General features: G+C 40.5%; 3 protein-coding genes across 7 annotated transcripts; all 3 read left to right on the top strand.

Annotated features, from left to right (window-relative positions):
• Positions 1 to 46,965: 46,965 nt before the first annotated feature.
• On the top strand, positions 46,966 to 47,293 carry LOC308512061 (translation machinery-associated protein 7-like; the record flags this gene model as incomplete). The annotated part of the gene is made up of 1 exon (XM_081081858.1): positions 46,966 to 47,293. The coding sequence occupies one exon, from the start codon at positions 46,966 to 46,968 to the stop codon at positions 47,173 to 47,175; it is 210 nt and encodes a 69-aa protein (XP_080937984.1). The 3' UTR covers positions 47,176 to 47,293.
• A 14,859-nt stretch (positions 47,294 to 62,152) lies between these two features.
• On the top strand, positions 62,153 to 286,746 carry ARHGEF9 (Cdc42 guanine nucleotide exchange factor 9). Of its 5 annotated transcripts, none has more exons than XM_081080792.1 (10): positions 62,153 to 62,423; positions 117,463 to 117,642; positions 165,569 to 165,760; positions 181,232 to 181,411; positions 202,319 to 202,551; positions 207,569 to 207,698; positions 211,667 to 211,798; positions 229,704 to 229,947; positions 253,353 to 253,421; positions 285,990 to 286,746. In XM_081080792.1, exons 1-10 carry the CDS (start codon positions 62,394 to 62,396, stop codon positions 286,169 to 286,171), a joined length of 1,572 nt encoding a protein of 523 aa, XP_080936918.1. In that variant the 5' UTR covers positions 62,153 to 62,393; the 3' UTR covers positions 286,172 to 286,746. The 5 variants fall into 5 exon arrangements, with proteins under 5 accessions (XP_080936918.1, XP_080936922.1, XP_080936920.1 ...); XM_081080796.1 differs by lacking the exon at positions 62,153 to 62,423 and adding an exon at positions 88,154 to 88,495; XM_081080794.1 differs by lacking the exon at positions 62,153 to 62,423 and adding an exon at positions 88,154 to 88,968.
• Positions 88,611 to 88,790, top strand: LOC308510769 (uncharacterized protein; the record flags this gene model as incomplete). The annotated part of the gene is made up of 1 exon (XM_081080798.1): positions 88,611 to 88,790. One exon carries the CDS (start codon positions 88,611 to 88,613, stop codon positions 88,788 to 88,790), a length of 180 nt encoding a protein of 59 aa, XP_080936924.1.
• Positions 286,747 to 288,358: the final 1,612 nt, after the last annotated feature.

Below are 288,358 nucleotides of genomic sequence, written 5' to 3'. Positions count from 1 at the left end.
ATCTCAGCTCTGCCACTCACTAGCTGTTTGACTGTGCCAAGTATTTCACCTTTTTTATTTAACCTAAATTTTCCCTTTATTAAATCTGATATCTACTTTATAAGTTTATGGTGAGGATTAAATACATTAGGCACTTAGAACATTCCTGGCACAGAGTAAGTGCGATATAAATATTATATATATAAATATTATATATATATATATGTTATATATAATATGTAATATATATTATATTATATTATATTATATTATATTATATTATATTATATTATATTATATATTATTTGTTCATATCCAGGACAATTCTTTGAGATTGCAATGGTTTATGTTCCCTCCATTATTCTACCCAGATTAAGACTGTTTAGCAAAGAGAATGAATGTGTTTTGACATAGGGTTAGAGCTGAAATAGCACAATTCTAGGCCTGAAATAGAGGTCAAACACTTTCAGAGTGATTCCTACAGGCTGGGGAAAAGCATATGGATGACTTTATTCATTGTCATCCAACAGGAACTCAAGCTACAGCTACTACCTGCCCATCATGGCTTTCTTTTTTTTTCTTTTAATATATTTTTATTAATTTCAGAGATGAAGGGATAGGGAGAGACAGAAACATCAATGATGAGAGAGAATCATCAATCGGCTGCCTCCTGCACATCACCCACTGGAGATCAAGCCTACAACCCACATGTGCCCTGACCAGGAATCAAACCACAACCTTTTTGTTCATAGGTTGATGCTCAACCACTGAGTCATGATGGATGGGCCCCATCGTGGCTTTCTATTCTGAGCCAGTTTCCTCCATTTAAGAAAATAGGTGTAAATGGTGCTCAAGGAAGAGTTGGTTAATATTGATTTTGGAGCCTTACCCAGGTTACTAACTTGAGTGAATGCTCCCACTCTATCTAATATAGTGCCAAGGGCTTGGGTTTTGAAGTCAAATAGATATGAGTTTGAATATCAGCTCTTCCATTAACCAACTAGATTATCTTGGGAAATCACCTTAGCACTATGCTTACGCTGTTTTCTCTCTAAAAAGTACAAGTGATAATTGTATTTATTAGAAGTAGGCTAATTGACACATAATAGGCATGCAGTAAATATTAACTTTTCATTTCTACCCCAAGCTGCCTTTTCACCTAGCAACCAAAAGGATTAAGAGATAGGCTTGGTTATATAGGGAATCTTGGGGTTACTACATTTGTGGTGATATAGGCCAAGAGTGGATGGTGTAATGAAATATTCCTGGGGTTTATAATCAGAACACTTAGGTTCTAGACCGAATCTGCTTTTTTCTATTTCTGCCACTATTGGTCTCTTTAAGCCTTTGTTTCCTCATCTTTTAAACAGAAATTTGTCCCTACCTTGGCTACCCTCCAGAACTGTTAGGAAGTTCAGATGAGTGGATGTCCCATATTCTTAATACTAGTGGCCCAGTGCACAAATTTGTGCACATTGAAAGGAAATTAATTAGAAGAAATATTTTAATATCACTATTCACCCATTCTCTATAATAGAAGTGTCAACTGAATTCATGGTCGACAATGACAAATGGAAACATATTTGTGCGATTGGTGCCAGTGAGAGCTTTATATATGTAGATAAGCTTGCTTAATTAGACCTGCTTTCTGATTTAGCTAAACTTTTTCCAGCCCAGTGAAGCACTCCAACTTCGCTTTCAGATAATTGTCAGCAACACAGCAGTAAATATCAACATGAAGCAGATTATTATTGTAGATCACACAGGGAGAACAAAGGGTAAAATATTTAACTGCAGCAGTGTTTGACTTTATTCTGTGCAGTGAGAAAACCTAAAGTCATTTTCAAGTTCCACTCTTTCTTTCATCTTTTCAGTCGGTTCAAGTTTCTAAACTTTCTAAATCTCCATTTTCTGGCTAATGAAAAGAAAATAGAATTTTATCAAGTCTCCTATCTGCCTACTCCAGGACTTCTGTGAGGACCAAATGAGATGAGGCACGGGAAAATGCTTCACAGACATTTGGATAAAGTGTAAAATGTTTCCACCTGGCTATAAAGCAAGTTGTGTTCCTGGGCTGAAGAAACTGCAAGGAGGCTAGTTGCTAGGAAGAGGAAGCCGGGCATTTCTACATGACATCATTACCTGGCACCCACAGCCACCATTTCTGGGCCGGGCTGGGCTGTGGGCCACATTTTGCGCCATGGGGTCTTGGCAGCATTGGCTGTGATTTGGTGGGGTGTTGCTCCAGGGTAGTGGTGGGGCCTGTGTTCCACTTGGGGGAAGCTGAGTATTGCTTTGTGGGTGCCATGGCCATGGTGCCATTTCTCTGTAAATGGCCAGTGTGCTTCATGGCAGCTCCTGCATTGATCATCTGCTCCCTGGTGGTCAGTGTGCATCATAGTGACCAGTTGGATGGCCAGACACTTAGCATATTAGCCTTTTATATATATAGATGGTTACAACCAGGTATGGTTTGAGAGATAGGAAGGCCACATTGGAGGGAAAGGGGGATGTTGCTAAACAGTGTCTCTGGAAATGAGCTAAGAATTTCAGAGGAGTCTTGGTAAAGACAGACCAAGGGACTTACTCAAAAATTATGACAGAACAGCCCAATAACAATGATAAAAGCTGCATGAAAATTTGAAAAGAATAAAACCCTTATAATTTCACCATTCTAGCACAAACATTTTGATTTCATGCTTAGGTATTATCATATGGCTCCAACTTATCTATTCATTTACTAAACACTTCTGAGTAACTACTCTATGCCAGGATCTGCTACCCAGTGCATGTGCAACAGAGATGACTTAAAGCAGGGGTCCTCAAACTTTTTAAACAGGGGGCCAGTTCACTGTCCCTCAGACCGTTGGAGGGCCAGACTATAGTTTAAAAAAAAAACTATGAACAAATTCCTATGCACACTGCTCATATCTTATTTTGAAGTAAAGAAACAAAATGGGAACAAATACAATATTTATATTTGCATGTGGCTCGCGGGCCGTAGTTTGAGGACCACTGACTTAAAGACTGCCTAGGCCCGCCACTGGCTTGGAGGAACAGATAGGCACAGAAACAAATGGCAGAAATATAAAATGATAAGTGCTGTAGTAAAGTGGTATATAAAGCACATTAGAGCCATAGATGAGAGGACATATAATTTTGTATTTTTCCCTTTTTTACTTACCTATACCTTTTCTCCCTTTGTTGCAATACACATTTGATAATAATGATCCTTTTCAGTGGCTGCCTAATATTCCATTGAATTAATGTACCATAATTTACTTAGCAAAAATAATGGAAAACAACCTCAGTGACCAACAACAGGAGTGTGGCTGTTATCACAAATGCTGAAAAAAAACTTGAATATGAAAAACAGTCTAATCACTGGAAAGAAAGTTTCCCATTGTACTCAATCCTTACTAGAGGACTTTATCTAGTTCTTGACTGTACATTTCAGGTGGATGAAGAGAGAGTGAAGGGAATCTTGAGGAGAGCTACAAAGGGTGTTGGAAAATAAGATCTTCAAAGACAGATGAAAGAAGCTGAGGTTGTTTAACTTGGAAAAGAGGGGACTGTGGGGTCTTCAAATGTATGACTGGTTGCTCTTTGTCTCCAGAGACTGGAACAAGAGAAAATGGATTATCTTTAATAGAGAGGATTTAGGATAAATATAAAGCAACATTTCTTGAGATTGAGAGCTGTAAACTTTAAGATGAATAAGAATGAGGCCTTATAATGTTCTTCTCTGAAGATCTTATTACATAGGATAAATTTCTGCCTAACTGGGAGAGTGTGAAAATGCACATAAAATTAGACAGTGGCTAAAGGGCCTCTTTAATGTCCCTTCTCTTTATATCAAATCCATGGGAAATGGGGAGCTGTTTCTTTTTTAAAAAAATATATTTCTTTATTGATTTCAGAGAGGAAGGGAGAAGGAGAGAGAAATAGAAACATCAATGATGAGAGAGAATCACACCCCCCACTGAGGATGGAGCCCGCAACCCAGGCATGTGCCCTTGGCTGGAATTGAACCCGGGACCCTTCAGTCTACAGGCCGACACTCTATCCACTAAGCCAAGCCAGCTAGGGCGGGGAGCTGTTTCTTTCCTGTTCATCATCTAGTTCAATTTTTTACATGATTCTTTAAATATAACTTAAAAATTTGAAGTTGTAGTTTTAGTTCAGTTTATAATTTTCTGGTTTTACAGAGAACAGTTTTCTGTAACAAATAAAACTAGTTTTTAATTCACTCAAGTATTGTGTCCTTCTCCCCCTTCCCCTTTGTCTTTTCCAGCCACCTAATTAGAACTCCTTTAATTTTTCTCCATTGGTTAATCAGTCTTGCTTCAGGACAGCAGTGGGCAGTGAACAGAATGAGGTATATGCCCCAATTGAGCACATTTAGGCACAGAAGACTAGCCAAGGTCCGCCCTCAGCAAGGGGCCAGCCCAACAGGTAGATTGATCAGCTCAAAGGCACAATAGCCTGCTCCATGGTCTGCCCAGTGGAGAAGGACTGTATATGGTAATGACACAAACCCATTGTGCCCAGTCCCAGCTCAGAGTTTTCAATTGGCAGAAGCTTGCCTGCAAGCATACTAGGAAAGTGGATCCAGTTTTAGAAGTGAGTACTTTATTTATACTTTAGAAGAGAAAGTGGCATTTGCCACTAAATTTTGACACCTGCCCCCAAATAAAAACTACCAGCCAACTCTAATTTTCCTTAGCTTTTAATCACTTCAGAGATTACAATGAGAGTAGCATCAATGGAGAAAAAGGCATTCTTTTATCTACATATGAATTGAGAATCACCATGGGCTAGTAGCTTTTTACCAAGCTGAAAGGCTCCTTGAGCTTCTGCTAAAAATTAACAAATAATTTTAGTCTGAAAGATGGTTTCTCTGATAGTTGATTTCTCTTGCAGCAAGAGATGTGAATTCCCCACTTCCAATAAGATGAATGAGTATACATGACCTAATATACAATATTTTTAAATTAACAAGTATATCAGATTCCATGTTATGTCAAGTTAACTTGTGTATGAAGCCAACTGCTTTGACTATTCTCTTGGTAGCTTCCTGGCCATACTTTCATTTTCCTACTAGAATTTCATTTTGCATTAACATGAGTTGATCTATAAGCAAATATTTGCTGAGAACCTATTGTGTGCAATACATTGAGTTGAAAGTTTAACTTCAAGAAAGTATAAAAATAGTGCAATTTAATCAACCACAAGGAGGGAAAAGTGGAAGTAGGTATGACCAAAGTACATCTTTCTGGAATATTGTTGGGAGGGGAATAATTTCCGCAGCTCTTACTTTTACAGAGTAACTTTCTGGTTAATGAAAACCATTGTCCTCTACTATCCAACTTCCTGCTACCTGCTAATTACCCACAGGAAAGAGAACAGAGTATCCATTATAGAAAATTGAAGTACTTTAATCTAACTTAAAAGTATGGGGAGGTTATACTGGTGGTTTCAGACTGGAATTTGGGAAATGGAGGGTTTTGGTGAGGTATTGTGTAAAATATTAGCCTCAAACTAGCTGGCCCAGGCAAGGTGGACCTTACTGGGTCTCAGAAGATCACCATAGACTTTGAATAACAAGAGATACTGACTGTTTCTTCCTTAGGACCATTAATAAGCCCTCATTTCTACAGCACTTATGTTTACATCTACACATCTGCTATCTCATAAATCCTATCACTAGTGTTAGGTTAGGTGGCTCAGGAGGTGGCGCAAGAAATAGAGTCCAGTGAATCAGAAAAGAAAGGAAAGGAAAAGATTTATTTCTGCGTCCCCGGGAGACCCACGTACCCCAAGGACAGGGCACGTGAATTCACACCAACAGGGAGGGGGGCGCTTTTTTTATACTGCAGTTGGGTGAGGGGCAGGGACATGAGCTGAGGAATTCTCTGCTGCAGGGGATGGGCTGGGGTATTCAGAAAGAAGTCAGTATCTGTGTGGGGGTATGTGGATTTAGGGAGAAGAAGCCGGTATCTGTGTCTGGCACCTTGATCTGTGAGAAATTCCAGGGGAAGTCCATTGTCTCATCACATGTCTGCATGTATCCAATCCTGGGCTCTCTCTGACCTAACAACTAGTCCAGGGTGCAAGGGAAACAGGGCTTCCTTACTCCTTTGGCTAGCTGGGCAATCAAAGGTGCAGAGAAGGGAAGTAATTCTCATGATAATACAACAAGTCAGGGTGGTGGCCAAGAATGAAGCTCATGTTTTCTGACTTTATCCTTGGCTTTCTCACTAATCTTAGCATCCAAATGGATTGAAAGTTGCTCCGTAGTCTTGTTCTCATTAAGCCTAATTTCACTCTTAAAGTAGCCTCTCCATCTTGCTCCCAGCCCAGAATCTCCTCACCCTCCCAAAATTTCAGCATCAATTCAGTACAAGCCAGGATCACTCTTAGATCATTCACAGTACTATTGTAGGAAGTGGAACTTGGGGGAATTTAGCAGTTGCTGGGGTCTTTCCACAGCTGCAAGGGTTCAGGAATCTGGAGAAGGGCTGCGCGTAAACTGAATAAAGAGACCAGACATGAAATATAAATTTGGGAGGCATGGGGGAGCCAGGGGAGGCTCCACTTTCTAGTGAAGTGGGCTCTCTGAATGCCTGGACCCACTGCTTTTTATTTGCTGGGAAACACATTGGCCCTTTAGGAATGCAAACAGTTAAAGTTTGATAAACAGGAAAAGATTATCAGGTTAGGGGAAATTCCTTCAGCTGTTCCAGCAGCAGGTAATAATATATGCAGATTTTCAGCCCTGCTGAAGCCCCAAGATCCATCAGCCTTCTGATGAACTTCTTGCATAATTATGACCTGCTGGAATTAGCCTCCAGCTTATCACCCTTTTTGATTTAATAAATTTAACAAGAATGTATGCCATTTGCAGAGCTTGGGTCCTTTTAAGATTTTTTAATTCAATGGAAAGGATTTGAGTTCTTTCATGTCCCTTTAAATTGCTGCCAGGCATCAAAGGAATCAGTCTGCTTAGCAAGGCATCTTCACCATTCTCCATCTCTGGACTGTTTCTCCTCTGTCTCCTCAGCATGTTGCTTGGGGGCCACCGCCAACTGTGGCTGGAGTAGTCTGTTCAGGTTCTCTCTTGGATCCATTGTTGCAAAAATTCACACGGGCTTGGAGGAGTTTTCTAGAAATCTTTATCCAGACCAAAGGTTAATAAAGAAATTCTTTCTATAAACTAGACTTGGGATCTTCTTATTTTTTCCAAACCATTTCCTTTGGCTTATTCTGATACCATGCGTGTCTTGCCATCAGCATTACAAGTGGAAAAAAAATTAAAGTAAAAATTTAAGTAATTAAGGCTTGATGTAGTTTACTGACAGGAGATTACTCCACTATCTTCCTTTTTTTACTTAAATAATATTAAGAGGTTTTTGGAAACCTTGCAATGCAGACTTGATAGCTTTTAATTCAATTCTTAGTACAGAAATATGACTGGTTTGGATTTATTGCATGTTAAGCAGCTTTACTATGAGATGAACCATCAGTAAAAATTAGTTAATGCTCTAGGAATAGATTCCTGCCTAGTATAACTAAGTTCTCCTGAATATTCACTTATTTTAATATGCCAGTTTAAATCAGTCTGAAATAAGGCTTATTTTCTAACTTTATTTGTCCTTGGCTGTGGACAGTAAATGATACTAATTGAATTTCTGCTATCAGTCTTTGACTATACCTACATAAGCTTTGCTTAGGGAGGCAAAAACACAAATTACTTACTTTCCTTTTTGAGGACTAATATATTAACTTTTAATTACAGCTTTCTACATATATGAAGGAAACCTCCCTTTATTTCCTCCCAGAGTAATTTCTAGGCCACATTTAGAGAGTTTCTTTTAAAAGCCTTTTTTATTTCTTCTTAAACGGAGCAACACACTTGACTGCTTTTCAGATGCTGGCTGATACTGCTGCCTACATTTTTCTGTCATTTTTTAAAAATAAATCTTTATTGTTCAAATTATTACAGATGTTCCTCTTTTTTCCCCCCATAGCTCCCCCCCACTCAGTTCCCACCCCACCCACTGTCCTCATCCATAGGTGTAAGATTTTTGGCCAATCTCTTCCTGCACCCCTCACACCCCTTTCCCCCCGAGAATTGTCAGTCCACTCCCTTTCTATGCCCCTGCTTCTATTATATTCACCAGTTTATTCTGTTCATCCAATTTTTTTAATGACTTAATTTTTAGATTCACTTGTTAATAAATATGTATTTGTTGTCACTTTGTTATTCATAATTTTTATCTTTTTAAAAAATATATTTTATTGATTTTTTACAGAGAGGAAGGGAGAGGGATAGAGAGTTAGAAACATCGATGAGAGAGAAACATCGACCAGCTGCCTCCTGCACACCTCCTACTGGGGATGTGCCCGCAACCAAGGTACATGCCCTTGACCGGAATCAAACCTGGGACCCTTCAGTCTGCAGGCCGATGCTCTATCCACTGAGCCAAACTGGTTTGGCATAATTTTTATCTTTACCTTTTTCTTCTTCTTCCTCTTCTTAAAGAATGCCCTTCAGCATTTCATATAATCCTGGTTTGGTGGTGATGAACTCCTTTAGCTTTTTCTTGTCTGTGAAGCTCTTTATCTGACCTTCAATTCTAAATGATAGCTTTGCTAGGTAGAGTAATCTTGGTTGTAGGTTCTTGATATTAATCACTTTGAATATTTCTTGCCACTCCTTTCTGGCCTGCATAGTTTCTGTTGAGAAATCAGCTGACAGTCGTATGGGTACTCCCTTGTAGGTAACTAACTGTTTTTCTCTTGCTGCTTTTAAGATACTCTCTTTGTCTTTTGCCCTTGGCATTTTAATTATGATGTGTCTTAGTGTAGTCCTCTTTGGATTCCTCTTATTTGGGGTTCTCTTTGCTTCCTGGACTTGTAAGTCTATTTCTTTCACCAGGTAGGGGAAGTTTTCTGTCATTATTTCTTCTAATAGATTTTCAATATTTTGTTCTCTTCTTCTGGCACCCCTATAATTCGGATGTTGGTACGCTTGAAGTTGTCCCAGAGACTCCTAACACTATCTTCATATTTTTGGATTCTTTTTTCTTTTTGCTTTTTCAGATGGGTGTTTTTTGCTTCCTCTTATTTCAAATCTTTGATTTGATTCTTGGGCTCCTCTAGTCTACTGTTGAATTTCTGTATATTATTCTTTATTTCAGTCAGTGTATGCTTAATTTCTGACTGGTCCTTTTCCATTTTTTTTTGGCATTCTCATTGAGATCCTTGAAAGTCTCACTAAGTTCCTCGGAGGTCTCACTAAGTTTCTCGGAAGTTAGTAGAAGATTCTTGAGTAACCTTATAACCGTGGTTTTGAACTCTATATCCAGTAGTTTGCTTTCCTCCATTTCTTTTATTCGTGACATGTTTCTTTGTCTCCACATTTTGGCTGCTTCCCTGTGTTGATAGAGTGGCTTTGTGTGGTAAGTGTCCTATAGGGCCCAGTGGCTCAGCCTCCCCAATCACATGAGGTGGACACTCTTAGTGCACCCCTTTGTGGGCTGGGTGCACAGTCTTGTTGTAGTTAAGTCTTGATTGCTGTTGGTATTTCTGGTAGGAGTGGACCTCCACGCCAATTAGCTGTGAGGATCCACTGTGTCTATAATGGAAGAACTGCTGTGCTGGAGACACCCTTATGGGGCAGGCCTTGCTTCAGTGGGGGTTTGGTACTCACTGAGTCTGCTTCTTGAGTGTGTCACTTATGGATATGAGGAGTTGAAATCTGGTATTTGGCCACTGGGTACACTGGCTCCTGGATCTCCAAGGAGGTGGGTGCAAAGTCAGCCACTGCCTGAGTCCACCCAGCAGGAGCTACAGAGAGATCTGCAGATGTCTCCTCTTTGTTTGGGGTTTGGAAGTTTTGGAGCTCTCTGACTCAGCTGCAGTTTGTTAAGTTAGGCTGGAAAGGACAGGCAATTCATATGCAAAAGCCGCTGCTCACATTTTAGGTAGGGCTCTAAATTGGGCGGGTCATGGTCTCAGGGAATCACCAGGGCGGGGCAAACAGATATGGCTGTCAGTCAGCTGTCTCTGCATCTCCGGCTGTCCATGTCCCCGAGTCCTGCACCCCCACAGGAACAATGATCTCTGAGAACAGCTCTGTGAGAAAGCCACCCTCGCTTTCCTACCCAATACCAGACAGTTCAGTTTCTCCCCGTAGGAGTCTGAGTCCCCAGAGTCTCGCTGGAAACTGGAGTTCAGAGCAGTTGGGAGCTTGTATCTCCCTTCTGATTGAAAACTGTTGTAATGTACCCCACGAATCACAGAAGGACGCCTCAAGAAGTCGAATTAGAGTCACATTTATTGCAATCCGGGACTATGAGGGGCCATTCCCAAATCTCTTAGCAGCCATTTGGTCACAGTTCCAGGATTATATAGGCAAAAAATCACACAGGTATTGATTACATCTCAGGGTTTGGAATGAGGCACCTGGCTTGCAAAAAAAGCAGATTACAGAAGCAGAATTAAGCATGTTAATTACAGTTTCGGGTCTCGGGGTCACTGAATTGACAGAAATACATTATCCAGAGCCCTCAGGTCTCCTGACCACTGAGTTGTCAGGAACTCATTATCTAGAGCCATCGAGGCAATTTAGAGTAATTGTACTGTCCTGGTCTTAGGACCACTGAGTCAACTGGAGCGCACCATCTGTGGCCACTAAAACAATTTAGGGTAATTGTGCTGTCCTGTTTCCAGGTACAGAAGAATGTGCTTCGATAACCAGTAAGATAACAATCAATGGGATAGTCATTTAATCGAATGGGATGATTTATACAATTCAGAAAATCAAAGTAACTTTTCTATTGTTAAGCCAAACAGCAGGGTTAGAGATAAACTACAGTTTCTACCTATGGTTGCTACCATACTTCAAAACAACAGCGCACTCATTTGCCAACCCGTTTCCCGCGTCTCCGTACTTCTGCTCTTGGAGCTTCCACACCTCCTACTCAGTCTCAATGCACTTTTTTCTTTCCTTCTAGTTGTAGAACTTCCACTCAGCCAGCTTTCTTGTGGTTCTGGATGATAGCCGTTTTGTCTTTTTGTTGTACTTTTGGTGTGGTTGTGGGGGGTAGCACGTACAAGTGTATAATTTATTCCGCCATTTTGGTTCTCCTGCTGCTTACATTTTAAGTGACTCTCTTTATACTTATGGTTACTTTATTAATGATCCAATTTAATGCTTGAATAATAACCTTCAGTTTACCCTGTAAATATTAGCAGAAGAGATTTTAAAATTTCTTCTTTTTATTAAGCTTAAAATTTACTTTTAAACAGCATTCTTTTTGACTAGTGCTCAATTGCATACACAGAGAGATTATGGGAGGTCTTAGTAACTATTTTTACTAGAATCAATTGCTTAACATTTTGGTTTCTCATTTAACTGAAATTATATGAGACCTTGATTATATTTTAAAAAGCTAATTTATTAAGTAATTAAAGTAGGCATCTTTATTGAAAAAGCAAACTTAGACATTCGACCTATGAAGTATAAATGCTGTCTCATCCCCCCAGCCTATCTGAAAAACAGGCTGCCAGGGCTTTGTGTCTTTAAAATTCCATTGCCTTTGTTTTTTAAAATTCCACTGCTGAAGAAATATTCAGCAACTTTGCCTTGCCCTCTCTTAGACGTCAAAACCTTTATAACATTTAAAATATGTTTATAAATTAAATATAGTCATTAATTTTTATTTGATAAAGCTCTCCACATGATTTCAAGTATATTAGATTGGCCTAATTCAAAATTATTTCTTTTAGGAAGAGAGAATAAATTCTTGAACCACTCCATGGTCCATGGTCCCAAAAGCCATCTCTCAGTTAAAGTCTTGAAATTTAACTTGGAAAGATCATCATATATGTATATATATTCCAAAGATTATATTACATACTTTTTATAATTATTCTAAATATATCAATTAAATTTAAACTGGTTTTTATATTAAAAATTTGGTTCAGACCATAAAATTAATCCTCTTTTTTAATTAGACTATATAAAATATTATACCTTAGGTTGAAATTTTACCACATGGACTATAATATATTTTGAACTACTAATTTCTTCAGTAAAAATACAAGAATTATTTTCTCAAAAATAAATTTCTATACTTTATGCATTTTGTTATCATAACTATATAATTTATCCCAACTTAATTTGAACTTTAAACTCTTAGGAGCCTCAAATTTTAACCAGAAAATTACTTATCATTTCTTAAATTAGTAATAACTTTACATTTTTAAAAATACAAGACATATTTAATAGATTCAATTCTATCTAGATTTTTCATGAGTCAAATTCAGATTAACATTTCAGTATTTTGTCATTTCAAAATACCTAGATATTTAATAAGGTTTTTTAAAATATATTTTATTGATTTCTTACAGAGAGGAAGGAAGAGGGATAGAGAGTTAGAAACATCGATGAGAGAGAAACATCGACCAGCTGCCTCCTGCACACTCCCTACTGGGGATGTGCCCGCAACCAAGGTACATGCCCTTGACCAGAATCAAATCCGAGACCCTTCAGGCAGCAGGCTGACGCTGTCTATCCACTGAGCCAAACCGGTTAGAGCAATAAGTTTTTTTTTATCATTTAATTTAGCAAACCCCAAAGTTTTAAGTTGCTAAAGACCTTGGAAAACTATGTTTCTGGCTGGCGAAACAAGTTTGGCCCAGCCACTTGATGTAAAACTACCACATTTTTTCTGCTGGAGGAAGGGTGACCAGCCCCCTCCTTTATCAAAGAGCGAAAACAATTTCCCCTGAGCTACTGGACCTTCATTTTTAAAACATAATTACTGAAAAGCTTTACTGCAAATCCTTTATTTTAGTAACATCCATGTTTCAACAATTTTGAGATTTTAAAGTCAATTATTATTACTCAAGGCATTTTCTTTGCAAAATCCTGTAACAGAGATAATTTACTGGCTTTTTAGTGGCCTTAAGGTTAACTTTGGAATGTTGTCCATTATTATTCAAAAACTACCCTTTATTATGGAAACACCAATCTTATTGCTTAGAACCTACCTATATTTTTTCTTTGGGTAATCTCTGCCATCTTTTTGAGGAAAAATAACAGTGTTGGGTTTATTCTGTAGCATCCGTAAAGAGATTAATTTAACCCAAAACCTGTCCAAAATCGGAGGAGCGCTCTTTTGTTTTAAGCTAGCTTTCTCTCCCCACAAGTACAGAAATCCCAGATGCATTCCTAAATTCTGCTAAATTTTTAAATGTTGGGCTGTGAAAAAACATGGTGGAAATGAGATTTTTCAGTACTCTCGGGAGTGGCCCATTTTACAGGATCACCATGTGTCTCCCCACCCCCACATCCTGTTTCCTCTGGGGAAATTTAGTAAATCGTCTGGTTGCCCAGGTTTCCCTTCTTATTAAATTAAGCCAAAGGCATGCTTAATAGACTAACAACAAACATATTAAACCAAACAAAAATGACAGAAAAACTACATTCAACAGCTAACATATAGACTTAATAAATCACAGTTCTTTTCCTGAATCTTTTTCTATTCTGCTCTCCATAGCATTGACTGGCCTTTAACGTTATTTTAGCTAAAATCTGCCTATCCCAAGGTGTCCTATGGTAATTTTTAAACAAAGCATCCCAGTGTTCCCCTGCAAGAGAGCTGATAGCTCCACCCTCTCTAGCTAGAAGCAGAGGCTCTGGGGCCTTTTTAATTATTACAGATTTTTGATCCCTAATACGAATTAGATATAATACAGTTTGAACAAGACCACACATAGTTAAAGATGACAACAGCACTCTTTTTCCTTGAGCCTGATTTAAAAGAGTACCTTTCAACATTTTAATTTCTTAATCCTTGAGAATGGAAGCTAAAAATTTACAATTATATTTTTGCCTTTTGGTTGAATCCTTCCCCATTATGTCTTGGTTTGAAACAAGTCTTTCCCACCCACTCTGGTTCTCGAAATCCAAAGCTTGGCACAGGCTTTATGCGCAGTGAATCTCCCCACCGAATTTTCAGTGACCCCACCTTTACCAGTGATCCTTCACCTCTCCCAAGTGAATTTCTTTTCTTCGCTCAGGGGAAATCTTCTCCAGATGTTTTTGTCTCAGGTGCCATAAATGCTGGGTCTTATCCACAGCTGCAACGGTTCAGGATTCTGGAGAAGGACTGCGTGTAAACTGAATAAAGAGACAAGACATGAAAATATAAATTTGGGAGGCATGGGGGAACCAGGGGAGGCTCCACTTTCTAGTGAAGTGGGCTCTCTGAATGCCTGGACCCACTGCTTTTTATTTGATGGGAAACACATTGGCCCTTTAGGAATGCAAACAGGTAAAGTTTGATAAACAGGAAAAGATTTTCAGGTTAGGGGAAATTCCTTCAGCTATTGCACCAGCAGCAGGTAAACAGGAAAAGATTATCAGGTTAGGGGGAATGCCTATAGCTGTTCCAGCAACAGGTAATAATATATGCAGATTTTCAGCGCCAAGATCCATCAGCCTTCTGATGAACTTCTTGCATAATTATGACCAGCTGGAACTAGCTTCCAGCAAGCAGTTGGTTGGCCTCTAAAAATCTCCTTTCACTTTTTAAGATTTATGTCTAGTAGTTATCAACAGTTTTTCAATGGAGGCACCATTGGCATGTTGGCTGAGATAATTTTTTATTATGTGGATTGGTCCTTTGCATCTTAGGTTTTACATCCTTGGTCCCCTCTCACTAAATTTCAGAAGCGCCCACCAGACTTTGTGACAATACAAAATGCCCTCCCTCCATTTCTAAACACTCTCCTCTATGCTCTATTGAGAAATACCAATGGCTTTCTTGGGGTTGGAAATAGGCAGGAGCTCTCTGAGGTGCCAGAGTTTGTTGTGCCTTTCTTGACCTTGAGCTCCCAAACAAAATGGAGTCTTAGAACTTATCTCTTGTGAGACTAATTCTGATAGTAGCACTCTATACTCAACCTGGACATTAACTCCAAATTTGCTTGTGATACTTAATGGAAACTGGATTTCTCTTCCTTGGTGGTTCATCACTGAAGGCAGATGCCAGAGTATTCTGAGCCCATGTTCTGAGGCTACAGAACTAACTTTGAAATTTGTACCTCCAAACAGCTGTCCAAATGTATTACTCAAAGCCATCCTCATAGAAATTCTAAGGCTTCTTAGGCCCTGAACCTGAGTTACTCATGAAAGCATTGGGAAACATAGAGAACTGAGGAGGAAAATCCATTTTGGGAGAGAGGGCTGAAAAAGTTAAATATTAATCTACAAGGCAGACATTGGTATTTCTTGTACCCATAAGCGGGTCAGGCCAAAATATGCTAGTCTAGATTGTCTGCTTATACATGCTCTCCAGTGCATTTTAACAGGCCTTTAGGAGATGATGCCTCTCTGACCCAACCCATTAAGGACTGAATCAAAGGCTGAGAATGTGAAGGAATTTTATTTGCTTTTATCTTATTTTGTTCAACAGTTTATTTTGTTCATTAGATTCCACATATGAGTGAGATCATGTGATACTTGTCTTTCTCTGATTGGCTTATTTCATTTAGCATAATACTCTCTAGGTCCCTCCATGCTGTCTCAAATGCTATAGTATTCTATGGTGTAAATGTACCACATTTTTTATCCACTCATCTACTGATGGACACTTGGGCTATTTCTAGATCTTAGCTATTGCAAATAGCGGTGCTACAAACATAGGGGTACGTTAAACCACAAAATATCTAAATGAAAGGGAATTAAGAGATAATCACATTTAATCTCTTCCCATATAAAGAGGGGTAAGTGATACTCAGAGAAGTCAGGTAACTTGCCTAAGAACACGTAGAACAAATTAGGAACTGAACTATAATCTAGGTCTTCTGACTGCTCAGATTGTAGGGTTCTAGTTCAGGTCCACTAACCCAGCGGTTCTCAACCTGTGGGTTGCGACACCTTTGGCAGTCAAACGACCCTTTCACAGGGGTCGCCTAAGACCATCCTGCATATCAGATCTTTACATTATGATTCATAACAATAGCAACATTACAGTTATGAAGTAGCAACGAAAATAGTTTTATGGTTGGTCACAACATGAGGAATTGTATTTAAAGGACCAGAAAGTTGAGAACCTCTGCACTAACCCATGGTGTCCTTGAATGTGGGACAGTATCATTAACCCATAGGGCAGTTGACCATGCAGGGAAAATGTTAAGCCTTAGAATTCTAGGGTGATTTGTATAGATTCCTAGAGACAAGATGACAAATCCATCTCCATTTTTTCATATAGGGTATTTTGGCCAGTTCTGGCTCTTATAGTCTCCCAGCTCAGCCACAAATAGGACAGAAAACACTATCCTTGCTGTGCTATAAGTATCTACTTCATTGGCTTGCTGGCATCTTTCTCCTGAAAGAATGCTGTTAAGTGTGTCTGCATATAATTTGCACATTTATTTAATTCATTTATAGTATGGCTTGAACTAATGTCAATGTATATAGAAATTCTCTCCACCCATACATCTGTATACACTGAATCTTGGGGGTTCTTAATATTTTTATGTAAAAGGATGCCATTAAGCAGTCTAACTTGCACCAAAGGATGACTTTCTAAAAATTTATCTTCATTGGCTTGAGATTACAGGAATCCTTATTAAAACACATACACATTTTGGGGACATTCACACCTGTTATCAGCTTTCCCATCATGGCAGGAGTTGGTTTATCAATCATCAAGAAAACTGAGGCATGAAACACAGAGCTACTTAGTGTTGGAGTAAGATAGACCTGGGTTTGAATCTGAGCTCTGACATGTGACTGTGTACCTTGACATTTTCATCACATCTCTATGAGCCTTGGTTTCCTCTGCTATCACATGGCACTGATGTGACAGCAGATATAATACCTTGTGTGGTTCTTGTGAAGAATAAAGGTGATAACTTAATGAATCTTAACATAAGTTGCACTGGGTAACATGCAGGTCACAGTATGGCAGTTCTTTTTAACATACTTTTTATTGTTGATAGTATTGCAGATATCTCCCCTTTTCTCCCCCTTTATCTCACTCCTCCCAGCCCCTACCAACCTCCCCATGTCTTCACTATGCTATTGTCCATGTCCATGGTGTATGCCCATAAGTATATAAGTTATTTGGTTTATCTCTTCTCGTCCCCCCAACCCCACATCGAGGTATATCAGTCTGTTCTGTGCTTCTATGCTTCGGGTCTTATTTTGTTGGTCAATTCATTCTCTTCATTAGATTCCACAAATAAATGAGATCATGTTATATTTGTCTTTCACAGATTGGCTTATTTCACTTAGCATACTATTTTCCAGGTCCATCCATGTTATCCCAAAGGGTAAGAACCGTCTTTTTTTTTATAATTGCATACTATTCCATTATGTAAATGTCCCACAGCATTTTTATCCATTCATCTAGTAATGGGCACTTGGGCTTTTTACAAAGCTTAACTATTGTAAACAATGCTGCTATGAACATAGGGGTGCATATACTCTTTCTGATTGGTGTTTGGGTTTTTTTATATATATTTCCAGCAGTGGGATCACTGGGTCAAACAGCAGTTCCATTTTTAATTTTTTGAGAAAACTCCATACTTTTTTTCACAGTGGCTGCACCAATCTGCATTCCCACCAGCACTGAAATAGTGTTCCCTTTGCTCCACATCCTCACCAACACTTGTTTGTTGATTTTTTGATTATAGCCATTCTGATGGATGTGAGGTGATATCTCATTGTGGTTTTAATTTGCATTTCTCTGATGATTAATGACTTTGACCATTTTTTCATATGCCTCTTGGCCATTTGTATGTTCTCTTTGGAGAAATATCTATTTAGGTCTTCTGCCCATTTTTTTTAATTGGATAGTTTGTCTTCTTTTTGTTGAGTTCTAGGGGTACTTTATATATTTTGGATATTAACAAAAGACTGTCTTTATTGTATGTTCTTGCCTACTTTGTCAAATATTACTTGACTGTAATGGTGTGAGTCAGTTTCTGGGGTCTCTGTTCTGATTCATTGGGTTATATGCCTGTTCTTTTGCCAGTACCAGGCTGTTTTGATTGGCTTTGTACAATTGTTTGATATCCAGCATTGTTATCCCTCCTACTTTGTTCTTCATTCTCAAGATGGCTTCAGCTATTGGGAGTATTTTATGGTTCCATATAAATTTTTCTAGTATTTGTTGTAGTTCTGTGAAGTATGCCTTTGGTATTTTAACAAGGATTGCATTGAATCTATGGATCGCTTTGGGTAACATAGACATTTAAATAATGTTAATTCTTCTAATCCGTGAACATGGTAGACATTTCTACTTGTTTGTATCTTCCTGTATTTCTTTTTTTAATGTCCTATAGTTTTCCAAGTATAGGTCTTTTATTTCCGTGGTTAAGTTTACTCCTAGGTACTTTTTTTATTATTTGTTATAATGGTAAATGGTATTTCAATTTCTCTTTCTGAGAGTTCATTATTGGTGTATAAAAATGCCATCGATTTCTGGATGTTGATTTTGTATCCTGCTACATTGTCAAATTCATATATTAAGTCCAGTAGTTTCCTGGTGGAGCCTTCAGGGTTTTCTGTGTACAATATCATGTCATCTGCGAATAATGACAGTTTTACTTCCTCCTTTCCAATTTGGATGCCTTTTATTTCTTCATCTTGTCTGACTGCTGTGGCTAGGACTTCAATAAGAAGTACTATGTTGAATAAGAGTGGTGAAAGCAGACATCCTTGTCTTGTTCCTGTTTGTAAGTGAAACGCATTTAGTTTTTGCCCATTGATTATGATGTTGGCTGTAGGTTTGTCACATATGGCCTTTATTATGTTGAGGTATGATCCCTCTATTATGACTTTACTGAGAGGTTTTATCAAAAAGGGTGCTGAATTTTTTTGAATGTTTTACTGTATCTATTAATATTATCATGTGGTTTTAATTTTTCAATTTGTTTATGTGATATATAACATTTATTGATTTGTGAATATTGTACCAGTGTTGCATCCCCAGAATAAATCCCACTTGATTATGGTGTATAATCTTGTTATTATATTGCTGGATATGATTTGCTAATATTTTTTGAGGATTTTAGCATCTGTGTTCATCAGGGGTATTGGCCTGTAATTCTCTTTCTTTATCTAATTTTGGAATTAGGATAATGCTAGCTTTGTAAAAAGAGGTTGGAAGTGTTCCTTCCTCTTGAATTTTTTGGAATAGTTGAGAAGGATAGGTGTTTAGTTCTTCCTTGAATGTTTGGTAAAATTCTCCTGTAAATCCCTCCAGTCCAAGACTTTGTTTGCTCCAAGTTTAATTACTGCTTCAATTTCATTAGTTGTGATTGGCCTACTCAGGTTTTCTGATTCTTCCTGATTGAGTTTCAGAAGATTGTATGTTTCTAGGAATATGTCCATTTCACCCAGGTTTTCCAGTTTGTTGACATATTGTTGTTCATAGTAATTGCTTTCAATCCTTTGTACAACTCTGGTATCCATTGTTATATCATCTCTTTCATTTCTGATTTTATTTGTGTCCTCTCTCTTTGTTTATTGATGAGTCTGGCTAGGGGTTCATCAATCTTGTTTATCTTTTCCAAGAACCAGCTCTTGTTTTCATTGATCTTTTGTATTTCTTTTTTTGTCTCTATGTCATTTATTTCCACTCAGCTATTTATTATCTCATTCCTTCTATTTCCTCTGGGCTTTTCTTGCTGTTCTCTTTATAATTCATATAGTTGTAGGGTTAGATAATTTATTAGTTATTTTTCTTGTTTCTTGAGGTAGGCCTATAGTGCTATGAACTTCCTTCTCCAGACTGTTTTGGCCATGTCCCACAGCTTTTGAGTGGTTGTGTGTTCATTTTCATCTGTTTCCAGGAAGTTTTTAAATTCTTGCTTGATCTCATTGTTAACTGATTCATTATTTAATAACAGGATATTTAGCCTTCATGTATTTTAGTATTTTTAAGTTGTTTTTTTTATTGTAGTTAATTTCTAACTTCATGCCATTGTGATCCAAGAAGATGCTTGGTATTTTATAAATCTTCTTGAATTTGTATAAATCTGTTTTGTGCCCTAACATGTGGTCTATCTTTGAGAATGTTCCATGTGCACTTGAGAAGAATGTATATTCTGTTGCTTTAGGGTGAAATGTTCTGTAAATATCAATTAGATCTATCTGATCTAGTGTGTCCTTGTTGATTTTTTTGTCTGGAAGATCTATCCAGTGATGTCAGTGGATAGAGCGTCAGCCTGTGGACTCAAGGGTCCCAGGTTTAATTCCGGTCAAGGGCATGTACCTTGGTTGCGGGCACATCCCCAGTGGGGAGTGTGCAGAAGGCAGCTGATTAATGTTTCTCTCTCATCGATGTTTCTGACTCTCTATCCCTCTCCCTTCCTCTCTGTAAAAAATCAATAAAATATATTTTTTTAAAAATTAGCCAGCTATATTTGGTAAAACACTTAACTAACTCATCCCTAATGCCTTGGCAAGTCCAGACCAAATGACTCAGCAGGCCTTATACAGCCCTTGGGCCAGATGTTCCCAACCCTCTGTTCTATAGGGATGATGCAGCAGCCACCAAAGAAGGCTTAAACTGGCCTCACCAGCCCTCAGTCAGAACTTCTCTGCAAGCTCTGGTGTTTCATGTCCTGAAGTGGAGAAAGTGGGGGCCTCCAAATTAATGAAAGTGTATAGTGGGAAGAACATTTGGGAGACTCTTTGGTGTCATAAGGACCTGAGTTTAAATCTCACTCTAGTACTTACTTGACATATGACCTGCACTAAGTCAATTTCCCTCTGAGGGGTAAGTAATTTCCCTTTCTGGGGCTACAGTTTTGTCCACTGAAACATGGGGATAATAAGAGTTAAGTACCTACTTCAGAGATTTGTGGTGTAAATTAATGAAATGATGCATGCAAATAATTTAGCTTAGTACCTAGCATATAACTGATAGTACCTATTAGATTATAGTTCCTATTTGTATTATTAACAATAAGAAGAAAATATGCTTTTTACTGCTTCTATGCAAGGCATTTTCATTTATACCCTTGAACTTTGCAGCCTGTTATGAGGTATGTTCTACTCAAATTCATATGTTGACTTCCAACCAGTATTTCAGAATGTGACATTTTTTTTGTAAATAAGGTCACTGCAGATGTAATTATTTCAGATCTCCATACTGTATTGGTTGGGCCCCTAACCCAATATGTCTATGTCTTTATATAAAAGGGGAATTTGGACACAGAAAGAATATATGCACCCCTATGTTCACAGCGGCACAATTTACAGTGGTTAAGATCTGGAAACAGCCAACGTACCCATTGGTAGATAAATGTATAAAAAAATCTATGGTATATTTACACCATAAAACACTATGTAGCTGAAAAAAAAAGAAGGATCTCTTACCCTTTGAGACAGCATGGAGGGACTTAGAGAGTATTATACTAAGAGAAATAAGCCAGTCAGAGAAAGATAAGTATCACATGATCTCACTCATATGTGAAATCTAATGAACAACATAAACTTATTAACAAAATAGATCCAGAGACATAGAAGCATTTAACGGACTGATAAATTTCAGAGGAAAAGTGGGGGTTGATTGGGAGGGAGAAATTAACTGGGGAACTTATATGCATATTTGCATAGCCCATTGACACAGACAGTGTGGTGAAGGCCAGGGAAGGGTGGGTGCAGGGTGGAGGGGGTCAACGGGAGAAAAAAAATGGGACATCTGTAATACTTTAAGCAATAAAGATCATTTTAATAAGAAAGATGAAGACAGTGATCTACAAGCTAAGGGTTGTCAAAGATTGCTAGCAATCCACTGGAAGTTGAAAGGCATGGAACAGATGCTCTGTCACAGCCCTCAAGGGGAACCAACCCTGTTGACACCTTGATTTCAGATTTATGTGCTCTAGAACTGTGAGACAACAAATTTCTGTTGTTTAAGCCACTCAGTTGGTGGTACTTTGTTATGGCAGCCCTGCCGACTGATACACAGTCCAGCAAACTCCACCTGAGCCAAGGTATATTTACTCTGACTTGGGAATTCAGGACTGCTTCCTCTGTTTCTACCATCAATCCCAAAATATAGTAGCAGCTGTTGCTCCTGGCATTCTGCTGACTGTCCCTTTGCAGATGCACTAGGATTGGGCTTGGCACTGTTCAATCTATGTCTAATCATCTGTGTGGTGCTCACTGTAGCCGAAACCTGTTTGTGTCAGAAAAAGAAAGAAGGAACCAGATGACTTGAAGCCACCAGGGTGTAGCTTCATTTCAGTTACAATGGAATATTTCTATCATCATTTTCTGCATAGAGATGATCTCCTTGCTACATGATTTTCATAACCCTTTTAGGTACAGAATTTATCAGCCCTCTTCCCTCTTCTCCCAAAATACAGAGTGCTATAAGATCAGGAGTTAATTTTTCTGGCTCTCTGAGCTGGGCCTGGGGAGTAGCCTGAGTGCTAGAAAAGTTCAGACCAACTGTTTGTCCTACAGCAAAGGCCTATGAGATGGGCTTATTTTGGTGGCTCTGTCTTAATTGTCACTGTTTTCTCCAGAGGCAGGAAAGAGGCCTCCAACCCATCAGATCCAGTTGGTAAGTCATTTGCTATCTGGCTAAATTGTGTTTTTCTACCTGCTGTGTGTAAACAGAACTCATTGTACTAGTTAGAGAAGGAGGAAAGAGAAGTAAGAAGAGGAGGTAGGAAATGAAAGAGGAACAAAGAAGGGTTGAGGAGGAATAGAACAAGGTAAGACAAAACGAGAAAGAAGAAGAGTTATAGAAATCAGGCTAGAATGGCTCCAACATCCTCCCAGCTTTTGGTGTGATATTGGATTGAGGAGCCCTATTAAAGGCAAGAGGGAAATCATCACTCCTATACAGGGCCATCATTTGCTGAGAAGAACTGCTGCATTGATCAAATATCTATTCTATGCCAGGCCCTTATATAAATTACTTCTATTTTATTTATGAGGTAACTGAGGCTCCAAAAGCCAAATTCCAAAGCCTGTGCTGATTCCATTCTATCAAATTGCCTCCCACTTGTTGCAGGCCTATGTTTCTACATGCCTTATGGGTGTATTTAAATAGATTTGAGTAGGAAATAATAAAAAGAAGAATTACAAGCTGCCAAGCACAGGCATCGGATTTTCAGCTTTGTCTATGGTGTCAATGAAAAATTAAAACAGAAGAATAATATATCTTAAGGCTGTATCACACCATACGGGCCAGTCCCTGCTTGATGCTCTCTAGAAAGTATTCACTTTCCAATAAAGAGTAGCAATTTGGGAGATAAAATAATAATGACAATAGACTGGGGAACCAAGGGAAATCTAAAACATGAAAGAGTTCCACCAAGAGAATGAGCATAACCCATGGTATGCTTTAAGAAGATGGTAGGTAAGTCAATTTTTAGTCAAAACAAGATTAGCCATCAAAACCTCATAAGTGAACTGACTGCTAGTATATTCACTAACCTGGAAACAGGGGGATTAACCAGATAACCCTTTGAGGACCTTGCTAGCTTCCTGCTTTCTGAACAATAACATATTGGGGTCACTATTGGTGGCTGATATTTTGGCTTCTGACCGTCTCACTTCAGGTGAAATGCGATGGTGCCCACAAACAAGCCTATTTTGAAACTTTTACGTTTTGATATTTTTGTTATTTTTACACATGGGCCTAATAACTTTCCCAGGGTCATTTTGACAAAAGAACTAATGAGAAAAGGCTTTTTAATAAGCATCACAATGGTTCTCTAGGTATTGTGGTGCTTGGAAATAGCTTTCAAGTCAGAGGCAGAAAAGCAAAATAATAGGTAAAGAAGCTGCCCTGAAGAGAGAAGACTAGAGCAATGCATTAGCCAAGTAATACACAGTTCCTGGAATGTAACTATGTATAATTTTTGTCCTTCAGTAAAATAGAGAATCTACTGTAGAATCCAATTAGGCACACCTATTACTTTTTCCCCTGGGGCCTCTGAGGGCCTAGGCAAATGCATCCAAATAACTCGGACACTGTCTGGAACCAATGATTAGGGGTGCACACAAACTTCTTAAAACTGGGATATTTTTTCTGGGATAATTTAAAGTGTGCCTCTTACCTGGAGGTAGAGAGGTGGGAAAAATTATCAGGAATTTTGTGGAGCTGCAGAACTGAAAAGGCTCCTGAAATAATTTTATGTTGTTAATGCATGGTGTATAAACCTGGGACTTAGAAATGCAGAGCCCCAGATCCCACTTCAGACAGACTGAATCAGAATCTCTGTTTTAAGAGGGAACTCCTGTGTACCCTAAAGCTTGAGAAACACTAGTTTAGTGCACCACCACCCATAGCGCACGCACACACACACACACACACACACACACACACACACACACCACTCCATCTCTCATACCTCTCCTTCCGCATCATGTAGATGAGAAAATTGAGGTCTAGAGAGGGAAAGGGATGTTTTCAAAATCAGAGTGTACATCAGTGGCAGAGCTAAAACCAGAACTGCTGAACCTCTAAAGAGGTCTTTTGTGATTTTCATTCATCTCTAATTATAAAAAGTGTACAAAAAGCATAGTCTGAAATATTTGTGAGTGAAATGATATGATGGTATGTTTATAACTTGCTTTACAGTATTACAGAAAGGAAGTCTGTATGTGGGAAGGAATTTGGATGAAATAGGAGTGGTCATGATTTGCTAACTATTGAAGTTGGGTGATAGGTACCTGGGTATTCACTATATGTTTATTTGAAAATTTCCATAATAAAAAAGGTTCTTTTGTAAACATATAATTTGGGAGGAGGTTCTGATATTATGGTAGTAGCTAAAGTGAAGTGTCTTTATTTTATTTTATTAATATTATTAGTGGATTTCACTTACCCATGAAGTGAGTTCTGTATGCAGAAAGGCCCAGCAGCAGGAGGAAAGTTTGGGTTCCAACTCTCCAGTAAAAGATGCTCCCTTTCTCTAGGAGCCTGGATCTGGACTGTGGTTGCATAATTAGCACTCCTTTGCCTCCATCAGATGATATAAAAGAGGCTTGAGGAGGAGTCCCAAGGCCTAAAAAGTAGAGCCTCTCATCTCATTATTAGATCCTGACACAGTGAGAGATTGTCCTGGCAAGTTCTTCCAACCCAAGCTGTTTGGAAAGCATATTCCTGTGAATAAAGAGAGACTAGGATAGGGGTAGGAAGGGAAATATACATGCTGAATGTCAATTCAGCAAAAGTAAATTTGGGGAGAAGGTGAAAGCTAGCCTTTCATGTTAGTTCCAAATATGACACTATGTTTGCCAGATTTTGCAGAGGGCTAATGGCTGTAAGCTGAGAGCTAGGGCTGGGAGCAGGGGTAAGAGCCACATATCTCACTGGAAATGCAAGGATTTGTTCCTCAGAAGGTTGAGTGTAGTTCAGAGATGGTGGCTGGTAGACATGCCCCCCTGAGTATCTTATCTCCCTTCTGACTCTCAGAAATTAGAAAATCACTGGAGCTTCCCCTTCAGGGGTTCTAGAATTGTTTTTCAGAGCTGTTTCCATTTCTACTTTATTGCTAGAGTTGGAGAATGAGAAGGCCAGTCTAACAGGGTCTCTCCAACTGAGGACCACTTTCTGTCCCACACAATCTCCTAGAGGGAACTTGTTCTCCCAGCTTAGCATCTACAGATGCATCTTCTAGCCCAACAGGTTTATATTTAGCAATATTCCCGCTTGTTCATTTGGTGGGGTTCACATCAGAGCACACTATAAGTCTGAGTCCTGTATTCCCCAGTAAGGACAGATCTCATAAAATTATGACACGTGACCTCCCCCAAAGTCTTTCCAGCTCTCCTATTCCTGGAAATTATGACTTTTTATTTCACTGTATGTGAAAGGAATTTTCAATGCCACTGTGATGATTTGGCCTGGAAAAAAATGAGTAGGTGGGGGCAAGTAGGCCTGGGAGGATGAGTCATCTAGGTTGTAGGTATGGCATACCTTATTTAGTAGGGTAGAGAGAGATGCCTGGCAAGGAGAGAGGAATCTTTAAGGCAAATTAAAAATGGTATTTCTCACACTTGCAGCCTGTGCCTAGAACTAGGGCAATGATCCTGGAAGTCAATGATTCAGGAGACGGTAACTGCAGAGGTCCACAAGCCACAGACCAGTCTAGCAATGGGGGCTGGGAAATCTACTGCTTATACTGTTCATTCTACTTTTATATGTTTTCAAAATTTTGAGAGTAGATCTCCCTCAGTCAAAAGTGTAAGTGGCTTGGTTTATACTCAAGCCAAACTCAAGTAGGCCTGGGTTTCCAAAGATAGAATGTCCAAGCTATACATAAAACATATCAAAATAACATTGCTGAGACTGAAGCAAATATGGGCTTTAATTGCTCCCACCCCCATACATGCATTCTTTTACCTCATAGCAGTATCCAAGGTGTGCCTTCAGAACTCTGCCCCCCCCCAAAATCACTTGATCAATCTCTACTTCCTCTTTTTATACATTTTTGTTTATTATGGAAACTTTGAAACACATACAAAAGTAGAGAAAACAGCGCTAAACGGTTTGGTTCAGTGGATGGAGAGTCGGCCTACGGACTCAAGGGTCCCTGGTTCGATTCTGGTCAAGGGCATGTACCTTGGTTGCGGGCACATACCCAATGGGGAGTGAGCAGGAGGCAGCTGGTCGATGTTTCTCTCTCATCGATGTTTCTAACTCTCTATCCCTCTCCGTTCCTCTCTGTAAAAAACCAATAAAATATATATTTTTTTAAAAGTAGAGAAAACAATATAATGAACCTCCATATGCCCAGCTTCAACCATTATTAATTTATCTATTCCTCCATCCATTCCTTCACCACACTTCTCTGGATTACTTTGCAGCAAATCTCTGTCATATGATTTTGTCTAAAAATAGTATTTATCTCTAAATTACAAGGCTCCAACACATTATAACTATAATACCATTATGAAACCTAAAAATATGCTAAGAAAAATTTCTTAAATATTATTCAGTATTCAATTAATGTTCAGATTTCCCTGGTTGTCTCAAAAGTGGTACTTTCTAAAAAATTTCTTTATTGATTCAGGTATTACATATGTGTCCTTATTCCCCCCATTTACCACCCCAACTCCCTCACTCATGCCCTCATCTCCCTGTTGTCTGTGTCCATTGGTTAGGCTTATATGCATGCATACAAGTCTTTGGTTGATATCTCCCCCTTACCTCCACTCTTCCCTACTTTCACTCTGAGGTTTGACGGTCTGATCAATGCATATCTGTCTGTTTTTGTTCATCTGTTTACGTTGTACATTATTTTCCATAAATGAGTGAGATCATGAGATATTTATCTTTCTCTGACTGGCTTATTTCACTTAGCATAATGCTCTCCAGTTCCATCCATGCTGTTGCAAATGGTAGGAATTCCTTCTTTTTTACTGCAGTATAGTATTCCATTGTGTAGATGTACAACAGTTTTTTAATCCATTCATCTGCTGATGGACACTTCGGCTGTTTCCAAATCTTAGATATGCTGAATTGTGCTGCTATGAGCATAGGGGTGCATTTATTGTTTCTGATTGGTGTTTCTAGTTTCTTGGGATATATTTATAGAAGTGGGATCACAGGGTCAAATGGGAGTTCCATTTTTAGTTTTCTGAAGAAACTCCATACTGTTCTCCACAGTGCCTGCACCATTCTGCATTTCCACCAGCAGTGAAAGAGGGTTCCTCTTTCTCTGCATCCTCGCCAACAGTTGTTGTTTGTTGATTTGTTGATGATAGCCATTCTGACAGGTGTGAGATGATGCTGCATTGTCATTTTGATTTGCATCTCTTGGATAATTAGTGACTTTGAGCATGTTTTCATATGTCTCTTGGCCTTCCTGCTGTCTTCTTTCGAAAAGTATCTATGTAGGTCCGTTGGTCATTTTTTGATTGGGTTGTTTATCTTCCTTTTGTTAAGTTGTATGAGTTCCCTGTAAATGTTGGAGATTAAAACCTTATCAGTGATAACATTGACAAATATGTTCTCCCATGAAGTGGGCTTTCTCGTTGTTTTTTTGATGGTTTCCTTTGCTGTGCAGAAGCATGTTTTTGTTTGTTTGTTTGTTTGTTTTGTTTTGTGGTTTTTTTTTTTGTTTTGTTTTTTGTTGTTTTTTTTTTTTGCTGTAGGCCCATTTGTTTACTTTCTCTTTAGTTTCCATTGCCCTAGGAGCAGTATCAGTGAAGAAATTGATTCGGCGTGTGTCTCAGATTTTGCTGACTGTGGATTCCTCTAATATTTTTATGGTTTCCCATCTTATGTCTATGTGTTTTATCCATTTTGAGTTAATCTTTTTGTATGGTGTAAGTTGCTGGTCTAGTTTCATTTTTTTGCATGTATCTGTCCAATTTTCCCAATACCATTTATTGAAGAGACTGTCTTGACTCCATTGTATGTTCATGCCTCCTTTGTTGAATATTAATTGAGCATAGTGGTGTGGGTCAATTTCTGGGTTCTCTATTCTATTCCATTGATCTATATGTCTGTCCTTGTGCGAGTACCAGACTGTTTTGAGAGCAGTAGCTCTGTAATACAGCTTGATATCTGGTATTGAGATCCCACCTACTTTGTTCTTCTTTCTCAGGATTGCTGTAGCTATTCGGGGTCTTTTTTTATTCCAGATAAATTTTTGGAAAGTTTGTTCTAGGTCTGTGAAATATGCCGTTGGTATTTTAATGGGGATTGCATTGAATCTATAGATTGCTTTGGGTAGTATGGACATTTTGATGATGTTGATTTTACCAATCCACGAACACATTATGTTCTTCCATCTGTTTATGTCTTCCTCTGTCTCTTTTTTCATTGTCCTGTAGTTTTCCTCATATAGGTCTTTTACCTTCTCTGTTAAGTTTATTCTTAGGTATCTTAACTTTTGCGGTGCCATGGTAAATGGGACTGCTTTTTTAGTCTCTCTTTCTGTAAGTTCACTATTGGTGTATAGAAATGCCATAGATTTCTTGGTGTTAATTTTAGATCCTGCTACACTGCCAAATTCATTTATTAAGTCTAAAAATTTTTTGGTGGAGTCTTCAGGGTTTTCTATGTACAGTATCATGTCATCTGTGAATAAGGACAGTTTTACTTCTTCTGTTCCAATTTGGATACCTTTATTTCTTCTTCTTGTCTGATCACAATGGCTAGTACTTCCAGTACTCTGTCAAACAGGAGTGGTGAGAGTGGGCAACCCTGTCTTGTTCCTGTTTTTAGGGGAAATGGTGTTAGTTTTTGTCCATTGAGTATGATATTGGCTGTGGGTTGGTCATATATGGCTTTTATTATGTTGAGGTATGATCCTTCTATTCCCACCTTGCTGAGAGTTTTTATCAAGAAAGGATGTTGGATTTTGTCACATGCTTTTTCTGCATCAATTGATATGACTATGGGATTATTTCTCAATTTGTTTATGTGATGTATAACGTTTATTGATTTGTGGATATTGTACCATCCTTGCATCCCCGGGATCAATCCTACTTGGTCACAGTGTATGATCTTTCTGTTGTACTGCTGGATCTGATTTGCTAGAAATTTGTTGAGGATTTTGGCATCTATGTTCATGAGGGATATTGGCCTCTAATTCTCTTTCATTGTGTTGTCTTTATATTTTTAGATTTTTTTCCTTTATTGATTAAGGTATTACAAATGTGTCCTTATCCCCCGATTTTCTCCCCATCCCCCCACTCATGCCCTCACCCCCGGTATCTGTATCCATTGGTTATTCTTATATGTGTGCATACAAGTCTTTTGGTTGATCTCTCCCCATTAACCCCACCCTACCCTGACTTCCGTCTGAGGTTCGAGCATCTGATCAACGCTTCTCTGTCTCTAAATCTATTTTTGTTCATCCGTTTATGTTGTTCATTATAATCCACAAATGAGTGAGATCATGTGATATTTATCTTTCTCTGACTTATTTCATTTAGCATAATGGTCTCCAGCTTCATCAATGCTGTTGCAAATGTTAGGAATTCCTTCCTTTTTACAGCAGCATAGTATTCCATTGTGTAGGTGTACTAAAGTTTTTTAATTCATTCGTCTGCTGATGGGCACTTAGGCTGATTCCAAATCTTAGCTATTGTAAATTGTGCTGCTATGAACATAGGGGTGTATATATCCTTTCTGATTGGTGTTTCTGGTTTATTAGTATATATTCCTAGAAGTGGGATCAGAAATCAACTCAAACCACTATGCTCAATTAATATTTGACAAAGGAGGCAAGAGCATACAATGGAGTCAGGACAGTCTCTTCAATAAATGGTATTGGGAAAATTGGTCAGACACATGCAAAGAAATGAAACTAGATCATCACCTTACACCATCCACAAAACTAAACTCAAAATGGATAAAGGACTTAAATGTAAGATGGGAAACTATAAAAATATTAGAGGAATCTAAAGGCAGAAAAATCTCAGACATATGTCAAAACAATTTCTTCACTGATACCACTCCTAGAGCAGTGGAAACTTAAGATAAAATATACAAGTAGGACTACATCAAAATAAAAAGCTTCTGCACAGCAAAAGATACCATCAAAAAAAAATAAGAAAACCCACTGCATGGGAGAATATATTTGTCAACAATATCTTCGATAAGCATTTGATCTCCAACATTTACAGGGAACTCGTACAACTTAACAAAAGAAGACAAACAACCCAATGAAAAAAATGGGCAAAGGATCACAATAGACACTTTTCGAAAGAAGACATAAGGAAGGCCAAGAGACATATGAAAACATGCTCAAAGTCACTAATTATCTGAGAGATATAAATCAAAAGAACAATGCGGTACCATCCTCACTCCTGTCAGAATGGCTATCATCAACAAAGCAACGAAGTACAAGTGCTGGTGAGAATGCAGAGAAAAAGGAAACCTCGTGCACTGCTGGTGGGAATGCAGACTGGTGCAGCCACTGTGGAGAACAGTATGGAGTTTCCTCAAAAAGCAAAAAATGAAACTTTCATTGTCTTGTCTTTAAGTGGTTTTGGTATTAGAGTGATGCTGGCTTCATAGAATGAGCTTGGAAGTGTTCCTCTTGAATTTTTTGGAATAGTCTGTGGAGGATAGGTTTTAGTTCTTCCTTGAATGTATGGTTAAACTCCCCTGTGAAGCCTCTGGCCCTGGGCTTTGTTTGCTGGAAGCTTTTTGATGACTGCTTCAGTTTCTTCCATAGTTATTGGCCAATTGAGAGTTTTAGAATCTTCCTGATTGAGTTTTGGAAGGTTGTATTTTTCCAGGATTATGTCCATTTCCTTCAGGTTGCCTAGTTTGTTGGAATAGACAGTTGTTCATAGTATTTTTTAAAAATACTTTGTATTTCTGTGGGGTCTGTTGTTATTTCTCCTCTTTCATTTCTGATTTTGTTTATTTGGGTCCTCTCTCTTTGCTTCTTGGTGAGCCTGGCTAGAGGTTCATCAATCTTGTTTATCCTTTCAAAGAACCAGCTCTTGGTTTCATTCATCTTTTGTATTGATTTTTTGGTCTCTATATCATTTATTTCATCTCTGATCTTTATTATGTCCATCCTTCCACTCACTCTGGGGTTTTCTTGATGCTCTCTTTCTAATTCTTTGAGTTGTAGAGTTAGATGATTTACTACCATTTTTTCTTGTTATTTGAGATAGGTTTGTACAACTGTAAACTTCCCTCTCAGGACTGCTTTCATTGTGTCCTATAGATTTTGGATTGTTGTGTTTTGATTGTCATTAGTTTCCAGGATGTTTTTAATGTCTTTTTTGATCTCTTTGGTAACCCAACCATTGTTTAATAACATGCTATTCAGCTTCCAAGTATTTGAATTTTTTGGATTGTTTTTATTGTAGTTTATTTCTAATATTATGCCATTGTGGTCTCAGAAGATGTTTGATATGATTTTAGTCTTCTTGCATTTGGGGAGACTTAGCTTGTGAACCAATATGTGGTTTATTTTTGAAAATGTCCCATGTGCACTTGAGAAGAATGTATATTCCGTGACTTTGGGGTGAAATGTTCTGAAGATGTCAAGTCCATCTGATCTAGTGAGTCATTTAGGATTGCTGTTTCTTTGCTAATGTTGTGTCTAGAGGATTTATCCAGTGATGTCAGTGGTGCATTAAAGTCCCCTGCTATGATTGTATTGTCAATGTCTCCCTTGATATCTTCCAGGAGTTTTCTTTTATGTATTTGGGTGCTCCTGCATTGGTTACATATATGTTTATCAGGGTTATATCCTATTGATGAATTGATCCCTTTAGTATTATGAAGTGGCCTTCCTTATCTTTTGTTATTGCCTTCACTTTGAGGTCTATTTTGTCAGATATAAGTATTGCTACCACAGCTTTTTTTATTTCCATTTGTCTAAAAAATATTTTTCCATACCTTCACTTTCAGTCTGTGTGAGTCCCTTGTTCTGAGATGGGTCTCTTATAGACAGCATATATATATGGGTCATGTTATTTTATCCATTCAGCCACTTGATGTATTTTGATTGGAGCATTTAGTCCATTTATGTTTAAAGTTATTATTGATAGGTACTTGTTTGTAGCCATTTTTATTTTTTGTGCCTGTGTTCCTTCTTCCCTTTTTACTTCTTCTTTTTACTCCAGTCCCTTTAGCATTTCTTGCATTGCTGGCTTGGTAGTGGTAAATTTCCTTAGCCTGTTTTGGTCTGTGAAGCTCCGTATTTCCCCTTCAATTTTGAACGATAGCCTTGCTGGATAGAGTATTCTTGGATTCAGTTCCTTGCTTTGCATCACTTTATAAATTACCCTCTATTCTTTTCTGGCCTTATGTGTTTCTGTTAAGAAATCATTTGAGAATCTAATGGGAGATCCCTTGTACGTAAATTTCTGTCTCTCTCTTGCAACCTTCAGGATTCTCTCTTTGTCCTGAACATTTGCCATCGTAATTATGATGTGTCTTGGTGTGGGTCTTTTCGGGTTCATCTTGTTTGTGACTCTCTGTGCTTGTGAGACTTTTTTCTTCCCCACATCAGGGAAGTTTTCTGACATTATTTCTTCAAATAGGTTTTCTAACCCTTGTTCCTCTTCCTGCTGTTCTGGCAGCCCTATTATTCATATGTTGCTTCATTTCATGTTGTCCTATAGCTCCCTTAGCTCTCCTCCTGTCTTTTAATGTTTCTCCAATTGGAGTTCAATTTGGATGTGCTTTGCTTCCCTGTTTTCTAATTCACTAATTTGGTCCTCCGCTTCTCCTAGTCTACTGTTGAAACTTTCCATGGTGTTTTTTATTTCATCTATATCACTCATCATTTCTTCTTGATTCTTAAAAAGTTGTTGATTTTTACCTCCATCTGGTTTATGAACTGTATGACCCTTATTCTGAATTCCTTTTCTGACATATTGCATGCCTCTTTTTTACTTAGCTGCTTTTCTGGTGATTCCTCCTTTTCTTTCCTTTGGGCTTTCTTTGTCTATACCTTTTTGTTCTCACTGACATATATAGATGTCAAGTCATGCAGTGGCTGCTACTTGGGTGGCATTGGCTCCTCAGGCTGTGGTTGCTCCTTGGAGAGTTGCAGTAGTGGCAGCTCCTCAGTTGTCCGTGGCTCCTCTGTTGGGTGCTGTTCGCAGCAGTGCTGGTTCCTCTGACTAGTTGTGGGAGGCTGCTCACACAGCTGCTGTTCCTTGGACAGAGGCAGGCCACATGAGGCTGTTTCTCTTAGGCTTGGCGCAAGCTGCTCACCGGGCTGCTGCTCCTTGGACAGGAGTGGGCTGCTTGCATGGTCACAGTGCCCTAGGCTATAGTGTTGAGCTGGTCAGAGGGGAACACACTTCAGAGTTCACAGGAGCCTGTGCCTTGGGTGGCTGGAGACTTGGTGACCGTGGGACCACAGCCGAGGTAGCAGGTCCTTGGCAGGGGTGGCTGTAGAGTCCCAGGTGTTATGTGAGGGCACCCTGGGTGGAGGTGAGGCTGGGCTCCTAGTTACAGCAGCTCTCCCCTTCAAAAAGGCGAGGCCTCTGAGGAAGAGCCAACCTCCTGGTACTGTTTGAAATGGTAACAGAGGCTGCCTCATTAGGTGAGCCCATTTAGCCTGCCCCCGAAGGTCCTGCGGGGTCTAATTGTGACACACACACACACACACACACACACACACACACACACACACACCACATGACCACACACTCCTCTTTTGCTCCCTCACTCACTCATGCTCTCTCCGTCACTGCCACCTTCTTCCTGCCTCTGTAGTTGGGCCTGGGGTGTTATTGACCTGTTCATGGATGGAGTTTCCTCTCCAGGTGTCTGGTTATGTGGCTCTCTCTCTATTACATTGGCCAGACAGAATAAAATTTACCTCGACACGAATGTACTCATGACACCGATAACCCCAATATAAGTGACCACCTGAGAAAAGAGTATTAGGGGAGAGAAAAGAGAGCACAAATGATCAAAGAGAGAAAAAAAAGATAAGAGAGAAAAGAAAAAGGGGAATATATATAGAAAACACCACAGAACAAATAGATAAACAACAACACAACAAATTACAAACCCCCAACAAAGAGGGTTGAGGCAGAATCTGTAGAGGCTGAGCTTATATACAGAAAATAAGGTTAAGAATTAGATGAATATGGGGAGGACCTCAATTCAGTATAAAGGAAGTTGAAAGGGGATGAGTGGATAAGAAGAAAGAGAATGAGAAGAAAATAATAATAATAAATTTACAAAAAAATTGATTTTAAAAATGGTATAAATTTTTATTATTTGCGAATAAAAAATAGCAAATAAAACATTTGTGACATGTTTCTTTGTCTCCACATTTTGGCTGCTTCCCTGTGTTAATAGAGTGACTTTGTGTGCTAGGTGTCCTATAGGGCCCAGTGGCTCAGCCTCCCCAGTCACCTGAGGTGGATGCTCTTGGTGCACCCTTTGTGGGCTGTATGCACAGTCTTGTTGTAGTTAAGCTTTGATTGCTGTTGGTATCACTGGGAGGAATTGACCTCCAGACCAATTGGCTGTGAGGACCAGTTGTGTCTACAATGGGAAAATTGCTGTGCTGGAAACACCCTTATGGGGCAGGACTTGCTTCAATGGGGCTTTGGTGCTCACGGAGTCTGCCCCCTGAGTTTGTCTCTTATGGATCTGAAGAGTTGTAATCTGGTGTGGTCTCACTTTGACCACTGGGTACACTGGCTCTTAGATCTCCAAGGAGATGCAAAGTCAGCCACTGCCTTAGGCCACCCAGCAGGAGCAACAGAGAGATCTGCAGATTCCTCCTCTTTGTTTGAGGTTTGGAGGTGCCCAGATGAGGCACAGCTGTGAAGCAATGTAGGCTGCTGATGAGCCTTAGGCTTTCTTTTGGAAGCTCTGGGGTTCTTTGACCCAGCTGCAGTTTGTTAGGTTAGGTTGCAAAAGGACAGGTCATTCATATGCAAAAGCCTCTGGGCACAGCTTGGGTGGGGTTATAAATTGGGTGGGGTGTGATCTCAGGGAATCACCCATGCAGGAACGATGAACACTGCGAGCACCTCTGAGAGAAAGCAGCCCTTGTGTTCCAGCCTGATGCTAGACAGACCAGTTTCTTCCCGTATGTGTCTGGATCCCCAGACTCTTGCCAGGAGCTGGAATTCAGAGTAATTGGGAGTTTGTATCTCCCTCCCAATTGAAAAAGACCACAGCGTACCCAGTTCCCAGCCCATTTAGCGTGCCTCCGTACCTCCACTCTTCTGCACCTCTGCACCTCCTACCAGTCTGGATGTACTTTTTTCTTTCCCTCTAGTTGTTGGACTTCCACTCAGCCAGCCTTCCTTTGGTTCTGGATGATATCCGTTTTGTCTTTTAGTTGTAGTTTTGATGTGGTTGTGGGAGGCAGCAAGTACAGGCATTTACCTATGCCGCCATCTTGGTTCTTCAGGAAATTTTTATATACTCTCACAGTGCTGTGGGTGAGAACATCTGCCCTATGCAATAAAGCTTCCACAGCATATATTAACCCCTTAACGAAATACTCTGGGTAACATGAGTTTAGGACATTGAGGCAGATAGAAGTGCTTTGGCAATGGCCTGAAGATGTTCATTAGCAACTCAAAGAAATGCTTGTAGCCACCTTTAAATTTACAAATGTCCAGGAGTTCATGCATCTGGTGGGGAAGCAGCAGCTCACTTTGGAGGTGTCCTCTATAAAAGGCCGGGGATACCTCCAAGATGAGGTATCACCTCATCCCCAATTAATATGCGATCTTTCCTCCAAGTTAAATTTGCTGGCAGATAATTAACTTCCAGTTTCTGAAGTGTATCGGGGCCTGAAAGGGGAAAGGAAACCGAGCAACCAATTGCATAGCTTAGCAACCAGTCTCCACACATTAGTTATAGCAGTGTGGGAGTCTGTCTGCAAAATTGCTACTGCTGGATCTGGGAAGGCAAGTCACAAACTAGCCACACAGCCAGTTGCAGGTACAAAGTAAGGGGAAAGCACACTGCCACTAACTCACTGGTTACTTACTTATTTCTGGACCTCAGCTTCCCTAACTGTTGTTAACATAAGAAACATTCTAACCTGTAAAAAAAATTTGTGAGTTTATTTGAATCAAACTGTTGACAATTTCCAGGAAGCAGAACCTCAATGTATTGAAATAATACTCCAATGAATGGCAGTTTTTCACCTTGTTTTATACATTACAATAAAAAGAGGAGATATAAGTGGGTTACATGAACTCCACTGGTGATAGATTAGGGAGGCAGGAGAAAGCAAAATGGGGAAAATTCTGGGATTAGATAAAAAGTAAAATTATAGACATTTATTTTTTTCTTAGGTAGGTGCAGGATAGGTGACAGTCAACAGTTCACAGCTAACAGTGACAATGAGGGAATCTGTAGTCTGCACCCTGGTGCAATTTGTTGTGCCCTGAGGAGTCCAGAAAAAGGGAATTTACAAGTTACCCTGACATTCCACAGGTATGTTATCTTAGATGCAAAAAGACAATAGACTCAATAAAGACCAAGGTTGAACTTCTTCAGGGAAGATACTGGCCTAGGACATGACTACCCACTATAAACTGCTTTTTAATTAAAAGGTTTTAATTTCAGACCATCCTTTCTGGTTACTTTAGGTCTCTGAGTTTGCAAGGCAGCCATGCCGGCCTTACCTGAGTTAGTCAGGTTAGTATGTGGTCCCTTTTCATCCACACTGTAAAATAGGGATAGTTTGAATGGATCAAATGAAAAATGTCTTCACTTTTTCAGCAAGTACAACCTTGGATTAAGAGTGTTTTCAGTTTTGTATTTATCACTTATAGATCACTTGCCATGTGTATTTGTTTCCTATTTCTGCTGAACAAATTACCACACACTCGAAAAGGGCCTCACTAGCTAAAATTAAGGTGTCATAAGACTGCATTCCTTTATGGAGGCTTTTGGGGAGAATCTGTTTTCTTCTTTTTCCAGCTTCCACAGGCTACCGGCATTTTTCAACTCATAGCTATCTTCTATTTTCAAAGCCATCAATGACTAGTCAAGTCTTTCTCACATCACATCACATCACATCACATCACATCACATCACATCACATCACATCATTCTGATACCAAATCTTCTGCCTTCCTCATGTATATTTAAGCATTTTTTTATGACATTGAGTCCACTGGATAACCCAGAATAATCTCAATATTTTAAAATAATTGATTAGTAACCTTAATTCCATCTGCTGCCTTAATTTCCCTTTGTTATATAACCTAATTCGTTCACAGGATCCAAGATTTACAAAAGTAGACATTTTTGGGGAACCATTATTCTGCTTACCACATCATGTGTTAGGCACAATTCTAAGTGTTTTACATGTATTGACCTCATAAAATACTTACAATAACCCCTCTGAAACAGAAAGTATTACTATTTCCATTTTATAGACAAGGAGACTAAAGCATGCTGAGGTTAGGCAGGTTTCCCAAGGTCCTGCAGCTAAGAAGTGGTAGAGTTAGAATTTGAACCCAGGCAAATTCTAACTTCACAGTTTATATTCTTGCCCAACCAACTATGCTGCAGATGTCCCAACCAGATTGGAAAGGAGTCTCATTTAACTGTATACACCCAGTGCCAGATTCACGTGTTTATCACATTGAATCCAGTAAGCAGGCATTTACTAGTATTCAAAGAACAGGTATGTACACTTGATTAGAGGCAGAAAGCTATAAAGAATAATTTATGAATTAGACATAAAATGTCTGGGGCAGGGAGAAGGACCAAAAGAAAGATTTTTTAAATCTTTATTGTTGAAAGTATTACAGAAGTCCCTATTTTCCCCTATTGACCTCTTCCAGCCTGCTTCCATCTTCTCCCCAAGCCCTCACCACCCCATTGTATGTGTCTATGGGTTATGTTTATAAGCAAACAAGTTCATTGGTTGATCTCTTCCCACCCAGTCTCCCCTGCCTTACCTTTGAGGTTCGACAGTCTGTTCATGTTTTTTTTTTTCTCTAGGTCTATTTTCATCAGTTTATTTTGTTCATTAGATTCCACATATGAGTAAAATCATGTGATACTTATCTTTCTCTGACTGGCTTATTTTGCTTAGCATAATACTCTCCAGGTCCATCCATGCGGTTGCAAATGTAAAAGTTCTTTCTTTTTAATTGCTGCATAGTATTCCATTGTGTAAATGTACCACAGGTTTTTTATCCATTCATCTGCTGAGGATCACTTAGGCTGTTTCCAAATCTTAGCTATTGTAAATTGCACTTCTATGATCATAGGGATGCATATATTCTTTTTGATGAGTATTTCGGGTTTCTTAGGATATATTCCTAGATGTGGGATCACTGGGTCAAGTGGGAATTCCATTTTTAATTTTTTGAGGAAGCTCCATACTGTTTTCCATAATGGCTACATCAGTCTGCATTCTCACCAGCAGTGTATAAGGATTCCCTTTTATCCACAACCTTGCCAACACTTGTTTGTTGATTTGTTGATGATAGCCATTCTGACAGGTCTGAGATGATATCTCATTGTTGTTTTGATTTGCATCTCTGGGATGATTAGTGACTTTGAGCATTTTTTTCATAGATCTCTTGGCTTTCTGTATGTCCACTTTGGAGAGTGTCTATTTAGGTCCTTTGCCCATTTTTTGATTGGATTTTTTGTCTTCCTTTTGTTAAGGTGTATGAGTTCCCTATAAATGTTGGAGATTTATCAGATGTATTGTTGGCAAATATGTTCTTTTTCTTAGGTATTTTACAAATACAGGGTAAGCTATAAGGGTTATACCTAACTATATGGTTTCCCCACTATTTATCTTTAGCACCCCAAGGACAAAACTTTTACATTTGTTTTATCTATTAAGTGTTACAGGATTGAGATATAACAGTGACAAATAAAGGCAGACTTTTTTTACATTTATTTTTTTTTACTCATGTGAAAAAGATGTAGAAGTAGGCTGTTCAGGGCTAGTATATAATTTGCATCCTTAGCATGTGATTTGCATCCTCAAGGTCACAAGATGGCTACTGGAACTCCAACTGTCACATCCATATTATAAACAGTGGGAAGGGCAAAATGCAATCATTTTAAGGAACTTTCCCAGAAGCTCCACCTAAGAGCTTCGAGGAAGCTCTTATTTGCCATTTGGCAAAGGAGGCTAAGGCACATTCATACTCAAGAAGAAGGGTTTTTGGTAGATAACTAGTAGTCTCTCTACCACAATTAAGAGTGAGAAACAAGCCTCTTACCATAGTCTGTGGCTCTGCTTCCTCAGCCTATGTTCCTCCTGGGAATCCTGAGAAAGGAGCTTCTATCCACCCCTCCTTTTTTGGAGATTGTAGCAAGGTTTACTGTGGGGGAGATCAATCATTAATGCTTCTAAGGGCTTAGTTGATAAGTTACATGAGAGATATTGCAGATTGAATGTATTTGGTGATAGTGAGGAGCATGACAAACTGAAGATCACATGCCTTTTTAAAAGGAGGCAGCTAGTACTCATTTCCACTGGATTTTGACTATACTAGTATGTAAAAGTGGGCTTATTTTGCTAGATCTTCTGATTTTGTTCAATGGAATTTGTAAATCTAGGTTTTCTTGTGCAATATCCTGCTTTTTAAATATTGGATTAACTTTAAAAAATATGATGTAACCTAAACATAGAATCCAACCCCAGCACACTAGTTTTCAACCACTGGTGTAATGGAAAGAGCACTGGATTTGGAGAACAGAATTCTAGGCCCAGATGTGTTGTATGATCATGTGTATCTTCCTGTCTCTGGGCTTCAAATTCCCAATCTCATCGGAAAGTGACTATAGAATTTCTATGGAATCTTTGATCTCTGATGCTCTCTATATTTTTTCCATATATGTAACTAAAGGTCCGGTGCACCAATTCATGCACGGGTAAGGTCCAGCCAGCCCGGCCTGCCCTGATCGGGGCTGGGGCTGGCTGAGGGGAGGGGCTGCGGGTGGTTGGGAGACCGGCCCCACACCCTGATTGAGGGGACAATTTTCATATCAGTTTTATTATATAGGATAGCTAACTGAAATGTTACTTTCTTTAAAACTTTTTAGATATTTGTTTAAAATTTTACTTTTTAAGAAACATAACTTATCATATATTGATTTGTTACCTCTGAACTTGTCATCTGGGAAAAATATCTAGTCCCTTATTTACCATTTGTTGTCAAGACTTTCTTAGCTATAACCTACTTTCTTCATCCAATTCACTTAGAAATTTTAAGGCCACTGGATGTTATATTGACTTATTATTATTTTTTTTGCTTTTGTTAATCCTTACCTGAGGATATTTTTCCATTGATTTTTAGAGAGAGTGGAAGGGAGGGAGCGGAAGAGAGAGAGAGAGAGAGAGAGAGAGAGAGAGAGATCAACATGAGAGAGACACATCAATTGGTTGCCTCCTGCTTGCACCTTGACTGGGACGAGGATGGAATCTGCAACCCAAGTACGTGCACTTGACCTGGAATCAAACCCACCACCTTCAGTGCATGGGCTGACACTCTAACCACTGTATAACACTGGCTAGGTTGAACTTAATTTTTTTTAATGTGTGACATCCACTAAAATGATTGGTATTGTTGTCTAGCTCGATTATTTTTTTATAACATTTCAGCAAGGGTGAAGAGAGGATGGGAGTGAGGCTTAAAATTAATCAAATCTAGGAGGAATTCCTCTGGAGATAGTGCAAGAAACAAAGAGCTGATGGCAGAAGGAATCAAAAGTTAATAAAAAAACTGCTACTTTTTGAGCAACTACAGGTACTTTATGTAAGTCATAATTTTGTCTACCCACCAACCAAAATGAGGCATTATCTTTACCATTTATAGTGTGGGGCAAGAGCTGGTGAACTTTTTCTATAAAGGGCGAGATAGAAAATATTTTAGACTATGCACCACATTAGGTCCCAGTTACTTATTTTTTTATCAACCCATTAGAAATGTACAAGATGTACAAAAACTGGTCTTGGGCATGATTTTCCCCATACCTGCTTGTGCCTGGTGTAAAAGGTTAAAAGCATTTACACTAGAGACAGCAGGGTTAAAATCCTGGCTTCACTTATCACTAACTGTGCACAACTGAACAAGTCACTTAGCCTCTCCCTACCTCAGTTTCTCCATCTATAAAAATGGGATAATTATAGAAGTTACTTCACAGGGTTGTTATAAGAAATCACTGAGTCATTATTTGTAAATGCTTAGAACAGTGCCTCACACACAATGTTTACTGAATAAATAAGAAAGCCTAGAATCTGATTTAGGAATGGAAGAAGCATGTTTGCTTCTCTAATGTGCTTCTAATTATACCCAATGGGTAGCTACTCCCTCTACATCTGTTACTGGTGGGCCAGGTTCTCCAATTTGCTTTGCTCACTGTATTAAATGCCTCAGATGACACACCAAACACACAGCATTGCTGGCTACTCCATCCCAGGCCCATGTGCACTGAACCAAAACTTGATGCCACACTGCCTCTATATAGGGTGCTCAGGAAGCTATTAGTTAGAGAACAAACCTTGCTCTTCCCTGAGAATATGTACCACTAATTGCATAAGCTTGCCATGGGGCTAGCCCCCTTCTTAATCCCTAAAAGAACCACTCTCAGCATTACTTGACAAAGTTGACCACTCTCTTATTTTTGAAACTCTCTCCTTCTTGGTTTCCAGGACAACACACTCTTGGTATTTTATACTTACTTCCTAAGCCTATAAATCAGTGATGGCGAACCTATAACATGCGTTTCAGAGGTGACACTCGAACTCATTTTTTTGGTTGATTTTTCTTTGTTAAATGGAATTTAAATATATAAAATAAATATTAAAAAATATAAGTCTTTGTTTTACTATGGTTGCAAATATCAAAAAATTTCTATATGTGACACGGCACCAGAGTTAAATTAGGGTTTTTTCAAAATGCTGACACACCGAGCTCAAAAGTTTCGCCATCACTGCTCTAAATGTTGGAAGGCCCCAAGACTCAGTCCTTGGACTTCCACTCTTCTCTATTTCTACTCCCTTCTTTGGTAACTTCATCTAGTGTGGGGGTTCTTGTTCCAGCATCAAGAAGGGTTCAGCGCCCTAGCTGGCTTGGCTAAGTGGATAGAGCATCAGCCTGCGGACTGAAGGGTCCCAGGTTCGATTCCAGCCAAGGGCATATGCCTGGGTTGCAGGCTCCATCCCCAGTAGGGGGGTGTGCAGGAGGCAGCCAATCAATGATTCTCTCTCATCATTGATGTTTCTATCTCTCTCTCCTTCTCCCTTCCTCTCTGAAATCAATAAAGAAATATATTTTTTTAAAAAAGAAGGGTTCAGCAATCTGGAGAAGGGGCTGTGTGTAACTTCATAAAGAGTCCAGAGACAAAATATAATTTTGAAAGGCATTGGGGGTCAGAGGAGCCTAGCTAAAGAAACTAAGTTCTCCTTGTCTCAGGACCCCATATTTTTTATTAACACAATTTGTCCTAAGGCGAGGTGGAGATATACACTTCAAAGGGTAGGGTTTCATATACACAGTCCATTGTCAGAATGGAAGAATTTGCCTACGGCTGTTCAGGTGTTTGGCCAATAGGAGGCAATAACATGTAGATTAAGATGCCCAGAGCTGTCTGGCAACAAACAATCAATTTAATGTATCCTTTTCAGGTTTGAGGAAATGCCCTTGCCACTCCAGATGATTCAGCCCTGCTGTTCTGCTGGAATTGGCTTCCGGCAATCTAGCCTCATGGCTTTAAGTAACATTTACACATTAAAAATACCAAAATTTATATCTCCAGCCTGGCCTCTCTCAACAAATATGTCTAACTGCCTACTTAACATCTCCACTTGGATATCTAATAAGCATTTCAAACTTAATATGTTCCAAACTGTATTCAGCTCTTGCCAAACTGAGCTCTAAAACCCACACCTGCTTCTCCTGCACTCTTCCCTCTGTCAGTTAGTAATAATGAAAGGTTAAAATCAATGGTGCACAGGCAAGCTAAATATCCAACTCAGAAGGTGAATAAAGAAAATTTGAATTTATTTTAGGAAAAGGGGATGGGGATATTCAAAGAGAAGGGCTATACAGCACTGAGCCAAAGGGTACTGAGTTCATGATGGCAGCAAAAAATATACTTAGGACAGTGAAACAAGGAAGGGTATAGAAGAAGCAACAGGAAAGCCTAGGCACGGCTTCTCTGGCTCACTGACAAGTCAGAGAAAAGGGGGCCTTGGAGACAGGTTCAGGGAGTTAGCCCAGGATGAGCTTCAGCTGCCCATTGCTCCCCTGGCTGAAGTCTCATGGGGTCCCTTAGAGGTTAAGGGATATGTTCCTGTGGGGGAGTGAGGGGGGCGGGAATGGAATGGCCATGCTCCTTGGAGGGAGAGGGCACACTGGGTCCTTTGTCCTGAGCATATTTATCTCTCTCTTGCAGATGGAAATCTTAGGGGAGGTCTCAGGGGAGGGTCTTAATAGAATATTCATCAGCTTTCCAGGTGTGCTCTTTCAGTGTTGTGGTCTCTACCCATTGGTCGATTGATTGTTAGGCGGGCAGGGGGTCATTTGTCAATTCAGCTGGTCCTGAGGCAGCCACTGGGTCACTTGTCTGATTTTGCTGCTTTTCTGGGCCTGGACCTGAAATACAACTGAGGCCTAGATGTTATCTTTAGGGAGGAAAAGGTCAGGGGTCTAAACCACATGACTAGTGATAGGGAGGATAGGTTACCCTGGGGACAAAGTTTTTGTTTTTCCAGTTTTTTCCCTTGCTAGGCATCCAGGGCTTTCTGCCCTGGTGAGTTTCTGTACCTGGCCTATCATTCTTGCTCTGCTCATGTCTGTCTAACAAGTAACTTCCAGATACTACCTTTTAGTTGGTCAGACCAAAACCTTAATGACTCATTTTCCCTCACACCCCACATCCAATCCCTTAGGAAATCCTGTTGGTTCTACCTTCAAAATGTATGTAGAATCAATTACTTCTCACTACTTCCTCTGCTGCCACCATAGTCTGAACCACCATCATCTCTTACTACAAGCACTACATTACTCTTCTTACTGCTGTTTCCTCCTTTAACAATTTACAGTCAATTATCAACACAGCAGCCAGAGTGAGCTTGTTAAAACTTAATTCAAATCACATCACATGTTTCTCCTCTGCTCAACATCCTTCAGTCATCTCCCATCTCACTCAGAGTAAACACCTAATCCTCACAATAATCCCTAAGATCCTACATGATCAGCCCTCATTGCCTCTGCGACCTCATCTCCCATCACAGTCTCCAGTGCTCACTCCACTCCTCTCACACTGTTTTCCTTTCTGTTCTTCAGAGCCACCAGGCACACTCCAGCATTGAGGCCTTGCTTGATATTCCATTCACCTAGAATACTCTGGCCTCAGATCTCTGCATCACTTTCTCACCCCATCAGGTCTGGTTCACCTGTTGTTGTTTTTTCAGTGAGACTGTGTCTATCTTTTAAAAAATTTCACACTTGTCATTATTCTCTCTGTTTTTTTTTCCCAACAGCAATTATAACTGTAATTCTCTAACATATCATACATTTTATTTGTTTCTTTGGCATGGGTCTCTTCCTGCTGGAATATAAACTCCCTGGAAGCAAGGATTTTGACTTGTTTTATTCACCAATATACTCCTAATTCCAGGAATAGGAATTCCCTAGCACATAAAAGCTACCTAATAAAATTATTTGAATAAACGAAAAGAACTCTCTCCCATTGCTTCCTTATATTGTTTTCCTTCTCTCCAATAATATGAAATAGGCATAGCCATCCTGAAAGGATCCAAAGGCATGTTCACAGAGGAATCACACCCCAAAAGGAAAGAAAGAGTGGTGGAAAGTAAGCAAGTGGTCTTATGCCTGCCCATATTTCATTTGTCTGGTTGCCAGTGTTTCTTGAGGCTCTTTCAATGTAGGCTTTGGGCTTTGGGGACTGGGGTATTTTCACTGCTCTTAACATAATTTACCCCCAAGCCTGGGCCCCCTTATCCTCCTGGCCATCCTGCATATTAGACCCCAAACACCTTGCTCTGTGACAGGTTCAGATTTCTCACAGGAATGAAGTGACAGACACACATGACTGCTAGTAGAGACTAAAGGCTGTGTGGGGCCACTAGGTGTGTGTGTGTGTGTGTGTGTGTGTGTGTGTGTGTGTGTGTGTGTGAGACTTAATAGTCTGCATCTTGTCTATACCCATTGTATGTGGATGTCTACATACATGGTTTTCAACAGTGCTGGCAAGGTCCTTCTTTATCTTTAGAGGTCCTTACTGCAATCCCTTTAACCCTAACTCTACCTCAATCCTGCAGTTAATCACCACCATCAGAGCTAATACATGCCAGACACTGTGCTAAATGCTTTATGTGTATTTTATTTATTTACTCTACACAGCAACTTTTTGATATAGGTGCTATGATCATTTTTGTATTCCAGATGAGGAAACTGAGATCCAGAGAGATAAGTTAATTAGCTCAAGTATCTATCTGGCTGCCAGCTGATGTTGGTTTAGGATAGCATATTTCAAACTCTTCTGAATATATATATATATATATATATATATATATATATATCACAACTAACATACAAAATTGAAACTAACTTTTCACAGAATAATACCCTTAATATTTGTTTTGTAGTCTGATATTTTCACTTCAGTTACAAAAAAAGAGTTGGTCAGGCCCTGGCCTGTTTTGCTCAGTGGTTAGAGGGTCGACCCACAGACTGAAGGGTCTGGGTTCAATTCTTGGTCAAGGGCATGTACTTGCATTACAGGCCCAATCCTGGCCCTAGTTGGGGTGTGAGCAAGAGGCAACTGATTGATGTGTCTCTCTTATATCGATACTTCTCTCTTCCTGTCTCTCCTGCTCCCTTCCACTTTCTCTAAAACTCAATGGAAAAAAATGTCATCAGGTGAGGATTAGGATAAAAACACACCAAAAACAAACAAAAAAGCTGGTCAGGATACACCTCATTAATTTTACCAGGAGATGGACCCACTTCACCATTAATTAAAGGATTGTAAACAGCCCTTTGAAAATCACTCCTTTAGGGTGCATGCCCATTTTCAAAGCTATTTGCATTTCTCAGAGACCTCTAAAATGGTTCATGCCCCAAAGGGAATCATTATATTCCTGGAATGACAGGCATTGGGGGACAGGGGATTGAGGCACCAATAGCATGCCTCAGAGTGCCTGGTGAAAGTTTGACCCTGCATGGCTTGCCCTACCCCTCTTAGAATCTACTCTGACCTTCTTTGAACCCAAGCTCAGCCATTTTTTCTCCTTTCACAGAACATCAATTCATTCAACAAACATTTTTAGTGTCTCAAGACTAGGTGCTTTGACAGAAGCTTTTGGAAAGCAAAATTATGTGGGGTGACCAACTCATAATAAGCTAACTACATAAAGCAAGCAGTAGTAAGGGTAATAAAAAGGGTGCCCATCAAATGTCGTGAGCATGCATAGAAAGGGGGATTGATTTCAACTTGGGTTGAAACTTCATAAAAGATATGGCTTTGGTCTGGGGCCGGGGTGGCAGGCACCATGTCTGGCCACAAAGGTGACAAGAAGAAGCCCCTGAAGCAGCCAAAGAAGCAGGCCAAGGAGATGGACGAAGAGAACAAGGCGTTCAAGCAGAGGCAGAAAGAGGAGCAGAAGAAACTCGAGGAGCTGAAAGTGAAGGCGGGGGTGGGGGTGGGGTGGGGGAAGGGCCCCCTGGCCACAGGTGGAATTAAGAAATCTGGCAAAAAGTGAACTGTTCCTTGTGCCTGGGGCAATGGTGATCCTTAGTTCCATTCCTGTTTTAACATCAGGATTCCCTGTCATCACATCTCTTGCCACCTATAGCTAAAATGAAGTGTTGTCTTGGAGGCTGTGGTACATTTAAGAATAAACTTTTGTAAAAAAAAATTTTAAAAAATAGATATGACTTTGAGCCTGACCAGAAAGGATGACTAGGACTTAGACAAGCAAAAGTAGGGGAGGAATTATCAGAAGATATTAAAACAAAAGAAAACAAAACAAAAACTCGTGAGCTGGAAAGTGTGGATATGTAGAGAGTCTGAAGAGTATTTAGACCAGGTGGAGAGAATTGTTAATATCTTGCTGCTTTATTCTGTAAGCAATGGGGAGTCATTAAAAGTGTTTCATCAGCCCTAGCCGGTTTGGCTCAGTGGATAGAGTGTTGGCCTGTGGACTGAAGGGTCCCAGGTTCGATTCCAGTCAAGGGCATGTGCCTGGGTTGCAGGCTCAATCTCCAGTGAAGTGCATGCAGGAGGCAGACAATCAGTGATTGTCTGTCATCATTGATGTGTCTATTTCTCTCTCCCTCTACCTTCCTCTCTGAAATAAATAAAAAAGTCTTTTTAAAAAGTGTTTCATCAGGGGAGGATCAACCTTTAGGGTTCTAACTCTGGCAGCAGTGTGAAAGTGGATTAAAGTGGATCAGAGGGCAGCAAAAATGGAGGTAGGTGAAGTTAGGAGGCTGATGTGATAGTTCAGGAGAGACATAAATGAGGGCCTGATGTGGAGCAATGGTGGTGGATATAGAAAGGAGGGGATACACAGAAGAAATGCCATAAAGGTTGAAGCAACAGGACTTGACAACTAAGAATATGTATGTGTGTGCAGGTGAAGTCTTCTGTCCTCCTTCCCAGTTTTCCCTCAACCCATGGCTTCTACAGCAGTCTGATGAATTCTGAATCCTCCTATACTAGGATAGAGGAAGAATGGGTATGGCTGGGTGGTTCTTGCTGAGCAAAAGGTGAGGGAGAGGAGATAGTTAATCATAGGCAAGCCAGGAGGCCAGGTTGGCTTATCCTGTTGCCATAGCATTTCAGAAGATCATAGAATTTTAGAGCAGGAAAGCAACCTTAGGATCCTGCTGTGAGGATGTCCTGCCTAAGCCAAACCAGCTAGGGCTTTTCTTCCTTTCTTTTACTCCCTTTTACTCCCTCTCCTTATTTCCTCCCTTCTCTTCCTGAATCTCCCCAGCACCTCACACCCCCAAGAAAAACAAAACAAAACAAGAAACACAATTTTTCCTTGGAGTTCAGGAGACATCATCTGGAATCTGAGAGATGACTCAAGCACTCAAACCATCCCAATTTGGAGGGGCAAGTACCCTAGAAGGAGCCTCACCTTCTGTTAAGTAGATTCTTTGCCAGCTTTCTTTATAGTGCTTTTCCTGGTCAAGCACTCCTCTGGCTGAAAGAATCTCTTCCTGTCTTTTCACCACCTCAGTGGAGAATGGAGTAACAAGCATGTTGAACAGGTTTAGCAGTTTACTCAATGCAGTGAAGGTCAGTGAAAGCTGGGGCTGGAGGCCACAACTCTTTCTTTTTCACTTCTTTGCTCTTTCTACTGGCCTCTCACTTCTATCAGTGTGGTTCATGGACCAGCGGCATCCACATCACCTGGGAATCTGTCAGAAATGCAGGACCTCGAGCTCCACCCTGTATCTACTGATTCAGAATATTTACTTTAACAAGAATATCCTTGAACATTAAAGTTTGAAAAGCACTGTTCTTCATAGACTACCTCTCTATATGGACACAGTCATTCCTAGAGCAACCCTTTCTGTGTTTGCTTGAAACTGTGGAGGGGGTAAAGAAACTGAAGGTCAGAGAGCCCTGGAGGGCAGGGGTTACTACTCAGATATCTTCAGAGGCTAGGCAGGGGGTCTGGCTCTAAAGGAAGCAGTTGCTACTCAACTCCAGCTGATTGTTGCATGGTGGGAATAGCAGCCTATATATATCACATCTTCTTTATCCATTCATCTTCTGATGAACACCTAGGTTGCTTCCATAACTTGGCAATTATAAACAATTCTGCAATAAACATGGGGCTGCACGTGTCATTTTGAATTAGTGTTTTCATTTTCTTGGGATAAATAACCAGAAGTAGAATTGCTGGGTCATATTGCAACAACATGTATGGACCTGGTGGGTATTATGCTAAGTGAAATAAGACAGAGAAAGACAAATACCATATGACTTCACTTATATGTGGAATCTAAAAAAAGTAAACAAATGAACAAATAAAACACAAAGAAGACTTATAGAACGGAGAACAAACTGATAATTGGAGGGTGGTAAAAAGTGAAGGGGAATAAAAGGTAAAAACTTCTAGTTGTAAAATACATAAGCCACAGAGTTGTAGTGTACAGCACAGGGAATATAGTGAATAATATTATAAGTTTACATGGTGACAGTTGGCTACTAGACTTAGTATGGTGATCACATTGTAAGGTATATTATATACATATAGAGGCCAGGTGCATGAAATTCATGCACAGGGGAGGGGTCCCTCAGCCCAGCCTGCACCCTCTCCAATCCAGGATCCCTCGGGGGATGTCCAACTGCTGGTTTAGGCCCAATCCTGAGGACATCCCTCTCACAATACAGGACCGCTGGCTCCTAACTTCTCACCTGCCTGCCTGCCCGATCATCCCTTCTGGCCCCCTGCCAGTCTGATCAACCCTAACCGCCTCTGCCTACTGGCTTGGTCACCCCCAACTGCCCCCACCCCGCTGGCCTGGTCGCCCCTAACTGCCCCCCCACACCCAGCATGGTTGCCCTTTACTGCCCCCCGTCCCAGCCTGGTTGCCCCTCATTGCCCCCTTCTGCTGGCCTGGATGCCCTTAACTGCAACCCCCTGCCGACCTGGTCACCTCCAACTGACCCCCCCCCCGCCGGCCTGGTTGCCCCACACTGGTCCCTTCTGCCAGCCTGGTCGCCCCCAACTGCCCCCCTGCAGGCTTGGTCACCCCCCACTGCCCCCCCCCCCGCTGGCTTGGTCTCCCCACGCAGCCTGCTGCTCAGTCGTTTAGTCATCCCTCACTAACCCCCCTGCTGGCCTGGTCACCCCACGCAGCCTGCTATTCAGTCATTTGGTCATCCCTCACTAACCCCCCTGCCACTGCCAGCCTTGTCGCCCCACTCAGCCTGTTAGGTTGTCCATTCAGTCATCCGTTTGGTTGTGATGGCCCCTGGTTTTTTTCATATATATATATATATATATATATATATATATATATATATGTAGTTTAACATTTAAAAACAGTATGGTGGGCTGTTGGATACACACTCCATTTACAGTCTCTTATGTAGTCTAGGTTTGTTTGTTTTTAGCAACAGGGATTCTTTGATCAAACAGAATCTTACCTGGAAGCTTAATGGATTAAGCAGATGAAAGGAGAACTACTCTGGTTGAAGTGAGGTCCAGAGCTTCTCCCACTCAACCTATTCCATGTCCTCCAGGACTAAGAGTAGCCTCTAAAGGACTCTCCCTACACTCTATAAATACACAGGCCAAAAAGCACTGAGCTCCTTAGCAAGTTTGGCTCAGTGGATAGAGTGTCAGCCTGTGAACTGAAGGGTTGAGGATTCGATTCTGGTCAAGGGCACCTATCGGGTTGCAGGCTCAATCCCTGACCTCAGTAGTGGCATGTGTGGGAGGCAATCAATCATTTTGTTTCTCTCACATCAATGTTTCTCTCGCCCTCCCTTCCTCTCTCTCTAAAAGTCAATGGGAAGATATCCTTGGGTAAGGATTTAAAAAAAAAAAAAACACATTGAGAGATTCTAACATCATTTGACAGATGAAAAGGCTGCATAGCTTGTCCAAGGTCACACAGCAACTGACTTTTTTGCATGGTTCTCTAGTGCAGCCTTTCATCAATGGAGGATTTATTCTACAGTAGCACTGGCAGGTGGGCTTCCAGATTCTACTTGGATGCCTTCAATGATGGAAAGCACACCAATTCATAAGGTTGGACACTAACATGAGAGTTTGGCTTGCCAGAGAATCTCTGAACAGATACATATTATTCATGAGCTCTGCAGGTCCTGAATCCACCCAACTGAGTTGACACCTCTGTCCATCTGATTGAAAATCTTCATTCAGTTATTTCAGTTCCTGCCTTTGTACTGAAAATGAATAGTGGACTGAAAAGTAAATTTCTTAGATAGACAGGAAGTTATCTGAGGCTAAAGGTATGGCATGGGAAAAAGAGAAGAGGGAACAAAAGAGGAAAGATGACAGTGCTAAGAAAAGTGGATAAATGAGATGAACTTGAAGTCATTTCATTTATACAAATTTGAAAGTCCCGTAGCTGGGCTGATTGAATTTGCTTTACCACAATCCTCAATTGGGCACTCAACACTTTCAGAAAACCTTAGCATGTGTCTCTAATGTATTTGCTTTTTTTTTTTTTTTTTAGTTTCCCTAAGACACTGCCTGTCAACCTTAGTTGTGCATTAGAATCATCTAGGGATCTTATAAAAATCCTGATGGCCAGGCTATACCTTATTCCAATTAAATAATAATCCCTGAAGGTGGGATTTGGTGTTTTTTATTGATTTTAGAGACAGAGAAATGGAAAGGGAAGACTATATATATATATATATATATATATAGAGAGAGAGAGAGAGAGAGAGAGAGAGAGAGAGAGAGAGAAACATCTATGTGAGAGAGAAACATTGATCGGTTGCCTCTTGTGTACACCCTGACTGGGGATCGAACCTGCAACCTAGGTATGTACTCTGACAGGGAATCGAACCCATGATCTTTCATTGTCTGGGATGATGCTCCAACCAACTGAGTCACACTGGCCAGGGTTAAAGATCAGAGTTTCTTAAAACATTCCTGGTGATTCCTATGTGTAGCAAAGGTTGAGATCCATTGCTCTGAGAGGACTATTTCATACTTGCTATTCCCTCCTATAACTTTCAATGACTCCTCCTTCCACATGCCTCTATCAGTTTTATCTCTATATTGAGAAAATAAAATCCGTTTTAGGAGCATTCCCTTCTCTTTTATTTACTAAATCTACAAGCACCTGTACCTTCACCCATTGTTTCTATCTTCCTTCCTGCTAGAATAGGCCTGTTACAATCAAGGGCAGATATCTTCTCTTATGCTCTAGACCAAATCCTCTCTCACCTCTCAAGAACTTTTCCCATGCAGGTACCCCTTCTGATACACCAGTACTTCTCAGACTTTAAAGTATATGGAAAACACCTAGGGATTTAATTAAATTGCAAATTATGATTCATTAGGTCTGAGATGGGGCCTAAGGTTCCACAGTTATAAAAAGCACCCTGGAGATGCCACATAGTGGTTGGCAGGACAGGAGTGAGAGAGAGAGTGTGAGTAAGGGAGTGTGTGGACATGTGATGTGTGAGTGTGTGTGTGTGTGTGTGTGTGTGTGTGTGTGTGTGTGTGTGAGGGATAGTTAGATCTCGCAGAAGTCTCAGGGGCTGGCAGATCAGGCTCTCCTGGAAAAAGACCCCCTACTACGGGCATAGGCACTCCCTGGGCAGGCAGAGTTCTGGAACGGAAACCATGCCATCTTGGAAGGAGAGAACAGTAGCAGCTAGGAGTGCAGCTTCACACCACCCAGACTGGCCTAGGACATCACCCCAGATTTGTTCAGTAAGTTGTACACCAGCAGGACCTTGCAAGGGACGCCTGCCATGGGCTCAGGGACCACAGAGTGAGTCACACTCCGGTGGGATGTCGCAGGTGACCCTTGCCATGCGAGCACATCCACATCAACTTGCACAATGAGGTTGGGGGTGAGCATCATAGTCAAGAAACCTGTAAGGAGACTCTATCCACAAACAGAAAAATAACATTCAAAACCCAACTACATCAGAAGAACCCAAATAACTCAAATAGGGGGCTTTTCTAGAACACCCAGCTTAGGAGATCTGAGAGATGGCACCACTGGGTCCCACAAAGCACCTACTACATAGGACCAACCCCTAAGAAACGGGATGACATAGCAGTTTTATTTAAGTCATAGAAACAAATACAAAGGGACAGTGAAAATGGGGAGATAAAGTAACAATCCCCAAAGGAGGAAAATAAAGAGGAAGAATTACAAGAAAAAGTACTAAATGAAATGGAGGTAAGTAATTTTGTCAGATAAAGAATTCAAAGTAATGGTTATAAGGAGGCTCAAATATCTGAATGAGAATTACAAGCAACTCAATAACAATTATAAGGAGCTCAATGAGAAATACACCAACATGGATAAGAATCAAGAGAAAATTAAAAATGATATAGCTGCAATAAATAACACAATGGAAGGTTTCAACAGTAGACTAGAAGAAGCTGAGGACCGAATCAGCAAGTTAGAAGACAGGGTAGAACAAAACTAATCAGAGCAGCAATTGGGTGGAAAAAAAAATTAAAAAGCAGAAGGGGAGTTTAAGGGAGCTTTAGGACTACATGAAAAAAACCCCAACAACATTCGCATAATATGGTTCCAGAAGAAGAAGAAGCTGAGCAAGGAATAGAGAATCTGCTTGAAGAAATAATGACAGAAAACTTCCCTGATTTGAGGAAGAAAAAGGTCACACAAAACCATGACACACAGAGGATCTCAAACAAGATGAACCCAAAAAGACACACACCAAGACATATCATAATTAAAATGGTAATCATTAAAGACAAAGAAAGAATCTTAAAGGGTGCACGAGAGATAGAAAGTTATCTACAAGGAATCTCCCATTAGACTATCAGCAGATTTCTCAACAGAAGCAAATCATGGAAAAGGGAGTGGCAGAAAGTATACAAAATAATGAAAAGCAATGACTGAATCCAACACTACTCTATTCAGCAAGACTATCATTCAAAATTGAAGATGACATGATGAAATCAGGAGCCTTGAAGACAAAAAAAAAGCTAAAGGAGTTTATTACCACCAAACCAGCAATGCAAGAAATCCTAAAGGGACTGTTGTAAGAAAAAGAAATAGAGAGGGAGGGACACAGGCTTAAAGAATAACAATGGCAACAAACAAGCACCTATCAATAATAACCTTAAATGTAAATGGATTAAATGCTCCAATAAAAAGACATAGGGGAGCCCGGCCCCAGTGAGGTCGGGACAGCCCCGGTGAGGTTGAAACGGCCCCGGTGAGGTAGGGATGGCCCCGGTGAGGTTGAAATGGCCCCGGTGAGGTTGGGACGGCCCCGGTTAGGTTGGGACTGCTCCAGTGAGGTTGGGACAGATAATGGGGACCAGTATAGACTGATGAACAGGGGTAGATGCAGAGGCAGAGCAACATTGAACAGACTGTCAAACTACAGTGGGAAGCCTAGGGAGGGTTTGGGGGGGATTAAGAGATCAACCGAAGGACTTATATGCATGCATATAACATTAACCAATGTATACAAGACACTGGGGGGGCGGGGTAGGAGCCGGGGGAATGTCAAGGGGGGGGGGGGAAGGAGACATATGTAATACTCTTTGTAATACTTTAAGAAATAAAAATTATAAAAAAAAGAAAACATGGTCCATATATATGCTTTCTACAAGAGACCCACTTCAGAACAAAGGAGTCACACATACTGAAAATGAAGGGATGGGGGGAACAATCTTCAGGCAAATGGAAATGAAAAAAAAAAAAGCTGGGGTAGCAATACTTATACCTGACAAATAGACCTCAAAGTGAAGGCCATAACAAGAGATAAGAAAGGCCACTTCATAATACAAAGGGATAAATACAACAACAGGATATAACTCTGGTAAACATATATGCACCCAAATACAGGAACATTCAAATACATTAAAAAAATTTCTGGATGATATCAAAGGAGAGATTGACAGCAATTCAATCATAGTAGGGGACTTTAATACCCATTGACATCACTGGATAAATTTTCTAGAAAAAAAAATGAACAAGGAAACAGCAATCCCAAACAGCTCACTAGGTCGAATGGAACTAATTGACTTCTTCAGAACATTTTACCCAAAAGCAACATAATATACATTCTTCCCAAGTGCACATGGGACATTTTCAAAGATAAACCACATCTTAGGACACAGGCAAAGTCTCTACATATTCAAGGAGTTTGAAATCATATCAAGCATCTTCTCAGATCACATTGGCATAAAATTTGAAATCAACTATAATAAAAACACTAAAAAAAATCAAACAAATAGAGACTACATGACATGCTACTAAACAATGAATGGGTTACAAAACAGATCAAAGAAGAAATAATAATGATAATAAAAAGTCCTGGAAATGAATGACAATAAAAACACAAAAACAGCACAAAATCTTTGGGACACAATGAAAGCAATCCTGAGAGGGAAGTTCACAGCACTACAGGCCTACCTGAAAAATTATGAAAAACTTATAATACGTTATCTAACCCTACAACTTAAAGAATTAGAAAGAGAACTACAAGAAAAGCCAAGAGAAAGTAGAAGGAGGGAAATAAAGACCAGAGCAGAAATAAATGACATAGAAACCAAAAAAAGCTGGTTCTTTGAAAGGATAAACAAGATTGATGAACATCTAGCCAGGCTTCCCATGAAACAAAGAGAGAAGACCCAAATAAAATCATAAATGAAAGAAGTGAAGCAACAACTGACCCGACAGAAATACAAATGATTGTTAAAAAAATACTATGAACAACTCTATTCCAACAATCTGGACAACCTTGATGAAATGGACATATTCCTAGAAAAATACAAGCTCCTAAACTCAATTAGGAAGAATCAGAAAACCTGAATAGAACCATAGGCATTGATGAAATCAAAGCAGTCAAAAAAAAAAAACAAACCCCAAAACAACAACAAAAACCATACAGCAAACTAAGTCCCTGGTCTGGGTGGCTTCACAGGGGAGTTTTGCCAAACATTCAAAGAAGAACTAATTCCTATGCTCCTCAAACTCTTCCAAAAAATTCAAAATAAAGGAACATTTCCAAGCTCTTTCTACGAGACCAACATACCTTAATCCCCCAAACCAGATAAAGACACTACAAAGAAAGAGAATTACAGGCCAATATCCCTTATATACATAGATGCTAAAATCCTCAACAAAATTTTAGCAAATTGGATCCAGCGTTATATTACAAGATCATACACCATGATCAAGTGGGATTTATTCCAGTGATGCTAAGCTGGTACAATATCCTCAAATTAATAAATGTGTTACAGCACATTAGCAGATTGCAAGATAAAAATCACATGATCATATCAATTGATGCAGAAAAAGCATTTGACAAAATCCAACACCCTTTTTTGATAAAAACTCTCAGCCAAATGGGGATAGAGGGATCATACCTCAACATGATAAAAGTCTTATATGACAAACCTACAGCCAACATCATACTCAATTGTTAAAAACTAAACCCATTTCCCTTAAGAACAGGAACAAGACAGGCATGCTCACTTTCACCTCTCCTATTTGACATAGTAATGGAAGTGCTAGCCATAGAGGTCAGACAAGAAGAAAAAATAAAAGGCAAGGATGTGGAGAAAATGGAATCCTGGTACACTGCTGGTGGGAATGCAGACTGGTGCAGCCACTGTGGAGAACAGTATGGAGTTTTCTCAAAAACTTAAAAATGGAACTCCCATTTGACCCAGTGATCCCACTTCTAGGAACAAAGAAATAAGAAACACCAATCAGAAAGGATATGTGCACCTCTATGTTCATAGCTTTGCAATTTACAATAGCTTAGATTTAGAAACAGCCAAAGGTCCTATCAGTAGATGAGTGGAGTAAAAAACAGTGGTACATCTACACAATGGAATACTAGGCAGCTGTAAAAAGAAAGAACTCTTAGCATTTGCAACAGCATGGATGGACCTGGAGAATATTATACTAAGTGTTATAAGCCAGTCAGAGAAAGATATGTATCACATGATCTCACTCATATGTGGAATCTAATGAACAACATAAGCCAATAAACAAAAATAGATCCAGAAACATAGAAACATCAAAGAGACTGTCAAACCTAAGAAGGTAGACAGGGGAGGGTGGGTGGTGGGAAGAGATCAACCAATGAACTTGTATGCATATATGCATAACCCAGACTCAAACAGTAGGGTTGTGAAGGCCTGGCGTGGGAGTGGGGGTGGGTTGCGGGAGGTCAATGGAGGAAGAGGGACATATGTAATACTTTCAACAATAAAGATTTTTAAAAATAAGCATCCTGTTTATCTTTGGACACTGTCTGTTTTCTGTGCCTGGAATATTTACCACTGCCTCTTTACATGGCTGGCTTCCTTTAATCCTGGAGACCTCAACTTAAATGTCATCTCCTTGGAGAAGCCTTGTTTTTATAAATTCTTTCTTTCCTCCCCAATAGTTACTCGTAGTCCTTTCACTGTCTTTCATAACACTTATCACCATCTGTATTAGCTTATTTAGTCACCTCATTTACTTGTTTGTTGAATAGAAATCAGGAAATGCATGGTTTCTGTCTTTTTCATTGCTATATAATCAGTGCTTAATACATTGTTTCTTGTACCCAGGCACACATGTTTATTGAATTTATAAATAAATGACTAAGAATAGGTAGTGACATATGTACTGCCTGTCATTTTGTCATGACAACACAAGTTACAATATAGATGGCAGCTTTAGGCTCTCAATACTAGCATTATAGTAGTTGTATACTTTTAATTTTATCCCTTTTCACTACTGCATTCCACTCACTGTCAAAAATCAAGGGCCTGAGTTCTCATTCCAGCTCAGCCACTAGCATAGGACTTTGGGAGTCCTTTTCATTCTTGGGGGCTACATTTTCTCATCTTTAAAATGAAAATGTTGCAGGAGATAATCTTAAGAACTTTGACAACTCTGATATCCATGAATAAATGATTGCTTAACACTGTTAGGTAAACAACAATTAGTGTGTTCATTATGTGATTTGGAACCCGAGACTCGGAGAAGCTTGGTTCTTGCCCCAGTTTACCCACCTGTAGAAAATTCAGTTATTTACTGAGATCTGCATAAAGCCAAAGCCATAGCAGCTAAGGGACCAACTTGGAGTAGTGGGGCCTCTGCCCCCAGAAGTCTGATTCTGGGCTCTTTGAATCACTATGGACTCAAATAAAGAGAATGTGCTAAATTGGGGACCGACCTAAGACTACCTCTCTCCTCGTGCTACTCATGGCTGAAAAGAGGGCAGTATTTGGCGCTTGTACACTGAGAGCTGGTGTTAGGTTAAGTACCAAATATAGGCTTCTGAGAGATCACATGGTTTCAAGAGAGAAGTGTGGGACACGGACATTGTGGAAACCCCTTTACCAGATTTCTTTTTATCCCATACTGAATGCTTATTGGTTGCCAGGCTCTGTGCTAAGTGCTTTCTTTCTATGGGGTTAATTTATAAAATATTTATTTATTTATTTATTTATTTATTTATTTAATCATCACCCGAGGATATTTTTCCATTGATTTTTAGATAGAGTATAAGAGAGAGGGAAAGTCAGAGAGAAATATCAGTGTGAGAGAAATACCTAGATTGGTTGCCTCCTGTACCTTCCCTGACCAGGGCCTAGGCCAGGGAAGAGCCTGCAACTAAGGTATCCAACCGGGGACCCTTAGGCAAGCCAGAACTCTGTCCACTGAGCCAAACCGGCTAGGGCTCAAATATTTATAACAATCTTATGAAGGAGACAGTATTATTAGTCCTTTTTCACAGATAAGGAAATTATCTAGATGCCTAACATTAACTAACCTGTCCAAGTCAGTAGCAAAGCCAATGCAAACACTCTGGCCTCAGCTTATTCTCTTACCTACTACATTATATTGTCTTCAACTGCTCACATGGTTCTAGATAAATAGGCACTCAAGACATACTGGATTCAATAACCTATTTGCCTCTGGAATCAACATCTCTTCCTCTGCAAGAATCTCTAGCACAGACAATAACACTGGAATGCTCACTTCCAGATTCATTCTTGACTCTTCTCCTGAAAAGTAAATTTCCTAGGATCCCATACTGTCTTATTTCTCTGTTCAATAGAAAATACCTGCCGGAGATTGGTGGGCAAGAGGAAGACGAAGCCAGGATATTTACTCTACCTACTGCTTTAGAATGGTATATTCTGGAAATGGCGACAGCATAGACGGATCTGGAGGGTATTGCTCTATGTGAAATAAGTCAGACAGAGAAAGACAAATACCATGCTATTAGCTTAGTTTAGCATCAGTTTCTTTGTTATGGTAACATTACCTTTTTCCATTATCCATCTAGTTCTCGAAGTGGTAGGAGTTTTTCACGGGTGTTAAATTCTGGCTCGTCTTGCCATCCCTTGTTTGGCTCCTTATCTACCTGTATGATGTGTTACCTGTATTAAATGTTCTCTCTATTTTCCTGACTGGATTATAATTGATATAGGCAACTTGCATAACCCCAGAGCTATTCACTATCATATAAATTGGTTTCTATCCTTCAGAGCATATGTCACAATCTGTATCAGAGCATGTCAAACTTTATCTTATTTGTTTACATATTTATTGTTTATCTTTCCTCCATTTCAAGTAGATTGTAAGATCCATGAGAAACTTTGTTTTGTATCCTGAGACTCTATGACAGTATCTGGCACATAGGCAGTCAATAATATTGTTGAATAAATGCATCTATCAAAAAAAAGTCCAAGTTTTTAATTGGGTATCTCCTATGTGCAATACATCCAGTTGTAGGAATTACCAATGTGAGTAATTCATTGTCCCTGCTTTGAAAAAAAAAACACAACACAACAAAAAATACCAGTGTATTAGTTTGCCAAAGCTTCCATAACAAGGTACCACAGTCTGGATAGCTTAAACAACAGAATTTTATTTTCTCACAATTCTGAAAGTTAAAAGTCCAAGATCAAGGTTGTTTCTTTTGAGGCCTCCGTCATTGGCTTATAGATAGCTGCCTTCTCCCTTTGTCTTCACATGGTCTTCCCTCTGTACCCATCATTGTCCAAGTTTCCTTTTCTTATAAGGACACAAGACATAGTGGATTGGGACCCACAGTAGTTATCTTATTTTAAATTAATTACTGCTTTAATGACCCTGTCTCCAAATACACATTCTTTTTTACTTTTCAATTACAATTTACATTCAATATTATTTTATATTAGTTTCAGGTGTACAGCTTAGTGTTTAGACAATCATGTACTTTACAATGTGGTTCCCCCAATATTTCAAGTACCCACCTAACACCATACATAGTTATTACAGTATTATTGTAATAACTTTAGATCTCTATGACTATTGTGTAGCCACCAATTTGTACTTAATTCCTTCACCTTTTTTACCCATCCCCCAATCCCATTCCCCTCTGGCAATCATCAATCTGTTCTCTGTATCTATGAGTCTGCTTCTATTTTGTTTGTTTGTTTTGCTCTTTAGATTCCAGATATAAGTGAAATCAGATGGCATTTGTCTTTCTCTGTCTGACTTATTTCACTTAGAGTATACCTTCCAGGTCCATCTATGCTGTTGCAAATGGTAGGATTTTATTCCTTTTTATGGCCAAGTAATATTTCATTGCAAATATAGTCAAATTCTGAGGCATTGGTGGTTTGGACTTCAACATGCAAATATTTAGGGGACACAATTCAGCCTACAATAACTAGTAAATAAAAGATCATTTTCAGTTAAGAAGGCTAATGGTAGTACTATGGGAGTTAGATGAAAGATGGTTAAACCAGTATCCTGGAGTATTGTGGGAAAACTTCCTAGAGGTAGTCTGCCTAGTGCCAGACTCTTAAAGATTTTTGAGAGTCATGACACTTTGAATGGACTGATTATCAAGAGAAGTTCATTCATGAGGCTCAGTTCTGAGTAAAAGCTCAGAGGTGAAAAAAAAGTGAGGAAAACATTGTAGAATCTCTGATTACTCAACTATCAGACTTGGGAGGAAGTTGAAAGGTCATCAAGGCTAAGCTCCCATTTAATTCAGGAATCTTTTGCCAAAAGACCATTCAGCATTTGTTTGTACACCTCTCAGGGCTGTTTTACCTTGAGCAGATGTCTTTCAATTTCTGGGCTTCAGTATTTATGACTGTAACATGGGACTAATTAACAGTCCCTGTCATGTCCACCTCATAGGGTTATTGTAAGGATTGTATGGTACAATGGGTGTGAATGTGACCAACAATGCCAACTCTAAGGAAGTACAAAGGTGCCAGTCTGGGTTGCAATGGCCAGAGTTAGGGGCATCATGAAAAGGTGGGCGGTTTCTCCCTTTGCCTGTTTTGCTGATGTTCATTTGACTCATTCTCAGAAAAATAAGCAAATGGAAAATTCATCCATCGACAAGCTACCTTTTATAATCCTGAAGGTGTGAGCTCCTTCCAGAATCCTGGAACAATGTGTGTGTGTGTGTGTGTGTGTGTGTGTGTGGTAACAAAAAGTTTGGAAAGCTTCAGAAGGTAAAGTGGAGGTTTTATCTTTTTTTATGTGAATTTACACAGCCCCCTTTCAACTTTAATCCTCCATTTATTAATCTGTAAAATGGAGATACTAATACATGCTCCATAGGGTTGTTCTGCGAAGTGAAAGTGATTTTGATGATGAAAACCCAAAGAGAGGAGAGGAGACACCCACTAGGAGAGGAGACACCAGGGGGGTATGCAGAGGGAGGGCTGGGGGAGGGAGGCTGGATAGTACTGGCATAGCTCGACTGGAGCAGGATCTTATTAATCAGGAGGTTGGTCCAACACCTCTGGCAACTTTGGAGAGGACTTTCCGCTGACTCAACACAATTAGGGATCCCCACAATAAACAGCATCTAACTCCAGCACAGTGGGAGGCAGGCAGAGGTGGCAACTGTCCTCTCCTAGGCGAGGTTATTCACCCCCATCCTCTAAATACATCCCTACACCCCACCTCCCAGTTCTCAAACCTTGGCTTGAGACAAAGGCAGTCAGTTGGGACCCCCCCCCCGCCACCCCCTCCGCCCCCGCCGCCCACGCTTCTTCCGTGACCAAACACCCCGAGAGCTGAGAGCTGTCAGGCAGAGAGGCAGAGCCTGCGGGCTGGGATGAAACAGCCTGACTGAAGGCAAGGTCCAAGGCGGAGGGGATTGGGCCATAGTACTGTGGAGGAGGGGAGACGGAGAGGGTGCTGGGGCTTTCCCTCGCTCCAGCCCTGCCAAACCAGCCAACCCCAGACAACCTGCGCCAGCCACCAGGGCCTCGGAGAAGCAGGCACCATGCAGTGGATAAGGGGCGGATCAGGAATGGTGAGTGCATATAACCCTGGCTTCCCCTGCTTGAGCCTCAGTCCCCTAGCCCCACCCCCAGCTCCTCCACCAGCCGCCTTGCTGTAAGCCCCCTAGCCTCTGCCCACTGCCCTCCCCTCTCCGCTGTCCTTGAGATACCAGAGAGCTCGCTGTGGCCATTTTAGGAGCCCTTGCTCGCCTAACGAAGAAAGCCCCCCTCCCATCCTCCTCCGCAATCCTACTGTCTCCCCGCCACCCCAGAGATTGGGGTGGGATGATAGTGGGGGTAACCTGGAAAGCTAAATAAGCAAGGGATCTGGCAGAGGGGCTCTCTGTGAGCTGCGAGGCTTGCAGGCTGCAGGCCAGCTGGCAGGGGGTTGGGAAGAAGGGAGCAGTCACAAAGCCTGGGATTGTGGAGGAGGTAGTATGGGAGAGTTGCATAGTCCCCCTAATAGACCCTGTATCCCCTTACTCTGGCTAGTCCCAGGGCATGAGAGCCAAAAAGCCACTCTCAGGGAAGCTGTCTAGGGGAGCTCAGGAGCCCTTTTTTGCCTGGGCTGGGGTCACCCTGTCAATACTTGGGGCTTCGTGAAGGAAAGATAGCTGCAGAGATCCCTATCCTGGAAATGGGTCTGGACTCCATTCAGTTAAGAGAACCCCACCGCCACCCAAGAAGTGTGGGTTTGTGTGTGTTCAATATTATCTTCCAACAGTAAATTTTATGCCATAATGCTCCCTTCTCTACCTGGAGACCTTGGAATGACTTCCCTTCCAGAGAGGAAGTGGTGGCTGCATCTTGATGCCTCTCTGACTCAGGGGTAGCTCAAGTCTTGTTAGAGATTCTGGGGGTGGGAGGCCCCCATGCCTTTGTCCTCAGCTGGGAGGCATGAGCAAGAGGGTATTAGCGGGCAGTTGGGTTGGGTCAGCAGACACTGATGGCCATGCCAGCTCACACTTCTGTACTGCCACCCACAACCCAAAGCTGAAGGAAAGTAGCCAGAAGCAGTTGGGCAAAAATTGATGTTTAACTCTTTTGTTTATCCCATTCTGGAAAGGAGGAGGGAATCTGGAGTTGGCTAGGACTGTATTATGAGGAGCTGGCTTCTTCTTTATACATCTGTTTTAGTGGTTCCTGAAGGCATCCAGTTTATATTCCTTTATGCCAGGGCTTCAAGAGACTCTTTTTCTCAGATATCCCTCTTTCCCTGGTATCCCAACAAGGCTATTTTAAATGTTTGTAGACCCAGAAAAGATCAGAGCATGAGAAGACCTTCAAGTCCTTGTCATCTGTACAGGAAATCTGAGACCCAAAGAGTGAGAGAGACTCACACAGGGTCACACAGCTCCATGAAGGCAAAGCTTAGTCTCCTGACTTGCCACTGCCCCTCCCCACTGCTCCACAGAATCATTAGTTCAAATGGTGCTGAAAGAGTCAGAAAAGAACAGAGACATGATCTTGGAAAAGGACTTCCTTAAGGATGAACTAATGCCACGAAGTTTGCTTTAAAAAATAAAATATGCCAGTCCTGGGTCTTTCTCCTTTCTGACAATTCATCTGATTCTCAGATGTTTTGAGTGTGGGGCTAGAATGAACACGGTGAGTGGATTCATTAAAAGATGTTTCATATCTAAGTCAATAATCAAATTATCTGCTTCAGGCTTCTGGCCAGTGGTAGGGCTAATTGACGGTTGGGTCAATGTGGATTACCAATGAACCAGTTCCTTGCTTTCTAGGATTCTGGATATGGTATACTTAACATGTGTGAAATCTGGAATGTATCATTTTCAGAACTCTCTCTATATTAAAAAATTCAGTAATCACCAGCACTAATACTTATTTTCTTGATTTTTTAAAATTTTCAAATAGCTAACAATGAAAAAGGAGACTAAATTTCAATTTAAAAAACAAATTCATTAATATAATATGATCTAAAATGTGTACTTCCTGAACAAACATAGTATACCATAGTTTATATTGTTTTTGCTGTTTTAGATTTTAAGCACAAAAACTTCAATTTGTCACATAAACAAAAGAATTGAATAACATACATTCTGTTCCTTTAGCTTAACAATCACTGTGGCTACCATTGTTTACTTTGAAGCTACTATTTAAATGCTGTAATATAGCACTAGAGGAATTGCAGACAAGAAATGCACCCAAAGTCCCCGGCCAGATAGCGCAGTTGCTTAGAGCATCCTCTGGAAATACCAATGTTTGGGCTTTGATCCTCAGTCAGGGCACATACAAGAATCAACCAATGAATGCATAAATAACTGGAACAACAAATCAGTGTCTCCCTCCCACTCCTCCTCCTCCTCCTCCTCCTCCTCCTCCTCCTCCTCCTCCTCCTCCTCCTCCTTTCTTCTTCTTTCTCCTTCTCCTTCTCCTTCTCCTTCTCCTTCTCCTTCTCCTTCTCCTTCTCCTTCTCCTCCTCCTCTTCCTCCTCCTCCTCCTCCTCCTCCTCCTCCTCCTCCTCCTCCTCCTCCTCCTCCTCCTTCTTCTTCTTCTTCTTCTTCTTCTTCTTCTTCTTCTTCTTCTTTCTCTCTCTCTCTCTCTCTCTCTCTCTCTCTCTCTCTCTCTCTCTCTCATCAATAAAAAGAAAGAAATGCACCAAAATCTGCCATGAATGATTCTAAACATTTACAAAGCGGAAACACGTGTAAAGTCTGTATGTGTTGGGTAGGGGCGCAAATATATAACTGAAAGTTCTCTGAATTAGACTTCCATGTATAATACAATATTATTAAAAGATAAGTAATAAAAGGTGCTAATTTGAAACTTTATATAGATTATTAAAACTCAGTAGTAACAATTGTTTAGAACTTTGACCAACAAAATATTTTGTCAGGGAAGAGTATTTTACTACTGATGTTTAAAATTTCTGGTCCATGGTGATATAAAAAATACTTTGACTTTTAGTTTTTTTAAAAAAATATCTAAAGATAGTGTGCTCCTTCTTTGCCTGCACTAAGTGTTGTCCACTCCTATTGCTCCACTTTATATGCCAATGCTTTGGAGAAGAATATTAAATATTGAACTAAATGCCATGCCAAATTTCAAGTGACCTTCATAAAAGTCACAGTATTTGAGTTGGTAGAAATCTCTGTATAGGCAAGATAGAATGACCAACTGTTAAGTTTAACAGTTGATTTGATTCTGCTATGAATAACAGAGATCTACAAAGTATTTTAAAATGTAGTTTAGTCTGGGGAAATGAAGGGTAGGAGCAGAACATGAGCCTTTTCCTTTTTGAGGTTATCTTTCTAATTTAGAGCAGACCTGATTCACTCTGCTATGTACTTTCTGGAATTCCACTGCAACAGTATAGTTTCAGGCTTTACTCTCTACATTGCTCATGTTGCTTCTGGACTGCCTCAGTTGTAATGTCCAAACGGGATGACCTTGGTGATAATTTAGCCCAACTCCTTAGATCAGGTCAGCAAACTACAGTCTACTGGTCAAATTCAGCCCACAAGTTAGATAAAGATGGCCCAGCCAGTGTGGCTCAGTGGCTGAGTGTCAACCCATGAGCCAGGAGGTTATGGTTGGATTCCCCATCAGGGCACATGCCCGGGATGTAGGCTCAATCCCTAGCAGGGGGTGTGTTTCTATCTCTTTCTCTCTCCCCCTTCCTCTCTCTAAAAATCAATAAAAAACATTAACAATGTTTTTTACATTTTTAAATGGTTGGGAAAATTTGAAAGAAGAATATTTTGTGACAGACATACATGAAATTCAAATTCTATTATTATATATAAAGTTTTATTAGAACATAGCCATGCACATTCTGCCTTTATGATACAAAGTCAGAGTTGAATAGTTGTGACAGAGATCGTATGACCTGCAAACTCTAAAATATTTATTATTTGGCCCTTTACAGAAAAGGTTTGTAGCCCTCTGCCTTAGAGCATTTGGTTTACCATGGCAGTACCTCAAGGGGAGGGCCTGGGCAGGGGCAAGCAGGAATTTGGATCTCCCACCTTTGATTTATCCAGAGCACCTTGATTTTTGCTTTATATGTTGAGCTGTTGCTTAAGATTTTGGAAGAGGGTTTTTGCTTACCTTGCATTCTCCCTATCTCCCACACAAAAATGTTTGAATACCAACCATTTTATACATTGTAAAAACTGAATCTTAGAGAGGGAAGGTACTTGACCCAAGACCTCACAACTACTCAGTAACTGGGAAAATAATCCACATATCCCAATTCTCAGTTATGTGTGCCTTCTTCAATGCTCATGAGGTAAATTTAGTAGGGGGAAAGGGGAAGGAAGCATACCTATTAAGTGCCAGTTATGTGAAATGTTATCTCGATTAATTCTCTCATTATCCTCTAACAAAATAGGTTTAAAGTTAACATTTGTTGGTTTATAAATTCAGGCAATAAATATTCACTGAACATCTACTATCTGTCAGATACTATTCTAGACATTAGGAATGCAATAGAGAATGAAAGACAAATGTCCTGGCCTTCCCGGAGTTCATAGTCTAGTATAGCTTGGAAACAGCAATAGAGTTTAGGTATATTTTTCAGGGTTAAATAAAGGGAAGTATCATTTTCAAATCCAGATTTATCTGATTACAAAAGCCTTATTCTTTTCACAACCTAACCATCCCTCTATCTACTCCCATTCACTCACCAAATCTACTCACCCATACACACATCCATCCATCCATTTATCCAATGTATTTTTTGATTACTTATAAACTACTAAGTGCTGGCTATACAATTGCCTTGGTATCAGCAACATAATGTAATGGCTATGAGAACGGACCCTGGAACCAAATTTCCTGTTTGCTCTTGCCACTTATTGTCTGTGTGGTTTGGACAGTTCACTTAACCTTTAGGGTCCTCTTCTTTAAAGTTGGGAAGATAGTAGTACATACCCATTTCATAGTGTTGTACGGATTAAATGAGTGAATACTTTTAAAGTACCCTGAACAGTGCCTGACACAGAGTAAAGCTATATAAATTGTTTTTGTTATTATTTTTATATTTCCTTGGATCCAGAGCCCATCCCAGCTGTCTCAGAACTACCACTTCATTTGTGTACAATTATTGACTAATCATGTTACATTTCTTAGGGTCTTTTCTAGCTAACCCAAAAGAGAAATTTATGCCAATACTTAATAACAGCTCAATATCTTCTCTCCCCCATGTAATAGATGCTTGACAAAAATTATTTATTTATTATGAGTAGGTAATACATGCACATAGTACAGAATTCAAAGAGTAGGAAAAGAATGTGGCAAAAATTAAGTCTCCATAGGTCTTCCTCCTTCTGGTCCTCAGTCACACATTCCAGAAACAGTAACTGAAATCAGTTTCTTAAGTGTTTGTATAGAGATATATACAAGCCTGTACAAACATTTACTTATGTACATACACACACACACACATTTTATTTACTTCATATAGATAGTAGCATATTTTACAGTCTTGCCGTTTTTTCAATGAACAGTATGTCATGAAGATTATTCTATATCAGTATGTACAGAGAAACCTCCTTTTACATGGCTAAATAGAATTCTGTTGTGTTCCCTATTGATGGCCAATTAGTTTGTGTCCAGTCAATTGCCATGATAAGCAATGCTTAAGTGGATTTTAACAGGTCATTTTAAGAAAATGGATGCTTATTAAGCAGCTGCTATTTCCAGGACACTATATGTCAGGCTGAGGTGTGGGATAATCAAAGACAAAATGTGGTTTATGTGTTCAGGAGCTTAATGATTCAGAAGGGGATAACTAATGTCAGCCTGGGTGAAATGCTATTGGAGATACAAAGAAGGTGGTGTGGAAGTATAGGGGAGCAAAAGCATAGTGGAGGAGTGATTCGGAGTATTGGGCAGGGCTTTCTAGAAAATATAGTATTTAAATTGTACTTTCAAGCCTTTCAGATGGCCCTGTTGGCTTGGTGTGGGGAGTAGGTATGGTAGATGAAGCAAGAAATATTCTAAGCAGAGGGTAACAACCTTAGACAAAGAATTGAGGCATGAAAGTGCCAGTATGTTCTGTAAATAACATGTGGGTGCTTTGATGTTGCTAAATGCAGTAATTCTGGCAGGGTGCATTGGGGCCACATCAAGAAGTACCTTGAGTGCCAAGCTCAAAAACTTTGCCTGGCAGAAAGGACAATGGCATAATAAGATTGAGTGGTGGAGGCTTTCTATGGTGATACACATAGAGGGTGCAAGAAGAGAGGAGAGGTGGCTGCACCTGACAGCTGGAGGAGAGAGAAGGAAGGAAAGAGAGAGGGAGGGAGGGGGGAGAGGAAGAGAGAGAGGGAGAGAAAGAGAGGGGGGGGAAGAGAGAGAGGTTCCAGGTTATACAGTCAAGCAGGAATAGTTCCCTTTCACTCAGCCTTTTTGTTCTATTAGGTCTTCTATTAATTGAGATCTACCTGCATTGGAAAGGGCAATCTGCTTTACTCAGTCTACCAATTCAATTATCAGTATCATCCAAAACACCCTAGCAGGCACATCTAGAATAATGTCTCACCAAATGTCTGAGAACGCCCTGACCCAGTCAAGTTGATACATAAAATTAATACATAGCTTTGTTTATTGATTCTTCTCTGTGAGTAGACAAGAAAGGGCTGTGTGAACTGTGCTAATCTCTACCTATATATAGAGTAATTATTATTCTTGACAGGATAAAGGGGATACACACTTGGGAAAACAGAATATGATCTTTTCTACTGCCCTGAAATAAGGCCTCAGAAGATCAGATATAACTTTCCTCTTTGAGTGCTAAGAGATCCAACAGGAATTTCATTCACAAGGAACATTGTTCCTGCCCCACAGCAAGGATTCCTCAATTTTATGCTTCAGGAGAAAATGAAAAAGACCCCTAAACAGTCCCATGTCGGGATGAGAAGAGCTTCTTCTTAGGAACCCATTGCTTTGAGGTGTTTTATTATTGTGCTGTGTGTGTGTGCGCGTGTGTGCTTGTGTGTGTGTGAACATGACTAGTTCTGTAAGTGATTAAGCTATTCAGTAATGGCATCAGAAAGTGGGGGAAATAAATACATTCAGCTAGCTCTAAGAAGTCCTATTGCCATGAGGAGACATTTTGTCTAAGGGCCTGCCTGACATACCAGGGAATTGACATTTAACATGAGTTAGCTGTGTGGAGATTTGGGGAGAGACCCTATGAATTTGGATTACAATAAAAAATAAAGGAAGAGACAGCAAGTCTTGTAAGGAGTTTAAAGGAGGGAACAAGGATAGCACCTGAGGGGTAGAAAAAAAAGGCAGTACAAATGGAGCACAGGGAGAGAGGAGGCAAGTGACATGATAGGAAGGCAGAGAGTCAGGCAGGTACAGCTCACATGAGACCTTGTAGGCCCAGAAAGGGTATGTACCTAAATGTGGTATTGTTCAGTGGTTAATAGCACAGATTCTGGAAGCATACTGCCTAAGTTCAAGTCATGGTTCTGCCACTTCTTAGTTGTGTGATTTGGGGGCACATTAATCTTTCTGTGCCTCAGTTATGCCCTCTGAAAAATGGAGATAATAATGGTACTATTTATAGTGCTAGTGAGGATTAAGTGTGAGTTAACATACTCACAGTGTGTATGACAGTGTTGGGCAGAGTGAGTGCTATTTATTCTAAGTACAATAGGAAGCATTTGAAGCAGTAGAATGACGGGGTCTGCTTTGTGATTTGAGAAGTTGATTTTTGCAGACTCTCTAGAGAATGGATTGGGGATGGTGAAAGTAGGGATGGCAAGCTCAATTGAAAGGCTGCTACAGAAATAAAATCAGTGGAGTTCAGGGAGAGGAGGGAAGATTTGACATTGATTTTGAAGATAGACTCAATAGAAATTGTTGTTGTGTTGATGAGAGAGGTGTATGACATGGAAGAAACAAGGAACATGATCCCTAAGTTTCTGGCTCTGCCACTGTCTAGTTCAGGGGTGGGCAAACTTTTTGACTCGAGGGCCACAATGGGTTCTTAAACGGGACCAGAGGGCCGGAACAAAAGCATGGATGGAGTGTTTGTGTGAACTAATATAAATTCAAAGTAAACATCATTACATAAAAGGGTACGGTTTTTTTGTGTGTTTTTTTTGTTGTTTTTTTTTTTTAGTTTTATTCATTTCAAAAGGGCCGGATCCGGCCCGCAGGCCGTAGTTTGCCCACGGCTGGAGTTGTTTGATTTGAAGCAAGGGATTTAACCATTCTAAGCTTGTTTCCTTATGTATTAGTCAGGCTTCTCGAGAGAAACACTACCAACAAGATGTATATGTATCTATAGATCTATATCTACATCTATATCTATATCTATAATCTAGCTACAAGGAGGAATATTAATTTACTTTTAAAAATCGGTTTTCATGATTGCAGGGGTGCAAGTCCAAAATCTGAAGGGTAGGTCAGCAATCTGGGAAGAGTTGCAGTCTGAGTCCAAAGGCAGTCTGCTGGCAGAATTCCTTCTTGCTTAGGGACAGGTCAGTCTTTGTTCTATTATAACGTTCAACTGATTAGATGAGGCCCATCCACATTCTGGAGTACAATCTGCTTTACTCAGAGTTTACTGATTTAAATGTTAAACTCATCCAAAAAATACCTTCATGGAAATATCCAGAATAATGTTTGATTGAATGTGTGGGCATTGTATTCCAGACAAGTTGAAACACAAAATTAACCATTATACCTTATCTATGAATCTAGAATAGTAGTACCTGGTGATTGGTACTATTGTGAAGATGGACTGATTTAATCTATGTAAAACACATGGTACAGTGTCTTGCACATAACAAGCACTCAATCAATGATAGCTTTTATTATTTTAATATTAGAGGACCAGTGCACGAAATTCATGCACTCAGGGAGGGGGGTTCCCTCAGCCCGGATTGCAAGAGGTTGCAGGCCAGGCCAAGGGACCCCACTGGTGCACGATTGGGGCTGGGGAGGGATGAGGGAGGTTGGCCAGCCTAGGAGGGACCACGGGAGGGCTCCAGGGCATGTCTGGCCCATCTAGCTCAGTCCCAATGGGCCAGACCCCAGCAGCAAGCTAGCCTACTGGTCGGAGTGTCTAACCCTGGTGGTCAGTGCATGTCATAGTGAGCAGTTGAGTGACCTTAGCATATCATTAGCATATTATGCTTTGATTAGTTGAATGGCCAACTGGACGACCAGACACTTAACATATTAGGCTTTTATTATATAGGATACTAGTAATCCCTCACATTTGTTCAGTATTTTGCATTTTCAAAGCACCTTCATATACTAATGTACATAAGCCTCAGAGCACTCTCCCTAACACACACCACATATTCATTAATTTGTTTATTCAATAATATTTATTGAGTATCTGCTATGTACCAGGCACTATTCTAGGCATTGGTGAATGGTGAACAAAGCAGACAAAAATCCTTTCCTCATGGAACAGATTTTCTACTTAAGGAAAATACATGCTAAGCAGATGATTAAATAAAATATGTAGTATGTTAATCCTAAGTGCCAAGGAGAAAAAGTGCAGCAGGGAAGAAGGATAAGAAGTATGTGTGTGGGTGGTTAAAACTTTAGATTCCTATTTTTTGCTACACTTCCCTCACAAGGTTGCCATGAGGTTGAAATGCAAGAAAAGGCCTCAATATTCAGGAAGATGTATAGTTTTATTTAAATGTAAGCTGCAGTTATTTTGGGGGTTGATAATTTTCTCTTAGTCTTTATTTGCTGTTCCCTTTTCCAGCATCAGTACAAGAGTTGTGGTCTGGAGGAAAGGAAACTTGGGTTCTGGGTTTGGCCCTGGCATGACAGTTTCATAAAATCCCAAATGTATAGAATTTTTCAGCTCTAAAGCACTCTCCTCAGAATTGGGTCTTCTGGTTCTTAATCCTTTGTTCATTCTCATTCTTCTATGAAGTGGTGAGAGCTGGGGTAAGTCACTTTCCTTCTGAAAAATAAAGTGTTCTCCTTCTGTAAAAAGGGAATGATTACCTCTCGCCCACTTGACAGCCTTCTTGGGCTATTGTCGAGGCGCAAATCAGAAAATGGGGATAAAAGGGCTTTATAGGTCATAAAATGAGCCTGCAAGGGCTGGTTGCTGGGATATGGAGAATTGGTACCCCTGATTAAGCAAATTGTTTTGTTCTTTGTAAATTGATTGTATGTGCGGAGTGGGGAGAGTGAGCCTTCAGGGTGCTACTTCCTTTCTTTTCTGAGAAGCTGCTAAGGATAGTGAGATTATCACTAAGCCTCAGCACCTCCTCAAAATAGGAAAAATACATGGGAACACTTGGCATCTCACAATGGAGTGGCAGCCAGTGATGTGTGGTCCTTTTTGGCCACTCTGCTTTAAAGAGGTGGGAACCAGGACTCATCTTCTGACATTTAATATACAAATGACTCATGGCCTTTAAAGACCTCTACTTGCCCCTTAGATATTATCTCATTTGGAATGCTGAAGGTGAGAGGGGAACCTTGAATAAGTAGAATCTTCATTTAGTATACAACCCTCCTCCTTTTTCTACTGTAACAATTCTCTTCTTAACCAAAATTTTTATGCCATAGGGAACTTTCAAATTCATTATCTTATCATCTCATTGGTAGATAATTTTGTTTTGTTTTTCTATTTATACATAAGGAAACTGAGAATGATGGTTCAGAGAGTATGTAATTTGCCTAAACTTAGGGGAAGAATCCCTTAAATAATAGTAATTGCCAGTATTTACTGAACATTACTATGTGCCAAGCATTATTGTAAGTGCTTTACATGTATTCACTCATTAAACCCTCACCAACAACTTTATTAATCTCCCTGTTTTGCAGATGAGGAAACGAGGGTGCTAAGAATCCAGGGCTTTCTCAAAGTTAAGGGCAGAGTGAGTACCAGGGAATTATACCACTCATCCCATTTTAAAGATGAGAAAAATGAGGTTTGAAGTTATTAACTTGCTGAAATAGCCAGCAATTAGCAGAACTAAAGTTGAACCTCAGCAGGCTGACCCCAGTGTCTATGTTTTCAACTGTCAAACTACACTGCTTCTAAGTGTAGGGCTCTTCCTAGCTTCATTAATTGAAGCAGAGGGAGGGAGAAGTGAGGGAAGGAATGCCTTATTAAGCTCACACAGCATATTTAACATTTTTAAATTTAATATTTGAATGGATAATATATTCACATAGTTAAAAAAATCTAACTATAAAAACATATACAGTGGATGTTCTCTGTCCACCCAGGTCCCCCATTACAGTATACCAGCTTTATAGTTTTTGACTAGTGGCCCAGTGCACGAAATTCGTGCATGGGGGAGCATGTCCCTCAGCCCGGCCTGCACCCTCTGCAATCTGGGACCCTCTCGAAGGATGTCCTACTGCCGGTTTACAGGGATCAGGTCTAAACCAGCAGTCAGACATCCCTCTCACAATCTTGGACTGCTGGCTCCTAACCACTCACCTGCCTGCCTGCCTGCCTGATTGCCCGTAACCACTCTGCCTGCTGGCCTGATTGCCCCCAACTGCCCCCCGCCTCCAGCCTGCTCACCCCTAAATGCCCCCCCGCCAGCCTGATCACCCCCAACTGCCCCCTGTGCCAGTGTGCTTGCTCCCCAACTGCCCCCCTACTGGCCTGCTCACTCCAAATTCCCCCCCCTGCTGTCTTGATCACCTCCAGCTGACCCCCACTGATGGCCTGCTTGCCCCCAACTGGCCCCACTGCTGGTCTGCTTACCCCCAACAGCCCCGCCCCCCATCAGCCTGATCACCCACAACTGCCATCCCATCCTGGCCTGACCACCCACAACTTCCCTCACCTCTTGGCCTTTAACCACCTCTACCTCGGCCCCGCCACCATGGCTTTGTCCAGAAGAACGTCTGGAAGGTCTCCTGGAAGGTCTCCCAGTCTAATTAGCATATTACCCTTTTATTAGTATAGATAGAGGCCTGGTGCACAGGTGGGGACTGGCTTGTTTACCCTGAAGGGTGTCCAGGATCAGGGTGGGGGGGTCCTGCTGGGGTGCCTGGCCAGTCTGGATGAGGGACTGAGAGCCATTTTAAGGCTGGCCACACCCTCTTCAGGCTGGGGGTCCCCACTGGGGTGCCTGGCCAGCCTGGGTGAGGGGCTGATGCCTGTTTGCAGCCTGGCCAAGCCCCCCAGCGGGGACCCTCACCCCATGGGGATGTGGCCAGCCTGGGTAAGGGGCTGAGGGCTGTTTCCAAGCTGGCCACACCCCCTTCAGGGTGGGGGTCCCCACTGGGGTGCCTGGCCAGCCTGGGTGAGGGGCTGATGGTTGTTTTCAGGCTGGCCATGCCCCCCGGCAACCCAAGCTCCCAGCCTCTCCTTTTTTTCTTTTTTTTTTTGTCACCTTCTTGAGCGGAGGCCAGGGCGGACTGGAAACAGGAATCTGGGATTTATTTATCTTCTATAATTGAAACTTTGTAGCCTTGAGCGGAGACCAGGGCTGGCCAGGGCAGGCGGGAAGCTTGGCTTCCTTCATCACAGGGGGCAACCCAAGCCTCCTGCTACTCCAGCTCCGTGGCCAGCCCTGGTCTTAGTTGGGTTAATTTGCATACTCACTCCTGATTGGCTGGTGGGTGTAGCGGAGTGATGGTTAATTTACATGTTTCTCTTTTATTAGTGTAGATGTATCCTTCCAGAGTTTCTTTATGCAGATATAAACATATATTCTTATTTTCCTTATTTTTTACCCCCACAAAGCATACATTTTATATACTATTTTGCATATTTCTTTTTTTACATAATGTATTTTTAAGATATCTCCCTATCAATCCACAGAGATCTTCAACAGTCTCAGCTGTGCCTTCACAAGTCTCTATAAGCCTCCATCCACTGTGTGTCCTGTGCATGTTTCTTCTTTACCATCCTTTGATAGTGTCCAGTCCTCTCTTTACATCTTCACTCCGAGCCTGTTTGTTAGTCTACCTTGGACTTCTATAGAAAATAGAGTTAGTGAGTCAATTGGTTAGACTGATTCTGACATATAATCCACAATCTGACAAATTCCCCAGCTAAACTAACCAACTTTCCTCCTATTGCAGTTGTATCTTATTCTTATCATCTGCCTATCCACCTACCAATCTACCTGTTTATCTATGTAATATTTGTGGAGCACCTATTATGAGCAAAACTCAATGCTTAGTTTGATGATGAGTGCTTAGTGTCCTGACTTCACAGTTGTTTACAGTTTAAATAAATCCTATAAATAAATAAACCTGGACATGGGGATGAGAGTGAACAGCTGATTGAATGAGCCATGAGGCCCAAGAATGGAACTATCTAGGAGTTTAGACATCAAAACTAAACAATAGGCCTGATACTGAGGGAAGCATTCACTGCCCATGCCAGTCTTGAATTGATGCATGATTGGGTTTGGTTGCCCCAGAAAGATCTTGTGCTTGATATGAAAGCATTGTACTTCCTCTGAAAGGGCTTTTAGATCCTTACTGCTCTTTTCCAACCAGCCCTTTCTACCCTGAGTTAGAGGCAAGTTGTGTGACCCACTAACTTACTTGAATAGAACTAAAATAAGTCTACTTCTCATAAATAAAGTAAAGTAAATGAAAAGAAAGAAAAGGAAAGGAAAATAAATAGGCCTGAAATAAAGCCATTGAAAACTGCTGTTCTTGGATATTTATTCAGGTATGCATTTAGTCTTTGACCACAGGAGGGCAGTCTAGGCAGTGTTTCTTGAGGGAAGGGCTTCTGGGTGATGGTTTAAGTGGTGTCTATGCAAATGGGGAACAGAAAACCAAAGAGGTCCTAAAATTCTCAGCCTGTAATTTGAAACTTTTAGTCCCTTTTGAAGGAGTTCTGACTAATGAAGGCCTTTGGTGGGTGAGGGGCCAAGGTCGGTATCACAGGCTGCAGCACAGACTATTTTCTATGATACAGCTTCTCTACAGTCTATATTGTAAGTCAGCAGTGCTCTATGCCTTGGTCTTTATTCATTCATTCATTCATTCATTCAGTTAGTTATTCAGTCATCAAAAAATATTTATTGTATGCCAAGCACTGTTCTCGGTGCTGGAGATACAACAATAAACAGAAAATCGCTGCCTTCATGGATCTTAAAATGTATAAAGGGAGACAATAAACCAATAAGTAAATAATTATATAACATTTCAGGTAGAAGGAAAATTGGCTAGAAGGAAAAGCAGGATAATGGGGTAGTACAGTTTTAGAGAGGGTGGTCAGGGAAGGATTCCTTTCCAGGAGATGAAAGAGCTAAAATTGTAGATAACTAGGAGAAAAGTATTTAGGCAGAGTAAAATTTGTAACCCTATATTTGATTTCTCCCTAAAACTCCACTCCCTACAACCATATATGAAACCTTATTCTTTAACTTAAGCTTATCACCCATTGCACTTTCCTCAAGGTACCCCATTTGGGACCAACTCCATTTCTACCATACATTTTGCAAGGCTGATGAAGATTTACAATAGTCAATGATTTATTCTAAGCTGCAAATGAAAGCAAACCATAGCTTTTTTTATCTTTAAGGAAGTTAAAGGACATATTTGAGGTCACACTGCTACCAAGAAGCAGAGGCTGGATTTACATCTGAAAGTTTTAACTTCCCATCCACTACTCTTTTCACTTTGCATGAGCTTTTCAAGGCCTTGTGGGATCACAGCAGCACATGTGAGTATGAGCCATTTTAGGTGAGCATGAGCTCATAAAATCTTCCTAAGAATCAGTGCTCATAATAAGGGAGGTAACAGTCTCACTCTACTCCCCATTGTTGCTTCCACCTGGATATATGTTCTGAGGGATAGGGACAAATTGATAAGCAATCAGCCTGCAGAAGGGACTGCAAACCATGCCACAGTGGAAGAGCTTAAAGAAATGATCATGTTTATCTTGGAAAATGTGTGTCTGTTAGAGGTTGTTCACAATGAAAAGAGTTTGAACCTGTGATAGATGTCTTCCAAATACTTAAGAGGACTATTGCTTAGAAGGACTCGGCCATTTTTTTTTTTTGCATGTCCTAGTGGATGGTACTGTAACAAATGGTTTTGGAAGCTGAAGAGTGAGCTTCCTATTACTGAAAATATTCCAGCAATTGCTGGACAAAACTCATTAGGGATAGTGGGAGAAAAGGATGGGCTTTGGAAACATATTTCAGTTTCAATCTTGCTAATGCTTCATTCTACCTGGAAAATGGTATAACACTCTGAATATTAGTTTCTCACTCTTTAAAATAACAAAAAGGGCTCTGGGGAGTGTGGCTCAGTTGGTTGGAGCATCATCCCATACACCAAAATGTGGCAGGTTCACGTCCCAGTCAGGGTATATACCTAGGTTGTGAATTTGATCTCCAGTCAGGGCATGTGTGGAAGGCAACTGATTAATGTTTATCTCTCACACAGATATTTCTCTCTCTCTCTCTCTCTCTCTCTCTCTCTCTCTCTCTCATCAATAAATTAAAATAGCAATAATGATTTCTTCTTTTCAGGCTTCTGGGGAAGATTAAATAAAATAATATGTTGAAAGGCCTAGGACCATGTGTGCCCAAAGTAAGTGTTTCCTCCTACCTCCCACTCCTTGTAACCAACACCTCAGAAAGATTCCTACATAAGAAGGTTGGGAGAAATTTCTATGAAATTCTATGATTCATTCTATAATTACCAACAACTTTATTCATTATCTGATTGTGCTTGGGACACTTTACTGTATGACAGTGAAATTATGTGTGTTTGTGACTGTCTTTCCCAATAGACTATAAGCTTCCTGAGAGCCTCTCTGTATCCCTTAGCTGTCAAAGTAAGTGCACTTATTTAATTTAAATGATTTTGGAAGAGTGTTGATCTCTGTGCTGAATAATTGAACTAATCAAGAGTTCATGACCTCAGGGAACTGACTCTTAAATGGAGTTGACATGAATGAATGTGCAAGAGCATCTAATCACATCAGTATCCAAGACAATGAACAGATGGAACTCAGTATCTTCGGACTGCCTGTGGCAAGCATCAGAGGGATTATCACATAGCTGGGGTGGGGGTTGTATAGCAAATAAGTGAGTAACAGTAGGGGTCAACACAAAATGTGAAACTTTCCTTGGTGGTGTGGCGCAAGTGGGACTTTGGAAGCTGTCTGAACCATGAGAGGCAAGGGACAACAAAACATTGGCTTTTCTCTGAAAGCAGGCAAAGAGGTAACATCTATGTTTTTTTTGTACCTGGAAGGTAGGTCACTGGAACTCAGGTCAGGACATTGAAACAGTTTATTACCATGACTCAGGTGACATCATGGACAGGGCTGGTATCAAATGTCATGTTCTAGAGTCTGAAATCTCTCAAAAATACTTTTGAGATTCAAGAGCCAGGGTTTTGGTTTCTTTTTGACATCATGTCAAATGCTGTTGGAAGATGGGACATGTGTCACCTAGCGGCATTTTTGTGACAGTGTTTAAGAGAATAGGCTGAAGAGCTAGATTTCTTGGGTTGTTTGCATCTGTACTCCATCACTGACTATCTGTAAAACAAGGACAATAATAGCATCTACCTTATAGGGTTGTTGTGAGGATTAAAAGAGTCAATATATAAGGGGCTTAGAACAGTGCCTGGCACAGAGTTAGCACTTTATAAGCATTTAATATTATTATTACCTAATAAGAGGCCTTTGGGTCCTGAAAAATATACTGGGTGCTTATAATAATTTCAGTGTGAATTTTGGAACATTTATGTTCAAAACAATTTCATGAAGTAATTAACTCCTCAGCAGTGGCAGAAGTGGTGATAATATCTGACACAAAGTGATTGGAGAACTATCTACCAACTGAGATAGTCCTAAATCGGATGTGCCATCTTAGGAGAGAGAAACCTCCCCATCATTATGCATGTTGGAGCTGAGACTGGATAACTACTTGGTGGGGATGTTGCAGAAGAGATTAAAGGATGGAATTGGGCTTTTGCTATACCAAGAGATTCTTTGATTCCTTGATACTTGTTAGCAGAAGGACTGGCTCTTAGGTGGGGTTCCTGCTGCTTAAAATATGGGAGACCTGTCTAATATTTTTGAAATTGTGAGTTGAGTGGGCAGGGCTGGTATCAAATGTCATGTTCTAGAGTCTGAAATCTCTCAAAAGTACTTTTGAGACTCTCGAGCAGTGGTTCTCACCTTGGCTGCACATTAGAATCACCTGGGAATCTTTTTAAAATCCTGATTTCTGGGCCTCATCCTCCAGAAATTCTGTTTCTTTGTTATTAATGTTGTGGCCCCACCCCATAACAAAGAAACAGAATTTCCGGAGGATGAGGCCCAGAAATCAGAATTTTAAGATTCCCAGGTGATTCTAATGTGCAGCCAAGGTTGAGAACCACTGCTCTAGAGTCAGGGTTTTGGTTTCTTTTCTGCCAGCAATTAGCTATATAATCTTGGGCAAGTTGCTTCCATTCCCTGAGCATAAGTTTCCTAACCTGGAACATGAAAGTTTAGAATAGATTTTTCTCTGAGGTCTCATCAGGTCTTGTCTTCTGTGTTTGGAAGATATGATTCTCTGAGTGAAACAAGTGGATGAAGAGGCATTCATGCATTCAGCAGATGCTTATGAAATACCTACTAAGTGTCAGGCACTGTGCTGATCATGGGGAGAGAAAGCAGTGAACAAGACAGGTGTGGTCTTAGCTCCACAGTCCAGTGTATGATATAAACAAACAAAATTAGCATTGCAATGCAGTTTAATAATTGTTCAACAGGGTTAAACACTGGGTCCTAATGGGAGAAGAATATGGTCCAGAATATTTTTGATGAAAAACCTCAGGGAAAGCCTTCTAGAGGAGGTGAGATGTGAGCTGAGCTTTGAGGTGAGGACTGCAGAAGGATAGCAACAGTTACATAGGTTCTGAGGAGGGAGAAATTGGTGAGTTATGAGAACTATAGTAAGTTTTATTCTGATGTTAGATGTATATATGTTTCGGAGGGTTATATGCTCTTGTATCGATCCCTTTAGTGTTATGCAGTGGCATTCTTTGTCTCCTGCTATGGCCTTTTTTTGAAGCCTATATAAGTATTGTTATCCCAGCTTTTTTTTTTTTCTTGTTTTCATTTGCATGGAATATTTTTTTCCCATCCCTTCACTTTCAGTCTGTGTATTTCTTTTGTTCTGAGGTGGGTCTCTTGTAGACAGCATATGTATGGGTCATGTTTTCTTATCCATTCAGCTACCCTGTGGGTTTTTGTTTTATTGCAGCATTTAAATTGTTTATATTTAAGGTTATTATTGATAGGTACTTATTTATTGCCATTTTATTCTTTATATCTACGTTCCTTTCTCTCTCTTTCTTTCTTCTTTTTCTTCTTCTTAAAGCAGGCCCTTAAACATTTCTTGCAGTACTTGTTTGATAGTAATGAATGCCATTAGCTTATTTATGTCTGGAAGTGCTTAATTTCATCTTCAATTTTAAATGATAGCTTTTCTGGATAGAGTAGTCTTGGTTGTAGGTTCTTGCTCTTCATCACTTTGAATATTTCATGCTAATCCCTTCTGGTATGAAGTATTTCTGTTGAGAAATCAGATGACATCCTTATAGGAGCTCACTTATAGGTAACTGTTTCTCCCTTAATGCTTTTAAATTTCTTTTCATTGTGATTGTCTTGGTGTGGGCCTCTTTGGGTTCATGTTTATTGGGACTATCTGTGCTTCCACACTTGTGTGGCTTTTTCCTTCACCAGGTTAGGGAAGTTTTCAGCCATTATTTCTTCAAACACATTTTTTATCCCTTGCTCACTCTCTTCTACTTATTATACCCCAGTGATGTAGATATTGTTATGCTTGATGTTTTTCCACATATCCCTTAAACTGTCATTCCTGACTGTTTTTCTTTAATGATTTCTATATCTTTTTTAATTCTTACTATCTCTTTGTTTAAGTTCTCACTGAGACCATCCATTCTTCCCTTAAGGTCCTTGAGCATCCTTATAACCATTGTTATAAACTCTGCATCTGGTAGTTTCCATTTCATTTAATTCTTTCCAGGGGATTTTTTTTTTGTTCTTTCATTTGGGGCATATTTCTTTGTCTCCCCATTTTCTCTCTGTGTATTGGGTTGATCTACTATGACTCCCAAACCTGCTATGATGGCTTTGTGATATAGGAGTCTTGTTGAGCTTAGTGGCACAATCGCCCACATCATCTCAGCTCAGGAATGTTTCTTTTGGGTTATGCATACCCTCCTGTTGTAGTTGTATCTTGAATGCTGTTGGCCCTTTTGTGGGTGGAGTTAACCCTTCAGGTTGCCTTATTATAAGGATAAATCTTGATCATCATATATGAGTTACTGTGTTGGGGCTGCCCCCTGGAAAGAGTTGTTCTTGGCAGTGTCTGGTGATTGCTGGAATCCCCCTTTGGGTATACTGTTTGTTTGGCTATTTTGGTCAAGCTCTGGTGTAGTCTGAAGTCTACCACTGGTTGTGTTGGTTCTGGGTCCACTTGGCTGGGGTTCAGGTACAGCTCGATGTCAGATATCAGGTGTAACCAGCCTTGGGCTACCTGTCTGGAGCTACCACACTAATCATTGTTTATGGCTACATTTACTGCACTTGGGTGTGTGGGGTAGGAGTCAATCTCTGTAAAAGGGTCAGCTTCCTCCAGCTTAGAGCTGGGCACAGATCTGTAAAAGTTCTGAGTCTCCCTACCTCTACCTGTCAATTATTCTGACTCCTCCAGAGGTTGTCTTTTCTTTCTCCAGAGCCTTTTGAAGAAAGACTGTAGTGTAGACCCAGGCTGGCTGCAAAGCGCAAACCCTTCAACATGTTATGAGCTTTGTAGGGTGGGGCAACTGGGTTTGGGAGGATGGAGCTAGAGGGTCGTCTACTTGGGGGCTGTGTGATCAGGCACTCAATGAGGGGTAAGTGGCCCCCTACTCCAGAGCCAAACCACTCCATCTCTGCCAGAGTTTCCAACTCTAGCTTCCCCAGGAGGAGCCTGCTGCAGGTTCAGGTTGGGTGCAGCTAGGCATCCCCTCTGTAGGAGCAAGCTCAACAGGACAAACCCACTAGGTATCAGGAGGACAGATCAAAAGAGTCTCCTGGTGAGAGTGGTGCTGGCTGAGACCACAGGAGGGCCCATGCACTTAATCCTGGTCCTTAGACAATAACCTGTGAGGGAGACACACTCTGAATGTCCCTGCTTCAAGCAGCATGCCCTTCCCTTTGTGGAACTGAGCTCAGCAGGACAGGGCCACTGGGACTTGGAAGGGCTTGTTCAGTCTCCTATTGGGGGTTTTTCCAGCTAGCCTGTTGGAGGGGGGTTGGCAGGCACTTCTTCTTCCAGGGATATCAGAGGCTGAGCTTACAGCAGGGGAGATAGAAGTGTCCCCCCTCCCCAATGTAGCCATTAAACTAACTCCTACTTTTCTGATTCCCAGGAAAAAGACTTCCCAGGAGACACTCTGAAAGTCTAAGCTCTGTACAGCACTCTGATCCCCTTGCATGGCTAAACTCATCAGAGGCAGGCCACAAAGTGGCAAGGCAGACCCAGTGATTCAACAGGTGGGGGATGGGCAACAGCGGTGCACTCAAGGTGGGGAAGAATGGTCCCCTTTCTAAAGTTACACATTTTAATTACTTGTCTCCGCCAAGAGATTATCCAGAAGAACACCCCAAAGTTTCCTGCTTGGTGCAGTCACCAGACCCCTTTGCATGACCTGAGCATAGCAGAATTGTGTCCCCAGTATCTGGAGGACAAGGCAGTGCTCTCCCCATGCTGGTTCTGTAACAATAGCAGTCCTCATTCCTTGGAAGGTGACAGCTGAGTCTCTAGCAGACTCCCTTCTCTCCCAGGCAGACTAAAACCCCACTGATTTTCACCACCAGATGCTATGTGGGCTCCTCTTTCTGTCTCTCTTGCTCTGGGTTTGGGGATCCCTGCATGGGGTTGAGACCCCATGCTCCTGGCAGGGAGGGAGTTTTGCAGCCCAAATATCCTTCCAGCTTTCAGCCATTGCACATGGGTGTAGGGACCAGCCCTTTCAGCATTTCTGCTCTTCTTACCAATCTCTATGTGGTTTCTTCTGTAAATCTTTGGTTATAATATTTCAGTTCAGGTAGCCTTCAGTTAGTTATTCAGGTTGATTGCTGTGTAATTTAGCTGTAATTCAGTTTGACACTGGGAGCAGGTGAATGTAGCTTCCACCTTCTCTGCAGCCATCTTGGACTCCTTGGCACTGCCTTAACTATGGAATCTGCCACTGCCTTAACTATCATCATGCCTTCCAGATCTTCAATGGCAAAGGTATATATATTCAATTTTCTGCTGATCCAAATGCACAAAGCCAGTGACCAGACACTGGAGTCTACCGAAAGGTAACATGGTGGAGAAAACCTAAGATTTCCACCATTGTTCATGCCAACAGAAGCAGCAGAAATATGGCCTCTGCCATCACCTTCTTCTAAGTATTGTGCATGTGCGTATTGATTGGTAGAAATGAATCATGTCCAGAATACTGGATGCAAAAGAGTCTGAGAAATGACAAGTTTTTGTTTTAGTGTTTGTTTGCTTGTTTGTTTTTTAGCTTTCAGCAATATAAGGAGGTATGCTAGAAGGAGGGTGGCATGGATCTTGAGCAACCAATCTATAGTAGCAACCATAGGATTGACAAAAGCAGAATTGCGTTTGAAAAAGATGAGTTAGACAGGAGAGTAGAGGCTGAATTGGGGATAGAGGGCAGCACAAGAGACCACATAATGAATGGTAATAGATCAGAAATGATGAGGAATTGAGTATGGGCAGCAGGGAGAGAGAAAGGACACATGAGAATGATATTAAAGAGGAAGATAATCATCAGGACTTGAGACTGGATGGCTAGCATAAAGGTGAGGGAGAGGCAAGAGGTATAGATAGCTCCTTAGTTTTGGATATTTCTGTGTCCTAAGAGACAGAGAACTCATGGGAAGAAGGAAGCTGGCAAGGGTGGGAGAAGATTAATTCAATTTTGGACTTACTAAGTGTGAAGTTCACCTGAAATATTCAGGAAATATTTAAAAGGCATTTGGAGATTAATATCTGGAGTTCAAGAGAAGAGAGCTACCTGAGGGTAATCAGCAGAGTTGTAAGCTCCATGCAGGTAAGGGCTTATGTCTATTTTGTTCCCTACTGGTGTCTAGTAACTTTGTTGAAAGGAGGAGCATCATGTGTAATGTGGATGGTAGTTCAAGTCTTGGGGATGCATGGGCCCATCATTCAGTGCATGTGTGGAGTGAGAAGAAAGGGGGACTGAAATTAGAAGAACCCTGAGAAATCATGGCCTTAGTGACTGGATGAAGAAGAACCTAGGCAGTAAGTAAAGACAATATATCCGACAGGACATGTGGTTGATGTTCCCAAGGCAGAAGGAACATTTCAGGGAGGAGGAAGGCATAGGGAGTCAACTGGGAGAGAAATCAGGGAAGATAAAGATTGGCCATGAGAGTTAGCAACATGTTGGTAATTTGTTTATATTCAGAAGAAGTTCTAGTTTCCTATGGTATGAGGGGGTGAAAGCCAGGCTATAGTGGTTTGAAAGGTCAGTGGAGACAGTATAAGATTGTACTTTTAAAGTCAAGGATAAAGATTCTAGTTGCTTACATTATAGTACCGTCTTGATCACCAGTATCTGTCTCAACATAATCTAGAAGAGTGGCTTTCAAATTATTTTGATCATTATCTGCTTTAAGAAATACCTTTTACATCATAACCTAGCACATTAATATTTATGTAAATATGAAACAAAAGCTATATTAAATAGCATTTACCCTAACCATATAGATATTTCTTATAAATGGAATCAGATAAAAGCCTTTTGTGTCTGTCTTCTTTCACTTATAATATTTTCTAAGTTCCATTCTTTTGATATGCCACATTTGTTTATCCATTCACCATTTGATTGGCATTTGTGTTGTTTCCATCATTTGACCATTCTGAATTGAATAAAGCTCTTATGACTGTTCATGTACAAGTTTTTATGTGGATATGCTTTCCTTTTCTCCTAGGAGTGGAGTTGTTGGCTCAAATATTAACTCTATGTTTTACTTTTTAAGGAACTGCCAGACTGTTTTCCAAAGTGGCTTCACCATTTTACATTCCCACCAGCAGTGTTATGAAGGTTCTAATGTTTCCACATCTTCCTCAATATTTGTTATCTAGCTTTTTTATATAGCCATTCTAGTGGGTGTAGAGCAGGGGTCCTCAAACTACGGCCCACCGGCCACATGCAAATACAAATATTGTGTTTGTTCCCGTTTTTTTTTTTTCTTCAAAATAAGATATGTGCAGTGTGCATAGGAATTTGTTCATAGTTTTTTTTTTTTAAACTATAGTCTGGCCCTCCAACTGTCTGAGGGACAGTGAACTGGCCCCCTGTTTAAAAAGTTTGAGGACCCCTGGTATAGAGTTATATATCATTACAAGTAATGCTATAGTAATATCCTGCATTTGCATTTCCTGCATTTGATTTGCATTTTCCTGATGGTTAATATTGAGCATATTTTCATGTTCTTATTGACCATTTCTTTGGAGAAATGTTATTCAGCTCTTTTGCCAATTTTTAAATTTGGTCATTTTGCTATTTATAAATGAATTGTAATAACTATATATTCTAATCTTGACACAAGTCTCTTATCAGATATATAATTTACAAATATTTTCTTCCATTCCATGGATTCTCTTTTCACACTCTTGATAGTGTCCTTTGAAGTACAAAAAGTTTTTAATATTGATGAAATCCAGCTTACCAGTATCTAGTTTTTCTTTTTTTGCTTATGCTTTTCATGTCATTTCTAAGAAACAATTGTCAAATCAAAAGTCACAAATATTTACATCTATTATCCCCATTTTGTTAAACCTAACCACAACAATTAATAGTAATTCTTTAATATAATCAAATATTCAGTCTGTTCAAATTTCCAGTTGTTTCATAAATATCACAAGTGTGTGTGTGTGTGCGTGTGCATGCACATGCACAAGTTTCACATGAGTCATTCAGTCTCTCCTTTTCCTTCCTATTTATTTGCTTAAGAACTAGGTTGTTGATCCTATAGTTTTGTACAGCGTGTATTCCAGGATTGCAGTTTAACATGTTTTCCTGTCCTCCATTCTATAAATTGATAATTGCATCTAGAAACTTGATAGAAGTCAGAGTTTTTTGTCATGAATCATTCATAGGTGGTGCTATGAGCCAAAACTTTTATTTTTTATTGATTTATTTTAGTGAGAGAAGAATGAAGAGAGAGAGAGAGAGAGAGAGAGAGAGAGAGAGAGAGAGAGAGACTGATTTGTTGTTTCACTTATTTAAGCATTCATTGGTTGATTCTTGTATGTGCCTTGACCAGGAATCAAACCTGCAACCTTGGTATTATCTGGACAGTGCTCTAACCAACTGAACTACCCAGCCAGGGCAAGCCCATACTTTTAAAGTGGGGGTTTCTTGGGGTTTTATTCTATCTTATAGGGCCAGCGGCCACTTTGTTTTCTGACCTGCATTCATTCAGAATTTTGAATCATATAGTTAAGATGTATGACTTAACTGACCCAGCCTCAAAAGATTTCTAAAGAATAGAAAGCAATTTTCATTCCTCTTAGAGTGTGTAGTATAGTAGAAGTCAAAGAATTGAATTTGTTCTGTCTCTGGCTAATTCAGTTTATTGACCCGCTCCACCAATATCTATCTGTTCACTTTTACAATATAAGAGAAGAAGAGTTCTTGGACAAATTTCTGTTTAAGGGAGTCCTGAATTTTTGAGTGCCTAGGGGGTTTATTAAAATTATATTTTTCTGAGGTGAGAGTTCAGAGGTCTCACTGAATTATCAGATAGGTCTAAGTCCTCATGTGACAGAAGGGAGGCATAGAGGGGAAAGAAGTTGCACAAAAGCCATACAACAAGCTTCAGGTAGTACTGGGAATAAATCTGAAACTTCTGGTCTCTAGTCCAGGGCTTTTCCCTAGTGAAGGCACAGAGTCAGAAACACAGAGCAGCACAGTGATTACAAGTAGATTGGAAGCTTTATGGAGGCTTCCCTTTATACTACCCAGCGTGCTGAAAAAGTGCAAGCCACCATCATCTAAAAGAAACCATAAATAGGAAAGGAAATCTGACCTGCAAGTGTGGAGATATCAGAAAAAAGCCAAGTGAAACTGGATTTTGGATAATTTGTAGAGTATCATTGTTTTTGAGTTTGTATACCTAATTGTGAGTTGCCTGTAAAAATTTAGGCAGGGACCAAGCAGCTTTGCTTCTTTCTTGTCCAGGCCCCAAACAAAGTGGCTGCCAAGGCATGGCTTCTCCCCATCTACCTATCCTATTTAAACATTTTATTTTCCTTTTCCCCCATCCTTTTTCCTTCCTTAGTACAACCCTTCTCTCTATGTTACCCCCTATCTCTTCTTTCTCCTTCCCATCTTTCCTTCTCTTTTTCCCTTGTTCCCCAGGGTCTTCCCCTTATTTCCTCCTCCTTCCCTCTTGCCACATCCTATCCCATCTACTCCCTTCCTCTTTCCAAGTCCTTTTCTGCCCCTCCACTCTCTCTCCCTACATCCCCCTCAATCCTCTTAGAATAAGCTCTCCACCCCCACACCAGAACCGAGGCTGGTGGCTCCTGAAAATGAAGCAAGATTGCTTGGGGTGCCTTGAGCCCTCCAATTGGTTTTCTCCGCTAGCACGCCAGCCTAAGTTCCGCCCCCCAGAGAGTAATCATGCTGCTATAGCACCTGCTATTGGCCAGCGGGCCTGTCAACGGCTGGTGCTGCGCCTCACGCAGGCGCCTGCAGGCGCTTGGTGAATAAAAACTCAGCCTACAAGCTGGGGGCTGGGAAAGGAGAGGGAGAGAGCCAGCAGGCAGGGTTGTGAGGTGTGGCTGGCAACCAGGAGCCCCACGAAGAGAGCTAGCAAGCGGAGGAAAGCAAGCGAACTAGAGGGAGTAGGGGAGACCGAGACTGACCGGTAGCCAGGCAGGCAGACGGACACACGCCGGGACAGACAGACTGAGCAGGCGCTGGAGAACCTCGCACTGGTTCCTCCCGCCTTTCCCTTTGAAAGCCAGGATTTTGCCTTTTCCGTGGCGCCCGAGAGAGAATGCTGGACTCTGCCGACTTCAGCGCAAGCTAAGATTCTCAGCTAGGGAAGAAAAAATCAGCTCAATCCTGAGAAGGGGTGAAACAAGCTCCCCTCTTTCCCCTCCCCCTCCCCCCATACCAAACTCGGGCACCAAACCCAACCCTTCCCTAACCATCCGACTTCCTCCTCTCCTTTCTAGAATGGTGGCTGTATGGACAGTCTGACAGAACAGAGACTGACATCTCCCAATCTGCCGGCCCCCCACCTGGAACACTACAGTGTTCTGCATTGCACCATGACCCTGGATGTGCAAACTGTAGTCGTTTTTGCTGTAATTGTAGTCCTCCTGCTTGTCAATGTCATACTCATGTTTTTCCTGGGAACGCGCTGAATGGAGTCCAGCCATCTGAGCTGTTGCTAACTCTCGATTTGATTTCATCCAGAGAACCACCGAGAAAAAAAAATCAAGAGAGACAGTCAGAAACAGGGAAAGAGAGGGAGAGAAAGAGCAAGCTTTCTTACTCAGGGGGGAAAACGTTTTGAGCTGCAACATGGCCTCGCTGTGATATGTATGACGTTGGTATATTATCTCTCCCTAAATCTTTTGTCGTGTCTTGTCTTTTAAGTATGCCTATGAGTGTAGTTGCTTATTGCTTGAGTAAAATTGTTGATAAGAAATGCTTTCTATTTAAGTGTGCGTGTGTGCGTGTGTGTGTGTGTGTGTGTGTGTGTGTATGCATTCTCCATTTATGTGACGTTCACGGAACAAGGTCTGCATCCTTAAACAGTGGCTTTGGCTGTTTGTGGTGTCTTGTCAACTCATTTTCTTGAAAACTATCTTTAAATTCCATGAGGGAATTTTAGTCAAAATTTCTCTCTTGCTATCAAGACTGTATTTGGATTTGTTTGGGGTTAAGGGGGCTTGTGGGAAGAGCATGATGGATTTTTGACATCTTAGGAAAGACAGTCTTGCACTGGATGTTTAGAAGAAAAAAATGATGGAATGAATGAATTTAGGGAAATGATTCTTTAGTTTCTAATAGAAGGGAGAATTTGAGAAGTGATGTGGTGGGGTGCATTGAGCTGGCAGTTGGTGACTCTGTCCTTTGAATCTCAATTTGCTGTCCAGGGTTCACAGCTTTCAATTTGGAAAGACGCCACCTTTAAAACATTTATTAAATCATTAAATATCATTTTTTGGAATTATGGAATGGGATGTAAAAGCATTACCTGACCATTATGAATTGGTAAGAGAAGACACTGATGAGCTTTTATTGGGTTTCTTTTCCCAAAGACTACCCCTGGATTTGAATTTGGGGGTATTCTCTGTGTGTCCTCCAAAAAACAAGAAAAGCCAGCTCTTTACCCACCTTGGGAATAATAGTATTTGGATATGCCTCTTTGGGGTAATCTCATTTGCAATGATGTGCTTGAACTACATTTTAAATAGAACTTGCTCTAGTGCTAATGAGAAAGTGGTGGTTTTTGTTTGCCTACTTGTTTGTTCTTTAAGACCAGAAGTATCTCTAATTAAAAGATTTCCATAACAATGAAAGTATGTATCTTACTAAGTAGAGTTTTGAGCACCACTGACCCCCCAAGTCTGGATGGAATGGGGTATGAGTGGGGAAACCATGAGCTAGAAACAACATTCTAATTTGCTATATATTTGCATGTTTGTATCAATGGTGATGGTGGTGGTGGTTGCTGTTATTATTGCTATTATTTTTATATTTCTGCTTTTGCTGAGAAAGCTCTTGGCAAAGCCAAGAAAAAGATGTTTCTGACACCAATGTGCATACTTGTTTTCCTCCCTTCTCCTACCTGCTGATGCAGGCAAGTCTTCCTCATCCCCTTGCTTACCTGACTAGAAATAGTGCCATTTCTGGCTCATGTAGCAATGAATCAGGGCGCATACACATCCACACACATGTTCCTCCTACACCCATGTGGGCGGCTGCTCATGTGTGGTGTGCAAATCTGCTGGAATTGTGCTCTCAAGTTCCCTGTTCTGTTGTTTAATCTCTTGGGAACTGAATATGAAAAGATATGGGCTATGAAGGGGGCTCTTGAAGTTATCCTGACCTCAGAACCCAGAGAATTTTATTTAATGGCATCAGAAGAGGTTTTGAGTTTTGAGGTCTGCTCTCTTTGGCGTGGTGTGGGTGAGAAGCTGATTTTTTAATTTGATTGGTACCATGGTATGAGCATGATCTGGACATTTTGCTGGCACTGGTACTTATGTACTCCTTTGTGGGGGGTCCCCTGAGTTGAACTAAGAACTTGTTTCTTTGCAATGAGAATTTAGTGAGATTTCCCTCCCCCCTAGCTCCAGTGGTATTATATAAAGTAAATTTATATTTTGACTGGGCACTTTGTTCTAAGAGAGTTTTGAAGAGTGAGGAAAGGCTCTAGGCTGGGCACTAAAGACCTGGGTTTTCTCTGTTCAGTGGCTGTTTGACCTTGGGCATTTTTTTTTCCCTTCTCAGTGGGTTTGGGGATCCCTGTAACATTGTCATTTGGGGATGGTTACACTAAGTGACCTCCAAGTTCTTGCATTCTGTGATTTTTGGTGCCCATAGACACTTAAAATCAGAAGGGGTGAACTGTAATGACAAGTGAAAAGGAAAACAAAATTTTAATCAAAGGATGATGGAAGGTGGAGGGAAGAAATATCTTTTTGCTGGTATCTAGAGAAATTTAAGTTTCACCTAAGAGATTTTTTTTCACCTAACTATGTGAGAAAGCCACTACAAGAATGGAATTTTTGTTGTTGTTGTTGTTTTTTAGGTTTTTTGCTTTTTCTTTTCCCCTGAGGGGAGAAGGGTTCTCTCTAAAGCTGGTCTTTGAGCCAGGTTTATGACAAAGTAGTGTCATGAAATGCCACAGCCTTCAGGACTGGGTGCCTGACAGGCCCTTGGCAGAAATCCTATGGGAATGTATGTGTGTAGGTTGTGTGATAGTATGTTCATGTGTATGTGTGCACACCCTTGTCTGTGTGTGGGGGCGTGTACACTCATGAATGTGGATGGTGGTTGCTTGTGCAAGGAATGAGGAATAACAAAAGGGAATGCATTGAGTTCCGCAGTTCTGAATGGCCTCCTTGTATAGGATGGATGGGTGTTCCCCCTGCCAGTCTTCCCACCAACCCCCACAACCCCTCAGACTAAAGGGGTAGCTTGAATGAGCCCTTCCATCAGTAATTTAACTGGCATAACCGGCAAGCATTTTTCAGATTAATTTATCTCTAGGCAGTTAAGGGAATGTTGCTAGCCAGATGGCAGGCCACCCTAGAGCAGCTAAAAGGGTGTTTGAGGAGTAGAAAACCAAAGTTGGCAGTGTGACTTTTTACTTCTGTGAATCCTAAAGGTTTGGCATTTCTCCTTCAGACTTATGAGGGTATGCAAAAAGAGAAGAGTGGGAGAAAATGAAAAAATGCAGCCAAAGGAATGGAATCTTCTGCATTTTGACTCTTGTTTCTTCTCTTTCCTGCCTCTTTTCTTCATCTTCCCCATTCTCCCTTTGTTCCCTTGCCTGATACATCTGTCAGTGGGTAGATAAGAAAGAAAAGAGGGCTTTTTCTCTCTGATTTGTCCTAAAATTTCCCAATACAGTTCCTCTTTTCTTTTCCCCTTCTCTAACCCCTTTGGGTAGAGGATACCTTTTGCTACTAAGAGGGGCAAAATTCCAGCTCAGGAATTTTGGCTTCCAGCTCCCTATGGGGGATTCAAGAAAATACCCTCAGCTGGTATCCTAGCAACCACTGCATCACTCAGTTCCTGCTGAGCTCCAGATCTCATTCTTTAAATGTCCAGGCACCAGGCCTTTGGAGAAACGGGGCTTGAACCCATCAGGACTTGGAGAGATGCTTTGGGAGAGAGGACAAAGAGCAAGGTACTCATTGCCTGACTAGAAAACACATGCACAGAAGGCATTCTGAGTTTAGCCTTCTCCCAGCCACGGGGATTGTTTATTGGAATGCTCCTGGGTTAAAATCCCCATTGAGTTACTGCCTTCTCCTTAAGATTAACTGAGCCATATCACAGCCCAACTTTAGTGCAAGGAGGTCTGTAGGCCCTGAAAAGAAATGGTTTTTCACCCTGACTTTTGGCTGAGGCAGGGAGGAGGTGAAGTGATAGTGTGGTAGAAACAAACTGAGAGTGCTTTTCCCTATTGAGACAGCTTCTATTTGTCAGAACCTGCAACATCTACTTGCACAGTGTGACCAATGTTGTTTGTGGCTTAGGGAACCTAGTTCAGCTACAGTGTGAAATGTGAGGGCAATTGTTTTTATGTTGTTGGTCTCTGGATAGTTTCTTTTACTGGGAAGGCTAGGCAAATTGGGAAGGCCAGTTTAGCTTATTGTGCTGGCGAGCAGGGTTTGGGCCCTGGCTGAGATTTGCTCATCACTTGTATGTGTGTGATTAAGTGGCTAGGGAGCTGAGGGATTGTAGTGAGCCAGTGAATAAAGTGCTCTTCTGCCCTGTGGTGAAGCCCAGATTAAGAGTGCTTGACTGTGATTGGAGGGCACACTCTGGCAGCTATAGGGATGGTGCCAAATCATGTCCTCCTCCTAGCCTTTGTCTGCCATCTTGGCCTCTGCTCCCCTTGGCCTTTGGAGTGCTTACTCTGGACAGGGACACAATTGGGAATTGAGCCTATTCTCCCAAAATAACTGCCTCCTCAGAAGAATTCTCACAAAGCATCTGGATCCAGCCCCAGTGGCTTTGCCCCAAGAAGTGGGAAGGAGATGGAGAATCTTAGACTCTCTAGCTCTTATTTCTATCTCTGCAACTTGTTCTAGGCCAACTGAGTCTCTTGCTTTCCAAGAATCCTTGATCAAAGCTTAGTTTTTCTGATATCTGAAGAGAGTGTCTCCTGTCACTAGGTGGGTCTACCTCTCACCAGTATTTAGCTTATTGTGCTTTACCCTTGCGCAAAAATATGAAGTGGAAAAAATGGAAGGGGTAAGGGCCTAGAGGGGAGGGAAAGCTCGAGAAATGTTCCAGTAATAGCAATCCCTTGTCATGCATGGGCCTATAGAGTTTACAAAGAATTTTCTCTTCCTAATTTTCAGTGTCACATCAGCCTTGTGAAGTGTGTAGGGCTGATTGTTGTTCCTGGTTTTATAGAAGAGGAAAGTAAAAGTTAGAGAGATTGGTGGGATGGGAGTGAGTCTGCTTTTCAAATAGAGAGGGGGAAGAGTCAGAATTGATCATTCCCAGCTAGTGTGAAGCTGAATGCAGTCAGTTGGAGAGAGAGGTATGTAAGTCTTCCCTGAAGTCATACTAGCTTCCTCAGCTACTTGCTTAAATTTTTAGTGTTTTTAATACCTTTCATTTGTATAGCAATTTTTGCACAAAGTTATTTAAGAAAATGCTGCCTTTTATCTTGAATATACATCAGAGTTCCCTTTAGTCTTATGAAAACTTTGATATCTTCAAGGAGAAAAGCAGTGTGGATTGGTGGGGCCTAAAATAAAGAATGTTTTGAAGGAACTGAAGTTTTCATACAGTTGCTCTTCCTTTTGAAGCACTCTTATATTTATATATTTCACTAAAAATGTGCTGCCCAGAACTGATCGTGCTACTCCAGGTGTGACCTAATCGGGATCAAGTACAAAGGGACTTTGATTTGTTTGTGAATTATCTAATAATGCAGCCTTGTACTGGTTCTAACCCTCACTGAATATTCCAATTAGTTGGAAAGTTTTTAAATACCCGCACCAGGTCCCTACTCAGAGATTCTGACTTAATTGGCATAGGGTAGATCCCCAGCAACTTTTTAAAACTTTTTGAAATTTAAGGCTCTACAAGGTGATTCAAATGTGTTGCCAAGATTAACAGCCATTGTATTAGCCTTTTGGGCTATAGGCTCAAACACTTTGCTGTCTAGTCCAGTCCTCTATTTTCTCATGAAATTGGCCTTTTTCAACCAAACTTGTTACATTTCATTTTGTTTGTTTGGTCCATTATTCTCATTTTTTTCTATGGGTTTTAAAATTTTTCTTTATACCGAGCAACAAATTAACAGTCCCTTCTAGCACTGCATCAGTGAAACTTTTATTTTATTTGGTAGGCCCATTTTAGCTTTTTTTTGAGAGGGGTTAATTATTTTTTCTTTATGCCATGACACAGATGGCACTCTTCTAGCATTGCATTGATCGAAAACTGAATAAGTATCATTCAAGTTGATGATTCAAATAAATGTTCAATATGATGGATACTTGTTACTCTAACATCTCACCGGTTTCCTTCTTTTGGAGTTGGAGCCCGTTAATTTTTGTGTATACCTGGTCAATCAGTGCAGAATTCATTGAGGGTCTACCATCATCTATCCTACCAGTGTGTTAATGAGGATAATGTGGCATGATAGACTTGTATGCTTTGTAGACATCAAGATGTATGTTAGGTTCATAGCAATCACCTATCAAGCCAATGACCAAGGAGTATGAGTCACTTGGTATTTTACTCCCGGTAAATCCTGTTGGAGGCTCTAGGATTCCCTGTTTTCTTTCAATACCCACAAACTGTATGTTTCCTAACTGGGTCCAGAATTTGCCTGAGGGTCAGTGCTACAACTGTAGATTCTGTGTACCACTTTGATCTCCTCTTTTGGAAAGCAGAACAACAGAGATGTAGCTTTAAAACAGAATATATTTTGTTTTCAGAGTTCAGTAAATTCTTTATGCATGTTTTCCTTGGTTGGCTGAATTGTTTTCATTAACCCAGTGGTTCTCAGTCTTATCTGCACAGTGGAATCACCTGGGGATTTAACAAGACTAGCAAAAATTCCTAGAATCTCTGAGGGAGATGTGATTGTATTGGTCATAGTGAGGCCCTGGCATCAATATTTTCTAAAAGCTCCCTGAGGTGGAAGAAATGTTTAGCACGAGATGAGAATGACTGCTATATTCAGAGGAAATGCCAGCTCAGCCTGAATCTGGCTTACTGCACACGTGAATAAGCAGGTTTCACAGATGATAAAATTTTATTCTAGGACTGTGGGGGCCTTGACAAATGCTAGGGGCTTGTGCCCACCCTAAAAAAGAGGAGTAAACCCTTGACAGTAAGTAGTCTTGGGACTTATTTGGACTTAAAATTATTAGCTGTGAGTTGCTTTGAACACTTCAGGAAGAGTCACTTCCTATTCATTTGCTATATTAGTGGGAAAATTTTTGTTTATTCACTGAGTGACTTTGGGTAAATTAATTCTTCCCAATGAAATTTGGTTTCCTCATCTGTAAAATAAGGTTAGGTGAATTAGAAAGCTTCAAAGATTTCTTCAAGCTCTAATAATCTATGCTTACTTTGTGATTAATACTGATGATCAAAATGATTAAGAATATTATTATTTAAAGAAAGCAGGTAATCTGAAGATTAATTTTAACAAGTTTGGAATGTATAGGATGATTTGGGGGGTAATAGAATTTTCTCCTTAATTATATTTGGCTTAAGTTTCTTCCAGAACACACACTGGTTGCCAGCAGGGAAGGGAGCCCTACAGTGAGTTGAGTGGCAGGGGGATGCCATTTTGGGATTTAGCATTTGTTAAAGAGATATGTCCCATGGATAACTGAGACTTGCCTCTTATAGATAAAATACCAGCCTCATATATCTGGGAAAGCCTAGGAGGGCTGCTTTGACAGCCCAGAACCCCTTTCTGCAGTATTTTAAGTAGCTATTCATTTAGTTAATACTACTACTACTGTTAATAAGAATTTCAACAAATAAAGTTCCTTAGTTATTTCATTGGATCCTCCCCCTGAAACTGGAATTAGTTGAGGGAACTGAGGTTGCACACAGTCAGGAAGTGGTAGTACATAGGCCTCTTGATGGAGTTCCTCTTGATTGTAGGAGTTCCACTGACATAGAGCAGAACTCAGGAGTAAACTCCTACAATTCTCAGAAAGTCATAACTACATTATGACCACAGAGTTGATTGACTATGCAGGCTATACTGGAAGAACTGCAGGATGTGGTATCAAGAGGCCTAGGAACTACCACTTCCTGACTGTGTGCAACCTCAGTTTCCTCTGCTATAAGATACTGGATCTATGTCCCATTGGCTGGATCAAAAACCTGAATGCTTTCAGGTTTGTTTGGAGAAAGTGAGCTGACAGAGAGGCTGGGGAAAAAAAGGAGTATTATGTAACCTCCTGGAGGGGAGCAGGCCTGTCAGCAGCCCTTGGGATGCCAGGCATTGAGATGGGAGTGGAGAAGCACAGAATCTTCTGCAAACTATATTTGTTCTTCTGAGTCAGGGAGGCCTGGATGCAGTCCTGTGCTGCAAGGCCATCCGCCCTCTGGGCCCAGAGGAGGCCAGCACCGAGCATCCATAGACAGCTTTGGGAAAGGTTCTGGCAGCTCTGATCTTTCTGCCTGCCTGCCTTCATTAGAGGAGGGGAAACCATGCACCTCCATGCCCATCTGGCTGCAGCAAAGATGTGCTAAGAGCCCACCCCACCCCCTCAGAGTGTGGAGCCTAAAGGCAGCAGCTACTTTTAGCTGTACCTCCCACAGCCACTCCTCTGCTCACTCACTTCTTCCTCCTCTCTCCATGAACCCCGCTAGTTTGCAGGAAGTCTGGGCAGTGGGTGTTTTGGCATTGGGAAAGAGGCACTGGGAGCCAGGCATCCCTCAGAGAGGTTCTGGTAGGCCTGGTATGGTGGGAGGGCTCAGAACAAAGGCAAAATGATGACACTGCTTTGTGCTTTGGGCCCAAAGGGAGTGGAAGGATTTATTAATTTTCTCTGGACCTTGCAACTGGCTGAGGTGATTTTCTTGAGAATCCAGGTTGAACTATACAGGAGGATTCGGGAATATGTAGTGGACAGAGCATGCATAGATAGTTTCTCTACTTGAATTTAGAGAAAAGCAACTGGAGCTAGTGGATGCTCAGTTGATTCTCCCTTGATTCTTGACAGTCCCTCTTGAACATTGTCTTACACTTTGCACTGGATTTTACATGGTCTTACTTGATCTTCTCTGTGGCCCTGTAAAGTAGATGGGGCAGGGATTAACTTTGTTTTATTTATTTATTTAAATATATTTTTATTTATTTCAGAGAGGAAGGGAGAGGGATAGAAAGAAACATCAATGATGAGAGAGAACCATTAATTGGCTGCCTCCTGCACGTCCCCTACTGGGGATTGAGCCTGCAACCCTGGCATGTGCCCTTGACCAGAATCAAACCTGGAACCCTTCAGTCCCCAGGCCAATGCTCTATCCACTGAGTCAAACCAGTTAGGGCTATCTTCATTTTATAGATGAGAAAAATGAGACTCCAAAACTTGTTGTCATACAGTGTTTGATATGAGCTTGAACTCTAGAAGTTATAGTGCCCTTTAAGGTCATTGCAGACAGTTATATCTTCTAGAAAAGGGGTGGTATAGCTGTCTTGAGTTTAATTCCCTCATTGTAAAAACTGGAGAACTTGGCACAGAGAAAGGAGAGAAAGGACTCTTCCATGAAAACACAGTGTGTCAAGCTTCTTTGTCTTTCAGGGGTGGTGAGGGAAACCTATATGGTGTGATGAAAAACAAAGGGTCTCTGAGCTTGTAGTTTGGCATTTTTTAGCTCTGTGACCTTGGTCAAGTCATTTAGCTTTTCTGAGTTGGTTTTCTGTTAATTGGAGCTGATGATCTGTGAAATTTTTCTGAGGCAGAAGTCTCTGGGTGACTGCTATAGTTGAAAGCCATACACTTGGTAGGCCCTCTTTTAAGGTTTTGTTAATGAAAGACATACACATGAAAAAATAAGGGCTGCAAATATAAACTTAGTCACTAGATGACCTTGAACAAATCCCATTGTCTTTGTGCTTCATTTCTATCTATAACATCATGGAGGACTCTTTTACTCCCCTCTCTTAGAAGGGTAGAAACACTGTGACCCAGCTCATGTCTTCTGTTCTTTGTGGGAAGGTAGGGTTTTTCTTTTATTTATCCACAGCTCCATCCCCCCACACCTGGCCACACATATGATGCTATGAATAACAGATTAGCGTTCTCTCTCCCTATCTCATGCAAAGCTAAAAGAGAAATTTGACCTCTAGGTTTTTGGCTAAGATTTGTGATGAACATTACTGGGTTTTCCTGGTATGATTAAGAGTTGCGTTAGAAATAACAGGCTCTTAACAGATGACCTACTTAGAACAAATATACACTCTTCACCTTTATCTGCATCATCTTGTTTGGAAATTTCTCATTACTCCCAGGGCAATCTTAGAAGATAAGAACTATTGTATAGTCTTACTACCACATTGGTTTTTCCACCACAACTCTATGAAGTACTCAAGGCCAGGATTATTCTCCCCTTTTTATGGCTAAGGAAATGAAAACATAGGGAATTACTCTGACTGAGATTAGTGCTGACTTTTAAAAGCAGTTGTGTACTAACTAAGAAGAGCATAGTATAAAGGGATAGCTGTTGTCAACCGACCCATACTAAGTGGCCTTAGGTAAGGAGTTTGTTTTAAAGATGCCTCTGCACTTTGTTTCTAATTAGGTTGTATTATAAAAGTTAGTCAAGATAGCAGAGAAAACTAGGCAGATGCTACTAGATAACTTTGGTTAGGTTGACATTAAACCACTAATTGGCAATTCATATACATCTATTTAACCTATGATAAGTCCACCCAGATATATCATCCAAGGATGCATAAGAGGCCCTTCCAAATGCAGAAGAGTGGCCCTAGATTCTATGGCCCTTCGTGCCCGTTTTGGAGGTTTCTCTTTATAGATTTATCTGGTCCTGTTCTTAAAGACTAGGCTTTGAGCCTAAAAGCTGACTTATTACCATCACTAGTTCCTACAGTCATCCCAAAAGATGGGGGAAAATGCTTTGAATCAGTTCCCTTATTTTGCCTGAACTTTGGTAAAGATTATATGTCTTTGAGACTTTATTCCTTTTATTCTAAGTGGCTCAGGCCACTGGAAAAAATGAGTATGGTATGGCAGATTTAGGGATTCAACCAGTAGCTTGCCCAAGGCTACAGGGGACTTAGTTAGGATATGACATCTGTAGGTACTATTCCACATGCACTATCTGTGGACTGTCTTTTTTTGTGGAGGTTGTGTGAGGGACCAGAGTTAGTCCATGGTGAGAAAGTCTATAGATGGGAATGAGAAAGAGCCTTATATATAAGATCATTGAACCCATTCCCTCACAGTATTGCTAAGGAAACTGAGGCCTAGGGAGAAGCAAAAGCTTGCCCAAAGTCTCACAATCCTGTCCTGTCTCTCTTTTCAGCTCCTAGCTGCTAGACTTCATAGTTATGAAGCCCCTTGTATAAATGGAGTGGTGACTAGGCCTCTTAGGAAATGCATCTATGGCTACCACATTCAGGAAGAAACAGAGATGAACTTTGAACCCAGGTTCTTTGACCTGGTTAGGAGTAGATTGACTTGGATGTCTTAGAGGAAAGTTGTTAAGGAAAAAAAATTGTGAGAGAGGAAAATTGGTTCAGCCTTGCTGTTTATCCATGTCATTCACCCATACCCACACATACACACACTATAGGTCACATGTGATACACACTTTCACACACTCAGACACATGTACGGTGTGTTTGGTATGCACATGGGACACACTTGTGGGGTTTACTTTTACATTAACACACTTGGAGTGCACACATTCAGTTAACCATGAGGCATACTCACACTTATCGTATACTCAGTATAGGCAAGGCACACACACAGACAGATGAGATAGGCTTATGCAGATTTGTGTGTATGTGTGTATGTGTGTGTGTACACATGAATGCATTTAAGGCACAACAGCACACCCATAGGGCACATATACATAGTATACATACATATATGGTGCTCTGAGATACACACTCAGATCTGCTGTTACACCCTGGACTCATACTCCTATCCCTGAGATACACACTCCTAAGGATTTACATGGACAAATAACCTTCCCCACATGAGACACATTTGAACACATCTATGGAACACACTCACAGAAACACACTGATGCAGACCACATCCTACCCCTAGGGCTGGCTAGCTGTCTCGGTCTTCCAAGTGGGCACAACAGGGCACTGGCCCCGTCTGGTGGGCCTCTATAAGTTTACTCTGACTCCCCCTTCCCTTATCTTTGAAATCAGGACTCAGAGAGCAGTGAATTCAGGAGTAAAATAGATATTCAAGGTGGCATGTGTTATAGCAGGCTCCACAAGGCAAGTAAAACTTAGAACCAAGTATTCAGATGTCGAATTAACAGGCATATGGAGGAAAATGAGGAAGATAAATTGACACTGATCAATGTAGAAAGCTTGAAGCTGCTCCTGAACCCCCTAATCCAATTACAAACCATTATGGAATGATGTGCTCGTAAAGTAGTGTCCTAGAAAACATAAAGCAACTGAATATTAAAGTTTTTTTTCTTAGGAATGAATTAACAACTTGAACCTGAGCAACTATATCTAAATTTTGGGTGGGAGGCGAAGTAGTAGGATGCATAAAGCGGGGCAAAAGCCCAGACTCTCTTGGGTCAGTGGTGGGTGGAGAGAACAGCCACATCTTTAATGACCACAGCCCTGCCCCTAGGCATAGCAGCTTGGGCCATCTGGCCCCACTAATGAGGGCCTGCTATTTTTAGTTTCTCAAGCTGGAAACTAGGTCGGGGTGTCCTAGGGAGACCTTTCTGCCCCTTTGTACCAAAGGCTGGACCTGGAAGGGGGAGGCAGGCCCCTAGTTGGGGTCTAGATGAAGGGTAAGAAGCAGTGAGATAGGTGGCCAGAGTGTGGCTGGTCTACCCTGGAGTACCAGCCTTAGAGGTTACTGTTAACTGTGACAGCCTCATGTCAGTTTCTTAGCTTTGGACTAGAAATCAATAGTTCTACATGCTACTCTGCTACTTAGGGTGTGCCTCTATCTGGGTCTTATTTGGTCAATGGGTAAAATAGCCAGTATTGCCTCCAGATGCTGGCAAGCTAACCTAGGCTAAAAGCTCATAAAATGCTTTGGAAATGTACTTGTTCTTTACCTACAAAGCTATACTTAGCCTACCCCCAAAGCTGGTCTTAGTGTCCACCAACAACTGGGCCTGACTCCTATCATAGTAGCCATAGAAAGAAAAGGCCCAAGTGGGGGCCAGAGGAAGGCAACCTCGTGGGGTCAGGTTGGTAGAAGTTATGCTGGGGTCACCCCATCTATACAGATGGCTTTCAATGCCAAGTCAATTCCCAGAAAACAGGTTTGCAATATTTAGTTGGTCATACAAGTTTGACTCCTCAGGAACCCTGTATAGTGAGGGAAAGTAAGGGGCATCAGGAGCAGGGACTTCTTCCTAAAACTCCTGCCACCTGACAGAGGAAATGGCCTTGAGTGCTTGTTTGGACCCTGATAGAGTTCCTTATTCTAAGTTTTGTGCTTAGGGCAATTTCACATGCTTTGTTGAAGGGGGTGGGTCAGGAACTAGACTATGTTGGTTCATGTACAGATTTTTCCTCACCCCATATGTTGTGGGCAAAGTTCTTTTGAGCCCCGGTTTTCTGGTCTATAAAATGGGCTTAACTGTAAAGTCTCAGGATTGGTGGGTATAAGAATTCTTAACTGAAGGATGTAAAAAGTGCCATATAAAATGTTGAACTGTTTTGGTGCTATTTGGATTGTTGAGTTCATCCAGGTCATGATTACAGGTAGTTTGGAGGTAACCCAGGAGCTTGTCTTCATTTTATTTCTCTACTGTTTTCCCCTGCCTTTTTTTTCAACCAGCATTGTCTCCATTTTACAGGTGGGGATACTGAGGCTCAGAGAAGGAAGGGACAGCCTGAGGATACAGGATTAGGTGGTGATGGATTAGGGTCTAGAAGTCATGTATTCAGACTCTGTTCAGTGTTCTTTCTATGGCCCCAAGCCACTACACAGTGGATTCCATTACTAAATGAAACTGCTGGTAGCAGCTTAAATTAATATAGGATGTCCCAAAAAATGTATACAAATACTTTGAAAAATTATAAAGATAGTGTTTATTAAAATACATTTCATTTTCAAAATTGAGCTCTCAGTTGTTAAAGTGTGTATATATTTTTGGGACACCCTGTATATGTAAAAACTTAGGGTTGTCTCTGACACATAACAAGGAAAGGGGGCTCTTTAGGGCCCAATCTTCTACAGCAGAGTCCTGCTTTCCCACGAGAGGCACACTAATTGACCTCTCATCCTTTCCATAGCAGTTAAATGTTCCACTCATCTTCTGCATGTGGGAAGCAGTGAAATGTTGGAGAAGATGCTAAGTTGTTGTGAGAGGGAATTGTGATGCTTGCTTAAGCCACTTCAGGAGGATCCCTAAAGGCCCTTGATCCACCTTGGTCACTCCCACCACCTTACAGCTTTCAGGGTACAGAAGCCCTTTGTGGCTGACCTGGCTAAGGGGTTAGGCCAGTGGTCAGCAAACCGCGGCTCGCAAGCCCCATGCAGCTCTTTGGCCCCTTGAGTGTGGCTCTTCCACAAAATACCATGTGTGGGCACGCACATACAGGGAATGTTGTGGAGTGAAAGAAGATGTAGTGTCAAGGATTGAGAAAGGTATGTCGAGATGGTTTGGACATATAGAGAGGATGAACGAAAGGAGATAGATGAAACAAGTATACAAGACGAGTGTGGATGGGAGAGTTAGAAGGGGTCGACCTCAGCGAACGTACCTCAATCAGATTGAGGACGTTTTTAGCAAAGGCCAGCTTAGGAGTACCCTAATTAAGTTAATAACAATGTACCTACCTATATAGTTTAAGTTTAAAAAATTTGGCTCTCAAAAGAAATTTCAGTCGTTGTACTGTTGATATTTGGCTCTGTTGATTAATGAGTTTGCCGACCACTGGGTTAGGCCAAAAGGTATCTAAGAATATGTTGATGGCATTAATCTGTGAAATGTTATTCTAACACTTGTGGGATAAGATAGTGAAAATTCAAGAACCAAAGCAGAGAGAGTCCCTTGAAACCATCTGGGCTGACTCTCATCTATGGACATTAAAACCCAATTGGGATGACTTTTTCTCCTTTACTATGTTCTTGTATAGCACGGATTCTCAAGCTGGGCCAGCTTTCCTGGAGCCTTCTAGCTTAATTTTGTTTGTTTTTACCCGGCCCAGGAGAGGAGTGGGTAGTCATACTGAGATGAAGCGCTGAGAGGAAGGAGATGGAAGAATCTGTGGTACTCAGACCTTGAGTGCTAGGCATTGGGGAAGGCTTTTTGTGTCATTCTTTATCTGTCTTGCTGCTAATACATTATTTTCCTATAGCCTGCTGATTAACTGTGGGAGTTTAATCTAGTTTGTTGCTGTTTTCACTTGCACTGCTAAAACCTGTAGAATGACTACAGTATTGGCCTTTCTGGGGGAATTAGACAAGGAATGTCAGGGTTGGGGAAACTGGAAGATAGAGGGAGAGAGATACCTTCTGTGCAAGTTTGAGAGCCCAGAAAGTTGTGTAGGGAAGGGGTTGCCACCAAAGCCCTGTCAAGAGCTGCCACACAGTTTTCCTCAGCTCTCTGCACCCCAGACACCTCATTTTAAAATATTTTATTTTTGAATAGGAAATACATTCACATGGCTCAAAATTCAAAATGTACAAGAGGGTGCACAGTGAAAAGACTTTCGACCCCTACCCTCTAGCCTCTCAGCTTCCTCCCCAAAGACCACCATTGAGTCCTTTTGAGAAATGTTCTATGGATATATAAGTATACAGGCATACCTCAGAAATATTGTGGGTTCAATTTCAGAACACAATAAAGTAAATATCACAATAAAGTGTGTCACATGAATTGTTTTAGTTTCCCATTGCAAATAACAGTTAAGTTTATGATATTTATAGTGTATTAAGTGTGCAATAGCATTGTCTTAAAAACAATGTATATATCTTAATTAAAAATTACCTTATTGCTAAAAATGCAAAACATCATCTGAGCCTTCAGCAAATCACAATATTATTGCTAATGGATGGTCTTGCCTTGATGTTGATGGCTATTGACTGATCAGGGTGGTAGTTATTGAAAGTTAGGGTGGCTATGATAATTCTTAAAATAAGACAACAATGAAGTTTGTCACATTGATTGACTCTTCCTCTCACTATTTCTCTGTAGCATGTAATGTGTGGTATCATTTTACCTACAGTAGAACTTCTTTCAAAATTGGAGTCAATCCTCTCAAACACTAATGCTGCTTTTCTAGACTTATGTAATATTTTAAATCCTTTGTCATCTTTTCAGCAATCATCACACATCTTTACCAGGAGTAGATTCTATCTCAAAAAAACCGTTCAATGTGTAAAAAAAAATGCTATATCTGCAAAGCAAAATAAATTGAAGCACAATAAAATGAGGTATGCCTGTATATGAATATAGTCTTCTTGCTCTTTAGTATATATATATATACTATTCTATATATAACTATACCTTGGAAGTTCTTTGACCCTGTGGGGGTGAGGATGTGCTGTGCAGAAAAGAGGATGAGAACACTGATTCTAGAGTAAAATTACCTGGGTTTTTATTCTGGCCCTGTGTGACCTTCAGCAATTACTTAATCTCTCTGAATCTTGGTTTCTTTATTTTTTAAAATGGTGATTAAATAAATTAGTATATTTAAAAACAGATTTGTTTCTTACAATAAGTATTCAGTAAATGTTAGCTATATCTTATTATTAGGGGGAAAAACCTATTCGACTGTGAGTCAGAAGATCTGGGTTTTCTTCTGGCCTCTGCTCCTGGGATAGCTGAGTGACTTCCTTTGTTCAAGCTCGTTTCCTTATCTTTAAAATGTAAGGTCTCATCCTTATTCTGCTTATCTCCTAGAGTTGCTGGGACAATCCAGTGAGCTAATGAATGTGAAAGCATCTTAGAAACTATAATGTACTGCACATGGAAGGAGTGTTGCTTAATCTTTTCATAGAAGATACTTAGGATAGCTTGAACCCAATGGCTAGAACTGGGTAGAGAAGGCAGTGCCCTTTTTTTCTGTCAATTGAACCCAGAGGACATTTTTGTACTGGAGTTCTAGTCTGGGTGGAGGTATCCTATGGCAAAAATTTGAAATAGTCAACTTTTGTCTTCAGAACTTTCTAATCACCCCGTTACTCTCTCATCTTCCTTGTTTCCATGTCTTTTTTTACTCCCCTCTGTCTCTAGTCAAAACCTACTTTTACAAGCAAGGCATCAGCATTCGTCAAAAATTACCCCATCTTTCCATTTGAGATAACCTAGTGTAACTAGCTCAAAGAGGAGCCAGATCTGCCCAAGTTTATACTGCAAATAAGTAACTAAACCAAGCCTGGAACCCATTCTTCCCATCCTAGTTTTTTCACTAGCATTTGCATTTTAGTGTGAATTTGAATTTCCTTAGCAAAGAAGCTGGTAGTGAGAGAGATTCTGGAATTGTCTCTACTTACCCTTTAAACTGAGGTTTTCTTACCTCTTAATTTCCAGAGTCAGACTTGTTTAGGGTCCTAAGGTGAGGGAGAGTCACGTGCTGGTTGTAATATTGAAGGGATGATTTCTGTAGAGCAGAGGGAAGAAAGCACCAGAAAATGTCTAAAATAGTGACCTTCAAAGTGAAGCTCTGGGAGAAAACATTGGAAGTTTTTATATTTTAAATTGTTAAACTCAGTATTTAATTTATATTTTGTGGAGATTTTTGTAGCACATACTACATTAGTAGCATTTAGATACTAGGTAGGTGTTCATATTTTTTTAGCCAATTGACAATTTTTAATAAAAAATTAATTGACACCTATCTTTCTAGAAGACTGTAGGCATGGTTTCTAATCTTGGCTCTGCTGCTGACTAGCTTGCCATATTAGGCAACTTCTCCTCACCAGAGCCTTAGTTTTCTTATTTATAAAATGTTAGACTGAACTAGATGTGCTAGGTTTTGGTTCTCCAATCCTAACCTTTTCGGAGCATAAGAATGTACTTTCTTTCAGGCTCTTGAGCCTGAGTCAGAGTCCAAAAACAATATGTTCAACCCTAGCACCTTACTGGATGCTTTGTCCTTCAGTCAGCTGCCCTGGGTCCCTCCTCTCCCCTCCCCACCTCTCCTCCCCTTTCCTCTCCTTCTCCCACCTTCTCCACATAGCCGAGACAGGCAGATACTCTCTTACATAAGCCTGGCTGACCTACTTGAAGTTCTTTTGTTAAAAGCACAACCAGTTTTCCTGTAGACACAGACCTGATGCCAAACCTCCAGGGCCCTGAGGTTGGGTCTGATTTTGCTTCTCTTGCATCCTTTCTGGCAGCCTAGGTTTAGGTGCAGCATCCTTCTATCTGAGTCTTTAGTGACACAGTCTGAAGGGAAACCAGCTCAGCCACTTTTGATCCCCAGGGGCATGATCCAGTGGCTGCTCACTGAACACCCCTCATCCACTATTTACCATGTCTGTTGAGAAACCAGGACTGTGATTTTGTGAGAACAACAGTGTCCCACCTCTGAACAGGAAACACTGCTGACAGGGACCAGAGGCACTTTTAAGTGCTTTGGCAAATGTATTTTCTCTCATAGTGAGCCAACAGGCAGAGGGAAATCAATAAGCCATTGGAAAATATCTACTTTCTGATTAAATACAGATTTCCTCTTTGGTCTGTATGGACTCCCCAAAGACAATTACATTCTCTTTGGACATTTATACAAAGGCTCAAAGCTTTTGTGAGCCTGTGTCCTAGATGGGTGTGCTCAGTAGACTTCAAGGTGGTTTAAGTTGATTGAAACATACTTATTTCTTCTGTCTCTTCTCAGGATACAAGTCACAGTGCCCCTGACTAATTGCTGTTCCTGTTCTAACCACCAGATGGCCACATTTAAAGACAACTTAGAGAACTATTAGTTCCAACCTATCTTTTTCTCTGCTCTTCCCCCCCACCTACAGCCCTCCTTCCCTTACAAGATTTTAACACGACATCTGTCAAATGGTTTAAAAAATGACTTTCCCTTCTTCTGTCTGCCTTGCCCACCCACCCTCTGGCTGTGGTGTCGATGACTGCAGAACTATGTATGTGGGAGGCACGGGAAGACAGATTCTTCATGTAGTTTTAGTCCCCTCCTCCTACCCTTCTATAAACCTAGAGAAGCACCACCTCCGCCCCTTCCCAGGAAACTTCAAGCTGGCCTTCAAGTAACAGTCCAGGAAAAGCTAAGGCTCCCAGGGCTGGTTCCAGTGGAACCACAGGAAGAAATTCAAGAACCCAGGTACAAGGCCCAAGATGGAGTCACCTAAGGAATTTGGCACTCTTTGAGCCTCCTGTCTCTCCCCTAGGCTTCTCCTGCCATCTCTCAAAGTATGACAGCAACAAGAAATCCCAATGGGTGCCTGAAACTTAGTACCCGAAGCAAGTCCAAGAAGAAGGCCATGATGCCCAGGGCAGGAACATATTGGAGATAGGTCCCAAGCTGGCTCAAGAGACAGGTATAGGTTAGAGTAACCTCCAAACTGGGATGGCATGCTTCTGACTCAATTCATGGAGAGAGGATTGCTGAGTCATTTTATGTTTTGTTTTACTAATAGTTTGTCTCTTAGAATATTGGAGGCTGACTTGGGAAGATTGAACATAGCTCTAGAAAATGGCTTCTAAATTGTTGCATAGAGAGATGCTGCAAAAATTTTCCATTAGGACCACTGAGGACCTCAGTGCTAAATGTCAGGGTGGGGGCAGGAGTGGGTATAAACAGAGCAGTTTCAGATAGCCTCTCAAGGCAGACTGGGAAAATCCTCCTGATAAACTACTATAATTCCTCAGCCTGCCTGGGACTTGACACAAAAAGATGAAGCCAGTAAACAGTTTCAGGGATTCTGATTTCTTCTGAATGGTCCAGTGCAGTAAGAAGAAATTCTTATACTTCAAACTCCAGCTGTGGCAATTTTAAGACACTTTCAGTATGATATATAATTCATAATCATTTGGGCTGCTTGTCAAAAATGCTGGGGTGATTTTGAGCAGGAAATCTGTGGACCACACATTGAGAAATTTGTGTAATGGGTCAGGGCCACCTGGGTGATGCCAAAAAATCCCAGAATAGCTTAACAGAAACTCCTATTTCCAAGATATGGAGATGCAAGCTGATGTTGACCAACCTGCGAGCTGCTCTAATGTGGGGTCATGGTTGGTGGTCCAGAAATACTAGTATGTCTTCTCTCTGGTCTTTTCAATCCTTGGCTCATTTGGCTGCATTTTTCTCTAAACGACTTGTTCCCTCAAAAATAACAAACTCTTAACTATATGAAATTTATGGCAGCAGCTGAGTCTCATCTCAGAACTTCTTGGTCTACTATGTTGAGCTAGTGGCTGAAATTTCATACCAGAAGAGTCCGTTGCTGAGGTACAGACTGAGCAAGCAACTTCCCTGATATGTTTGTTCACCATTATAGCTGAGATTAGCTTGTAACTTCCTTTGAAAGAGGTATAGAAAGATGCGTCATCCTTTGTTATTAGTCTGTAATGAGTGAGAAATGTATTGGATGCTTCCTACCTTACAACACTTGTCTAGGTTTCCCAAGCTTTTAGGTCCTGGCAGGTGTTAGCTGGTTTGTGACCAAAGTCAATTGACTGTTTTTAATAAAAAATTAAAAACATATTGTCCTCTGGATCAGGTGGTCTGTCCTTCTTTTGCTGAGCCTGATCTGCATATAGACTCACCTGTCACCCACCCTTCCATGTCAAGCCAGTCCAGCTGCATTTAATGTCTTTCAAGTGTGGTTGAACTCAGTAGTAGATCTTTCATTTCATTAAAGTGAAAAATTGCTGGTAATGGGACACTGAAGGAAGCCAATGCCTAATGACTCGCAAATCACATGCCCAACCTAGGAAAAATATTATGTCATGAAAAAGATGATTTTTGCATACCTCCTTCCAATATAGTCATAGTCACCATCACCTGAATGCATTAATTATTCTGCTTAGAAATGAAATTATTTTGTTATGGACCATGGTAACACCCAGATTTAAATTGAAACCAGCCTGGGAAAAGAAAGTCATAAGGAAAAGAAAAAGCAATTCATTTGATTTTTACTTTTAATATTCATAGTGGGGTTTGTTTTAGCTGGCATCTCTTCTCTCTTCCCTGATGACCATTGAGCACCTGTGCAACTCTTCCACAAAAACCAGCCCACCCCAAAAGTCATCTGGCCATAAAACCTACCAACAATAGATTGGCCCATAGGCCACCTGGTACATGTTATATAAACAAGATCCTTGATCCCATAGACTATGCTGCAATCTTACAGGCATGTTAACTCTGTTGCTGTGATCTGCCTCAGAGCTTGCCTGATTTTAGGGCTCAAGTTGTAGAACTTTAGAGTGATGTTAAAAACAACGCTGTGTTTTATGGGTTAAGCAATGTTTTAGATCTACTGTTCATAAGTGTACATTCTGGTTGTTTGGACAATAACACTTTGGTTGACAATTTGAATAACTCTCATTTGGCTTATTTTCTTCTTATCTAGATACAAATTAGTGAAAGAAGTAAAAGGAGAAAGGATATAGGTTAGAGTCACCAGGGAAGAGATTAGGGATCATATAGGTGGGCCAAGATCACACAGCTAGGAAGAGGCAGCCTAACTCTAGTGTCCCTACATTTAACCATGGCTACGGGCATGCCTTTATCAGAGATACAGAGGTAAGAATGCATCTGCTTTTGTTTGGTCAGAGTGGAAGGTTCCTGACATGTTCAAGACAAGAGTTGGAACCAAAGGCGGGGCTAGATTAAGGATGGCTTTGAGTGATTGACAATAGGGAGTTATTGAAGCTTATTGAGCCTGGATAGTGGTACCAGCAAAGAAGTTTTGAAAAATACATGACTAAGGAGTAGCTTGAGGAGGAGAGAGACCTGTGGGCAGCAGGAAGGCTAGGTTGGAGGCAACTTAAAGGCCAGGCTTAGGATGGGGCATTGGATATGAAGATAAAGGATCATATAAGGAGGGGGGTAGGGAGGGAAAGAGAGGTGGGAGAAGGAACACAGCAGTCCCAGAAGAGTTACCAGAAACAGGAAAAATTAGAAGGGAAATGGTGGCATATGATGAGTTTAACATACATTTTATTGGAAGTGATAGCAGGCCATGCAGTGAAATGTGGAACAGACCGTTAGAAATATGGGACTAAAGGTGACTGAGAGCAGATGTCATGAAAAAGATGATTTCTCTGAGGAGCTATATGGAGAGAACAAAGAGCCAAGGTCCCCATTGACTTTTGAATGGGGCAGTCAAGGGCCAACGTTGAAAACCCATTCCTCAGTTTCCCAGCCACTCTAACTGGCCTGTGTTTTAATGTGTCACTAGCAATGCCTTAGTGAGACTCAGGAGAGGGCTAGTCAGCTCCAAGTTTTCATTTTCCTGAGCAGAGAACAATAAACCATCCTATGGAGCATGTAGGAGGGTGAGAAGAAATAAGCTGCTATAATGACATTTCTGTCTTTGCAAAGCTGAAGTGTTATCCTCAACAGAAAGCCAGAACTGGAAGGTACCTGAGAGGTCATCTATGTGGTTCACGTCTATAACTTTACTGATAAACTAATACTGGTAAAGAGACCTAAGGTTATTCAGTGAGTTATTTGTGGAGTTTCTTCCAATAGACAGTTTTTGTTGTATACCCTGGTAACTCCTAGAAGTTGTTTTAATAGCCTGGGTCACACCTTTACAGAAATGTTTTCCTTGAATACTTTGGGCAAGATAGAGTCTGTTTACGGGGCTGTATTTAAAAGACATCTGGTTTATTCAGGGAAGAGCATAAAACCCCAGCCTATTTTGTATGTGCTTAAAGGGAACGAAGGAATGGATTTTGCTTTTGTCCATGCATACCTGTTGATAGAGGGTACCTTCTGAGGAGATGGAGGCAGGCACCAACTGAAGAATAACTTACAGAGAGGCAAAACCCCCTCATGTCCCCCATTATCCTGTGAAACTTCTCATGGCAATTGGCACATTTGCTATTCTTCACAAAACAATATTTTTTTTTCTTTTTTAACCTTTCCAGCTTCTGCTGCTTGCCATTAAAACTCTCATATTTCTGGCAGCCACCCAGGCTAATTAAATAAGTATTTGGGGTTGGCACTGTTCAGCTGGAGGGCAAGAAGAAGAGGAAGACAAGTGGTATGGCTCTGGAAAACTGGGTAGAGGCTGTCACCTCAGATTTTTTTTTCTGAATTGGCAAGGCCTGGCATTTGGAATGCTCCTTACATGACCCTAAATCCTTTATTTCAGATATACCAACCACTGAGAACGGACTTATAGACAGGCAGGGAACCAAACTTATGGGGTGGCATGGGGACCACTGGGAAGAATGAAGCATCAGAAAAGGCAAGGGTAAAGCCTAGATTAGAATGTCCCTAACCAGCAGCACCTGGGAAGTGGTTTGAAATGCAATTCTCAAGCCCCACTTCATACCTACTAAATCAGGGACTCATGGGGCCTAGCAGTCTATATTAAGAAACCCTCAAGGTGGCTGAGAACTGCTGTAGGCCATTCACAGGTCTCCCTGAAAAGAAAAACCTGCTGGAAGCCCTCTGCCTTCTTGATAGAAAGTGTAGAGGATTGGCAAAAGCAAAGCTATAGGTCAAGTTCGACTAGAGATTCAAATCTGCTCCACCACCTATCCGGTGGGTGACTGTGAGCTACTTGGATAACCTCACAAGTTATCTTCAGCAAAAAAATGGGGTGCTAATGCGTACCTTAGACACAGTTACAGAGATTGAGATCAGAAAAGAGAGCCTGGCATGTTTTCAATGAATATGGTTCTCTCTCTCTCCCTTCTTCTCTTTCTTCCTCCCTGTTTTACTTACTTTCTCCCTTCTTCCCTGTTTCTTTCCTTCCTCCTAAAACGGCCCACTGGCCACTCCAAGTTGGCTGTAGACACATGTCTTGTTGATCAGAAACTAGCCTTAGAGGTCAAATTTTGAATGCCTCCAGGGTATGGTGATCATATTTCCAGGTTAATAGTCAGGGCTCATGTGTCTGATAACATATGTATATATTTTTAGAATCAACGGGATAGAATATTCGAAATGAGGATGGTTTGGGAAATCTAAATAAGTCAAACTACAGCGGGAAGGCTGGGGAGGTTTGGGGGGGTGGGTAAGAGATCAACCAAAGGACTTGTATGCATGCCTATAAGCATAACCAATGGACACAAGACACTGGGGGTTATGAGAGGCTAGGGGAAGGTCAAGGGGAGAAAAAAAAAGGAGACATATATAATATTCTTTGTAATACTTTAAATAATAAAACAATTTTAAAAAAGAAGAGCTCATTCCTTCTTTATGAATTACCAGGAGCACAGGGCCCGATTGGAAATCGTGTGGTGGCGCCCACTCCCTCTCTGGCCCTTGAAGCAGCCAAAGCCGCTGCTGATCAGGTCCTCCCCCAGCACAGGTGCGAGAAGGCCCCTGCCACCCCACCCCTGATGCTGCGCGCACAAGCTCCTGTCCGGTCGACCCTTAATGGCGCCCTGGTTAATTAGCATATTTCTCTATTATATATATAGATATTATGACTCTTCTCCCTCCCCATCTTTTTATTCATATCCAAAAGTGTCTTTGGTGTGGGAGTGCAGAACACTGTGTGTCCCACTCACTAGCAAGTCTGAGCAAAAACCAACCTATATTTGGTGCTGCACCTGAAATGTCCTAGGGATTGGGAATTATTTTGTTAGAAGTCACAACAGTGCTGTCCCAAGGCTCAGAGCCATTTGGGTACCTTCCTGGAGTAACCCATTGTACCTCCTGGCTTTATGTTGGGCTTGTTGGCTGAAAGGGTTGGAACAGATGGGAAATTTGGGCTTTGGGTTTGGGGAGGGATATAAACCAGTTTAAAAAATAAAGCATTTTACCCCTGACTTAACTACTCCCAAATGGCCTTGGCTTTTCTCTCTTATATTTTGTACCATTTGATAATTTGATCAGCTGCTGCTGCTTGAACTCTTGACCTTGGCTTTTGTGAGATTGTACTCCTTGGCATTCTAATTATGTGGTGACAGCTCTATTTAGTTTTGTTTCTCTGGATATTCTTCTTATCCTTACCTCCCATTGTTGCTGTTGCCCTAGGTTTCTGGCCTTCTTTCTAAGCACTTTCTTCCAGGGCAAAATTCCTTGGTTTTCACAATTTCTTCTGGGCCATTGACTCCTAAACCTGTATAGCTATTTCCTATAACCTCTCTTGATCTTTAAATCTACCTGCATATCTTGCCGGCCCCTACAATTCAACATATTAAAGAGAATATTTGTCATCTTTCTCCCTCTCCCAAGCTAGCATTCCTCATGTTTTAATTATCATGTTTAGGATTGAATCCCCGCCTCCCCCGCCCCCCAAACACACCAAATCAATTTTAACCTCCTCATTTTCCTAAAACTAGATTTAAGAACCTTCAGACAGACTCCAGCCCACCTTTTCAGCCATCCTTCCACCCCCAACTGCCCTTCTCCAGCCCTTTTCAAACTTCACTACATTTGTCATCAAAGCTCACATAGTCCTCACCTCTGAGACTTTATTTAATGTCATTCTTCTGTCTCAACTGCCCTTCCTGTTCCCTGTTGTATCTTTTATAATCTTACTCATTTTTAAAGCCTATAGTAAGTGTTCCTCAACACATCTAAAATCCAGTAAGCACATATGATCCTTCCTTCCTCTGAAATCTTGAACTAGACCAGCATATACTAGGCATTGTGGTAGGCACTGTACATCCAGCACTCAGTTCACCCTGTCTATAATTCTGCGTGTGAGGCAGGTATTGTACTTTTTTGTATTCCAATTACATGCTAAAAGTTTATTTTGGTTTGTTTCTCTGGTTTCTTGTCTGTTCCTCACCTCCCTTTGTCACTGCTACTTTCTAAAGTAGCAAAGCCCAGAAATTGAAACTAGGTTTACTGGCCCTTAATGACTTCTGCATACTCCTTGAATGGCATTCACTGATGGTACTCAAAAGGCCTTTGACATCAGGTAAGGACTATGGCTGAATCACAGTAAGTAGAGCCCTACACCCAGTGGGAGCTCACTGATTGAGAGATGGATGATAAATGGATGATCAGAGAAAAGTGTAGCAAGTTAAAAATCAATCCTTCACACAACAAAAAAGAGATTTAAAACCAATTTCCAGCCCCGATTTAAAGAACTCAGAGGATGGGGGGGAGGGGGTGTATCACCTTACTCCTGCTTAAAGTTGTGACTAGAGAGCACAGGTGCCCTATACACCTAGCATCTCTTTCTGGATTAATCCTCCTCACATTATATGAACACACATCTGTCAACTCTTGGTTCAGTGTTTTATAGCTCATGAAGTAAGTGGGGATATAGAATTATTCCCATTCAATAGGTGAATAAACTGAGACCCAGAGGCAGCATAATTTATAAGAGCAGAGACTCTAGAGCTAGAGTGTGTCTGCATTTTAATTATGGCTTCAATACCTATTGGCTGTGTAAATGTGAGAAAATTATTTAACCTCTCTGAGCTTTAGTTTTTTTTTCATCTGTAAGATAGTAATAATATTAGTATTTCCTCAAAGTGTTGTTGTGAGTCTTAAGTGAGTTAAGGTGTGTAAAGTGCTTAGAATAGTGCCTGACCTATTAAGTACTTTATATCAGCTAATTTTATCATCATTATTATTATACCTTTAGCAAGAAGTAGAGCAAGGTCTTAAATCTAGGTAATTTTTTCTGCCTCCTCTATGGTGTTATGTTGGAGCAAAAATAGATCCAGAAAGCTGGCCATCAGATGACCATAAGCAAGTCACATCTGCCATAGTATACCTGATTTATAAAGTGAGGGCTGACGGGTGATGATCTTTAAAATGCTGTATAGTTCTGACTATCATTGATTCCAAGTAGGTCTTGACAACAGGTTTGCCCGTTGGTTTGTGGCCACTGGGTACTGGATTGGCTTGACCATGGCATAGCTGGCCTATCTGACCTGAGGGCCCAGACAAGTCAACTGGACTAAATGGATGTAAGAGTGAGGCAACTGCTCCTGGGAAAAACCAAGCATGGAATCCCTAATAAGAAAAGTCCACTGTAAAAAGAGCACAGACAGTGAAATCAACCAGATTTGAGCCTAGGAGTCCTCAAACAGCACCACAGATAGCATCCTGAGCAGGGTGTTGGTAACTGATGCTAATATATTCTTTTGACTCTTGGTAAAAAGCCAAGGATGTAGCTTTAAACCACAAACCTTCATGATGCTCTGAGTTGGTGTTATATATGCTTACAGAGACTTCTCTATAAGGATTTATTTTATTGAGGCCAGTGATCAGCAATTCTCCACTGAGGCAAGAACAAGAAGAAATTGACTTTTAATGTAGTTGGAAAAAAAAACAACAAGTTCAACATAAAAATAAATCTCCTCATAGGTAGGAGCATCCTTAAAGGTGGCTGTTCAACTCTCTTTGTTTGGGTTCTTTAAGAAGAGGAGCCATCTGGTTTATGATATTATGGATGGAGTTCTATGAATTCAGTATAGCTAATTAGTAAACATTAGTAGTCCAGTATGATGGGTTATAAGACTCCATAATTTATTACTTGTGTGATTGGCCAAAGGACCAGGCCGCCTCTTTGAACCTGGTTTAAATATGGAAACAGCTCATTCAGGAAGGATCAAGTGATGCAGTAGATTTGAAAACATTTTGTAAACAGTAAATCATGAGGTACTTGAAAGGTGGTGCTATAAACGATCCTATTGAAAATCTCTCTAACATTCATGCTGAGGAGCTCCCTGATACTTTACCTTCTCTGGAAGGAACAATAGCTAGAAATCTGAGCAGTGAAGGATGCACCAGGCAGGAGCTGACCAATAGTGTTATTTTCTGGCTGGTATGTTGGCAGGTAGACCTGTGTGACAGGATATATGTTCTATATCCTGTCTCTGTTGTCTTTGAACTGTTTTGTCAGGAGCCATGTTGCCTTGGGGAATTAGTCCTTCCTCAAAGCAGACTGATGAAAAAGGTGACTTCTAGAGGAAATGTTCAGCTATTCATTTCTGGGGAGAGAGTACTTGAGTCCTTTGCCTGACAGGCCATATGTTCTCTATTCTGGAATCTGTTTCTGCAAATGCCAGGGAGACTCATGGCCCATACTGGCAGGAACCAGTTAGGGAAAAAAAGAGAACAAATAATACAGTGGTCAGGAGGGTAGCCAGAAAGAGGCAGACTATTTACCTACCCCATCCTCATCGTTGTGCTTAGATGAGTGTTGTGAACATGTTCATGTGTGTGTTCATGTGGCAGAGAGATATATATCTGCCTGCCTGCTGCTGTGTGGAGCCCAGTCCTAATGACCACAAAGTTTAATGACCAGTGTTAGGGTCTGTGAACAACCCCAGCCTTGCTGGGTGACCCTGAGCTCACCCCTTAACTTCCCTCTGGCTCAGTTTTGCCATCTTTCAAATGCAGAAATCAACCTACACTTCTCTATGTATATCACAGGGTGGTTGTACAAATCACTGAATGAATCTGTGCCAAGGTTGAGTTTCTTTGGTGCAAGTCATCACAGAAAGCCATATTCTTTCACACCCATGACCTCTCTGGATGGCATCATATGTGGGTGGCAACCAGGAGGCTGCAGGACTGGGGTCCATTGTATGTGAGGAATGCCATGGTCTGTAACCTCTGGGGGTGGGATACAGTGGTGTTAAAAATGTACCACCAACTCTCAGTTGGTCAGTTACAATGAAGAGGAGGAAAGGGAGAGGAGTGCAGAGAATTTAGAGCAAATGTGCTCGAGCCTTGTTTTAGCATTGATTTCAGCCTCTCTACCCATTCCAGACCTTCAGCTGCCTTGAAGATCCAAGGAAAGATGGACTGGTGCTTTCTTTCTTCACTGGGGGAAGAGATAATGAGTAGGGATAAAAACATGAGGCCTATGTAGTCCATATTCACATTCTGGGTCATTCCACTCACTGTCTAATGTAGAGTTGACAGTATTGTTTGCCTTATAGTTTAGTGCTGTTTGTACTTCCAGTGCCATCTCTCTTACCCCCAGTCTTCACCACTAGTATGTGACTTTTCCCATAAAGTAGTAGAGCTCTATGGATGGGGTAAGCGGGCAAGTGAGATAGCCAGCTGTGTGGACTGAAAACATTCTCATTTTGTCTCCTAAGCTGATCACTGGAGATTCCATCGTTAGTGCTGAGGCAGTATGGGATCACGTCACCATGGCCAACCGGGAGTTGGCATTTAAGGCTGGCGACGTCATCAAAGTCTTGGATGCTTCCAACAAGGATTGGTGGTGGGGCCAGATCGACGATGAGGAGGGATGGTTTCCTGCCAGCTTTGTGAGGGTGAGTGTCAGCCTTCACTCTCCTCTCCTGTCTCCTTGTCTGTCTGCACCTGGATTTCCCCTCACCAGCCCCTGTTCTACTGATAATTTATCTCACGGAGGTGCCTCTCACATTTTACTTCATTTTGTGGTCTCCTACCCAAGACCTAGGCTTTCTTTAATTTTTTTTCTTTCTAATTTTGAAACTTTTAATTTTTTTTCTTGTTTATTTTAACAATCCCCACATACTGCCTCTGTCTCCTATCTGCTGTGACTTTATACAAATTGCTTCCTTTTTGGCCTTGTTGGTTTTTAAAGACCATTTTAACTATATTGCTGTGAATTTTACTTTCTTACCTCTCTTATTTTCTGCTGTCTTTTTGTCCTTGCCTCCTCTTTTTCATTCTTTCTTTTTATACATCTCTCCCCTCCCTCCTTTCTCCTCCTAACTTTTCTGTTCTTCCTTTCTCTCATTTTGGGAAGTGTGAACACACCTGTATATTGTCTCAGGATTGTCTTCAGTTGTTAATGTATGAGTGTGGGCTTTCTATTTTCTCAGGGGCTCTAGTTTACTGATTAGAATCTTACTTTTTGCAAGAGACTCAAGCGGCTGGTATCTAAGATGTGCTGTGAGTGGGAAGCAAATGCCTTGGCCCATTTTACATTGTACCATAAAGAACATGGCCCTTAAAAAAGGGACTATTGGAAGAGGGCTCCTTAGCAGTTTCTTATTCTTCTGGGTCACCAATTAGTAAGATGCTATGGGAGAAGAGCATTGGTCTGGTGACCCAGCTTTTGACCATATTTAAGAGTTAAGAGCTTGAATCAGATCTTTGGGAATTATGAGCTCTGATTTTCCCCATCCACAAAATGGTCTTGGCAGGGTATGTCATAGTGAATGAGAAAACACACACACACACACACACACACACACACACACACACAAGCTTTGTGGACACCAAATTACCAATGCCATATTAGGATGTCTTATCATTATCCTTACGACAGCCTATCACCTTTTGTTAATTTCTTCTGTAAAATAAGGCTAAAGTCCTGACCCAAACCAGAGATCAGAGTGGCTTTGACTTTTGGACAATAAAGGGCCTCAAGATTAGAATGACAGCTGTGTGGCATGAAGGAAGGAGCAGGGTATTTGGAATCAGACAACTGAGAGGCAGCCTCAGTTTTATTACCTTCTAGCTCTATGGCTTTTGGTAAGACTTTTCACCTCTCTGAGACCCAATTTCCTGATCTGAACAATAGGAATAGCAGACTTTTTACAAGGATTAAATAAAACCACATATGTGAGTAAAGCGTCTAGCACAGTGCTTGGTATATAGTGGGTACTTGACAAATGCTAACTTGCTTAATCATCATCTTTATCTTCATCCTCATCACTACCAACCCCTTATTAAATCCAAAAAGATCTATATATCAAGACTGGCCATATTGGTTGGAATAAGTCTCCTTTCTTGGAGGGTGCAAACCCAGGAAGCACCGTTAACTGGTTGGAATGACTTAGGTGAGGGCACTGGTCAGAAGCAGAGAGGTGGACAAAGTGACCTCTTATTCCCTCTGACCTGAGAATCTCCTAATGAAATATCCAATCTTTTTTTCATCCATGTATGTGGCATCTTTCACCAGAGTCTTCAAATGCCATCTGTTTCTCAGCTCAGCTTTGCTCGTTGATGAATTGGTCCCAGTGGTAGTCAGAAAGAGCATATCAATAACCATGGGCCTTTGTAACTAACACGAAGCTCTGTACACAAACAGCTTGTGTGTCTTAGAATGACAGTTCCCCCTCTTTAAAAGAAGGATTAAATTTCACCTTGTAACAATGTCACCCAAATCCAAATGTATTTCACTTTTAGTGAAATGTCATTTTTGTAATAAGCAGTACATCAAGGGACAAAAATGAATGAGCAAGGCAGAATGGCTCTGGGAGGCAAATGACAGAGCCAGGCTTTAGAATATAAATGAGCTGGCATTGATGCTCTTATATCCAAGGCCAGGAGGAGTGTTCCTCTGAGCACAGTTGAAGCAGCCACTTGGGTGGTCTGATACTGATGTTTAAGAACACCCCTGGCTGGCCCAGGAATACATGATATAGAGTCTAGTCTATTGGTTCTCAGTTGCCTAGTGAAATTATTCCCTTGAGTAGTTTAAAAAACAAATAAACACTAAAACTCAGGTTCCAGGCTGGTCAAGTCAGAATCTTTGATATTGAGAACCATTGTTCTAGACAAGCACAGCCCAATAGAAATATATTGTGAGACACAAATACAAGCCACACATGTAATTAAATTTTTTCTACTAGCCACACTAAAAAAAAGTTTTTAAAAAGGTAAAAGTGAAATTAATTTTAATATATTTATTTAATACAATCTATTCAAAATATTATCATATAATGTCTATAATAATAAAAGCACAATATGCAAGTCAACTGAAAGGCTGAACAGTGGAACGACTGTCTGGACGTCCTTCTGGACAACCTTCCAGATGAAGTCAGGGCTATGAAGGCCTATTGTTGCACGAATTTTGTGCATAGGGCCTCTAGTATAATATAATACACTATCACTACAAAATTATTAATTACATATTTTACTAAGTCTTTGAAATCTGGTGAGTATCCTATACTTACAGCACATCTCTATTCACACTAGTCACATTTCAGGTGTTTGTTAGCCATATGTGACTAATTGCTATTGCATGAGATAGCATAAGATAGCACAAACATAGAGCAGGATTTTTAATGGCAGAGCCTAAATCATAACTTAGAGTTTTAATACTCTTTCTACTATACCAGTGATTATTCTGTGAGAAACTAAGCATTCTCTGTTGCATCAGATTGCATTCAGAATGAGAATTTATTTATTATAAAACTTTTTTGTTTGTTTTAGTAATACTCTAATGGTCTTCAGATTGCTAAAGGGAAGTATCATAGAACTTAGGAGCCAGGTGTTATGGTATTGCCAGTAGAAGGAAATTTGGGTAGGCTGCTGTTGGTATGAATGATGTGAATATTGGCTCCTAGGTAGACCTTTCAGTTCTCATGAATTAGTGTTTACATGTAGGTTTATATTTCTAATAACATTGTATGATAGTTAAGGGATTAAATTATGGAGGTTATGGAAGGAACCTCTTTTCTAGTAGATATTTTAAAATAAAATTGCTGTTTTCATTCCTCTACATAAGTAATTTTCAACCTTTTTCATCTCATGGCAATACACACTAATTACTAAAGTGTTGTGGTACACCAAAATATGTTATATTTTTTGCCAGTCTGACAAAAATAGGTATAATTTTGATTCAGTCACACTGGATAGCTATTGTTGTGTTGGCTGTTGTCATTTTTTAATTTGACAATTTAAGGGAAAAGAGGTCAGTTCCCCAGACTAAATAGTCAGGTATTGCTTGTTTTAAAAATTATTGCAGCACGTTAGTGTGCTTGCCGTGACCCACTGGTTGAAAATTGCTGCTCTATGTTGATTTTTGGTTGAGCGTAGAATGGTATTGTAGAAACACTGCTAACTGTATTACACATATTTGGTATATGATCATGGGCTTTTATTTTTCTCCATTTCTAAAGAAGTCTCTAAAATGTATTCAGGTTCTGACATATCTAGGTAGGACATAGAGATAAATCACACTGACCTATTGAATCTTCATTAGTGATATAGTTGGTAGGCAGATGGGCCATTTCATGGGATGCTATACCTCCATGTTATAGGATAGTTACTTCGTTTATCCAGACTGACCCTGAGCTGAGATTCAGTAGCTCCTGGAGAACATCAGTACTAGGTTATTTGACATATGACATAAAAGCATATAGCAAAGAAAAGACTTTTGCCTAACTCCATACCAACTGGACACCTTTGTAGATCATTACACAAAATTTGTAACTAATTTAGCAAGGCACCTTCATTCCTTAAATAGAAGTCTCATTGCTGTATGAACATCCCAGGTTTAGAACAGTAATCAAGGGTGTTTTGTGAAGTATTGTCCAAGCTAGCCCTGATAGTAATCAGATTAAAGACTATGTAGAGTTTGAGATTCTTGTCTCAGTTCTGTTACGAGTTGTGCAGCTTGAGCAGCTTCCTGTATATCTTTGAAGCTCAGTTTTTCTCCTGGCAAAATGGGGATAATTGAGTCTTGTGAAAATCCTTTTTAAACTGTGATACGCTGGATACCTGTAAATAGGAAGTGTGATACCATTTTGGCGATTGTACAAGAAATTGCTGGGTACATGTTTTTCTACTCAGTCAAATATTTGCCTTCTCAGTTGTTCAGAATTTTATTTTGTATGTGTATAACATGTATGTGTGTGTGTGTGTTCTCCCTTTTGTACTGGGGACAACATATCTTCACCAGAGCCATGCAGGAGTTGATGTACCTTCCTAGCAGTTGGTCAGGTTAAGTAAATTACAGCTTATGAATATCAGTTTCCTTATCTAGCTATTGACATCTTCAGCTGCTTTCCTGGCCTGGTCTCCCTCCCTGGAAGCTGAGAGCAGCCTGTTGGGATATTATTGTGTCTCCAAATGGTAAAACTCAACCCTGTGGCGGAACCTCCTTTTGAATTATAGGCCCTAACTCCAAATTATAGAGGCATTTTTATTTTGTTAACATGTAAAAAGGAACCTTTGTTCTGACTCTGGTCTATGGCCTGCAGAGGGCTTGCTTCTACTTTGAGACAAGCTGTGTACAGAACACATGACATCCAGTTATTGTTAGCGGTAGGCAAGGCCTGCATGACAAGGCATGGATTTGGTCAGAACCTGCTCAGATTGCATCAGCATATATATTCTTTGTTTCTTCAAATTTTAGATTTATCTGGTTTTAGGCCTGCCTGGAAGCAGGGGGATGAAAGGATGAGCTAATCAAGTCATTATCATCATTTTTTGCAGTTGAATAGATCATATGTCACAGAAAATAAACCTCTCCTGTTCATAAGGAAGCCCACTGTTCCAAAGTGTTACTTGACTTTTAATTACATAGCATCTCTTCTTGACTGCACTTGGGAACACTTTTCACCTGTGTGAAACCTTAGGCTCACAGTAGATTTAGAGTTGGAAAGACCCATTTTGGCCAGGAATGACTGAATTAGATGTTTACAGGGGCAAGACAGATAACTTATGAGAGTAAATTAGTCTGAGAGTGGGGTAAATGGCGGCCTATGTCTAACTGGGAAATCTATACCCCATCTAAAGGGAGCAAAAGACTTGGATGGTTCTCATCAGTGGGATTAGGTATAGGAAGAAGGGAAGTCCAGTGGGTTGAAATATTCCAGTATTTTCAAGAAAAGCCAGGAATTGAATTTTATGTAAAAATACCCATATTTTTAAAATATTGACAAGTAATTCACATTAAAAAAAAGAAATACTGTGAGGGACAACTACAACACATCTTTAGGGCTAAATTGTCCCCCTGGGTCCCAATTGGGGACCAGTGATCAGCCTGACTTCCTCAATGCATAAATCCTGAGGAAAAAAACATAGGCCCAAAGAATGGAAGTGACTTAATTATCTTATAGGAATTAGTGAAAAAGATAGGATTTGTACCCAGGCCCATGAATATCACTTAAGACAGCTGATTTAAAGTCTTTGTCTAGTAAGTACAATGTCTGGACTTCTGTTATGGTTTCTGTCAGTTTTTTTCCTGTGAATGAGCCATAAATTTCTGTTTCTTTATATGCCTTGTAATTTTTTTTTGAAAACTGGGCATTTTGAATATTATAGTATGGTAACTCTGGACATCAGATTCTCTCCCCTTCCAGGATATGCTGTTGTTGGTAGTTGAGGGCTGCAGTTGTCCATTTGTTTAGCAACTTTTCCAAACTATTTTTGCAAAGACTGTATTCCTTGTCATCTGTGAACACTGAAGTCTCATTGTCCAGCTAGTGACCTAACAAATATTTCTTTAAATATCTAGAACCAAGAAGATAAAAACAAATAAACAAACAAAAAACTACTCTTCTAGTCTTTGCAGCTTGGCTCTGAGCTGGGGCACTCCTTCAACACTACTCCAGGTTACCCACAATTCTGCCTTAGTCACCTCCTACTCTCCTGCTTGTATATAACCCAGAGATCCTCCAGAAGTGCAAACCTACACTCTATACTCCCCTCATGCTTTCTCTGAGTATGCATCTGGCTCAGGGCATGTGTGTTGCACTTTAACTTCCTCAGTATGCATGGTAGCCTTTCTGAGTTACTATTCTTTCAAGAAATTTCTTCCTCAGTCTCTTCCCTCCTATGATATTGGGCCTGTTTGCTGCTGGCCCCTTCTGCCATCCCCTATCTTGGTTGGGTATGAGAAGTATATGTCTTTGAGTCTTTCAACAGTGGAAGTCACAGCCTCAAAAGCCACTTGAGCCCAAGGAGGTAGGGATACAAAACAAAGGTCAGCCTCTGTGCTTGTCCCTCAAGGCCAAATAGGTCAAAATACATAGCCACAGTATTTTAAGAAGAAGGTCATTAGCCCACTGGCACCAGCAAGCTGCATGAGGTATATAGGCCACCCTTGTCTCAACGGCTGGGGAATAGGGAAAATGCCTCAACATTCTCTTAGGAAATTTTAGCCTTAGTTTTCTGCATCAAGCAGTCCCCTGGTTGCTGTAAGGTTTGGATTACAGTACAGAATTCTGAAAAGGTTGAGCCTGTCAGTCATGTCAGCTAAGGGTTATTTCAATGGAGGGACTATTCTTTGTGCACCCTAGAAAGTGATGTTACCCCCTCCTGAATCTTAATCTTGTGCTTTCTGTGCTATAGAATAATCAGGAAAGGGTATGCTTGGGCTGCTAACAATACTGTTAACACTTGAAAATGTACCTCTGATTCCAAGCTAATGGCAATAGTATTTTGCTTTCTTGGGATGAGTTCAGATATGCCAGCCCTTGTTTATCCACCAAAGCTTCAAGTAGACCTCTAGCTTTAACCATTTATGTAGAAGGTCTTGTTTGTGGCTCTGGAGGTGACTCATTGCAGTATCTGTGAGTTGAGGCTAACATTAGCAGGGAGAGCCTTTTTCCATGGATTACTAAGATTTTTTTCCCTCCATACCATGATTTCAAATGGCATTAATACTCATTTACATTTGCATGATGCGTTTTAATGGCTTCTGACTGTGCACATGCTTTGGATGACATTATTTAGTACTTCTTTTGGCTAATTGTAGGAGATTTTCCTGACCAAGGTGATTTCCTCCATATTCAATTAGGTGACCCTATAAGTCTCTCTCAGAATTCCCAAACTAATAGCAACCTTGAGGGTAATATAGTTTATACCCCACGCTCTAAAGAGGGCTGTAACTAAATCACCCTGGACTTCGGAGAACCTGGCATCTATCAGCAAAGTCTGAACTGCTTTCTTAGTAAAGCTGCTAGCCCTTAGCCTGTAGTCTAAGCAAATTTCTTAAAACATGTTGTTGTTGTTTTTTTTACTAGGAATATGGTATTTATGAACTTGTACCAGTAGAAGACACTCTGAATTGTTCTCTTGGTGGTGGAGCCTTCCTTCCAAGGCCTTGCTATTAATCCATAGCATGAATCAAATGTCTTGGTTGGCTTTCTGAGTTGAAGACTGTAATCTGTGTCCTGGGGCCTATGTTTCTTAGTATAGCCAATCCCTGGATTCATGTAGGTATCATCTTGGGCTTCCCTAGTATCATGTCTACATTGCTTTGGTGGTCTTGATGACTTGAAAAGAGGAAGAGTGTTTGGAGATGAGGTCTGCTTCGGAGGCTTTATGGGAAGTATAACATTTGGGGAAATTATGATAATTGTATATATTCTTTTCTTTTTCCATCAGTATAGATATTATTATGAGTCAGAATACACCTCTTAACATTTTTCTCCTCAGGGCTTCTTGTTACTAGTGCTATTAATATCTCCTTGCCAGTATTTACTAAATCCTAAACAAACACAACTGCCCAGCACTTAACAGCAGCTACCTCCTTGAGCTAGGTAGAAAGGGCTGAGAGTATCTGGCATCTTGAGAGTCCTCCTTATAGGTATCTTGTTCTGCTTGTTAGGGGTTCACCAGAGAACCATACTCAGAATCTTTTGGATCTCCCTTTTGGTGTTCAGAAGTGAGTCACATCTGAAGAACCTTAATTTGTGATGTCTTGACATTGAATGAGAAAATTGGCAATTCCTGCTTTAGCTCTGTTTCCAGAATTGACTTCTTATATTAAGTAAACACAGGGTAGTCATTTCTGGATGACATGAAGGCTGGTTTACCTATCTCTAGGGTATGAGACACAGGGCAAAGGATCTGAGGGCTCAGGTCTCATATACACTATTCCTGTTAGAGATCCAGCCAGTGAAGGAGTCTAACACCTCCTGGTCTAAATACATATAGGTACTTTTATGTTTCAGAAACATTTTCTTTACTACCAGAGGATAAATGTAAAGAAAAAGTAGGCCAGGGCCTTAATGATATCCCACCAATAAGGATGGTATTCCCTGAGCACAGTAGGCTGTACTGATCAGTTGATTGTGCCAGTCCTTAGGGAATCTAACTATCCTCCTCTTTCCTTGACTAGTATTAGAACTCAGATCTAGTGAGATCTTAGTCACAAGCTGACTTTTTCTGAGTCTTTTGCAGTAGAGGAGCCAAGGGGTAGGTGGATTATGCTAAGAGGGCAGGTGAGGCACATGAATAGGGAGCTTTGGGCAGAAATTATTCTAGTCTTTTGAGGCCTAGTGACACTTCTAGGGTTGACCAGAGAATAGTGTATTGGAAATGTGCAATGTAGGCATATCAAAGATCAGTTTGTGTGTATTGAGCAGGTGGCATTCTCTGTAGAGGAATAGCGAATTATGGAGCTTCTGGGGATGGAGAAATGAAATATCTGTCATATTATCAGGCAGGAAGAGCAAGCGTGAATATAGCAGCGACATTGATCTAGATAGAGATTTGAAGGGCCAATTCTGCTGTTGATTATCTGGGGAATGTCAAGCAGGGACCCTTCCTTTTCTGAGCTTCATTGTCTTGGCTGACAGTCCAAGGGGTTGGGCCAGGTTGTTTTTAAAGGCCCTATCTGCACCAGTCTGAGGTTTTTCCATGATTCTAGAGCCAGGACCATTTGTATTTACCAGCCTTCATCTACTCAGAATAGTACATTAAATTAGTTTGATGGGGCTTCCCAGTGTGTCAAGAAATATTTGACTGGACACTACAGATGGTGAATAGAGGGTGGAGAGAACATTGACACATTAACCGGTAAAACCTCATGTCCAGGTGGTGAGGTTTTTTCTATGATGCATCAGTCCGTAGGTCCTACCAGGGAAGATGACATGAGGTGGCATGAAGAAGCAACTCATCTTAAAATCTGTGGCCTCCTGTTCTTTGGGCAGCCAGATTCTAAGAGACAGTTTGCTCTATTTCTTTATTGATGTATTTATTTATTTATTTATTTATTTATTTATTTATTTATTTATTTATTTATTTATTTCTGGCACTATTACACATGTACTCCATTTCCCCCTTCCCTTTTACCCATCTCCACTCAGCCCCCACCGCCCCTCTGGCTATCACCACACTATTGCCTTTGTCCATGGGCTATAATCTCTGCCAAACCTACCCATATTTGTTGAGTAGGAAGCTTCCAGAGGTGTATATATCCAGGCTCAAGATTTACCTCCTTGTATATGCCTCTCCCACTCTCCCACTTTAGTAGGACGCTCTTTATTAGGACTCATAGTCTTTGATTTTGTAATTACAACTTAGCTCTAGTATCCAGATCACTTGAGAGAAGAAAAGAAAGCATTGACTTTAGCTTATTCATGCTGAAGTGTAAATGAATGTTATCAGTCCTTTGCCTGAGAATGATTTGGAGGGGGGAAAGCAAAGATGAGTCTTTTTCTCTGTGACTTCCTATGAGCCCTTGCTTAAGGAAGGACATTCTGGCCTAAGTTTGTATTTTATTGGACTTGGTTTGATTGGATCCAGCCAAAAGGCTGTTTTGTTTTGGTTTTTATCCCTCTTAAAATGTTCCATGGGCAATGGTTGTTGACTCACACAGGTAGGGCATTTTAGGGCTTGGGGAGATTTTAGAAGTCATCTAGTTCAGCCTCCTTGCTGATGTTTGAACCCCTCCAGAATATTCCTGCCTCCCAAGTGGTCATCAAATCTCTGCTTTTACACCTTCACTGCTGTGTAGCTTCCTGCCTTTTTAGAGGTTGTGGCTCAGGTTGTAGCTCAGGACAGCTCTGAGAGATTTTGTCCTTATGCTGAACCAAAATTTGTCTTTTTGGAGCATCTACTCAGGGGAATGGTGTACATGGCTAAGAGCATTAGCTGAAGATAGTATTTCTGGATTAGAATAAGAGCCTTCCCCTTTATTAGCAATGTAACTATGGGCAGGTCACTTGTACTTTCTGCACTCAGCAACTTGATGAGATAATAGTACCTACCTCATTAAGTTGTTGTGAGAACTAAACAGAAGTATGCAAGAAAAGTATTGATAGTAGGTTCTGACACACAGAAAGCACTCACTCATAATACTGATGATACCAGCAACAAACTTTCAATGTTAGTAGTATAAGTAGTATCCTTATTTCCCCTCTCCCCCAGGAATGCACTGACCTTCTGCTCTGTCCACAGTTCTTCAGAGCTCTGAAGCCTGAGGTGAAGTCTGCTAAGCCTCTATTGTTCTCCACGCTTTTATCCCGTCCCTGTGTATCAACTCCCTGCGAATTCTACATGTATATGGCTAGACTGAGGCCATTTGGGCATTGAAAGCTTCTGTTCTACCCCATTCAGCTGCTTATATAAGGATCTGAGCTGCATGGAGGCCTGGGTATACCAAGTTTTTATTTAACCTCTCCTTTGATACTGCTAGGCTCTTAAAACTAATAAGAATGGTATTGCAACTAGTTAACCTGATGAATATGTACTTGGATAATGTACTTTCTTGGCTTTCCTGGTTTGTACATCAGCAGTTAGCAGTTAGTCCGCATTTATGAAAAAATAAATGGTAGAATGCAATACTATACATAGGAACACAGGAATGAATTGGAAAACATTCTTTGTAAGATGTATTGGGGAAAAGGGACATAATAATAGACCTGTAAGTTCTGCCCATTGGTCCAGCCTCTTAGTTGTTTTTATAATCTTACTAGAGGCCCGATGCACGAAGATTCGCACAATAGGCCTTCCTTCCCCTGGCTGCCGGCACCGGTTTTCTCCCGGCACCAGGGACCCAGGCCTTTGGTCCAGCCACAGCAGAGAAGCCAAGCCTCTTCAGTCTTCAGTCATCTTCAGGCTTCGCTCAGGCCGGAGTCTTCAGTCTTTGTTCCATGCCTGTGTATGCAAATTAACCCGCCATCTTTGTTGGGTTAATTTCCATACTCATCCTGATTGGCTGGTGGGTATAGCGGAGTGATGGCCAATTTACATATTTCTCTTTTATTAATGTAGATTAACGTAGTGAGGTTATTGACTTTGCTAATCAGTGGGGCTTGGGCCTGGGGGCCATGTTTGGAATGGCTTTATCCCCACGTTCAGTTACATATTAGCTAATCATAGCTTACTTAATCTTTATGACACATTTAATAATAGTGTTACATATGATATAGGGTCAACAGTAGCCCTGAAATTGTGGTATGGCCAGATAATCTGGAGTTGAAGTCAGGTCCTATAAATTCATCTTCCCATGTGGGTTGGCATAGGCTGAGAGCATGGGATGATTGAAGGCTTTTCCAACTGCACATGTTACAGGAAAGTCCAACCCAGTAAGTAGAGTGCAATGTCAGTAGGCATCAGACAGAGGGTGGCATTGTTGCCATGGCAAGAGGTTGGTATTAGTGGGTCCAGCATTGAGTTGTTCCAATGAGCAAGTGACCAGGAATCCAGAGGCAGGAAGTACACAGTGAACCAACAAGGGTTTCCTCATCTGTAGAATGAAGGGCTTCATTATAAATTCACTCATACAAGACATGATCATCAAGTGGCTACTGAAGAGGTACAGAAGTACATTAGACCTAGAGCCTATCTTACAGAGACTGATAATAAATATGAGAACTTATACAGAAGGAAAATTGCTTGCCTAAGTTCTATGACCTTAGTCAAATTATTTCTCTTGGCCAGGTCCCAATTATCTCCCCTAGAAGAAGGAGGGGTTGGACTAGTTAAACTCCAAGAACCTTTCTAGCTCATAGTCTATAACTTTTTTAAATTGAGGTAAAATATACATAATATGAATTTTTTCATTTAACTCATTTTAAAGTGTACAACTCAGTGCATTTATGATGTTGTACAACCATCACCTCTCTAAAAAAAGTTTCAGTACTTTTTAATCACCCTCAAAGTAAACCTATACCCATTAGTAGTCATTCCCCATACATTCCTTACCCTAGTCCCTGGAATCCATAACACTTTGTACACATGTCAGCAGATGGAAGGTAGAGGACAATTAGGGAAAGGTGGTTCAATAGGAGCAGAGCTCAGGAAGAGGAATATCACTTGAGTAATCACAGAAGAATACCTCAGCCTGGATAGGGATTACTAGAGACTATTAATATAAGACAGATATAACAAGATAATTCTAAAAAGGAACAACCCAGATTTGGGTCACTGGTAGAGTTCTGCAGGATCAGATATTGACTGACACCCTACTGGTGTATTAGTAAATGGCATAGTCTAGATAAGCTAACAATCTGACCCTAAAGCCAATATTTTGTCAGGTCATCACCCTGAAGTAGTTTTTCTGAATGTTTAATCAAATATTGTGAGCTTTCTGGGGGATGCAGTCAGCTTGCTTTTAGCATTCTCGCTTCCTGTAACTTTCACCATGAAATTAGAGAGGGCAGGGCCTTGTACTTCCGTATCTAGATGGCTAAACTAGAAGTCTTCTCTTTCTTTTAGTCCAAACAGAAAGCAAACCAAAGGAAATACGACAAAATGAATTTGTAAAGGTTCTGGCAGAATCAATTACTACCTATACATGTACACATTGTTTGTTACCCGCTCTACAAAGAGCACAGGAACCTGCACACAATAGTTATAGAATAATTACTGGAAACATTATTAAATATTTAAATCAAATATTGCTTTTGTGAGTACTTGACTAATATAAGCCTAAATTCTATCAATGTTTAAGTAGTAAATAGGCCTATGAAAACCAATAAAAGGAGGAGACTATGGGGTAGAGTGGGGAATACAATTGGTCTCAGAGGCATCTAGTTTTGGGATAAAAATTATACTATTAAATATAGATCTTTTAAAATGTTTTTCAATTACAGTTTACATTCAGTATTATTCTGTATTAGTTTTGGATGTATAGCAAAGTGGTTAGAAAATCATGCATCTTACAGGGTGGTCCCCCTACTGCTTCAAGTACCCAACCAGCCTCATACATAGTTATCACTATGTAATGTTATTGACTACTAGAGGCCCGATGCACGAGATTCATGAACTGGAGGGGGAGGCCCTTCAGCCTGGCCTGCACCATCTCACAGTCTGAGAGTCCTCAGGGGATGTCAGACTACTGACTTAAGACCACTCCTCCCGGGGAGTGCCACTCAGCCAGAAACCGGGCTCATGGCTGGTGAGCTCAGCAGCGGTGGCGGGAGCAGGCCTAAGCTGGCAGGCGGACATCCCCCAAGGGGTCCCGGACTGCGAGAGGGTGCAGCCGGCTTCTGGCTGAGTGGCGCTCCCCCTGTGGGAGTGCACTGACAACCAAGGGGCAGCTCCTGCATTGAGCATCTGCCCCCTGGTGGTCAGTGCACGTCATAGTGACAGGTCATTCTGCCTTTCAGTCAATTTGCATATTATGCTTTTATTATATAAGATATTGTATTACCTATACTGTAATCTATATTTCTGTGACTGTTCTATAACTACCAATTTGTACCTCTTAGTCCCTTCATCTTTTTCACCCCCACAAAAAAACCCGCCCCTCTGTTCTCTATATCTGGCAGTTTGTTTCTATTTTGTTTATTTGTTTTGTTCATCAGATTCTACATATAAATGAAGTAATATGGTATTTGTTTCTCTCTGTCTGACTTATTTCACTTAGCATAATACCCTCTAGGTTCATGAATGCTATTGCAAAAGGTAAGATTAAATTTTTTTTATGGCTGAGTGGTATTCCATTGTATATATGTGTCATAGCTTTTTTATCTACTCATTTATTGATGGGCACTAGGGTTGCTTCCATATTTTTAGTATTATAGACATACTGCAATGAATGTAGGAGTGTACTAGTATATATTATTTGAGTAAGTGTTTTGGGTTTTTTTTTTTTTTGACATATACCTAGAAGTGGAATTCCTGGTTTATAAGGATATTCCACTTTTAATTTTTTTAGGAACGTCCATTTTTTTTTTCCAGAGCAGCTGTACCAATCTGCATTCCCACCAAGGTTGCATGAGGGTTCCCTTTTCTCCAGGTCATTACCAACACTTGATTTCTTTTTTTATTGAATTTATTGGGATTACTGTGGTTAATAAAATTATTTAAGTTTCAAGTGTATGCTTCTATAATATCTCACCTGTACATTTTATTGTGTGTTCACCATAAAAAGCCTGGTCTCCTTCCATCACCATTTATCCCACATATATCCTTCTCTACCTGCCAACATCCTCCTTTCTCTCTGGTAATCACCCTACTATTATCTATGTCTATTAGGTTTTTTTTGCATAACCACTTCACCTATTTCATACAGCCCTGCAACCACCCTTCCCTCTGACCAGCTGTCAGTCTGTTCCATGTATCCATGCCTCTGTTTATATTTTGTTCATCAGTTTATTTTGTTCATTAGTTTCCAGAAGTAAGTGATATCATACAGTATTTGTCTTTCTCTTCCTGACTTACTTCACTTAGCATAATAATCTCCAGGTCAATCCATGCTGTCACAAAAGATAAGATTTCTCTTTTTTGTGGCCATGTAGTATTCCATTGTGTAAATGTACCACAGCTTTTTTTATCCACTCATCTATTGAGGGGCACTATGGCTGTTTCCAGATAATGGCTACTGTAAATAAAGCTGCAGTGAACATAGGGGTGTATGTATTGTTTCGCATTAGTGTTTTAGGTTTCTTCAGATATATTCCCAGAAGTGGAATTGATTGGTCATAAGGCAGTTCCATTTTTAATTTTTAGAGAAAACTCCATACTGTTTTGCATAGTTGCTGCATTAGTCTGCAAGTTTGCATTCCTACCAACACCATTTGAGGGTTCCCTTTTCTCTACTTCTTTGCCAACATTGCTGTTTGTTGATTTGTTGATGATGGCCATTCTGGCAGGTGTGAGGTGATATCTCATGTGTTATTTTTTTAATTCTTTATCATTTAAACTATTATATATGTCTCCCTTTTCTCCCATTGACCTCTCCCCGAACACTCCCACCCCCCAGCACATGCCCTTAAACCCCTAGTGTCATGTCCATTGGTTATGTTTATATGTGTGCATACAAGTCCTTTGGTTGACCTCTTCCTTGCCCCCCAGCCCCCTGCCTTCCCTATGAGGTCTAGTCAATGCTTCTCTGTCTCTGGGTCTATTTTTGTTCATCAGTTTATGTTGCTTATTATATTCCACAAATAAGTGAGATCATGTGATATTTATTTTTATTTGACTGGCTTATTTCACTTAGCATAGTGCTCTCCAGATCCATCCATATTGTTGCAAATGGTAAGAGTCCTTCATTTTTTACAGCAGTGTACTATTCCATTGTGTAAATGTAACACCATTTTTTAATACACTCATCTGCTGATGGGCACTTAGGCTGTTTCCAAATATTAGCTATTGTAAATTGTGCTGCTATGAACATAGGGGTGCATATATCCTTTCTGATTGGTGTTTCTGGGATTACTTGGTCAAATGTGAGTTCTATTTTTAATTTTTTTGAAGAAACTCCATACTGTTTTCCACAGTGGCTGAACCAGTCTTCATTCCCACCAGCAATGCACGAGGGTTCCTTTTTCTCCACATCCTCACCAGCACTTGTCATTTGTTGATTTGTTGATGATAGCCATTCTGACAGGTGTGAGATGGTATCTCATTGTTGTTTTGATTTGCACCTCTCGGATGATTAGTTACTTTCAGCATGTTTTCATATGTCTCTTGGCCTTCTGTATGTCCACTTTCAAAAATGGTCTACTTAGGTCCTGTGCCCATTTTTTGATCAGACTGTTTATCTTCCTTTTGTTAAAATGTATGAGTTTCCTATAAATTTTGGAAATTAGACCCTTATCAGAGATAACATTGGCAAATATGTTCTCCCATGCAGTGGGCTTTCTTATTGTTTTGTTGATGGTTCTTTTGCTGTGCAGAAGCTTTTTATTTTGATGTAGTCCCATTTGTTTATTTTCTCCTTAGTTTCCATTGTCCTACGAGTTGTATCAGTAAAGACATTGCTACGACATATGCCTGATATTTTGCTGCCTATGTACTCATCAAAGATTTTTATGGTTTCCTGTCTTATGTTTAAGTCCTTTATCCATTTTGAGTTTATTTTTGTGTATGGTGTAAGTTGGTAATCTAGTTTCATCATTTTGCATGTACCTGTCCAATTTTCCCAGCACTGCTTATTGAAGAGACTGTCTTGACTCGATTGTATGCTCTTGCCTTCTTTGTCAAATATTAATTGAGAATAATGGCTTGGGTCGATTTCTGGGTTCTCTGTTCTGTTGCATTGATCTATTTGTCTGTTTTTGTGCTAGTACCAGGCTGTTTTGAGAACAGTGGCTTTGTAATATAGCTTGATATCTGGTATTGTGATCCCTCCAACTTTGTTCTTCTTTCTCAGGATTGCTGCAGCTATTTGGGGTCTTTTTTTGTATTCCACATGAATTTTTGGAGAGATTGTTCTAGGTCTGTGAAATATGCCATTGGTATTTTAATGGGGATTGCATTCAATCTATGGATTGCTTTGGATAGTATGGACATTTGAATGATGTTGATTCTACCAACCCATGAACACGGTATATTCTTCCATTTGTTTATGTCTTCCTCTATCTCTTTCTTCAACGTCCTGTAGTTTTCCAAGTACAGATTTTTACCCCCTTAGTTAAATTTATTCCTAAGTATTTAAAATTTTTTTCCAATGGTAAATGGGATTGTTTGTTTTTTTTATTGTTTTTGTTTGTTTGTTTAGTTTCTCTTTCTGTGAGTTCATTATTGGTGTGTAAAATTGCCATAGATTTGTGGGTGTTAATTTTGTATCCTGCTACATTGCCAAATTCATATATTAAATCCAGTAGGTTTTTTTTTATGGAGTCTTTAGGGTTTTCTACGTACCATATCATGTCACCTGCAAATAATGACAGTTTTACTTCTTCTTTTCCAATTTGGATGCCTTTTATTTCTTCTTCTTGTCAGATTGCTATGGCTAGCACTATCAGTACTATGACGAACAGGAGTGGTGAGAATGGCCATCCCTGTCTTGTTCCTGTTCTTATGGGAAATGGTTTTAGTTTTTGCCCATTGAGTATGATGTTGGCTGTAGGTTTATATTATAAGGCTTTTATTATATTGAGGTATTACCCCTCTATTCCCACTATGCTGAGAGTTTTTATCAAGAAAAGGTGTTGGATTTATGAAGTACTTTTTCTGCATCAATTGATATGATTATGTGATTTATGTCTCTCAGTTTGTTTATTTGATTTATCATACTTATTGATTTGTGGATATTTTACCAGCCTTGCATCCCCAGAAAAAATCACACTTGGTCATGGTGTATGATCTTTCTAATATATTGCTGGATCTGATTTGCTGAGGAGTTTAGCATTTATGTTCCTGAGGGATATTGGCCTGTAATTTTCTTTCTTTGTGGTATCTTTACCTGGTTTTGGGATTAGGGTAATGCTGGTTTCATAGTTTTCATAGAAAGAACTTGGAAATGTGCCTTCCTCTCAAATTTTTTGCGATAGTCTGAGGAGAATAGGCTTTAGTTCTTTGAATGTTTGTTTAAACTCCCCTGTGAAGCTGTCCAGCACAGGGCTTTTACTTACTGGATTTTATTTTTTAATTACTGCTTCAATTTTCTCCATAGTTATTGGCCTATTCAGATTTTTTTTTCTTGATTGAGTTTTGGAAGGTTGTGTTTTTTCTAGGAATATGTCCATTTCCTTCAGGTTGTCTAGTTTGTTAGAATAAAGTTGTTCATAGTATTTTTAACAATCCTTTGTATTTCTGTGGGGTCTGTTGTTATTTCGCCTCTTTCATTTCTGATTTTGTTTATTTGGGTCCTCTCTTTTTGCTTCATGGTGAGCCTAGCTAGAAGTTCATCAATCTTGTTTATCCTTTCAAAGACCCAGCTCTTCGTTTTATTGATCTTTTGTATTTTTTTTGTTGTTGTTGTTGTTGTTTGTTTGTTTGGTTGGTTGGTTTTTGGTCTCTATGTCATTTATTTCCGCTCTGATATTTATTAATTCCTTTCTTCTGCTCAATCTGGGATTTTCTTATTACTCTCTTTCTTCTTCTTTAAGTTGTAGAATTAGATAATTTATTATGTTTTATTTTTTTTTTTTTGAGTTAGGCCTGCTCACCCCCAACTTCTCTCTCAGGACTGCTTTCACTGTGTCCCATAGGTTTTAGATTGTTGTGTTTTCATTGTCTTTGTTTCCAGCATATTTTTTATTTCTTCTTTTATCTCTTTGGTAACCTAGTCATTGTTTAATAACATGGTATTTAGCCTCCAAGTGTTTTATTTTTTGTTTTTATTGTATTGATTTCTAATTTTATGCCATTGTGATCTGAGAAGATGCTTGATATGATTTGAATCTTTTTATATTTGACGAGACTTTGCCTGTATCCCAATATGTCGTCTATCTTTGAAAATGTCCCATGTGCACTGGAGAAGAATGTATATTCTTTAGCTTTGGGGTTAAATGTTCTGAAGATGTCAACAAGTCCATCTGATCTAGAGAGTCGTTTTGGATTGCTATTTCTTTGTTGATTTTTTGTCCGGAGGATTTATCCAGCGATGTCAATGGTGTATTAAATCTCCTATTATGATTATATTCATGCACAGGGGAGGGGGTGTTCCTCAGCCCGGCCTGCACCCTCTCTAATTTGGAACCCCTCGAAGGATGTCCTACTGCTGGTTTACAGGGATCGGGCTTAAAATGGCAGTTGGACATCCCTCTCACAATCCGGGACTGCTGTCTCCTAACCACTCGCCTACCAGCCTGCCTGCCTGATTGCCCTTAACTATTCTGCCTGCCGACCTGCTCGCCCCCAACTGCCCCCCGCCGCCGGCCTGCTTGCCCCTAAATGCCCCCTCACCAACCTGATCACGCCCAACTGCCTACCCTGCCATCCTGCTCGCCCCCAACTGCCCTCCCTGCTGGCCTACTTGCCCCCACCTTTCCTCCCCACTGGCCTGCTCGCCCCCAACTGCCTCCCTGCTGGCCTGCTCACTCCAAGCTTCCCCCCAGCTGTCCTGATCACCTCCAACTGACCCCCACTGATGTCCTGCTTGCCCCCAATGACCCGGCCCCCAACAGTCTGTTCACCACAACTGCCCTCTCCTCTTGGCCTCTAACCGCCTCTACCTCGGCCCCGCCACCATGGCTTTGTCCAGAAGAACATCTGGAAGGTCTCCTGGAAGGTCTCCCAGTCTAATTAGCGTATTACCCTTTTATTAGTATAGATAGAGGCCTGGTGCACGGGTGGGGGCTGGATGATTTGCCCCGAACAGTGTCCCAGATCAGGGTTAGGGTTCCCTTGGGGCATAGGGTGGCCTTTGGTGGTTTGCAGGCCAGCCACATCCTCATGGGCTGAGGGTCCCCGCTGGGGGGTGTCTGGCTAGCCTGGGTGAGGGGCTGATGGCTGTTTTCAGGCTGGCCAAGCCCTCCAGTGGGAACCCTCACCCCATGAGGGTGTGGCCAGCCTGGGTGAGGGGCTGATGGCTGTTTTCAGGCTGGCCACACCCCTTTCAGGGTGGGTGTCCCACTGGGGTGCCTGGCCAGCCTGGGTGAGGAGCTGATGGCTGTTTGCAGGCTGGCCAAGGTCCGCGGCAACCCAAGCTCCCAGCCCCTTCTTTTGTCTTTTTTTGTTTTCAGCGCCTCCTTGAGCAGAGAGAAGCAGGTATCTGGGATTTATTTATCTTCTATAATTGAAACTTTGTACCCTTGAGCAGAGGCCAGGGCTAGCCAGGGTGAGCAGGAAGTTTGACTTCCTCCATCACCGGGGACAACCCAAGCCTCCTGCTCACTCCAGCTCTGTGGCCACTGCCATCTTGGTTGGGTTAATTTGCATACTTGCTCCTAATTGGCTAGTGGGTGTGGCTTGTGGGTGTAGCAGAGTGACACCAATTTGCATGTTTCTCTTTTATTAGTGTAGATTGCTGTCAATCTTTCCCTTGTTATCTTCCAAAAGGTTTTTTATGTATTTGGCTGCTCCAATATTGGGTGTATATATGTTTATCAGAGTTATATACACTTTTTGAATTGCTCTCTTTAGTATGATAAAGTGGCCTTCAATATATCTTATTATGGCCTTCACTCTGAGGTCTACTTTGTCAGGTATAAGTATTGCTACCCCAGTTTTTTGTTTTGTTTTTTTCATTTTTGTTTGCCTTAAGAACATTTTTCCATCCCTTCACATTCAGTCTGTGAGTCCCTTGTTCTGAGGTGGGTCTCCTATAGAAAGCATATATGGGTCATGTTTTCTTATCCATTCAGCCAAACTATGTCTTTTGATTGGAGCATTTAATCCATTTACATTTAAGGTTATTGTTGATAAGTACTTATTTGTAGCCATTATTTTGTTACCATAGGGATATAATTTTTATTTAACCTCACAATTCAATCTTTTTTTCTTTTATTGATTAAGATATTAAAAATGAGTCCTTATCCTCCCACTGTTCCCCATCTCCCCACTCATGCCCTCATTCCCTGGCGTATGTATCAATTGGTTATGCTTATATGCATGCATACAAGTCTTTTGGTTGATCTCTCTTCTTTAGCCTCACCCTCCCCTGCCTTCCTCTGACTTTTGAGCATCTGATCAATGCTTCTCTGTCTCTAGATCTATTTTTGTTCATCAGTTTATGTTGTTCATTATAATCCACAAATGAGTAAGATCATGTGATATTTATATTTCACTGACTGACTTATTTCACTTAGCATCATGCTCTCCAGCTCCATCCATGCTGTTGCAAATGGTAGGAGTTCCTTCCTTTTTACAACAGCATAGTATTCCATTGTGCAGATGTGCCAAAGTTTTTTAATCCACTTGTCTGCTGATGGGCACTTAGGCTGATTCCAAATCTTAGCTGTTATAAATTGTGCTGCTATGAACATACGGGTGCATATATCCTTTCTGCTTGGTGTTTCTGCTTTGTTGGGATATATTCTTAGAAGTGGAATCACTGGGTCAAGTGGCAGTTCCATTTTTAGTTTTTTGAGGAAACTCCATACTGTTCTCCACAGTGGCTGCACCAGTCTGCATTCCCACCGGCAGTGCACAAGGGTTCCTTTTTATCTACATCCTTACAAGCATTTGTCATTTGTTGATTTGTTGATGATAGCCATTTTGACAGGTGTGAGATGGTACCTCATTGTTGTTTTGATTTGCATCTCTCAGATAATTAGTGACTTTCAGCATGTTTTCATTTGTCTCTTGGCCTTCCTTATGTCTTCTTTTGAAAAATATCCATTGAGGTCCTTTGCCCATTTTTTGATTGGGTTGTTTGTCTTTCTTTTGTTAAGTTGTATGAGTTCCCTGTAAATGTTAGAGATTAAGATACCTAGGAATAAGCTTAACTAAGGAGGTAAAAGACCTGTGCATGGAAAACTACAAGACGTTGAAAAAAGAGATAGAGGAAGACATAAACAGATTGAAGGACACACCGTGTTCATGGATTGGTAGAATCAACATCATTAAAATGTCCATACTACCCAAAGCAATCTATAGATTCAATGCACTCCCCATTAAAATACCAACAGCATATTTCACAGATCTAGAAAGAACTCTCCAAAAATTCATCTGGAATAAATACAAAAAACAAACAAACAAAAAAACAACTAAGTAGCTACAGCGATCCTGAGAAAGAAGAACAAAGTAGGTGGGATCTCAATGCTAGATATCAAGCTGTATTACAAAGCCATTGTTCTCAAAACTGCCTGGTACTGGCACAAGAACAGACATATAGATCAATGGAATAGAATAAAGAACCGAGAAATAGACCCAAACCACTATGCTCAATTAATATTTGACAAAGGAGGTAAGAACATACAATGGAGTCAAGACAGTTTCTTCAATAAACAGTGCTGGGAAATTTGGTCAGACACATGCCAAAAGATGAAACTAGACTACCAACTTACACCATACACAAAAATAAACTCAAAATGGATAAAGGACTTAAATATAAGATGGGAAACCATAAAAATATTAGAGGAATCCAAAGGCAGCAAAATCTCAGACATATTACAAAGCAATTTCTTCACTGATACAGCTCCTAGGGCAATGGAAACTAAAGGGAAAATAAACAAATGGGACTACATCAAAATAAAAAGCTTCTGCACTGCAAAAGAAACCATCAACAAAACAACAGGAAAATCCACTGCATGGGAGAGCATATTTGCCAAAGGTATCTCTGTCGCCATTTTTATTTTTTTGTGCCAGGTTCCTTCTTCCCATTCTTCTTTTTACAACAGTCCCTTTAGCATTTCTTGCATTGCTGGTTTGGTAGTGATAAACTCCCCTACCGTTTTGCTTGTCTAAGAAGCTCCTGTTTTCCCCTTCAAGTTTGAATGATAGACTTGTTGGATAGTGTATTCTTGGATTCAGTCCCTTGCTTTGCATCACTTTGTATACTTCATTCCAACTCCCTTCTGGCCTGAAGTGTTTCTGTTGAGAAATTATTTGATAATCTAATGGTAGTTCCATGGTAAGTAACTCCCTGTCTCTCTCTCTCTCTCTTTTTTTATTGCTTAAAGTATTACAAAGGGTATTACATATGTGACCTTTTTTTCCCCCCGCCCTTGACAGTCCCCTAGGCCTCCCCTATCCCCCAGTGTCTTATGTCCATTGGTTATGCTTATATGCATGCATACAAGTCCTTTGGTTGATCTCTTACCCCCCTCCCTCCTGCCCCCCAGCCCTCCCCGGCCTTCCCGCTACAGTTTGACAATCTGTTTGAGGCAGCTCTGCCTCTGTATCTATTATTGTTCAAAAGTTTATAATGGTCTCTATTATCCATGAATGAGTGAGATCATGTGGTATTTTTCCTTCATTGACTGGCTTATTTCACTTAGCATAATGCTCTCCAGTTCCATCCATTCCGTTGCAAATGGTAAGAGTTCCTTCCTTTTTACAGCAGCATAGTATTCCATCGTGTAGATGTACCACAGTTTTCTAATCCATTCATGTACAGATGGGCACTTAGGCTGTTTCCAGATCTTAGCTATGGTGAATTGTGCTGCTATGAACATAGGGGTGCATATATCCTTTCTGACTGGTGTTTCTGGTTTCCTGGGATATATTCCTAGAAGTGGGATCACAGGGTCAAATGGGAGTTCCATTTTCAGTTTTTTGAGGAAACTCCGTACTGTCTTCCATAGTGGCTGCACCAGTCTGCATTCCCACCAGCAGTGCAGAAGGGTTCCTTTTTCTCCACATCCTCTCCAGCACTTGTCGTTTGTTGATTTGTTGATGATAGCCAATCTGACAGGTGTGAGATGGTACCTCATTGTTGTTTTGATTTGCATCTCTCAGATGATTAGTGACATTGAGCATGTTTTCATATGTCTCTTGGCTTTCTGAATGTCCTCTTTTGAAAGGTGTCTATTGAGGTCCTTTGCACATTTTTTGATTGGATTGTTTAACTTCCTTTTGTTAAGTTGTATGAGTTCCCTATAAATTTTGGAGATTAGGCCCTTTTCAGATATGACTTTGGCAAATATGTTTTCCCACACAGTGGGTTTTCTCATTGTTTTGTTGATGGTTTCCTTTGCTGTGCAGAAGCTTTTTATTTTGATGTAGTCCCATTTGTTCATTTTCCCTTTAGTTTCAAGTGCCTAGGAGCTGTATCAGTGAAGAAATTGCTTCGGCATATGTCTGAGATTTTGTTGCCTTTGGATTCTTCTAGAATTTTTATGGTTTCCTGTCATACATATAAGTCCTTTATCCATTTTGAGTTTATTTTTGTGTATGGTGTAAGTTGGTGGTCTAGTTTCATTTTCTTGCATATACCTGTCCAGTTTTCCCAACACCATTTATTGAAGAGACTATCTTGGCTCCATTGTATGTTCTTTCCTCCTTTGTCAAATATTAATTGAGCATATTGGTTCGGGCTGATTTCTGGGCTCTCTATTCTATTCCATTGATCTATATGTCTGTTCTTGTGCCTGTACCAGGCAGTTTTGAGAACAGTGGCTTTGTAATACATCTTGATATCTGGTATTGAGATCCCACCTACTTTGTTCTTTTTCAGAATTGCTGCAGCTATTCGGGGTCTTTTTTTATTCCAGATGAATTTTTGGAGAGTACGTTCTAGATCTGTAAAGTATGCCATTGGTATTTTAATGGGAAGTGCGTTGAATTTATTGATTGCTTTGGGTAGTATGGACATTTTAATGATGTTGATTGTACCAATCCATGAACACGGTATGTTCTTCCATCTGTTTATGTCTTCCTCTATATCTTTTTTCAATGTCCTGTAGTTTTCTGAGTAGAGGTCTTTTACCTCTTTAGTTAAGTTTATTCCTAGGTAGCTTAATTTTTTTGGTGCGATGGTAAATGTGGTTGTTTTTATAATCTCTCTTTCTGAAAGTTCACTATTGGTGTATAGAAATGCCTCAGATTTCTTGGGGTTAATTTTGTATCCTGCTACATTGCCAAATTCATGTATTAAGTCCAGTAGCTTTTTGATGGAGTCTCTAGGGTTTTGTATGTATAATATCATGTCGTCTGCAAATAAGGACAGTTTTACTTCCTCTTTTCCAATTTGGATGCCTTTTATTTCTTCTTCTTGCCTAATTGCAATGGCTAACACTTCCAGTACTATGTTGAACAGGCATGGTGAGAGGGGGCATCCCTGTCTTCTTCCTGTTCTTAGGGGAAATGGTGTTAGTTTTTGTCCATTGAGTATGATGTTGGCTGTGGTCCTGTCATATATGGCTTTTATTATGTTGAGGTCAGATCCTTCTACTCCCGCCTTACTGAGAGTTTTTATCAAAAATGGGTGTTGAATTTTGTCAAATGCTTTTTCTGCATCAATTGATATGACCATGTGTTTTTTTTCTTTCAATTTGTTTATGGGATGTATCACGTTTATTGATTTGCGGATATTGCACCATCCTTGCATCCCTGGGATAAATCCTACTTGTTCGCGGTGTATGATCTTTCTGATGTACTGCTGGATCCGATTTGCTAAGATTTTGATGAGGATTTTGGCATCTATGTTCATGAGGGATATTGGCCTGTAATTCTCTTTCATTGTGTTGTCTTTACCTGGTTTTGGTATTAGGGTGATGCTGGCTTCATAGAATGAACTTGGAATTGTTCCTTCCTCTTGAATTTTTTGTAGTAGTCTGAGGAGGATAGGTTTTAGTTCTTCCTTGAATGTTTGGTAAAACTCCCCTGTGAAGCCGTCTGGTCCTGGGCTTTTGTTTGCTGGAAGCTTTTTGATGACTGCTTCAATTTCTTCCATAGTTATTGTCCTGTTGAGATTTTTAGATTCTTCCTGATTGAGTTTTGGAATGTTGTATTTTTCTAGGAATTTGTCCATTTCCTCCATGTTGTCTTGTTTGTTGGAGTAGAGCTGTCCATAGTTTTTTTTAACAATCATTTGTATTTCTGTGGTGTCTGTTGTTATTTTGCCTCTGTAGTTTCTGATTTTGTTTATTTGGGTCCTCTCTCTTTGCGTCTTGGTGAGTCTGGCTAGAGGTTTGTCAATCTTGTTTATCCTTTCAAAGAACCAGCTCTTGGTTTCATTGATTTTCTGTATTATTTTTTTGGTCTCTATGTCATTTATTTATGCTCTAATCTTTATTATCTCCTGCCTTCTGCTCACTCTGGGGTTTTCTTGTTGCTCTCTTTCTAATTCTTTGAGTTGTAGAGTTAGATGATTTACTACCATTTTGTCTTGTTTTTTGAGATAGGCCTGTAGAGCTATAAACCCTCTCAGGACTGCTTTCATTGTGTCCCATAGGTTTTGGATTGTTGTGTTTTCATTGTCATTAGTTTCCAGGATGTTTTTAATTTCTTCTTTGATCTCATTGGTAACCCAATCAATATTTAATAACATGCTATTCAGCTTCCAGGTGTTTGAGTATTTTGGGTTGTTTTTATTGTAGTTTATTTCTAATATTATGCCATTGTGCTCTGAGAAGATGGTTTTTATGATTTTAATCTTCTTGAATTTGGGGATACTTTGCTTGTGACCTAATATATGGTCTATTTTTGAATATGTCATATGAGCACTTGAATAGAATGTATATTCTGTGGCTTTGGGGTGAAATGTTCTGAAGATGTCTATTAAGTCCATCTGATCTAGTGAGTCATTTAGGATTGCTGTATCTTTGCCGATTGTTTGTCTAGAGGACTTATCCAGTGCTGTCAGTGGTTAATTAAAGTCCCCTACTATGATTGTATTGTTGTCGATCTCTCCTTTGATATCTTCCAGGAGTTTTTTTATGAATTTGGGTGCTCCTGCATTGTGTGCATATATGTTTACCAGGGTTATATCTTCTTGTTGTATTGATCCCTTTAGTATTATGAAGTGGCCTTCCTTATCTCTTATTATGGCCTTCACTTGGAGGTCTATTTGGTCCGATAGAAGTATTGCTACCCCAGCTTTCTATTCCTTTCCATTTGCCTGAAAGATATTTTTCCATCCTTTCACTTTCAGTCTGTGTGAGTCCCTTCGGATGAGATGGGTCTCTTGTAGACAGCAGATGTATGGGTCGTGTTTTTTTATCCATTCAGCCACTCGATGTCTTTTGGTTGGAGCATTTAGTCCATTTACGTTTAAAGTTATTATTGAAAGGTACTTGTTTGTTGTCACCTGTCTCTCTCTTGCAGTGCTTAAGCTTCTCTCCTTGTTGTTAATGTTTGCCATTGTAATTATGTGTTTTGGTGTGCGTCTTTTGGGGTTCATCTTGTTTGGGACTCTCTGTGTTTGTGTGTCTTTCTTCTTCCCCAAATCAGGGCAGTTTTCTGTCATTATTTCTTCAAATAGGTTTTCTAATCCTTGCTCTTCTTGTTGTCCTTCTGCCACCCCTATTATATGGTTTTTGCTTCATTCCCTGTTGCCCTTAAGCTCCTTTAAGCTCTCCTCTTACTTTCTACTAGTATTTTTCTTCTCTAATTGCTGTTTAGATTGGGTGTGTTTTCTACCCTGTCTTCTAGCTTGCTGATTCGGTCTTCCCCTTTTTCTAGCCTACATGAAACCTTCCATTATGTTTGTTTATTATAGCTATATCATTTTTTATTTCCCCTTGATTCTTATATAAGTTGTTGATTTTCTCTTCCAGCCTGTTTAGGAACTTACTCTGAATTCTTTTTTTTTTTCTGACATTTTGCATGCCTCGATTTCATGTAGTTCATTTTCTGGCAATTCCTCCTTTTCTTTCCTTGTGGGGTTGTTTCTTTGTCTCCCCATTTTTGCTGTCTCTTTCTGGCTCTTGGTGTCTGAGGTGTTGAAGCCCCTAGCATTTCAATGATCCCAGACTCACTTTCCCAGATTCTGAGTCTGCCTTGAGTTTCACACCTCTATTGTCTCTGCTCTGGGTACCCCTTTCTCCCCCAGTTCTGGTCCCTCAGTTGCCACTTCAGATTATTGGGGTCGGCTGAGGCACATTCACAGTTTCTCTTATCTGTACCTCACTGTGCAGGCCCGAGTCATCTAGCATGCAATTCACTGTGCAGCCTTGGCACCCAAGACAGGATGATGCCCTAAGTCCCTCTAGCAGGACACATGCGGCATGGTCCTGTACCCTGTGGGTGGCCACACCAGGTTGCATCAGCAGCTCTGACTTGGGCCATGGGTAGGGCACATGTGAGGTGACACCTCTGTCCAGGTGGGGTGGCTGATGCAGAACCTGTGCTGGCCCAAAGGCTCTAACTGTGTCAGCGGGTGGAGCCCACAGTGTGCCTGTCAGTAGGGGTGCTCACTAGGAGACTCAACAGCGGGTCCAGGCGCTGAGTCATGCAGGGCCTGAGGCTGAAGTGGTGAGCTTGGTGGGAGAGGAGCGTACTCTGGGGTGCATAGGAGCCTGTGGCCAGGGAGGCTGGAGTCCCCGAATCTGTGGTTCTGCATATGAAGTAGCAGGTCTTTGGCTGGAGTGGCTTTAGGGTCCAGGATGGTGTCTGAGGCCAGTCTGGGTGGTGGTGAGGCTGGGCTCCTAGTCACAGCAGCTCCCCCCTTCTGGCATAGTTTCTGTGCTAGAGCCAGCCGCCCAAACGTACTTGCAGTGGTAGCAGGGGCTCCCTGTCTTGGAGAGCCCAATCTGCCAGCCCCAGAGACTTCTGCAAGATCTAACTGTCCCTTAGTCACACAGACACACACACACACACACACACACACACACACACACACACACACACGTCCACACACTCCTTTTTTGCTCACTCACTCACTCACACTCTTTCCCTCACTGCTGTCCTGCCAGCTGCCATCTTCTTTGATCCAATATCTCATGGTTTTATTTGGCATCTCTCTGATGATTTATGGAATTGAGCATATTTTCATATGTCTTTTGGACATCTGTATGCACATTTTCTAACTGGATTGTTTGTCTTCCTGATGTTGAGTTGCACATGTTCTTTATATATTTTGGAAATTACCCCTTATCAGATGTATCATTGGCAAATATGTTCTTCCATTCAGTGAGTTCCCTTTTCATATTGTTGGTTGTTTCTTTTGATGTGAAAAAAGCTTTTTAGTTTGTTGTAGTTCCATTTGTTTAATTTTTCCTTTGTTTCTCTTGCCCAAGGAGATATATCAGCAAAAATATTGCTATGATAGATGCATGATATTCTACTACCTATGTGTCCTTCTAGGACTTTTATGGTTTCACAATATACATTTAAGTCTTTTATCCATTTTGAGTTTATTCTTAATCTTGTGTATGTTGTAAGTTGGTGGTCTAGATTCATTTTTTTCTGTATGTACCTGTCCAGTTTTCCAACAACATTTCTTGAAGAGACTATCTTTATTATATGCTCTTGCCTCTTTGTCATATATTAATTGATTAGAAAGGTATGGGTTATATCTGGCTTTCTATTCTGTTCCTTTGATCTATATGGCTCTTCTTATGACAGTACCAAGATGCTTTGATTATAATAGTGTTGCAGTGTAGTTTGATATCAGGAATTTTGATACCTCCAACTTTGTTCTTCTTTTTTCAAGATTATTAAAGCTATTCAGGCTCTTTCTTTGGTTCCATATAAGTTTTTGGAATACTTTTGATCTGTGAAATATGCCATTGATATTTTAGTAGTAATTGCATTGAATATATAGATTGCTTTGGGTAGTATGAACATTTTAATGACATTAATTCTTACAATCCATGAACATGTAATATGCTTCCACTTATTTGTATCTTCCTCAATTTCTATCTTCAGTGTCCTATAATATTTCGAGTACAGATTTTTTTTATCTCCTTGATTAATTTATTCATAGTTACCTTATTTTTGTTGTTGTTGCAATAGTAAATGGAATTGTTTACTTACTTCCTATCTCTGATACTTTATTTTTCATATATAAGGATGCAACTATTTCTGAATATTTATTTTGTATGCTGCTATTTTGCCCATTTCATTTGTTAGATCTAGTAGGTATTTTTTGTGGAGTCTTTAGGGTTTTCTATTTACAATATCATGTCATCTGAGAATAATGACAGTTTTACTTCATCCTTTCCAATTTGGATGCCTTTTATTTCTTCTTCTTTTCTGATAGATGTGGCTAGGACTTCCAGTACTATGTTGAATAAGAGTGGTAAATGGGGATGTTTCTGTCTTATGACTGGTCTTAAGGGAAACGCTTTTAGTTTTTGCCAATTGAGTATGGATATTGGTTGCAGGTTTGTCATAAATGACCTTTAATATGTTAAGGTCTGATCCTTCTATTCCCACTTTGCTGAAAGTTTTTATCATAAGTGGGAGCTTATATCTTTAATGCTATTTCTGCATCTGTTGATATGATCATGTGATTTTTAGCCTTCATTTTGTTTATGTGATGTATCATATTTATTGGTTTGTGAATATTGTACCAACATTTTGTCCCCAGAATGAAATTCTCTGACTGGCTTATTTCACTTAGCATAAGTGGTTCTCCAGGTCCATCCATGCTATTGCAAGGATAAAATTTTCTTCCTTTTTACAGCAGAGTAGTATACTGCTATACTAATAATTTGTACCATCTATGTTCATTAGGGATACTGGTCTATAATATTCTTTCTTTGTAGTGTTTATCAGGTTTTGGAATTTGGATATGCTGGCCTCATAAAAAGAGCTTAGAAGTCTTTCCTTCTCTTGAATTTTTTGGAAAAGATTGAGGAGGGTAGGTGTCAGCTCTTCTTTGAATGTTTGGTAGAATTTGCCTGTGAAGCCATCCAGTACAGGACTTTTGTTTGGTGGGATTTTTTTTTAAATTACTGCTACAATTTCATTAGCTGTAATTGGTCTATTCATGTTTTCAGATTCTTTCTGATTAAGTTTTGCAGATTGTATGTTTCTAGGAATTTATCCATTTCATCCAGATTTTCCAATTTGTTGGCATATATTTGTTCATAATATTTTCTTACAATCTTTCCATTTCTGTAGTGTGAGTTGTCACTTCTCCTCTTCCATTTCTGATTATTTGGGTCCTGTCATTTTTCTTCTTGATGAGTCGTTAAAGGTTCACCAAACTTCTTTACCTTTACAAAGAGCCAGCTCTTAGTTTTACTTATGTTTGTATTGTGTGTTTTTAGTCGGTATGTCATTTATTTTTACTCTGATCTTTATTATTTTCTTCCTTCTTCTTACTCTGGACTTTGTTTGGTGTTGTTTTTCTAGTTCTTTTACATGTAGGATTAGATGGTTAATTTCAGATTTTTTTCTTTTGTTTGTTTTTTGAGGCAGGCTTGTAATGCTATGGACTTCCCTCTCACGACTGCTTTCGCTGTGTCCCATAAATTTTTGGAATTTTGTTTATTAATTTTCATTTGTTTTCAGGTAAATTTTGGTTTCTTGATCTCATCGTTAACCCATTCATTATTTAATAACATGCTAATTAGCTGCCATGTATTTGAATGTTTTTCTGATTTTTTATTATAATTGATTTCTAGTTTTATATCATTGTGGTCAGAGAAGAAGCTTGATATGGTTTAAACTTTGAATTAAAGACTTATTTTTGTGTCCTAACATGTGTTATCTTTGAGAATGTTCCATGTGCACATGAAAAGAATGTGTATTCTGCTGCTTTGGGATGAAATTTTCTGTAAATATCAATTAAATCCATCTGATCCAATGTGTCTTTAAAGGTTGCCTTTTGACTTGTTGATGTTTGCCTGGAAGATCTATCCTTTGAGTTCAGTGGGTTGTTAAAATTCCCTACTCTGACTTATTGCTGTCTATCTGTCCCTTAATCTCCACCAAGATTTTCTTTATATGTTTAGGTGCTATTTGGGGCACATATATGTTTATAAGGGTTATATCTTCTTTTTTTAAATATATTGTATTGATTTTTTACAGAGAGGAAAGGAGAGAGATAGAGAGAGTCAGAAACATTGTTGAGAGAGAAGCATCAATCAGCTGCCTTCTGCACACTCCCTACTGGGTATGTGCCTGCAACCAAGGTACATGCCCTTGACTGGAATCGAACCTGGGACCCTTGAGTCTGCAGGCCGATGCTCTATCCACTGAGCCAAACCGGTTAGGGCGGGTTATATCTTCTTGTTGGATTGATCCTTTAGTATTTTATAGTGACTTTTGTTGTCTCTTGTTATTGCCTTTGTTTTGAAGTCTATTTTGTCAGATGTAAATATTGCTACCCCAGGGATTTTTTGTTTTCTTTTTGCATGGCATATTTTTTCCATCACTTTCAGCCTGTGTGTATCTTTTGTTCTGAGGTGGGTCTCTTGTAGACAGTATATGTATGGGTCATTGTTTTTTAAATTCATTTACTTACCCTGTGTCTTTTGATTGGAGCATTTAATCCATTTACATTTATGATTATTATTGATAGATGTTTATTGCTATTTTATACTTTTTTATCTATGTTCCTTTCTCTATATATTTTTTTCTTCTTAAAGAAGGCCATTTAACATTTTTTAAAAAACTGGTTTGGTGGTAATGATCTCCCTTACTTTTTTATTTATTTATTTATTTATTTATTTATTTATTTACTTACTTACTTACTTACTTACTTACTTATTTGGTATGGGAAGTTTTTTCTTTCACTTTCAATTTCAAATGACAGCCTTGCTAAATAGAGCAGTCTTGGTAACAGGTCCTTCCTTTTCATCACTTTGAATATTTCATGTCAGTCCCTTCAAGCCTGTTGAGAAAGCAACTGACAGCCTTATGGGAACTCCCTGTAGTTAAATAACCATCTCTCCCTTGCTGCTTTTAAGATTTTTTCTTTGTCTTTATCTTTTGGCATTTTAATTTTGATGTGTCTTGCTTGGTGTAGGCCTCTTTAGGTTCATCTTGTTTGTGACTCTGTGATTGCTTAACTTGTGTGACATTTTCCTTCACCAAGTTAGTGGAAGTTTCAGCCTTTATTTTTTTCAAACAGGTCTTGCTCACTCTCTTCTCATTCTGGTGTCCCTATGATGTAGATGTTGTTATGCTTGATGTTGTCCCAGAGGCCCCTTAGAATTCCCTAATTTTTAACAATCCTCTCTCTTTTTTTGATGTTCTGCATGGGTGCTTACTGTTATCTTGTTCTCTAAATCACTGATTTGATCCTCTGCTTCATCTAAGCTGCTATTGATTCCTTCTACTGTAGTCTTTATTTCAGATATTGTATTTTTTTATTTCTGACTGGTTCTTTTTTTGTGGATTTCTGTGTCCTTTTTAAATGCATACTAACCTTTTAAGTTCTCATTGAGATAATCCATTCTTCTCAGGTCCTTGAGTACCCTTATAATCATTCTTTTAAACACTGCATCTGGTATATTGGTTGCTTCCATTTCCTTTAGTTCTTTTTTCTGTGATTTATCTTGTTCTTTTATTTGGGACATTTCTTTGTCTCCCCATTTTGTCTACCTGTTTGTGTTTGTCTCTGTGTACTAGGTTATTCTGCTATGACTCCCAAGCTTGCTAGGAGGGCTTTCTCATGTAGTTGCCTTGTTGGTCTAAGTCAGCCGTGGGCAAACTACGGCCCGCGGGCTGGATCCGGCCCGCTTGAAATGAATAAAACTAAAAAAAAAAAAGACCGTACCCTTTTATGTAATGATGTTTACTTTGAATTTATATTAGTTCACACAAACACTCCATCCATGCTTTTGTTCCGGCCCTCCGGTCCAGTTTAAGAACCCATTGTGGCCCTCAAGTCAAAAAGTTTGCCCACCCCTGGTCTAAGTGGTGCAATCTTCTAGATCACCTGAGCTAGGTGCTCCAAAAATGATTCTTTTGTGGGTTGTGTGCCCTCTTCTGTTTTAGTTGAGTCTTGAATGTTGTTGGCCCATTCGTGAGTAGAGTTAATCCCTCAGGCTGTATGAGTATATGGATAGAACCTCATTCAACAAGTTTGAGGGCTGCTCCCCGCCCCCCCGACCCCAATGGAAGAATTATTCCTGGTAGGGTCTTGCATCTGCCAGAGTCCCCCTTTGGCTGTGTTGTTTCTGTGGCTAGTTGGGTTTAGCTCTGATGTGGTTTGAAGCCCACCAATGGTTTTGTTGGTTTGGGTCCCCCTTGGCCAGGGCTCTGGTGCAGGTCGATATTAGATGTTGTATGTAACCTGCCTTGGGCTACCTGTCTGTAGTTACTATTCTGTTCATTGTTTTTGTCTGTGTATACTGGGCAAGGGTGTACGTGAGAGGGACCAGGCTGTGTACCAGGACCAGCTTCCATCAAGCTCTGAACTTGGGGTAGATCAATAAAACTCCAAGGCTTCCTGAGGTCAATGTCCACCTGTTGGCTGCTTCATCCCCCTCTGAGGTTGCCTGGACTTCCACCTGAGTCTTATGAAGAAAGGCTGTAGAGTGGGCCCAAGTTGGCTGCATCCCACATATCCTTCCACAAAGCTTAAGCTCAGTATGTTAGGACAATGGAATAGGATGACAAGGATAGTGGGCCCCCATACTTGGGGCAGTGTGGTCAAGTTATCAATGGGGAGAATATGGCCCCAACTCCAGAGCCAAAGCACTACGCCTCAGTGTCTCCAACTATAGTCCTGCAGGAGGAGCACCCTACAGGTTCAGTCTGGATACTGCCAGATGTCCCCACTTCAGGAGCAAGCTTAGCAAAATGGAGCTGCCAGGACTTGGGCAAACAGATCAAGAAAGCCTTCCAGCAGGGCTGCAGGAGGGAGGTGAACTGTATTACTCCCCTTAGCTTTGTATTTATGCCTGCTCAAGCCCCAGACTGGAGCCTCTGAGGGAAATACACTTTGAATGTTCCAGCTCAGAGCAGAGCCGCCTTTCCCCACAGAACTGAGCCCAAGAGGATGGGGAATTATAAAAACAGATCAATACAGTCTCCTCTTGGGGGTGGTGCTGGCCCATGGGAGGGGAGTAAGCTTCATACCTCCCCCAGCTCTGCAGCTGCACCATCAGATACCACAAAGGAATTGCACTCCATAAGTCCCAGCTCCAAGCTCCACTTCCTGTTCCCTCCCCCCACCCCCAGAAACTAAGCCCAGCAGGACAGGATCAGTGGGAATTTGCGGAACAGATGAAGTCAGCCCTCTGCTGGATGTGGTGCTGGCCCTCAAGAGGGGAGTGAACTGCATGCCTCCCCCTAGCTCCACAGTGTGCTACCAGAGACCCTGACAGAAGGCTCCAAGGGGGTTGCTTCAAAGTTTTCAGCTCTGAGCTATGCTCCTTTCTCCCTGTAGAACTGAGTTTAGCAGGGCCAGTGGGATTTGGGGTTGCAGATCAAGGAAGCCCTCAGTTGGCAGTGGCACACGCCCATGGGAGGAGGCCAAGTTGCACACCTCCCCTTAATGCTGCAGTCACACTGCCAGAGACCCTAACAAGGGAGTCTTCTGTTGGGCATTGCACCTGCTGAACCCATAAGAGGGCAGAAAGATTGGCTCCTGTTCCAAAGCCACATAGTTCAATGACCATCTGAGAGTGTCTGTAGTTTCTCCAGAAAAAGAGTATACCTCAGGTCCCTGTTGGGTGCAGCAAATGTTCCTTTATGCCAGACTTAAGCTTGGCAGGATAGTTTCACCAGTATTTGGAGAACCAGGGTAGTGCACTCCTCAAGCTGGTGCTGTAAGAATACGAATGGCCAACCCTAGAAGGTGGCACCTGAATTGTGGGATATTGACTAAGGATCAGGACCTCAGTAGCTGACTCTCCAGATCTCTCCTTGGAGCCACACCACCCAGATCTTCTCTTTATGACTTCCATATGCCCTGAGTTGCCTTCTCTCTACCACAACCCTGGGTGAATACCCAAGAGAAAGCTCCTGTGCATTGGCCCTTTAGGAGAACACCTGGGATTCTAGCAGACTCCCTCTTCTTTACAGCATGGAATTGAGACCGCCACAGTCCTCAGGGGTTACTTTTGAAGCTGATATAGCTCTCTGGCTTCTCAGCTACCACACATGGATGCAGGGGTCAGCCCTCTCTGCGTCTCTGCCCTTTATACTTGTTTCTTGTTACTGTAGCTTCTATAAACACTTGTATATTCATTTAGTCATTCATGTTGATTGCTCTATATTTTAGCTGTAAATCCTGTTTTGGTGCCAGAAGGAGGAGGTGTGTGTAGGTTCCACCTACTTCACAGTCATCTTGGATCTCCTAATATATATATATATATATATATATATATATATATATATATATATATAGTATGAAGTATGGGTCCAAGTTCATTCTTTTGCATGTGGATGTAGAGTTGTCCCAGTACCATTTTTTGAAAAAACTATACTCTTCCCCTTGAATTGTCTTCACACATTTGAAATTTATCAACTCAGCATGAATGTAGGAAATATTTCTGGACTCTATTCCACTGAACTTTATGTTCATTCTTGTGCCAGTACTATACTTTTTTGGTTATTAAAGGTTTGTAGTAAGTTTTGAAATCAGAAAATGTGGGTTCTCCAACTTTGTTCTTTTTCAAAATCGTTTGGGTTATTCTCTCTAAAATTTTCATATTAAATTTATAATCAGCTTATTAGTTTCTGAAGAAACAAGATGATCATTTTGATAGGTATTATATACAATCTTAAAATATGAAATCTTCAAATCCATGAACATGAAATATATTTCTATTTAATTAAGTCTTATTTACTTTCTTTCAAAAATGTTCTGCAGACAAGTCTTGCATGTCTTTCGTTACATGCATTTCTAAGTACATTGTTCTTCCTGATGCTGTTACAATGATATTGCTTTCTTTTTAAAATTAATTAAATCTACTTGGGGTATATAAAGCTAAAAAGCTTCTGCACAGCAAAAGTAACCATCAACAAAACAAAAAGGCAACAGAATGGGAGGAGATATTTGTAAATAACAATTTCAACAAGGGGTTCATATATATATAATATATATAAAGTATTCATGCAACTCAATACCAAACAAACAATCCAATTTTAAAAATGGGCAGAGGACCTGAACAGACACTTCTACCAAGAAAACATACAAATGGCCAACAGATATATGAGATGATGCTAAACTTCACTAGATATTAGGGAGATGCAAATCAAAACTACAATGGGATTGTTTTCTTAATTTCATTTTCATATTATTCATTAGTAGTGTCTAGAAATATAAGTGACCTTTCATTTATTTCTGTATTATTCTGTTTACATGGTGATTATAAATCTGACAGACTCAAATTCCAAAATAATTTGCAAAGGCTTTTAATTTGTTTATTTTATTTTATTGTTGACAGTATACATGTCCCTCATTTCCCCACTTGCCCCCCTCCACCCAGCCCCTCCACTCCAACCTAGGACTTCACCACATTATTGTCTTTGTCCATGGGATATGCATATATGTTCTTTGATTAATCTTTTTCAGTCCTTCCACGATTTTCCTCTCTGACAGTGTCAGTCTGATCCATGTATCTATGCCTCTGGTCCAATTTTGTTTGTCAGCTTATTTTGTTCATTAGAATCCACATATAAGTGAGGTCATATGGTATTTGTCTTTCTCTGACTGACTTATGTCACTTAGCATATCCATTCATGCTGTTGCAAGCAGTAAGAGTTTGTTCTGTTTTATAGCAGTATAGTATTCCATTGTGTAGATGTACCACAAATTTTTTATCCATTCATCTACTGGTGGACATGTGTGTTTTTTCCAGAGCTTAGCTATTGTAAATAACATTGCTATAAACATATAATATATGATTGACTTTTCAGGATTCTTATGATATATTCCCAGAAGTGGGATTGCTGGGTCAACTGGGAGATCCATTTTTATTTTTTTATGGAAACTCGATACTGTTTTCCACAGTGGCATCACCAGTCTACATTCTCACCAACAGTGAACTAGAATTCCGTTACAGTTCCTTTTTTTACAAATCCTTGCCAGCACTTGTTGCTTGTTGATTTATTGATGTTAACAATTTTGGCAGGTGTGAAGTAATGCCTCAATGTAGTTTTAATTTGCATCTCTGTGATGATAGGTGATGTTGAGCATTTTTTCATGTGTCTATTGATCATCTGTATGTCTCCCTTGGGGAAGTGTGTATTCAGGTTCCTTACCCATTGTTTAATTGTATTGTGTGTCTTCCTGATGTTGAGTTGTATAAGTTCATCACATGTATTGGAAATCAACACCTTATCCAATGTATCACTGGCAAATATGTTCTCCCATTCAGTGGGTTCCCTTTTCATTTTGTTGATGGTTTCAAATTACTGCTTAAATTTCATGTCTGAAATTTTTCCTGATTTGAGTTTTGGAAAATTGTATGTATCTAGCAAATATACAAATTGTCCATTTTGCTAAGGTTGGCCAATTTTCTGTGCATAAGCTTTTTAGTTTGATGTAGTCTCATTTGGTTATTTTTCATTTGTTTCCCTTGACGTAGCACAGTGGTCGGCAAACTGCGGCTCTGCAAACTGCGGCTTGCGAGCCACATGCAGCTATTTGGCCCCTTGAGTGTGGCTCTTCCACAAAATACCGACTTCTGCGCATGGGCCACGAAGTTTCAATCGCACTGTACATGCGCGCCTGCACGTGGTATTTTGTGGAAGAACCACACTCAAGGGGCCAAAGAGCCGCATGTGGCTCGCGAGCCACAGTTTGCCGACCACTGACCTAGGAGATATATTGGTGAAAATACTGCTACATGACATGGCTGAAATTTTACTGCCTATGTTTTCTTCTAAGATTTTTATGGTTTAAAAACTTATATTTAAGTATTTTATCCATTTGAGTTTATTCCTGTGTATGGTGTAAGTTGGTGGTCTTGTTTAATTGTTTCTGTGTACCTGTCCAATTTTCCCAAAGCCATTTATTGAAGAGACTTTCTTGACTCCATTGTATGCTCTTGCCTCCTGTGTCAAATATTAATTGACCATAATGGCATGGGCCTATTTCTGGGGTCTCTCTTCTGTCCCATTGATCTATGTACCTGTTCTTGTGTCAATACCAGGGTATTTTGATTACACTGACTTTGTAGTAATAGTTCTATATCTGGTATTTTGACCCCTCCAACTTTGTTCTTAATATTACTAAGGCTGTTCAGGGTCTTTTTTGGTTTCATACAAATTTTTGGAATATTTGTTATAGAACTGTGACATATGCTGTTGGTATTTTTAATAGGGATTGCATAGAATCTATCTATTGCTTTGGGTTGTATGGACATTTGAATGATGCTAATTCTTCCAATCCATGAACACTGCATATGATTCCACTTGTTTGTATTTTATTCTATTACTTTTTTCAATGTCCTATAGTTTTCCATTTACAGGTCTTTTATCTCCTTGGTTAAGTTTATTCCTAGGCACCTTAATTTTTGTTGTTGTTGTTGAATGGTTAATGGGATTTTGTTTGTTTATTTGTTTTTGTTTCTTTTTCTGAGAGTTCCTTATTGGTGTATAAAAATGCCCTTGACTTCTGGATGTTAGTTTTGTATCTAGTATATTTTGGTGGATTCTGTAGGGTTTTCTATGTACAGTATCATGCCATTTGCAAATAATGACAGATTTCCTTCCTTCTTTCTAATTTGGATGCCTTTTATTTCTTCTTCTTTTCTGATCGCTGTGGCTAGGACTTCCAGTACTATGTTGAGTAAGAATGGTGAAAGTGGACATCCTGTCTTGTTCCTGATCTTAAGTGAAACACTTTTAGTTTTTACCCATTGTGTAAGATGTTGACTGTAAGTTTGTCTTAGATAGTTTTTGTTATGATTACTCTATTCCTTTTTTCTGAGAGTTTTTTTTTTTAATCATTAATGGGTGTTGGATTTTGTCTAATCCTTTTTCTGCATTTATTGATATGATCATGTGGTTTTTATCCTCCATTTTGTTTATATGATGTATCAAATTTAGTAATTTGCAAATATTGTATCAACCTTCCATTGCAAGAATAAATCCCACTTGGTCATGGTGTATGATCATTTTAATTTATTGCTGGATCAAATTTGCTAATATTTTGTTGAGGATTTTAGCATCTATGTTCATCAGGGATAGTAGCCTATAATTTACTTTTTTTGTAGTGTCTTTCTGGTTTTGGAATTACAATAATGCTGGCCTCAATAAAAGAGCATGGAAGTCTTCCTTCCTTTTGAATTTTTTTGGGGGAATAGCTTTAGGAGGATAGGTGTTAGTTCTTCCTTGAATGTTTGGAAAAATATGCCTGTGTTGCCATCCAGTACAGCACTTTTATTTGCTGGGAGTTTTAAAATTACTGTTTCAATTTCATTGTTATCAGTTCATTCAGGTTTTCTCATTTTTCTTGATTAAGTTTTGGAAGATTGTATGTTTCTAGTAATTTGTCTATTTTGCTCAGGTTGACTAATTTGTTGGCAAATTTCTTACAATCCTTTGTATTGCTGTGATGTCATTTGTTTCGTTGCCTCTTTCATTTCTGATTTTATTTGTTTGATTCCTCTCTGTTTCTTGATGAGTCGGGTTAAAGCTTCATCAATATTGTTTATCTTTTCAAAGAACCAGCTCTTGGTTTCATTGATCTTTTGTATTCTTTTTTAGTTTTTTTGTCATATTCTTCTCTGATCTTTATTATTTCCTTCCTTCTACTTACTCTGCCCTTTGCTTGTTGTTCCTTCTCGAATTATTTTAGGTATAGGGTTTGATTATTTACTTGATGTTTTTCTTGTTTCTTGTGGTAGGTCTGTACTGCTATGAACTTCCATCTCAGGACTGCCTTCACTGTGTGTCATAGATTTGGGGTTTTTGTGTATTTGGTTTCATGAATTTTTTAATTTCTTCCATGATCTCATTGGTAACCTATTTATTATTTTATAACATACTATTTAGCTTCCATGTGTTTGTATGTTTTGGAGTTGTTTTTATTGTTGTTGATTTCTAGTTTCATGCCATTGTGATCCAAGAAGATGCTTGATATAATTTCAATTCTCTTGAATTTTTAAAGACTTATTTTGTGTAAAAATACAATTGACTTTTTAAAAATATATTTTATTAATTTTTTTACAGAGAGGAAGGGAGAGGGATAGAGAGTTAGAAACATCCATGAGAGAGAAACATCGATCAGCTGCCTCCTGCACACCCCCACTGGGGATGTGCCTGCAACCAAGGTACATGCCCTTGACTGGAATCAAACCCGGGACCCTTCAGTCCGCTGGCCCATGCTCTATTCACTGAGCCCATCCAGTTAGGGTTACAATTTACTTTTTATGTTGTTCTTGTATCCTGCAACATTGCTGAACTTGTTTATTTGTTATAACAGGTTTTTTTATGTGTGGATTTATTAATTTTATATATACTATTATGTCATATGTGAATGGCTTTAGTTTTTCTTTCTAATCTAAATGCTTTTCCCTCCAATATCTCTGTCCAGTACCTTTAGTACATATGTTGCATGGAGTGATGTTTGTTCATGATCATAGGATGAAAGCATTCAGTCTTTCACCATTAAGTATGCTGTTAACTATGGGTTTTTCACAAATTGCCATCATCAGTTTTCAACAGTTCTGTACTATGCCTAGTTTCTTAGGTGTTTTTTAATTGATGTTAATTATTCTTTAAATATTTGGTAGAATTCATTAGTGATGCCATCTGGTCTGATCCAGATGGGAAGTTTTTGAATAATAGTCCGATCTTTTTATCCAAATTTTCCTTTTCTTCCTCAGTCAGTTTCTGTCATTCTAGAATTTTTTCCATTTCATCAGGTTATCTAATTTATTGGCATATACTTGTTTATAATGTCTCCTTTAATCCCTTTTATTTCTTTCAGATTAGTAGTAGTATTTCCTCTTTTATTCTTGATTTTGATAATTTGAGATCTCTCTTTTACATTTTAACTTTTTTAAAAAGCAAATGTAATCCTGTATTTACTGTGTAATTTAAACAACAAAGGAGAAAAAAAAGGAGAAATTGAAGATACATACAAAATACAAAGCCTTATCAAAATTGGGATCTGGGCATGCTGCTAGCTCTCCACCAGTTATTTCTCCTTTATCAACTTCAGTTTCTTCATCAGGAAGTTATGATATTGGTTAATAATTATTTAAGTCTTTGAAAGCATCTGGACTATATTATTTCCATGTTTGAGCATGGGATTAAAGACCATAGTTTGGAGTATTTGAGAATAGACAGTAGACCAGTTTGGAAGGAGCCCAGTATTCCTAAAAGGCACAGTTGAAGGTGAGAAAGGAAATGCAGATTGAAGCCGGATTATGGTAATATTTGAATTCCATGGTAAGAGATTTGGATTTGGCAATGGGCAGCTAATGAATATATGGAGGTGTGAGAGTAGCCTATCAAAGTGATAATCAAAAGAAATTGGTGTGGGGGAAGAATTGGAGCTGGGAATCACCCACGGAAATCACTTAGGGAATGGGGGCCATGACAGTAAGAATGGAAAAGTAAGAGATGATGACCAGAGATCTTCTATGTTTTGAAAAGTACTCCCTGAAACTAAGGGAGACAAGAGTAGTTAGTTCTCTTGCTCATCCCCTTGTTTCTCATAGCTATTGATTAAGTACAAACTAGGTCCAAAATAGGCATTTATTAAGTTGAATTGCACTAACCAAGCCTTACTAGAGCACAATGAAGACTGGAGAAAATAATCTTCAAGTACTCTGAGATGGCTTCCAGGAAAGCCTTCCATCTTGCCAGGCTCTGGGCATTGTCTGTCTTCTTTCTTGTCACCGAGGAGCCCATGTGTGCCAATTGCAGTGTTAATGTATAACATTTTTGAAAAAGTACACAGGTATACATTAGCTTGCATAGTGTGTTGGTGAGAGGGTTGATATTGTACCCATGGAAGATGAAGTCTTGTGCTGATCTGTGTCAATGTACTTTGACATACAAGCAGCCAAGATCTTCATCACACAGAACAGGGAGACTCTCAACAGCAGGGGATTGAGAGTTTTCTACCAGAACGTCAATGTCTCAGGCCCAGGGGATTTTTTTGTGGGACTCTGGGCTGGGCTTAGGGGCACAGTAATCAGGCCTTACATGCTACCGTTTTGCAAATTAAAATAATCTCCCCTCTCAAGGAAGACCTAAAACCTATCCTCCTCAGACTATGTCAAAAGATTCAAGAGGAAGGAATACTTCCCAGCTCATTCTATGAAGCCAACATCACCCTAATCCCAAAACCAGATAAAGACAATACAATGAAAGAGAATTATAGGCCAATATCCCTAATGAACATAGATGCCAAAATCCTCAACAAAATCTTAGCAAATCGGATCCAGCAGTACATCAAAAAGATCATACACCATGACCAAGTAGGATTTATCCCAAGGATGCATGGATGGTACAATATCCGCAAATCAATAAATGTGATACATCAAATAAACAAATTGAGAGAAATAAACCACATAGTCATATCAATTGATGCGAAAAAAGCATTTGACAAAATCCAACACCCTTCCTTGATAAAAACTCTCAGCAAGATAGGAATTGAGGGATCATACCTCAACATAATAAAAGCCATATATGACAAACCCACAGCCAACATCATACTCAATGGGCAAAAACTAAAACCATTCCCCCTAAAAACAGGAACAAGACAGGGATGCCCCCTCTCACCACTCCTGTTCAACATAGTACTGAAAGTACTAGCCGTTGCGATCAGACAAGAAGAAATAAAAGGCATCCAGATTGGAAAAGAAGAAGTAAAACTGTCCTTATTTGCATATGACATGATACTGCACATACAGAACCCTAAAGACTCCATCAATAAAATATTAGACTTAATAAAAGAATTCGGCAATGTAGCAGGATACAAAATTAATGCTAAGAAATCCATGGATTTCTTTACACCAATACTGAACTTAGAGAAAGTGAAACTACAGAAGCAATCCCATTTACCATTGCACCAAAAAAATTAAAATACCTAGGAATAAACTTAACTAAGGAGCTAAAAGACATATGCCAAAAACTACAGGACACTGAAAAAAGAGATAGAGGAAGACATAAACAGATGGAAGAATATACTGTGTTCATGGATTGGTAGAATCAACATCATCAAAATGTCCATACTACCCAAAGCAATTTATAGATTCAATGCGATCCCAATACCAATGGCATATTTCACACATCTAGAACGAACGTTCCAAAAATTCATCTGGAATAAAAAAAGACCCCGAATAGCTGCAGCAATCCTGAGAAAGAACAAAGTAGGTGGGATCTCAATACCAGATATCAAACTGTATTACAAAGCCACTGTTCTTAAAACAGCTTGGTACTGGCACAAGAACAGACCTATAGATCAATGGAATAGAGTAGAGACCCCAGAAATCGACCCAAACCACTATGCCCAATTAATATTCGACAAAGGAGGCAAGAGCATACAATGGAGTCAAGACAGTCTCTTCAATAAATGGTGTTGGGAAAATTGGACAGATACATGCAAAAAGATGAAACTAGACCACCAACTCACACCATACACAAAAATAAACTCAAAATGGATAAAAGACTTAAACGTAAGACGGGAAACCATAAAAATACTAGAGGAATCTACAGGCAGCGAAATCGCAAACATATGCCGAAGGAATTTCTTCTCTGATAATGCTCCTAGGGCAATGGAAACTAAAGAGAAAATAAACAAATGGAACTACATCAAAATAAAAAGCTTTTGCACAGCAAAGGAAACCATCAACAAAACAACAAGAAGACCCACTACATGGGAGAACATATTTGCCAATGATACCACCGATAAGGGTTTAATTTCCAACATTTACAGGGACCTCATGAAACTTAACAAAAGGAAGATAAACAATCCAATAAAAAAAAATGGGCAACGGACCTAGATAGACACTTTTCGAAAGAGGACATACAGAAGGCCAAAAGACATATGAAAACATGCTCAAAGTCACTAATTATACGAGAGATGCAAATCAAAACGACTATGTGTTATCATCTCACACCTGTCAGAATGGCTATCATCAACAAATCAACAAACAACATGTGTTGGAGAGGATGTGGAGAAAAAGGAACCCTTCTGCACTGCTGGTGGGAATGCAGACTGGTGCAGCCACTGTGGAGAACAGTATGGAGCTACCTCAAAAAACTAAAAATGGAACTCCCATTTGACCCAGTGATCCCACTACTAGGAATATATCCCAAGAAACCAGAAACGCCAATCAGAAAGGATATATGCACCCCTATGTTCATAGCAGCACAATTCACCATAGCTAAGATCTGGAAACAGCCTAAGTGTCCATCAGTAGATGAATGGATTAGAAAACTGTGGTACATCTACACAATGGAATACTATGCTGCGGTAAAAAAAAAAAAGGAACTCTTGCCTTTTGCAAAAGCATGGATGGAACTGGGGAGCATTATGCTAAGTGAAATAAGCCAGTCAGAGAAAGATAAATACCACATGATCTCACTCATTTGTGGATTATAGAGAACAACATAGACTGATGAAAAGGGACAGACCCAAAGACTGAGAAACAGCCATCAGGCTATCAATCCCCAGAAGGAAAGTAGGGGAGGGCGGGGGTAAGGGGAAGAGACCAACCGAAGGACTTGTATACATGTATATAAGCCAAACCAATGGACATGGACAACAGGGGGATTGGAGCAGGAGTGTGCGGGGCGGGGCGGGGGGGGGGAGGTTGGGATTAATGGGGGGGATGAGGACACATTTGTAATACCTTAACTAATAATAATAATAAAAAAAATAATCTCCCCGCAAATGTCAGCTATACAGTGGGCAGAGATTTTTGTCTCTTTTGTTACTGCTTTATCTCCATTATCTGGTATATATTAAGCATTGAACATAGGTTTAATGAATTAATGAATCTACCAGTCATTCTTTTGGATTAAGGTAGCATCATTCCCTAAGTAGTGGGCTTATGGGGTTGTTTCAGTATAATACAGGGGTGGGCAAACTTTTTGACTCGAGGGCCACAATGGGTTCTTAAACTGGACAGGAGGGCCGGAACAAAAGCATGGATGGAGTGTTTGTGTGAACTAATATAAATTCAAAGTAAACATCATTACATAAAAGGGTACGGTCTTTTTTTTTTTAGTTTTATTCATTTCAAACGGGCCGTATCCGGCCTGCGGGCCATAGTTTGCCCATGGCTGGAATAGATAAAGGTCTTGTCTTCTCAGAAGCTCCTTATGAAGAGTCCTGCCATCCATGCCTTTAGTTCTTGCCAGAAGGGGTTCCTCCACCAAATTTTGTGCAAGAAATCTGCATCCACCTAGTTGTAGTTGCCTTCTTGCCCTTTCATTGTTATATGAAGTATTACTTGAACCTAAATTTGGTTCTGTCTTGACCTGACTTTCCAACCCACCTACCCCCACCAATATTCTGTGCTCCTTCCCACTAGAGTTGTTTCAAAGAGTCATCTCATTTCAGCCATCGGAAAGCCAACATTTTGTTTTGATTTGACTGTCTTACTCCTGAGAAGAATAGAAAGGTTTCTTATTTCTTGAAGGCCTGCCTATTGTATTCTTTTCATAGTGGGGATTAGCTTGCTTTATGAGAAGCTGGAAAAAGCTAATAGATTATTAGAAAATTACATTTTTATTGGTAAAGATAGACAGGTTTATGATGTGTTTGCTTCAAGGCCTTAGAATCACCTTTTTTTTTTTTTTTCTAACAGATCTGTTCCTTAATTAGTCATCCTTCATCACTGCCTATTTATTGTATCAAGGGACAGCTATTAGCACATCAAAGACACAAAGCTGACCTTTATAAGATATATAAAGATTTTCAATACATCATTTGCAGAGGATGATAGGTTCTGGGTAGACGTACATTTTTGCACATTTGGCTGTGTATGCAAAATGAATTAAAATGGATTGAGCTCTTACTATATACCAACTGTGGCAAATAAGTAGACTATATGCTGGTGACATCTCTAGGTTCACTGGGTGGTAACCATGCTCTCCAAGCTCTGTGAGGCAAAGGGAGAGGAGAATACACAGAGGTGGGAAGGAACTACTGTCCCTCTGGATTCATCTCAAAGCTTCTGTACCACTAAATCCACCCACCAACATACATTTTTTGTTGTCAGAAATAGAGATGCATTGAAATTGCTTAATCTTAGCTTCTTGAGGCAGGAATGTAGAAAAACCAGGGAAAGATGAATAGTTGAATAAAGTTGTAGAGACACCTGACAAGCTCTTTGGCTAATTATCCTAGCAGATCTTGCCACTCTTCTTAGGGTACCACCCTTCCTTTTTTCCATGCCCCTTAGTTTTCCTTCTTCCTAGGAGTAGGGTGAAATGAGCCATTTCCATGAGTTAATTAATCCAAGATCAAGAAATACCTTATTAAGCCTCCCCAACAGTTTTTTTTTCTTCTGCATTCCTTTGCTTCATGATTTGGAATGGATCGTCTGAACCTCTACCAATTGTATCCAATTTTGATGAGTCTAATATTTCTAAGATCACCTTGTCTCAATCCCTTCTCTACTCCTTTTCCATCTCTCTTAGAGATAGAGGCAAAAGGAGCTAGCACAGTAGTTTAGACCAAAAACTCTGGAGCCAAACTGCCTGGCTTCTATCTCAGCTCTTCTGCTTTCTAACTTTGTGACTTGGGATGAAATCCCTAACTTTTTAAGGCTCAGTTTCCTCTTCTGTGAAATGGTGATAATAATGGTACCTGTCTAGTAGAACTGAATAATACAGTTCACTGAAAACTCTCAACACAGGGGCTGGTATATAGTAAGTGCTCAATAAACAGCTGTTGCTATTATGTGGTACAAGAACATTATGACATCTCCATTCCAGCCTTGAGAAAGTACAGATATTTGCATATCCCAAGAATTTCACAGTCAAATTTTAATGGTTTATATGTGTAGGCTTTGAGGAAAATCAACACCGAAGGCCCTGATTTGGATATGCCCACTCTAGTTTCTAACTTTGATTTCCATACTCATAAGTGTTTAACAATAATCCAGCTATGGCACCTCATATGTATAGCTTAATCCTTTTTTATTTTGATCCAACTATTCTCCCTAATATTCCCCAATATGTCTTCTGATTGTCATTGCTCTTCTCTCCTCTGAAATCATTTTAGCTAAGAAGTCTTTGAAGATGATTTCCCCATCTTTCATTTTACAGATGACAGGTCACCAGAGGCCAAGAGAAAATTAGTCTCATTCCTAGGGTCAACAAGTCACCCTGGAGCCAGGCCTGGCATGCAGTTTACAGGGGCCTCTGAAGGTTCTCTGAATACCTGAAGAATTTAGTTTATCCTTTTTCTACTTGTTTGAAAACTTCTCAAAGAGGGAAGTTAATCCTTTCTTTCTCTGCCTTCTTCCACAGCTCTGGGTGAACCAGGAGGACGGGGTAGAGGAAGGGCCCAGTGACGTTCAGAATGGGCACCTGGACCCCAACTCAGACTGTCTCTGTCTGGGCCGGCCACTACAGAACCGAGATCAGATGCGGGCCAATGTCATCAATGAAATCATGAGCACTGAGCGTCATTATATCAAGCACCTCAAGGACATCTGTGAGGTAGGTCCAGCTATGATAGTACTTGTGGTGGCACTTAGAGTGAAATAGAGTTCACTTCCATGAAGAAACAACAACTCCCTGGGCCCTACCTGTGACAGTTGAAGATGTTGGAAAGAGCACCTTGACTGGTTTCCTAAATTTTGTTTGTGAGAAACTGATTCTTTGGGGCTGCTCAGTTTCTCTCTCTCTCTCTCTCTCTCTCTCTCTCTCTCTCTCTCTCTCTCTCTCTCTTTCTCTCTCTCTCTCTTTCTCTCTCTTTTTTATTTGTTCATGGGTATTTTTAAAAATTCTTTATTATTGAAAGTATAACATATGTCCCTTCCCCGCCCCATTGTCCTCTCCCAGCCTGCTCCTGCCCACCAACCCAGCCTTCACCACCCCCCTCACCCGATTGTCTGTGTCCATTGGTTATACTTATATGCATACAAGTTCTTTGGTTGATCTCTTACTCCCCACATCCATCCCCCAGCCCACATTCCCCTGCCTTCCCTCTAATGTTTGACGTCTGTTCTATGGTTCTGTTTCTCTAGGTTTAGTTTGTGTTGTTCATTATAATCCACAAATGAGTGAAATCATGTGTTACTTATCCTTCTCTGACTGGCATATTTTGCTTAGCATAATGCTCTCAAGGTTTATCCATGCTGTTGTAAATGGTAAGAGTTCTTTCTTTTTTACAGCAGTGTAGTATTCCATTGTGTAGATGTGGCACTGTTTTTTAATCCACTCATCTGCTGATGGACACTTAGGTTGTTTCCAAATCTTAGCTATTGTAAATTGCACTGTTATGAACATAGGGGTGCATATATCCTTTCTGATTGGTGTTTCTGTTTTCTTGGGATATATTCCTAGAAGTGAGATTACTGGATCAAATGGGAGTTCCATTTTTAATTTTTTGAGGAAACACCACACTGTTTTCCACAAAGGTTGCACCAGTCTGCATTCCCACCAGCAGTGTATGAGAGTTCCCTTTTCTCCATTATTTGTTCATGGGTATTTTTAAAAATTTAGCATTTCTTGTTTGTTGATTTGTTGATGATAGTCATTCTGACAGGTGTGAGATGGTACCTCATAGTGGTTTTGATTTGCATCTCTTGGATAATTAGTGACTTTGAACATTTTTTCATATGCCTCTTTCATATGTCCACTTTTGAAAAGTGTCTATTTAGGTCCTTTGCCCATTTTTTTATTGGATTGTTTATCCAGCCAACCCATGCAAAGCTTTTGTTGGCAATCTGCCAGTTATGTACTTCTTAATTATACTTGGTGCTAAAGTTAAGAGTTTAAGAGGGAAATATCTCTTTGTACTACCTTGCAATCATAGGTATCAAACGAAGTCTTAAATTTTTAATATTTTAAACTATAGTTTACATTCAAAATTATTTTATCTTAGTTTCAGGTGTACAGTATAGTGGTTAGATAATCATTTACTTTACAAGGCATTCCCCAGATATTTCTAGTTCCCAACCTGCACCATACATAGTTATCACAATATTGTTCACTATATTTTCTATGCTCTACTTTACATCCCCATGACAATTTTTGTAACCACCAATCTGTAGTTCTCAATGCCTTCACTTTTTTTCACACAATCCTCTAACCCTCTCTCCTTTTGGCAACCATCAGTCTGTTCTTTGTATTTACAAATCTGTTTCTGTTTTGTTTGTTCATTTATTTTGTTCTTTAGATTCCACAAATAAGTGAAATGTGGTATTTGTCTTTTTGTGACTGACTTATTTCACTTGGCATACTACCCTCTAGGTCCATCCATGCTGTTGCAAAAGAAAGGTTTAACTAGAGCAAAAGAAGGGTAGAGAAAGTTGTTTCTATATGGGCCAGAAGAGAGTATTTTGGCCCAGGATGTGTTATATCTCACCCAAAAGCTGTGAGCAGAAATATGGTTTATCAGAAAGAACATCAGACTCAGAATTGGAAGTCCCTCTTCAGGTCTCAGCTTAGTCACTGAGTAACATCAGGTGAATCTTCTCCCTCCTGGACCTTGTTTCCCAACTCTAAAATGAGGGTATTAGAAGAGTTGCTTTTTAAAGTGCTATCTGGATCTTACTTTCTCTGGTTCTGTGTGATCTAGATATGCTCTCACTAGAGAAAGCTCTGGAAGTGATCCAGGTTACTTCTGCATTTCTTTTTCTTTTTTTTTTTTCAGTCCAGTGGTGTCTTGCTTTTATTTGGCCAGTTGTCCAATTTAGATGGAATCTCCAGCTGTTGTTTTTCCCCCCTCTTTATTAAATAAGATATTACAAATGTGTCCTTATCCCCCCAACGCCCCCGCATCCCCCAAATCCTGCCCTCACCCTCACCCCTGTTGTCCACATCCATCACTTATGCTTATATGCATGCCTACAAGTCCTTTGGTTGATCTTTCCCCCTAACCCCCACCCTCCCCTGCTTTCCCTCTGAGTTTTGAGCATCTGATCAATGCTTCTCTGTCTCTACATCTGTTTTTGCTCATCAGTTTACGTTGTTCATTATAATCCACAAATGAGTGAGAGCATGTGATACTTATGTTTCTCTGACTGACTTATTTCACTTAGCATAATGCTCTCCAGCTCCATCCATGCTGGTGCAAATGGAAGGAGTTCCTTCTTTTTTACAGCTGCATAGTATTCCATTCTGTAGATGTACCACTGTTTTTTAATCCACTCATCTGCTGATGGGCACTTAGGCTGATTCCAAATATTAGCTATTGTAAATTGTGCTGCTATGAACATAGGGGTGCATATATCCTTTCTGATTGATGTTTCTGGTTTCTTGGGATATATTCCTAGAAGGGAATCACTGGGTCAAATGGAAGTTCCATTTTTAGTTTTTTGAGGAAACTCCATACTGTTCTCCACAGTGGCTGCACCAGTTTTCCATTCCCACCAGCAGTGAACGAGGGTTCCTTTTTCTCCGCATCCGTGCCAGCATTTGTCATTTGTTGATTTGTTGATGATAGCCATTCTGACAGGTGTGAGATGGTACCTCATTGTCATTTTGATTTGCGTCTCTTGGAAGATTAGTGACTTTGAGCATGTTTTCATATGTCTCTCAGCCTTATGTATGTCCTCTTTCAAAAAGTGTCTATTTAGGTCCGTTGCCCATTTATTGATTGGGTTGTTTATCTTCCTTTTGTTAAGTTGTATGAGTTCCCTATAAATGTTGGAGATTAAACCTTTATCGGAGATATCATTGGCAAATATGTTCTCCCATGCAGTGGGTATTCTTGTTGTTTTGTTGATGGTTTCTTTTGCTGTGCAGAAGCTTTTTATTTTGATATAGTCCCATTTGTTTATTTTGCCTTTAGTTTCCATTGCCCTAGGAGCTGTGTCAGTGAAGAAATTCCTTCGGCATATATCTGAGTTTTTGCTAACTGTGGATTCCTCTAATAATCTTATGGTTTCCCGTCTTACATTTAGGTCCTTTATCCATTTTGAGTTTATTTTTGTGTATGGTGTAAGTTGGTGGTCTAGTTTCATTTTTTTGCATGTGTCTGACCAAATTTCCCAGCACCATTTATTGAAGAGACTGTCTTGACTCCATTGTATGTTCCTCCCTCCTTTGTCAAATATTAGTTGAGCATAGTGGTTTGGGTCGATTTCTGGGTTCTCTAGTCTCTCCCATTGGTCTATATGTTTGTTCTTGTGCCAGTTCCAGGCAGTTTTGAGAAGAGTGGCTTTGTAATACAGCTTGATATCTGGTATTGAGATCCCACCTACTCTGTTCTTCTTTCTCAGGATAGCAGGACCTATTCAGGTTTTTTCTTATTCCAGATGAATTTTTGGAGGGTTCTTTCTAGATCTGTGAAATATGCTGTTGGTTATTTAATGGAGAGTACGTTGAATCTATAGATTGCTTTGGGTAGTATGGACATTTTGATGATGTTTATTCTACCAATCCATGAACATGGTGTGTTCATCCATCTGTTTATGTCTTCCTCTACCTCATTTTTCAATGTCCTGTAGTTTTCTGGGTAGAGGTCTTTTACCTCTTTGGTTAAGTTCATTCCTAAGTATCTTAATTTTTTTGGTGCAATGGTAAATGGGATTGTTTTTTAAATTTCTCTGTCTGTAAGTTCACTATTGGTGTATAAAAATGCCGTAGATTTCTTGGCGTTAATTTTGTATCCTGCTACATTGCCAAATTCATTTATTATGTCTAATAATTTTTTGATGAAGTCTTTAGGGTTTTCGAAGTACAGTATCATGTCATCTGCGAATAATGACAATGTTACTTCTTCTTTTCCAATTTGGATGCCTTTTATTTCTTCTTCTTGTCTGATCGCTTTGGCTAGCACTTCCAGTACTATGTCGAACAGGAGTGGTGAAAGTGGCCATCTCTGTCTTTTTCCTGTTCTTAAGGGAAATGGTTTTAGATTTTGCCTATTGAGTATAATGTTGGCTGTAGGTTTGTGATATAAGGCTTTTATTATGTTGAGGTATGATCCCTCTATTCCCATTTTGCTGAGAGTTTTTATCAGAAAATGTTGTTGGATTTTGTCAAATGCCTTTTCTGCATGAATCGATATGATTATGTGATTTTTGCCTCTCAACTTGTTTATGTGCTATATCACTTTTATTGATTTGTGGATATTGTACCAGCCTTGCATTCCTGGAATAAATCCCGCTTGGTCATGGTGTATGATCTTTCTAATGTAATGCTGGATCCGGTTTGCTAGAATTTTGTTGAGGATTTTAGCATCTATGTTCATTAGGGATATTGCCTGTAATTCTCTTTCTTTGTGGTGTCTTTATATGGTTTGGGGATTAGGGTAATGCTTGCTTCATAGAAAGAGCTTGGAAGTGTGCTTTCCTCTTGAATTTTTTGGAATAGTCTAAGAAGGATTGGTTTTAGTTCTTCTTTGAGTTTTCGGTAAAACTCCCCTGTGAAGCCATCTGGTCCAGGGCTTTTGTTTGCTGGAACCTTTTTGATTACTGTTTCAATTTCATCAGTAGTTATTGGCCTATTCAGGGTTTTTTATTCTTCCTGGTTGAGTTTTGGAAGCTTGTATTTATCTAGGAATGTGTCCATTTCATCGATGTTGTCCAGTTTGTTGGAGTAGAGGTGTTCGTAGTATTTTTTGACAATCCTTTGTATATCAGTGGGGTCAGTTGTTACTTCACCTCTTTCATTTGTGATTTTGTTTATTTGGGTCCTCTCCCTTTGTTTCTTGGTGAGCCTGGCTAGAGGTTCATCAATCTTATTAATCCTTTCAAAGAACCAGCTCTGGGTTTAATTGATCTTTTATATTGTTTTTTTTGCTCTATATGTTGTTTATTTCTGTTCTGATCTTTATTATTTCCTTCCTTCTGGACACTTTGGGCTTTTTGTGTTGCTCTCTTTCTAACTCTTTGAGTTGTAGGGTTAGATCATTTATTGCCAGTTTTTCTTGTTTTTTGAGGTAGGCCTGTAGAGCTATGAACTTCCCTCTCAGGACTGCTTTCATTGTGTCTCATAGATTTTGGATTGTTGTGTTTTCATCATCATTTGTTTCCAGGATGCCTTTTATTTCTTCTTTGATCTCTCTTGTAACCCAGTCTTTGCTTAATAGCATGCTATTTAGCCTCCAAGTGTTTGATTTTTTTTCAATGTTTTTATTGTAGTTGATTTCTAATTTTATGCTATTGTGATCTGAGAAGATGCTTGTTATGATTTCTATTCTCTTAAATTTGAAGAGACTTTGCCTGTGTCCTAATATATGGTCTATCTTTGAAAATGTCCCATGTGCATTGGAGAAGAATGTATATTCTGTAGCTTTGGGGTGAAATATTCTGAAGATGTCAATTAAGTCCCCCTGATCTAGTGAGTCATTTAGGATTGCTGTTTCTTTGCTGATATTTTGTTTAGAGGATTTATCTAGTGGTGTCAGTGGGGTATTAAAGTCCCCTACTATGACTGTATTGCTATTGATCTCTCCCTTGATATCTTCCAGAAGTTGTTTTATGTATTTGGGTGTTCCTGTATTGGGTGCATATATGTTTACCAAAGTTATATCTTCTTGTTGAATTGCTCCCTTTAGTATTATGTAGTGGCCTTCCTTATCTCTTGTTATGGCCTTTACTTTGAGGTCTATTTTGTCAGATATAAGTATCGCAACCCTAGCTTTTTTTCTCATTTCCATTTGCCTGAAAAGTTTTTTTCTATCCCTTCACTCTCAGTCTGTGTGAATCCTTTGTTCTGAGGTGGGTCTCTTGCAGACAGCAAATATATGGGTCATGTTTTCTCATCCATTCACCTACCCTGTGTCTTTTAATTGGAGCATTTAATCCATTTACATTTAATGTTATTATTGAAAAGTACTTGTTTGTGGTCATTGTTATTCTTAATATTTGTGTTTCTTCTTGTCTTTCTGTTTCTTCTTTTTATAGCAGTTCCTTTAGCATTTCTTGCATTGCTGGTTTGGTGGTAATAAACTCTCTTAGCCCTTTTTTGTCTGTGAAGCTCCTGATTCCACCTTCAATTTTGAATGATAGCCTTGCTGGGTATAGTATTCTTGGATTCATTCCCTTGCTTTGCATCACTTTGTATATTTCATTCCATTCCCTTCTTGCCTGGTGTGTTTCTGTTGAGAAGTCAGCTGATATTCTAATAGGAGGTCCTTTGTAGGTAACTTTCTGTCTCTCTCTGACAGCCTTTAAGATTCCTTCTTTGTCGTTGGTGTTTGCCAATTTAATTATGATGTGTCTTGGTATTGGTCTTTTGGGGTTCATCTTGTTTGGCACTCTATGTGCTTCTTGGACTTGTGTAGTTTTTTTCTTGCCAGTATCAAGGAAGTTTTCTGTCATTATTTCTTCAAACAGGTTTTCTATTCCTTGCTTCTCCACCTCTCCTTCTGGTACCCCTATTAAGCGAATGTTGTTTCGTTTTGCGTTGTCCCAAAGCTCCCTTAGGCTCTCCTCTTGCTTTTTAAGTTTTTTTTTTTTTCCAGTTGCTCCTGTGTTTGTGTGTTTTTTCCTACCTTGTCTTCTAATTTATTGATGTGGTACTCAGCCTCTTCTAGTCTGCTGTTTAAGCCTTCCATTGTGTTCTTTATTGCAGCTATGTCATTCTTCATTTCCTCTTGGTTCCTTTTCATGTTGGTGACATTCTCATTCAGCTCCTTATAATTCTCATTGAGTTGTGTGTATTTGTCATCCAGCCATTTGATCATCCTTATAACCATTACTCTGAATTCTTTCTCTGATAAGTTAGTAGCCTCAATTTCATTTAATTCCCTTTCTGGTGATTTCTATTTTTCTTTCCTTTGTGGATTGCTTTTTTGTCTTCCCATGTTTTGCTGTAATGTTTTAATTGTAGCTCTGATTGCTTTGCTACCCAGTGTCTTTAGAGTATGGTGCTACTGGAGTGACCTCTCAGGTCTCCTGGGTTTGGTAGTCTAGTGTAGCTCCCTTGATGTAGGCCTGTGAGCTGGAAAGGCACAACAGAGGTGTGTAGAAGTCAGCAGCCGTGGAGGGGGTGTTCCAATTTTTGCTGTCTTATGCCCTTGGTTGAAATCACGCATGCCCCGCAGGGACTCACAGTGACACCCAGGAACCGTCTATTGGGGTGGTGGGGCTCAGGAAGCCTGCTTTCTGGCAAAGCATGACTGTGGTGTCCAGAGTTCTGTAGCTGTGGGGTGGGTAGACTCAGCTTTTGTTGCTGCCTCTGTGGTTGGATACACGCGATTCCAGCGGCAGCTCACAGAGGCACCTGTGGTGTGTTTGCCAGCAGGGTGTACTGACACACTCTGAAGGGCCCTGGCACTGAAGCCACTGGATTGCAGTGTCTGTGGGCAGGTATCCCAGAAGAGGGAATTCAGCATTTCTACAGTCCAGCAGTGCACCCCTGTTTGTTTAAGTGTGTGTCCAGCGGGGCTCACAGTGGCGCCCCAGGGATGCCTGTGTAGTGGTGGTCTTGGGGGACCTGCACGCTGGAAAAGCATGCAACTGTAGTGTCCAGAGTTCTGCAGCTGTGGGGTGGGGAAACTCAGATTTTGCTGATGCACCTGTGATTGATAGGCTCTCATTCCCTGTGGAGGCACACAGGAGCACCCATAGTGAGTTTGCTAGCGCAGGTGCACTGAAGTACTCTGAAGGGCCCTGGCATGCTTAATCGAGGCGTTTTTGGGCAGGTATCCAGGATGGGTGAATACAGAATTTCTACTGCCCAGGGTAGTGCGTCCCTATTTGTCCAAGATCGGACCTCGCAGAGGCTCACCGCTGCTTCCCCAAAGTGCCCTGTGGATAGATGGGCTCAGGTGGAGTGAGCAACTGTGGCAGTGCAGTTCGCCAGAGCTGAGCTCTGAGGCACTCTGAGGGGCCCTGGCGCTTAAGTTACGCAGCTGGGTGTGTGTGGGCAGTTATTCAGGCAGAGGGAATTGAGAATTTCTACTGGGTGGCAGTGCGCCTGTGTCTGTACAAAATCACACCCATCTGAGGCTCCTAGTGTCTCCTCAGAGAAGTCTATGGAGTGGTGTGCCTTGGAGACCTGCATGCTGGAGACTGGCAAACTCGATGTTGGAGGTCTGCCGCTGGGGAGGGGGAGGCTGCACTTACTGCTGCGGGCAGTGTGGTGCTCCTTTGGTGGTGGAGGTCCCAGGGTCTCTGAGTCTGCGGGTGTGGCTGCAGGATTTTGGCTGGAGTGGCTGCTGGGTCGCAGGCAGTGTCCCAGGCCTGTCTGGGTGGTGGTGCTGCTGAGTTCCTAGAAGAGGCCGCTCTCCCCTTTAAGATGGCGTGGGCTCCGTGCCTGAGTCTGGCAGTCCGGGAGTGCTGCAACGGTGGTAGTCTCCCAGTGTCCCAGAGAGCCTGGTCTGCCAGCCTCTGCTGTTCCTGCCTGATTTAACTGTCCCTCACTCACTCACACACACAACACACACATCCACACACTCTCCATTCATCCCCTCACTCACTCACTTCCTATCCCTCACCTCCATCCTGCCAGCCGCCATCTTTTTTCCTACTTCTGCATTTCTTGCCATTTCCTCCTTAGTACCCCATGGAGACATGTCTTACTTAGGCATGAATATGTTCGTGTCTACTCTTTCTATAGTTTAAAGGATATCTCTAAACACTTTCCACTTTGGTGCTGTTGAAGGAGAAATGAGGGACACTGCATTCAATATAGTAAAAAGTCACTATCAGAGAATAAACACATACACACACACACACACACACACACACACACACACACTCACTCCTGGGATCAGAACGTGCTTTACAAATATTTAAGTTATATTGCCCTTATTTTACAAATGAGTAAGTAAGAAAGAAAGTCAGAGTTATTCAGTGAGGCCAGTAAGAGAAAAGATATTTTTAAATAGGTTTTCTGCAAAAGGCAACATTCTTCTTTCTAAATCCAGACAGTGGGATAAAAAACCTTGGCTTAGTTCTAGGTCACCTTGACCAATGATTGGTGGTACTACTTCTTGTAAACTTAAAACTCATAATCAGGGAAATTGAGGTAAAGGCCAAGCAAAGTTAAAGGTGACTTATAAAGTTGCCTTGTCTGCCTCTCTTGAGGAAGATAATATCAGTCATCCCATACCTGTGAAATAAATTCTGTGCTCAAATTCCTCCAGAGAGGCTGGACTAGCTTTTCTCAGTCATTTATATTACTATCTCTGATTCCTCACCATCAAGAAACTCTTCCTTAGGCCTAATTGAGTTGCTGTAGCTTCAAGTCATTTCCATTTGATATGTTTAAGCCTGAGGTTTTCAAACTTATTTACCATGTGGGTTTTCCTTTCTGGGAATTGCCTATCTTGATGTTTTCCAATTGTCTTTACATCTATATTTACACATAGAAAATGATAACGCATTGTATAAAATGGCGTTTTTATAGCATCCTAAAGTAAATGATTTGGCAGCTTGTCAGTCTGAAGTGACCAACCCAGAGGTTTCTGGCTGACCTCTTTGTACCACCTGGACACTCCTGGCCCTGTTCTTATCCTCTATTTACTTTCGTATAGTTTAACATATTTTTTTTTTGCTTATTTATAGGATTTTGTTATATATTTCAGATGTTAATCTGTTGTTAGTTTTCCATATGACAAGTATCTTTCTTCCTCACATTCCCTAGGTTTATGTTAATTGTTTTATTTAATTTGAAGAACGTGTTTCCTGGCCTAAAAAGAGAAAGAAGAAAAGACAGCTGCCAGTTTATACATTCTGCTTCTAGTTTACCTTTTGTTATCATTACCATGAGAAGAGCTAGTCACTTTGTAGTTCTTCAACATATATTTATTAAGCAGCAACTACATGCCAGTTACTGTAATAAACTCTGGGATATAGCTGTGAAGAAGGCAAATGTAGTCATCATTCCTAAACTTTCTTAAATCTATTTTCAAGATGTTTATCAGGTCTTCTGTCGGGCCTCAGCCTTCCAAGCAAAATAATATATGAAATCTCCAGAAAATCATAGTTAAATAGGGCCCTGGAAATATTTTTTATATGCATGGTATATAGAGATTTGCTCTATAAAGATGGAGACCTTGAGGTCCAGACTTATAAGGGCCTTTACCTAAGGTGTTTTCCAAGCCTAGGTGATCCAGAGCTTTTTTATTCATCCTTATTTCCCTGAGGTTTTGGGGATCTTCCCTAGAGATCATGGTTGTAGTTTGTATTCCATATCAAGGCAATAATCCTAGCTCAGTGCACTAGACTTCTAAATAAATCCTTTTGGGTTTTAGAATGGAGTTAAGTAGGCAAATGTCTTTGACTATTTTTATTTGTTTTTTATTTATGTATTATGTATTGGATTCGGGTATACAACTTAGTGGTTAGACAATCATATACTTTATATAGTATTCCCTTGATATTTCCACTACCCTATCTGGTACCATACATAGTTATCACCATATTATTAACTGTATTTCCTATTTCCTTGACTATCACCATGGAAATGCCATGGTTAAATCATTCCAATTGTGATTGATTTGATAACTTCCACAGTACTCTTAGCTGCTGTGTGGCCTGCCTTCTCACCATGCCCACTCTATTCCTAAGAGACAGAGGTGAGGATCTCAGAAACTGACTCTGTTTAATCAGGTCACACCTACTGCCATATCACCCTATTCTCTCTTCCCATTCGGATGGAGTTAGAGGGTATTCAAAGCAGCTTGATAGTAAGTGCCACAGACCCCTTCTGCTACCTATGCCTTGTGTCAGGCCTTCCAATGCCACCTAAGTCTTTTCTTCTCCAAGATAAACAGTCCTGGATCCTACACCATTCTTCATGGTGTTGATTTTCAGGCCCCTCTCTACCCTGCTTACTACCCTCTTTTCTCCAAGTTCCTCTGAAAAGAGGCCTCAGAATTGAATGCTGCTCTCCTATAGCGGTGGAACTACCTTTTCATTACTTCTCTCATTCTACCCTCTCAGTCTGTTTCTCCTTTATTTCCATATTTTAAACAGAGGTTTTATTTTCTCTTGAACCTCAATAACTATAACTTGTTTATTTAAATATAGAATTTGTCCCCTAACTTATAATTGCATTCATTTTTTTGGCAGTCACATTCCACAGCTAGCTTATCTTAAACATATATACCCTCAAAAATGGGTGAATGAGAAGACACACATATTGATTGATCCACTAAGTCAAGCTTCTTTTCATCATTGCTGTGGAAAATTTGGGAAGGAGATGAAAAACAAAAGCTAGACTCCAGAGTACTAGTCATATCTCCTGGCCTTTCTCCCTTGAGAAGCCTAAGCAGCTATGTGTTGTAAGGGCTAAGGTTAACAGTTTTGGGGTTCTCTAACTACTCCCATATTCTTATGTTCCATCTCTTATATCTTTGATAAAGGAAGTTTCTATTAGTTGTACTCTCTTTAGCAAGTCATGCGTCTTAAACCCTAGGGCTAAGATTTTGAGAGGACATTGGATTTATCCCCTTTCTTTGATAATATTGTACTCAGGACAGCATTCCTGACATTGTATTTTCTTTATATCCTCTGGCAAAGATTTCCTCCTTTTTTATCATAGAAATAATTTTTTAAGTGGAATTAGAGGAAGTTTGAAAGTGGGAACAAAAATCAGCTAGAATCCACAAAACTATAAGAAAACTATTTGCACTTTTGTATAATTCCTTCAAATATGTACATGTATTTACAGTAATAATCATAGTGACATACCATTTTGTGTCCTGCTTTTTAACGTTATATCATAAGCACTTCTCCATGTTTCTACATAATCTTCCTAATCATTTTTAATGGCTACATAATATTCCATCAAGTTAAATAAACAAGAATCTTATATAATAAAAGGTTAATATGCATATTATCCCCTCGGGAGTTTGGGAGACTATGAGTTTGATCACTCGCTATGATGTGCACTGACCACCAGGGGGCGATGTGTAACATGGTGGGTGACCAGTAGCTGCAGCAGGGTGCTGAGGGAGCAAGGGAAGGAGGAGGTGGAGAGACCAGGAGGCGGGAGCCTGATTGGCCCTGATCACATGCCAGGCCTAGGGACCCTACCCATGCATGAATTTCATGCACCGGGTCTCTAGTGTATTTATAATTAGCATTAGCTTTAAAGAAAAACAGTTTACTAAGCACTCTAGGGTCCCACCATACTATGGACAGTTACATTTCTTCTAATCCATACTTAATCTTTACATGCTACAACACATATGATGTAATTGAAAGAAAATGTCACCTTGACAATAACAATGAATAGCATATTTGAGGAATTAGGAAGCTTTACTGACATTTCTATTTGTTCTTTCTTTTCCAGAGTCCACTTTTTCTTATTTTTTCATTTCTGTTATATTCCATACTGATGCTGAGATCTAGTATCCTTGTTGCACTTGGGGATTTGATAATTGTTCTTTCCCTGAGATCTTTTATTTATTTATTTGTTTGTTTGTTTGTTTGTTTGTTTAATATTTTTATTTATTTCAGAGAGGAAGAAAGAGGGAGAGAGAGATAGGAACATTCATGATGAGAGAGAATCATGGATCGGTTGCCTCCTGCAAGTCCCCCACTGGGGATCGAGCCCACAACCTGGGCATGTGCCCTTGATCCGAATTGAACCTGGGATCTTTCAGTTCGTAGGTCAACATTCTATCCACTGAGCCAAACCAGTTAGGGCTCCTTGAGATCTTTTAAATGGGAGCAGTGAAAAGAACTATTAAGTACTTCCTGAACTGTCTTCTAAGGATGAATGAGCTGTCCCTAATGGCTTCTTATATTGCTCCAATATGGTCACTCACTGATATCTGTACTTACGTGCCATGACATGCTGATGTGACATTGTCACCAGTTTTTTTCAGCTGTGTTCACATGCCTACCTTAGGGAGAATGGGAGCAGGGATGAGGAAGACTCTGCCCAGTTGCCTGATGTCAAGATAGAAAAGTTCCTACCAGATGATATGCACACTACTTTCCCTGCTTCACTGTAGCTAAGATACTTCCAAATATGATTGGGTGAGAAAGGGAAAGAGAGAGGGAGGAAGAGAAGGAAGAAAGAGGCAAGCAAACACTGGGAGTTACTTACCGATCTTCCAGTTAGTCAAGGAAAAGTCTCTATGGAGGCAGAATTTTGGGAGCTGTTTCAGCAAAAGTTGTGAAGCTAAAAGAGTATTTCTGGAATAAGTGGCATGTTCTTCCTGGTCAGGAATTGGATACAAATGAACACAGAACATCTTGGGCATTTCAGTTAATAAGGGCAGCTGCCATTAGTAAAATAAATGCCAACACAGGCACAGAGTATTAATTTGTATAACTGTTGAAATACACTTAATAATTAATGGCTGATTTGGATTGTTAGAAGAGATAAGGGAAGTGAGATTTTGGTAGAGGTTAGTAAAGGCCATTGAAGCCAAGGAAGAGCTAGATGACCTAATTGGAAGCTGTGTTAGGGAAGACAAAGTGGAGGTAGAGACAGGCCTGGAAGTGGTAAGTCAGTCATTACAATGCTCTTCATTAGGGGCTCAACATTTACGAAAGGTGTTATAAAAATCACATTTACAAGGGTGGGGGAAAAAGGACACACATGTAATACCCTTTCTAATACTTTAAGCAATAAAACAATAAAAAATCACATTTAGCTTTTATTTTTTAAAATAGATTTTTCTTGATTTCAGAGAGTAAAGGAGAGGGAGAGAAAGATAGAAACATCAATGATGAGAGAGAATCATTGATCTGCTGCCTCCTGCATTCCCCACACTGGGGATCAAGCCCACAACCTCTGCATGTGCCCTGACTGGAAATGGAACCGTGACCTCCTGGTTCATAGGCCGATGTTTAACCACTGAGCCATGCCAGCTGGGCTCACATTTAGCTTTTATATGAAAGCAAGTGACCATGGTTCATTCTCACCAAGAACATTTTCATGTGCTGATGATTTCTAATGTGGACAGTGGCCATCAGTTTAAAAATATTTAAGTTCAAAATGGAAAACTGTGGCTGTTTTATTTTTCCTCCCTATGACTTACAGTGTGCCTGAGGCTAATTGTGTTATCTCAGTACTTTCTTATTAGACCAAAAATCTCTTTCATTGTTTTTCCCTTTCATCAATGGCTAGCTATATTGAATAATCTGTTTATTCACAAACGTGTCCTGAACACTTACTCTGTTAAAAACACCATGCCTGGACACTGGCGGGCTTGTTGTCTGAGCTCATCCAAGCTGTTTTTCCGGGCCAGCTACCTTAGATGGCTAAGATGTTGCTTTAAGGAATGGTTTGGTTTTGTCAATTCCTGTTCCCTTTTGGGAAGTTTCCTGCTGGGGCCTCTGTTGCCAAACTGTTGTAGATGTTATGACGATCTTTTGAATTGGTCCTATAAGAAAGAATTTTAGAGATATGAATAGATCAAGCTAAACCAATAACTACTAAAATTAGTGAAAATGTTTATGCTTAACCAGCTTCTAAAAAATGGTCCTAAGACTTTGGGGGTCTTTGTCATAGAGAATTGCAGGCAAAGCTCTATACTTGAGTCTTTGCACTCTGAAGACTTTGCTTGAGATCCAACTTTTCTAATTCTTCACTGGTGGAGTGACTTCCTTCTCAAAACCTTAATTTCCTCATATGAAAAATATAAATGACTAGAGGCCTGGTGCACAAAATTCATGCACTCAGGAGGGCATCCCTCAGCCCAGCCTGAGCCCTCTCCCAGTCCAGGACCCCTTAGGGGATTGGGCCTAAGCAGGCAGTCAGACATCCCTCTCGAAGTATGTGGTTCTCACAGTCTGGGACCTCTCACTCCTTACGGCCCACCTGCAGTGGAGACAGGAGAGGCTTCTGCCACCGCTGCTGTGCTCGTCAGCCATGAGCCCACCTTCTGGCTGAGTGGTCTGCCCAATGCAGGAGCTGTTCAGTGTGCATCATAGCAGCCAGTCGGTTCCGCCATTCAGTCAATTTGCATATTTGGGTTTTATTATATAAGATTGTTCCCTGTCTACCTCATGGAACTGAATTGAGGCTCCAACTACTTAGGAAGTGGTAAAGCTTTCAAGGAACCAGGGATATCCTCAGACTGGGCTCTTTTTTTGTCTGCAGGGCTACCTGAAGCAGTGCCGAAAGAGAAGGGACATGTTCAGTGATGAGCAATTGAAGGTCATCTTTGGGAACATTGAAGACATCTACAGGTTTCAGATGGGCTTTGTGAGAGACCTGGAGAAACAGTACAACAATGATGACCCCCACCTCAGTGAGATAGGACCCTGCTTCCTGGAGCACGTAAGTATCTTTCTCTTTGGGGAGAGTTTTGAGAGATGTTAAAAAAGAAAGACTCATGGACAGAGACAACAGTGTGGTGATTACCAGAAGGAAGGGGGTGGAGGGAGTATAGGAGGTTAAAGGGGGGATAAATGGGGATGGAAGGACACTTGACTTGGGTTGGTAAACACACAATACAATATACACATAATGTTTTGTAGAATTGTATACCTGAAACCTATACCATTTCTGGTATAATTTTATTAGCCAATGCCACCCCAACAAACTCAGTAAAAAAAAAAAAGTAAAAAAAAAGAAGCATTGGAAGGAGTGTCTGAGCTCCGTGGTCCTGCTCAGATGGTTTGTCCTGTGGTAGCGGATGGATTCTTCTCTGACTTTGATGTTGATAACTTTGCCAGTGCATGAGGACTTAGGAAGGTACTGTAATTTGGACTAGGACTCTCTTACTTTACATTTCCCCTCTCTTTTCTCTCTCCTTCCAGAGGGTTACCAGTAAGATTTTTCTTCAGCTTATTTTTTTTTTCTGTTGGGTTCAGTTTCTGTGGGACGTGGTGTTTTTGGAAGGGCTTTGAAATTATTCACTACATGGATAATCCAGGGATCTGAGTAATAGGAGAGCCCATCATCAGCATGAAAATAGGTCTCTTGAGGTAGTTAGGGGAGAGTACTAGGGCAGGAGAAATTATATGTGTAGGAAAGGAGACCACATGGCTTAGAGAAAGGAGCACTAGGGTACAGGAAAATGAGGATTTGAGTCCTGTACCAGTATCTGTAATGACTGTCTGGGTAACTTTGGATAAGTCCATTACCTTCTTTGGGCTTCCTCATCTGGAATATAAGAAGGTTCACTCTGGCCCTAGCCAGTATGGCTAAGTGGATAGAGTGTCGGCCTGAGGACTGGAGGGTCTCGGGTTTGATTCAGGCCAAGGGCACATGCCTGGGTTAAAGGCTTGATCCCCAGGGGCATGCAGGAGGCAGCTGATCAGTGATTCTCATCATGGATGTTTCTATCTCTCTCTCCATCTACCTTCTTCTATGAAGTCAATTATATATTGTGGTTCTCTTGGGTCTCATTCATAGCTGACCAACTTGTTTTAACAACTGTCTTCTCCCATTTTATAAAGTATTTATATTTTAAAGAGATAACATGTGCACATGATACAAATTTCAAGTGGCACATAAAAAAGTGTGTAGCTAAAAGTAACTCTAAAAAATACTGCTTTGCTTATGGATATGTAATTTAGTGGTTTGCTAGAGGGACTTGCAGGACTCAACATATAGTTATATGGTTATGATTTATTATAGCTAAAGGATACAAAACAATATCAGCAAAAGGAAAAGGCACCAGGAGTAATGTCTGGATGAAACCATACTCAAGTTTCCAAGAGTCTTCTCTGAGTGGAGTTCACATAAGATGCCCTTAATTCCCCTTGCAATAAGTTGTGACAATACATATGAAACATTCTTTACCAGGGAAACTCATTAGGGAATCAGTACGTAAGCATTTTATGGGGGGTCTGGTCACATAGGCACCCTTTGCCTAGCATGTACCCAAATTCTAGACTCCCAGAAGGAAATGGTACATTTAGTATAAACCACATTGTTTATATAAACAGTTTAGGCACAGTGAGCCACGACTGTTAGGGAACGGTGAGAAGCCTCTTGAGATTCAAGTTCCAAGATGCCAGTGAAGGCCAACATTTCAAAAAAAAAGGTCTTTCTAAGGATAGCAGCCTCAGGCCTGATATGTTAACTCTTTTAACTCTTTTCTGCACAGTATTTAAACTGTTTCAGCCATTCCAGAAAGCACATGGGAAGTATTTATCAAAGTTAAGCATATGTATGACCTAGTGCTTCCATTTCTGAATAGGTATCCCAGAGAAGTTCTCACAGAGATCCATGAGGGAGCATTTACAAGGCTGTTCATTGCATGGCAGTGTTATGTGTGGTGGAGTGTAATTAGAAGCAATTTAGGTATTTATCACCAAGGGATGGATAAGAAACAGCAGATGCTTACTGTGGGATATTATGTAGCAAGACTCAACAGAGTAGATGTATGAACTTTATAGCAATGCTTATAGATATTACAAACATAATGTTGAGAGTTTAAGTAGAATATCGAATGTTGATATTCAATTGAAGCCTGCCTTATGCATTGTAGGGTGTTTAACAGCATTTCTGGTCCCTACCCAGTGAATGCTAGTAGCAACTCCCACTACCCCACTTGTGACAACCAAAAATGTCTCCAGACATTGTCAAATATCTGGAAGTCAAAAAGAACCACCAATCCATTGAAATGGTCATATGCTCTTACCCTTTAGTCTGTTAATATGTGAATTTATATTGAGTAATTTTCATATTAAATGGTACAGTGGGGCCTTGACTTACGAGTTTAATTTGTTCTGTAACTGAGCTCGTAACTCAAATTACTCGTATGTCAAATCATAAAGTGAACGAGTGAGACACGTGATGCTGGGCTGATGTTGTGGCATTCACTGTGACGTTCGCTGCGCCAACTAGCGGTGGGGTATCTGAAGCTGGCTTGTAACCCGAATTTTAGCTCGCAACTCAAAGCAAAAAATTGGCCGAGAGATGGGCTCGTATCTCGAAAAACTCGTTAGTCGGGACACTCGTAAGTCAAGGCCCCACTATAGTTGCATTGCTGGGATAAACCCTACTGTATTACATTTTTAAAAAATTTAATTTTCTGCATCACCTTTTATTCCCTCTATACTCTCTACCACCTCCACCCATCCCCTTCCACCCCTGCAATCACCACACTGTTGTCCAAGTCCATGAGTTTCCCCCCCCCCCCGACCCATTTTGCTCAATTGCTCCACCTCCACAACTCACCCTCCACCCCCAGCTGTCTGCCTGCTCTCTATCTATGAGTCTGTCTCTATTTTGCTTGGTAGTCAGTTTGTTCATTAAATTCCACATATGAGTGAAATCATATGGTACTTGACTTTCTCTGACTGGCTTATTTCAGTTAGCATGATATTCTACAGGTCCATCCAGTCTATTGAAAAGTGAAAAATTGGATTCCCTTTTACAGCACAGTAGTATTCCATTGTGTACCACAGCTTTTTTATCCATGATCTACTAATGAACACTTGAGCTATTTCCAGATCTTGGCTATTGTAAATAGTGCTGCAACTTTTTTTTTTTTTTGAGTAGTTTGTCTTAAAAAAACTTGGATTGTTTAACCATAATTATTCAGTTCTAAGATTTTATTTTTATCAGCTTTTTTTCAGTATAATTACACACAATAAGTTTCACCATTTTTTTAGCAGATGTATATAGTTGTGTACCTATCATCATAATTAAGGTATAGAACATTTATATCACTTCATCAAGTTCTCTAGTTTTCTCTTTGTAGTCAATCTCTGCTCCCACCCATGGCCATTAGCAAGAACTAATCTGCTTTCTGTTACCCTAATTTTACTTTTTCTACAATGTCATATAAATGAATCATATAGTAGTAATTGTATTTAGCTTTTTTCACTGAACATAATGCCTTTGATATTCACCCATGCTATTGAATGTATCAGTAGTTGGTTCTTTTTGTTGCTTAATAATATTCCATTGTCTAGATCAGTGGTCGGCAAACCGCGGCTTATGAACCACATGCTGCTCTTTGGCCCCGTGGCATGGGCCACGAAGTTTCAATCGCACTGTACGTGCACTCCTGCACGTGGTATTTTGTGGAAGAGCCACACTCAAGGGGCCAGTTTGCCGACCTCTGGTCTAGAAATACTACCCATTCATCAGTTTATTCCAGGACATCTGAGTTATTTACTGGATTGTTCATAACTGTAGGAGGATTCCTAGGTTGTATGGTAAGTGTTTGTTTAACTTTATAAAAAATTGACAAACTATTTTCCAAAGTTGCTATGCCATTTTGCATTCTCAATTCAAAATAAAGGGTGTCCCCAAAAATGTATACTTGGTTTAACAGCCCAAATTTAAAAATGAAATGTATAATTAATAAACACTGCCTTTATAATTATTCAAACTGTACATGTACATTTTGGGGGATACCCTATATAAGAGTTCCAGTTGTTCCACATGATTGCCAGCATGTGGTATTCCTAGTATTTTTTTTATTGCAGCCATTCTGTTAGATGTTTAGTAGTACTTCATTGTGGTTTTTATTTACATTTCCCTAATGGGTAATGATGTTGAGCATTTTTTATGCACTTATTTTCTATGTGTATAAAATCTTTGGTGAAGTGTTTGTTCATGTCTTTTGCCTATATTTAAGAAGATTTTTGGGCGTGTTTTTTTTACTGTTCAGTTTCAGGAGTTTTTTATTTATTCTGTTTATAAGTCCTTGGTCAGATATGTGATTTGCACATATTTCTTCCAGTCTGTAGCTTAGTCTTTTAGTTACTTAACAGTGTCTTTGTAAAGCATAAAATTTTAATTTTGTTGAAATCCAATTTACAATTATTTTTCTTTTATGGTTCATGATTTTAGGTCTTATTTACAAAATCTTTGCCTAATCCAAGGTCATAAAGTTTTATCCTATTTTCTTATAAAAGTTGTGTAGCTTTATTTCTTACTACAGGCCTGGTTCATGAATTCATGCACAGGTGGGGTCCCTCAGGGTAGCCTGTGGGGATCAGGCCGAAACCCACAGTCCAATGCTGCCTGCCATTCATGCCTGCTGGTCCCACTCATCCTGGCCCCACTGTACCTGCCGTTGGTCCAGAGGGTGTTGAGGGGGGACCAGGATGCTATCGGCCCTCTGGGCGGGTGGTGGGATGCCCTTGCAGGCGGGGGATCCAGATCCATCTCGCTGATGTTCACAAAGGTTGTTGGGAGCCACCTGGTGGCCATTTTTATATTGTTTTTTCCTTGCAGAGCCTCTAGGGAGGGGAAGTGGCCAAGGTGCCTGAGGCCGACTTCCAAGAGGCCGTTGGCACTGTCAGGATTGTGCTGGTGGTGCCGGTCCATCGGTGCCTGGCCCGTTCTCCAGAGATTGGACCTGTAGACTACTGAGGGAGTGAGTGGCTGCAGCCAGGTTGGGGGGCCACCTAGGCAGGGCAGTCAGCTGAGTGGCACTCCTGCTGTGGGAGTGCACTGACCACCAGGGGGCAGCTCATTTGGTCCTTTGGTCACTAAGGCTTTTATATATATATATAGACTAGAGGCCTAGTGCACAAAAATTTGTGCACTCAGCGGGGTCCCTCAGCCCAGCCTGTGCCCTTTCACAGTCTGGGACCCCCTCGGGGGATGACCACCTGCTGGCTTTGGCCCGCTCCCTGGGAAATTGGGCCTAAGCTGGCAGTCAGACATCCCTCTGACAGCCCGGAAGCCCTCGGGGGATGCCCACTTACCAGAAGGGAGCAGGCCTAAGCTGCAGTTGGACATCCTTAGCGCTGCTGAGGAGGCGGGAGAGGCTCCCACCACCACTGCTGTACTGGCAGCCATCAGCCTGGCTTGTGGCTGATCAGAGCACCCCCTATGGGAGCACACTGACCACCAGGGGGAAGCTCCTGCATTGAGCGTCTGCCCCCTGGTGGTCAGTGTGTGTCATAGTGACCAGTCATTCCCAGTCGTTCTGCTTTAGGGTCAATTTGCATATTATCATTTTATTATATAGGAGTGCCTGCCCAGCCTGGGTGAGGGGCTGAGGGCTGTTTTCAGGCTGGCCACACCCCCTTCAGGGTGGGGGGAGTCCTGCTGGGGTGTCTGGCCAGTCTGTGTGAGTAGCTGATGGCAGTTTGCAGGCTGGCCAAACCCCCCCAGCGGGGACACTCACCCCATGAGGGTGTGGCCAGCCTGGGTGAGTGGCTGATGACTGTTTGCAGGTTGGCCAAGCCCCCCAGCGGGGACCCTCACCCCACGAGAGTGTGGCCATCCTGGGTGAGGGGCTGATGGCTGTTTGCAGGCTGGCCACAGCCCCCAGCCACCCAAGCTCCCAGTGGAGGCTGGCTGAAAGCAGGTATATGGGATTTATTTGTCTTCTATAATTGAAACTTTGTTGCCATGAGCGGAGGCCGCAGTCGGCTCAGGGCAGGTGGGAAGCTTGGCTTCCTCCATCACCCAGGAAACCAAGCCTCCTGCTTGCTCCAGCTCCATGGCTTCCGGCTGCCATCTTGGTTGGGTTAATTTGCATATAGTCACTCTGATTGGCTGGTGGGTGTGGCTTGGGCCATAGCAAAGGTAAGGTCAATTAGCATCTTTGTATTTTATTAGTGTAGATATTTAGGTCTATGATCCTTTTTTGAGATAATTTTTATAAATGGGGTTAAATAATGTTCAAAGCTCATTGGTTTACATAGGACATAGAGTATCCAGTTGTTGCAGCACCATTTGTTGAAAACTGTTAATTCCACCATTTAATTATCTGGGCACCTTTTTCAAAAATCAAGTGATCAGATTTGTATGTATGGGTCTATTTTTGGAGATACTCATCTTTTCCAGTAATCTATGTGACTATTCATATACTAATACCACACTCTCTTTTTATTGTGGTGGTGATGGTGGGTGGTAGTGATGGTGGTTATTTTATTGAGATGTAATTGACATATAGCATTGTATTAGTTTCAGGTGTACAATACAATAAATCAATATTTGTATTTATTGTAAAATTATCACAATAAGTCTATTTAACACCCATCACTATAGATTTTATTAGGAATTTTTTTTCTCATACTGTCTTGACTAATGTAGCTTCATAGCAAGTCTTGAAAGTAGGAAGCATATGCCCTCCAAATTCATTCTTTTTCAAAACAGTTAAGCTATTTTAGATAATTTCTATGTCTATATGTATTTTTATCTCATCACAATGAAAATTTTTCTCTTCTTTTTATTGTATTTATATGAGATGATGGATGTGAACTAAACTGTCATAATCATTTCACAATATAAGTAAGTCAAGCCAGCATGCTGTTTACCTTAAACATATACAGTAACATATGCCAATTATTTCTCTATAAAACTGAAATTTTTTTCAAAAAGAAGAATCAGTTTGCCAAGTTGTATCGAAAAGCAAAAACAAACAAACCGAAAACCTTGCCAGCATTTTGTGTAATATTGCATTAAATCTGTAGATCATATATATATTTTTTATCACATTGGGGAAGTTTCTTTCTATTCCTAGTTTGCTGGTGACTTTATACCATAAATGTGTTTTCTCAAATACTTATTATTTATTTAAATAATCATATAATTTTTATCCTTTAATCTGTTAATAGTGTGAAATGACTTGAAATAAAACCCTCATGGTGTATTATCATTTCAGTGTAGTAATTTTGCCTATTTTAAAAATATATTTTTTTCTAATGCTTATCTTTTTATTATTAAATTCTGTTCTTTTTTTAAAAAAATGCTTTATTGTTTATGTATTACATACATCTCCTTTCTCCCCACTTTGACCTCATCCCAGCTGTTTCCACCGCCCAGCACGTGCCCTAACTCCCCTATTGTCTGGGTTCATTGGTTATGCATGCATACAAGTCCTTTGGTTGATCTCTTTCCCCCACCCCCCGCCTTCCCTCTCAGGTTTGACAATCTGTTCCATCCTTCTCTGTCTCTGGATCTATTTTTGTTCATCGGTTTATGTTGTTCATTATATTTGACAAATGAGTGAGATTATGTGATATATATCTTTCTCCATCTGGCTTATTTCGCTTAGCATAATGCTCTCCAGGTCCATCCATGTTTTTGCAAATGGTAATAATTCCTTTTTTTTTTTACAGCAGCGTAGTGTTCCATTGTGTAGATGTAACACCGTTTTTTAATGCACTCATGTGCTGATGGGCACTTAGGCTGTTTCCAAATCTTAGCTATTATAAATTGTGCTGCTATGTATATAGGGGTGAATATATCCTTTCTGGTTGGTGTTTCTTATTTTTTGGGATATATTCCTAGAAGTGGGATTACTGGGTCAAATGTGAGTTCCATTTTTAATTTTTTTGAGGAAACTCCATACTGTATTCCACAGTGCCTACACAGTCTGCATTCCCACCAGCAGTGCACGAGGGTTCCTTTTTGTCCACATCCTCACCAGCATTTGTCATTTGTTGATTTGTTGATGATAGCCATTCCGACAGATGTGAGAAGGTACCTCAATGTCGTTTTGATTTGCATCTCTTGGATGATTAGTGACTTTGAAATGTTTTCATCTGTCTCTTGGCCTTCTGGATGTCCACTTTCAAAAAGTGTACTTAGGTCCTTTGCCCGTGTTTTGATTGGATTGTTTATCTTCCTTTTGTTAAGTTGTATGAGTTCCCTGTAAGTTTTGGAGAGTAAACGCTTATCAGAGATAACATTGGCAAATATGTTCTACCATGTAGTGGACTTCCTTGTTGTTTTGTTACTGGTATCTTTTGCTTTTTATTTTGATGTAGTTCCATTTGTTTTTTTCTCCTTTGTTTCCATTGTCCTAGGAGTTGTATTGGTAAAGATATTGCTATGACAAATGTCTGATATTTTGCATCCTATGGATTCTTCTAAGATTTTTATGGTTTCCCATCCTATGTTTAAATCCTATATCCTGTTTGAGGTTTTTTGTTGTTGTTGTTGTTTCTTTTGTTTTTTTGTGTGTTTTTTTTTTTTGCTTAAAGTATTACAAAGGCTATTACATATGTTACCTTTTTTTCCCCCCATCCTTGACAGTCCCCTAGGCCTTCCCTATACCCCAGTGTCTTATGTCCATTGGTTATGCTTATATGCATGCATACAAGTCCTTTGGTTGATCTCTTACCCCCCTCCCTCCTGCCCCCCAACACTCCCCAGCCTTCCCGCTACAGTTTGACAATCTGTTTGAGGCAGCTCTGCCTCAGTATCTATTATTGTTCAAAAGTTTATAATGGTCTCTATTATCCATGAATGAGTGAGATCATGTGGTATTTTTCCTTCATTGACTGGCTTATTTCACTTAGCATAATGCTCTCCAGTTCCATCCATGCTGTTGCAAATGGTAAGAGTTCCTTCCTTTTTAGAGCAGCATAGTATTCCATCGTGTAGATGTACAACAGTTTTCTAATCCATTCATCTACTGATGGGCACTTAGGCTGTTTCCAGATCTTAGCTATGGTGAATTGTGCTGCTATGAACATAGGGGTGCATATATCCTTTCTGATTGGTGTTTCTGGTTTCTTGGGATATATTCCTAGAAGTGGGATCACAGGGTCAAATGGGAGTTCCATTTTCAGTTTTTTGAGGAAACTCCATACTGTCTTCCATAGTGGCTGCACCAGTCTGCATTCCCACCAGCAGTGCACGAGTGTTCCTTTTTCTCCACATCCTCTCCAGCACTTGTCGTTTGTTGATTTGTTGATGATAGTCAGTCTGACAGGTGTGAGATGGTACCTCATTGTTTTGATTTGCATCTCTCGGATGATTAGTGACTTTGAGCATGTTTTCATATGTCTCTTGGCTTTCTGAATGTCCTCTTTTGAAAGGTGTCTATTTAGGTCCTTTGCCCATGTTTTGATTGGATTGTTTATCTTCCTTTTGTTAAGTTATATGAGTTCCCTATAAATTTTGGAGAATAGGCCCTTATCAGATATGACATTGGCAAATATGTTTTCCCACACAGTGGGTTTTCTCGTTGATTTGTTGATGGTTTCTTCTGCTGTGCAGAAGCTTTTTATTTTGATGTAGTCCCATTTGTTCATTTTCTCTTTAGTTTCAAGTGCCCTAGGAGCTGTATCAGTGAAGAAATTGCTTCGGCATATGTCTGAGATTTTGTTGCCTTTAGATTCTACTAGAATTTTTATGGTTTCCTGTCGTACATTTAAGTCCTTTATCCATTTTGAGTTTATTTTTGTGTATGGTGTAAGTTGGTGGTCTAGTTTCATTTTCTTGCATATATCTGTCCAATTTTCCCAACACCATTTATTGCAGGGACTATCTTGGCTCCATTGTATGTTCTTGCCTCCTTTGTCAAATATTAATTGAGCATATTGGTTCGGGCTGATTTCTGGGCTCTCTATTCTATTCCATTGATCTATATACCTGTTCTTGTGCCAGTACCAGGCAGTTTTGAGAACAGTGGCTTTGTAATACATCTTGATATCTGGTATTGATATCCCACCTATTTTGCTCTTTTTCAGGATTGCTGTAGCTATTCGGGGTCTTTTTTAATTCCAGATGAATTTTTGGAGAGTTCGTTCTAGATCTGTGAAATATGCCGTTGGTATTTTAATGGGAAGTGCGTTGAATTTATAGATTGCTCTCGGTAGTATGGACATTTTAATGATGATGATTGTACCAACCCATGAACACGGTATGTTCTTCCATCTGTTTATGTCTTCCTCTATATCTTTTTTCAACGTCCTGTAGTTTTCTGAGTAGAGGTCTTTTACCTCTTTGGTTAAGTTTATTCCTAGGTAGCTTAATTTTTTTGGTGCGATGGTAAATGGGATTGTTTTTATAATCTCTCTTTCTGAAAGTTCACTATTGGTGTATAGAAATGCCTCAGATTTCTTGGGGTTAATTTTGTATCCTGCTACATTGCCAAATTCATGTATTAAGTCTAGTAGCTTTTGGATGGAGTCTCTAGGGTTTTGTATGTATAATATCATGTCGTCTGCAAATAAGGACAGTTTTACTTCTTCTTTTCCAATTTGGATGCCTTTTATTTCTTCTTCTTGCCAAATTGCAATGGCTAACACTTCCAGTACTATGCTGAATAGGAGTGGTGAGAGGGGTCATCCCTGTATTGTTCCTGTTCTTAGGGGAAATGGTGTTAGTTTTTGTCCATTGAGTATGGTGTTGGCTGTGGGCCTGTCATATATGGCTTTTATTATGTTGAGGTATGATCCTTCTACTCCAGCCTTACTGAGAGTTTTTATCAAAAATGTGTGTTGGATTTTGTCAAATTCTTTTTCTGCATCAATTGATATGACCATGTGGTTTTTTTCTTTCAATTTGTTTATGTGATGTATCACATTTATTGATTTACGGATATTGTACCATCCTTGCTTCCCTGGGATAAGTCCTACTTGGTCATGGTGTATGATCTTTCTGATGTACTGCTGGGTCCGATTTGCTAAGATTTTGTTGAGGATTTTGGCATCTATGTTCATGAGGGATTTTGGCCTGTAATTCTCTTTCATTGTGTTGTCTTTACTTGGTTTTGGTATTAGGGTGATGCTGGCTTCATAGAATGAGCTTGGAAGTGTTCCTTGCTCTTGAATTTTTTGTAGTAGTCTGAGGAGGATAGGTTTTAGTTCTTCCTTGAATGTTTGGTAAAACTCCCCTGTGAAGCCGTCTGGTCCTGTGCTTTTGTTTGATGGAAGCTTTTTGATGACTGCTTCAATTTCTTCCATAGTTATTGGCCCATTGAGATTTTTAGATCCTTCCTGATTGAGTTTTGGAATGTTGTATTTTTCTAGGAATTTGTCCATTTCCTCCATGTTGTCTAGTTTGTTGGAGTAGAGCTGTCCATAGTATTTCTTTAACAATCATTTGTATTTCTGTGGGGTCTGTTGTTATTTTGCCTCTGTCGTTTCTGATTTTGTTTATTTGGGTCCTCTCTCTTTGCGTCTTGGTGAGTCTGGCTAGAGGTTTGTCAATCTTGTTTATCCTTTCAAAGAACCAGTTCTTGGTTTCATTGATTTTCTGTATTGTTTTTTTGGTCTCTGTGTCATTTATTTCTGCTCTAATCTTTATTATCTCCTGCCTTCTGCTCACTCTGGGGTTTTCTTGTTGCTCTCTTTCTAATTCTTTGAGTTGTAGAGTTAGATGATTTACTACCATTTTTTCTTGTTTTTTGAGATAGGCCTGTAGAGCTATAAACTTCCCTCTCAGGACTGTTTTCATTGGTTCCCATAGGTTTTGGATTGTTGTGTTTTCATTGTCATTAGTTTCCAGGATGTTTTTAATTTCTTCTTTGATCTCATTGGTAACCCAATCAATATTTAATAGCATGCTATTCAGCTTCCAGGTGTTTGAGTATTTTGGGTTGTTTTTATTGCAGTTTATTTCTAATATTATGCCATCGTGGTCTGCGAAGATGCTTTTTATGATTTCAATCTTCTTGAATTTGGGGATACTTTGCTTGTGACCCAATATATGGTTTGTTTTTGAATATGTCTTATGAGCACTTGAGTAGAATGTATATTCCGTGGCTTTGGGGTGAAGTGTTCTGAAGATGTCTATTAAGTCCATCTGATCTAGTGAGTCATTTGGGATTGCTGTTTCTTTGCTGATTGTTTGTCTAGAGGACTTATCCAGTGCTGTCAGTGGTGTATTAAAGTCCCCTACTATGACTATATTGTTGTTGATCTCTCCTTTGATATCTTCCAGGAGTTTTTTTATGAATTTGGGTGCTTCTGCATTGGGTGCATATATGTTTACCAGGGTTATATCTTCTTGTTGTATTGATCCCTTTAGTATTATGAAGTGGTCTTCCTTATCTCTTGTTATGGCCTTCATTTTGAGGTCTATTTTGTCCGATATAAGTATTGCTACCCCAGCTTTCTTTTCCTTTCCATTTGCCTGAAAGATATTTTTCCATCCTTTCACTTTCAGTCTGTGTGAGTCCCTTCTAATGAGGTGGGTCTCTTGTAGACAGCACATGTATGGGTCATGTTTTTTTTATCCATTCAGCCACTCGGTGTCTTTTGGTTGGAGCATTTAGTCTGTTTACATTTAAAGTTATTATTGAAAGGTACTTGTTTGTATCCATTTCTTTTTTTGTGTGGCTGTTTTCTTTCTGAGCTTTTTATTTCTTCTTTTTATACCAGTCCCTTTAGCATTCCGTGCATTGCTGGCTTGGTGGTGATAAACTCCCTTAGCCTTTTTTTGTCTGTGAAGCTTCTTATTTCCCCTTCAAGTTTGAATGATAGCCTTGCTGGATAGAGTATTCTTGGATTCAGTCCTTTGCTTTGCATCACTTTGTAAATTTCCGTCCATTCTTTTCTGGCCTGATGTGTTTCTGTTGAGAAATCATTTGATAATCTAATGGGAGATCCCTTGTATGTAACTTTCCGTCTCTCTCTTGCAGCCTGTAAGATTCTCTCTTTGTCCTGAACATTTGCCATGGTAATTATGATGTGTCTTGGTGTGGGTCTTTTCGGGTTCACCTTGCTTGGGACTCTCTGGGCTTGTGTGACTTTTTTCTTCCCCACCTCAGGGAAGTTTTCTGATATTAGTTCTTCGAATAGATTTTCTAATCCTTGTTCATCTTTCTCTTGTTCTGGCACCCCTATTATTCGTATGTTGTTTCGTTTCATGTTGGCCCAAAGCTCCCTTAGGCTCTCCTCCTGTCTTTTAATTTTTTTCTCCAATTGCAGTACATTTTGGGTGTGTTTTGCTTCCTTGTCTTCTAATTCACTAATTCGGTCCTCCACTTCTCCTAGTCTACTGTTGATACTTTCAATGGTGTTTTTTATTGCAGCTATATCACTCTTCATTTCTTCTTGGGTCTTACGTAAATTGTTGATTTTTTCATCTGTTTCTTCTAGCTTCTTCCATATGTTATTGATTTTTTCATCTGTTTCTTCTTACCTCTTGCATAGGTAGTTGACTTTTTCATCTGTTTCTTCTAGCTTCTTGCAGAGGTTGTCGATTTTTTCCTCCATCTGTTTTATGCACTCTAGGACCTTTATTCTGAATTCTTTTTCTGTCATGTTGCATGCTTCTGTATTACTTAGCTGCTTTTCTGGAGAGTCCTCCTTCTCTTTCCTTTGAGGGTTTCTTTGTCTACCCATGTTTGATCTCACTGACATATCTAAACATTGAGTCATTCAGTGGCTGCTCCCTGGGTGGCAGTGGCTCCTTGGGCTGTGGTTGCTCCTCGGGGGGTTGTGGTAGCAGCTGCTCCTCAGTTGGCAGCAGCTACTCTGGTGGGTGCTGTTCACAGCTGTGGTTGCTCTTCTGCCTGGTGTGGGGAGGCTTCATGAACAGCTGCTGTTCCTCAGCAGAGGATGTGGTGCTCAGGAGGCTGCTGTTGCTTGGATCTTCTGTGTTGATTTAAAGACACAAAATACAACACAACAAGGCACCACGTATCAGGCACTAAACACAAATATATTCACGATATTAATAACCCCAAATAAAGGTGACCACCCGAATTAAGAGAATTAGGGCATAAGGAAGAAAGCAGAGAAAAAGATAAAAGAGAAAAAAGAAAAGAAAAGAAAAGTAGGGAAGAAAAAAGGAGTGCAAAAATGAAATTGGGAAAAAGGAGGGAGAAAGAAAAGAGAAATAAAAAGAGAAAAAAAAGAACAAAAAGAGAGAATGAAGTAGAAGAGGGGAAGAGACTATGTATATGAGGAGAAAACTCCTATAGAACCTCCACTAATCCCAACAAATTCCATCAACAGCTCCCTGGAGATGAATGCAAACTAGAAACAACCAATAATATCAAGAGAGGCAAGGGAAAACAGAAGCACAAAAATAACTGCGGGGGGAGGGGGTAGAGGAAGGGGAGAAACCAGCAGAAAAAAAGAAAAAGAAAAAGAAAAACAGCCTCACAACCAGTCCTAAAAAACACACACAGAGACACAAAAACAAACAAACAACAACAACAAAAAAACCAAAATACTCAACAATCAAGCAAACAGCAACAAAACTATGGAAAGATAAAAGAAGAAAAAAAATTTGGATAGTGAAGAAAGATAAGGGATATGTGTATAAGGATTTAGAGCAGTGGATTGGAAATAGGATATATAAGTAGGGTGAAATTTTGACAGGAGGTAAACAAAAAGAATAGGGAAAATCTAAAGCAGGAATAGGGTAAGAGAAACAGGACAACAAAAGGGGAAAAGTGAGGGAGAGGGTTTTAGCATAGAGGTAAAATTGAGGTAGGGAAAATTGATTCTAAAGGAACGATGAAAATAGAATAGAGAACACTAATCCCAAAATAAAATAAAGAGAAAATAAAATGGCACTTTAAAAAATGGTAAAATGGTAGCAGTAATAATACTGGTTAAAAAAAATGTAGTAATTAAAAGGGTAAAATCAGGTGATGGAAAAAGAAGAAAAAAAAATTGGTTTCTTAGTTAAAAGGTGAAAAAAGAAAAAAAAATTGCAGTAGTGAAGGTCCTTCGGTTCTTCTACTCGTCAGTCTGGCTTGCCTTAGTCCTGTCAGGTATTCAGGAGAGTGTTGAATTTCCCTACGATACACTGTTCCTCCGTGTTGTAACCCACAGTCCTGATTTTAAAGCAGGCCGTATTTGTTTCCCAGACTGCCTTAATTTGTATTTAGCTAAGAGTCAGTTAGTGGCTCAGCCTCTGGGTGGCAGTGTTTTTGGGTTGGCCTCTGAGGCTGTAGGGCCTCTCTGTCCAGTAGCTTGGGTTTATTGTCTCTATTGCACTTAAAACTGGTGTGGGGAAGTCCACTGCCCAGAGCTGGTTCCTTAATAGTTACCCGCTCTGTCTGTTTTTTTTTTTCTTTGTGTGTGTGTTTGTGTGTGTGTGTGTGTGTGTGGTGTAAATTGGTGGTCTAGTTTCATTTTTTTGCATGTATCTATCCAATTTTCCCAACACCATTTCTTGAAGACTCTGTCTTAACTCCATTGTATGCTCTTGCCTCCTTTGTCATATTAATTGGGCATAATGGATTGGGTCGATTTCTGCGTTTTCTGTTCTGTTCCATTGATCTACGGTATATGTCTGTTCTTGTGCCAGTACCAGGCTGTTTTGATTGTTGTGGCTTTGTAATATAGCTTAATATCTGGTATTGTGATCCCTCCAAATTTGTTCTTTCTCAAGATTGCTACGGCTATTCGGAGTGTTTTCTTATTCGATATAAATTTTTGGAGAGTTTGTTCTAGGTCTGTGAAATACGCCATTGGGACAAGTATTTTAATGGGCATTGCATTGAATCTATAGATTCCTTTAGGTAATATGGACATTTGAATGACTTCGATTCTACCAATCCAAGAACACAGTATATTCTTCCATTTGTTTATGTCTTCCTCTATGTTTTTTCAATGTCCTGCAGTTTTCTGAGTACAGGTGTTTACCCCCTTAGTTAAGTTTATTCCTAGGAAATCTTAATTTTTTTGTTGCATTAGTGAATGGGATTTTTTTTTTTTTAGTTTCTCTTTCTCTGAGTTCATTATTGATGTATAAAAAAGCCATAGATTTCTGGGTGTTAATTTTGTGTCCTGCTACATTGCCAAATTCATTTATTAAATCTAGTAGTTTTTTGATGGAGTCTTTAGGGTTTTCTATGTACAATGTTATGTCATCCATGAATAATGACAGTTTTACTTCTTTTCCAATTTGGATGCCTTTTATTTCTTCTTCTTGTCTCATTGCTATGGCTAGCACTTCCAGTATTATGTCAAACAGGAGTGGTGAAAGTGGGCATTCCTGTCTTGTTTCTGTTCTTAGAGGAAATGGTTTTAGTTTTTGCCCATTGAGTATGATGTTGGCTATAGGTTTGTATTATAAGGCTTTTATTAAGTTGAGGTATGTTTCCTCTATTCCCACCTTGCTGAGAGTTTTTATCAAGAAATAGTGTTGGATTTTGTTGAATGTTTTTTCAGTATCAATATATAAGATTTTGTGATTTTTGTCTCTCAGTTCGTTTATGTGATATATCATCTTTATTGATTTGCAGATATTATACCAGCCTTGCATCCCTAGAATAAATCCCACTTGGTCAAGATGTATGATCTTTCTAATGTAATGCTGAATCCAGTTTTGTAGAATTTTGTTGAGGATTTTGGCATCTGTGTTCATCAGGGATATTGGCCTGTAATTCTCTTTCTTTGTAGTTTCTTTATCTGGTTTTGGGATTAGGGTAATTATGGCTTTATACAAAGAGCTTGGAAGTGTTCCTTCCTGTTGAATTTTTTGGTTAGGTTTTAGGTCTTCTTTAAATGTTTAGTAAAATTCCCCTGTGAATCCATCAGGCCCAGGGCTTTTGTTTGCTGGAAGTTTTTTGATGACTGCTTCAACTTCCTCCATAGTTATTGGCTTCTTCCTAATTGAGTTTTGGAAGATTGTATCTTTCTAGGAATACGTCCATTTCTTCTACGTTGTCCAGTTTGTTTGAATAGAGTTGTTCATAGTATTTTTTTATAATCCTTTGTATTTCTGTGGGGTAAGTTGTTACTTCACCTCTTTCATTTCTGATTTTGTTCCTTTTGGTCCTTTCTCTTTTGTTTTTTGGTGATCCTGGCTAGAGGTTCATTAATCTTGTTTATCCTTTCAAAGAATCAGCTCTTGGTTTTATTGATTTTTTTTTTTTGTATTGTGTTTTTGGTCTCTATGTCATTTATTTCCCCTCTGATGATTATTATTTCCATCCTTCTGCTCACTCTGTGCTTTTCTTGTTGCTCTCTTTCTAATTATTTAAGTTGTAGGGTTAGCTACTTTATTACCAGTTTTTCTTGGTTTTTGAGATAGGCCTGTAAAGCTATGAACTTCCCTCTCAGAACTGCTTTCCCTGTGTCCCATAGATTTTGGATTGTTATGTTTTCATTGTCATTTGTTTTTATTTCCTCTTTCATTTCTGGTAACCCAATTATTGTTTAATAATGTGCTATTTAACCTCCAAGTGTTTGAATTATTTTATTGTAGTTGATTTCTAAAAGCTGCAGAGTTGGCGGGGTCATGCACCTATGACATGAGGCCATAAGGTATCAAAAGAAGCTTTTATTTCAGGCACCTGGGTGCAGGTGGGCTGAGTCCAACAGAGGAATCAGAAGAGAGTGTAGGGAGGGAAAGGTTTTTATTAAATTTTGCTGCCTGCAAGCCTTTTTGCTGATGTAAGGGTTTGGTCCGTCCTTAGCTCTTACCGGCGCTAGATTTCCATTAGCTATCTGCACTATGCGTGGTGAAGATTGCAAGCTTTCTGCAAGATATCTGCTAAGCACAATAAGTTTTCTCTGTCCTGTTTTACTCTCTTTAACCCTTTCAATTTCTAGTGTGATGCCATTGTGATCTCAGAAGATGTTTGATATGATTTCAGTCTTCTTGAATTTGTAGAGACTTAGCCTATGTCCCAATATGTGGTATATCTTTGGGACTGTCCCATGTGCACTTGAGAAGAATATATATTTTGTAGCTTTGAGGTGAAATGTTCAAAAGATGTCAATTAAGTCCATCTGATCTAGTGAGTCATTTAGGATTGCTGCTTCTTTGTTGATTTTTTGTCCAGAGGATTTATCCAGTGATGTCAATAGGGTATTAAAGTCCCCTACTATGATTGTATTGCTGTCAATCTCTCCCTTGATATGTTCCAGAACTTTTTTAAAATGTATTTGGGTGCTTCTGCATTGGTTGCATATATGTTTACCAGAGTTATATACTCTTGTTGAATTGCTCCCTTTAGTATTATGAAGTGGCCTTCAATATCTCTAATTGCTGTTCAAATTGGGTGTGTTTTCCTGCCCTGTCTTCTAGCTCGCTGATGCAGTCCTCCCTTTCTTCTAATCTACTGTTGAAACCTTCCATTGTGTTTTTTGTTGTAACTGTATCATTTTTTATTTCCTTTTGATTCTTACGTAAGTTGTTGATTTTGTCATCTATCCTGTTTAGGAACTGTATGACCCTTACTCTGAATTCTTTTTTCTGACATTTTGCATGCCTCCGTTTCATTTAGATCCTTTTCTGGCGATTCTTCCTTTTCTTTCCTTGGGGCTTGTCTCTTTGTCTCCCTGTTTTTGCTGTCTCTTTCTTGCTCTGGGCTCCCTGCAGGGGATCCCAGGCATTAAAGCCCCTAGCAGTCAAATGGTCCTGGACCCCTAGCCCAGGAGTTGGGTCTTCCTTGAGCTTCACACTGTTATTGTCTCTCCTCAGAATTGTACTCCCTTCTCCCGTGGTTCTGATCCCTCAGTTGTCTCTTTCTTGTGGTTGGCTCATGTGGGTGCATAGTTGCTCTGGTTTGTGACTCTCTGTGAGGGCCAAGAACCCTCTGGCATGCAATTTTCTGTGCAGCCCCAGCTCCTAAGGCAGGATGGTGCCTAGGTCCCTCTGGCAGTGCACTTGCAGCATGGTACTGTGACCTGTTGCTGGGCACACCAGGACCCACCAGCAGTTCTGACCTGAGGTGGGGGTAGGGTGTGTGCCGGGTTACAGCTCTGTCTGTGCTGGGTTCAGAGCATGCACAGTTCAAAGGCTCTGTCAATGCTGGGGGCAGGGCACTCAGCAGCCGAAGGCTCTGTCAGTGCTGTTGGCCGAGCACCCACCTATCAACGGCTCTGTATCTGCTGGGTGTGTAGCACACACTGGCCCAAGGCTCCATCATTGCTGGGGGCTGGATACGCACCAGGCTGCCTCTCTGTCTGTGCAGGGGTGGGGCAACACTGGTCAGAGCCTCTGTTTCTGCTGGGGGCATAGCAAACACTGGGCTGCGGCTCTGTCTGTGCCAGGGGTGGGGTGCACACCAGCCAAAGGCTCTGTCTGTGCTGCTGGCAGAGTGCACTCTTGACAAAAGCTCTGTCTATGTGGGGGGTGGGGTGATCACTGGGCGAGGGCTCTGTCTTGGTGGGGGTGTAGCATGCACTGGTCTGTGGCTCTGTACTAGGACCAGGGATGGAGCAAGGAGTGGGGTACCTGTGGTTTGCACTCACAGCATGGGACCTGAAGCATGGGATTCTGGGACACTGGGTTTGGGCTTTGGCAAGGAGACACAGCTCAGGAGGTCTGTCTGGCAAGCACTCACTGCAGACATTGGGACCTACATTGTGGTATCACGCTGCTCACTACTAGAGCATGGTGGTGGTTCCACGTGTGTTATGGGTGGCAAGCAGCTCCCTGCACAGGTCCTGGGGTGCTATGCGAGGTTGGTCTGGGTTTTGGTGTTGCAGCACTCCTGGCCTCCGTTACTCCCCTCTACAAGATGGCATGGGTTCCCCACCAAAGCCGAACCAGTCTGGGGTGCCCGTGGTGACAGCAGGGGCTCCCCATCTAGGAGAGCCTGATCTTCCAGTTCCTGGGACTCCTGAGATATCTATCTGTCCCTCATTTATTCACACACATACCACACATGTCTACACATGCCCTTCTCACCCCTTTACACACGCACACTATCTCCCTCTTTATTTATATATTTTTCTACTTTCTTTTCATCTGTGGGGCTTGCCTATTTAGTATTTATTTTAAATAATACTTTTTAAAGTCTGTATAATAACTCAATCTTGATTTTTTGTATCTATCAATTTGCATTGCCTATTATTTCTCTTAGGTTTTGTTTATGTATCAGATAATCATTGTATGAGTTTTAAACAATGTATAAGAAAATTTGTAGAGGTTTATTTTAAACTTAGAAATAATTTCAAACTCACAGGAAAGTTGTAAAGTAAGAAAAGTACAAAGAACATTCATATACCATTTGCCCAGATTCACCTATTGTTAACATAACATTTAACTGCTTTTACATTATAATTTGAATATGCTCTCCTTCATTCTCTTTTCTCTTTCCTCTTCTCCCCTCTCTATATGTATATGTACATGTACATACTTCCACTCATATATTTTTTCTTAGCCATCTGTTTAATTTGCATACATCATGACCTCTTTACCCCTAAATACTCCAAGGCGTATTTCCTAAAGAATATTCTGTGGAGACAGTTTGAGCCTCTGGATGATGTGATTTCTTTGAACAGAAATTGTTATATTTTTCTAGCTTTTCTGGCTAAGATTTAGCTAAAAAATTTAGTCTGCCATTGCCAGAAATTTCTAAAGTTTTATTGCTGTTATGTATTTTCCTATTGTGAGGGCCAGTCTCTCCTCATTACCCTTCTTTTATAGAATTTCTTTACTATTGCTACTTATTTCTTTTTCTATATGAAGTTTTACAATAAGTTTTTCTTGTTTCTAAATAATTCATTTCTTATTATTAAATTATGAATTAACTTTGGAAGATTGATATTATCATGTTACTATTCCTATATAACAACAGGGTCTGTTTTTCCATGTCTCTAAACTTCTTTTGGAATCCTCAGCAGTCTTTTACTTTCTCTTCATTTTTTCTTCTGCTCACAGCAAGATGGATTCTGGATATACTCTGAGTACTGTAACAACCATCTGGACGCCTGCATGGAGCTCTCCAAACTGATGAAGGACAGCCGCTATCAGCACTTCTTTGAGGCCTGTCGCCTCTTGCAGCAGATGATTGACATAGCTATTGATGGTTTCCTTCTCACTCCAGTCCAGAAAATCTGCAAGTATCCCTTACAGTTGGCTGAGCTCCTCAAGTATACTGCCCAGGACCATAGGTAAGGGATTAATGGAGGCAAGAGTGAAGGAGAGAGCCTCCTCTACATGTTGGTTCTTACTAAGTATGTATGTTCTTTTTCCTTGTCTGAGCTTCTGTTAGCTTCTTTGCACAATGGGATGATGACATATTCTTGCTTACCTCACAAGGCTGTTATGTATATAAAGTAAGAGAAGGCTTATGAGAGTTGCTTATAAAGTTGTAAATCAAGTTTCCTTGCATTATAGTGTCTCTGTTACTGGTTTTTAAGAGCTTGTTTATGACTGAAGATGTTAACCATTTCTCATGTGTTGCAAATGAAATACCATGTTTTTTGTTTCTATTTTATTCTGGTGTTTTACTTTTTGGTTGTATCAAACTTGTGTATTAAATATGATCATGTTCTGTTTTTAAAAAGTTGTAAGTCAGTATGCACAAAAAAATCATTTTGCATCATCATTATTGTACAGCTTAAACCCTGCCTTCAGGGAGCCTACAGTCTGGTCCTTAGTCCTGAGTTTAGCCAAGTAATTCAACACAGATGGAATAATTGTTCAACTGTTATTTTCTATTCTGCTTAATAGATTTAAATATCTTGGTAACAGCCTGCCCAACTATACCGACCTTACATTTATTCTGCAAGGCTAACTCCTTGGTTTTCTTTATCTTTTCTATCCTGCTCTGCCTCATTCCAACTGTACTTTCCCATTAGACCCTGAACATACTGGGGGAAAATAGACTTGAAACTTCCTCTGAAGTTTTTTTCAATTTTTTTTTAATATTTTCAAGAAAACCAACTCAAAATGGACCAAGGAGTTTATCTCTCAGAATGGAAATGGCATCCCTAACCCCCTACCAGTAAGGTATATGCTGGGAGTCATCTCCAACAATGGGGATGATCTAAAGTGAACCATCCCCCACTCTCCCACTCTTTCAAGTGTTTTACTTCATGAACTAGAGTCCTCAGACTGTTTCTAGACCGCCTTTAATTTGTATTAAGTCCCTGACCTTAGACCAGTTGGCCCAGCTCTCTGCTTTCTTTCTGATTGAACACTCCAAGTAGAAAGAAAGCCTTTGCCCAATTGTTTTAGCTTCTTATCTGATTTGTATTAGGCCTGCTTTCTACTTTTATTTGGCTCCATTGCCTAGGTTCCTTGGATCTGACTTGTAGACCTAGTTGCATAAGGCCATGGGTATTGGCCAGTTGGTTTTGTTTATGTCAAACTTCTAGGTCAATCCATGCATTTATTTTTAAGTTGATGTTTTTCTAAGCAAATCATGGGTCATGTGCTTCAGTAGTTTTGGAGCCCTGAACAGATTTCAGATATGAATCCAAATACAGTGACACTGGACTCTCCCTTTGTGTGAGTAACACCACCAGTAGTAATTCTGCCTTCCATGCTCTGTTGGCTATGAGGGAGGCAGGTAGAGAGAAGGACCTTGCAAAGGAGGATTCTTCTCTCTCCTCCTTCAGTCTGTTTGCTAGCTTGGGAATGATGGGAATATTCATTAGATTTGAAATTTGGAGGTGACTAAATCTCATTTAAAAAGATTTAATACAACTCATTGTCAGAACTGAGTGCCAAGTTTTCTAAGGACACAGTTTCTTGTGAGAGCTAACATAGGACACTGAAGAACCCCCACTAAAATTAAGATATTTTAAAAATAAAAATGGAAAATATTTATGGCACTTATAATGGAAAGACCCTTAAAGGAACATATTCTAGTCAGATTTCCTCCTTCTATAGCTGGAGAGACTGAGGCCCAGACAGTGAAATTACAAAGAACAAGTCCTTGGAAAAACAGGGACACAAAATTTGGACAGTGGTCTGAGAACTTAGCTTTTTTATTTTTTTAACTGTAAGTTGTTTTTGTTTTGTTTTTTAAAAACCTTGAGGATATGTTTATTGACTTGAGAGAGAAACATTAATGTGAGAGAGAAACCTCAATCAGTTGCCTCCCATACACGCCCCAACCTGGAATTGAACCTGAAACCTAGGTATGTGCCCAGACCTGGAATCAAACCCACAACCTTTTGGTGTACAGGATGGTACTCCAACCAGATGAGCCACCTATCCAGGACTGGGAACCTAACTTTTTAAACCTTTTTAAAGAGCTCTCCAAATGATTCCATGCCCAAGAAGGTTTGTCAGCCATTGTTTTAGCCCATCTGCAAGGTGTCTTCCGATTCTGTTAACTCGTGATATCATGAGCCTAAATGCCATTCACAGTTATACTTCATGGTGTTAAATGACCAGAAGCAGCCACTATTGTACCTAAATCTCAGTGGAGCAGCCTCCAGACCAATAGTTTTAAAACCGGTATATTCAAACAGTGGTTCTCAGATGTTTTTATATCACAGTTCATTTCCTACCTAATCCTGAGTATCTGTTCCATGGAACCTAGCAGGAGGCTCTAAAAACCATACTTTGGGATGGATGATTTCAACTAGGTAAATTATATGTTACATAATTGCTTTTAAGAGCTCAGAAAGACCATGTTCAAAGCATAGTAAAAAGCTATGTTAGTTTCTTAGGTCAAAGCAACCTCAGGGCCTTTCGAGTTTAATGGGAACCAATAAGATAGGTCATCTGCCTGGGATTTGCCATTCCTGTGTTACTTCACCTTGTAACTGGAACCCCTGCCTCAAGGCCACCTTTCCCTTTGGGTCCCTGGTCTCCTGTCCTTCTATCCCCTGGGATCAAGAGTGCTGAGAGAATGTCTCAGAGAGTGACAGGCTACATCAATCCCTATTTTCCTTCAGCATGCCCTATTGGGCCCAGCACTATACCCAGGTCACAGTCTACCCCTTTCAGCAGGTTCAGCAAGCTGTGTCAAGATGGCAGCTCCTGTGATGCATGTCAGAGTAGCTTGGATTGGAAGGCAATTAGAAGTTGCTGCCAGCTTAAAAGCTTAGTGTGATAGGTGTTAAGATAGGTGGGACTGAAATGCAGGCAGTCAGGGTGGCTGCTGAGGTAGAAGATTAGATGGATGGACAGTGATAAATGGAGAATAATACTACCTTTGCTTACAGAAGGGTGACATGTCCCCATCCTGCCACCCAACCTTCCTTAAGCTGACAAGAGGGCATTTAGCTGATGTATCTGGAGTAATAAAATCTTGCTTCAGTCAATCTCTTCATTAGGGGCCTGGGCCCAGACCTCATCTGGATTCCTCGGGACTCTGAGCAGGATTCAAACTGGACCACAGCTATTTACTTTTTTCACACACTACTAAAGCTAAAGGGGCAAGTTAGAGATGGGAATATTTCCTCTATATCCGTTGTGAGAAAGGCACCCAGGTAACAATGGCAAAGGTTGACTGACAGTATTGCACAGTGGCAGGGATTAATTCATGGCTGAGTGGGGCATGAAGTAATAAGCATTTTCATGACAGTGCTGTCTAGTATAACTTTCTATAGTAATGTAAAGGCTCTATATCTATGCTGTCCAAGATTTTAACCATTGGCCATATATGTCTACTGAATACTGAGAAATGCAGCTGTTAAAACTTGGGAACAAAAAAATTATTTTACTTAAATGTAGCTCTTGGCTACCTTATTGGACAGTATAGCTCTATGCTTTACCTTCCAGAAAGTAGCTTAAGGCCTTTTCCTGATGCTCTCAAATCAGATAGAGAAATGGCCCAAAGAACAGAGGTTCTTGTTTATGTTAACAGCTTCTACTCTACACTGTAACCACCCATTCTAACATCACCCTATTATGCTTCTAAATATCAGGCTCAGATAGTAGTGCCAGAGAATAACTTTGGCAATGTTACAGAGCCCAATATATCCCCCATAGGCTGTAGGATCTATTGTAAAAGGATGAAATGTAACATGAACAAATGTAAAGATTTGCCATTGTGTTTAATAAATCAACAGTTAAACTACAGATTGAGAGACATGCAGCTTCCAGACAGCATATTTCAAAGAGACTTAGGAAACATTAGTCAGCCATAAGCTCAATATGAGTCAACAGTAGGATCCAGAAGAAAAAACTGATAATAGCTAACATTCATAAAGACTCAGGATAAAGAAGAGCTTATTTTTTTAACAGAGTTTTCTTGAGACAAAATAAACTGGTTAGGAGGCATAGTAAGTATTTTGTTACTGGAAGTGATTAAATACAGTAATGTTTGAAGACTGAGGTCTGGCAGTTGTACAGAAAACAAACTGGAGTAAAGGAGTAAAATAGTTTACATGGATGATTAAACCCTCAATAAATCCTAAGGTAATGCTCCTCATTTTGTGGGAAACTAAGGAAACGGAGTCACTGAGAGGGTGAATGAAACTTGCCAAAGGCCACACCACTAGTCAGTGACAAAACTAGGATTTGAGCCCAAGGAGTCCGGTTTCAGTCTCTGTTCTAACCACTATTCTATGTATTATCTATATATTGTTCAGGAGGATGTTACTTCACAGTGATCTGGGGCAGAGTTCCCTAGAAATAGGTGATAGAAGAAATGGTAAAGTTGTCTGGACCAAGGCATGTGCGAAGATCCCTTCTTGTTTTTTAGCTGGTTGTATCAGATAGGATACAAAAATAATAGTGTAGAAAAGATATGGGTCTATTTTTTATCTTATGAAAAATATGTCTGCAGGGAAGTAATCTATGGCTGCCATAGTCTTCAGAGACTTGGACTTTCTCAACCTTTCTCTTATACTATCTCTAGGAGTCTGGACCTTATCCTTATGGTCCAAGATGACTGCTAGAACTTCAGCCATCAAATCTATATTCTAAGTATCATGATTAAGTAAGGGCTAAAGAATGGTATGCCAATTTCCTTAAAAGAGGTTTCTCAAAAAATTATTCTCCACACTTTTATTTACATATCATTTGACATAATTTAGTCACATAGTCACCCCTTACTGTAAAAAATGATAGGTAATGTAGTCTCCATGTGACATGGCTTCTATCTGAAAACCAGGGTTCTGTTATACTAAGTAGGAAGAAGAAAATGGATGTTAGGGTTGGCATGTAGCAAATTGGTTCTCTGGCACATTGAGTCATTCAACTTGTACTTTTGTGTCTTCGCAGTGACTACAGGTATGTCGCAGCTGCTTTGGCTGTCATGAGAAATGTGACTCAACAGATCAATGAACGCAAGCGGCGTTTGGAGAATATTGACAAGATTGCCCAGTGGCAGGCCTCTGTCCTAGACTGGGAGGTAGGATCCTTACCAACAGGGATATTGGGAATTCTGAACAGCTTAGCCAGAACTGAACATAGCCATGGATGGGTGAAGAGGAATTAGATTTGAAGAGCAGCAGGAAGGATTTAGATGAGAGCCAAAGCAAAACTTCGTGCTAATGAGAGGTATCTTGTACTTGAATAGCTTTCTAGGAAGGTTGGATAAATCTTTGTAACAGTGCTTCATTAAGAAAGGAAAGGTTCATCATTTTTCTTATTGCCAGGAAACAATTGTGTTGACTAGGTAACCTTTCAAATCTCTTTCAAGTCCTGGAATTTCATCGCCACCAGATGAATACTTGGCTGAAGAGATCTATATCCTAATTCACTCCCAAACACAGAATACAAGGTTGGTTCTCTGGTATAGGCCAGCCAACATACTTATTTTCCTCTTGTTAGGGTCACCTCACCATGACATATCTATTAGCCCTACCCAAGCCTGCACACTTCAGGCCCTGACTATCATCCCTGCCCAACTGACAGACCAAATTCTGTTTTGTTTTGTTTTTTGTCATATGCTTATAAAAGCAATACCTCACAACCCCATTCCATTGGACATAGATATAACCTCTAAGTAATAATCAATACTTCAGAGCAGCTTAGGGGAACAGCATAGAAAATGACCTGTTCCAAGGACTATAGTTTCTGGAGAATTTGAATTCCTAATTTTTCTGATGCTGATATTTGGTTTAGCTATCACTTTACCACCCTTTACACGCATTAGATCCACTTGAAAGGAAGGGAGAAGGAACATATCCCCGACACCTTCTTTTTAATCTTTTTTTTTGAGATATTTTTTACCAGGAACCCAAGTTTAGAGCTCATGTTTGGGAACATGATTGTGATTTCCTCCTCATGGAACCCTTCCCCTCACATCCTGGTTGTGTAATACTCAAGGACCTATTGCAGTTTACCATCGGGTGATTTAATTCAAAGAAGTTGGAGGATACACGAAGCTCCAGCATAATGGAGGCAGCAAGAGCATCTGTTTAAAAGCTAAACTGGCTTGATGAGGCATGTTCCTGGGACCAGGAGACCAAATCTGGTGCTGGATGGATTTGTTATTTCTCTGCCCTCTTGTCAGTAGGCAGCATTGAAAATAAACTGTATGAAAATAAACCCTACATCAGACAATCAGCCTGTAATCAGAATGGTGTGCTGAGAATTGAGATGAGTGAGATGTGCTTTTGCCTATCGGGGGCGGGGGCGGGGGGGGGGGAGTGTGGACAAATACATTCTAGGAAGAGGAAACAGTGTGAGCAAAATTCTGGAGGAGTGGAAGAGAACAAAAGGCCTGTGGGGAAGGGGTCAGTGGAAAAGTTTTGCACTTTGGGGGCAAGGTGAGAGCTCTGAATTCTGAGAGAGCTCTTTCCTTCACATGGACTGATTTGACATGGCCACTTTCAAGCAGCCATATAAGGTGAGCCATACAGGAACCATTGTATTATTCCAAATGTCCAAATAAGGAAACAGATTGAGAGTGGTTAACATATTTCTCATAGGCACAGGTAAATTGGTAGCAGCAGTGGGTCTAGAACCCAAGCCTTCTGAGATTCTCACCTCAGAAAACTTCTAGGACACCTGGTTGTTCCATTAAGGAATCATTATTCTACTGTGGTTCAGTGATTAGAACATGGAATTTGGAGGGAGTCTGACCTGGATTCAGCCACTTTAGGACAATTACTTCCAATTTCTCTGACCTTGATTGTGGGATATTAACAGCATATTTCTTATTATGTTGTGAGTATGAATAGGAGTATGTATGTATCACAGGATATAGGGCACACAGTAATACTCAATAGAATAACTTTCACTTATATAGAGCTTATAGTATGATATTTGCTTTCCTAACAACTTCATATATGTTTATTTATATAATCTTCACAACAGTCAAATGAGGTTGGTACTGCTAGTATCCTCATTTTTAAAATGAGAATACTGAGGCACAGAGAGGACATGTGAATTGCCCGACATCAACTGTAAACCACCTTGATGAGCATAAGGAGTATTTTTTCAAGGTTTTATTTGTTTTTGTTTGCTTGGTGGAGTTACATGTGATAAGTAGTACTTAGAATAGAATTTGTCTAGTTACTTATACAGTGGGTGGACCAGATGACACTGAGTAGTCCTAGTCCTTATACAATCATTCTCAATTTAGTAAGTGGTGCATCTAAAAGTAATCTTGGCCATTCTTGTATGGCATTGGCCCCTTTTATAGATTTCTTTCACTTCATATATATTCAAAATAGATGGTGACACATCTTCCTGGCATACTTCAGATGGGACATGGCAGACTGGTACCACTCTCACCTTTCCATTCCTTCAAAGGAAAGGCCTGTATAGTCCCTCATTCTGAGGAATTCCTCTCCCAGATCTGGGCCTCCAGAAGTTCTGTGCTTCTATGTGGGCTCCCAAAGAAGGAGTGTTATCTAAGTTTTAAGGTATCCCTGGGTTGGAGTCTGGAGTCACAGTAATATCTCTGAGCTTTCTTTCTGAGGTTGTATTATTAGAAAATATTCCTGCTGAGCTCCTCTTTTCCTTTCCACCCCTTAGACTGGGAAAAAATGGTATGCTTGAGAATATAATATCCAGCTATCCCTCTCTTTGGCCCAGTGCTGTTTGCCTCTGATTATTCCTGGGGTGATGTAGCAGCCATCATTTCTAACTGATTTCAAGCTTTGAGTACCAGGGCTAGGAACTTAGACATCCTCCTCAGATACCTCATTTAACAGCTGGGAAAGCTGAGACCAGAGAGAGGAAAGTACTGACTCTCCAGTAATTTTGGCCTGGATACAGCATAATGTAATGGTAAGAGTGAGCAAATTCTCCGGAGCCATAGAATTGAGGTTTGGTTGTAGAACTGTAGCTAACTAGCTGGATAAACTTGGCTGATCACTTGACCTCTCTGTAACTCAGACTATAAAATGAGAGCAAGAATATCTATTTCGCAGGGCAATTGTGAGTGTTAGAAGAGAGAAAGTGTAACACAATGTCTGACCAATATAGGGGCTCAGTAAGTATTAATCCTGGGCACTGCTCTTTGTCCCCATCTGCACATAGGCCCAGGAACACACATCCCGGTGCCCATGGCTTTGATTTTGTTTGCCTTGTGTTCCATGAGTTCCAAGCACATCTCTATTAGACTTATCCACTGAAGATGTAAGATCCTTGAAAATAGGTGCCAAGTCTAACTTAGCATCTGACAGACCTACCACATACCTCTGACCTAGCAGAATTACCATTAAAAAAGGAGCCTTTAGAGAATATAGAATTGAAGAATTAGGAAGCAGGTGTCTTGGTGCTTTTTTGTGTGTCTGACTCTACATAACAAGGAGGAGGAGTTGTTTCCAACTCTCTGGATAATAAATCAAGGAAGCATGTGGTCATAAAGTTTCCTATTTAATGAATATATTTTAATAACTTATTAGGGGAAGAAAAACACTATTGTAAGAGGGTGAGTGGTTTCTCTTTTTCTTTATTATCATCTCCTTCTTGCTCTCCCCTGTCCCCTTTTTCTCATCCAAAAAAAACAGAGAGACTTATACCACCTATTTAGACTTACCCTTCAGATACAGGAAAGCTGTATCAAACAATGCTGGGATGAAATACTGTGGCAGAGAGATTCATAGAGAAAAAGAGGCCAAATTAGAGAATGAACTTAATGGCAGCTGGTGCCCCTAGGGCCAGAGGGCAATTGACTATAGCAGTTCTAGATGGCCCTGGGCTCATATGGCCTCAGGGTGAATAAGAGTATTAGTCTTTCCAGATCCAGCTCATGGAGGTTTTCAAGGATTCTCAGGGGTCCCTCCCTTCATCCCTCCTTTCCCACCAGTCCTTTCTGTTCTACTCCTGCCCCAGATTATGCATAGCCCTAGGTGCCTCCAGGCAGGTGGTGGGTCCATCACTCCTGCCTGGCTGCCTCTCACTGTCACATGTCCTTCCCAGGGTGAGGACATCCTAGACAGGAGCTCGGAGCTGATCTACACTGGGGAGATGGCCTGGATCTACCAGCCCTATGGCCGCAACCAACAGCGGGTCTTCTTCCTGTTTGACCACCAGATGGTCCTCTGCAAGAAGGTAATAACACCCTCTTCTTCCCTAAAGAATATGGGCACTTCAGAGGGCACCAGTCTCTCCCTCTTTATCATCCCCAAACTCTCAACAAAGTGAGCTAAAACTTATGGGTCAAAAGCAGACAGGAGATTGGCAGCAATTCTATATCGGGATCACTGGTATGGCATGAATATTGTAAGCAAAGCTGGATTTTGGGCAGTGAAACTCTGAAGGTAGGATATTTTTGTCTTGGTATCATTTTTACTATTTACTCCTGCCCCTGGTGATCCTTCTCCACTATCTTCCACCCAGAGCTGATAGCCTACTGGTTTACACTAGGCATTAAAAATATTTAAATATTTCTATCCCAGTTGGTGAATAGTGGCTTCCCTGAGCAAATTCACCCTATTTCCACTCCAATGGCTCTAGCCATCTGGACCCTCACTGCCCCAAGAAACAACAAGGGTCCTCCTACCTTTCCCTGACAGGTATGTACTTTTGTGGTACAGGAATTTCCCCTGTGCCCTTACTTATTTTCTACACAAGTTGTATCATTTTCCTATAACTCTTGACTATGCTTTTCTCCACCCTCCATTCTCTGTAATCCTTTTGATGAGATGTCTTACTCTTGTCATTGACCTCTGGCTGACTCAATGTGAGTGTTGGTTTCGTGGTCTCCAATCCTTGGCAGGTAGGAGGATGGTATATGTTCTCAGACTAATGAATATACTGTTCCCCTCTTCTGAAGGTATACTGTTCCCCTCACTTTCTCTCTCAGCATAGGGAGTTCAGACCACTTTTGGCTCCAGGGAGTGGTTGGGAAAAATTTTGGACCAGGGAAAATAAAAGAGAAGGGAAAAACCAAAGAATGCTTAGAGTGACTTTCTAAATTTGTTGTCCTACCCTTGGCTCTGACTCCATCATCCAGTCCCTTTGTTCTTAACATTATCCAGTAGTAAATGCATCTGAAGAGGAATGGTGAGATACCTAGATTAAAATTGTAATTTTTTCCAGCCTGAGACATGAGCTACACATTTGTTTTTAAGCACCCTGTTCTGTGTGTGCCACATGTTTCATTAAAACTTTGTCCATAACCCTAACTGGTTTGTCTCAGTGGATAGAGTGTCAGCCTGTGGACTGGGGGGGGGGGGTCCCAGGTTCATTTCCAGTCAAGGGTATGTACCTTGGTTGTGAGCACATCCCCAGTGGTGGGTGTGCAGGAGGCAGCGGATCGATGTTTCTCACTCATCGATGTTTCTAACTCTCTATCCCTCTCCCTCTCTGTAAAAAAATAAAATATATTTAACAAACAAAACTTTGTCCATATGCCTTTGAGAGTGGATTGAGAGAACAAATTGAGTTTTGAGTCAAAGTGCCTCAGGGTTGGAGATAAGCTTTGAATGCCACCTCCGGAACCAATAGCAGATTGGTTAATGGATACAATAATTATCTTGGTCTGTAGCTGACCCTGGAAGATGGAACTTTTATGACTATAGAACTTGGCCAAATACCAGGCCTCTTCTTAGCTCCCCCCCCCCCCCCAATTCTTCCTAGGACATCTATCAAATCAGGAGACGGAATTGTTGAGGATTAACTCTTAAGATTTATTGCAAAAACTTACCCATTTTGCAAATTATTATGCAAAATCTTTCCCATAGTGTACATTGGCAATTGGGATTACCAGAGCCACCAAGAACAGCTTTAAAAATGTGTAGCTTGATTTAGAGGGTGTGTGTATCCATATACACATATATATGTATATGTTTATGAATTAAATGGCCATTATAGTAGATGTGAAGATACCAGTGACTTCTAATTATGTGTTCTGTTCTTTAAATTTTGCTGTCCTCATTCTTTTCTTGTCACTTTTCTTTTGAAAAATATAGATAAGATTATTTGTTCTCTTTTTTCCTGTCCTCTATGATGGCTGGCTCTGCTCCTCTTAATCTCATTGCCCTGATATTTTAGTTATGCATGTGTATTGTTATTTTTTCTGACATAGCTATACTGGAAATTATTTTGCTGATTTTGGGGATTTTCCCCCTTTTCTCCGTGTTTGCCCTTTCACTTTTTAGTGGGAAAGGGAGGAGAACCCATTTCTTCTCTCCTCAGTCATTTATCCACTAAATTTCCTACAGCCCTGAAGTTGCCCAAGCAGACTTTGTCTTGTATCTTCTGTCAATAGTGCCAGTCTGGATGTACTCTGTTGTCTCCTGTGTCATGATTACTTGATATTTATGTTGTTTTTGTCATATTCTGGAAAGTCAGTACTATATAGAATTCAATGATGCTAGAGAAGGGACTTCTTTTGTTCAGGTAATTCTCTGCATTTGGGCCATTTCTTCTTGCACTGATTGGCCCAACTTGGAGGATGAGTCATTCAGGACAACTAGAAATGCAAACATAGCAACAGAAATGGTGATAGAGAGAAAGAAGATGAGGAGTTGAAGCCAGAACACCTGGGTCCTAGACTCTACTGTCTCTTACTAATTAGTCTAACTTTGGGCAGTGCTTTAACTGTAAATAATTATTTTTCCTCAGTGTCAAAGCAGGTACATGATAAAAATTTATCTCAGGAGGTTTTGAGAAGAACCCTCTAAGTTAGTAGGAAGCAGTGACGTTTACTCTTAAGAGCATGGATTCTAGGACCAGAGAGGAGGGAATCAATTTCTTTTTTTTCCATGAGCTGCATGACCTTGGACAAATTATCTGTGCCTATTATTATCCCCTCATTTGCAAAATGAGAATCATAATCATGTCTACATAGAAGGGACATAGGGAAGGTCAAATGATACAAAATAATTGCAGTGAGTGGCACATAGTTAAGCACATAGTAAATACTAGCCATTGTATATTTAGTGTTACTAATCATTTATTCAGCAAATTTTTATTGGGAGGCAGTATCCAGAAGGTTGAACAATCATATATTCTAGAGCCAGATAGCCTGGACTCAAGGTACAGCTCTTCCATTTAGTGTTTTTTTTCTGGACAAGTTTATTAACTGCTCTATATTTAGAGTTCCTTATAAAATGGGATTACAACAGTACCTTCCTTGTAGAATTGTTGTGAGGATTATTTAAGTTAATAAACGCAAAAGCATTTAGCTACTGAGTAATGCATAAAGAAAATATGGTATGCGAAATGGAATATTACTAAGCCTGAAAATAGAAGAAACTCTTGCCATTTGCAACAATATAGATGAACCTGGAGGGCATTATGCTAAATAAAATAAGACAAAGACAAATACCATATGATCTAACTTATATATGCAATTTACAGCATTTGAACTCATAAAACAGAGAGTAGAATGGTTGTTGATGGGCTGGTGAGGTGGAGGAAATAGGGAGATATTGGTCAAAGGATAAAAACTTTCAGTTATACCAGATGAATAAGTTCTCGAGAGCTAATGTACCAGCATGGTGATCATAGTGATACTGCGTTGTATTCTTAAACTTTACTAAGAAAGTAGAACTTCAGTTTTCTCATCACAAAAAAATGGTGATGCATATGTTAATTAGCTTGATTGTGGTAATTACTTCACAGTGCATACCTTAAATATATACCTCAATAAAGCTGGAGAAAAAGGCAAAGCATTTAGAATAGAATTGGCACATAAATTATGCTGTGTTCACTGTTGCATTATTATTATTATTTTGTTATTAATAAGTATGTACTCTTGATGCTGAAATGAAATAATGAGAAAAATAAATCCAGTCCCAGTCCCTGTGCCATCCCCAGGATCTGGAGAGAAAACCAGGGTGACTCAGGCTAGGGGGGTAATAACCAGGGCCCCATCTAAAGAGGCAGAGAGGACCTTATTGACAGTCAGACTACAATTCTGAACAGTTGCATTCCCCAGATTTCATTATCTCTCATTTGTACAAAATGTCCTACAGTATTTTACTAAACCTAACGAAAACTCAGTGAGTCCAAATTCAAATAGCTCCCATCTGTTTCAATTATGCAACGTCAGGGTTGGGGATAGATTCCTTGCTAGAGCCATGGTTAGGGCCAGGATGCTTGTCTGCAGACATCTGGGGCTCTCCTGGAGAAGTAAAACTTCCTTAATATCCTCCATCTCATATTACTGAAAGGGAAAAGGAGGAAAGGTGATATACTATTGGAAACAACCCTATTTAGGCAGGGAACTTGTGGCAACCCAGACAGCATCTCTGAGCACTTATTTCACCATGTCCCAATGAAAACACTCAGTCAACCATTAACAAATGGCTTGTAAGCAACCTGTTTCTGATAGAACCATAGGCAACCAGGTTTCAGAGAGGTTGTCTCTTTGTTATGAGCAGAAAAACCTCTGAGGCTTTGTCAACTGTCTTTTTTAGGACAACTGCTGAGTGAGACAAGACAAGGATGGTGCTGTGCTTGGCACAGGTTAAATGAGCAAACAAAACTAAAAGCTGTGAAACAGAACAAATGTAGCTCAACAATGTGGTAGCTGAGTGTCAATTGTGTAAGGGTGTATAGTCTGTGCTAGCATTCACAAAAGGGAAACCACAGTGAGGAGTTAGAGGGTACAGTCAGAGAAAACTTTTTTAGGGAGGAAGAATATGTGAATTTGACTTTAAAGGCTGGTTGTATTAAAATAGGAAGCATCACTGGGGCAAGGAGGAGGTATTAGTGTGAGCCCACATATAGATCTGTGATTCTGATGAGTGGCAAATAATATTTGCCATCCACCACCACCACACCACTCCCACCCTGAAAGGGGTATGTGAAATTTCCAGGGATAGTGGGGTAGCTATGTAAATTTTTAAATGTTCAGAGTTAACTTTGATTTATTTTCAGTCATAGTATTTAACTTACCTTGGAAGCTTAAATGAACTAAAGGGGGCATGGAGATTTTTAGGTTTATCAAAAAGAGTTCTAAAATAATACAGAACATTGGTATGGGAGCAAGAGAGCTCAGACCATGTCTATGAGAAACTTGACTTCCTTGTAACCTGAATGCAGGTTCCACTGCCTGCTGCAACAAAAGCCAAATTCATGAGACAGGTGCTAATGAGAAGGCAAGTGGTTTATTCAAGTGCAAGCTGCCTGAGGCAATAGGGGACTCGCATCCCAAAGCCCATTTTAACCTCTCAGTGCAGGCAGGGGTTTTTATTGGGAGGGAATGATAAAGCAAAACAAAGAAATCAGGAGGGTGGTGTTTGAAAGTTCTCTACATGTAAGTCAGCACAGTCCATTCTGATGATTATCTCGAAACAGGTCAAGTGGAGATCGGATTTTTATGGCTGAGAGACAGCAAGTCTCCCAGAGCCAGAATGTCCAGTTGCTTGAGTTAGCCTCTTTCCCCTGGAACTCTTACACATATATGCAACATATTCATGCTTTACATATTAGGTAATAATTCACCTTTCATAAAAATACTTTTAACAAAAACAATATTAAAAATAGGAGAAAAAATGGAGGCTGGATAGGCAGACCTTCATGCACCTCCTCTCAGGGCCGCACTGGAGATACAACTAAATTGGAGAACATTCACCTGGAATTTCCAACTGAGGTCCACTTGAGGAGGAAACTTATATCTAAGAAAGACAGAAAACAGCTGGAGACTGGTAGGAAGGTCAAGGTCACAAGAGGAGCTGACCCAGTTTCCAGGGTTGGCAGGCTAGCAGTACAAGAGTGAGGAGGGAGCTCCTGGCTATGGGAGGGTCTGTCCCCTCAGAAGATAGATGCTCAAAACTCAGGCTGAGCTCCAGTCTGGAGCACCAAAGCTTAGATCCACTGCCTATGTATCATCCAGCTGTGAAAGGCCACAAGGCTGCTGGCCACAGCTGAGTCTGGAGCAAGTAGACCAGAAACAGCCAGAGAGAAAGCTGAAGTTTCAGGTTTTTTGTTTGTTTGGTGTGTGTGTGTGTGTGTGTGTGTGTGTGTGTGTGTGTGTGTTTAAACCAGAGCACAGTAGTATTCATTTAAAGTTACCAATGCTTTGATGCAGTGACTCAGACTGGAGGTGCCTAAGGAGAGGCTGGGGTGGGAAGCATTATGGGAAGATGTGGAAAAGCAGCAGCCAGGAGTCCTTCATTTGGTTGTAGGCCCCCAAACCCAAATGACCATTTTTTCTGAGAGGAGTTGGCCACTCCCAGCAGCCTCAGGGCAGAAAAGGGGGGGAAAAAACCCACCATAGCTGATACAGCCTGTCCCATCATCAGGAGCCCTGCCTGAAACACCCTGAATTTTTACCTTTTCAGAGGAAACAAAAGCAGAGGCAAACCCCAAACAGTCTCAGGGGACTTCAGTAACTAGATTGGGGGAGGAGCCATCTGCCCCACTCTCCTGGGAAACAGACTCCTACTTTCGCTGCATGGGAGAACTGATAAAACTCCAGGTTTCCTTCCAACCCACTTTCTCTGTACAAGGATCTCTGTCCAGCTGAGGGCAGAGTAATATTTTGGGCTACTCATGGAGGAGTAGCTCTGGGACAGGGAAACACACCAGCCACATTCCCTGAAAGCTAATCAGCACCTCCCCCACCTAAAGCCCTTTCAGAAACAGATATTTGAATGATTAAGTTTGACAGCTGCCTAGCAGTCAAAGGTGATCAGAGGCAAAGCCTGGGGAGCCAGGGGAAGTTTGATGACCCAGTCCTGGACCCTCCTTCTTGCAGCTAAGTCCTATGGAGAGAGACACAAATGGTGGATTGCTTGGAGCTTCAAGCAGGTTGCTTGGAGCTTCAAGCAGGTTGCTTGAAGGAGGACACTTCCTGACAGTGGTTAGCACCTAAATACCTCACAGGAAGCCCACAATTGGCAGGCAGAATAGTCAGCCACATTCATCAGAATAAGATTCAAAGGAATCTCCCATGGGCCACTAAACTCTGCTGAAATGAACACCACTTCACTTTTGTTTTCTATTTTTCCTCCCTTTTTTTTCTTTTACTTTTTGAAATTTTTTTCTCTTTATTTTCTTTGTTTCCCCATTTTAAATTTTCTTTACCTGTTTTATTGATTTGTTATTATTCTAGTCTCTATTGTTTAAAGCATATATATAAATTTTCTCTTCCCTTTTTATACTCAATTTTTTACTTTTTTTCACTACTAAATTTGTTTTCTTCATCTCTTTTCTTTTTCTCCTGCTTTCTCATTTATTTACCTTTTATTATTTTAGGTCTATCTGCTTTCTCTTGTATTTTCCTTTTCAGATTTTTTTCTTTCTTTTCTTTAATTTTCTTTTTTCCTCCTTTATTATAAACCATTTCCTTCCCCTATTCCCCTAATTATTTATTCATATATGCTTTATTTTAGCTCTGCATCCACATATTATCCTTCCCCCCCTTTTTTTTAAAATTTGTTAATTTGTGCTTTTATGTGTTTGTTGTTTTGTTTTGTTTTCTCCTCATATATTTTTCTTTTTTTTCTATCATTCTTGCTCTTTTCTCTTTCTTAATTCTCTCTTCTCTGATGGTTGTTTTGTTGCAGCTGTAGGGATCTTGTGTTATGTTTTTGTTTTGTTTCCTTTATTATATGTTTTCTTGTGTTGTACTTTGTTCTGTTCGATCCACACCTCCACAATAGCTCACACGACATGGATGAGAGTGAGTCACGTAGTCAGCCAGTCTGAGAGGAGACTCCATCTACATACAGGGCAATAAAATTCAGGACCCAACTACACAGAAGAACCCAAATCGCTGAGGCAAGGGGCTTTCCTAAAGCACGCTACTCAGGAGATCTAAGAAATAGCATCACTAAGTCCCACAAAACACCTATTACATAAGACCACCCCAGAAAAAAAGTGGAAGGTATAGCAGTTTAATCTAATACATATAAACAAATACAAAGGGACAGAAAAATGCGGAGACAAAGAAACAGGACACAAATAACAGAAATGGAGGAAAGCAAACTTACTGGATATAGAGTTCAAAACCACACTTTTAAGGTTTTTCAAGAACTTTCTAGAAACCACCGATAAATTTAGCAAGACCCTTGAAAAGTCTGGTGAGACCGCCGATAAATGTAGTGAGACCCTCAAGAAATCTAGTGAGACCCTCGAGGTTATGAAAAAGGACCAACTAGAACTTAAGCATACACTGACTGAAATAAAGGATATTACACAGAGTTCCAACAGCAGACTAGAGGATCGCAAGAATCAAGTCAAAGATTCGAAATGCGAAGAAGCAAAAAACACCCAACTGGAAAAGCAAAATGAAAAAAGAATACGAAAATAGTGTAAGGAACCTCTGGGACAGCTTCAAGCATACCAACATCAGAATTATAGGGGTGTCAGAAGATGAGAGAGAGCAAGATATTGAAAACCTATTTGAAGAAATAATGATAGAAAACTTCCCCTACCTGGTGAAAGAAATAGACTTACAAGTCCAGGAAGCACAAAGAACCCCAAACAAAAGGAATCCAAAGAGGACCACACCAAGACACATCATAATTAAGATGCCAAAACGAGAATCTTAAAAGCAGCAAGAGAAAGAAAGTCAGTTACCTACAAGGGAGTACCCTTACGACTGTCAGCTGATTTCTCAACAGAAACTTTGCAGGCCAGAAGGGAGTGGCAAGAAATATTCAAAGTGATGAATGCCAAGAACCTACAACCAAGATTACTTTATCCAGCAAAGCTATCATTCAGAATTGAAGGTCAGATAAAGAGCTTCACAGATAAGGAAAAGCTAAAGGAGTTCATCACCACCAAACCAGTATTATATGAAATGCTGAAAGGTATCCTTTAAGAAGAGGAAGAAGAAGAAAAAGGTAAAGATACAAATTATGAACAACAAATACAGATCTATCAACAAGTGAATCTAAAAAATCAAGTGAATAAATAATCTGATGAACAGAATAAACTGGTGAATATAATAGAATCAGGGGCATAGATAGGGAGTGGACTGACTATTCATGGAGGGGAAAGGGGTGTGGGGGATGTGGGAAGAGACTGGACAAAAATCGTGCACCTAGGGATGAGGACAGTGGGGCGGGGGTGAGGGCAGAGGGTGGGGTGGGAACTGGGTGGAGAGGAGCTATGGGGGGAAAAAAGAGGAAAAACTGTAATAATCTGAACAATAAAGATTTAATTTTTTAAAAAAGATACTATGTATGACTATATTTCAACAAAATGGGCAACCTGGATGAAATGGACATGTTCCTAGAAAAATGCAATCTTCTAAAATAATCAGGACGATTCAGAAAGCCTGAATAAACTGGTAAGTACTGATGCAATTAAGCAGTAATCAAAAACCTCTCTGGAAACAAAAGCTCTAGTCTGGATGGCTTCACAGGGGAGTTTTATCAAATATTCAATGAAAACCTAACACCTATCCTCTTCAAACTATTCTAAAAAATCAAAGAGGAACGGACACTTCCAAGCCCTTTTTATGAAACAAACGTTATACTAATTTCAAAACCAGATAAAGACACTACAAAGAAAGAATTACAGTCTAATACCCCTGATAAACATAGATGGTAAAATCCTCAAAAAAATTAGCAAATAGGATCCAACAATACATTAAGAAGTTCATACACTATAACCAAATGGGATTTATTCTGGGGATGCAAGGCTGATACAATAGTCGTAAATTAACACATTAAGTGCCATGTCAGTCACCATTGACTAACACTATACTTTCCATCCAGACCAGTCAGTCACAGGTGCTACCAGCATATCGATGAAATCAGATATCGCGGGCTAAATAGAAAGGAATACAAAACAGGCTTGGAGCTTAACGTGTTAATATGTGTGATACAACACAATAACAGATTGAAAGAGAAAATGTACATGATCCTATCAATTGGTTCAGAAAAAGCATTCAACAAAATCCAACACCTTTTTTTTTATATTAAAAAAAAAACCTCTCAGCAAAGTGGGAATAATGGGATCATGCCTCAACACAATAAAGACCATACATGACAAACCTACAGCCAACATTATACTCATTGGGTAAAAACTAAAACCATTTCCCCTAAGAACAGGAAAAAGACAGGGATGCCTGTTTTCACCACTCTTATTTGACATAGTACTGGAAGACCAAGCCATAGCGATCAGAGAAGGAGAAATAATAAAGACATCCAAACTGGAAAGGAGGAAGTAAAACAGTCATTATTCACAGATGACATGATATTGTACATAGAAAACCCTACAAAAATTAATTATATCAAAAAACTAGCCCTAACCGGTTTGGCTCAGTGGATAGAGCGTCAGCCTGTGGACTCAAGGGTCCCAGGTTCGATTCCGGTCAAAGACATGTACCTTGGTTGTGGGCACATCCCCATTAGGGGGTGTGCAGGAGGCAGCTGATCGATGTTTCTCTCTTATCGATGTTTCTAACTCTCTATCCCTCTCCCTTCCTCTCTGTAAAGAATCAATTAAATATTTTTAAAAAACTACTAGATTTAATAAATTAATTTGCCAATGTAGCAGGATACAAAAGTAACACCCAGATTTCCATGGCATTTTTATACACCAATAATGAACTATCAGAAAGAAAAATTTTAAAAATCCCATTTACCATTGAAACAAAAAAATTAAGATGCTTAGGAATAAATGTAATCAAGGAATTAAAAGACCTGCTGTCCTGCCCGTCCAGCATGGCTCAGTAGTTGAGCATTGACCTATGAACCAGGAGGTCATGGTTAGATTCCTGGTCAGGGCACATGCCCAGGTTGCAGGCTCAATCCCCAGTGTGGGGCATGCAGAAAACAGCCAACCAATGATTCTCATCATTGATGTTTCTGTCTATCTCACCATCTCCCTTCCTCACTGAAAACAGTAAGAAATATTTTATAAATAAATAAATAAATAAATAAATAAATAAATAAATAAATCAAATGACCTACCCTCCGAAAACTACACGACCTTGAAAAAAGAGATAGGAAGCTATAAACAAGTGGAAGAATATACCGTGTTTATAAATCTAAGCAATGCGTAGATTCAATGCAATCCCTATTAAAATAGCAATGGAATATTTCACAGATCTAGAACAAACACTTAAAAAAATTATATGGAACCAGAAAAGGTCTCTAAATACCTTCTGCTATCTTGAAATAGATGAAGAAAGTTGGAGGAATCACGATACCAGATATCAAGTTATACTACAAGGCCATTGTACTCACAACATTGTACTCACTAGTACTGGCTCAGGAACTGGCATATAGATTAATGGAACAGAATAGAGAACCTAGAATTGACCCAAGCCATTATGCTCAAGTAATATTTGACAAAAGAGGCAAGGGCATACAGTGCTGTAAAGATATTCTCTTCAATAAATGGTGAGAAAATAAACAAACGGGACTACATCAAAATAAAAGGCTTCTGCATAGCAAAAGCCATCCAAAAAAAATGAAAAGAAACACTGTTACATGGGACAACATATTTGGCAGTGATACATCTGATAAGGATTAATTTTCTAAATATACAAAGAACTTATACAACTTAACAAAAGAAAGTCATACAATGAAATTAAGAAATGGGAAAAGGGCCTAAATAGATACTTCTCCAAAGCAGACATACAGAAGGCCGAGACATACGAAAAAATTCTCAGTCACTAATCATCTGAGAGATAAAATTAAAATGACAATGAGTTATCACCTCACACCTGTCAGAATGGCTATCATCAACAAATCAACCAATGGCAAATGTTATTGAGTATATGGAGAAAAGGGACCCCTAGTACACTGCTGATGGGAATGCAGACTGGTGCAGCCACAGTGGAAAACAGTATGGAGTTCCCTCAAAAAATTAAAACTAGAACTCCCATTTGACCCATTGATCCCACTTCTAGGAATATATCCTACGAAAGCAGAAACACCAATCAGAAAGAATATATGCACTCCTATATTCACAGCAGTGTAACTTACAACAGCTTAGATTTGGAAGCAGCCCAAGTGTCCATCAATAGGAGTGAATAAAAAAGCTGTGGTACATTTGCTCCATGGATTACTATGCAGCTGTAAAAAAAAGGACCTCTTACCCTTTGAGACAGCATGGAGGGACAGGTAGAATATTATGATAGGCAAAATAAACCAGTTAGAGAAAGATTAAGTATCACATGATCTTACTCATTTGTGAAATCTGATGAACAAAATAGATCCAGAGACATAGAAGTATGGAATGTCTGAGGAATTTCAGAGGGAAGGCAGGGGTGAGGATTGGGGAGTGATTAACCTGGAATCTTATATGCACATATGCATAGCCAATGCACACAAACAACAGTGTGCTGAAGGCCTGGGAGGAGAAGATTTGGGGTGGAAGGGGTCAATGGGGGGAAAAACAAAGGGGACATCTGTAATACTTTCAGCAATAAAGATAAAATTAATAAAAACAATATTAAAAGAATAGAGGGGTAGGTTTCATCATGCCCTGGTAACTGCATGTTTAGATTTGAGCTTTACAACCATTTTACAAGGTAAGGATGACTCCCCTCATTTCTTAGATGAGGAAATTGAGGCTCAGAGAGGTTATATGGCTTGCACAAGACTACACAGTAGGTTAAACTCATGGTTTTGGACTCTAACTCACTCCATTGTTTCATGCTGCTTTATGTCATAACTATCCTTTGTAATTGGATTTTCTGATCAGTGGTTCATTCCTATCACATCCTTACACTTGACCTTATGACTAATATGGTGCTTGAAAACTCATATTCACCCCGTCGAGGAGTCAGAAAGAGCAGGCAAAGGGGGAATTTTATTTTTTTGAAAGTGATTTTTTAAAAATATATTTTTTTATTAATTTCAGAGAGGAAGGGAGAGGGAGAGAGAGATAGAAACATCAATGATGAGAATCATTGACTGGTGCCTCCTGTACGCCCCACACTGGGGATCAAGCCCACAACCCAGGCATGTGTCCTGACCAGGAATTTAACCATGAACTCCTGGTTCATAGGTCAATGCTCAACCTCTGAACCACGCCAGCTGGGCCTAATTTTAAAGACATATATCTCTAGCCCTGTTCCCCTGTCACAGAAACAGAATTCTCTATCGTTGCTTGTTATCTTTAAATTCCAAAGCAAAACAAAACAAAAACAATAGGAGATTCAATTGATGCTTTTAATTTAGCTTTAAGATCATGTACATCAAGCATGTCAAACTCACAGCCCACAACAAATATTTTTGTGGCCTAGCCAATATAACGATATGTAAGAAACGTTTTAATAAAAATTTTGTAACTTAATTTTTACAATATCCTGTTATACATAATCCTATACTAATAAAAGAGAAAAATGGTAATTGGCATACGAACAATACCTTTTTCATTGGCTAATCAGTTAGATATGCAAATTAACTGCCAACTAAGATTGGCAGTTAACCGTCAAAAAAGATGGCGGTTAATTTGCATACTCGCAATGATGAGAGGCAAAACGGGAAGGACTGAAGAATGGTGATCGGCAACCCAGGCCGCAGGCAAGAGTTGGGGGGTGGGCAACGGCTGCCTTTCCCCACCCCCCAGCGGGTGATCGCCATGGGAAAGCTGGGGTTGCCTTTGCCGGCTGGCCTGCGGCTCTGATCGCCATGGCAATCGGAGGGCAGGAGGGCTGGGCGCAGGCCAGGAGGCAACCCAGGACTCCCACCATGGTGATCGGAGGGCGGGAGGGCCGTGTTGCAGGCCAGGCAGCAACCACGGACCCCCACCATGGCAATTGAAAGGGCGGGAGGGTGGGGCGCAGGCCAGGCCAAAACCCCGGCGCAACCCCAGACCTCCGCCATGGCGATGGGAGGGTGGGAGGGCCAGAGCACAGGCCAGGCATCAACCCCAGACCCCACCATGGCAATTGAAGGGCTGGAGGGCCTGCGTTCCTCGATCGCCATGGCGATTGAAGGGCAGGAGGGCCCTGTTGCAGGCCAGGCAGGAACTCTGGACCCCCACCATGGCCATCGGAGGTAAGGAGGGCCAGAGCGCAGGCCAGGCAGCAGCCGCGGACCCCCCACCATGGCGATCGGAGGGCGGGAGGGCCGTGTTGCAGGCCAGGCAGCAACCACGGACCCCCACCATGGTGGTCAAAGGGCGGGAGGGTGGGGTGCAAGCCAGGCAGCAACCCTGGACTCCCGCCATGGTGATCGGAGGGTGGGAGGGCCGTGTTGCAGGCCAGGCAGCAACCACGGACCTCCACCATGGCAATTGAAGGGCGGGAGGGCAGGGCGCAGGCCAGGCAGCAACCCCGGACCTCGGCCATGGTGATGGGAGGGTGGGAGAGCCGGAGTGCAGGCCAGGCATCAACCTCGGACCCCCACCATGGCAACTGATGGGCGGGAGGGCCTCTGTCCCTCGATTGCCATGGTGATTGGAGGGTGGGAGGGCCGTGTTGCAGGCCAGGCAGCAACCGCGGACCCCTACCATGGCAACTGAAGAGCGGGAGGGCCTGCGCCCCTCCATCGCCATGGCGATCCGAGGGCAGGAGGGCGGGGCGCAGTCCAGGCAGCAACCCCGGACCCCCACCATGGCAATCGAAGGGCGGGAGGGCGGGGTGCAGGCCAGGCATCAACCCCGGACCCCCACCATGGCAACTGAAGAGCGGGAGGGCCTGCGCCCCTCCATCGCCATGGCGATCCGAGGGCAGGAGGGCGGGGCACAGGCCAGGCCGCAACCCGGACTCCCGGAACCTCTCTTAAAGGTTCTCTTAAGGCAGTTGGTGAGGGACCTCGGAGAGCCCCAGGGGGCCCTGGTGCCAGCAAAACTGAGACCTGGGGCGGCTCTCCCCAGGAAGGTCCAGGGAACAGCCACTGCAGCCCGCCCCCACCCCAGTGCAAGGCATGGCACGCTGGGCCCGAGGACCCACTCCCTCCCAGAGGCCCCTGGCTTGCTCATGCAGCCCTGGTCACATCACCAGAGCAGCTATAAGGCACAGAAAACACCATGGACAGCCACTTGCTCCCACTTGCATTTGCTAAGACAAGGCCGGAGGGTGTGAGGGCCGGCTCACATCTCCTTCTCCCTCCTTTTGCTCCTCCTCCGGCTGCTTAGCTTGCCCAGCTTCTTATCCAGGCTCCTCTGCAGCTGGGCCCACTTGGCGAGGTCCAGGGACTGGTCCTTGGCCCACTGCCAGCGTACAGCACTTCCACCCAGCTGATTCTCTGCGGGGCGTGGGCGCGGGCCCTCTCCCCACAGCCATGGATCTCGGGCAGGCAGTGGCTGCAGTGTGGGCAGAGCAGTCCCAGATTACGAGAGGGATGTCTGACTACTGGTTTAGGCCCAATCCCTGTAAACTGGCAGGACATTTTTCGAGGGGTCCCAAATTGGAGAGGGTGCAGGCCAGGCTGAGGAACACACCCTCCCCCGTGCACAAATTTCGTGCACCGGGCCACTAGTTATTAATAACGAACTACAACATTCGCTAATGACTGATTACTATAATCGTGTTGCATTCATTTCCCTCATGCGCTGGTGCACCATTTCTCTCCACTAACACTAGCAGCTAATATTTTAGTAGCCAATTGCCACATCATTAGTCTTGGACTGACTTGTTTGGTGTACGCAACAGGAAATATTTCGCTTTCAGAAAACAAGAAAAATAGGTTTATTTGCATTATGTTTATTAATTTGTGCAGTTATTCAGTGTCTGGTAAGTTAATGTTCAAGAAGAATATTAATTTTTATTAAAATGTTCTATTATTTTATGTCAATGATTACTCATTTATTTCAGCCCTTTGTATTCAGCATGTCTCTATTGAAATACACCTACGTTTCTATGAAAATTTGTAGCTTTTGTTTTTTTTGCAACCCACATAAACTTAAACCTTGTTTATTTGGCCTGTGTTAGCCTTTGAGTTTGACATATTTGATGTACATCCTTTCCATTTGTGGAAACTAGTAGAGGTTTTGAAGGTTGACAATGATTATGACACACCAACTCAGAGAGAAAGGAAGCTGTAGGCTGAAGTTAGGAATAAAGGGAGTTTGAGACTGCCTTATTCTAGCATAGTGGTTACCCACCTGTGTGGTCCAGACCTGGATTACTGGGTCTATGTGTAGTTGTATTATGTATTAAGGCAGGTTTTAAGCCTTTACAGATCAAACTATATTATATTGATCCATTCTAAGCTTGTCCTGCTTTTGTAGTCAGATTAGCCTGACAGAGCCCACATTTAATGTATATTTCCACAAAGTGTTCTTGAGGATGTGGAAGTCAGCACATGGGAGCCAATCCATTCTTTTGGCCAGATTGAGCCTGATGATAAAAGGAACCCAGGCTATGAAAGAGGCTTGGAGAAACATTTGCCCACTCTTTGTAGATGACCTCTTCTTCTCCTGTGAACTTGATGCCAGGGACACCCAACAGATCAGAGCCCAAATGTACTCACAGCTTATGTATGTGAATGATTATTATGAGAGGAAAAAGTACCATGTGATGATTATTTTTTGCAAAGCAATTCAATAAGATCTCTATTTTCCAGCCTGAAGCTTCAAGATTGACAGAGCTATGTTGGAAATCCTTAAGGACAGCCTTCCACAGCCCTACCAAAAAGCCCAGTTTACCATGCAGTGTGAAGAGTTAGGATTGGGAATGTGGCCATGGCCAAAGGCAAATCCTTGGCAGTTAGCCTGCAGCTTAGAAATGAGTCATGTCAGGCGATTCAGTAGAATGGAAATAGTTTAATCAAACCATATCATATTAATAAAAGTTAACGAGCATTTCTGACATCAAATTGTCTAAAAGTCCAAGTATAGGCCAACAGGAGGGATAATTGGCCAGAAAGGGCTCCTGCTACTAATAGAGGACATCTGTCTGGACAGGGCTCACTGGGGTCCTCTTTCACCAGACACAGCCATACCACATGTCCCAGAATTAGGTGTGCTCTCAGGGGAAGCTTAGGACAGTGCTGAGAGAAGGCACTGAAAGACCACTCAGAGACCCTCATCAGACTTTATATTCCATAGGCCCACAGGTTATTTCATCTGTCTCTCTGTTTTTTAACTTATGAAATATTTGACATTCAAAAAGATATGAAAATCATGATGCACACCCATGTACTTACTATTCAATTTTAGAAATATTTTTACAAATGGTCTTCCTCCTCTCCTTTTCTGCTTTTTCCCTACTCTTCCTTCCTTGCCTCTCCCCATTCTCATCATTGTACTGAATTTCTCATGTATTGTTGTATTTTTATAGTTTTTGTACATATGTATGCATCCTTAAACATGTGTGAACTTGTATGTTTTTAAACCCTATATAAATGAAATAAATATAGATGAGATAAACTATATAGAAATTAAGGGAATGATGAGCATGGGATTTGAGATGGAGTTTGCTTTGTCATCATAGATTTTAGATTGTGTGATGGGTTCACCAAAACTTAATACATTATTAAAAGTAGTTTGCCAAACTGGTTTGCCTCAGTGGAAAAGTAGTTAATTAGCCTTAGCCAGTGTGGCTCACTTGGTTGGGCATTGTACTGTGCTGGTTCAATTCCAAGTCAGGGCACATGCCTGAGTTGCGAACTCAATCCCCAGTAGGGGGTATGCAGGAGACAGCCGATGTGTGTTTCCCTCTCACATCAAAGTTTCTCTCTCTCTCCCTCTTCTTTCCTCTCTCTCTAACAATCAATGAAAATATTAAAAAAGTAATTAAGTAAATAAATATAGAAATAAGAGCACTATTCATAGACTAATGATGAGTGTCTCATAGATTGAGTTAAGATTAATCTAATTCTGTGCACTCAAGAGCAAACAACTATGATAATAACAGATAAGCAATATACTATTTGTATATATGTACTTCTATTTTTCTCAGACAATAAGATTTGTAAGACTCATCCATGTCAATATATGAAGTTCTTTATTAATTTTTATCCCCATTTCTCCTTCCATACTAGGCCTTCTCCAAAAATCCCAACAACACTAAGATAATGTGCCCAAATTTAGACCAAAACACCTCCCATTGGCAGTATTAACATTCTGATGTGCCTATGTGCCAACTCTCTTGGTACCCACTCTCTACATACCTTTAACAAAGTCTTCTCTTCTTCCCACCTAGGACCTGATTCGGAGAGACATCCTATACTACAAAGGCCGCATTGACATGGATAAATATGAGGTAGTAGACATTGAAGATGGCAGAGATGATGACTTTAATGTCAGCATGAAGAATGCCTTTAAACTTCACAACAAGGAGACTGAGGAGGTGCACCTATTCTTTGCCAAGAAGCTGGAGGAGAAGATACGCTGGCTCAGGGCTTTCAGAGAAGAGAGGAAAATGGTACAGGAAGATGAAAAAATTGGTAAGTGACTTCAGAAGAGAACAAAGAATATGGTTATGAAGAACATAGAGGATTGGAAATAGTTTTCATTTCTCTAGAGGCAGAAGGAAGATTATATTGCAAGCTGACTTAATCAACTTTGTTGGTTCCCTACCATTAGGTGCTTTTTGGTAGATACCAGTAGTTTCCCTTAATTAGGGTTAAGTGAGTTACAGGTCAGCTTCCTCTACAGTCTCATTACTAGATAAAACTATTACATGGAAAGCAAACCTCTGACTCAATCCTTTCAAACATACAGACATTTATCAGCAAAACAACATGAAAGTAGTTATACAGCCTATTCTGTAATCTCAATGCAGTCTCAATTCTAATCTTAGATACATGATGAAATCTTCTGTGAAAGGTTAGTCAAGGCAGATTTGGTAATATAGTGACAGGATTCAGCTAAATTTCTAGTCAGTCTGATGACAGAATCCTTTCATTAAGGTCAAGTCATAGCATCTGTTTTCAATTTTAAGCTTTAGGCTTCCTTCTGAAAGGCATAGGCTAAAGGACTTACTGGATTCTTATACCCAGTCTTTGTGAGAGCTAAGGTGCCTGTAAGACATTTGTGGCCACTGCGCATCTTGTATAACATTCACTTTCCCAATGAAAGTTCATTTTTATTTTTTTAAATTTTGTTTTATTGCTTAAAGTATTACAAAGAGTATTACATATGTCTCCTTTTTTTTTCCCCTCTTGGCCTTCCCTTGGGCTCCCCTAACCCCCAGTGTCTTATGTCCATTGGATATGCTTATATGCATGCATACAAGTCCTTCGGTTGATCTCTTACCCCCCACCTAACCCTCCCCAGCCTTCCCACTGTAGTTTGACAGTCTGTTCCATGCTTCTCTGCCTCTGTATCTATTTTTGTTCATCAGTTTATAATGGTCTTAATTATCCATAAATGAGTGAGATCATGTAGTATATTTCTTTCATTGACTGGCTTATTTCACTTAGCATAATGCTCTCCAGTTTCATCCTTGCTGTGGCAAATGGTAAGAATTACTTCCTTTTTACAGCAGCATAGTATTCCATTGTGTAGATGTACCACAGTTTTCTAATCCATTCATCTGCTGATGGGCAAAGTTCATTTTTAAAAAGATATGTTTTTATTGATTTTTAGACAGGGAGGCAGGGAGAGGGAGAGAGAAAAACTTTAATGTAAGAGATAAACAACAATTGGCTGCTTCCTGCACACCCCCCACTGAGGATCAAGCCTGCAACCCCGGCATGTGTCCTGACCAGAAATTGAACCAGCGACCTTTTGGTGCATGGGATGACACTCAACCAACTAAGACACACCAGCTAAGGATGAAAGTTCATTTTTAACATTTATTAGGCTAATTAGGCTTCATACATAAGGTGACTAAATGGCTGGTAGTAGTGGCCTCGATAGGAAAGATTTCTGAGTGTTTAATATTGCTAAACATCACCTCTTGAGTGTACATTCCTGATTAGGGCACTTTAAATGCTCATAGAATATAGATTACAATTAATGTAAATGTATATATCATACCCTCTGTATGAAAATATTTTGAAATAAATTAATAAATAGGTTCTAAAATCATAACCACTTGCATGATTTCCATTCACACTAAACCATACTCTTTTGTATGAGAGATTGTTCCCCTTTTCCACAAATGATATAGCTGGGAGAGATATTTTTTATTCTGCTTCCCAAATGAGATTTAAGCTCCATTGGAAGTAGTTGTGTGGTTTACAAAGTACTATCAGGCCTCTTGCCCATAGTCATACATTTCTAATATAAAAATATAAAAATCCAGGCTTTGTAATTCCCTAAAAAATAGTTTCTGTTTTTTCACCACTCCAAATGGGAGTAGAATTGTACTTTATAATACTTTTACACTCAAGTTTGTAGAAACTGCCTCTAGAAAAAAGAGCCTACCCACTGAGTTCTGGTACAATTGGATTCTCCTATCCTTAAGTGTAGGGAATTGAAATGGTCCAAAAGCAAGGTAATATAATTAGAAAAACACTACTTAGTCTTATTCTAGTCTTCTCAAGTCTTAGTTAAAATGCATACTGATAATTCACTTTGAGTCCCATTGGTGTCAAATTGCTTTTAGCTTATGGGCACTGATTTGGGGCATGATGTGGAGTGGTACAGAAATGCTACTGGCTTCTTCTCCCAGTGGCAGCAGTAGCAGCCTTTGACATTGCATAAGTTGTTAGAGATATTAAAGGAATTTTCTTAGTGTGCTTTCTGAAGCCCCTAGATCAACTTGAATATCCCCTCCGTTCTCTATGTTTCAAACACGATGCCTCACGCACAATGTCCTAATGACCTATAACCTTGAGAATCTGCCTCTAATAGAAAAGCTTACAGAAGTTCAATCCTGGCAGGCCAATGTTTGTCTTTTAAAGAGTAAATGTTTGTTTGTTTTTCTGATTATAACTAAACTAGAGGCCCAGAGCATGAAATCGTTGTGGTAGAGTCCCTAGGCCTAGCCTGCAATCAGGACCATCTTCTGCCCGTTCGCCAGTCCCAGGCTGCCTCCAATGCCGGGGCGGGTAGGTCGTGGGTACACCCCCAGCTTTTGTCAGTCCTGCAAGCCCCAGAAGCAGTGGCAGCAGCAGCAGCAGCAGCAGCGGTGGCACCCGCATGAGCGGCCCCAAGTGGGCAGCGCATTCCATCAGCAGCCAGCCCAGCGCATGCTCATGGAGGTGAAGTCACCGGTGCCCGCTTTCCCACTGGCCTGAGGCCCCTAGATGCCAGGGATGAGCTGGGGATCCCAATGCCTGACAGCCAGCCCAGTCCTCCCGCCACCCACCCTGGTTCCCCCGCTCACCACGGCTGATCCATCGGATCCTGCAGGCCGGAGGGAGGGACCAAGAGGTCAGCTGTTCTGCCTGCTCGCCAGTCCCCAATCCCACCTGGCCCTGCCACCACCCAATTGCTTCCCAGTTCACCTGCAGGTAGGGGTAGGGAGGTGAGGAGGTGGGGGAGGGGAGGGACCGAGATGTGGTCAATGCACCTCATGGCAACTGGTTGAGTGGTCATTCCAGTAGTTACGCTTATGGTCCCTGGCCTTTTATTATACAGGATTACTTTAATTGTAGACTTTCATTTGTAGACCAAATAATAATAATAAAATAATTAATTTAAAAAAGAAACTAAAAACCAGACATGAACATACAGAGCTAACTTTTATAAATATTTTAATATATTTTTCTATTTTTCTATGATAAATTTAAAAATTAGCATGGCTCAATAGTTTTTTTTCTATCACTCCCTACTCCCCACCTCTCCCTGATGGTAGATATAATCATACATCATTATTTTTTACTTAAAATTATATCATTATTATTTCCTTAAATCATTTCATATTTAATTATTATTATTATGGTTATCATATGGATTTACCACAATGTTTTTTATTTTTTTTATTTTTTTTATATATATTTTTTATTGATTAAGATATTACATATGTGTACCCTCTACGCCCCCCCCCCCCCCGCTCATCCCCTCACCCCCCCGTTGTCCGTGTCCATTGGTTAGGCCTATATGCTTGCATATAAGTCCTTTGGTTGATCTTTCCCCCTTGCCCCCACCCTCCCCTACCTTCCCTCCAAGGCCCGACAGTCCAATCAATGCTTCTCCGTCTCTGGATCAGTCCTTGTTCATCAGTTTATGTTGTTCATTATATTCCACAAATGAGTGAGATCCTGTGGTATTTATCCGCTCTCCAGTTCCATCCATGCTGTGGAAAATGGTAAGAGTTCCTTTTTCTTCTTCCTCTTCTTAAAGAATACCTTTCAGCATTTCATATAATGCTGGTTCGGTGGTGATGAACTCCTTTAGCTTTTTCTTATCCGTGAAGCTCTTTATCTGACCTTCCATTCTGAATGATAGCTTTGCTGGATAAAGTAATCTTGGTTGCAGGTTCTTGCTATTCATCTCTTTGAATATTTCTTGCCACTCTCTTCTGGCCTGCATGGTTTCTGTTGAGAAATCAGCTGACAGTCGAATGGGTACTCCCTTGTAGGTAACTGACTGTCTTTCTCTTGCTGCTTTTAAGATTCTCTCTTTATCTTTTGCTCTTGGCATTTTAATTATGATGTGTCTTGGTGTGGTCCTCTTTGGATTCCTTTTGTTTGGGGTTCTCTGCGCTTCCTGGACTTGTAGGTCCATTTCTTTCACCAGGTGGGGGAAGTTTTCTGTCATTATTTCTTCAAAAAGGTTTTCAATATCTTGCCCTCTCTCTCCTTCTGGTACCCCTATAATTCTGATGTTGGTACGCTTGAAGTTGTCCCAGAGGTTCCTTACACTATCTTCATATTTTTGGAATCTCTTTTCTTTTTTGTTTTTCGGTATTTTTTGTTTCTTTCTATTTCAAATCTTTGACTTGATTCTTGGGATCCTCTTGTCTGCTGTTGGATCTCTGTAAATTATTCTTTATTTCAGTCAGTGTATGCTTAATTTCTAGTTGGTCCTTTTTCATGTCCTCCATGGTCTCACTATGCTCCTTGAGGGATTCATTAAATTTATCGGCGGTTTCCATAAAATTCTTGAAAAACCTTATAAACGTGGCCTTGAACTCTATATCCAGTCGTTTGCTTTCCTCCGTTTCTGCCATTTGTGATCTGTTTCTTTGTCTCCGCATTTTGGCTGCTTCCCTGTGTTGATAGAGTGGCCCTGCGCGCCACGTGTCCTGTAGGGCCCAGTGGCTCAGCCTCCCCAGTTACCTGGGGTGGACACTCTTGGTGCACTCTTGGTGCCTTGGTTGTTGTAGGATCACTGGGAGGAATTGACCTCCAGGCCAATTGGCTGTGGGAATCAGCTGTGTCTGAAGTGGGAGAATGGTCCCCCTCTGACCACTGGGTACAGTGGCTCCTGGATCTAAGGAGGTGCTAATTCAGCCCCTGCCTGAGGCCACACAGCAGGAGCCACGAAGAGGCTCAGCTGTGAAGCAATGCAAGCCGCTGCGGGGCCTTGGGCCTTCTCTTGCAAGTTCCGGGTCTGCCTGGCTGGGCTGTAGTTAGGTACATTCACATGCAAAAGCCTCTGCAGCAGCCTGGGTGGGGCGGGGTCTCAGGGAGTCAAAGGGCGGAGAAAGCAGTTATGGTGATTCTCCGTGCCGGGAGTCGCATGTCTCAGTGTCCCGGTAATGGCTGCAAGCACCTCTGAGGGAAAGCCGCCCTCAAGTTCGCCCGCTGCCGCCTGATAGACCAGCCTCTCCCCGTATGAGTCCTGGGTCCCCAGAGACTTCCCAGAACTGGAGTTCAGAGCAGTCGGGAGCTTGTGATTCAAAAAGACAGCCGCGTCCTCAGGTGCCACCCCCTTTCCGCGCGCGCGAGCCGCCGCCGTACCTCTGCACTTCACCTCCACAGCTCCTCTGGCTCTCAGTGTGCCCCTCTTTTCTTCTAGTTGTAGAAATTACACTCAGCCAGCGTTCCTGTTGTTCTGGACGATGTTTGCTCCGTCCTTTGGGATATTTTTCAATTGTTGTGTGAGGAGACTATTTCCCGGTGTTTATCTATGCCGCCATCTTAGTTTCTCCGATTTACCACAATTTTTATGTTTATTATTTTTATTTTTTAATTATCAAATACATACATAGACATAACCATTTAAAAACTTATAGATATGTAATAAAGGAAGTCTATAATTTTTTCCTTCTCTATCACTCCTATGATGTGTGAGATAATCATTATTAATTTAGTGTACATTTTTTCATACTTATCCAATCCTATATAATAAGGAGGTAATATGCAATTTGACCATCACTCCAACACACAAGATGGCTGCCCCCATGTGGGCACAAGTTGGCCATCAGGGGAGGGCAGTTGGGAGGGACCCAGGCCTGCAGGGGGGGGGAAGTTGGGGGCAACCAGGCCAGCATGGGAGAGCAGTTAGGGACAACCAGGCTGGCAGGGGACGGCAGTTAAGGCTGACCAGGCCTGCAGGGGAGGGCAGTTGGGGGGGGGGACCAGGCCAGAAGGGGAGGGCAGTTGGGAGCAACCAGGCCTGCAGGGGAGGGCAGTTAGGGGGGGAACAGGCCAGCAGGGGAGGGCAGTTAAGGGCAATCAGCTCTTCAGGGGAGCAGTTAGGTGTCAATCAGGCTGGCAAAGGAGTGGTTAGGGCAGGGGTGGGCAAACTTTTTGACTCGAGGGCCACAGTGGGTTCTTAAACTGGACTGGAGGGCCGGAACAAAAGCATGGATGGAGTGTTTGTGTGAACTAATATAAATTCAAAGAAAACATCATTACATAAAAGGGTACGGTCTTTTTTTTTTTTTTTTTTTTTTTTTTTTTTTTTTTTTTTAGTTTTGTTCATTTCAAACGGGCCAGATCCGGCCCACGGGCCATAGTTTGCCCATGGCTGGGTTAGGGGGTGATCAGGCTGGCAGGCAGGCGAGCAGTTGGGAGCCAGCAGTCCTGGATTGTGAGAGGGATGTCCGACTGCCTGTTTAGGCTCGATCCCACTGAGGAGTCCGAGATTGGAGAGGGTGCAGGCTGGGCTGAGGGACACCCCCCATGCATGAATTTCATGCACTGGGCCTCTACTGCTCATATAAACATCTATATACATCTGACTTTTAAATTTTTATTTACAAAAAAGTATACATATTACTCTGTAACTTGCTTTTATAAAACTTAATTAATCATAAATAACTCTACAGGTGAAGAATATAAATTCTTACTATAACTCTTTATATCAGGGTTCAATCAGAGAAGATAACCAATAGGAGATTATTAAGATACTAGAGGCCCGGTGCACAAAAATTTGTGCACTCGGGGGGGAGGGTCCCTCAGCCCAGCCTGTGCCCTCTCGCAGTCTGGGATCCCTCAGGAGATAACGACCTGCTGGCTTAGGCCTGCTCTCAGGTGGCAGAGGGCAAGCCTAATCCCTAGGTGCAGCCCCTGGTCGGGCTCAGAGCAGGGCCGATTGGGGAGTTGGGGTGCCGCCCCCTGTCATGCACAGAGCAGGGCGGTTTGGGAGGTTGCGATGCCACCCCCAGTCACGCTCAGGGTAGGGCCGATTGGGGGGTTGGGGCACTGCCCCCTGTCACACTCAAGGCAGGGTCGATGGGGAGGTTGGGGCGCCACCCCCTGTCACGCACAGAGCAGGGCCAATCAGGGGGTTGGGGCTCTGCCCCCTGTCATGCACAGAGCAGGGCCCATTAGGGGGGTTGGGGCTCCATACCCTGTCATGCACAGAGCAGGGTCGATCAGGGGGTTGGCGAGCTCCCCCCTGTCATGCACAGAGTAGGGCCGATAGGGGAGTTGGGGCACCGCCCCCTGTCACACACAGAGCAGGGCAGATCAGGGGGTTGAGGCGCTGCCATTGTCACACTCACGATAGGGCCGATGGGGAGGTTATGGCTCTACCTCATCACACACAGAGCAGAGCCCGTGGAGGGGGGGGGGTTGGGGCGCCGCCTTCTATCACCCACAGAGCAGGGCCAATCAGGGGATTGGGGAGCCGCCACTCTCACACTCAGGATAGGGCCGATGGGGAGGTTATGGATCTACCTCATCACACACAGAGCAGGGCCCGTGGGGTGGGGGTGAGGGGCGCCGCACCCTGTCACACACAGAGCAGGGCCAATCAGGGGTTTGGGCGCTGCACCCTGTCACACACAAAGACGCAGGGCTATAAGGGGGTTGGGGAGCTCCCCCCTATCAGGCACAGAGCAGGGCCTATCAGGGGGTTGGGGCGCCTTCCCCTGTCAGGAACAGAGCAGGACCGATAGAGAGTTTGTGGCCCCGCCCCCTGTCACACACAGAGCAGCAGAGCAATCAGGGGGTTTGGGCGCTGCCCCCTGTCACGCTGATCCCGGTGCCGGGAGGCCTCAGGGCTCTGCTGATTCCGGTGCTGGGAGGCATATTACCCTTTTACTATATAGAATAGAGGCCTTGTGCATGGGTGAGGGCTGGCTGGTTTGCCCTGAAGGGTGTCCTGGATCAGGGTGGGGGTCCCCACTGGGGTGCCTGGCCAGCCTGGATGAGGGGTTGATAGCTGTTTGCAGGTGGCCACACACCCTTCAGGGTGGGGGTCCCCACTGGGGTGTGTGGCCAGTCTGGGTGAGGGGCTGAGGGCTGTTTTCAGGCTGGCGGTGACTGAAGCTCCCAACTGCTCCTTTTTTCTTTTTCTTTTTTTATTCTGGACCAGCTTTAGCTCTGGCTCCAGCTCTGAGGCCTCTGCTGCTGAAAGCAGGTATCTGGTTTGTTTGGGTTCTATAATCTCGAAATACTGTATCAACTCCAGCTCTGAGATCCCGGCTCACTGAAAGCTGGTTTCTGGGGTTTTGTTTAGCTTCTATATTTGTTACAATGTTTCTTAAACTGCAAGCTCAGAGGCCGGCAAGGCAGATGGGGAACTTTGGAGTCCTCCACCATTGAAGCAAGCAAGCCTTATGTTCAGTTTAAGCTGCCTGGGTGCCGGCCGCCATCTTGACTGGCAGTTAATTTGCATATCGCCCTGATTAGCCAATGGGAAGGATAGCAGTCGTACGCTAATTACCATGTTTCTCTTTTATTAGATAGGATTTTTATAAGGAATTACCTTATGTGATTGTGAATCCTGGCTGAGCAACTCCAAAATTGTAGGGCAGGCTGTCAGGAATGACAGATCATGGGTAGGCTTGAACTCATGGACATAGGCCAAAGCTCTCATCCATAGACAGGTATTTCATGAGAAGGACTGAACTCCAAGTACATGGATTAAAGTTGTGAGGCAGAATTTCTTATCTCTCAGAGGGGGGAGACCTCAGCACTGCTTTTTTTTTTTTAAGTGTTATTAACAACTACCATGAACTCTATGTTCTTTTTTTTTTTTTTTTTTAATTAAATCTTTATTGTTCAGATTATTACATTTGTTCCTCTTTTTTCCCCCCCATAACTCCCCTCCTCCCAGTTCCCGCCCCACCCTCGGCCCTCACTCCCCACCCACTGTCCTCATCCATAGGTGCACGATTTTTGTCCAGTCTCTTCCCGCATCTCCCACACCCCTTTCCCCCCCAAGAATAGTCAGTCCATTCCCTTTCTATGTCCCTGATTCTATTATAATCAACAGTTCATTCTGTTCATCGGATTATTTATTCACTTGATTCTTAGATTCACTTGTTGATAGATGCATATTTGTTGTTCATAATTTGTATCTTTACCTTTTTCTTCCTCTTCCTCTTCTTAAAGGATACCTTTCAGCATTTCATATAATCCTGGTTTGGTGGTGATGAACTCCTTTAGCTTTTCCTTATCTGTGAAGCTCTTTATCTGACCTTCAATTCTGAATGATAGCTTTGCTGGATAAAGTAATCTTGGTTGTAGGTTCTTGGTGTTCATCACTTTGAATATTTCTTGCCACTCCCTTCTGGCCTGCAAAGTTTCTGTTGAGAAATCAGCTGACAGTCGTATGGGTATTCCCTTGTAGGTAACTGAGTTTCTTTCTCTTGCTGTTTTTAAGATTCTCTCTTTGTCTTTTGCTCTTGGCATTTTAATTATGATGTGTCTTGGTGTGGTCCTCTTTGGATTCCTTTTGTTTGGGGTTCTCCGTGCTTCTTGGACCTGTAAGTCCATTTCTTTCACCAGGTGAGGGAAGTTTTCTGTCATTATTTCTTCAAATAGGTTTTCAATATCTTGCTCTCTCTCATCTTCTGGCACCCCTATAATTCTGATGTTGGTACGCTTGAAGCTGTCCCAGAGGCTCCTTACACTATCCTCGCATTTTTGGATTCTTTTTTCATTTTGCTTTTCCGGTTGGGTGTTTTTTGCTTCCTCGCATTTCAAATCATTGACTTGATTCTTGCGCTCCTCTGTTCTGCTGCCGGGAGTCTGTATAATATTCTTTATTTCAGTCAGTGTATGCTTAATTTCTAGTTGGTTCCCCAATATAACATCGAGGGTCTCATTAGTTTTCTTGTAGATCTCATTAAGTTTATCGGCGGCTTCTAAACAGTTCTTGAGAGACCTTAAAAGTGTGGTTCTGAACTCTAGATCTTCCATTGACAATTTTGTCCTGTTTCTTTGTCTCTGCATTTTGTTATGCTTCCTTGGTGCACCCCCTAGTGGCCTTTGTGTGCAGTCTTGTAGCTAATTCCAGGGAGGGTTTGCCCTCCAGGCCAAGTGGCTATGAGAATCAGCTGTGTCAGCAGTGAGAGAACTTCTGTCCTCTAGGGAGGTGCTAATCTAGCCTTTGCCTGAGGCTATCCGGCAAATGCCTCTGTGCAGGGCTTGGGCGGGGCTGGTCGCACAGGATCAACAGGGTGGGCCAGAGAGAGCAGTTATGGCCGCTCTCAGTCCTGTCCCCAGGGGCTCTGCCTCTCTGAGTCCCAGCAATGGCTGCAAAGCTCGGAGGGAAAGCTGCACTCGCTCTGACCAAAGCCAGGCAGTCCCGCTTCTCCCGTTTGAGTCTGGGTCCCTAAAGACTCGCCCGGATCTGGAGCTCAGAGTCTGCGACTCCCTCCCGATTGAAAACGCCAACCGCGCCCTCCGCCGCCAGCCCGCTCCGCGCACTCCGCACCTCAGAATTTGACTTCAGCGCTGCGCCTCCTCTGAGTGTCCGTATGCGTTTCTCTTTCCTCCTAGTTGTAGGACTTCCACTCAGCCAGCGTTCCAGTGGTTCTGGGTGATGTCCCTCTGTCTTTTAGTTTCACTTTTGAAGTAGTTGTTCAAAGCAGGAAACTCCGGTGTTAACCTATGCCGCCATCTTGGTTCTCTCCTATGTTCTTAAAAATTTTTAAGTGCATGATATAGTAACATAAGCTCCACAACCAGTGTTGTATAGCAAATCTCTGAAACTTATTCATATCTTATATAAAGGGAACTTTGTACATATTCAACATCAACTCCTCATTTCCCCTATAGCCAGCCTCTTGGAATCACCATTTTATTCTGTGCATTTATAAGTTTGACCTCATATTTAATTTATATACCTGATATGAAAAATCATGTCATATTAGTCCTTCTGTGACTGCCATATTTCACTTACTATAATATCCTCCAGATTTATCTATATTGTCACATATGGCAGAATTTTCTTCCTTTTTAGAGCTGAATAGTATTACACTGTATGTATATACCATGTTTCTTAATCCATTTATCTATTAATGGATGTTTAGTTTGTTTCTATATCTTGGCTATTGGGAATAGTGCTGCAATCAACATGAGAGTACAGATATCTCTTCAAGATCCCAATTGTAGTTATTTTGGATATATATCTAGAAGTGGGGTTGCTAATCATATGATAGTTCTATTTTTTTTTTATTTATTTTTTTTTTTATTGCTTAAAGTATTACAAAGGGTATTACATATGTGTCCATTTTATCACCCCGCCCTAGACAGTCCCCTAGCCTCCCCTATCCCCCAGTGTCTTATGTCCATTGGTTATGCTTATATGCATGCATACAAGTCCTTTAGTTGATCTCTTACCCCCCTACCTCCTGCCCCCCAACCCTCCCCTGCCTTCCTGCTGCAGTTTGACAATCTGTTTGAGGCTGCTCTGCCTCTGTATCTATTATTGTTCAAAAGTTTATAATGGTCTCTATTATCCATGAATGAGTGAGATCATGTGGTATTTTTCCTTCATTGACTGGCTTATTTCACTTAGCATAATGCTCTCCAGTTCCATCCATGACGTTGCAAATGGTAAGAGTTCCTTCCTTTTTACAGCAGCATAGTATTCCATCGTGTAGATGTACCACAGTTTTCTAATCCATTCATCTACTGATGGGCACTTAGGCTGTTTCCAGATCTTAGCTATGGTGAATTGTGCTGCTATGAACATAGGGGTGCATATATCCTTTCTGATTGGTGTTTCTGGTTTCTTGGGATATATTCCTAGAAGTGGGATCACAGGGTCAAATGGGAGTTCCATTTTCAGTTTTTTAAGGAAACTCCATACTGTCTTCCATAGTGGCTGCACCAGTCTGCATTCCCACCAGCAGTGCACAAGTGATCCTTTTTCTCCACATCCTCTCCAGCACTTGTCGTTTGTTGATTTGTTGATGATAGCCAGTCTGACAGGTGTGAGATGATACCTCATTGTTGTTTTGATTTGCATCTCTCGGATGATTAGTGACTTTGAGCATGTTTTCATATGTCTCTTGGCTTTCTGAATGTCCTCTTTTGAAAGGTGTCTATTTAGGTCCTTTGCCCACTTTTTGATTGGATTGTTTATCTTCCTTTTGTTGAGTTGTATGAGTTCCCTATAAATTTTGGAGATTAGGCCCTTATCAGATATGACATTGGCAAATATGTTTTCCCACACAGTGGGTTTTCTTGTTGTTTTGTTGATGGTTTCTTTTGCTGTGCAGAAGCTTTTTATTTTGATGAAGTCCCATTTGTTTATTTTCTCTTTAGTTTCAAGTGCCCTAGGAGCTGTGTCAGTGAAGAAATTGCTTCGGCATATGTCTGAGATTTTGTTGCCTTTGGGTTCTTCTAGAATTTTTATGGTTTCCTGTCGTACATTTAAGTCCTTTATCCATTTTGAGTTTATTTTTGTGTATGGTGTAAGTTGGTGGTCTAGTTTCATTTTCTTGCATATATCTGTCCAATTTTCCCAACACCATTTATTGAAGAGACTATCTTGGCTCCATTGTATGTTCTTGCCTCCTTTGTCAAATATTAATTGAGCATATTGGTTCGGGCCGATTTCTGGGCTCTCTATTCTATTCCATTGATCTATATGCCTATTCTTGTGCCAGTACCAGGCAGTTTTGAGAACAGTGGCTTTGTAATACAACTTGATAACTGGTATTGAGATCCCACCTACTTTGTTCTTTTTCAGGATTGCTGCAGCTATTCGGGGTCTTTTTTTATTCCAGATGAATTTTTGGAGAGTTCGTTCTAGATCTCTGAAGTATGCCGTTGGTATTTTAATGGGAAGTGCGTTGAATTTATAGATTGCTTTGGGTAGTATGGACATTTTAATGATGTTGATTCTACCATTCCAGGAACACGGTATGTTCTTCCATCTGTTTATGTCTTCCTCTATATCTTTTTTCAACGTCCTGTAGTTTTCTGAGTAGAGGTCTTTTACCTCTTTAGTTAAGTTGATTCCTAGGTAGCTTAATTTTTTTGGTGCAATGGTAAACGGGATTGCTTTTATAATCTCTCTTTCTGAAAGTTCACTACTGGTGTATAGAAATGCCTCAGATTTCTTGGGGTTAATTTTGTATCCTGCTACATTGCCAAATTCATGTATTAAGTCTAGTAGCTTTTGGATGGAGTCTCTGGGGTTTTGTATGTATAATATCATGTCGTCTGCAAATAAGGACAGTTTTACTTCCTCTTTTCCAATTTGGATGCCTTTTATTTCTTCTTCTTGCCGAATTGCAATGGCTAACACTTCCAGTACTATGTTGAACAGGAGTGGTGAGAGGGGGCATCCCTGTCTTGTTCCTGTTCTTAGGGGAAATGGTGTTAGTTTTTGCCCATTGAGTATGATGTTGGCTGTGGGCCTGTCATATATGGCTTTTATTATGTTGAGGTATGATCCTTCTACTCCCACCTTGCTGAGAGTTTTTATCAAAAATGGGTGTTGAATTTTGTCAAATGCTTTTTCTGCATCAATTGATATGACCATGTGGTTTTTTTCTTTCAGTTTGTTTATGTGATGTATCACGTTTATTGATTTGCGGATATTGTACCATCCTTGCATCCCTGGGATAAATCCTACTTGGTCATGGTGTATGATCTTTCTGATGTACTGCTGGATCCGATTTGCTAAGATTTTGTTGAGGATTTTGGCATCTATGTTCATGAGGGATATTGGCCTGTAGTTCTCTTTCATTGTGTTGTCTTTACCTGGTTTTGGTATTAGGGTGATGCTGGCTTCATAGAATGAGCTTGGAAGTGTTCCTTCCTCTTGAATTTTTTGTAGTAGTCTGAGGAGGATAGGTTTTAGTTCTTCCTTGAATGTTTGGTAAAACTCCCCTGTGAAGCCGTCTGGTCCTGGGCTTTTGTTTGATGGAAGCTTTTTGATGACTGCTTCAATTTCTTCCATAGTTATTGGCCTGTTGAGATTTTTAGATTCTTCCTGATTGAGTTTTGGAATGTTGTATTTTTCTAGGAATTTGTCCATTTCCTCCAGGTTGTCTAGTTTGTTGGAGTAGAGCAGTCCATAGTATTTTTTAATGATCATTTGTATTTCTGTGGGGTCTGTTGTTATTTCGCCTCTATCGTTTCTGATTTTGTTTATTTGGGTCCTCTCTCTTTGCTTCTTGGTGAGTCTGGCTAGAGGTTTGTCAATCTTGTTTATCCTTTCAAAGAACCAGCTCTTGGTTTCATTGATTTTCTGTATTGTTTTTTTTGGTCTCTATGTCATTTATTTCTGCTCTAATCTTTATTATTTCCTTCCTTCTGCTCACTCTGGGGTTTTCTTGTTGCTCTCTTTCTAATTCTTTGAGTTGTAGAGTTAGATGATTTACTACCATGTTTTCTTGTTTTTTGAGATAGGCCTGTAGAGCTATAAACTTCCCTCTCAAGACTGCTTTCATTGTGTCCCATAGGTTTTGGATTGTTGTGTTTTCATTGTCATTAGTTTCCAGGATGTTTTTAATTTCTTCTTTGATCTCATTGGTAACCCAATCAATATTTAATAGCATGCTATTCAGCTTCCAGGTGTTTGAGTATTTTTGGTTGTTTTTATTGTAGTTTATTTCTAATATTATGCCATCGTGGTCTGTGAAGATGCTTTTTATGATTTCAATCTTATTGAATTTGGGGATACTTTGCTTGTGACCCAATATATGGTCTATTTTTGAATATGTCTTATGAGCATTTGAGTAGAATGTATATTCCCTGACTTTGGGGTGGAGTGTTCTGAAGATGTCTATTAAGTCCATCTGATCTAGTGAGTCATTTAGGATTGCTGTATCTTTGCTGATTGTTTGTCTAGAGGGCTTATCCAGTGCTGTCAGTGGTGTATTAAAGTCCCCTACTATGATTGTATTGTTGTCGATCTCTCCTTTGATATCTTCCAGGAGTTTTTTTATGAATTTGGGTGCTCCTGCATTGGGTACATATATGTTTACCAGAGTTATATCTTCTTGTTGTATTGATCCCTTTAGTATTATGAAGTGGCCTTCCTTATCTCTTGTTATGGCCTTCACTTTGAGGTCTATTTTGTCCGATATAAGTATTGCTACCCCAGCTTTCTTTTCCTTTCCATTTGCCTGAAAGATATTTTTCCATCCTTTCACTTTCAGTCTGTGTGAGTCCCTTCTAATGAGGTGGGTTTCTTGTAGACAGCAGATGTATGGGTCATGTTTTTTTATCCATTCAGCCACTCGATGTCTTTTGGTTGGAGCATTTAGTCCGTTTACGTTTAAAGTTATTATTGAAAGGTACTTGTTTGTAGCCATTTCTGTTTTTGTGTGGCTGTTTTCTTTCTGAGCTTTTTATTTCTTATTTTTATACCAGTCCCTTTAGCATTCCTTGCATTGCTGGCTTGGTGGTGATAAACTCCCTTAGCCTTTTTTTGTCTGTGAAGCTTCTTATTTCCCCTTCAAGTTTGAATGATAGCCTTGCTGGATAGAGTATTCTTGGATTCAGTCCTTTGCTTTGCATCACTTTGTAAATTTCAGTCCATTCTCTTCTGGCCTGATGTGTTTCTGTTGAGAAATCATTTGACAATCTAATGGGAGAGCCCTTGTATGTAACTTTCCATCTCTCTCTTGCAGCCTGTAAGATTCTCTCTTTGTCCTGAACATTTGCCATGGTAATTATGATGTGTCTTGGTGTGGGTCTTTTCGGGTTCACCTTGTTTGGGACTCTCTGGGCATGTGTGACTTTTTTCTTCCCCACCTCAGGGAAGTTTTCTGATATTATTTCTTCTAATAGGTTTTCTAATCCTTGTTCATCCTTTTGTTGTTCTGGTACTCCTATTATTCGTATGTTGTTTCGTTTCATGTTGTCCCAAAGCTCCCTTAGGCTCTCCTCCTGTCTTTTAATTTTTTTCTCCAATTGCAGTACATTTTGGGTGTGTTTTGCTTCCTTGTCTTCTAATTCACTAATTCGGTCCTCCGCTTCTCCTAGTCTACTCTTGATACTTTCAATGGAGTTTTTCATTGCAGCTATATCACTCTTCATTTCTTCTTGGGTCTTACTTAAGTTGTTGATTTTTTCATCTGTTTCTTCTAGCTTCTTCCATATGTTATCGATTTTTTCATCTGTTTCGTCTTGCTTCTTGCAGAGGTTGTCGATTTTTTCCTCCATCCGGTTTATGCACTCTAGGACCCTTATTCTGAATTCTTTTTCTGTCATGTTGCATGCCTCTGTATTACTTAGCTGCTTTTCTGGAGAGTCCTCCTTCTCTTTCCTTTGAGGGTTTCTTTGTCTACCCATGTTTGATCTCACTGACATATCTAGACGTTGAGTCGTTCAGTGGTTGCTCCCTTGGTAGCAGTGACTCCTTGATCTGTGGTTGCTCTTCGGGCGGTTGCGGTAGCAGCTGCTCTTCAGTTGGCAGCAGCTCCTCTGGTGGGTTCTGTTCACAGCTGTGGTGGCTCTTCTGGCTGGTGGGCGAGGTTTCACGTACAGCTGCTGTTCCTCGGCAGAGGGTGTGTTGCTCAGGAGGTTGCTGTTGCTTGGACCTGCTGCGTTGATTTAAAGGCACAAAATACAACACAACAAGGCACCACGTACCAGGCACTATACACAAATATATTCACGATATTAATAACCCCAAATAAAGGTGATCACCCGAATTAAGAGAATTAGGGAACAAGGAAGAAGAAAGAGAAAAAGATAAAAGAGAAAAAGAAAAGAAAAGTAGGGACCAAAAAAAAAAAAGGAGTGCAAAAATGAAATTTGGAAAAAGAAGGGGGGGAAATAAAAGCGAGAAAAGAAAAGAAAAAAAAAGAAAAAAAAAAGAGCGAAAAGAGAGAATGAAGTGGAAGAGGGGAAGAGACTTTTTATATGAGGAGAATACTCCTATAGAACAGCCATTAATCCCAACAAATTCCAGCAACAGCTCCCTGGAGATGAATGCAAACTAGAAACAACCAATAATATAACGATGAAAATCGAATGGAGAACACTAATCCCAAAATAAAATAAAGAGAAAATAAAATGGCACTTTAAAAAATGGTAAAATGGTAGCAGTAGTAATACTGGTTAAAAATAAGAAGGTAGTAATTAAAAGAGTAAAATCAGGTGATGGAAAAAGAAGAAAAAAAAAAAAGAAAAGAAAAAAAAAAGAAGAAAAAAAAAAAAAGTAAAAAAATTGGTTTCTTAGTTAAAAGGTGGAAAAAAAAAATTGCATTAGTGAAGGTCCCTTGGTTCTTCTATTCTTCAGTGTGGCTCGCCTTAGACCTGCCAGGTATCCAGGAGAGTGTTGAATTTCCCTGTGATACACTGTTCCTCTGTGTTGTAAACCACAGTCCTTATTTTAAAGCAGACCGCTTTTGTTTCCCAGACTGCCTTATTTTGTGTTTAGCAAAGAGTCAGTTTGTGGGTCAGCCTCTGGGTGGCAGTGTTTTGGGGTTGGCCTCTGAGGCTGTAGGGCCTTTCTGTGCAGTGGAAGTTCACTGCCCAGAGCTGGCTGCGTAATAGTTACCAGCGCTGTGTTGTTGCTGGGATTGAAAATCCCTCTATAGGCCAGACCCTGTTAACTCCCAGGGACTGATCAGGTTATTTTAATCCTTGATCTTGTACAGGGTGGAATCTGGGTGTGGCTGTGCTCCTTGCCTGGGGGCTGGGGGGAGGAGTCTCACTCTCTGGAGAGAATGGCTGCCCCAGTCCTGTGCTCGGGGGTGTCTCAGCACTCAATTCGCTGCCACCTCTCCCGGCTCCCCCTCTCTCCTCAGTCTCTCCCCAGATTCCACTCCTCCGCACACTCTCCCTCTCTTCAGCACAGGTGAGTGTCTGTATCCGAAATGTCCCATGAACAGGATTCAGTGAAAACAATCAAACAAACGCTGGCCGCGGAAACGGGGAAGGCTTGGTTTCTGTAAGCTTCTTCTCTTACCGGGACTGCATGGTCTGGTCAGCTCTTCAGGCTGACCCCTTTAGGCTCAGTCCTCTGTGATCACAGCACTGAGCTCTCAATTCCCCGGCGGCGCCAGGAATCCCGCGGTTCTCCTTTCCCCCGTCAGGGGCTGTGCCTGTCCCAAGGGACGCGGCTGCCGCGCGGTCTCCCTCCGACTCTCTGGGTTCAGAGGTCTGGCAAACTTTCCTGCCCAAATCCCTGGTTTTTTTTTTACCTTTCCTGGGGAGTTCTGCTCTTCTCGGCTGCAAACCGTCTCACCAGCTGAGCAATTTCGCCAATTCGGTGTGGGTGTTACTAGTTTCAGCTGCTGACTCCATTTGCTCCGGGACACGACCTGGGACGCGTCTGCCTATATCGCCGCCATCTTCCGTCCGATAGTTCTATTTTTAATTTTATGAAGAACCTCCTTACTGTTCTCCATAGTGGCTGAAGTGTTTTAATTCTGAACAGTGTACTATGGTTCCAGTATCTCCACATCCTTGCCAATACTTATCTTTTGTTTCTTTGATAATAGCTATCCAAACAGGAGTGAGGTGATTTCTTATGGTTTAGACTTGAATTTCCTAAAGATTAGAAATATTGAGAATCTTTTCATATACTTGTTGGTCATTTGTATGTCTTCTTTGAAGACATGTCTATATACGTCCTGTGCCCATTTTTAAAATCTAGTTATTTGTGGGATTTTTTGTTTTTGTTTTTGCAATTGAGTATTCCACATAGAAGTGCCTTATATGTGGAAATTAACCCATTATCCGGTATATAGTTTGCAAATATATTTTCTTCCATTCCGGAGGTTGCCTATTCATTCTGTTGTTTCTTTGCTATGCAGAAGTATCTTAGTTTGATGTAGTCCTACTTTTCTGCTTTGCTTTGTTGCCTATGTTTTTGGTGTAATTTTCAAGAAATCATGGCCAAGACCAATGCCAAGCTTTTTCCGTTTTCTTCTAGGACTTTTCAAGTTTTAGGTTATACATCTAAGTCTTCAGTCCACTTTGAATTGATTTTCATTTATGGTGGAAGGTAGATCAGTTTCATTCTTTTGCATGTGGATATCCATTGAGTTTTTTGAGCACCGTTTTTTGAGAAAAGGATCCTTTCCCCATTTTGTATTGTTGGCAACTTTGTCAAAGATATATTGACTGTATATATATATACAACATATATATATATATATGAGTTTATTTCTGAACTATCTATCCTATCCTATTTGTTTACATGTCTGTCTGTAATTACTGTAGCTTTGAATATATTTTGAACTAAGAAGTATGATGCCTCCACATTTGTTCTTCTCTCTCAATTTTGTTTTAGATATTATGGGTCTTTTGTGGTTCCACATGTGGTCTTTCTATTTCGATAAAAATGCCATTGAAGTTTTGATAGGATCACATTGAATTATTAAATTGCTTTGGATAGAGAAAAATCATCACTCTTGCATGATATAAAATTCTCAGCAAAGTGTAGAATACATGGCCTTTATTACCTCATCATAATAAAGGCCATGTATGAAATGCCCATAGCTAACATCGTACTCAAAGGGGGGAAACTGAAAGCCTTTTCTCTAAGATTAGGAACAAGACAAAGATGCCCACTTTTACCACTTCTATTCAGCATAGTAGTGGCAGTTTTATCAAGAGCAATTAGGCATGAAAACAGAAGGCGTCCAAATATGAAAAGAAGTAAAATTATTTCTGTCTGCATATGATGTAATTTTACATATAGAAAAATCCTAAAAACTCCACAAAAAGCTCTTACAACTAATAAATGAAGTTATTAAATGTGTAGGATACAAAATCAACATACAAAATTCAGTTGTGTTTATATACACTAACAACAAACTACCTGAAAAGAAAATTAGTAAACAATCTATACTTACAATCACATAAAAATGAATGCAAGAGTTAGTAATAAACTTAACTAAGGAGGTGAAAGATTTCTACACTTAAAACTACAAAATATTGCTGAAAGAAATTAAAGACAAAAATAAATAGAAAGACCTTTCTGTGTTCACATATTGGAAGACTTCATATTGTTAAAATGTCTGTTCTTCTCAAAGCTATCTATAGATTCAATGTGAACCTATTAAAATACCAATGACTTTTTTAAATTTTTCAATTACAGTTTAAGTTCAATATTATTTTATATTAGAGGCCCAGTGCATGGATTCGTGCACCAGTGGGGTCCCTTGGCCTGGCCTGCTGGAGTCAGTGGACCTTTGTGCTGCTGCAGCCCAGCCTTACCCGCCAGCTCATTGGGCTCCAGCCTGTAGACCCAGCACAACAGGAAGTAGTGCACAAAGCGGCAGGTGGCCTGGGAGGAGCCCCAGCGCTGCCCTGCTCCAGCTCATCCCGGCCTCGCTGCGCCTGCCACCACTGCTGCTCAGTAGGCTCACTACCACTCCTCTGTGGTCTTTTGTGCGCCTATCCTAGGTATTATGGGTATTATGCTCGTCATGGCAGCCTCGCTCCTTGCACCTCCCATGGCACTAGAGAAGCAGCCACAGGCTCATGTCCAGTCAATCCAGATGCCAGTCACAATCCCTGTCCCAGTCTAGATGGGAGAGGGGTACACAGGGGGAGTGTCTACGGGAAAGGCTCCTGCAGCCACAGCTGTGCTCGCCAGCCAGCTGTGAGCCCAAGCCTGGGGTCTGGCACCCGTCTGTTAGCTGAGCTGCGATCCCGCTGTGGGAATGCACTGATCACCATGGGGCAGCTCCTAGGTTGAGCATCTGCCCCCTGGTGGTCAGTGCATCTCATAGCTACTGGCAGGTCATCTGATTGTTTAGGCTTTTATATATATACTAGAGGCCCGGTGCACAAAAATTTGTGCACTCGGGGGGAAGGGGGGGTCCCTCAGCCTGGCCTGTGCCCTCTCGCAGTCTGGGACTCCTCGGGAGATAACAACCTGCTGGCTTAGGCCTGCTCTCAGGTGGCAGAGGGCAGGCCCAATCCCTAGGTGCAGCCCCTGGTCGGGCTCAGAGCAGGGCCGATTGGGGAGTTGGGGCACCGCCCCCTGTCATGCACAGAGCAGGGCGGATCTGGAGGTTGCGATGCCACCCCTAGTCATGCTCAGGGTAGGGCCAATTGGGGGGTTGGGGCACCGCCCCCTGTCACACTCAAGGCAGGGTCGATGGGGAGGTTGGGGCGCCACCCCCTGTCACGCACAGAGCAGGGCCAATCCGGGGGTTGGGGTGCTGCCCCCTGTCACACACAGAGCAGGGCCCATCAGGGGGTTGAGGAGCTCCCCACTGTCACTCAGAGAGTAGGGCCAATAGGGGAGTTGGGGCACCGCCCCCTGTCACACACAGAGCCGCAGGGTGATCAGAGGTTGGGGAGCTCCCCCGTATCAGGCACAGAATAGGGCTGATCAGGAGGTTGGGGCGCCTTCCCCTGTCACGAACAGAGCAGGGCGGATAGGGAGGTTGTGGCCCTGCCCCCTCTCACACACAGAGCCGCAGGGCGATCAGGGGGTTTTGGCGCTGCCCCCTGTCACGCTGATCCCTGTGCCTGGAAGCCTCTGGGCTCCGCTGATCCTGGTGCATGGGTGGGCTGGCTGGTTTGCCCTGAAGGGTGTCCTGGATCAGGTGGGGGTCCCCACTGGGGTGCCTGGCCAGCCTAGGTTAGGGGATGATGGCTGTTTGCAGCTGGTCACACACCCTTCAGGGTGGGGGTCCCCACTGGGGTGCCTGGCCAGTCTGGGTGAGGGGCTGAGGGCTGTTTTCAGGCTGGCGGATGAAGGAAGCTCCCAACCGCTCCTTTTTTTCTTTTTTTTTCTTTTTTTAATTCTGGGCCAGCTTTAGCTCTGAGGCTCCAGCCCTTAGGCCTCCGCTGCTGAAAGTAGGTAATCGAAACAATGTATAACTCCAGCTCTGACTCCAGCTCTGAGATCCCAGCTCGCTGAAAGCTGGTTTCTGGGTTTTTGGTGGTTTTTTTTTGTTTTTTTTTTTTTTGTTAAAATGTTTCAAACTGCCAGCTCAGAGGCCTGCAGCGGCAGGCGGGGTTGGAGTCCTCCATCACTGAAGCAAGCAATTCTCATGTTAGTTTCAAGCTGCCTGGCTGCCGGCGGCCATCTTGGCTGACAGTTGATTTGCATATCTCCCTGATTAGCCAATGGGAAGGGTACCGGTCGTACGCCAATTACCATGTTTCTCTTTTATTAGATTAGATAATTAGTTTCAGGTGTATAGCATAGTGGTTAGACATTTATATAACTTATAAAGTGATCCCCCCAATGTTTCAAGTATCCATATGGGACTATACATAGTTATTATAGTATTATTGACTATATTCCCTATGTTGTACTTTACAACCCTATGACTATTTTCTGACTACCAATTTGTACTTTTTAATTCCTTCAGCTTTTCACCCAGCCCCCAAACCCCCTTCCCTTTGGCAACCATCAGTCTGTTCTCTATATTAGTCTGTTTCTATTTTATTTGTTTGTTTATTTTGCTCTTTAGATTTCACATATAAGTGAAATCATATGGTAATTGTCTTTCTCTGTCTGACTTAGCATAACATCCTCTAGGTCCAATAATATTTTTTGTAGAAATAGAAAAAACTCCTAAAATTCATGTAGAAACCAAAAAGACCCGTAATAGCTAAGAGATAACAGAGCTGAAGGCATCACACTTCCTGATTCAAAATATATGCCAAAGCTACAGTAATCAAAATAGTATGGTACTGCCATAGCTGGTGTGGCTCAGTTGTTTGGGCATCGTCCTATGCAACAAAAGATTGATTCCCAGTCAGGGCACATGCAGGGGTTATAGGCTCATTCCCCTGTGGGGAGGGCATAAGGTGCAGGATGAAAATGATTGATGTTCTGCTCTCACATCCATGTTCCTCTTTCTCCCTTTCTCTTCCTCTCCCTCTAAAAATCAATAAAAATATTTTTTAAAAAACAGTATGGTACTGCCATAAAAGACAGACATATAAACCAAGGAACTAGGATAGAAATCCCAGAAATAAATGTACACATATAAGTCAACATATCTTCAACAAATGTGCCAAGACTACAAAGTTAGGAAAGGATGGTTTCTTTAAAAATGGTGCTGGAAAAACTTGATATAAACATGCAAAAAAAGTGAAATCAGACTTGTATGGTGATACCTTGTTGACTTTTGAGGCCCTGGTCAGGGAGCTCAGTTGGTCAGAGTGTTGTCCAAATATGCCAGGGTTGCTGGTTCGATCCCCAGTCAAGGCACATATAAGAATCAACCAATGAATGCATAAATAAGTGGAACAAGAAATCAGTGTTTCTCTTTCTGTATCTCTCTTTCTTCCTCCCTCTCTCAAATCAATAAATAAAATTTTAAAATAAAGACTTTTTATATGTCTTGCCAAAATTACTCTTCCAGGAACATACTAATTTTTACATTTAAGAAAGGCCAATGTTTCTTTAACAAAATAATGTGTTTTTCTTTTCCTAGGCTTTGAAATTTCTGAAAATCAGAAGAGGCAGGCTGCAATGACTGTGAGAAAAGTCTCTAAACAAAAAGGTAAAGCTGCCTTTTACCAACACTCCTCCTACCCCACCCTATCCCACCCCCACCCCATCATTCACTCTCTTTGTGAGAATGGAAAGCCATAGGCTATGTGTTTTCTTATTCCTAGGCTTTTTTCCATGTAGAAGTTCACTTGGGGGTGGTGGAAAGTTTCTGGATTCCTATGTGTCCCTGTACATAGAAAATGTTCTTAAAGGTTTAAGTCTGAGGAATGAATAGTATAAGGTACTTATGTCCAGAGATAGTTCATCAAGTACAGGAAAAAAAAATAGAGCCTCTTTTTATGATTATTTTTACTTAAATAAACGAGAGAGAGCGAGAAACTAAACTTTACTAACAATTTAGAGATGGCTGGGCAATAGAAAATGTATAGGATTTATTTATACGTGTAAGGGAAATGTGCAGAATTTTCTTTCATTGTTCTGGAGATATTTGGTAAATCAAGAATCCCAAATCAGAATGAAGAACTTCAAACTGAATCTAGAAGATTCAGATATTCATTGTCTCTTTCTCTGAACTATAAAATATTTACAAAAGAAAAATATATTGAAAATAAATTTGAATATGAAATGAAGCCCTATTTTCTCATTTTTATGAACTAGACAAAATTAAAATGCTTAGATAAACAAAAGAAAGGAACTACCCTACCCTCTGTTTATTTGAGAGCCTATTCAATCCCAGTCATTTTACATAATTTTTTTCATTTCATCTTTATGGCACCTCTAATAAGGTAGGCATTGTTTGCCCTGTTTTGTAGATGAGGAAACTGAGGCTCTTCTGGGTTAAGTGACTCTGAACATAAGTCAGCTTGACTGTAAGTCCCCTGCTCTCTCTTCTCCACCTAAGGGGTCTGATGATTTTCCATTTTGAGGAAGAACAGCTGACTTTTTTTGTCTCACCTCAATTACCAACAAATGTTTCTGTTACTGATAACCACTGTTATTGTCCCCAGGGGTGGGCAATCTTAGACCTCAGTTTCCCCAGGTCACTCCTGCTTTCTCAGTAGACTATTGCTCAGAATGCGTCACCGTAGAAAATGATCAGATTCAAGTTGCCTAAAATTCCAGCAGTCACAGAAAGCACCCCTGATTACTCCTAATGACACTGTTTTTCATTGAGTAAGCTGAGTACCTGTGTATATCTGATTTCCAATTAAGCAGTGTACCTAGTTGGAGCCCTTCTATCTAGACATGACAGTCCCTTTAACTCCTTATTGCTTTTTGCCCTTGGGAGACCCTCTTTCCCTCATCATGCAAATGTGATTCTCTTTAGATAAAGAATTAAAGGCAACCACTCCTAACCTCTTGGGGATGAAAAGTGAGGTATAATATTAGAAAGCAATCTGGAGTTACTGTAAAGATATAATCTGTATGAATAGGAGAATCCTGTGAGGGACTATGCCCCTTCTTTAGATGGAGATATGAACAGAAAAGAGCCCTATGCAGGTGGAGAGTCCTCAGGCTACAAAGGGGCTACTGTCCTAGGAGCCTGCATCTGTCTCCTGTAAGCTCTTAGTTCCTGAGCTTCTCTCACTCTGATTTCCTTCATTGTCCTCACCATACTGACATTTGTGATGAGATGGTACCCCATTACCTTAGCCCAGGTTCCCTGAAGCTTATCTGAGACTGGCTGGTTTTGTGACTGATAATCCTTAAAGCTTAGGAAAGTCCGCAAATCAAGCAACCAGAAAACAGTCCTGCTCAGTCATACCAAGCTTTTTTGTTAGTTTTCTTACCCACCTGTCTAGTCTCAACCTATACCCTTCAGGTCCTCTCTTGTGTCCCAGTATCTAAACACTGGTTCACCTGAACAGCTTTCTACCTGTAATAGCAATCTTAAAGACTTCAAAGAAACGTATCTAGTTTCAAATGTCCCAGAATTCCTACAAATCACTTCTCTTATTGCTACTTCTAGTCTTCAAGACTCTTCTAGTCCAGGGCTGTGGTGACTCATATATTTTGTGACTCAAAGGTACTATACGTGTGGAAGTAGTTGTCAAACTTAGTAATATTAGTTACATAATATACATGGGAAGAGCAAGGGAGTCCTTATAGATACCAATGAAATCTAGCTTCCTTACCATTCCAATGAACCCTTCCTAAAAGTGATGTGAAAGAATTGTTAAGATTTCTCTAATGTAATGTAATTGGATAGGTAATTATTCTAGTTTCCCTTTGCAACCCCATCTGTAATGACATGGGACTTTATCAACTCAGTCAACTGCTCTGGAGGAAAGCCTAGCTCTAAGGAAAGCCTTTTCATTTTACATTTGTCTTTCATACTGCCCTGGTTTTAACTTCTTAAGAGTTGTATGCTACTTCCTTATCCATCAGACTATTTCAGTCTATCATTATAAAACTCCCTAGGGCCCTGAGTATAGCCCTGATCTTCAGAGGTTTTGGGACCAGTTGCAAATCAAATGAGTACACTATAATAACTAAAATAATCTTGAAAAGTAAGAAAAAAGTTGGAGTAATCAGTCTCTCCTGATTTCAACACTAATTTATATATCTATAGTAACCATAACAGTGTAGTGTTGGCATAGGGATAGAGATATTAGCTCAGTTGAACATAATAGAGAACACAGAAATAGACCTACACAAATTTACATCACTGAATTTTGACAGAAGTGCTAAAGCAATTCGCTGGAGGAAGGATAGCCTTTTCAATAAATGGTGCTGAAACAATTGAAATTCCATAGGGCAAAAATTAAAAGAAGAGCTACAAACTAAACTTGCCCCCTATAAAAATTAACTCAAAATTGATAATGCACTTAAATTTAAAACTACAAAATTTTAGGATTGATAGGAGAAAATCTTCTCTGCGTATCTAGGGCTATACAGAGAAGTTCTTAGACTTGACACCAAAATCTTGAATTACAAACTAAAAAATTGATAAAATACACTCGTCAAAAGAGAAAAATTTTCTCTGTGACAGACCATGTGAAAAGGATGAAAAAAGTTACAGGCTAAGAAAAAATATCTGCAAACTACATATCTGATGAAACACTAGTATCTAGAGTATATAAAGAACTCTCAAAACTCAACATTAAAAAACTACCTATTCCAATTAGAAAATAGGCAATATATAAACATATTTCACTAAAGAGGATATATGGATACCATTTAAAAATTAAACCATGTTCAATATCATTAACTATTGGAGAAATGTGAATTAAAACCATAATTAGATATTACTACATATCTATTAGAAATGCAGAAATAAAAAATAGTAACACCATCAAATGCTGGCAAAGATGCAGAAAAATTGAGCCATTTATACCTTGCTGGTGAGAATATATAATGGTACAGCCACTCTGGAAAATAGTTTGGCACTTTAAGACATGAAACATACAATTACCATATGAGCCAGCAATTACACTTTTGAGCATTTATTCCAGAGAATTCAAGACTTATTTCCACATAAATCAAATGTTCATAGAAGCTTTGTTCATAATAGCCCAAGCTGGAAACAATTCAGATGTCCTTCACTGGGTGAAAATTAAGCAAGCTATGGTACATTCATACCATGAAATATTACTCATCAGTAAAAAGGATCCAGATACAAGTACATGCTACAACTTAGGTGAATCTCAAAGGAATTATGCTACTAGTAAGTGAGAAAAGCCAATTGCTAAGGGTTGCATATTGTATGACTCCATTTATACAATGTTTTGATGTAATTTATAAATGGGGAATAGATTAGTGGTTGCCAGGGAATAATAAAGGGGTGGGGTCAGGAGAGAAATGAGTGTGGTTACAAAAGAGTAGCAAGAGTGATCCTTGTGATGATAGAAATGTTCTATCTCTTGACCATGTTCTAGAAAAATGATAATATCTTGGCTGTGTTATTGTACTACTAGAGGCCTGGTGCACATGTGCACCAGTGGGGTCCCTCGGCCTGGCCTGCAGGATAGGGCTGAAACCAGCTCTCTGACATCCCCCCAAAGAGTCCTGGATTGTGAGCGTGCGGGCCTGGCCGAGGGACTTCACCGGTAAACGATCAGGGCCAGGGAAGGATGCAGGAGGTTGGCCAGCTGGGGAGGGACTGCAGGAGGGCTCCAAGGTGTGTCTGGCCCATCTAACTCAGTTCTGATCTGCTGGACCTCAGCAGCAAGCTAACCTACTGGTCGGATCATCTGCCCCTTGGTATTCAGTGCATTCCATAGCGAGCAGTTGAGCGGCCTTAGCATATCAATAGCATATTACACTTCGATTGGTTGAACGGATGACCGGATGACTGGACACTTAACATATTAGGCTTTTATTATGTAGAATAGTTTTGCAAAATGTTATTAGAGAAACTGAATAAAGGGTACAAAGCATACCTCTGTATTTTCTCTACAACTACATGCAAATTTATAATGATCTCAAAATTAAAAAAAAATTAAAAATTTCAAATGAGCACTCCCAACATTCCCTCCCTAATATGTCCATATTGTTTATTGGCATCCCGTACCCTCATATTTCTGACACCACCTTTGAAATCGGACAGAGAATGTCATTAAAATGGCAGAATAGTTTGCTTCTGTTCTCCCCCTAAAGAACACTGATTTTGTCAAAGACCCACAGATGAGAGTGATTTTTCTTTTTTGAGTCTAGGAGTCCATCAGAGAAGCTCCAGATCACTGCTGGAGAAAAATAAAATCCATTATTGGATGCATAGAAGAATCCAGTCAATAAAGACTGTGGGAAGTCATTACTTCTTCTTCCTTATTTAAACAATATTTTTATTGATTTTATTTTTAGAGAGAGAGGAAGGGAGAGGGAAAAAGAAATAAACATTGATGCAAGGGTGAAATATTGATCAGCTGCCTCCTGCCTGCCCCTTGGTGGAATCAAACCCACTATCCTGGCATGTGCTCTCACTGGGAATCAGCCTGGCAACCTTTTGGTGCACGGGACAATGCCCAATCAACTGAGCCACACCAAACAATGCATGACTACTTCTTTAAATGTAAAGACAGTGATGCCAGACTGCAAGGAATGTGAAAATCAAAGAAATGTTTAATCTCTAAAGAAACACAATATTTTCTAGAAACTGACCCCCAAAGATATGGAGCCCCCAAAACATGGAGATCTGCAATTTACCCAATAAAGAATTCAAAATAATTGTTTTAAAGAAGCTCAGTGAGATTTGAGAAAACACAGAGAGCCAATTCAATACATTCAAGGAAACAATTCATGAGCAAAACAATATATTTTAGCAGAGAATAAAAAATTTTTTAAAAAAACACAGAAATTATAGAGCTGAAGAATACAATGAATGAAATGAAAATTTAAATAGAGAATATCAACAACAGAGTTGATCACGCAGAAGAAAGAATCTGTGAGGTCAAAGGCAGGTCATTTGCAATCATAGTAGAACCAAACAAATAAACAAAAGAATGATAAAGAGTGAAATAAGCCTATGCAAATTGTGGGATAAAATTAAGAGAAACAGTTTATAAAATATTGGTGTCCCTTAAGTTGAGGAGATGAAGGGAAATGGGCAGAAAGTGTACTTAAAGAAATAATGGATGAGATATTCCCAATTCTGAGTAGGTTCATGAGGCTTATTGGTTTCCAAACAATGTAAACCCAAAATGATCTCCTCCAAGACACATTATAATAAAGCTGTCAAAAATCAGATACAAAGGGAGAAGGTTAAAATTATCAAGAGGAAAAAAAATCCTTGCATACAAGGGAACCCACATAAAGCTATTATCATATTTCTCTGCAGAAACCTAGCAGCAAGGAAAGACTGGGGATTATATATTCAAAGTGCTAAAAGAAAAAACCGCCAACTAAGAATACTGTACCAAGAAAATTTGTCCTTCAGAAATAAAATAAACTGTCCCAGAAGAACAAAAAACAAACAAACAAACAAGCTCAAAGTCCATCACCACTAGACTTGTCTTACAAGAAATGCTGAAAAGAATTCTTCAAGCTGAAATAAAAGGACACTAATTAGTAACATGAAAACATATGAATACACACACACAAGTAAAAGTTAAGTATATAGTCTAAGACTAATCTAATACAGTGGTGTGCTCAAATCTATTATAAATGAATAGAGGCCTGGTGCACAAAATCCATGCACTCAGGGGGGGTGTCCCTCAGCCCAGATTGCGAGAGGGCACAGGCCAGGCTGAGGGACCCCACCCAATGCATGATCGGGGCCGGGGAGGGATTTGGGAAGTTGGCCAGCCGGGAAGGGACAGTGGGAGGGCTCCAGGGCATGTCCGGCCCAGTTTTGCATAGTCCTGATGGGCCGGACCCCAGCAGCAAACTTACTTACCGGTTGGAGCATCTGCCCCTGTTGATCAATGTACATCATAGCAACTGGTCAACCAGCCAACTGTCTGCGCCCTTGTGGTCAGTGCACATCATGGAGAGCGGTTGAGTGGCCTTAGCATATCATTAGCATATTCTGCTTTGATTGGTTGAATGGACAACCGGAAGACCAGACACTTAGCATATGAGACTTATATACTAATAATAGAGGAATATGAAAATTGTCTGGGACACCATCACAGTAACAACCAAACAGCGGGCTGCATGGGGCGACAAGGCGGGCAGGGGAGTTAGTGAGGGATGACCAAACGACTGAAGAGCAGGCTGCATGGGGTTACCAGGCCAGCTGGGGGGTCAGTTGAAGGTGACCAGGCCAGCAGGTGGGGGCAGTTGGGGGTGACTAGGCTGGCAGGGGGGGCAGTAAGGGGCAACCAGGCCAGCGGGGGACAGTTAGGGGCAACCAGGCTGGCAGAGGGGGGCATTTGGGGGCAACTAGGCCAGCAGGGGTGGCAGTAAGTGGTGACCAGGCTGGCAGGGGGGGCAGTTAGGGGCAATCAGGCCATCAGAAGGGGGCCGTTGGGAGTGACCAGGCCAGCAGGGGTGGCAGTAAGAGGCAACAAGGCCAACAGGGGGGACAGTTAGGGGCAACCAGGTTGGCAGGGGGGGCAATTAGGAGTATTCAGGCAGGCAGGCAGGTGAGCAGTTAGGAGCCAGATGTCCCAGATTGTGAGAGGGTGCAGGCTGAGCTGAGGGCACTCCCCTTGCACAAATTTAATGCACTGGGCCTTTAGTCTACATTAATAAAAGAGAAACATGCAAATTAACTGTCCCTCTGCGATGCCCACAAGCCACGCCCACCAGCCAATGAGGAGCAAATATCCAAATTTACCCAACAAAGATGGTGGGTTAATTTGCATACACAGGCACCGGGCAGCTGGGGACAGGGCAGGTACTTCCCCTGTGTCGCCAGGGTCAGGACGGCATGCACAGACACCAGGGAAGCTCCCACACAGCGGGTGCACGCTCACAGGTGCCGGCAGAGGTTCTCGCTCTGTGGCTGTGGGACAGGCATCCTCGGGAGCCAGTCCACCCCGAGTCTGTAGGCCCGCTCCTAGGCCAGGAGCAACCGGGGTCCCGAAATGTGACAGAAGGTGTATGTCGTGCTGAGGGGACCCCCCCCCCCATGCACGAATTTCATGCACCGGGCCCCTAGTATAGGATAAGAGACAAAAGGATTAACATAACTATAGGTAAAACTATGTGTTACTAGATATCAATAAAAAGATGTAAACTGTGACATCAAAAACATAAAATGTAGAGCGAAGTAAAGGGGTAGAATTTTTGTATATGGTCAAAGTTGATTTATCAGCTTAAAATAGACTATTGCAACTATGAGATTTTTTTATTATAGCCTCATTATAACCACTAAGCAAGTACCTACAGTAGATTCACAAAAGAGAAAAGAATACCACTATGGAAAATTATCAATTCATATAGGAAAGTAGCAAAAGATGAAGAAATGAACAAAGGAACTATAAGACAGACAAAAAGTAATTTAGATGGAAATAATAATGCCTTACCTATTAATAATTACTTTAAATGTAAATGGGTAAAATTCTCCTATCAATACACATAGAGTGGCTGAATGGATAAAAATATAAAATCAGACACAACTGTATACTGCCTACAAAAGAATCAGTTCTCCTTTGAAAGCACACATAGACTTAAAGTGAAGATATAGAAAAAGGTATTCCATGCAGTTGTAAACCAAAAGAGAGCAAGGGTATTTATACTTATATCAGAGAAATGGGCAATAAGTCAAAAACTGTCACAAGAGACATTCATCATTATATGATGATAAAAGTGTAATTCCTCAAGAGGACATAACAGTTGCAAATGTATATGTGCTCAAGATTGGAGCACCTAAAAATATTAAGCAAATACTAACATCTGTAGGAAGAAGCAGACAGTGATATAATAATAGTAGGGTATTTTAATACCCCACTTCAGCAATTGATAGATTACTGAGACAAAAATGATTGAGAATATTGTACTAATAATATATTTAGACTACATGAACCTAAAGAACATTCCATTCAACAGCAGAAGATTTCCTGTTTCTCTCAAGCATACATGCAACATTCTCCAGGACAGCATATGTTACATCATAAAACAATTCAGCAAATTTAAGAAGACTGAAATCATATCAAATATCTTTTCCAACCAAAGTGATATGAGACTAGAAATCAGTAACAGGAGAAAAGCTGGAAAATTCACAAAGATGTGGAAATTAAACAACACATGAATGAATAGCTAATGGGTCAAAGAAGAAATACAAAAATACAAAATGAATGAAAATGGAAACACAATATACCAAGAGGTAAGGAATATAAGAAAAACAGTTTTAGGAGGGATGTTTATAGGCATAAATGCCTACACTGAAAAACAGAAATATTTCAAATAAACAACCAAACTTTTCACCTAAGGGAACAAGAGAAACAAGGAAAAACATAAGCCCAAATTTATCAAGAAAAAAAAATCATGAAATAAGGATCAGAGAAGAAAAAAAAAATGAGACAGGGACTTAACAGCAATAGAAAATACTGATGCAATTAAGAGATGGCTTTTTGAAAAAAAGACAACTGACAAAACTTTAGGTAGATTAAGAAACAAAGAGAAGATTCAGATGAAATCAGAAATTAAACAGAAGATAGTACAAATGATACCACAGAAATAAAAATAATCATAAGAGAATACTATGACAACTATACAGTTGCAAATTGGATAATGTAGAATAAATGGATAAATTTCAGGAAATATGCAATATATCAAAACTGAATCAGGGAAATAATGACCTTGAGCATATCATGCAAAGTGAAATATGTCAGACAGAAAAAGTTAAGAACCATCATTTCACTCATGTGAGATATAAAACAGAAAGTAACAGATGAACAAGAAAAACAAATGAACAAAAAAGCTCATAGACAGTGACAACAGTATGGTCATTACCAGAAGCAAGGGAAGTGTGAGGGTAGTAAGAGTAAAGAGGGTCAAATATATGGTGACAGAAGATGATTTGATTGTGGCTGGTGGGTACACAATGAATCATGGAAATGTACACTTGAAACCTATATTATCTTATTAACCAATGTCAGCCCAATAAATTTAATGAACATAAAAAAGGATGCTGAATATACCAATAATGAATAATAACATTGAATCAGTAACAAATACAAAAAGCCTTCCAACCAAGAAAAGCCTGGGATCAGATGGTGTCACTGGTGAATTCTATGAAACATTTAAAGAAGAATTAACATCAGTCCTTTTCAAACTCTTTCAAAGACTTGAAGAGGAGGGAACACTCCAAAATTTACTTTACAAGGCCAGCATTACCCTGACACCAGAGCCACTTAAAGACATTACAATACAGTACAGGCCAATATCCCTGATAAATATAGATGCAAAATTATCAACAAAATAATAACAAACAAAATTAAAAAGGAGCATACACCATCATCATGTGGCATTTATTCCAGGATGGAAAAATGATTCAATCTATGCAAATAATAAATGTGATATACTACATTAATAGAAAGATAAAAATTATGTAATTATCTCAAGAGATGCAAAAGCATTTGGAAAATTCAATATATTTTTATGTTAAAAACTCTCAACAAACTAGTTATAGAAGGAACACACATTGACCTAATGAAGACCATATATGACAAGCCCACAGCTAACATCATAGTCAATGATGAAAGTTTGAAAGCTATTTTTCTAAGACCAGGAGCAACAAAATGGTGCTCACGCTCACTACTTCTCTTCAACATAGTACTGGATTCTAGTCAGAGGAATCAGCCAAGAAAAGGAAGTAAAAAGCATCTGAATCACAAAGGAGGAAGTAAACTCTTTTTGCCTATGACAAGATTTTATATATAGAAAATCCTAGCAGCACCACCAAAAAACTAATAAAGCTAATTAATGAATGTGATAAGGTTTCGGTATCAACGTATAAAACTCAGTAGCATTTTATATTCCAACAATGAATTATCTGGAAAAAAATCATTTACAATAGTATCAAAAATAAAAATAAAAATACTTAGGAATATATCTAATGATGGAGGTGAAAGATTATACACTGAACAGTCTAAGACATTTGTTAAAAAAAAATTGAAGAAGACATAAAAATGGAAAATATCCTGTGTTCCTGGATTGGAAGAATTAATATTGTTAAAATGTTTGTACAACCCAAAGCCATCTATAGACTTCATACATTTCCTACCAAGTTTCCAATGCCATTTTTCACAGAAAAAGGAATAAACAATCCTGAAATTCATATGGAACCATAAAAGACTTTGAATAGGCAAAGTAATCCTGAGAAGGAACAAAGCCTGAACCATTACACTTCCTGACTTCAAATTATATTACAGTGCTATAGTAATCATTGGTATTGTACTGGGAAAAATACAGTTATATAGACTAATAGAAAGGAATCCGGAGCCCAGAGATAAACACATGCATATAGAGTCAACTAAATATTTGCTAAGGGAGCCAAGAATCATCAACTAAGAAGAACAGTCTCTTCAAAATTGTTCTGGGAAAATTGGATATTCACATGGCAGAATTAAAATAGAATGCTATCTTATACTACTCACAAACATTAACTCAAAATGTATTAAAGACAAATATAACATATGAAACCATCAAATTTCTATAAGAAAACATAGGAAAAAAGCTTCTTGATATGGGTGTTGGCAATGCATTTTTGGATATGAAAGATAAAGCACAAGCAACAAAAGCAAAAGATAAACAAGTGGAACTATATAAAATTAAAAACCAACAAAATGAAAAGGCAGCCTATGGAATGGGAAAGAATATTTACAAATTGCATATATGCTAAAGGATTGATATCCCAAATCTATAAGAAACTCATACTACTAAGTAGCATAAACCTTTTAAAAAAACAAAACCCGCCCTGACTGGTTTGGCTCAGTGGATAGAGCGTCGGCCTGCAGACTGAAGGGTCCCAGGTTCGATTCCCATCAAGGGCATGTATCTTGGTTGCAGGCATATCTCCAGTGTGAGGTGTGCAAGGGGCAGCTGATTGATGTTTCTAACTCTCTATCCCTCTCCCTTCCTCTCTGTAAAATATCAATAAAATATATTTTTCTAAAAAACCCCACAAATCATCCTATTGAAAATTGGGCAAAGGCCTTGAATAGACATCCATTCAAATAAAATAAAGACAGTACAAAACAATGCATCCCAATATCCCTGATAAATATAGATGCATAAATTCTCAACAGAATACTAGCAAGCCAAAAACAACAGCACAGTAAAAGGATTATGCACCATCATCAGGTGGGATTCATCTCTAGGATGGAAAGATGGTTCAACATGTGAAAATCAACAAATATGATATAACACATTCACAGAATGAAAAGTAAAAATTATATGCTCATCTCAATAGATGCATAAAAAGCATTTTGTGATAAAATTTCTCAATAAATTGAATATATAAGTAACATACTTCAACATAATCTATGACAAGTCCACTGCTAATAACATTATACCAAATGATGAATGGTTCAAGATTTTCCTCTAAGACCAGGAACATGACAAGGGTGCCAACTCTCACCACTTCTATTCAACATAGTGTGGGATGTCCTAGCCAGAGCAATCAGGCAAGAAAAAGAAATAAAAGTCAGAAAGACAGAAGTAAAATTGCCTCTGTTTGAAAATAACATGATTTTCTATAGAAAGAACCCTAAGAATTCTTATCAAGAAATCATAATCTACGCTAATAAAAAAGAAACATGCACTAGGGAAACCAAGATGGTGACATAGGTAAACACCAGGAATTGCTGCCTCGCACAACCACTTCAAAAATACAACTAAAAGACAAAATAGTCATCATCCAGAACTACAGGAGGGCTGGCTGAGTGGAAATTCTACAAAGAGAAGGAAAGAGAAAAGCACACTGAGACTCAGAGGAGGTACGGAGGCATGCGCGGAAAGGGCTGGCAACTGAGGACATGGTTGTCTTTTTCAATTGCGAGGGAGACACAAGCTCCCGACGGCCCTGACTCCAGTTCAGGGCGAGTCTCTGGGGACTCAGACTCATATGGGGAGAAACTGGACTGTCTGACATCGATTGGAACTCGCAGGTGGCTTTCTCTCAGATGTGCTTGCAGAGATTACCACAGGACACTGAGACCCAAACCTCTTAGGGCAGGGCTGAGGATCAGCCATAGCTGTTTGCTCCGCCCTGTTGATTCCCTGAGACCCCGCCCCACCCAAGCTGTGCCCAGAGGCTTTTGCATATGAAAGGCCTCCCTTTGCAATCTGAAAATTACCTGACAAACTGCAGCTGGGTCAGAGAGACCCAGAACTTCCAAAAGAAGGCCCAAGGCCCCACAGCAGCTTGCATTGCTTCACAGCTGGGCCTCATCTGGGCACCTCCAAACCCCAAACAAAGAAGAGGAATATGCAGATCTCTCCATAGCTCCTTCTGGGTAGCCTCAGGCAGAGGCTAAATTAGCACCTCCTTAGAGATCCAAGAGCCAGTGTACCCAGTGGTCAGAATGAGACCATCCAGATTACAACTCCTCAGATCTATAAGGGACACTCTCAGGCGGGACACTCTCAGGCGGCAGACTCAGTGAGCACTAAAGCCCCACTGAAGCAAGTCTTGCCCCAGAAGGGTATCTCCAGCACAGAAGTTCTCTCACTTTAGACACAGCTGATCCTCACAGCCAATTGGCCTGGAGGTCAATTCCTCCCAGTGATACCTATAACAATCAAGGCTTAACTACAACAAGACTCTGCACAAAGCCCACAAAGGGGTGTACCGAGAGTGTCCACCTCAGGTAATTGGGAAGGCTGAGCCACTGGGCCCTATAGGACACCTAACACAGAAAGCCACTCTGTCAACACAGGGAAGCATAAAAAATGTGGAGACAAAGAAATAAGTCACAAATGACAGAAATGGAGGAAAGCAAACTACTGGATACAGAGTTTAAAACCACACTTATAAGGTTTTTCAAGAATTTTCTAGAAACCGCCAATAAATTTAGTGAGACCCTCAAGAAATCTAGTGAGAACCTCGAGGTTATGAAAAAGGACCAACTAGAAATTAAGCATACACTGACTGAAATAAAGAATACTATACAGAGTCCCAACAGCAGACTAGAGGATTGCAAGAATCAAGTCAAAGATTTGAAATATGAAGAAGCAAAAAACACACAACCGGAAAGACAAAAAGAAAAAAGAATCCAAAAATATGAAGATAGCGTAAGGAGCCTCTGGGACAACTTCAAGCATACCAACATCTGAATTATGGGGGTGCCAGAAGAAGAGAGAGAGCAAGATATTGAAAACCTATTTGAAGAAATAATGACAGAAAACTTCCCCTACCTGGTAAAAGAAATAGACTTACAAGTCCAGGGAGTGCAGAGAGCCCAAAACAAAAGGAATCCAAAGAGGACCACACCAAGACACATCCTAATTAAAATGCCAAGAGCAAAAGACAAAGAATCTTAAAAGCAGCAAGAGAAAAACAGTCAGTTACCTACAAGGGAGTACCCATATGACTGTCAGCTGATTTCTCAACAGAAACTATGCAGGCCAGGAGGGAGTGGCAAGAAATATTCAAAGTGATGAATACCAAGAACCTACAACCAAGATTACTTTATCCAGCAAAGCTATCATTCAGAATTGAAGGTCAGATAAAGAGCTTCACAGATAAGAAAAAGCTAAAGGAGTTTATCACCACCAAACCAGTATTATATGAAATTCTGAAAGGTATCCTTTAAGAAGAGGAAGAAGAAGAAAAAGGTAAAGATACAAATTATGAACAACAAATACACATCTATCAACAAGTGAATCTAAAAATCAAGTGAATAAATAATCTGATGAACAGAATGAACTGGTGATTATAATACAATCAGGGGCATAGAAAGCGAATGGACTGACTATTCTCCGGGGGAAAGGGGTGTGGGGGTGTGGGAAGAGACTGGACAAAAATCGTACACCTATGGGTGAGGACCATAAGGGGAGGTAAGGGCAGAGGGTGGGGTGGGAACCAGGTGGAGGGGAGCTATGGGGGGGAAAATGAGGAACAACTGTAATAATCTGAACAATAAAGATTTAATTTGAAATAAAGAAACATGCAAGTTGGTGTCACTCTGCTACGTCCATCAACCAGTCAGATGAGTATGCAAATTAACCCATCAAAGATGGCGGTTAATTTGTATATGCAGGTGCGGAGCAAAGACTGAAGACAATGTAGAAGGAAGCCAAGCGCTGCAGAAGGGAGGAAAGCTGCGGAGAAGCAAGCGGGGAGGCAGAGGCGGGAGCGAAGCCCACCTCAGTGGGTTTCGCTCCCTTCTCTGCTTCGCTCTGGCCACAGGAAGCCCTATTCTTGCAGGAATCTTCCTGCAACCAGCCTCTAGTAATAGAATAAAAAGAGAATTTAGCAATGTTTCAAGATACAAAATCAATGTATAAAAATCAGTAATGTTTCACTAAAAATGAACATCCAAAAGAGAAATGAAGAAAATATCATTTGTAATGGCACAAAATAGAATAAAATATTGGGAATTAATTTAACCAAGGAGGTTAAAGATATGTGCACTGAAACCTTTTGATGTTTATGAAAGAAATTAATGAACACAAATGAATACAGAGATATTCCATGTTCATGTATCATAAGAATTAATATTGTGAAAATATCACTACCCAAAGCCCACTATAGTTTCAACATAATCCCTATCTCAAATTTCATGAAATTTTTCAAAGTAGATAGAACAATCCTAAATTTCATAAGGAACCACAGAAGACCCTAAATAACTAAAGCAATCCTGAGAAAGAACAAAACTGGGGACATCAAATGTCCCAATTTCAAAATATATTACAAATTTATGGCAATCAATGCAGTATGGCACTGACATAAAAAAAACAACACCAATGGAACCAAATTATAAACTCACAGTTATAAAAGAACATTTATAGTCTACTAATATTTGTTAGGATGCCACAAATACTGAAAGAGGAAAGACTAGTCTCTTCTGTAAAGGGTATTGTGAAAATTAGATATTCATGCTGAAACCGGTTTGATTCAGTGGATAGAGCGTCGGCCTGCGGACTGAAGGGTCCCAGGTTCGATTCTGGTCAGGGGCATGTACCTGGGTTGCGGGCACATCCCCAGTAGGGAGTGTGCAGGAGGCGGCTGATCGATGTTTCTCTCCCATGGATGTTTCTAACTCTCTATCTCTCTCCCTTCCTCTCTGTAAAAAATCAATAAAATATATTTAAAAAAATAATAATAACCTATAAAAAAATTAGATATTCACATAAAAAAATGCATTGGGCCCCTTTCTTATACAATTCACAAAAATTAACTCAAAATGTATTAAAGACTTAATTGTAAGACCCAATACCACAAAACTTGTAGGGGGAAAGAGAGAGAGAGAGAGAGAGAGAGAGAGAGAGAGAGAGAGAGAGAGAGAGAAAGGGAATCCAAGATGGCTGCAGAGTAAGTGGAAGCTATACTCACCTCCTCCCAGGACCAAACCAGATTTGCAGCTAAATTTCAGAGCAATCAACCTAATTAACCAACTGAAGGCTAGTTTAACTGAATTATTATAACAAGGATTTACAGAATAAGCCACTTAGAGGCTGGGAATAAGAGCAGAGATGCCAAAAGGACTGATCTCCGCATGCATGTGTGGCAGGTGAGAAGCCAGTGGGTTATGTCAGATGCAAATTTCCTATCCCCAGGAGCATGGGGTCTCAACCCAGAGCAAAAAGAGCCCTCATAGCATCTGGTGGTGAAAATCACTGGGGATTCAGTCTAAATGGGAGAGAAGACAGTCTTCTAGAGACTCAGACACCACCTTCTGAGGGGTGAACACCTCTATTATTACAGCACCATCCTGGGAAGAGCACTGCCTGATCCTCCAGCTACTGGTGACACCATTCTGCCATGCTTGAGTCCTGCAGAGTTGTCTGTTCACTACTCCCAGCAAGGACTTTTGTGGCACATATTTTCTGGAGAAAATCTTGGCAGAGACTCAGGTAGTGATTTAACTGCATACCTTTGGAAAAAAGGACCATTCTACTGCACCTCCAGCACAGAGCCAGTGGCCCCACCCAACCTGTTGAATCACTTTGCCTGCCCTTCCACATTCTGTGGCCCTATCCTGCCTGAGTTCAGTCTTGCAGGGGGATTTGAGTGCTTCACAGAGCTGGGACCTTTGGAGTGCATCACCCTCAAAATCTCTTGCCCAGGAAGGGGAAGAAGTGCTCCTCCCACACCTAAAGATTTGATACTCAGAGTCAAGACCTTTGGCATGAGTTTCTTTAGGAGGATTTTGTCTGGAATCAGATGTGTGCTGGGCTGTGTAGCTATATCATGAGAGGGGAGGGCACTACTAGAGTCCCTCCTGTGTGCTTAATCTTCCGCTAATAGGAGACACATTTGACATGCTTTTATGGCAGCCAGGGCCTCCATGCTGCTGAACTCAGTCCTGTGGAGGGAAGAGAGAGCTACTTGGGGCTGGGATCTTTGGAGCGTGTCTCCCTCAGAGGCTCTTCCTTGGGTGGCAGAAGTACCAACCCCCTCCTACAGGTTTGCTGGCACACACACCCATGTCAGACTGTCTGGATCTGTCCTCCAAATTCCCAGTGGCCTCACTCTGTGGAGATCAGCTCAGTAGGGAGAAGTGAGTGCTACCTGGAGTTAAGACCTTCATAATGTATCTCCTTCAGAGGCTCTAGACTCCAATGGGCACTGGGTTGTGTGGCTGGCTGTGGAGCAGAGGGGGGGGGGGTGAAGTGCTTGCCCCTTCTGCATACTCATCTGGCTCTCCCCCAATGAAGGCTCTTTTGATGTGTCCTCTATGGTTCCCCAGTTGCTCCACCCCACTGAACTTGCTCCTGCAGAAGGGCTGGCTGGCTACACCCAACATGAACCTATGGCCTGCTCCTTCTGGGGAAGCTAGAGTTGGAAACTCTGACAAGCCTGGATGGTATGGCTCTAGATACAGTCCACTTTTCTCTATGCAGCCCCCCAGTAGGGGATCCACTAGCCCCATGATCGCAACCCCAGGCTCTGCCCTAATGAGCTTGTGCCCTATGGAAGGTTCTGTGACTCACGGCCAGCCTGGGCCCACTCTATAGTCTTTCTTTGGAAGGCTTGGGAGGAAAACCAAGCAACTTCAGGAAGAGGCAGAGTAGACAACACATGGAGGTAGACCTTAGGTAGTCTCGGACCTTTTATAGATCTGTCCCCAGATCTAAATTGGAGGAAAGTTGACCCTTATGCATAGCTTGGTCCTTCCCAAACACTCCCAAGCCCAGTAAAGACAGTCACAAACAGTGAATAGCATATTACCTCCAGACAGTTAGATCTTTACCAGAACACTGCCCAAGTGGACCCAGAACCAACACAACCAGTGATGTGCTTCAGACAATACCAGAACTCCACCCAATGAGCCACACAAGCAGCACACACAATGGGAATACTGGCAGGCACCAGACACTTCTGGGAATGACTCTGCCTCAGGGAACAATTCTTGCACAGTGACTCATACATGGTGATTGAGGTTTGTCCTCATAATCAGCCAACCTGATATTATAAATCCACCCTCAAAAGGGCCAACTGCATTCAAAACTCAATTATAACAGGAGAGTGCATATAACCCACAAGAAGCATTCCTGGAGCACTGAGCTCAGGTGATTTGAAAGATTGCACCAGTGAACCCAACAAAACACATACATCATAAAATCTCCATAACAAGTCATAGAAGATCAACCAAATATACAGAGACCAACACAAGCATGCAGACAAAATGGGGAGATGAAGAAATATGCCCCAAATTAAAGATCAAGAGAAACCCCAGGGAAGAATTAAATGAAATGGAAGCAAGCAATATACCAGATACAAAGTTTAAAACTGTAGTTATAAGGATGCTCAAGGGCTTTAGGGGAAGCATGGATGATCTCAATGAGTACTTAAACAAGGAGATAGTATTAATTTAAAAAGACATAGAAACCATAAAAAAGAACCAGTCAGAAATGAAGAATACAATATTTAAAATAACACTAGGGTGAATAAACAGGTTAGATGGAGCAGAGGATCAAAACAGTGATTTTGAGGACAAGATAACAGTATGCGCCCAAGCAGAGAAACAAAATGAAAGTAGAATTTTGAAAAATAAGAAAAGTGTAAAGGACCTCTAGGACAAGCATGTCAAACTCAAAGGCTAACACGGGCCAAATAAACAAGGTTTAAGTTTATGTGGGCCACAAAAAAACAAAAGCTTCAATTTTCATAGAAACGTAGGTTTATTTTGATAGAGACATGCTGAATACAAAGGGCTGAAATAAATGTGTAATCATTAACATAAAATAATAGAATATTTTAATAAAAATTATTTTTTTTCTTGAACATTAACTTACTAGACACTGAATAACTGCACAAATTAATAAATGTAACACAAACCTATTTTTCTTGTTCTCTGAAAGCAAAATATTTCCTGTTGCACACACCAAACAAGTCATTCCAAGACTAATGGTGTGGCAATTGGCTGCTAAAATATTTGCTGCTAGTATTAGTGGAGAGAAATGGTGCACCTACGTGCAAGGTTCATAAGGGAAATGAATGCAACATGATTATAGTAATCAGTCATTAGCAAATGTTGTAATTCATTATTAATAATTATGTATAACAGGATATTGTAAAAATTATGAAATTTTTATTAAAACATTTCTTACATACTATTATATTGGTTGGGCTGCAAAACTGTTTGTTGTGGGCTGTATGCGGGCCAAGGCCCACAAGTTTGACATGTTTGCTCTAGGACAGCGGTTCTCAACCTGTGGGTCACAACCCCTTTGGGGGTTGAATAACCCTTTCACAGGGGTTGCCTAAATACATCCTGCATATCAGATATTTACATTACGATTCATAACAGTAACAAAATTACAGTTATGAAGTAGCAACAAAAATAATTTTATTGTTGGGGGTCACCACAACATGAGGAACTGTATTAAAGGGTCGCAGCATTAGGAAGGTTGAGAACCACTGCTCTAAGACATCAAGCATAGCAACATCCACATCATTGTGATACCAGGAGGAGAAGAGAGTGAGCAAGCAATTGAGAACCTACTTGAAGAAATTATGGCTGAAAACTTCCCTAACCTGGTGAAGGAAAATGTCATCCAAGTTCAGGAAGCACAGAGTCCCAAACTCAAAAAAAGACTCACAACAAGTCACATCATAATTAAAATGATGAAGATTAAAACAGAATTTTAAAGGCAGAAAGACAGTTACCTTCAAGGAAGTTCTCATAAGGCTGTACACTGATTTCTCAACAGAAACACTTCAGGCCAGAAGGAATTGGCATGACATATTCAAAGTGATGCAATGTGAGTTCATTAATGCAAAACCAGTATCACAAGAAATGTTAAAGGGCCTGCTTTAAGAGGAAGAAAATAAAAAGAGAAAGAGGGGGACATAGATATAAAGAGTAAAATTGGTCCAGCTGGCGTAGCTTAGTGGATTGAGCATCATCCCATACACCAAGAGGTCCCAAGTTTGATTCCCAGTCAGGGCATATACCTGGGTTGCGGGCTTAATTCCTGGTGAGGAGGGAGGATGTGAGAGGCAGTGAATCAATGTTCTGTCCTCATATTGATGTTTCTCTCCATCTCCCTTCCTCTCTCTCTAAAAACCAACAAGTACATTTAAAAATAAATAAAATGGCAAAAATAAGTGCCTATTAATAATAACCTTAAATGTACTAAATGCTTCAAATAGAGGATATAGGATAGCTGAATGCATAATAAGACATGACCCATATATAAATGCTTCTAAAAGAGAACCACCTCAGAACAAAAGATACACACAGACTGAAAGTGAAGGGATGGGGAAAAAAAATATCCCATTCAAATGGAAACAAACAAACAAAAAAGCCCAGGAAGGAAACTTATATCAGACAAAATAGACTTCTAAACAAAGTCCATAAGAAAGACAACAAAAGTCACTACATAATACTAAAGGGATTGATCTAACAAGAGTATATAACCCTTGTAAACACATATGCATCGAAAATAGGAGCACCTATATATAAAGAAAACCTTGGTGGACATTAAAGTATAGTTTGACAGAAATACAGTCATACTAAAGGATTTTAACACTCAATGACATCAATAGGTAGATCTTCCAGTCAAATAATTAATAAGGAAACAATGACCTTAAACAACACACTGGATCAGAAAGCTTTAATTGATATTTACAGAACATTTCATCCCAAAGGTGGAGAATATACTATCTTATCAAGTGCACACGGAACATTATCAAAGATACACCAAGCTTTAGGACAAAAACTAAGTCTTAATAAATACGAGGAGATTGAAATCATATAAAACATCTTCTCTGACCACAGTGGTATAAAACTTGCCCAAACTGGTTTGGCTCAGTGGATAGAGTGTCGGCCTGCAGACTGAAGGGTCCCAGGTTCGATTCCAGTCAAGGGTATGTACCTTGGTTGCGGGCACACCCCCAGTGGGGAGTGTGCAGGAGGCAGCTGAATTGATGTCTCTAACTCTCTATCCCTCTCCCTTCCTCTCTCTAAAAAATCAATAAAATATATATTTTAAAAAAATAAAACTAGATGTCAATTATAATAAAAACTGGAAAACATTAAAATATGGAGCCCAAATAACATTATTAAATAATTAATGAGTTAAAGTAAGATAAAAGAATAAATAAAAAGTTACCTGAAAACAAGTGAAAATTAACACACAAAAACAAAAATCTATGGAACACAGCAAAAGCAGACCTGAGAAGGAAGTTCACAGCATTTCAGGCCAATTCAAGAAGCTTAAGTAAACAATCTAATCCTACACCTAAATGAACTAGAAAAAGAATAAAAAAACCCAGACTAAGTAGAAGGAAAGAGATAATAAAGATCAGAGTGGCAATAAATGGCATAGAGACTAAAGAAACAATACAAACATCAGTGAAACCAAGAGCAGGTTCTTTGAAAAGATAAGTAAATTTACAAACCTTTTAAGCAGACTTCAATGAAAAAGGAATTAGACCCAAATGAATAAAATCAGAAATGAAAGATACAAAGTAAGAATTGACACCACAGAAATACAATTTGGGGAACAGGAAGTAAAACTGTCATTATTCACAAATGACATGGTATTGTATATAGAAAACCTAAAGGACTCCATCTAAAAAATTCTTGATCTAATAAATGAATTTGGAAAAGTAGGAAACAAAATTAATATTCAGAAATCAGTGGCATTTTTATACTAGTATGCCAATAATGGACTATCAAAAAGAGAAATTAAGAAACAAATGCCATTTATTATTGCAACAAAAAAGATAAAGAATCTAGGATTAAATTTAACCAAGGAGGTCAAAGACTTGTACTTGGAAAATTATAAGATACTTAGTAAGGAAATGAGGAAAATACAAATAAAGGGAAGCATATAACATGTTCAAGGATAGGAAAAAATCATCATTGAAATGTCCATACTCAATGGGCAAAAACTAAAACCATTTCCTCTAAAAATAGGAACAAGACAGGGATGTCCACTTTCACCACTCTATTTCAACATAGTAGTAGAAGTGCTAGCCACGGTGATAAGAAAACATGAAAGGCATCCAAATTGGAAGAGAGGAAGTAAAACTCTCATTATTCTCGGATGACATGATATTGTACATAGAAAACCCTAAAAATTCCATTGAAAAACTACTAGATTTAAAAAATAAATTTGGCAATGTAGCAGGATACAAAATTAACACCCAGAAATCTATGGCATTTTTATACACCAATAATGAACTCTCAGAAAGAGAAACTAAGCAAACTCCCTTTTAGCATTGCAACAAAAACATTAAAATATGTATGAATAAACTTAATCACAGAGGTAAAAGACTTGTACTTCAAAAACCACAGGACTTTGAAAAAAGAGATAGAGGAAAATATAAACAAGTGAAAAAATATACAGTGGGGCCTTGACTTACGAGTTTAATTCGTTCTGTGACGGAGCTCGTTAAGGAGTTCGTTAACTCAAATTACTCTGTCAACTCAAAGCAAAATATCGGCCGAGAGACGGCTCGTATCTCGGAAAAACTCGTTAGTCGGGACACTCGTAAGTCAAGGCCCCACTGTACTATGTTCATGGATTTGTAGACTCAACATCATTAAAATGTCCATACTACCCAAAACAATCTATAGGTTCAGTGTAATCTCTATTAAAATACCAATGGCATATTTCACAGATGTAGAACAAATACTCCAAAAATTTATGTGTAACCAAAAAAGTCCCTGAGTAGACGTAGCAATCTTGAGAAAGAAGAACAAAACTGGAGGGATCACAATACTGGATATCTAGCTATACTACAAAGCCACTAGTTACATCAGTCTGGTATGGGCACAAGAACAGGCATATAGATCAATGGAGCTAAACGGAGACCTCAGAAATCAACCCAAACCATTATTTTCAATTAATATTTGACAAAGGATGCAAGCATATACAATGGAGTCAAGACAGTTGCTTCAATAAGTGTTGGGAGAATTGAACAGACATGCAAAACAATGAAACTAGACCACCAGCCTACACCAGACAAGAGAATGAACTCCAAATGGATAAGACTTAAATGTCAGTAGTGAAACCATAAAAATCCTAGAAGGAAAAATAGGCAACAAAAACTCTTATGTCTCTCATAGCAATATGTTTGTGGATATATCTCTTAGTGCAAGCAAAACCAAGGGGAAAATAAACAAATGGGACTACATCGAAATAAAAAGCTTCTGTACAGCAAAATAAACCACCAACAAAATGAAAAGAGAACCCACTACTTGGCAGAACATATTTGCCAATGATACATCTGATAAGGGGTTAATTTCCAAAATATATAAGGAACTCATGCAACTTAAAAGGAAGACAAACAATCCAATTAAAAAATGGGCAAAGTAACTAAATAGATACTTCTCCAAAGTGGACATACAGATGGCCAAGAGATATATGAAAGAAATGCTCAAAGTTACTGATCATCAGAGAGATGCAAATTAAAATGAATATGAGGTATCACTTCAAACCTGTCAGCATGGCTACCATCAACAAATCAACAAACTAAGTGCTGGCGAGGATGTGGAGAAAGAACTATTGTACACTGCTGGTGGGAATACAGCCATTATGGAAAATGGTATGGAGTTTCCTCAAAAAATTTATTATGGATCCGCCATTTGACTTGGTGATCTCACTTCTAGGAATATATACTAAGAAAACCAAATAACCAATCAGAAAGAATGTTTGTACCCCTATGTTCATAGTAGCAAAATTTACAATAGCTAAGATCTGGATACAGCCCAAGTGCCTATCAGTAAATGAGTGGATTAAAATGCTGTGGTACATTTACACCATGGAATACTATGTAGCAGTAGAAAAAAAAAGATCTCTTACCCTTAGAGATAGCATGGAGAGACCTGAAGAGTATTACGCTAAGCAAAATAAACCAGTCAGAGAAAGACAAGTATCACATGATCTCACTCTTATGTGGAACCTAATGAACAAAATAAACTGATGAACAAAATAGATCTGAGACATAGAAACCCAGAACGTAGTGTGGAGGAGTCTCAGAGGGAAGGCATGGGATGGTGGGTAGGTGGGAAGAGATCAACCAAAGAACTTGTATGCATATATGTATAACCAATGGACACAGACAATAGGGTGGTGAAGGCCTGGGGTGGAGGGTGGGGGTGGGTTATAAGTCATCAATGGGGGGAAAGGTGGACATATGTAATACTTTCAAAAATGAAATTTTAATTTAAAAAATAATAGATCCAGAGATGTAGAAGCGTGGAACAGTCTGTCAAATGTCAGAGGGAAGGCGGTTGTTGGTGGTTGGGAGAGAAGATATCAACCAAAGAACTTGTATGCATTTATACATAATCCATGGACACAGACAGTATTTTCGTGAAGGCCTGGGGTTGGGGATGGGGGCAGGCTAGAATGGGACAATGGGGGAGAAGGGTGACATATTGAATACTACAATAATAAAAATTTAATAAAAATGTAAGTTGTTAAAGCATAAAAATCCTACTAGAAAACATGGGCTCAAAAATATCAGACATCTCATATAGCAGAATTTTCACAGATATATCACCTAGGGCAAGTGAAACAAAGGGAAAAAAAACAAATGTGACTACATCAAAATAAAAATCTGTAATACGGCTGAAGAAACCAGCATCAAAATGAAAAGGGAACCCACTATATTGAAGAACATATTTGCTAATGATACATCCAATAAAGGGTTAATTTCCAAACTATATGAAATAGTCATATAACTCAACAAAAGGAAGACAAACAATCCAATTTAACAACAGGCAAAAACCTGATTAGACACTTCTCCAAAGAGGACATTCAAATGGCTAAAAGACATATGAAAAATGCTTCAGTTCACTAATCATCATAGAGATGCAAATTAAAACAACAATGAGGCATAACCTTATACTTGCCATAATGGCTACCATCAATAAATCAAACAGCAAATGCTAGTGATGATGTGGAGAAAAAAAAGAACCCTAGTACATTTCTTGTGGGAATGCAAACTGGAGCAGCCACTATGGAACGGGATTTCCATCAAAAAATTTAAAATGGAAATGCTATTTGACCCAGTGAACCCACTCTAGGAATGTATCTTAAGAATCCAGAAACTCCGGAGATGATATGAGAGAAACTAAGATGGCAGCATAGAGAAACACTGGGAAATTGCTGCCTCCCACAAAAACTTCAAAAATACAACAAAAACACAAAACGGACATCATCCAGAACTACAGGAAGGCTGGCTGAGTGGAAATTCTACAACTAGAAGGAAAGAGAAAAACACACTGAGAGCCAGAGGAGCTGCGGAAGTAAAGTGCAGAGGTACGGAGGCTCATGTGCGCGGAAAGGGGCTGGCACCTGAGGACGCGGCTGTCTTTTTGAATCCAGAGGGAGTCACAAGCTCCCGACTGCTCTGAACTCTGGTTCCGGGAAGTCTCTGGGGACCCAGGATTCATACGGGGAGAAACTGGACTTTCTGGCAGCAGGCAGAACTCTGAACTTGAGGGCGGCTTTCCCTCAGAGGTGCTTGCAGCAATTATTACACTGAGATGCGCAGCCCCTTAGGGAAGGGCTGAAGACCAGCCATAGCTGCTTGCTCCGCCCTTTGATTCCCTGAGACCCTGCCCCACCCAGGCTGCGGCAGAGGCTTTTGCATATGAATGCCCTGGCCCTTTGCAACCTGAAAATTACCTAACAAATTACAGCTGGGCCCCACAGACCCAGAACTTCCAAGAGATAGCCCAAGGCCCCACAGCAGCTTGCATTGCTTCACAGCTGGGCCTCATCAAGGCACCTCCAAACTCCAAAAAAGGAAGGGGAATCTGCAGTTCTCTTCGTAGCTCCTGCTGTGCAACCTCAGGCAGAGGCTAAATTAGCACCTCCTTAGATCCAAGAGGCAGTGTACCCAGTGGTCAGAGGGGGACCATCAAGATTACAACTCCTCAGATCCATAAGGGACACACTCAGGGTGCAGACTCAGTGAGCACCAAAGCCCCACTGAAGCAAGTCTTGCCCCAGAAAGGTGTCTTCAGCACAGAAGTTCTCCCACTGCAGACACAGCTGATTATCACTGCCAATTGGCCTGGAGGTCAATTCCTCCCAGTGATCCTACAACAATCAAGGCATAACTACAATAAGACTGTGCAAAAAAGCCCACAAGGGGGTACACCAAGAGTGTCCACCTCAGGTAACTGGGGAGGCTGAGCCACTGGGCCCTACAGGACACCTAGCACACAAAACCACTCTACCAACACAGGGAAGCATAAAAAATGCAGAGACAAAGAAACAGGTCACAAGTGACAGAAATGGAGGAAAGCAAATGACTGGATATAGAGTTCAAGGCCACGTTTATAAGGTTTTTCAAGAATTTTATGGAAACCGCCGAGAAATTTAGTGAGACCCTGGAGGATATGAAAAAAGACCAACTAGAAATTAAGCATACACTGACTCAAATAAAGAATAATATACAGAGATCCAACAGCAGACAAGAGGATCCCAATAATCAAGTCAAAGATTTGAAATACAAAGAAATAAAAAATACCCAACCAAAAAAGAAAAAAGATTCCAAAAATATGAATATAGTGTAAGGAGCCTCTGGGACAACTTCAAGCATACCAACATCAGAATTATAGGGGTACCAGAAGGAGAGAGAGGGCAAGATATTGAAAACCTTTTTGAAGAAATAATGACAGAAAACTTCCCCTACCTGGTGAAAGAAATGAACTTACAAGTCCAGGAAGCGCAGAGAACCCCAAACAAAAGGAATCCAAAGAGGACCACACCAAGACACATCATCATTAAAATGCCAAGAGCAAAAGATAAAGAGAGAATCTTAAAAGCAGCAAGAGAAAGACAGTCAGTTACCTACAAGGGAGTACCCTTACGACTGTCAGGTGATTTCTCAACAGAAACCATGCAGGCCAGAAGAGAGTGGCAAGAAATATTCAAAGTGATGAATGCTAAGAACCTACAACCAAGACTACTTTATCCAGCAAAGCTATCATTCAGAATTGAAGGTCAGATAAAGAGCTTCACAGATAAGAAAAAGCTAAAGGAGTTCATCACCACCAAACCAGCATTATATGAAATGCTGAAAGGTATTCTTTAAGAAGAGGAAGAAGAAAAAGGAACTCTTACCATTTACCACAGCATGGATGGAACTGGAGAGCATTATGCTAAGTGAAATAAGCCAGTCAGAGAAGGATAAACACCACAGGATCTCACTCATTTGTGGAATATAATGAACAACATAAACTGATGAACAAGGACTGATCCAGAGACGGAGAGGCATTGATTGGACTGTCGGGCCTTGGAGGGAAGGTAGGGGAGGGTGGGGGTAAGGGGGAAAGATCAACCGAAGGACTTATATGCAAGCATATAGGCCTAACCAATGGACACGGACAACGGGGGGGTGAGGGCATGAGCGGGGGTGGGGGGGGTAGAGGGTAATGTGGGGATAAGGACACATATGTAATATCTTAATCAATAAAAAATATAGTAAAAAAAAAAAGAATCCAGAAACTCCTATCAGAAAGAATATATGAATGTTTATGTTTATAGCAGTATTGCTTACATCAGCTAGGATCTGGAAATAGAACAAGTGCCTTAAAGTAGAAGAATGGATTTTAAAAATATGGTACATTTACACAATGGAATACTATGCAGCTATGAAAAAGAAGGATCAATTACCCCTTGAGACATCATGGAGGGCCCTAGAGATGATTATGCTAAGTGAACTAAGCCAGTCAGAGAAGGACAAATATCACGTGATCTCACTTATATGTGGAAACTGAAGAACACCATACCATGATGAATAAAATAGAACCAGAGGATGGAAACATGGAACAGACTGACAAATCTCAGTGGGAAGGTGTGAGGGGTGTAGAGGAGATTAACCAGAGGATTTATATGCATATATGCATTGGCCATGAATACAGAGAATAGTGTGGTGAAGGCTTGGGGCCTTGTGGGAACCAGATTCTGGGAGGAAAGTGGGAAAAGAGGGGGAGACATTTGTAATACTCTCAACAATAAAGATATAAAAATAGCAATTGCATAGATTTCAGATCTAGTATGAATATTGCATAAATTTATATGGGACCAGAAATGACCCCAAATAGCCTCAATAATCTTGAGAAAGGAACAAAGTTTGAGGTATCACATTATCTGATATCAAACTATAATACAAGGCCATAGTAATCAAAACAGAATGGTATTGACACAAGAATAAGTATATGGAACAATGGAACAGAATAGAGAGCACAATAATAAACCAACAACTTTGTGGTCAATTAATATTTGCCAAAGCAGGCAAAACATACAATGGGCTAAAGACAGCCCATTCAACAAATGATATGAAAATTGGACAGATACATGCAAAAAAATGTAACTAAACCACTAACTTACACCATACACAAGAATAAACTCAAAATGGATTAAACACAATGTGTTCCAAAAGTATAAAAATCCTAGAAGAAAACATATTCAGTATAATCTCAGTCATTTCTCATTGAAGTTTTTTCTGCCAATATATTTCTTTGAGCAAGGGAAGTAAAGGAAAAGATAAACAAATGGAACTTTAGCAAACTCCAAAGCCTTTGCACAGCAAAATAAACCATCAATAAAACGAAAGGGAGCCCATTGATTGGGAGAATGAATGATACATCTGATAAGGGGTTAATTTCCAAAAATATATAAGGATTTATACAATTCAACACTAAGAAAGCAAACAACTCAATTAAAAAATGGGCAAAGAACCTGAGTAGACTCTTCTCCAAAGAGGATATATAGATGGCCAATAGACATATGAAAAAAATGCTCAGTGTCACTAATCATCAGAGAGATGCAAATTAAAAATTAAAGCTATGATGAGGTATTACCTCACAACTGTCAGAATGGCTATCATTAAAAGCAACAAGTGATAATGAGGATGTAGAGAAAGGGAATATTCATGTCCTGTTGGTGAGAATGCAGACTAGTGCTGCCACTGGAGGAAGCACTATGAGGTTTACTAAAAAAATTAAAAATGAAATGGCCTTTTAATCAAGCAATCCTACTGCTGGGAATATATCCACAGAAACCTGAAACACTAATGCAAAAGAATATGTGCACCCCTGTGTTCATTTCAGTGTTATTTACAATACCTAAGATCTACAAACAGCTAAAGTGACTATCAGATGAATGGATAAAAAAGCTGTGGTACATTTACACAATTGAATACTACTCAGTTGTAAAAAAATATAAAATAATGAAATCTTACCTTTTGGGTCAGCATAGATGGACTTGCAGAGTATTAGTCTATGTGAAGCCAGTCAGGAAAAGACAAATACAATATGATCTCACTTATATGTGGAATCTAATGAACAAAATAAACCGACAAACAAAATAGAAAGAGAGGCATAGATACACGAAATAGACTGACAACTGTCAAAAGAGAGGGGTGGGGGACTTGGTAAAAGAAGGTTAAGGTATTAACCAAAAAACTACATTATATATATTCATAAATAACCAAGACATGGAAACAACCTATGTACCTATGTGTCCTCCAAAGGTGAATAGATGAAATAAATGTGGTACATGTGTGTGTATATGTATATAACACCTAGACACAGACAACAGTGTGGTGATAGCCAGAGGGAAAGGTGGGGTAGATATGTAGCTTTGGGCAAAGTGGGTGGGATACTAGTAAATGGAGATGGGAAGAGACTTTGCTTTGGGTAATGGATGCATGATGCAGTGTGCAGATGATGTTTTGTTGAGTTGTACACTTGAAACCTCTATGGTTTTGTGAACCAATGTCACCCCAATAAATTCAAATTATTTTAAAAAACAATGAAAACACAAGACAGACTGGAAATAATTTGCAAAACACTTATCTGGTAAAAGAATTGTATCCAAAATGTAGAAAGAATTCTTAAAAATGATCAACATTAAGGAAACTTATTTATCTAAAAATAAAAGACCAATAGTGGAATGGTGGACCCTTGGCATCATGCATTTGTGAAAAGTCATAGAACTATATAACACAAAGTGTCAGTCCTAATGTAAACTGTAGATTTTCATTAATAATAATGTTGGGCCTACAAAAAAAAAGTAGGGGAAATACTGAATGGCATTGGTCTTGGCAACAAGTTTTTTTTAATATGATATCAAAAACACAAGCAACAGAAACAAAAATAAACAGGTGGGACTACATTAAACTACAAAGCTTTTGCACAGCAAAAGAAACAATTAACACAATGACAATGCAACCTACAGAATAGGAAAAATGTTTGCAAACCATATATCTGATAAAGGATTAATATTCAAAATATGTAAGCAACTCATATAACTCAGTAGCAAAAACAAACAAACCCAGTAGTCCAATTTAAAAATGGACAGGGTATCTGAACATATTTTTTCCAGAGAATTCATAGAGATGGCCAACAGATACATAAAATTTGCTCAACATCACTAATCAATCAGAGAAATGCAAATCATAACCACAATGAGATATCACCTCATGTCTGTTATATAAAAAAGACAAGAAATACAAATGCTGGTAAGAATGTGGAAAAAAGGGAACCCTTGTTCACTGTTGATGGGGATGTAAGTTGGTGAGTTACAGTGAAAACAATATGCAAGGTCATCAAAAAATTTAAATTAGACCTGTCACCTGATCCAGCAATCCCACTTCTGAGTATATATGGAAAGAAAATGAAATCAGAAACTTAAAGAGATATCTGCACCCCCTTATGTTCATTGCAGCATTATCCACAATAACCAACACAGAAACAACCTACGTGTCCTCCAGTGAATGAATAGATAAAATAAATGTGGTACCTGTGTATGCATGCAAAGAAATACACAAAGAAATATACACAAAGAAATATTATTCAGCCATAAAAAGAAAGAAACCCTGCCTTATTGAATCATAGATGGACTTTGAAGGCATTGTTCTGTGTGAAATAAGTCAGACAATAAAACAAATACTGTATGATCTCACTTATATTTAGAATCTATAAAATGAAAACTTATAGAAACAGAAAATAAATTGGTGGTTGCCAGGAGCTGGGGTTTGGGGAAGTGGAAATATGTTGTTCAAAGGGAACAAACTTCCAGTTATAACACATAGTTCTGGGGATATAATGTACACTATGGTGACTATAGTTAACAATACTTGTTGTATACTTGAGAGTTGCTAACAAAGTAGTTTTTAAATGTTCTTATCACAAAAAAAGGTAATTATGTGAGGCAGTGGATGTGCTAGCTAACCTTATTGTGGTAATCATTTCTCAATACATATGTCTATCAAATATCATGTTTCACACTTTAAACTTATACAATGTTCTGTGTCAATTATATTTCAACAAAGCTAGAAAATAAAAATAAGAACAAAAACAAAACAAAAAACTACTGACTTTTAGAATAAAACCAGTTCCTTCCCACTGAAGGGCCAATGGCCAATGGTGGCTTAATATGATACTACCTCCAGGATAATGGGATCAAATCATCAAACAAAGGCAAACAAAAAAGCTATAATGTTAAAATTTCAGACACTGACCAGCAGATGAGGAAGGTATGTGAAAGCAGCAGAGAGGTCTTCCTTGAATTCTGCATCAGATGCTATATATCTCAGCCTATTCTATTCTGAATATAGATTAGGATTAAACTTTAAGTTTAGGCCCCCTGGTTCCAAGAATTCTCTATTCAAGCAGATTTTGCTTTGATAGTTGCAAACCCTCCTAATGAATGTTGATAAATTATTGAAGTGTTCCATTTGAAATGTCATAAATATATTCCAAGTCTTCCTTGTGTTCCATCAATCATATTTTCTGTTGGTGAGTTCACTTTCTCCCTCAATTACCAATGTCACTTCCCTATTAAATACAGTTGCATTACTCTCAACCTGGCATAGAACACTTGCTTTTAGAAAAACATTTCCCTCCCCTAAACACCTACCCTGAAGTCACTAGTTTTTAACCAGGCTCTTTTGACACTTCCAGGGGGAATGGAGGAGGGAGAAAATGTTGCTTCACATTAAATGGATATTGTTGGGTTATTTGCAGCACCAACCCTGCATAATGGATTATGGTCTCTTTTTAAAAAAAAATTATTAAGTTATTACATATGTGTCTTTATCCCCACATTAACCCCCCATCTCCCCCCACACACACTCATGCTCTCACCCCCCTGTTGTCTGTGTTCATTCGTTAGGCCTATATGCCAGCATATAAGTCCTTTGGTTGATCTCTCCCTTTTACCCCCACCCTCCCCTACCTTTCCTCTGAGGTTTGATGGTCTGATTGATGCTTATGGTCTCTTGGAAAGAGCTCTGAACCGAGAAGTCAAAGAATGTGGATTCTAGCCCTTACTTTGTGACATTGGGTATGGCATTTCCCTCCAGGTCTCAGTGTCTTCATCTGTAAAATGGATGATGGCAACATCCCAGATTTCTCAGTAATGCTGTGTAGATGGCAAAGCATATGTTGCTGCAGTAATCATCACACCATTCCAAAATCTATGAAGGAATGTAAATCTTCCCTTGGTGATTTTCAGTTCCAGTTCACACTCTCTAAAATGGATGCTTTGAAATGTCTGCCCATAGTGGTCAGTGGGTAATTTGAGAAGTACCTTGCTACTTAACTTATAACTTTTCCCTTTGATCTTTCATCTACTCTAGGTGTCAACTCTGCCCGCTCAGTTCCTCCTTCCTACCCACCACCGCAGGACCCACTAAACCAGGGCCAGTACCTGGTCCCAGATGGCATCGCTCAGTCACAGGTCTTTGAGTTCACCGAACCCAAGCGCAGCCAGTCACCATTCTGGCAAAACTTCAGCAGGTTAACCCCCTTCAAAAAATAGTACCTACAGGGAGGCAGATAATTTTAAAATAAAGTAAATAAAATTATATTTATAGATGGACCTTTTTTCGGAGAAGCACTGTTGAAATTTATAAATATATATATGGACATATACACACACAGAGAGACCCTTGAGTGTACACACACACACACACACACACACACACAGAAGGACCAAAAACGTTTTCTGTTCTTTGGGGGAAGTGAAATCTATAGTTGGTAGGAAGAGGTATCAATGACTTCTAAACATTTGATCTCTTCTTAAAAGTTTGGGTTTTTTTTGTTCTTCTTGCTCTATCCCCTTCCCCTTTACTTTCAGAAATTGACATTTCTATTTGTTCCTTTTCTTGTTGAGATAATCTCTTTACTCCCCTGAGTGATTCATTGACTTGTCATTATTACCATAGATGTGTTTATATTGGGTTTTTTTTCTTTCCCAATGATACTGATGCTGATGACTTTTTAATTTAATTTAATGTGGTGGGTTTGGGAGTTTAGAATTGTTTTTCCTTTTACTTTTTACTAGGTAAAGGGAGGGTCTTCTTTCTCCTCTCCTTCAGCTGACCATCTATCTTCAAATGTTTATGCAGCCCTATAGTTGCCCCAAACAGCCTTTTCCCTGCATCTTTTGTTCTCAGTTGTGTGAGTCTGGATGTGCTCTGTTGTGCCCTGTGACATAACTACTCAATATTCCTATTGCTTTCACTGTGTTTTGGTATTGTAGAGGGATCAAAACCAAAATAAGCAAGGGCATGTCAGAGTATAATGATGCAGGAGAAGACTTCTGTTCAGGGAACATTCTGCATTTGGGCTATTTCTTCTCCTAGCACTGGGGTTTCCCATGTTGCAGCACTACTGAGTTGTGACAGTTTTGTATCTGGGATTTAGTTTCACAAATTATTCTGTTCTTCAAGATGCTTTGGTTATGGTTTTCCTTCTAAGCCTGTCCCACTCCTAACCTAAAAGATCTGAACTGGAAGCAAACAGGCTGAAACTCTGCCTCCTGTTGGAGGGATTCAACTGCCTCCAGTACCAAATAGATTTAAGAAAGGGCTCCCCACTGCAATCAGTTTAAGGGCCCGTTCATCCCAGTTTCCATTTGCAGATTGTTTAGGCAGCATTGATAGGAGTCTATAAATGGATAAAGATAGAGTCTACCCTACCTTACCAAGATCATCATCTGTCTTTAAATTATTTACCTAGAGAAGATCCAATGCTGAACCAGAACTTCTTACAGGAAAAAAACGGGTGGGTATGGAAATAGCCTTGGCCTAAGATATGTACTTGCAGTTCCTACCATTCAAGTTATTTGAGACTTCCCTAATTATTAGCAGATTGCATGGACAATCTCCCTTTTCTTCCCCTCTTCCTATCTTTCTTCTTTTTCCTGCTCTATTGGCACCGGAAGATTGGTGGTATTGCCATAGTTAAAGCACTCTGGCACTTGAAGAAGGCTCCATTTCCAACATTGTCCCATCTCAGGACATTTGAAGCAAGTAAGGATTCCAGGGGGATTTTTCCCTATGGAGAAAGGCTCTGAGACAGAAATCCCATACTTGGGCTCATTTTTGGGCAGGATTACACTGGAGTAAAACTAACTTCTCCCAGAAAGAGTTCCCTGTGGGTACAGGAGTACTTGTTTCTCCTCCCCACATGGCCCCTTGTGTGGATAGACGTTGAACAGCAAGAAGAATGGAGTACAAAGAAGTAAGGATTGACCTTGCTATGGAGAAATCTAGTGAGGAATCTGGAGATTGTGAGTCTCTTCAGAACCCCTTGGGAGAAGACTGCATCATGAAAGGACCTCAGCTTACTAAGCAGTACCATGGCTGCATGGGGCCCTCAGTGTAGCTGGCTTGATTGCTGCTCTATGACTCCTGAACCAGACCAGTCCTACCCAGCCTGGGAATTTTTCTTCTGTGGGAATCAAACTGCAAGTTGTTTCAGCTTCCATTCAGACTTGTGGAATGAGCCAAGGATAAGCTTAAATTGGGCAGAGGGCCAGGGCTTGGGACTGGCCACCACTGTTCAGAACATGATCCAGCTACTTAAGCACCCTTGGCAAGAAAGCTGTACCTAGTGCATAAGATAAAATGGCCTCTCTGGCAAGCAGAATGTGTTTAAATAACTGGGTAGGCCTTTCTTGAACTTACATTCTTTCTTACTTGCCCCACTACGCTTGGCACTG

This window comes from Myotis nattereri, assembly GCF_964212035.1.
Source record: "Myotis nattereri genome assembly, chromosome: X".
NCBI lineage: Eukaryota > Metazoa > Chordata > Mammalia > Chiroptera > Vespertilionidae > Myotis > Myotis nattereri.
The sequence above is the reverse complement of the archived record's forward strand: the minus strand, read 5'-3'. Positions and strand labels throughout refer to the sequence as shown.

Excerpts from the sequence above, each read along its gene's own strand:
- ARHGEF9 (XM_081080792.1), top strand. The coding sequence starts at position 62,394 with ATGCAGTGGATAAGGGGCGGATCAGGAATG. Across the intron at positions 165,761-181,231 it reads ACCTCAAGGACATCTGTGAG|GGCTACCTGAAGCAGTGCCG; the intron begins GTAGGTCCAGCT and ends TTTTGTCTGCAG. Across the intron at positions 202,552-207,568 it reads TATACTGCCCAGGACCATAG|TGACTACAGGTATGTCGCAG; the intron begins GTAAGGGATTAA and ends GTGTCTTCGCAG.